General features: G+C 39.6%; 15 protein-coding genes across 49 annotated transcripts; 9 read left to right on the forward strand and 6 right to left on the reverse strand.

The window, feature by feature from the left end:
• Positions 1-218: 218 nt before the first annotated feature.
• LOC119723419 (ras-related protein Rab-6A) lies at positions 219-19,652 on the reverse strand. Of its 2 annotated transcripts, none has more exons than XM_038194039.1 (7): positions 19,426-19,652; positions 12,279-12,337; positions 10,682-10,841; positions 8,279-8,390; positions 7,498-7,591; positions 6,914-6,980; positions 219-1,257 (listed from the first exon to the last, which is right to left on the reverse strand). In XM_038194039.1, the coding sequence occupies exons 1-7, from the start codon at positions 19,493-19,495 to the stop codon at positions 1,187-1,189; spliced, it is 633 nt and encodes a 210-aa protein (XP_038049967.1). In that variant the 5' UTR covers positions 19,496-19,652; the 3' UTR covers positions 219-1,186. The 2 variants fall into 2 exon arrangements, with proteins under 2 accessions (XP_038049967.1, XP_038049966.1); XM_038194038.1 differs by lacking the exon at positions 219-1,257 and adding an exon at positions 3,926-4,192.
• Positions 19,653-22,910: 3,258 nt separating this feature from the next.
• On the forward strand, positions 22,911-39,037 carry LOC119723420 (interleukin-1 receptor accessory protein-like 1-B). The gene is made up of 8 exons (XM_038194040.1): positions 22,911-23,191; positions 27,498-27,672; positions 32,679-32,951; positions 34,731-34,995; positions 35,627-35,775; positions 36,204-36,368; positions 36,606-36,743; positions 37,622-39,037. Exons 2-8 carry the CDS (start codon positions 27,519-27,521, stop codon positions 38,233-38,235), a joined length of 1,758 nt encoding a protein of 585 aa, XP_038049968.1. The 5' UTR covers positions 22,911-23,191; positions 27,498-27,518; the 3' UTR covers positions 38,236-39,037.
• Positions 39,038-41,997: 2,960 nt separating this feature from the next.
• Positions 41,998-105,981, forward strand: LOC119723421 (glypican-6-like). The gene is made up of 8 exons (XM_038194041.1): positions 41,998-42,606; positions 61,987-62,145; positions 80,225-80,616; positions 87,860-88,025; positions 90,677-90,807; positions 99,792-100,288; positions 100,487-100,659; positions 101,020-105,981. The coding sequence occupies exons 1-8, from the start codon at positions 42,444-42,446 to the stop codon at positions 101,271-101,273; spliced, it is 1,935 nt and encodes a 644-aa protein (XP_038049969.1). The 5' UTR covers positions 41,998-42,443; the 3' UTR covers positions 101,274-105,981.
• A 3,007-nt stretch (positions 105,982-108,988) lies between these two features.
• LOC119723422 (ras-related GTP-binding protein A) lies at positions 108,989-121,168 on the reverse strand. 2 transcript variants are annotated; one of them, XM_038194043.1, is made up of 8 exons: positions 121,012-121,168; positions 116,114-116,213; positions 115,306-115,372; positions 114,310-114,532; positions 113,653-113,871; positions 111,688-111,779; positions 111,290-111,405; positions 108,989-110,409 (listed from the first exon to the last, which is right to left on the reverse strand). In XM_038194043.1, the coding sequence occupies exons 1-8, from the start codon at positions 121,021-121,023 to the stop codon at positions 110,321-110,323; spliced, it is 918 nt and encodes a 305-aa protein (XP_038049971.1). In that variant the 5' UTR covers positions 121,024-121,168; the 3' UTR covers positions 108,989-110,320. The 2 variants fall into 2 exon arrangements, with proteins under 2 accessions (XP_038049971.1, XP_038049970.1); XM_038194042.1 differs by lacking the exon at positions 121,012-121,168 and adding an exon at positions 117,991-118,126.
• A 790-nt stretch (positions 121,169-121,958) lies between these two features.
• On the forward strand, positions 121,959-200,533 carry LOC119723424 (dedicator of cytokinesis protein 9-like). Of its 20 annotated transcripts, none has more exons than XM_038194063.1 (54): positions 121,959-122,211; positions 145,388-145,504; positions 147,318-147,407; positions 148,351-148,433; positions 149,369-149,531; positions 151,583-151,714; positions 152,130-152,319; positions 152,713-152,882; positions 154,697-154,855; positions 155,003-155,233; positions 155,661-155,783; positions 156,498-156,580; positions 158,308-158,510; positions 158,692-158,879; positions 159,455-159,613; positions 160,263-160,383; positions 163,191-163,227; positions 163,860-163,938; positions 164,399-164,476; positions 164,988-165,068; positions 165,788-165,903; positions 166,519-166,588; positions 167,058-167,180; positions 167,559-167,780; positions 168,121-168,204; positions 169,064-169,178; positions 170,306-170,332; positions 171,106-171,132; positions 172,117-172,149; positions 173,125-173,303; positions 173,477-173,741; positions 175,164-175,211; positions 176,856-176,921; positions 178,679-178,828; positions 180,622-180,792; positions 186,052-186,393; positions 186,585-186,651; positions 186,866-186,919; positions 189,593-189,699; positions 189,843-189,958; positions 190,728-190,865; positions 190,994-191,050; positions 191,298-191,423; positions 191,820-191,924; positions 192,075-192,290; positions 192,750-192,917; positions 193,347-193,469; positions 193,729-193,842; positions 194,265-194,408; positions 195,027-195,237; positions 195,364-195,554; positions 196,104-196,204; positions 196,587-196,725; positions 197,412-200,533. In XM_038194063.1, the coding sequence occupies exons 1-54, from the start codon at positions 122,101-122,103 to the stop codon at positions 197,478-197,480; spliced, it is 6,882 nt and encodes a 2,293-aa protein (XP_038049991.1). In that variant the 5' UTR covers positions 121,959-122,100; the 3' UTR covers positions 197,481-200,533. The 20 variants fall into 20 exon arrangements, with proteins under 20 accessions (XP_038049991.1, XP_038049972.1, XP_038049980.1 ...); XM_038194044.1 differs by lacking the exon at positions 121,959-122,211 and adding an exon at positions 137,110-139,288; XM_038194052.1 differs by lacking the exon at positions 121,959-122,211 and adding an exon at positions 137,110-139,288 and having other exon boundaries at positions 186,214-186,393.
• Positions 200,534-205,900: 5,367 nt separating this feature from the next.
• Positions 205,901-211,011, reverse strand: LOC119723428 (divergent protein kinase domain 2A-like). The gene is made up of 6 exons (XM_038194068.1): positions 210,860-211,011; positions 209,475-210,131; positions 208,594-208,734; positions 207,823-207,982; positions 207,281-207,427; positions 205,901-206,412 (listed from the first exon to the last, which is right to left on the reverse strand). Exons 2-6 carry the CDS (start codon positions 210,111-210,113, stop codon positions 206,228-206,230), a joined length of 1,272 nt encoding a protein of 423 aa, XP_038049996.1. The 5' UTR covers positions 210,114-210,131; positions 210,860-211,011; the 3' UTR covers positions 205,901-206,227.
• A 209-nt stretch (positions 211,012-211,220) lies between these two features.
• Positions 211,221-227,204, forward strand: LOC119723426. The gene is made up of 11 exons (XM_038194066.1): positions 211,221-211,782; positions 215,108-215,229; positions 216,509-216,622; positions 218,902-218,991; positions 219,541-219,609; positions 220,252-220,396; positions 220,545-220,763; positions 221,041-221,151; positions 221,854-222,001; positions 222,458-222,741; positions 223,076-227,204. The coding sequence occupies exons 1-11, from the start codon at positions 211,635-211,637 to the stop codon at positions 223,510-223,512; spliced, it is 1,887 nt and encodes a 628-aa protein (XP_038049994.1). The 5' UTR covers positions 211,221-211,634; the 3' UTR covers positions 223,513-227,204.
• A 1,365-nt stretch (positions 227,205-228,569) lies between these two features.
• On the forward strand, positions 228,570-232,146 carry LOC119723429 (ankyrin repeat domain-containing protein 39-like). Of its 7 annotated transcripts, none has more exons than XM_038194069.1 (4): positions 228,570-228,649; positions 229,168-229,388; positions 229,778-229,984; positions 231,374-232,146. In XM_038194069.1, exons 1-4 carry the CDS (start codon positions 228,589-228,591, stop codon positions 231,521-231,523), a joined length of 639 nt encoding a protein of 212 aa, XP_038049997.1. In that variant the 5' UTR covers positions 228,570-228,588; the 3' UTR covers positions 231,524-232,146. The 7 variants fall into 7 exon arrangements, with proteins under 7 accessions (XP_038049997.1, XP_038049999.1, XP_038050001.1 ...); XM_038194071.1 differs by lacking the exon at positions 228,570-228,649 and adding an exon at positions 228,682-228,914; XM_038194073.1 differs by lacking the exon at positions 228,570-228,649 and adding an exon at positions 228,682-228,914 and having other exon boundaries at positions 229,182-229,388.
• LOC119723427 (ankyrin repeat and SOCS box protein 8-like) lies at positions 231,551-235,064 on the reverse strand. Its single transcript, XM_038194067.1, has 4 exons — positions 234,657-235,064; positions 234,101-234,225; positions 233,772-233,924; positions 231,551-233,073 (listed from the first exon to the last, which is right to left on the reverse strand). Exons 1-4 carry the CDS (start codon positions 234,801-234,803, stop codon positions 232,182-232,184), a joined length of 1,317 nt encoding a protein of 438 aa, XP_038049995.1. The 5' UTR covers positions 234,804-235,064; the 3' UTR covers positions 231,551-232,181.
• A 4,058-nt stretch (positions 235,065-239,122) lies between these two features.
• Positions 239,123-240,145, forward strand: LOC119723970 (galanin receptor 2b-like). Its single transcript, XM_038194893.1, has one exon. It carries the CDS (start codon positions 239,123-239,125, stop codon positions 240,143-240,145), a length of 1,023 nt encoding a protein of 340 aa, XP_038050821.1.
• Positions 240,146-241,402: 1,257 nt separating this feature from the next.
• Positions 241,403-244,299, forward strand: LOC119723431 (acid-sensing ion channel 1A-like). The gene has a single exon (XM_038194076.1). The coding sequence runs from the start codon at positions 242,491-242,493 to the stop codon at positions 243,913-243,915; it is 1,425 nt and encodes a 474-aa protein (XP_038050004.1). The 5' UTR covers positions 241,403-242,490; the 3' UTR covers positions 243,916-244,299.
• A 244-nt stretch (positions 244,300-244,543) lies between these two features.
• Positions 244,544-247,449, forward strand: LOC119723432 (acid-sensing ion channel 4-A-like). The gene has a single exon (XM_038194077.1). The coding sequence runs from the start codon at positions 245,221-245,223 to the stop codon at positions 246,667-246,669; it is 1,449 nt and encodes a 482-aa protein (XP_038050005.1). The 5' UTR covers positions 244,544-245,220; the 3' UTR covers positions 246,670-247,449.
• An 866-nt stretch (positions 247,450-248,315) lies between these two features.
• Positions 248,316-256,836, reverse strand: LOC119723434 (lys-63-specific deubiquitinase BRCC36-like). The gene is made up of 6 exons (XM_038194087.1): positions 256,540-256,836; positions 254,451-254,570; positions 253,440-253,527; positions 252,044-252,197; positions 250,933-251,117; positions 248,316-250,074 (listed from the first exon to the last, which is right to left on the reverse strand). Exons 1-6 carry the CDS (start codon positions 256,642-256,644, stop codon positions 249,929-249,931), a joined length of 798 nt encoding a protein of 265 aa, XP_038050015.1. The 5' UTR covers positions 256,645-256,836; the 3' UTR covers positions 248,316-249,928.
• Positions 256,837-257,190: 354 nt separating this feature from the next.
• LOC119723435 (COMM domain-containing protein 2-like) lies at positions 257,191-259,813 on the forward strand. Its single transcript, XM_038194089.1, has 5 exons — positions 257,191-257,380; positions 257,829-257,906; positions 258,056-258,138; positions 258,592-258,765; positions 258,893-259,813. Exons 1-5 carry the CDS (start codon positions 257,314-257,316, stop codon positions 259,091-259,093), a joined length of 603 nt encoding a protein of 200 aa, XP_038050017.1. The 5' UTR covers positions 257,191-257,313; the 3' UTR covers positions 259,094-259,813.
• On the reverse strand, positions 259,257-272,793 carry LOC119723433 (vacuolar segregation protein PEP7-like). Of its 8 annotated transcripts, XM_038194086.1 has the most exons (14): positions 272,645-272,793; positions 271,723-271,939; positions 271,347-271,452; positions 270,656-270,746; positions 270,241-270,380; positions 269,792-270,011; positions 269,320-269,505; positions 268,605-268,805; positions 267,008-267,103; positions 266,761-266,868; positions 266,131-266,247; positions 262,029-262,142; positions 261,401-261,499; positions 259,257-261,032 (listed from the first exon to the last, which is right to left on the reverse strand). In XM_038194086.1, exons 2-14 carry the CDS (start codon positions 271,907-271,909, stop codon positions 260,775-260,777), a joined length of 1,923 nt encoding a protein of 640 aa, XP_038050014.1. In that variant the 5' UTR covers positions 271,910-271,939; positions 272,645-272,793; the 3' UTR covers positions 259,257-260,774. The 8 variants fall into 8 exon arrangements, with proteins under 8 accessions (XP_038050014.1, XP_038050012.1, XP_038050013.1 ...); XM_038194084.1 differs by lacking the exons at positions 259,257-261,032; positions 261,401-261,499; positions 262,029-262,142 and adding an exon at positions 264,024-265,369 and having other exon boundaries at positions 265,991-266,247; XM_038194085.1 differs by lacking the exons at positions 259,257-261,032; positions 261,401-261,499; positions 262,029-262,142 and adding an exon at positions 264,024-265,347 and having other exon boundaries at positions 265,969-266,247.
• Between the last annotated feature and the right edge of the window lie 15,565 nt (positions 272,794-288,358).

The raw sequence follows: 288,358 nt of genomic DNA on the forward strand, positions 1-288,358 counted from the left end.
GTTTACCTAAAATCTGCCATCTCTCTTTTGGCCAGCCAGCCAACACTTTTGAGTGATTTCCGGAACGTTTTGTTGATTCAACATGAATTTGGTTGAGTTAAAACAAAAAATACAAGTCAACTTGGCACACATGTGTGTGATATTGTACACATGCCCTCTCGGGTTTAATGAACATTTCTGAACTACCCAAAAGTGGGGAAACAAAAGAGCATTCGCCCCCCAAAAAATTGGCTATTTGAAAATACAATAGGATACATACCCAAATAGAAGCTACATGTAGCTCCTGGTTATGCCCAATTGCTGATTTACAGCCCATATAAGAATCAGTTATACTGTATAACTGCCTCACGATGGTTTGCAACGCAAGAAATTTGATGCAGTTCTCTCCCATTTTTTTCCCATTTTCTTTTCTTGCTTTACTAACAAAATCAATAAATTGCGATACTTCACTAGTAATCTTTAAAATACTACACATTTATGCTATTTTCCACTCCTGTCCCACACTCAATCTTTGGCATAGCGTAAATGAGGGAACCGACTGCTCCTCCAATGAAATACCAGCAAAAAGATAACAATGGCATGGAGACTAGCCAATCAAAGCCAAGAAACTTAGGAGTACTCTACAGCTATACAAGCTAACTGCTGATTGGGTGAAAGTTTTGAGGCACTAGCCAATGATAATACTGGTTAATTCACAAAAGCACTGAGATGTCACTATTGCAATCTATTTGGCCCAGCAACCAGTAAGACAGACTGTTGTTTTGTTTTTTGTTTTGGTTGTTTGGTCCAAGAGTTTCCTCAATTTCATTCCATTTATGCCGTAATTCAAAATGCTGCCTATATATGCTGAATTATTACCATAAACCACCACAGCAGAATAGTACAGCAGACATTACAATACTGCAATTTGTATCATGTCCCAAAATATTAACAATGCACCTTAAGTGCACTTGAAATATGGACCACATTTGAATTTTACTGTTTTTTTTCTTCACAAGAATGTAATAAAGGAACACATACCACTTTTCGAACGTACCAGATAATTATTTTTTTGCATACATACTCGAGTGAAATGGAACATCGTTACCCAGTACTTGACACAGAAACAAGCTGATTGGTTGAACATTGCGGCACCAGCCAATGAGAGACATCAACACTAGCACGCTGACCAATAGGAAGAGGCGGTCTAGCAGTAGCAGCCTCCTTCCTCCTGTTGCATATCATTGTCAGGCTCTCTGGCTGTTAGTGTGACGGGAACTTTGAAAGGCAAAAAGGCGGTCAAGGAAAGCAAATTGTACAGATCTTCACAAAATAAACTCAATGTCTTCCAAGTGTACGGAGTATTTGATTGGTCAATTCAAGATGCTACAAACTTCCAAAATTCAAAACAAACAAAAATGAACTAAAAATGAAAAGAACTAGGAATACATGTAGTACATTTCCAAAGCTTTATTTCACTAATTTGTTGCTTGAAACCTCATTCATTTATCACATACAGTGTACATTATTTCCTACAATCGATTATCATTCTTAAAGATTTTGGATAGTTTATGAATTCCTGCCCAGAAAACCAACAACATTGTGTACCTTACAATGCCTTGTGCAGCCTCAAAACCAAACTTTGGAAAACTTGAGGACTTGTAATACTTTTCACAACATTTTTTCACAATCTTTTCTCAGATTTAATTTTTTTTCTGCAGAAAGGTCTGAAGTTACTGACAAATATCTAAAATAAATCTCAAGAAAATAATTTAATACATGGAAATTGGACACGGTTAAGAACTTTTGTTCAGACAAATTTGGATTTTTTTTTTCTTTATTTTTTTTTTAGAATTTAACCCAAATTTGCAATGTTGTGAAACCGACCCTTGTTTAAGCACTGCTTCTGAAGAAAAAAAATGAAAACAGGTTTGAATGGAATTAAAAACTCAGTATTTGTAACAAAAATAAAACATAACCTTACAATTTAACATTTAATGAAATTTGTTGCAACTGCTGTAACAAATTCCTTAAAGATGTTTAACCTTAAATTCCATCATCTTTACTTGGCATGGATGGGACTTTATGTAAATGACACTGAACTGTACAAAAAATTCAGTGTAATTTGTACAAGTCATGAGAAACATCGTCAGCCAGCATATACCGGTAGCAAGACATCACAAACTGTTGTTAGAAAAAAAATCTCTTATTTAAACTAAATTTCAACTGACCCCTCCCCCCAACAAATATTTCAAAAGGACAAAAACATGTTTAGCAGTACCTAACTGTAGAATCGTTGTTGAAATTTAGTTTAGCTTACTCTTAATAATTATGGACAGTTTTCTATACTCTGTACATTTTGTGCTTTTTACAGTGCTAAGTTTGCAGTGACAAAAAGTGGGACAATCAGATGGAATTATGAAGTTAAAATGAAGTATGAAATACTGGTATTTTGTGGTTTAATTTCTTCATTTAGAGAACGCTAACACAAAAGTAGTTCCAAGATTCTTGTTTTGTTGTGATTTTTATTTTAGACCATTCTGGTATGAAATTTTGTTCAAGAGAAAATTCACATGTCATGGAACGTGTCACGGCGCCATCTTTGCGGTCATGCGGTTATCTCAGGGAAATGCATCCCATCATGCCTTAGTATTCTAAGCATGATGGGATATATTCTAAGCATGATGGGATATGTACCCCCTAAGATTACCACATGACCACAAAGATGGCGATTTCCATGAAACTGTCTATGACACTACACATTTAGAACAAAACTATTTTACTGTACAATAAAGAAAACATTTACTTTTGAATTTTTCAAAATATCACAAATGGGTGAATTTGTTTTTCTTCTCTAAAGAATTTTCAAATACAAACTTGGAATGCACCATCATACATTTAAATTAAGCCCATAGTAGGGTCAGTACCACTGCATTAGTACTGCTATACAATCAGTATTTACTGAAATATAGTCTTGCTTTTAAGTTAACTTTACCCAAAGTTGACACAAAAACAAAGACTGTTTTATCCCGCTAACCACTTTTGCTAGACACCCAATTGCCTGCTTAGCACACTTTATAAATGCATCTTACAAATTCTGCAAGCAAACAATTTTGACTTCAATTTATGCTCTGCGAAATAAAAAACTAACAATTTTTTCAGACACCATTTGCATATATGCAAATATGAAAACCTACAAGGCCCCACCCCTTCCATTCCACAAGCTCCTCCCACACCAAGCAAGAGCTACATGTACACCACTAAAGACGTCAAACCACCAAGATGTTTGCCTTGTAAGAAAGTATGCAACGAATCAAGGCATTCTTGCATGCTTAGCACACGCAAGAAGCGTCCAAATCTACAAATAAAGTACACAGAAAACTTGATCGTTTGACAAGTTTTCCATCACAGGTTTATGTACACTTTACATACAAATTATAAGCTAGAGATCAGCACAACAAAAACAGATGTCACAGACAAATCATTAACACTTAGAAACACTCATACGCACAGCTAATAGCCAAAGAAATTAAGAAAAAGAAATATGTGGGATTGACCATTATAGCAATGCCAAAAATAGCTCCACAGAGAATTTTCCTTGCAAGAAAACATTTGCTAGAGAATTTTCCTTGCAAGAAAACATTTGCTACGACGCCTGCTGCTTATCAAAATAAATGACTAAAAATAAATGTTTCTTTTTGTTTCATGAGAACCTACATTACATTTACACTGAACAACAAAAGATTGATGTTGGCAAAGTTTGATTAAAGACATGCATGAAAATTAGGAAATCCCAAGCAACAATACCCAACAGTCCATGAAACTTTTGCAGTTTATTTGAGATTAAAATTTAAAAAAGTCCTCTGTGTACATGTATTTGCTCACGAATAAATTATTACTAATGAAACACTTTTTTGGTTATCACCATGGTGCTGTTTTATAGCTGTTTTTTTCTGATGAATTATTCATGCTTATTCTTATCTACACTTAATCAGATCCAGTGTTACAAAACAGGGTGGCCTGGTGGTAGTTGTTTAACAACCAATCAGAGAATCTGTTACAAGTTGCCAAAAAGTGTTTAGCCAATGGGAGATGAGCTTTGTCACAAGGTGGCCAATGGGAATAGTTGTTAGATGGATACATCAGCATGCACATCCACCTTCTTGCTGTTGGGGGTCCTGTGGTGTGTTCTTTTCTAGTTTGACTTCAATCACTGGAGAAAAGAAAACACAGTCAAGGAAAAAAATACATGCTCCATGGCAACGCAAATAACATAAAAGAGCAAAAAAAAAAAAAAATGAAAATTACACTCACGATCAACGACAAAATGAAGGTTTACAGGTCTTTATGAAGTTGTAATTGTTAAATGATAGAAAGTAAGTAAAATGAGTCGGCAAGAATGAGTTAAGTTGAAATGATTGAAAATCAAGGCCTTTTTAAGAGAGGGAGAAAAAAATTAGAAATTACCTATATTAGATCTGCAAATATATGTTTGTTTTAGTCATGCAGAAAAGATGTCTGACAATTCATTAAATGTAAAAAAAACCTGTTAGACAAAAAGTAAAAGCATGCAAGATTTTAAGATGAGAGATCAACTTAAGCTCAGCAATCACATGTACAACAATCAACATTTATATATTTCCTCAAACATGCATTTCACTGCGCACGACATATATATTTTATTTTTTGATAATTACGACTAATTATCTGTACTACGCCAGGCACAAAGTAGGCCCTTTCTGTGAAAAGTCTGTAGAGGGATGCATGTAGTCTACTTATGAGAACAAACTGAGGTAACTTGAAAATGCACATTCGATGGAGCAAGTGCATCAAACGTCACTCTCAATCAGAACAGTGCAACGTTTACAATAGACCTTATCCACGAGGAAGCTATTTTTGATTGTGCGGGGCGGGGCGGGGCGGGGCGGGGCGGGGCAGGGCGGGGGAGGGGGGGTGGGGGTGGGGGTGAGGGGAGGCTGGGGGGGGGGGAGGCTGGAGGGTCCCCCCCCCCCAGGAGGGTCTGGGTAACAATTGCCCCTCCCCACCTCAGTAAAAACCATCAGCATCAAAATCATATGTATTTGCAATTTTGCGTTTTTTTTTCTTGCAGTGTACCCCCTTAATGCCTAGAGATGGTGCGTACTTCGCACCATATGCGCATGAAGTAATGCGTGTCACAATGTGTCCATCACACTGAGCACTGGCACCAAGCGCCCTCTACTGGCCATGCATGGGGTCTTAAAGAAAACGGCACCTACATGTATTAAAGCTGTGAAATTGACTTTCTTGCCACTAGAGGGCCTGTACATGCACACAGCCGATAACAACAGATACATACTTTTGGGAATATTAAATTAAAGGGCATGCGGGTTTGAAAAAAAATCATGCAAAGCGCACAACACTTCAAGCATCCACATCAGACACATTGATAATTATCACTCATATAAAACAATTATGTACTTACCCCACACTGCAAGGGATCCCTACACATACGTAGTGACACAATGCAATAAAATCTGAATACAAAATATGTCTACAAACTATGATTCTGGTATCTACAGTGCTATTAATTATTATGTAACACTCCTATTGTTTGATCAATCACAGATGATCAAAAAGTTCTTCCACTTCCCAATGCATTTGTATAGAGACTAGTAAATAAAACAGTCAGATCACATTCATGTAAACACTGCAACTAGTCAAATTCCATCAACAGACAAAAGAGGTAACTGGTAGGTACAGCTGGCATGTCAATCACCTCCAGTCAAAGCATGGTTTTGTTACCGTAAAACGGGAAACACTGGATTTTCAAGCTCTAAGCAGTTACAACTTGTGCCCCCTAGCAAATAAGAAATTATCTAAGCCCACTTAACCTCCTGCTTTTTAGTACAGATGCATACACCATGCAGTCAGCAGGGTACACACGTTAGGTATTGTTCCTTAATTAATGTACACCAAATATAGACCTTGTGCTTAGCAGCCATCTTAGAGGGCACTGCCTTTGTTTTGTTGGGATAAACATGCCATGAGTGAGCCTTTTGCGCATTCATTGTTACTGAATTTAAATAACAAAAGACGTCCTCCAAGATGGTCACTAAGCATAAGGTCTATAGCACAGCACTCTAAAACTCTTGACAATGGGAAATTTATGTGAACTTCAATGTACAGCTTACTAATTCTAGTCACATCTTCTAAGCTGGAAACTACACAGCAACTTAGCAGGGAAGTGTACTTAGTGAAATGTTAAGATGCTAAGCATGTTCTTGTTGCCTTGTAAACATGCTTTGGATAATATGCCGCCAAACTCACTGGATGCAATAAACAATTTGTAAACTTGAAAATGTCCTTTTATGTAAAATGTGTATTTGGAAATAGCATATTATCAGTGATACCATTTAAAAAACGAATACATTCTAAATTTCTTGTTTGATTCTTTTCCCGTTAATCAGCTATTTACTTAAACTTTCATAATAACAGACTTTTGAGTTCATCTACTGAAAATCTCACCTTTTTTGGAATTATCAATCAGAACTGAAAGAAAATACTAAATACTACTCATTTCTGACTTTTTTTTCTCAAAAACAGCCAATAGACTGATTTTTCAAACAAAATTATAATGTACAACTTGGGGGTGGACAGTCAGTTAAATTTCATTTCCTTCCAAAGTTTTTCAAAACAAGGTTAAAACATATTATGAGTCGATACCTATTGTTCATTGTTTTCGATTCACACTAAAAAGAAAAGTAGGGCAAAATTCATGAGTATCAAGAAATGATAAAAAGAGAATGAATTTAGTATGGCTAAGACAATGGGTAGCCAGAAGCTGAGTTGACAGTGTTAATAGAAACCCAAAACGAAACCAAAATGACAACCCTGAAAATGTGGAGAAAATAAAGAAGATGGAAATCAGATTTGTTGAGAATTGAAAGGATACTGTCGCCGGTATTTTTGGGTTCCGTGGTCTCCATTCCGGGTAGAGCCGCTGCTACTCGACGGAAAAGCTGGAAAAAAAATTAAAAAAAATAAACAATAAATATCAACAATAAATAAATAATCCCAGTGTGCACTGAACTTTATTTAAATTTTTTCAAGGCATCAGCCAAACGTACAAAAAAAAAAGACACTTTTTTTAAAATTAATTTGTGATCAGATGACGTCTGTAAACAAAGTCATGAAGCAGCTATACATGTAAGTAGGATATATTGTAAATCAAATTCACCTGCTGAGCCTTTTAAAATAATGTTCTTCATTCTTATCAAGGGAAGGTCCCGTCCCCAATTTTCGTTTTAAATAAAACCTGCTCCCACAGAAAACCCAAGGCCAATTTCATGCTCAGCTTAGCACACAAATTTGCTTAGCACCAACATCATTCGCTTAGCAAAAACAGCTTACCAGCCAAAATGCACACGGTGTTTATCTAGAGTGACTGGTATTCGGCCGATTTATGCTTAGCCCACAAATGTGCTTAGTGAAAAATGTTTCTGCTTAACAGTTCTATGTAAGTGGGCCCTGTCTTACCTGTTTGACGTTGTATCCTGCCTTGGCGCTGGTTTCAATAAACAATACGTTCAGCTCATTGGCTTTCCTTTCCCCTTCATCTCTTGACACTTGCCTGCAAAAAAAGAAAAAACCTTGCACAATCAATGAATCAAATAAGAAAGAATTAACACAGGTTATAGGGGGAATTGGGGCATTCTGAGTGGCAGATAACAAATTTGAGTAATTGTTACAATTAACCAAAACATTCTTACTTTTTAAATTGACCAACTTCCATTTTTTTCAAGCCCCCTCAATTTTTTTTCTTAATGTGGTTTAGAATTGAACCTTCAACTCAAATAAAGGATGTAAAAAACAGGGATGCAGTCAAGTCCATTACAAGTCCAGTCACAAGTAATTCACGAGTACACAAGTAATAAAGTAATACATTCACAAGTCCAGTCACAAGAGAGAATGGTGGAACAAAAGCGAAGGAATGCCTTTGTCAAAGCTAATTTGAACAGCTCGTGATTTGACTTGGACCATGAACCAAAAAGACCAGGTTGTGTGGTTGCAATCAGAGACCAGGGAGCAAACAGGGATGTTCCAGACATCTTCTTTAGCTGGCGCCACATATCTTTTTTATGATTAGTTTGGAATATCCGGTTTCCAAAATCCAAACCGAACAGTGGAATGTAAACAGATTTCAATCCCACCACTCAAATTATTTGATTTAGCAGTAAGCGACAAACTACTTTAGTTGTGTGATGCAATTTTAGAGGAACCTCCCCCCTCCCTCTCTGAAACTGAAATAGACGCTCACCTCTTGTCTCCCAGATCTGTTTTGTTTCCGACCAGCATGATAATGACATCGCTCCCTCTTTCCGTCCGCACATCGTCGATCCACTTTGACGTCTGGTGAAATGAATTAGCGTCTACGAGTCGCAAGAAACGAGAAAAGGTAGGGAGAGTCAGAGGAAGTTCAGACGATTAAAGTTGGATCAATCAACACCAGTGTAGTGTGAAACTCGGACTCCCTGATGTACAGTCTCATTGTGAATGCCTTAGTAGACACAATTAGGACAGTGAAAGGTCATGTGTGAAGCCGAGAGTCCATGTACAGTTTAAAAAAAAAAAAAGACCAGATTTATACCAAAACAAACACGCACACACAAAAACTACTCAGATAACGGCCATTTTTTTCATGGGCTAAACTTGAAGCAGCATTTCTCATTTCTAAACAATCACTTTAAATTTGTAAAAATAGGTCAAATTTAGTTTATTCAGTTCAAATGAGCAACTAAGAATTTGAAATTTCCCATCCAATAAACAGATTTTTTGAGAAAATAGACTTAAAAAAAAAGACCAGAAAAAATTGAAACAAAGAAACCAACAGGACAAACAAAGTTATTCAGACTCAGTGTTTGGCAAAAAAATCATCATTTTCTTTGGAAATGGACAAATTCAGGTTTGATATAATATCTTGATACTAAAGCATCACTCATGTAAATGTTACTGTTCAAGAGCCACGTATGCACACACCATTTCATTTTATGCAGTGAGGACGAATAATTTCTCTCCTGTGACAATGCGGGTACATACAAATGCAAAGCAACAGGGCAAGGACTTGAATACATCAGACTCAATTTGCTAGCCATAGCTATCAAATTCCGCATTGTAAAAAAACTGACGGCAATATTGGCACAAAAAAACCCAGGACCGATAGGCCTACAATATGCAGCGAAAATAAAGTGGACAGGGATTTGCAGAATAGGCCAATAAATTTCAAATCTTTGGCTATGGCAATTTGTTATGAATAGTATGCATGTACCTGTTGCACACAAATGAGTATGAAATACAGTTGCTATTATTGCTATTTTTTTTCAAGCTGCTCCGCATTTGTTCCGGACGTGTTCCAGGGAAATTTTCATTAGCAGCTGCTTGACTCTTCGATACTGATAACTTCATTGCCAGGAGGAGATTGCGGGCAAGTTGTTCAGAACCCTGCCACTTTAACCCTAACCGCCCTGAATCCTTCAAAATCCTCTTTGCCAAAGTGGAGGAATTTGGAGGATTGAGGTTACATGGCAAAAGTGCGTTACTGATTTTGTAGAATGCACTTTGTCAAGGTCTTAGGCCGGACCTTGTGTTGTTTTTGCTCAGCCATGCATAAATATATGACTGGATTATGCTTGAGTCCTCCGTACTGCTCCAGGATGTCACTGGCCAAGCCTCAACAAATTGACAGTCACTGCCGCAGGATTTTGCAGGATTCAGGCAGTGGTCACCCCTCCATGGACCATATCCAAGAAATAATGGAGGAATTTGCAGGATTGAGGCTATATGCTATTTTTCCATGAGGCCAATTGGAGGATTTTGCAGGATTTTCACTCTTAGCAATCCCAGTTTCATCTGTTTCCTATAATATGTTCAAGCCTTTTAGAGATTCCAAATGACATTCAGTGCACATCCATTTTATGCAGCACGCAGTGATGTACTGAATTTTATGGGGAAATTATTCATACTTACGTCTGTGCTACATGTATACCGGTACTAGTGGACAAAACTATGCAGATGTGCAACATGTACATACAAAGTAGGTTTGGATTTGAATATATTTCACATTGGATGAGGATATATTTTCCCACACCAGGATTTTCCTCGAAAAAAAATGTAGGACACACAGAAAGACAGGCAGACAAATAAACAGTTTTCAAGCTTTCCCGGAAATGAGGTATGCGTACAACGAACATGTTGGTTGCACAAGTGTCGACAGCAAACGGCTGCCCTTTTTCAGCTTACTGGAAATGTCACAGGTTAATGTCAGTTGACGGCAATTTCTCAAATCCAAGAAAGGCATTACAAATGTACTTGACATGGGGTACGCAAGCAGGTATTTCTTCGTTTCTATTGATCGGCGGAGATTTCCTTGCCGAAGGAGGCTTCTTTGAAAGCATTTATTTATACAGCTGGCATTTCAGTCAAACAAATCACAAACTGCAGATTTGTTTGTTTTATGTTGCATTTGAAATTTGAACTTAAACTAAAGGTGAAATAATGGGAAAAAATGAAAAAAATCCACAGAATATTTGGCAGAGCGTCTGGGGGCCAATGTGGGCCCCACAGCTGTAGGGTCAATTTGTATCAGCACCCCGAAAAATACCCATTCCTTTTGTTTTACATAATCTTTTACATGTAAAGAAACCATGACAGGTGATAGGCTTACTTGTTATATCATAGACTACCACTGCTACTGTTGAGTCTCTTATATAGCTGGGTATGAGACTACGGAACCGCTCCTGGCCCGCCGTGTCCCACAGCTGCAGTCGCACTGTCCTGTCCTCTAGATACATGGTCTTGGACAAGAAGTCTATGCCGATTGTGGCCTAAAATACAACAAAAGACCAAAAAAAAAATTTAAAAAATATGCCTTCTGTACAGTGCACACCTGTGTCCCATTTCAACTTATTATTTCAATCATTTTATTGGCCGTTTTTAAGGGTTTTCATGACTGTTTTGCTAATGCAGCAAATTTCCATATTCTTGAGCACATCTGTGTTGTCATCTTAGGCAGAGAAGCTTCAGTGTTACAGCTACTTTATAAGCATCATAAGTTGCTTGAATGTTTTTATTTGGGGGGGGGGGAGCGATTTACCTCGGCCAACTTTCTGTTTTTGTCTGCCGTGTTGTTTAATTAATGTATTGATAGTCAGTCAATGAGTAAATAATAAGTGCAAATCTTTTCAGTGAGCTACACTTTATATGTTGGTGCATAACTTGTACAGAAACTTTTCATCAGACTGTGAGCCCAGCAACAGCGCCCTCAGTTGTCAGGAACAGCATGGGTCAGTTTTCAAAGTTCTGAAAAGTGCACTTAACTTTTTTAAAACCTAAATCAGGGCCTTATTTTCGTACAGTTCACAGAAATAGAAACGTGACTTAATATTCTTCAGTGTAAAAATGTATGTTCCAGATGCTTATCCTGGATGTGCTATTACTGGTGTATTGTGTCCCTTAGGTCATTTCCATTGAGAGGGGAATTACAACGAAAAATTTCAGATTATGAAACGGGAGGGGAAATTTATTTATGCTGCAATACTCAAGGGGTAAATTTCTTATTCCATCTGAGACATCCGGCTCCCTAAGAAACTAGTTGTTTGACCTTGAATAAAATATAGCTGGACAGAGAATTTCGCAAATGTTTCACAATCGGTGACCCAGGAAAACTCAAGTTACGAAACAAACTGGGACCAAAAAATAAATAAAAACAAATTTTAACAGTGGCCCCGGCAGGAATCACATCAGGGGTCAACAGATGTGTAAGGCAGGGGAAGAACCACTACGTAATCTACCAATTTAGCTGGTATGATTTCACTTGTACACTACGGTATCTTTCAAAATGTGTGATCCAAAATTGATGAAAAGATGAAATTTGTGAGCAGAGGATCAGTGGCTCATGTACATTTTATATCCTCGGTAAAAGGCGACCAAAAAAAGTACTGCTAAGCAGTGTCATTAAGTCACATGACAGTCACATGACAGTCACATGACTGTCCATTGAGAATCTGGGTCACATGATCATTTCCCTGAGCATTGATGTGCTCATCTGTCATTCTGTCACACTACAGGATTTCAAATGATCCTTCATCATGTAAGAGAAACTTTCCTCTAATGGAATTTGTCCCAGGTCATAAAAGTAAAGAATGGCTTTTTTATACCAGTTCTGCCTACTAATGTATTCTACTTACAAATAAATCTTTTAGGAGGCAGGTTGAGGAATGTCAAGTTTCAGGAAAGGCCATTAGGGAGATAAAAAAACCCACCTGGTATGTGTTATCGAAACTGTCATACATAAATCTTGTGATCAGCGATGTCTTGCCCACTGAAAGAAAAACAGATGAGATTGCATGAGGGGCTTCAAATGTCAAAGGAATAATTTGCGCCACAAGATAGAACTCTTTGCATGTAGTGCCATACCTAAACAAAAAGCAATTGAAGAAAGTAAGAGTTGAAATTATAAAAAACCTTCTTTTGCATATTTACAATGAGGTTTAAATATTAGCACCTGTACTACATTGTATTGCATTGTATTATATTGTATTACATTGTATCACATTGTATTACATTGTATTACATTGTATTACATTGTATTACATTGTATTCATTCACTGAAAAATCAATAAAACCATAGAGGGCTTGGGTGGTTTCGGGCGCTACAGTGAGTAATAGGCAGGGAGTTTCAGGCGCTACAGTGAATAAGAGGCAGGGCGGATTCGGGCGCTACAGTGACTTCAGGGTTAAGAAACATTTAAGAATCCGTTTATGTAAAAAAGTAGTCCGAGTATTATTCATCATTTAACAGAGCCGGCAAGCTTCGCAACAACGTTTGATATGTGAGCGTGCGAATTCTATGCGACCCCGCACGCCAGCCAATCGGAGTCGACTTTAGAAACTGTGATGCCATTTTGAGCAGAAATTTGGCCTAAGATGTTGATTGGTCAGTTGGCTGCCATGTTTTTGTAATACAACAACCGGTTACCGAAGACCCGATAGAAGGCGCCTGCTGAGTGGTCAGAATCTGAAGGTCAAGACACAGTCTTGTTAAATTGCATAAGTAATCGTCAAATCATAGACACTTGAAGCAGCAATTCCACAAACTATGAAAACAGAGCCAATACAATCAATTTTTAGGTACAGAGGCAAATTTCTTTTTTCAGGGTACACATGTAAAAATGTACATATTAGTCAAATCTTATTAGTTAAATTGCATAAGTCAAAGCTACATAAATGTACAGTGAACCTTCAAGTACATGTACACATACACGTACTACACATACATGTACATGTACTTTGTACATACCGGTACATACATGGTACATGTACATGTATACATGGTACATGTACATGCTTGGACTGAAAATGTATCTCAGGATAGTTCAGGGTAAAATTAAAATGATGACGTCATTTATTAAATTTCTCCACTTTTGACACATGACACCTTCAGAAACCTCCACTTAATGTATGAGTAATGTCAGAGCATGACATCTTTAGCGCAAGGTGTTTACCCCATCCTGCCATGCAAAGTGGCTATTTCAAAATGTCCCAGTGACTTATAGGTTAGTCATTCTAATTTGAATATTGCCGGCTGGCTAGGAGGACGGCTCGGTTAAGTTCAAGCCCTGCCAGACATAACTGTCTACCTGTCGGGAGAAATCAATAAAGACAACAACACTAGGCCACACTAAAGAATGTGTGTCTGTCGTCATGTGTATTGCGTACATGTACAAGAATATACTGCTTCTTCAGTTTTTGTTGGTTTCTATACCAAGGGCTACCCCACACAGTAATGATACATTTATGTGTAATTGATTAATAACTATTAAGTTTGTTTACATGTACCATTGCCACACAAACTAGCAATGCCAAACATGTGTTCTTGTACATGATGCACATTGTAAATGTGTACCTGTCAGATGTACATGTACATCCCTTTAGAAGATCAGCTTAGAATTTTGAAAGCAAATTCTCAGCTGACAAAAAAAGATAAATAAATGAATTAAGAAAATGAAATTATAAAGTACCGTAGCAGGCTACTCTGTGCTCCTAACTTGGCACACAGACGCCAAGAAATGTGGATACATGGGTCATTCTATCAATTTAGGGTCCAAAGTGGGACATATTTCCTGCTCCTGTAACATCTCTTAACTTTGTAATTTGCCATTCAAGTCTTATTAAGAATGACTTCAAATGATGTTTTGTTTGTTAGGTAAGTAGTTTGTTATTCATCATCACTCTTCAAGGATGACTGCATCATGAAGTGCATCATGAATCACAAAATTATAGTTGTCAGAGGAAACAGGGACAGGAAAAAAGTTGACCCCAAATTTATAGAATGACCCATTTATGTAACGGGACACCTGTCGCTTACACCTGACCTCACTATCTCATATCTTCAAAACGGGACTAAACTGCCCCTCTTGGACATGTATTTAACCCCCCTTCACTTCAACTTAAACAATTCCAATTACTGTGACTGTGTATCTGATTCATCCGGACATTGAATGTCAAGTGCGTACGGATGTGACAAAGGAAATAACATCATGTGCAGCTATCCACGTTTGCGTGATATAAATGAAGCCAGACAGCGATTGGTCGTGCATACATGTACACACTCCTCCTCACTGCGGTTTTCTAAGCAGACACTGACCGATGGATTGCAGACACTGACCCCATAAAGCACGTCAGCGAAGATCTCAGAAAGAAAGACCCCCCCCCCCCAAAAAAGAAACGCTCTCAAAAATATCATTAGTCATGTACATGTATGTAGCATAAATGTAGCTTGCTGTTAAGTATGCTGTGGTCACTGTATGCTGTGTTTGATTCTACATTTGCTTGAAGTGTAATGATTTTGAAAGTGTACAAACGCACTGCAAATTGAGAATGAAAACAAAAGTGTCCAGACTTTTACAAATATTTTCACGTGCGTCAACAACAAATAATAAACTTTTTTAATTAACTGCTGATGCCTAAAAGAATCTTACCAATGTATGCAGTGTAATTTCAATAGAATCATCACATGTACGCGTACATTCATGCACATACCATTAATTTGTTTTTAAAATTAATTTAACTGGGAAAAAAAATGGCCTAACCCTGAAAAGATTTCAACGTAATTATCGCAAATTCAACAAGTGTGAATTGTTAGCACTGTGCATACGAATATGGTGAAAAATTATTGCCTAGATATATATGGATGTGCAGCAAGTAGTCATTTCACACTGAACTGAATTACGATGAAAAAATAATTTACAGGAATTAATTCCCTACTTGTGAGAAAATATGAAGTGCCCCAAAACACTTCAATATATCATTGTCCAATTTCCTTGATGAAAATGATATGATCCTTTTTGTTTGTGAAGTGTGCAGCAAAATCACGATCATGAAATGGATTTGTCATTGACGGACTACCGCATAACCGCAAGTAAACTTGACTTACAGTCAACCCCCCCAACCAGTCCGGTTCCCTTTCTCGGTCTAAAAGAAGCTCATGACTATGAATGAGAATGTCTCTACTAGCCGGGACCCGATAACGCTGCACTTGCACAACTGTCCCCCCCCCCCCAACCTCCGATGTCTGAGGCTTGTCTGAAGAGCACGCATAATTGGGCATGCTGATGTACATACATGGACGGTGCAGTAGGAAGTGTATTCATGTAACGGCTACAAAACTGGCAATGCGGTGCATTAGTTTGTGCGTATTTCTGGGCCTCTGAGGATAACATTTGCATGTTTCCTACATTTTATTGTTCCAGACATTCACCGACGCCTGGGAAATTGGAGGTGACATCTTGGCTTTGTTGTGCAAAAGTAAAAATAACAATCCAAAGCTAATTTGAAAAAAAAGAGGTTGATTTGAACAAAATGAATATGCATTACACGTACATGTGTTTGTATCATTTGCTTGGAAAAACGTGTACGTTGGCCAACAAAAAAAATAATACTTCTGCCTCCGATTACATGGCATTTGAAAATAGGGTAGGTAGATAGGGAAATTTTTTGGGGTGGTGATTTTTTTGTGTATGATCATATGGAGGTGTCTGCGTGTAGTCAAGTGTAAAAGATAGCAATTGATGATTTTCAGGGTTTCCCTCGTTTCTCCCCATAAAAACTAGAATAGGGGCTGTCAAAATAGGGTAGGTATGGTAAAAGGAAGCAGAACTATTAATTTTTTTTGGCCCTATCTATATATCTATGTGGTTTCATTTTTTTTTAACCGAACGCTGAGATTTTCTGATACCATCAGAAGCTACGCAAGTGTAAAAGATAGTAATTGATGATTTTCAGGGTTTTCCCTCATTTCTCCCCATAAAAACTAGAATAGGGGCTGTCAAAATAGGGAAAGTATGGTAAAAGGAAGCAGAACTATTAATTTTTTTGGCCCTATGTATATATCTTTGTGGTTTAATATTTATTTTTTTTAACCGAACGCTGAGATTTTCTGATACCATCAGAAGCTAAGACCCAATTAGACTTGGCCTCAGGTCGGTACACGCGCGTTTTCTTTGGAGCTTAGGCAAAAACACGACTACTAACATGGCATGCACAGCAAAGCATTATTACCCAACTGGCACAAGGCAGGATAAATGAATTTAACACATCTTTGTACAGTGCCGGTATTAGGCAACAGGTTCACGCTCTGACAGGTTTAATCACAGTCATATCTGAATGAATGGGAGCCAATTAAGTATTCAATGCAGGAGTACAGGTAAATGCATACATACCAACGTGACTGAATAAATATGATTTAGCATCAAATGAACAGAACCGATAGTAGTGTGTGACACTGCGGAGTATATGAGACTGTTGCATGTACTTGCTCCATGTATAAATTCAATTCTGGTTCTCAAATCTTATTTAATCTCTGAGCTCTACTTTACATGTCAGTGGTATACTTGCTGGCTGTCACTTGTGAATAAGACTTGCTTAAGCCTGACCATGGCCCTAAATTTGACTCGGATAACCACCTACATGTAGACCTGCAAGATCAAATTGGTCTGCGTCCAGCTTTTAAAACTAAGGTTGCCTAGTATTGTTTTAGGCCCCCCCAAAAATAGTCCTGCTTCCGGCTTCCCTTCCTATCCTATTCTGACAGCCCCTTCCCCTATTTTTTTTTATGGGAAAAATGAGGGCAAAACACCCAAAACCATCAATTTCTAAGTTTTACCCTTGACTACACACAGACGCCTCCGTATACACATAAAAAAAATTGGCCAAAAAATATCCCTACCTACATGTACCTACCTACATGTACCTACCCTATTTTAGAATGCCATGTTATCGGAAGTAGAACTAATTTTTTTTGGCCTTATGAAGATGCATGGATTTCTGCCATAGAAATTTACATCATTATTATTATTATTTTATTAATAGTATCTCATTGAGATCTTCAAAAAATTAATTTATAGAAAATAAACAAGCACCACACAACAACAAAAATAAGGATATAACAGGATGTTAGCTACCACACAACACCTCCTCAATTGATTTCTATTCATTTAATTTCTTTTCAGATTCGAAATACAAAACTGTTTCCATTATTCAAGCCATATAAATGTGCAGCACAGTAAATATAGCAAATTCATAATTTGGCCTCCCTCTTTGGTAAAAAAAAAAAGGTGTTTAAAATTTCAACTAAATGCTCTCACTTACTAAGATGTTCACATTCTCATGAAGAAATTTGGAAGAATTTTGTTGACCAAAGAATGAGTGTACTTGGTCTGATGTTGTTTTGCATGTTTTTTTTTTTTCCCTTCTGCACTCACAGTCCAAGTTTGGATGATCTGTATTCAAGTCACCGATGATGTTTTTAGCCCGATGGCATCGGACTACGAGTGTGAAAGTGTTCAGCATGCACTGATGAGGGTACAATCCTGATAACAACAATTCTTTCCTCAATATGTGTTTGCATCCTATGTAGTCCGAGAATTTGGGACTCTCAATACTGTGTATGAAACAGGGGTGTGAGTGACCACTGTTAAAATAGCTGAAAACAGCTGAAACAGGTGTAAAAAACTGAACTTTGGAAATCTCCTATACTTTTGTACACATCAAGTGAGGGAAAATAGCTGAAATCCAAAACAATAAAAAGCTGAAATCAGTTTAAAAGCCGAGATTTCACACCCCTGATGAAAGTCCCAAAACATAAGGTATTGAAAACATGCAACACACGAAATAGACTGGCACCTGAAACAAGCAGTCCAACAACCCTTCAGTACTGCAGCAAGCAACTGTGTCAAAACTTCAAAAGAAGCATCTGGCATGACTGATGATGATGATTATTTTTTTTTTTTATTATTCTGGTTTTTTTTCTGATGCTGGTCTCTATTTCTACACATTTCTCCACTGTCAGCCACCAGACCAACGAAGAGGTCAGTTTTTAGGTCTTTTCAACAGTTGGACCATGGTAGGACATGCACTGGTCAGTCTAGTCTTTGGCCTCAATTTGATATCACTTGACTTCCCTCTCAGTTGCAAAATATTGAAGAAAAGTCTGCTTTAAAAATTGAATTGAGGCGTCGTGATTGGCTCGTCTGACGCCGCCCGCAATACTATAAAGATGGTGTCTGTAGTCGGTTCCCAGACCAAAAGACTCTGACGTCACGCCAACAACGCTTTGCGTGCACGTTAAAACGTTAAAACTCAAACTGTAGCTTCGGTACGGAAATGGTACTGTTTTCATCATTTTTATCGCACCATCGGGATCGATTCTACCTTTATATTCTAAGCGAACAGAACGTGAGTATGTCAAGAAGTACTGGGCATAGTCTTGGTGTAGGCCTACAAATATACAGCGGTCGCTCCAACATGTCCAAAACTCATTTCCAAGTTGATTGTATTATTTGTAGAGTATACAGCATGTTCGCATTGATATGCCTACCTATGGGTATAGTTCTAGGGTATACAAAATGTGGCGATCGTGTAGTGTAGGGCCTCTGTTTTGATTGGATGAAATTAGAGTCAAAAATGTTTTTTATTGCTCAAAAATCACCTTTACTTTAGTAATCAAAAGACTTTTTTTTCTTATGACACCCGTTTTGCAATTTTTAACAGTTTCTTGGGGTAGAAATCACGGTTTTCCTACGCGGTTTGTGCCTTGCGATTCAGCACGCCGTATATCGCGCAGTATTTTTTTGCCATCTTTATTTTCGGGGTGCGTTTGACTTTGTCGCCGCGCTGTCAATACCCCAAAATTTCCCTCAAAAAATCAAAACCCTGCCCTTTATCTATGACATACCTGTTTATTGAGAATGTCACCAACTAGTTTGGTCGGTCTAATAATTCTATAGTGGATTTTGTTCCCTTATAGGAACCGGGCCTAGTACTTTAGTAGGGGTATACAAAATGTACACGTTGGCGGCTATGGCATACGATTAGCTACGATACGAAGGACAAATAATTTTCACAACTCACCACTCTGTTCTCCGAGAAAAACTAGCTTGAATTTCCTCAAAGGGTTTCCAAAGTCTCCCGAAGAAGACATGATGTGTTTTAATCACGACCTCAAACGTCGAACCGCTCGAAAAATATAATTTTTAGATGAAGTATTTCTTTCGAAAATCGTAATTTTCACTGTAGAGATTTTGGCCCAGCCCTCCGCCACGTTAAAACGTCTATATGCCGACTGCGCATGCGCTGTATATATTCATGTCATGGAACGGTTCGATTGGTGGTGTTTTCTTACCTCCAGTGGGGATGACTCACGAACTTCACAGGTGATTCATTGATCAAAGGGACAAGAGAAACTAAATCTTGTTACCAATGAAAAGTAATCAATTATTTAGAAACTTTTAGACGAAAAAGATTGGTTGAGAAATAAACGTGAAATGGTCAACCTTTATTTATTGTATTTCAAACTCTATCACATGCATTTGCTTTCACCCTCATTTGACGATCTTGATCTTTTGTGTACACTTTAGAGTAATAAATGAGTAACCGATATTTAATTCCGAGTGGCCACAAAAACTTTTTTTTAGCGTGGCACTGAATATGTGGAACTTCTTTTTGAGTCATACCGGTTTGATTGTATCATAGAGCAAGGACCCATGATTGTATTACATCAGCAGATAAAATGTAAAAATAATTGTTAAAGATTCTTTTCATCAGAAGAGAGATAATCAGTGACAAAATTAAGAAAACAGATTTCAATTCAACAGACTAATTTTGATTTTTCAATGCTTATGTTTTTGCATTCCTTGCGGAGCAAGTAAAAATAAATGTTTTTGAGAAACACTTATGTTCTCATTTCCATGGCAACCATTTGAGTGCCAAGATTTACATTCAAGTAATAACGTTTTTAGATTGAGCCCCAAAACTTTACTGCATGACATTAGCAAAACAAACACAGTGAAAAGGCAAAAATTGTTTAGTACTTTTATAAAAATATAATTACAATATCTTCATAATACGAGCAATTATCAACCATCCAATTAAACAAAAATGTATTCCATGCTATCATCAACTAGACTGTCTTCTTTGGTCTGAGAATTTTAAATTTTCCTTTCTTGCTATAAAATATCCATTTGCCCCCATATTTAAGGTAGTTTAAAGTATCATTAAAATTAATTAGTGTAAGCCATAATTTCCTGATCTCAAGAGGTAAAACAAAGGCATCCCTCACACTGACATAAAGTGAATTGAATTTTTAAATAGTACTTAACACAAATGAAGAAAACACTTATATACAAAAAAGTTATATACAGGGTCCCCCCCCCAAAAAAAAAAAACACCCCCCGAATTGCATACTTCACTTGAGACTCAAACCACCTGTACCAATCGATACAGAATCTGTTTAAAAAGAAATGTGACTCTGATCCGGTGTTAAGCTTTCTTTTTTTAAAGTTCTGTTGTACAGGTACCATGTGCAATAATGACGAACTACTGGTTTCGTGTCTACTGTCAAAAGTCATGTAGTATCTCACACAAAAAAAACCTGTTTGCATTTTAAATGGGGAAATTTGTACTTGGTACTTGGTACTTGGTGGTTATCCTCTTCAGAACTCCTCGAGGAAGTATAACTAAGAGGCTTGGAGAGTGGCATAATTAACTAAATCAATGATTTGAATTGATTGTGGTTTGGGGCATTGATGACATCTTGGGGTAATTTGTTCCATTTTCTGACAGTTCTTGGTGGGAACGATTGCATGTATAGACATTGGTTCTTGCGGTGATTTCATTAAATTGGCAGTTGTTCCCCCTCCTTTGTCTGTTACTTTTCGGTTGCAGTGCATCTGGTTGAATGTTTACTATGTTGTTGTACAAAAATACTAGTTGGTTTAATTCCCTCCTCTCTTCAAGTGATGTCCAGCCCAAGGTAGCCAACATCTGAGTTACGCTGCTTCTTCTTGAAAAATCCTTGCAGACGAAACGTGCAGCTCGCCTCTGGACTCTTTCAAGTGAAGAGATGTTTTTGGTGGCATATGGGTTCCAAGCAGTACTCCCATATTCAAGGAGGGGCCTAACCAGGGTGAAATATAGTTTCTCTTTGACGGACTTTGAGGCTGGGTAGAAGTTTCTCATGATGAAGTTGTGCATGACAAATCATCATATTTCATTTGCAGCACCGGACCACCCTGGGTTGCATTTCATATTCCTCCATGGCTCATTCAAGTCCAGATATCTGTCCACCGGATTGTATCTGGGATCGGTCTCGCTCTAGGCTCCGTAGTTCGACGTACCATGGAACTCTGAAACGTTTTATGACGAACGTACCAACTACCAAGGTGTGGTTTCGCTCGTACCCCCGCCCTTTGCAGGGCGGGGGGTACGAGCGAACAAAATATCTACCATAAAAATGAAATAGCGCCCTCTAACGAAATACTGAATGATATTCTGCAGAAAAGTGTGTTTTTATTCTTGAAAGGAAAAGATAACAAATTGTCATTGTAGGGACTTATCGATCATAGATCAAACCTGAATCCAATCTTTAAGGATGTGCTCCCCGTGTTATTTTCGAGTTTCATCCAGAAAACTATAATCCTTTTCTAATGATTGCTATTCTTAAAGGAATACAAAATTGACATAGTTTTGAATGAGACATTGACCGAAAAAAATAGGTCCATGTTTAGTTCTTAATTTAATACTTTACCATTTCGAATTATTGGCTGCCAGACAATAACTCCCGTTTTCGTGGGGAAGGCAGGTTCCCGCCCCACAATCAGTATCGATAATGTTCCCAAGGCAAAAACAACTTCTTTTTATATTATTTCGGAGGTTTGCAGACTTCCGAATGTCTCAGCGTTCCAAACTTTTCGGCTGCTGTGGGGCTTGACTCTGAGCCGCACGAAGACGGAGCCTCCAAAATTGAAGGGTTGGTAAAAGCTTTAACATACATCAGAAATTGTCAGAATATTTTGGTCTGGGGAAAAAAACGGACTAAAATCAATTTGCACCGTCCTTTTGCCGTACGAGGGCCGCCAAAAAAAGAAGTGTACTCGAAGACAAAGAAAGCTCAGGTATGATCAGCCGTAGCATTAGTCAACATTTTCAAAACACAATGTCGGTGGTTCAAAGAATCATTCCAATTAATTAACCATTATTATTTCTGGATGCCACACATTGACCAGAGGAAATAAAAATAATTGCTTTCTTGATCTGTTGAGGGCGCTGTTGAAAAGGACCATTAAAAGTTCAGTCTGCCTTTTTTGGCAACTTGTTGGTCTTAAACATTTATTTGACAGCGGTGTTTTCTAACTCGAAAGAAGTACTTCTTGCTCTATAATAAGAGCTGTTAGAGGTTGGAGAATACAAACGTTTGTGAATGATTAATAAAATCAATCAAAATGAAATAAACTGTAATACTTACATTCTGTTTCTTATTTCGCCCAAGATTTAAAAAGTGTGGCAATTCGGATTTACCTTATGAAGAAATGGAGTGTTCCACCCGGAACCTCGTAGTCGTACCATGGCCCAATTTTGTTCATTTCATTCACACAATGAAGATTTCAATGAAATAGAAATTCTTCATAACTTTGTGTTGTTCCTTGTTCTATGATTTAACCTAGTTCTTCATATTTCTTGGGAAGGATCGGCGGACCACCGTGCTAAAAGTTGTTCTCCTACATGATTTTATGGGCCAGACATTTGTGAAAACGACCCTTAAAGTTGGTCGTCAAAATATTATCACATCATGATCATCAGAAGTGACAGTCGATTTCTATGGATCTGAACGATATGAACGGTAAGTATTTCATTTCGTACTCTGAGTCGTAGTCGTAGTGTGTTGCAATTTGTGTTGCGTCCGTAGAGTCTGTGGTTAGTGTGGTTTTTGTTCTGTGACGTACATGTATTGATGCCGACTATATAGATTGTTGTGTTCACATCCGTCAGTTTACTGTTATTGGTATAAAATTGGGGGGAAACGGGGAAATCTACATTATTTTCATGATTTTTTGGTTGTGCACAAAAAAGTCAATGATTAAGAGTCGAGTGCATTTTCAAAGTATTTTTTTCTGACAAATTTGGAAATATTTCTCAGTCCCAGATTAATGTCTTTTTCAACATTTTACAGTGAATGACCTTCATTGAGGTAATTGATGTCCCCTAACGGCCCCGGCCTTACGACATGGCGCACTTCGAATACTCACCTCTGGCGCCTTCCCAGAGAAGAAGTTTTACCTGAAATTTCACAGTGACTGAAATTTAATCAAGCTCTAAACATTTCCATTCATAAATATTGAGTTTGCATGTATCTACCCGTTACAAAGTTAGCAGAGAAATGTTTTGGGGGTAATTAACTAGTTTAAAAATACGCCCAAAAATAAAAAAAAACTGATTTTCTGACAAGCCTCTAGTTGGTTATGTGAGTAGAGACATGTGTTTTTATTCCTCCATGGTAGAGATATATAATGGTTTATCAGAATTTTTCAACTTTAATTAAAGAAATTCTTAAAATTTTAACTTGTGATTTTCCCAGATTTGTTCAGGTAAGGGAACATTTGCCACATTAGGGAACACTCAGCTGAATTTGTGTCCAATTTCGGGACGCTACCGGTTCTTAATTTCAGACTAAATTTCATGACACTAAAATTGTTCACAAATGTTCAACAGCATGTATTATTAAGGTAAAAGTACTGGCATTTAACTGAATGAATTTGAAATTTGCCAACAAAAAACTTTGGTAACACTGCATGAGAAAAGTTGGGGGTACCGTCGAAGTGCGCCACGTTAGGCCTGGCGTATCTCCCCTGTCTGGGGAATCTCCCAGACCTGGGCATTCTAAGCCACACCTCCCCCAGCCATACACAAACAATTTGAAAGTATTTGCCACCCACAAAAAAAAAAAGTAAAAGAAAAAGTACAATAGAAATCAAAACTATTTGCATTCCACCCTGAGAAACTTTTTCCTGATGTAAATTTGTCAGGTGTTTTTAGGCACTGGGGGTAGTAATGTGTGTGTTTCAGTGATTTGTTTGAAACTTTAATTAATAGGCATGGTCCCAAACCCAAAAGTTGGACATGTGCTAAAAAAAGAGAGATTAATTCATGCTTTTCATCTTTGTTTTATTTATTTATTATTTTTGGGATGAATTATAAAGTGTTACCAAAGTTTTGTTTCATTTCATTTCATTTATTATTTCTCAGGTAAGAACACATATATACAGACACAAAATACAACACAACATTTTGAGTAACAAGCCAGGGTTACAAAGACTAAATAAAAACAAAAACAATATTGATAACAGCCCTGAAGGATTACCAAAAGTGAACTAAATCACTATCTGTTGGCTCTCCTAAAATGTTTTCAGGTACAAAGAGAAACAATTAATATGCATAATACTCAGTCCCATCGAATCTGTTTTCAAGACTGGGATATCAAATCTACGATACAAACACTTGGCAACAGATAAGACGATTAACATTGTTACAAGTAGAACAACAAAAAACTTAACTTTAAACATTAAAAACTTAAAAAAAAAACTGATTACATTTTTACCACTAGTCCTCAACCACAAGAGTAAAAGTAGAGTAAAGTGTAGAAAATTAGGCAATAAGGAGAACAGTCACTAATTGTAAAAAAGACTCGAAGAGATCCTTGTCTGTAACAAAACAAACATCCTTCATTTTACATACATCCTGGAAATAATACTAATAGAATTAATTTTTTTTTAAAATAACCTTATATAGACACACAGTCTGACCATAGAGCTAGGCTGACATTGCAGTAATAAAGTGTCTCATTTTCCTTGTTTGTAATTGATGCCCATTGAACATTTTCCTTGTGTGTAATTGATTGCCCATTGAAACTCCAGGTTTAGTGGTTGCAACTTACTATCACTTAGCGGCCACATGCAATTCAACTTTCAAATGCAGCCTTGATAACTGGCTATTAAAAGCACATTTATTTATAGAACTCAGGGAAAAATTACACTTGTGTTGAGGAGGAAATAATTTTTCTTTTTTCGCTTCCTGGAGTGTTGCTATAAAAACCCACCTCTCCTTCTAAATAAATATTCATTCACAGAGAAAAACAGGAAAGGGGTATGCACATTGTGAAACAGCAACATCAATGATATTATTCATGGTACTTGTAAGTTGTACAGGGTGAGTAAAAAAAAACGAAACCCAAATGTCGGGACCATTGTTTTAGTGAAGTTCTGCATGTAGCACTTTCAAAATCTAGGACTTGAAAGCCCAATTTAAAGCTTTCTTTTAGTTTTAGTACAAGAATCATTCAAATCACTCATGTACTTTTCAAGTAACGGAATTTTAAACACAACCATCGTTTGAAAGTTCTGTCCACGGATCACATGAAGGTTAGTGTTCTTTCAACAAAACGAAAACAAATCACATAGGGATGTGTGTGAATTGTTTTCGTTTTGCTGAAAGAACGCACACCTTTTTTTGTGATCCGTGGACAGAACTTTAAAACGGTGTTTGTGTTTAAAATTCTGTAACTTGAAAAGTGTGTGAGTGGTTTGAATGATTCTTGTACTAAAAGAAAGCTTATGAATTGGGCTTTCATATCCTAGATTTTGAATGTGCTACATGTAGAACTTCACTAAAACAATAGTCCCGACATTTGGGTTTTGCTTTTTTTGACTCACCCGGTAGTGTAAGCTTAGATGCTATGGGCTGTACACATGTTTTTTCCATAATGGGACATTTTCAAACGGCGGCCGTGCATGGCCTCACCACATGGCTATATTGCATGTGGTGATTGACTTGTAATGCGGCTGAACATTTTAATCATATTCCAAGTTGTGTATTTCACAGACTTAAAGGTAACATTTGCTTTTGATGTAAATTTCAGAAATGGATGGATTTGGGGGTTAGTATTTTATAGCAAATATTGGGACACTGTCCTGTTTAAAGTTTTGTGTTCATAGATGCTGGAAAAAACCAAGAGAACAAATGCTGTTCTTGTAAACTGGTTCCCTGACCCTACTTCAGACGAAACAGGACAATTTATAGACATTGGGACTTGTCAGGTCAGGGAACCAGACTAGCTGGCTTGCACCCGTTCACGGATGTGCAGCCGATTGCAAACAATATGTGGACTTGCTAAATATGGTAAATTGGGGGCAGTATTTGAAAAAAGTCAGTTTTTTTCCAATGATGGTCGGTTGACCATCGTTGGAAATTGATAAAAAAAATGCTGCTTTTCTTGAAAATGACAGCACACAAGGTGCCATGATTTCAGAGGATACTTAATAAGACTATTATTCACTTAATAGTCAAGTGAGGTATTTCATAATAATTTGGTAGATTTGTTTTTTGGTGTTTACAAATGTTGTGTATTACCTTTAATTTTTTTAAATTTTTTGTATTTCAGACGAACTTAAAAAATATTTCGGTAATTAAACTTAATCCCCTAGGCCCTTGTGGCTAGGAACCATCCTTATGCCTCAATCCTCCAAAATTATTCGTTATTTCTTGAATTTGTTCAAAGTAGGGATGACCATTGCTTCAATCCTTCCAAATCCTCCAACAATCACTGTTAATGGGTTGAGACAGTGCATATGACATTCAGAAGCAGTGCGGATGATATCAAGCATAATTGCAGGGCTCAGTTATGCATTGCTGAACATCAACAACGCAGAGTATAGCCTACAAACTCAACGCAAAGCGTTCACCAAAATCAACCGACACTTTTTTTGGCCATTCAGCCTCATGAGTCCTCCAAAATCCTCCAAAAATTGCCTGGCGGATTTAAGAGGATTGAGGAGGGCTTTAAGCGTTAAATTGAGCCTTTTCAGAAGCAAATAAAAAAAGTGAAATTTCAATCATTTTGAATTTAGGAAAACAACTCGACAGTATGTTCAGTGTTGGCAAGTTGGTGTACTGGTACTGTGTTGCTGTAATCTGTTATTCGCTTGTATCTGTAAGGTTTTTGAGAGCAACTTCAGATTTATACAAGAGATGCTCATTTATGTTGACTACAATCCAAGCATAATTCTTAACTTTTTTGTTTTGCATTTTCCAACTGTTTCTTTCTCCATTACAGTAGTAGGAATGATTAAAAATGTATGTGATCTTTATTTCAGGGACCAGTTCGTTATTATTTCATGATTGATAATGCTCATCTAGATCCTCACACCATGGCCGCTTCAAAGATTAGACATCTACTCAGCCTCACTGCACTCGTCACTGCGTTCGTGACGGTGTTTGTCACATCTCCCGTGAGGGGCTCTGCCGTGTGCCAGCTACACAACCAAAGAGGTACTTCACTAACTGTGTGAACTGATTTTAACATTATGCAATTTTCTTTGCTAGACCATTTGTGTGTGTGTGCATATTTATGTAACTTCTCAAGTGTCTCATACATCTATTTATTTGTTTGTTTGTTTGTTTGTTTGTTTGTTTGTTTTTGTGGTTAATTGGGGTGTTTGTGTATTCTTATGCTGAAGTAGTAAATTGATTGAGTACAGTAGGCCTACATGGCAGTCAGCAAATTGAGCAGATTGTTATATACTGTATCTTTCACATTTACATACTTTCGAACCAAATAAGGCCAAAAAAAAAAAGTCTCCGGTTTCTGGTATGGAGCTTGCCCAAAATGTGGTGCGGCGACGCGGCTTTTTTTTTTTTTTTTACCTGATTTTTTGCTTCAAATGTCGGCTGATGACTGCAAATGGTGCCCGACTAAACTTAGTGCAAATGTATGGGAGTCCAGAGAGGCCACATAAAGCTTATTCTCGACCATAACCCAATCTAAAAACATGTTAAAATTGTGCAGCAGCAGGATTCCAGTCAAACCAGTGAGTTTGGCGGTTTTGAGACATCATCTTTCATTGAAAAAAAACCTTTTTCATTTTGCCGACGCGCATGGCTACGGCGACGCGCGCGCATACCAGAAACCGGAGACTTTTTTTTTTTGGCCTAAGGACACAAAATTGAAAATGTAAAAGTGAACCAGTTCTTTTCCCGACCATACAAGACTCACTACAGAGACACATACATTTATGCAAAATCCTTTAACTACTCATTGATACATGTATATATATGCCACTCCCATAGATTTTCAAGTTTTCTTAGGATGTTCAACCAAAGCTGTATTGTGTTTAAACGAGCGCAAGTGCACAGTAAGCTCTGGCCCAGTTCTGGAATATCTCACTTCATATGCAAAATAGACGCGCATTTGCATCAATCAAGACAAAGAAGCATGTTCTGAGTACTTTCGCCAAGAGTGCATTTATTGACGACGGCATTGCATTTGGTCAATTTGTGGTCAATTGGTAGTTATATTTTATGGGAAACTTAGGGGGCCCGTTTTTTGGTCAATTTTCCGGGAACAGACCTACCGACCGACGACTTACCGACCGACCAACCACGAAGTGACAAAACTCCTGCCAGAGCTTAAAAACCATTCCACAAATTCCCACTCTGTTTCCTGTTTTAGCAGGACAAAAAATGGTTCTTGTTGACTGGGCTCACATACAGATACTCAAGGCCAATTCTGCTTTTTGTGAAGAGACTTACAGTGTATTCACCAGGGAAATCAAAGCTTTGTGCTCTTTTAAGGAGACCCAAGGCTACATCTCGCTTTCGATGTCTGTCTTCTGGATATGGTCATGATGACGTAGTTTCTCAACAAAAGTTCCTCGTGCAGTACGTCAGTTCTGTACAAAACATGACCTGATGTGTTCAGTGGTGCGAGAAAAAGTACACATGTACGTGTCGTATAAATATTAAGCTTTGCAGGTAAATTTGATGTCCATAAATAAGTCTTTAGTGTTATGCATCATGTGTTTACATTTAAAAAAAAAAACCACTAAATTGATTTTGTCTTACATTCGTCGTCTTACAATGTACATGTACATGCATTTAGCCAATACTACGGAAGCGTTAATGGGACATAATACCAAAAAAGTCATAATTATGACTTACATCTCATAATTATGTTTCACAATTTGTTTTAGTTTGTATTATGTCCCATTTATAACGCTTCCGTACAATACACATTTACTTGCAAACTAAAATTTGATATGTTGTTATTCATTTAAAAAAAAATAGGGGAAAAATAGGGGAAAAATATTGTCCGAGTAATTATGAGTCACCCACTGTCATTAAGGAAATTCATTTTGGATAATCAGAGATTTTGAAAGGGGGAAAAGTTTTGAAAAGAGATTGCACATTGTGTGTACAACCATGACAACCAAAGCTGTATTGTGTTTCAAAACAACAATTCTATGTATATCTCCTTTTTCCTGTTTAGGCAGGAAAATGAACAGTACTTTTAACAGGGTTCTCACACAGAGATACAAGGCCACTCTGCTTTTGTGAAGGGACTTTTAATACTAAAGTTCCTGTATGGGTTCCTGCTTATTGTACCAAGAAGTTTTTGAAGCGTAATCCTGTTTTAGACAGTCCTGCAATGTCAGATGATTTCCAAATAACGTCCAAGAATCGTGTGAACGCATGTCCTGTTTAAAAAAATTCTGCAGTGTCAGATTTCCAATGTGTCCAAGAACCACTGGAAATGGTAACATTATCCAAAACTAAAACCAATACCAGTAAAAGCAGACCATGAAATAAAAACCAATTAAATATAGTGTGTACTTTCACAAGTGTTACACACGTGAAATGCACTTGTAATGTAGTTTATGGCACAATACAAGTACAAGTAGACAAGTTGACTTGTTGGACCAATGGACTTGCAATTATGCCAACCGAAAGCTAATAGAAACCTTTGATAACACGAAAGCTAATAGAAACTTTTGTTAACACGAAAGCTAATAGAAACTGTTGTTAAATAAAACCATCTGCTCTGTCACCCAAACATGTGTTATAAGACCCCAAATATACACCAATACAAATATAAAACTGCAATACAAAGATTGAAAATGAAGATAACTAAGACACAGAAATGTATTTCAATGAGTCCCTTTCAAAAACCTCCCATCACATGGGCTATACACTTCCAACACCTGTTTGTAGCATGAATAGTACAAAGAACCATTTTTACCCTGTCGATTCCGGCACGTGTGATACGTGAAGTCAGGAAGGAACTTTGTCACGCCAACCTTCTGTCCTAGAAGAAAGGTTGCATTAAGCAGAAAAAGAAATACAGGGTCATTCAACTATAAAAACAAAATCCAGTTATATTCAGCTGAAGTGAACTTGCTGCCCCAAAATGTACATGTATAAATGTAGTTTGTCATTTCACAAAAAGAAATTAGATACGTGTTGACTGAGGATTTGTATATATGGAAAAACCATTAGTTGGTTGGCATTTTTTTGATGTATGGACTATGGAATGAATTTTATTAGCAGTCCCCTGTGGTGTCCATATCTGGTTGCTGTCTGGTAATCCATCAAAAGTCAAATCTTGGTATGGCATATGCTCACTGTGGTACATATCAATCAACAGAGATAACATTAAGGGTCCAAGTTCAGGGAGTTGCTAAGCACAGAAATTTGCTAAGCGTCAAAAATATTTTCTTAGCAGAAACAGGTTACCAGCCAAAATGACATGCAGTGCATATTGCTTATAATCACTGGTACTCAGCCGAATTATGCTTAGCGCATAAACGTTGCTAAGCAGCATATTCTGCCTTACCTGCTTTACAAAATGGAGCCCATAGCCAGCTGTGTCTGTATTCAAGATTACCACAGCGGCAGGAGGCATAGCAGTTTATTAATAACCACTTCGCGCCAGGATTATTTTTGTCAAACATTTCGATTTTCGCAAAGGGCAAACTTCTCCAAAGATTGAACAAAGAAATTGACTGGAGTGGCCGGGGTTTGAACCTGTGACCCCTGGATTTGAACCTGTGACCCCCCTGTATACCAACTGAGCTATCCTGTCATGTCAAGTGACCATACTTTTTTGGACACATCAGTGGGTGACTCATCATTTACCAGGAAGTACACCGTTCCGTCAGTGGTGTATTTCTGGTGTTCTAAATGACTGTCCTGCTGTTGTACAGGTGTAATAATATTAGTGGTTTTAACCCCTTCATGTGGTACATGCAAGTCAAGGATATTGACTTAGTGAATTTTGTTGTTTTGACATTGAAATACTATCAGATACGCGAAGCTGACACAGCCCTAACAATCCTTTGCAACATTTACCTTGGGGTGAGGTCTTTCTTTGAGTTTTGAACTGTCTTTTGGAGTTTTGGAGTTGATTTTTTAGAGTTTTTATGTTGACTTTTCAAGCGTCAAATTTGATGGTCAAGTTTCTAGTGGACTTTTTGCATCAGCCCACCTTTTGATTTTATCTGAAATTAAAAAAACACACTTTTGGGTTTTTTTTAAGGTTTTTTTTTTTATCAGACAACCATTAATATAATTCCCAGGCACAGGAAAGCTGTCTCAATGATTTGCTGAAATGAACCATCAAATGAAGCATGACATGTCCAAGGCATGAATTATGCGCTTGTAGCCAGAATCTGTCAAGATAATTGAAAAATGAAACTAATACATTGTATGTCTCCCCTGGCACATAAACTGTACTCTGACTGCATGCAACAGTGAACAACTGTATATCATTGTCTTTCCATTATACTAATCAGGCTTGTACGCTGGGGGGGGGGGGGGGGGGGGGGGGGGGGGGGTCGTTGAACGAAACACCCCCCCCCCCCCATTATACTAATCAGCATGGATTCTTACCAGTCGAGGTTTTTTGAGACACACGTACAAATGTAATCCTTTATTTCATGTTTTTGAATGATGTTTGTCTTTGTTTGCCCCTTGCCTTAACTGTTTCACTGAAACCCAAATGGACATTTTAAAAGTCTGGGCCCTTTTTATTAATTTCATAAATTTTCCCATGTTAGAGAAAGAAAATTACTCTGAAATAAAGGAAACATGAATATCCGTCTTTTGCGGATGTTAATTTTGCACAAAACCACAAGTATGTGACCACATTGCAAAAAAAATGAGTATTAAGGATATTTTTGACATTTCTTAGTTTCATTTATATATCTGAAAGAGCATTTTCTACTCTACATTTTAATAAATACCGGTAGATCACTGACATGTTAATATGCAGGTGTGAAAATGTTGACTTTTTGTTGGCTATATATTGATTGAAATTGCGCAAGATTTGTGAAAATCAGCTCTCTGACGACTTGCGACAAAAATTAGGCAGTTTGATCAAATATGTTGCGCTTTCCTAGACGGTGGTGGACAACTCAAGTCTGATGCAGAATTCGTTGATACATACTGCTGCATGATGAATGTCCTTTTTTACAGGCAATTTTTTTATTCTTAACCTATAGATAACGGAAACTTGGGTTTCGAAGAAAGTGACCTGAAGCAACTAGGGTACAGGCACAAGTACACCGAACTTCTCTGTGGAGCTCGCAACTTCTGCAACATCCAGTGGACGAAGGGCGGCCAGTCACTCAACCTGTCCAAGAATGTGGAGCTGAGAGACCGAAACCAGACACTGGTATTTAAGAGTCTGGATGAGGCAGACCGAGGGGTCTATACTTGCATGGCATCAGATGGCAAGACGACTATCACGCGGAGGGTGACTTTAATCGTCATAGGTGTGTGTGCCTTTTGCCTTTGCCTTTTGAGACAGGTCTTGCTTAAGACCAAAACGTCAAGTGCAGTAATTTTGTTGATTTGTATATTTCAGGTCATTCTAGTACAGTTTGCAGCAGTTTAATTCATTATCTTCTGAAGTGTGTGCATAAAGTGATAACGAAGCTTGAACATTTCAGTGATTTTAGGGGTTTGGTACTTTCTGTGACCCAACTAGCCCGGTAGTTTTGTGGTTGGTTCGGCTACTGATTATCAAATTACCAACATCAAATTGGAAGTCCCATGTTTGGCCAGTTCAAACAATCATCTCTACCGACTAAAAATAAAAATAAAGGTAGAATAACAAGCAATGGCAGCCATTTTGAACATATTGAAATTTGCTTGTTATTCTATACAAAGGACAAATCTGCGATGGCCCTATAGCCAAATATCTTTCTCACGTCATACTCTGACAGTGTGCCAAATGCCATGCTTGTATCATCAAAGGCACAATTCCCCCAAATATTTCCCCTATCTGCCCCACTAAAATGTTTGCATAATTTGACAAGTTGAGTGTATTTATACAAACTTGTCATTTTAAGCCCTTGATATGACCCATGCAAACGACCCTTGCCCGGTGCAAATAATCTCAACCGCATTCGTGGATCTTCTGTGAGATACATGTACTATGTGACTTTTGACACAACTTATAATTTTTGTTATTGCACATGGTACAGAACTTAAAAAAAAAAAAAGCTTATCGTTGGCAGACAGCGACTTTGGTCTTCCATTGTAAAAATTGTTCAGTCTTTTGTGTTGAGACCATTGTGCACCTTTATCTTTGATTTTTATGCCAGAATAATCGGCCGACTTGGGTGGTTTGCTTGGGCCGGGGCAGGTGTGGGATTTTCCCCCATTTGTTAAACCTGTCTGTCACACGCACACATAATCACGCCAGAAATTGTGCACGATTCTTTTGTTCACACGCACATAGCCACATCAGAAATTGTGTAGATTTTTTTTCTAAAATGTGGTCTATTTTCATGTGTTGCTGATGTGGTTAAACTTGTTGTTCGTGAGCCACGTCCAAAAATTTCCTGTTGCCTATTTGAAGTGCATCCTGCTCATACAAGAGGGGTTTCATTTTGGGGGGGGGTATAAACAGATATGTACCTAAGGTTATTGGAGTAAGTTCACTTGTTGCAGCAATTCAAAACTTCATATTTTGATTGAATTGAAGCTGTGAAATTGCTTGATATTTCTACTTTGTTACTGTTGGTATCCGGAAGATGGTATCGCCTATTGGTAAAGGGGTAAATTTCCCGACCAACCACCACTCTACAAATGTCATGAGTTTTCAGTCCCAGCCTGTGGCAGTGGCATAGCCAGGGTTGGGGGGGGGGGGGGTTATTTACCCCCAAAGATTTGGTAAAGAGTACCTTTTTTCACAAGTGACCTTTTTTTTCATGAGCGCCGTTATTTAAGGAGTGGCCTTTTATTATTTTTTTAAGTTTGCACTTAATGTTGGCAATTTTACCGCCAGGAAAAGCTCCCCCTATTGTCTGATAGTGCCCATAAAAACAGTAAGAATACTAAAATTGCTGTTGGCTGATTTCAGCTTTATGTCCTGGTTACTTGTTTTGGCCTGAGGGACTTCCCAGTTTTCCTCATATCAGCGCAGCTAAATTTCTTGGTTTGTAACTTCAAAAACTCTGTAGAAAGTCTCATTCACCTCTGAAGTGCTCTTTTTTCCCCAGATTTTTTCAACTGAAGTGGAGTTTTCTTGAATGTTTCTTTTCCAGAGAGCTCAACGTCGCAAAAACCCGTCGACCTTCAGCATCAGAGCTGCAGCAACGCAACAGCCAACATCGGAGGCAGCGTCACCTTCTACTGTGAGTTCTTGGTGCCCAAGCAGGATTGCGGAAACAGCCACGGCAGTTGGACAATGGTGAACAAGTCCGCCCCCATTGATGATCTGAGGTACGGATATGTGGACTTGTATAAGATGACTGGGGGCACAACCTTCAATGAGACCGAGTATCCACTGGAAAAAATGGCTGAAAATGGGTAAGCTACAGACACCCACGGTTCCATGATTATCACGGACAGGCCAACTGAAATGACTGTCCACGATTGGATATCACAGAAAGAATTTCCGAGACATAATTTCATGCAAAGCCATCTTTACACAATGATGTTTAATCTGGGAATCAACGGATGTAGTATTCCGTCGGTAATTCATCACGTAAACGCATATGGTCCCTCTAATAAACATCCGTATTAAGCAGTATTAATAATTATAAAACAATATAATCAACTCAAACGGGAGTACAAAAGATTGTACAGTATGATGGTGGTTGAAAGTGATTGTCAGCTTCCGATTGTAATGGTATTCATATATGGGTTATTTTTGTAAATTAAGGGTCCAAAGTGTGACATTTCTCCTTACCCCGTTACCTCTAAAATCTTGTTAATTTGCTGCTCAACTATCATTAAAAATGAGTTCAAATTATTATTATCTGATGGTTAGGTACCAGTAGTTTGCATTACATCATCACTCTTAGGGGAAACGGGTATTTAGGAGTACACGCAGAATTTTCAAAACTATAAAGAGACAGGAAAGAAACTTCCATATCCGTATTTTGTTCTCTCGAAAATAGAACCGGTTGTCAACTCATAACTTTATCGAAACTTTCAGGGCAAAGTGTCAGTACACCGACTGCGACTCTCTGTTTGGTTTCATGCTTGAGACCAACAATATCAGCCAGGACGCCTTTGGCACGTACCGGTTGACTGTCTACAGTAGTTGCACTGATAAAACTGAGAAATTTCTGGAGTTAAGCTATGGTGAGTTGGGCTACTAGACCCAAGGGGTCACTGGTAATGGGCCAAAAGGAGCCTCAAAATATGGAAAGATGCGGTTTTGGTTGGAACCTGCCTTTTGAGAAGTAGATATTGTTTCACTTTGAAATCAGAATGCGCTGTTATTCACATCTGATTGGATTGAATAAAATTTTGTGTACTCTTGGACCAAGCTTACTAGGCTGGTCTTGTCTCGTTTGGAGTTTGTGTGGTCCTGAAAAGAACCGGTGTCGAAAACTCAATTTTCGGACAGTAATGCCCTGCCCGTACATGTCTCCTTACGACAGGCAGAGCATATACTGTCCAAAACATTGAGTTTCATACAGTTCTTTGAACTTCTTTTCAGTTTAAAGACGAAACACACTTGCAAGAAGAAATAACTTGATTTTTCTTGAATGCCTTCCTGTCTTCAGAGCCCCCAACTCTCCTACCGCGAGTGCAACCGAAAGACTGGCACGAGCACCTGACCATCCCATTGGCCTGTGTTGTGGGGGTCGCTATCATTGTCTTGGTGACCAGCTATCGCTTCCGGACTGACTTCAAGTTGAGATGGAAAGACTTTGCCGGCAAAAGAGATGGTAAGTGAAATCAAAGGTTTTTGCTGGTCTCAAAGAAGGCTGGCATCCGTGTACCTCACTGAGACTGACTAACTGACTGACTGACTGTCACTTTATCATTGGCCTGGTTGTTGGTTGGTGAAGCGAGCCGGGCAGTGCTATCATATAGGAATACCCCGTAAGGCTAAATCAGGCCATGAAACCCATGTAATCTTTTGTTATTCAAACTGTACCATGACATGTTTTTTTTTTTTTCAGAGTCGAAGGACTATGACGTGTATCTGTCTTATGACTGGAACAGCGAAACAGACCGAAGCTTTGCTATCAGCTTAGTCAAACGCTTGGAAGAACGTGGCTACAAAGTCTCATGGGAAATGGACTGTTTACCTGGTGGAGGTAATTTTAAGCAAATTATTTTCTTATTTTTAAGAGAAAATAATGCACATTTACTTCCCAATTTTGTTTTGGAGACCTAAAGTTGTTTGAAGTGTAGGCTTTGAATAATGAGCAGTTTTGAAGTCAAGATCACCTCATTTGAAATTCTAGTCTGAGTTGAAGTCTTTTAGTCTGGGTCTGTCTAGTCTGATTCTAATTCAGAGTCCAAGTCTGTCTAAGTCCTCTACATTTGTGTCCGAGTCATAATAAGTGGACTCGAGTTTGGACTTGAGTTTGAGCAAATTCATATAAATATGAGTCATACAGCACTGACGGTGAGTATGCCATTAAGCCACATTTAGCACTATCTTTCAGTATTAGGTTAAGCCCTCAGCAATGTATTTTATGAAAACTGTGTACACTGCATCCTTTTTTGTTTACTCGCAAGCACTCGGGACAACTCTAAGTATTTGGTGTTTATAACATACGTCGGTGAGGGACAAACCCAATATTGAGCTTGCATCACCCCGACGCAAATTCCATCTTATGGAAAAACAAAGCACTATCATATTTCCTCCAATCACCCTCAGTTTTATTCATCATACTAAAAAGAAAAAGGTTAAAGTTTCCTGTAATATTAGATTTAGCTCTGATGAAAGTAAGTACTGATAAATACTGTATCGTGTGCAGCAAAATGGTTCAGCAAAACAGCACTTTCTGAAACCGAGATCAATATTTTAAAATTCAAATTTCCTGCCTATTCAAGTCTTGAGTCAAGAGAGATGTGAACAAAATTTGCACTTCTGATTAGATAAGCGTGATTTCGCAGGTCATGGGCTAAGTTGTAGGTATGGTCTGAGGACTTTGTAACTACAAATAGTGTTTGTTTTGACACTCAGATACTGATGAGGACATTCTGGAAATCCTAAAAACCAGCAGCCGTTGCGTCATCATCTTCAGCCCAGACTATCTCGCCTCCCATCGCAACCTCGACGTCGTTTACACCATGGACAATGTCCGCAACTACAAGCGTGAAATCATCCCCATCATCTACCGCGACATCTCGTCGGCGATGGCTGGCGAGGACCAGGGTGCACTCGTGAAGCAGATCCTGTCCATGCCGTGTCTGCACTACGACCGTCTGCAGCAGTCGCAGCCGCTGAGCAAGGCGCAGAAGATCATCAAGAGCGTGATCGGGTCTCCGTATTCGGAAAAGTCGCTCAACAAGGAAATGTTGTTGAGACTGCCCCCTCCAGCTAGAACCCCGCCCCCAAGCAGCGCGGCATCCGACTTAAACCTCGTCTCATCTGAAGTCCCGCAGCACATTTCGTCCAGAGAAAGCGTCAGCCAATACCAACCATCTTCGGAACTGCCCGCAAGCAATGGCCTTACAACTGGACTCCTCTCTTTCCCGGAATCGCCCAGGAATGCAGATTTACCCACAATCCTGGCTAGCTCAAACATCTACCCTGATATAAGCAGGTTGTCGAGTGTAGAGCTGAGTGTTTTCTGAAGCTCCGTTCTCCAATTCTTTGAAGTCTGAAGAATTGTTTTGTTCGTCCAACAACCCTCCCTGATGAAAACTCCACCAGGATTATTTTTGTGAGGATTTTGCAGGATTAAGGAAGGCATGGCCCAGCAACTATTACATGAGCCTTGAATGTCTAAGTTCAAACAATGTGCCATTGGACGTCTGCAACAGTGTTGGTCTTTGAAGGATTGAGAAAGGTATAGCACAGCCACTATTACTTTGCATGGGGCTTGAGACCACTTGAAACTTGGTAGGTACAAAGAGTGTGCTATTGGATGCCTGCACAGTGTTTGATTTTGAAGGTTGCAGGAAGGCTCCTAGGAAAACTCCTCATGGATTGAGGGTTCATTTTTCAAAACTGAGAATGACTTTATAGCCTGTTAAAAATCTTTATTTTTTTTCTGCAAAACTCTGTTTATTTTGCCTTGCTTTTTTACCTTTAAAAACTTCCAAAGATGTTTTTAAAGAAATTATCTGTTCCTAAAAAATAAGAGTACGGTCGCAATAGCTTCACTATATTTATTTGCTGGGATGACAGGGCATTAGGGGTGTCTTCTTCTATAGGGGTCGTTATTGGGTTTGGTCACAGTTTGACCCATTAGCACTTGAAATGCATTGTAATACATTGTATTACATTGTATTACATTGTACTTATTCCTTGATGAATCAGTAAAACCATAGAGTTGTGAGGTGGATTGGGGCAGTCTAAGGAGTACCAGGCGGGATGGTTTTGGGCAGTATAAAGACTATTGGTAAAAATACCGAGGTTTTTTTTTCTTCTCCAAATTTAGAGTGGAGAAACGGGAGGGAGGGGGGGGGGGGGCGCGCCCCATGCCTTCCCGGTATTTATGCCATTGTTGTGTGATCTTTTGCTGTATTCTTTTGAGAATGGGCATATGATTTAACTTAAAAACTCTAAACTAAACTGGCAAATATTTTTTTCAAATGGTTGCACTGATTTCAAATCACAATCATGTCTGAATGGCCAAGTATAAAATTAAGTCTTTTCTTTTGTAAACAACATTTTGCTTGATAGAAACATTTTTAATTTGTGCAAGTGGTTTAAGTTTTCATCACAAACTGCTGCAATGTAACAGACTGTTGAGGTAGGAAGTTAAAACTCACTAAAGATTTAATATTCTTTTTAGAAAATCTAAGCTGGAGTTTTTATAATGTACTATAGCAAAAAAGAACAAAGTGTAAAAGACAAAAGTAGTACTTTGTGTGTTTACCAAATACTTTTCCTGCATGCTACCATGATGCTACTAAGAAAAGTCTCAAAGTACATTTTCTGTGTTTTTTTAATTTGTATCAGATTGTACTGATTGTACTGAAAACTATGTTTTCCTGTGAGTTTTAGTGGAAACTCAGTTTTGTTTGTTTTAAGTTGTCAAGTCAAGAATTTCTTTTGGTTTTGTGTTTTGTTTTGTGATTGCTAAAGCTACAAAAGGAGTGCACTAATTAAATGGATATTTTTTGACTGAAATATTATACAGGGTATTGCAAAAAGAAGGAAACCCACTTTTGACAGGAATTTTAACCTATTTGCTTATCTTATTTGAACTGTTTTTTTTTATAATGTAGTGAAGTAGGCCCTATAGCTCTTCCACCATACGTGGTGAAAATGCCTTGAAATTTTTTTTGCAAGAATAGTGTTATGATGCTAAGTTGAATGCAAGTCACCAAAATCACTGTTTGTGTGAGTCTAGTGTAATGTTTTTTTGGTCTTCAAATCAAACTCAGGACAAATAGGTTTGGCACATGAAAATTTTAAACTACCATATCTCAGAGACAAAAGATGCATTGTCATCACTTTTGTGACAGTTATGTTTAAAGATCAATATTTAAATACCATTAAATTGACTTTTTGAAATATACTCAACAAGCAGGTCAAAATTGCTGTCAAACGTGGGTTCCCTTCTTTTTGCACTACCCTGCAGTTTTATTTCATTTTTGGGGGAGGGTATTTCTAATTTGTTTGGTAATATATTTTATCCACATTAGAAAACTATGTGTAATATAATTTTGTATGCAAGGAAATGAAATTTCTGCACATGATTTGCCTGTTTATGTTTTAACAAGTCAGAAATCAGATTTAATATGTATATAATGCTTTGAATGGGCAGCAAGTTTATAAAATAACTTTTGTATATATATGTGTATAACTTTTTGGTATACAAGTCTGTTCTTCAATCGCTAAGTACTTTTCAAAAATTAAATTCAGTGATGCCAGTGTGAAGGATACCTTCGTCTTACCGCTTGAGATCAGGACAATTATAGCTTACTCTAATTTATTTCGGGGATACTTTTAAAAATATTTAAACTGCCCGAATTGCCACATTTTATGTAAAAATAAATTCTCCCTGAAATATGGGGACGAATATTATAGCCAAAACGGAGCATGAAATTTTAAGATCAAAGAAGACAATTCGGCTAGTGATGCATGGAATATATTTTTTAAATTGGATGGTTGATGATTTATCGTATTCATTTATGAAGATTTGAAATTATCTATTTCCTAAAGGTACTTAACAAGTTTGTAAGTTTTGCAAAGGTAATGCTACATATAAAGTTTTGGGATATGGACAATGAAAGTTGATATTGTCAAATCTAAAATTGTTACTGCTTGAATGTAAATCTTGGAAACCAATGGTTGCCAACTTGCCATAGAAATGAGAACATTTTTTTTTTATTTGCTCAGCTTGGAAGTAGAGTGGAGGAACAAAAACACTGGAAAATAAAATAATTCTGTTGAAATGAAATCAGTTTTCTGAATTGTCTCCCTCATTATCTATCGTTTGATGAAAAGAATCTGTAACAATTATTTTTACATTTTATCTGCTGATGTAACCCCGCCCCCCCCCCCGGAATTAAGTCGCAATGGTGTTTGTGTTTGTTTTTGTGTGTGTTGTGGGAGTCGTTTTTAGTTTGTTGTGTTGTTTGTTTGGGGTTGTTTTTGGCACCCTAACTTTGCAAAATGCATCCCCAGTCCCCACACCCTCGGTTCATTCCGCCCTCAGCGGTACGCAACCATCTTTCTTGACTGGCCGTTTTATCAGTCTGTCGCCCTCTAGCGGTGCGGTCTGTGCGTGAAGTGCCGACTCGGAGTTTTCATTTGCCTACAAATTTATTGAACGGTTTCTGTCACAGTTTTTTTTAAACAGGGAATGAACTCCAGACATTCCATAAGTCAGAATATTATCGAAACTAATCAAAAAAATTCAATAATTGTGTTTTTTCTCTTTTTATCAAACATAACAAAGGAATGCAAGATCCAAACTATGTTATGTCATGGAGGGTTATGTTAAGAGAGTAAAATATTTAAGACAAGTGTTAAAATGTGTTGACAAGGTTTCTCATTGTCAGAGCACTATCTAGTTTCTTATAAAAAAAATTACACCATACAAAATTGGAAGAAAATGAATGTGTTCTTTTGTCAAATTGCTCTGGAAGGGAGTTGATCCCCTACTAACAGCGGCACAGCATGTGTTGACCGCATCATTTGTAAAGGGGTGTTTTTAGAAAATATTTTTAGTACGCCTTTTAGAATTATTATTTGAATTACAAAATATTGTTTTAATATTTTTAAATTGGTACAAACAAAATGTAGTATTCATAAATGTATCACACATTTCAATTGTGTTTATTCGTGTAATGATGGTATATAAATGCCTTCGCGATATTTCCGTATCACCCCGCTTGAAAAATGGCTTAGCCCAACTTAATCAACCTGTACATTTTCAATCGATGCATGTGTGAATGCGCTATGCGCAGCTAGCTAGCTAGCGCCACATAGAAATTTTGTACACAGAAGAAAATAACCTACTCTAGCTCTGGATCTTGAGTAAAAAAAAAATCAGACTTTTTTACTCCGGAATTCAGCGGTCATTTCCCACCATTCCAATGCCTTGAAGTCAGGAAGACTACCCCACACGCTTTTCCAGTTATCTACCGGATTGTTCTGGGCGTATGTGACCACATCTTCTGGCGGAATTAAGTCTGAAATTCTGAGGAAAATTCTCGTCAGTTTTGTTGTTTGTTCCCCACGTCGTACGGAGCGGCAGTGTGATCGTCTGCCGCTCGCACCGGTACGGGTACCGTGGTTCGTGACGTGCTTTCGGCCTGATTCAATCACCATTGGACAATACACACAAAACTCGCTGGGGAATTCGTACGACTCGCTTCGCATCATGGCGCTTTCCCTGGATTTTATCCTCTCGGTGGGGACGATTTTGACTGTGTTTTCGGGATTTTCGACTGCCCTTTCTGGACAAAATGGATGTGCCGATGTCAGAGACGCTTATCAGAATAAGGGATTTAGTACAAATGAAGTCCCGGATTTTGCAGTTTCGGGTAAGAATGCTTGGATTTGGATAGGAAATACATGTACAAACATATTTTTTTCATTTTTGGGGAATGTTTTGATGAATGGAATAGCGTCCTCGAAGTGCACTGCTTAGCAACACACGGGTAGACAGTAGAATTAAAACCCCACAATTTTGAACGTGAAGAAATGTTATATTTTATTTTAATGTGAAATTACATGTTTTCCATGTAATTTTGAGAGGGTCACTTAATTCAAAATATTTTAAGTTAAATAAAAAAAGGGGACAGAGTCTAAAATCCAGCATGTGTCCAACAGACGCCGCATATCTGTGGTTGTGCACAAAGTCTATGTATGGAGAGTGAACCTGGAGAGTCAAGTGCATTTTCAAAGTACGCCTTCATTCTAATAAAATCGGAAATGCTTGTCAGTCCGAGATTCATGTCTCTTCAACATTTTTGCAATGACTTTAATACCTTCATTGAGATACCTTCCATTGAGATAATATATAATGAAAAAAGTGGCATCTGAATGCAACATTCTTAAAAAAGAAGAAGTAACCATGGTAACTTGTGTACTAAGTACATGTACTATAACTAAACTAACTACAATAGAACACAAAAAGTAAATTTGTTAGGTTATACCATGGGTTATACTGTAGTGTTACTAAGTGTTAGGGCCTTCCCTGCTTAAACTTCCTACAATGATCAAGTTTTGATAATTGTATGAATTTTACCCAATAATTCAATATTCAGAGCATTGTTTCAAAAATTAACTGCATACCAAGTTGAAATATAAAACAAAATTTGGCAGTAAAATCTGGTTCAACATTGCAAAAGTTGCAGTGACGGAATGTTATTCATGTGGTTGAATTCTTTAATTTTTGTAACCAAAAAAAAAATAGCTTCAACTTTTATCAGACTATTTTATTATTAATTTGATCATGAACTAACAATTTATATTTGTCGACGTAGAACAGCATTGGGTATTTATATTGATAAAGATGTAGTTTGAGTGTCTACATGTGTGTACACATAGAGAAAGACTTTTTAGTGAGAGTTTAGCCCATCATCTAGCCCTGATATTATAGGGTGGTTTGAGTTGCAGAGCATGTGCACGAGTGTAATTTCATGTTTCTGCAATGTTTCCACGGATCCACCGCAGCATTCCATGTCCATAACGTGTGTGATGTCACCTCTCAGGCATGCAACTTTTCCTCGGATCAGCTGATTTCCTCTTTTTTTACTTCCCATGTGTGCCATTGACAATAGACAAATACTGTACAAAGTCTGGGAAAAATTTGAATTTCCTCTTTTTTTTGTGATTTCCCAGTTGCATGCCTGACCTCTGCATTGGAATGCCTACCAGGAATAAAAACCACATGGGAGACAATTGCTTTTAATTGACATGTCTCAGATAAGGAAACCATGTGGGCTTTCGTCTGTTCTTTGCGACATACTAACAGGAAAAGGCATGGCAATGGCATAACAATCACAGTTGCACTCTTCATCAACAACTGGTAAAGTCTTAAATCTGTAGCGATGCTATTTTGAGTAATCTAACCCCCTAAAAGTTCATTTGGAGTACAGTACCACATACTACAAAGTACTACAAAAATTATGTGCGCAGGTACCCAAATACTAGAAAATACTATGTGCTGTGCTCACTTATGCTAAAGTACTGCATACTACAGTTTACTACTAGTAGTATTTTGTAGCGTCAGGTGCGGTTAGGGTTAAAGAACAGCAAATAGGTGATGGGATCGTGCCTTTGATGGTACAAGCATGGCATTTGGCACACAGTCAAAGTATGTCCTAAGACAGACATTTGGCTATATCAGTATATGGCCATCACACAAATTGTGTCCGTTGAAAAAATATAGGTAGAATGACAAGCAATGGCAGCCATCTTGATCTGAAAATTGCTTGTTATTCTATTTTTTGAAAGGACAAATCTGCGATAGCCCTGTAGCCAAATATCTTTCTTAAGACATTCTCTGACTGTGTGCCAAATGCCACGCTTCTATCATCAAAGGCACAATTTCCCTAAATATTTCCCCTATCTGCCCCACTATCACTATTATTAGTTTTGTTTTCCCTTTCATTTGTGCCCTTCCTGTTTTGTTTGTGTATATTTGTAGCCTTATTCAAGTTGGGCTACTTTCTCATGCAGCCTAAACCAATATTGACTTTGTTGTGGAATGCAGTTAACGCACTGATTAGATGACATCAAAATATGCCTAATGACCGCCGTCTTCTTGATGGAATTAACAAATTCTTCAAACCATTAAACCAGATGTAATGTCTTCATCTGGTGAATAAGATTACAACGTTTTGTATTGAAAGACAATTTTTTTTCGTCATTCATACCATGGAGGAAGGAATTAACCTTCCTCCATGTTCATACCTTCCGGTAGGTGTAGTTTCTGTATTTATTATTCACTCTGGCATTGCGGTCATGCTTATTCGGTTGCATGATGAGCGATGAATAATTCCCATCCATTGACCAATTTCCCAATATTTATGGAAGATGAGTACATTACATGAAGCCCGCCTAGCTCTCAAATGATGATTCTAAGAATGGTACTTTGATGAAGTCATGGTAATCCTCCGAGCAGATTTATTTTCCTGTGGGATGAAGGGCACACGACGACCTTTGAACTTTGACCTGTAGGTGATTGACTCGCTGTGCACACAAACAGAATGTCAGCTTGGGCATTGTTCAAACATGACCCATAGGACATGAGGTGTTTGTTTAATCTGCTAATCTACAGAACGCAAATATGACTTGGAATGCCAGCATTTCAGGCTTTACTATTAATGGTCAACTTGAGCCTGAGGCTTTGTCCATATTTGAACTCTTTGGGTAAACAATATTTTCCAGTAAAAGATGATTAGAATTATATACTGACAACTGTATGCATCTTCTGCCTTGTAAGTTGTATGCGTAACAAATCTCAAGTCCCATCCAAAGCAGTTGCATTTTTTAAGAAGTAAATATAGGAAGAGCTAACATTATTTATCCAGAACTTAGGAATTTAGTCATCATGTGCACACTGCACCTTTATGCTACACCACACTTCATAATAATTTTGCCTATGGGAGCGTTTTAGTGACAGCATACTGCATTATGATGGGTTGAAGGAAGCTCAGCTCAAATTAAATTCCAGGCTTTCCAGCCACAGTCGGCCAGCCAACAGCGCCGTAGTCATGCACACGATATTGCCCAGGTTTTACCATCTTATAAGACACTCTCTGGCTCTGCCTGATTCGTGCCCAGGAGAATAGGAGGCGCTATTGTGAGTCAGGTTTGCAACAGTTTTTAAAAGCCCAAATGTTCATGTTTTTGTGTTGATTACTCTTTTACTCAAGCGTCAATAATGCTTATGGATGGGTGCCACATTTGTGGAATTGGCGTACAAAGAATTTGAGATCAATAGACTGTTACCTTCACATTGTTATTGCTCAAAACTGGGTCCTAAAAAAAAATCTATATTACTGCTTCCAACAAATAATTGCTTGCAATTTAACATGTGACAAAGCTTGAAACAAGGGATGTTAGTTGTAAAATAATACTCATTACAATTGTATACATTCTGCAGAAAATCTTACATGTAGGCCTACAATTTCAGATGTATCAAATTATTTGCTAGAGCATTTAGTCAGAAAAGCTAAGCTAAAGGTACAAGAAGGATCACTCGGTGAATTTGACCTATATAAGAAATTTTGAAGAGTTGTGAGATGTTATTTCTGTTCAAGACTGTCAACAAAAACTTGTTTTTGCTCAATTTTTGTTTCCATCAAGCCCAAGAAATTCAAGGAAGCTGCTTTCAACTTGATGATTCAGGCATGTTAGACAGCTGAATTATAAGCGGACACACAAAAATGTTCCTGCGAGATTAGATAAACACACTAAGTATTTACATTGAGTATACCCCTTCCTAGTACTCCACAAAAGGAGTGCTAACCGCAGATAATGGGCCCCAGTGATGACAAACAAGTCAAGAATTAACACCTCATAATTGCACACAGCTCATAGGCTGAAGAGCAAGCTAATGAAGCATTGATTAACATGACATTGCATAACAGGAAGAGCGCTGCTATCTGGTTGAAGCATACTTGTGATCATAGCGAAAACAAAGTTGGCCCTGTCACCTATATTTCTGTGCAGGCTTACCACAGACTGTGCATCTGATAAAGAGACAAATCACTCAGTAGGAGGTATTATTGGGACTACGTCTTTCACCAAAAAGTTTGATTATTCGAGAAACTTGAGAGTAGAAAGTCACATAGGTATCGCTAGCAAGGCATACTTCAGGAGTCAAAAATGTGTAAGATGGTTTCAAACTTTCACCATCTCTCATCATTTTTTACACAAAACTATGGATACAAGAGCCTCATCTTTATATGGACATGTACAGTTTACATGTACCGGTATTTACTCTGGCATTTAATCTGATGAGCCAGCTTCTTCTTTTTTTCTTCACATTTTATTTGGAATTTCAGTTGCACAAAATGTTGAGTCAGTCTTCTCATAGTGTTCCTTGCTCTATGGTCTTCTGTAAGGATGTATAACGTGCATTTGTCAAGAAGTGTTCCCCCATCCTTCACATTCTCTGTTGAAAAAAGTGAGATTAAACAGGGAGGCTGTCCAGAGACTAACTAGCTTGCTAACAATTTTCCCAGTGAGTGACACATTCATTATTCATCCTCCTGCAGTTCACCCTAACCAAAAGAGAAACAGTTTAATTACTTCCCAAACACTAATCCCTTGCCTAATCCCCTCAGCCCCCTGTTGGCCACCCATGGCAACCCCCTTTCGCCCCATGTTGTGCACCCTCTTGCAAAAAAAGATGCTTATTAGGATCTGAATACTGTTGTAACTGCCCTAAGGGCAGATGCACAATGCCCCTGCTAAGTAGTTTAGGAATTCCAATCCTCTTTTCCTTTGATCCCTCCCCTCTAAAAAAAAAGGGGGGGGGGGTGGTTGTTACAAAGAAGATCCTGTGAATCACCAAAGCCTAGTCTGCACCTGTATTCATGTTGTAAGCGGAAACGCTTTTATAGCATTTTTCAGCTATTGCATTTGGCCAAGGTGAGAATGTTTTCTGGAAAGTAGTTAGGAGATGGAGTAATCAATTAAAGGATTTTTTTTCTAAAGGGAAGGGAGGATGTGGTTTCTTAATACAGGGTTTGTTTTGTACTTGTTGTATGCTTTTGTTTTCCTGTGATTTTGTGGAGGTCGATCACCTAATAACACCATGAACTCGTCATGTGAAGGGGAGGGGGTTGGTCAGGGTCAAAGTGGGGTGGAGGGACATGATAGTGTGGCGTGATGGGGTGGGCCGACACCAGTCTAATTCCCCTTATTTGGTAGTGTTTACTTGTAATTTCTTGGCAAGGAAGTCAGGTCGTGTCAGCGGACAATGTCTCGTGGTTTTGGCGGGAGTGGCCGCCAATCGGAGCGCGCTCGCTGTTGCTGGGCGGGGCGAGGCAGGCCGTGACCGCAGTTGCGATCTGTGTTTCCCGTACCCGCGTATGCGTGATTGGTGTTACCGGGCAGAGGTGAAGGGTTGGCGGCCAATCACGGCGTGATTGGGCGTGGCCCCGCTACCCTTGCCGTGGTACTTGAGCGCATGGTCGGCCGGGCGTGAATCAGTTCAGTTAGTTCAGTTGCGTGGTTCAGTTGGTTCAGTTGCGTAGTTCAGTTGCGTGAGTTGCGTAAGTTGTTCCTCAGTTCTGTGTATGGAGCGGGTTCAGTAGTAGTGTACGAGTGAAATTGCCATTGTCCGTGACGAAGCTAGCGTTTGCTTTGGCGAGGCCGTGTGTGGTGCAGTGTACCGGTGTTGACGCTGTTTCGGCCTGACTTCTCGTACCGTGGTTGAGCGATTGTACGGAGCGCAGAGCCCCGTGGTGTGACCCAGTTAGCCTGGTAGGACCGAATTGCTTTATCGTGTAATTCAGTGCATTTTTGTACCATTGTTGCAGTTGAGTGTTTGACTTACAGAGTAGGGTGACTAAGTACAGGCATAAGGATTGTTGTCGTGGGTTCACAGAGACGTGCGATAACATAGAGGGTCGACCCAGAGGTTGACATAGAGGCCTGGGAGGAATAGTCACAGGTAGTCAATAACTGTACTCGGTCAAGTTTATTGTCACACGGGTTTTGTCGTGTACTGATCAGCTCAGGCGCTCAAACTTATACAATCATAACAATCCAACGATAATAACCTTATAAATCAAGAGTTCCCAATCAAGTCAGAATTGTCCGTGATTAAATAAACCAATCATTTCCTTTCCACAAAGAGAATTGTGTATCCCAGTGTCCAATATTTCTGCAGTTTCTTCGTCTGTTTGTTCTGTTCTGTACTAGAGTAACAGGGCCTGGTAATCAGTATCCAACTGGGCGGTATATTTCCACCAAAACGAGCTTGCATCCCTGGGCCTAGAGGCTGCTCGAAAACTTCCCTAGGTTCGAGGCAGAAAACATAGTTTGGGGTTAGGGGAACTTCCACCTCAGTCGGTGATTGCCTTCCCTGACCTCTGGTTTCAATTGACCTCGGGAGATTCCGCCACAAATGGTGTCAGAAGTGGGATAGTTGGTGCTGATTAAAGAGTTGGCCAGTAGAAACAAATTGCGTCTTGTTCTAGAAATCAAGCAGGATTTTGAGTACAGTGATTTCTGTGGTTGAAGAGTAATCATAGAAAGAGACAAACATGAGTCAAGAGAATACTTCGAGTATTGAGAGTGAACTGCAGAAGCTGAGATTAGATGCTCAATTTTTGCAATGGGAGAAAGAGTTGATGGCTAAGAAATTAGAAGCCATGAGAGCCAATTATGAGGAACCTTCCCCGGTGGGAAGTATAGACAAAAAGAGCCAAGAACAGGGGCCAGTGCGGATCGATTCGGAAATCGAGTTCCAGATGCCAAGAGAGAGTTCTGGTTATTTTTCCCAGGGAGGGGCGAGTCCCTCGGTGACCGCACGGTCGCCTGAAGTTGAACTTGGACCGAGGATGGGAAAAAGAGTGAAGTTTGGGGAAAGTACACCCCTTAGGAGTAGTGGTGTAGGAAGTACCCGACCAGAGATTTTAACGGGGAGCAGTGCAATAGAGGAGCTCCAGTCCTTTCTGTTGAGCACGGATAGCACTGTAGAGAACCCGAGTAGGGGAGAAACAGTTTCTCCTGAGAAAGTAAATAGAGATTTGCTGAGTTTCGCCCCGAGTTCAGTGGGCACAGGTGCCAACAGTTTGGCAGGTAGTTTAAAGACCTCAGCAGGGCCCTTAACGCCGACAAGTGAGCCCAAAGTAGTGGCAGAGAAAGAGAGGAGTGTCGAGCGGCCAATTAGTAGACGGCCAAATATCACTCCTGATAGATACAATGGCAAGGTGCTATGGAAAGAGTATTTCAGGCACTTCGAGTCTTGCCGGTTGGTGAATCAGTGGAGCGAAGAGCAAGCGGCTAAATATTTGGTGGCTAGTTTGCAAGGCAATGCCCTAAGATTGTTGGGTGATGTTCCCACTGAAAAGACACAGTCCTACAGTGGGCTGTTGAAGTTGTTAGAACAGAGATTTGGCTCAGGCCGCCAGAGTGAAAATTACCTTGTCGAGTTGCGGCATCGCCGACAAGGCCCAAAAGAGTCATTGCAAGAGTTAGGCCAAGCCATACAAGAGTTGACGGTTAAAGCGTACCCTGACATACAGGAAGAGTCACGTGACCGGTTGGCTAAGAACCATTTTCTAGATGCGGTCGAAAGTAGGTCAACTCGGGAGGGCATAAACAGGGCTCGTCCTGAAAATTTAGATGAGGCCATTCGAGCTGCAATAGAAACAGAGAATTTCGAAAAAGTCGAGCAACAGAGAATGCTCGATGGAAAGCCTCCGAGGTTGGCTAGAGTGTTAGATACCGGGGTGGAACAGAGGATCCACGAATTGGAGAATGGAATGAAAAGTTTGGCTGGACTGTTAACAGAGTTAACGAAACAAATCCAGGAAAAGAGTGACCTAGTGGGGAAACCTGCTGACCAGAAGTCACAAAAGAGTGAGCAAAGTGTTAGGAAATGCTTCAATTGTGGGGAGCGAGGTCACTTTGCGCGAGAGTGCAAGAAACCAAAGAAGAGTAGTCCAAAGCGTGATGGCTGGAAGTGTTTCAATTGCGGAGAGCACGGCCACATTGCCAGAGACTGTAACAGACCCTCAGGGGGAGAGCCTGGGGCAGGAAAAGTCGAGCCAGCTGCTCGAGGGGCCCGTAGGCACCTCGGAAGTGCTAGAGGGGCAAAGAGACGATGGAGAGATTGCAAGGGGGCCATAGGAGAGAAGCGGCGAAAGTATGAGGAGGGAAAGGTAATTACGTTACCGAACCCAAAGAGTGATGCCCGCTTTGGTTTGTTTGTAGAGGGTGTAGTGAGAAAAACAAAGTGCCAATTTTTGGTTGACACTGGTGCCACAGATACATTAATTAGTAGTACAGTGTATTATGAGATACCCAAGGAACAGAGACCAGTCTTAGAGTCAGAAAATGTGAAAGTGAGACAGGTGGATGGAAGTTCCCTGTCGGTGTTAGGAGTCGCCTGGGTCGAAGTTCAAGTTGGACGAACAACGCACCCAGTCAGGGCGATTTTTACAGAGATGAAGTATCCCGGAATTCTGGGGATGGATTTCTTGTTGCCCACAGGGGGTAACTTGGATTTCCACACCAAAGAGTGGAGAATAAATGGCGAGAGAATTAAATGCACTAGTAGTGCTGGAGAGCCATTTGTTGGGAGAGTGGTAATTGCTGAAGCAACCGTGATTCCATCTGGTTCTGAGGCAGTAGTGCCTGGCACTATTGCTCACAGAGGAAAAGAGTGGGCTGGCCCAGCCATAGTGGAACCGCTAGAGGGGGGCGGAGATTTAGCCCAGAAAGGCTTGGTGTTAGCCAGGTCACTAGTGGAGTCAGGGAACCAAATTGTTCCGTTGCGGCTGTTCAACCCAGGAAAAGAGAAAAGAGTGGCGCGAAAAGGGACCACTGTGGGATTAATTTCCACCGTGGACCCTGAGACAATAAGAGGTGAGGCACATGAGTCTGAAGAAGCAAAGGAGGGCTTGCCCCCATATTTGCAAGACTTGTATGCAAGGAGTAGAAACCATGTAGAGACCAACTATCATGGTCAAGTTAAGGAGTGCTTGATAGAGTTTCAGGATGTTTTCTCCAGCAGTGAGCAGGATATTGGTGCAACTGATGCCGTGAGGCATCACATTGATACTGGAGAAGCGAGACCAATAAAAGAGAGACCGAGACGACACCCCGACTGTGTCCAGAGAGAGATACAGAGACAGGTCATTGACCTGGAGAAAAGAGGTGTGATAGAACCCTCGGATAGTCCGTGGGCAGCAAATGTAGTGTTGGTAAACAAGAAAGATGGTACCAAGCGTTTCTGTATCGACTACAGAAAGTTAAACGCGGTAACCATCAAAGACGCGTATCCGGTACCTCGCATTGACGAGACTCTCGATGCGTTAGGAGGTGCCAAGTGGTTTTCAACACTTGATTTGGCCTCTGGATATTGGCAGGTCGCCTTGGATGACGACGCCAGCCAGAAGTCATCATTTGTTGTTAGAAATGGTTTGTACAGATGGAAATGTATGCCATTTGGGCTCTGTAATGCCCCGGCTACATTTGAAAGACTAATGGAGAAGGTGATGGCAGGACTCCAATGGGAAATCCTGTTGATCTACCTGGATGACATTATTGTCTATGGTAGAACAGTCACAGAGATGATAGATAGGCTCAGGCTTGTGTTCAATAGATTGAGGAATGCAGGACTGAAGTTAAAGCCAAGCAAATGCCATTTGTTTGAAGAGTCAGTGGCCTATTTAGGGCACATAGTGTCATCCGAAGGCGTGGCCACGGATCCAAAGAAAGTTGAGGCGGTAGCCAAGTGGCCTGTTCCCAAGAGCGTGAAGGATGTAAGGAGCTTTCTTGGCCTTGCATCCTATTACAGAAAGTTCATTCAAGGTTTTGCAGAGATAGCCAGTCCTTTGCATGCCTTGACAGAGAAGTCAAGGGAGTTTGAGTGGAGCGAATCATGCCAAAGTGCGTTTGATGACCTCAAGAGTAGACTTCAAAGAGCCCCCATTTTGTCCTACCCCATTCCAGAGGGAGACTTCATCCTCGATACTGACGCAAGTGGCGACGGTATCGGAGCGGTGTTGTCCCAAATACAAGAGGGAGAAGAGAAAGTGTTGGCGTATGCCAGCCGTAAGTTAACCAGACCAGAGCGAAACTACTGCGTCACACGCAGGGAGTTATTGGCAGTAGTAGTGTACTTAAAGAACTTCAAACAGTTCTTGTACGGTAGGAAAGTCACTGTCAGAACCGACCATAGTGCGTTGAGATGGATCCTTAATTTTAAGAATCCGGAAGGACAGATGGCGAGATGGCTTGAGGTGATTTCAGAGTATGACATAGAAGTACAGCATAGAGCTGGAAAGAAGCACGGCAACGCGGACGGGTTGTCTAGGCAACCCTGTAGACAATGTGGTCGAGAGGAAGTGACGTCACAAGAGGACAAGACATTGGTTAGAGGCATAGAGGCCAAACCAAGTGTCCCACTAGAGGCTGTAAGGAAAGCCCAGTTAGAAGATGAGACGATACGTTGGGCCTTAGAGGCCAAGGAAGAGAGCAAAGATCGTCCGGAGTGGGTAGAGATTTCCCACTTGACGGCGGCCCATAAGACGTATTGGTCCTACTGGGACCAGTTGAGTGTGAGAGAGAAGGTGTTGCATAAAAGGTGGGAGTCTGATGACGGTAGAGTCGTGATATGGTTACTAGTGTTGCCACAGAGTTTGAGGAAAGAAACCCTGAGGGAGGTGCACGGTGGACTGCTTAGTGGTCATTTGGGCATAAAGAAAACCCTTGCCAAAGTAAAGAGAAGATATTTTTGGCCAGGTATGTCCGCAGATGTTCGCTCCTTCATAAGGGGTTGTGACCTCTGTGCAAGAAGAAAGTCCCCTGCGAAGAAAGGGATTGCACCCTTGCAACAATATAGAGTGGGAGTGCCTGTAGAGAGAGTGGCCATAGATTTGCTCGGGCCACTACCCAAAACGGAGAGTGGGAACCAGTGGATTCTCGTAGTGGGTGATTACTGTACAAAATGGATGGAGGCCTATCCATTGCCTGACGCAACGGCGGGCACAGTAGCACTCAAACTGGTGCAAGAGTTCGTGTGTAGATTTGGAGTACCACAAGAACTCCATTCTGATCAGGGCACCAATTTTGAGTCAGAAGTCTTCACAGAAATGTGCAAGGTCTTAGGAATCACAAAGACAAGAACGACAGCATACAATCCTAAATCGGATGGTATGGTCGAACGGTTTAATAAGACACTAGTAAACATGGTGGCTGTGCTGATTGACCCACAGAAGAGGCATAGAGACTGGGATAGATTCCTCCCTTATGCAACCTTTGCGTATAGATGCACCCCACAAGACTCCACAGGGGAGTCCCCCAATATAATGATGTTGGGGCGAGAAGTCAGTATACCAGTTGACCTGGTCACCGGTAGTCCAGAGACAGGGTTTGACACTCGGACAGACTTTGCAGAAGAGTTGCGAAGAAATTTGCAGAGTGCACATCAGAGGGCTAGAGACTGTCTAGGGAAAAACTCCCAAAGACAGAAGAGAAACTATGACAGAAGAGCCACCCATAAAGGGTTGAAAGAAGGAGAGTTTGCCTGGCTACACAACCCGGCTAAGAAGAAACAGTTGTCCCCTAAATTGCAGTTGAGATGGGAGGGACCGTGGCTGATAGTTAGGAGATTGTCAGATGTGACCTTCCGAATACAGATACGGAAAGGGGGAAAAATGAAAGTGGTGCATTCTGACAGACTGAAGCCATACCAGGGTGAGAAACTGGTACCCTGGAGTCACTCTCCAAAAGCATGTGAAGAAGCTCCTCAGATTGATAAAGCAGGAGAAAACCCTCGAGTCGAAGTGACAGAAGAGACTCCTCATGTTGAGGAAACAGAGAAAACAGAGCAAATAGAGCAAAAAGAACCGGAAATAGAAGCTCCGGTAGAAAATGGGGATGTTCAGATAGAGGTTGACCCCATCAGAGTGCCAGAGAGGACCAGTATGTCTCGGAGGAACCCGAGGAGAGAGCACCGCCTGCCTGTAAGATACCGATAGAGTGGCAGACTTTGATCTATGCCATCCCTAGAAGAGATGACCACCTCCCCCTCCCGAAGTGGTCGTGACTCACCTCCGTTGAAGATGAGGAGACTCGTCACAATCCGAGTAAGGACGACCACCGAAGTGATCTACCGCAACAGGGTCGTTAAGAGAAACGACGAGGTCATCGAGCATCTGCGAGAGACAGAGCTGGACGCTGCACTGGATGATCCTCAGGAAGACGGGACCCAACTAGCAAGTCCTTAGGGCCAGTTAAAGTTTATCTAGTGTTAGTAGTTGTTTTTAGTTTTAACAGTTAAAAGAAGTTTTGTCGGTGCTATTTAGTGTGTAAAAGAGAAGTTATTTTATCTTTAAAGTTTTAAAATCGGTGATTATTGCCTTCATCTTGTTTGAAAAGAAATCCGTCCATTTGTTAAAATGATTCCCAGTTAATTTTGGATACTATTCGAGTTTAAGTGTGATTTTCCATCTGTCTTATCCCTAAAATTATCTGCATAAATTGTAATCTGTTGATACAAAACATTTCCTTGTATAAAAAGAAAAACAATCAGGAAAAGTGCTTTCATCTTTGCCGAGGATTCATGATTTCTAAATAAATTGTAAGGTTCAAATTCATTGTAAGGAAAACTTTACCATGTATAAGCTAAGTTTTGTATAAAGAAAAACAAAGACTTAGTTTTGTGTAAAGAAAAACATAACATTAGTTTTGTGTAAAGGAAAACATAAGTTTAGTTTTGTATAAAGAGAAATCATAAGTTTAGTTTTCTATAACGAAAACATAAGAGTGAATTTTACGTGAAGTTTAAAAAGCTTGTGCATATTTAATTAGCTAGACTGGTGCCGGTCACCCATCTCGTGACTGGGTTCGAGCTGGTTTGGACTGGGACAGTCCAAGCTCTGCTCGGGCCTGTGTGGCGTGATGGGGTGGGCCGACACCAGTCTAATTCCCCTTATTTGGTAGTGTTTACTTGTAATTTCTTGGCAAGGAAGTCAGGTCGTGTCAGCGGACAATGTCTCGTGGTTTTGGCGGGAGTGGCCGCCAATCGGAGCGCGCTCGCTGTTGCTGGGCGGGGCGAGGCAGGCCGTGACCGCAGTTGCGATCTGTGTTTCCCGTACCCGCGTATGCGTGATTGGTGTTACCGGGCAGAGGTGAAGGGTTGGCGGCCAATCACGGCGTGATTGGGCGTGGCCCCGCTACCCTTGCCGTGGTACTTGAGCGCATGGTCGGCCGGGCGTGAATCAGTTCAGTTAGTTCAGTTGCGTGGTTCAGTTGGTTCAGTTGCGTAGTTCAGTTGCGTGAGTTGCGTAAGTTGTTCCTCAGTTCTGTGTATGGAGCGGGTTCAGTAGTAGTGTACGAGTGAAATTGCCATTGTCCGTGACGAAGCTAGCGTTTGCTTTGGCGAGGCCGTGTGTGGTGCAGTGTACCGGTGTTGACGCTGTTTCGGCCTGACTTCTCGTACCGTGGTTGAGCGATTGTACGGAGCGCAGAGCCCCGTGGTGTGACCCAGTTAGCCTGGTAGGACCGAATTGCTTTATCGTGTAATTCAGTGCATTTTTGTACCATTGTTGCAGTTGAGTGTTTGACTTACAGAGTAGGGTGACTAAGTACAGGCATAAGGATTGTTGTCGTGGGTTCACAGAGACGTGCGATAACATAGAGGGTCGACCCAGAGGTTGACATAGAGGCCTGGGAGGAATAGTCACAGGTAGTCAATAACTGTACTCGGTCAAGTTTATTGTCACACGGGTTTTGTCGTGTACTGATCAGCTCAGGCGCTCAAACTTATACAATCATAACAATCCAACGATAATAACCTTATAAATCAAGAGTTCCCAATCAAGTCAGAATTGTCCGTGATTAAATAAACCAATCATTTCCTTTCCACAAAGAGAATTGTGTATCCCAGTGTCCAATATTTCTGCAGTTTCTTCGTCTGTTTGTTCTGTTCTGTACTAGAGTAACAGGGCCTGGTAATCAGTATCCAACTGGGCGGTATATTTCCACCAAAACGAGCTTGCATCCCTGGGCCTAGAGGCTGCTCGAAAACTTCCCTAGGTTCGAGGCAGAAAACATAGTTTGGGGTTAGGGGAACTTCCACCTCAGTCGGTGATTGCCTTCCCTGACCTCTGGTTTCAATTGACCTCGGGAGATTCCGCCACAATAGGAAACATGTAACCATCCTCTTTGCTTGTGGATCAAGTTAGGCCATCAGCCTGGGGGTTTGGTCAGTATCAAATCAGGGCATCAATGATTATAGTGCGCATGCGCAAGGTATACCGCCCCTAGAGTGGTAACAAGCATTTTGATGGCCATTTTGAAAAAAAGGGTGATAACACTCAAAAAGCTGCCACCGCTGCAATGCTATCACATATTTTCTAATTCTGGAGGTGTATACCTTGCCAAAAATCGCTGTGACGATTATTCTCCTCATTTGATACCGGCGGCCAAAATTTTGGACCGAGGCTGATGGCCCAAGTCAAACAGTAACACACAACAATTTACAAGCAGTGGCATACTGTGTGCTTATAAAAAAAAACTCCTCCTATTTGGGTTCAGTAAAACTAGTCGGTAAAACATATGACATACAGCAAATAACTGGTTTGGATTTAGGAATAAATATTCAGTGGGATGTAATTGATATTTGTTTGATGGACATGAAAGATGCTTTTTTGTTTTCATTCATAATTCGCTACAGTATTCAAGCATAGTGTCAATGACCACAATATGAAAATTGAAGCTATACACACATACCGTACTTCATGTACATGTACAGCAGCATTGCCATCAGTATTTGTTCAAGTGTATACACACAATGACGGCATGATATTATGCTAATTTATAATTTTGCCCCATCCTCCACAGATGCCGGTTTTAGATGGCATTCCATTTACAACTGCCCATTCCTTCCCTTTGCAACCCCGGGGCAATATATATGCCACAAATACGCTTCGCTGTTCGGGCCTAAGCGGACACGCACTGTGTGATTAATACGAGTAAACACGCTGCACTCACAACACGTCCCCTACTGTCAAAATGGAATCTCCTAAACCTCTTAAAATTGACTAGACTGTCCCTTGCTCTGCATTTTTTTGAATTGAATAACAACATTTACCCCTGTACCAATCTGTCTCAAAGCCTACTTGACAAGAAATAGCATAAATTTACCGAATTTGTGGGAAAGGTTGTACCAGAGTTTTTGAGACAGGGTTGCAGTTCTTGTTAGAAATGCAATGAATCCGCCTGGTTGGCCAGTGCCGCGGACAACGGATAAGCTTGCATCATGGACCCAAAGGCATTCAGTGGTAATTTTAGCAGCGTTGACCGAGAAAGGACCGGTTTTTTAATTAGCAATCTTCTCTAATGCACCCATGTAGGTGTGAGTGGAATTGTAGACGGGATATAACACACGGGTACGTCGCCGTATAAATTTTTTTTTGTTTTTAAATTGATGACGATTTTATCAATTTCCAGGGTTGTTTTCTTAATTTAGTTTTTACTCACATGCAAGTGAGAAGCATTTGCAGGCATCTGTAATTGATTTCATTTTTTTTTTAGTGAATTTTTACTTTAGCAGATGTTTTAGTTGATTTCAGTTAATACATTGTGCCATGTCTGCATAAAAATATCGATCTTGCGACTAGGATTTATACAAGTCAATCGTCATGTCATGCAAACTAAAAAAAAATATCAACAATCGTGTTAGTAAACCACACAAGCTGATGATAATTATTTATTCAATTGTTATTTAAATTTCAGTGAAACTTTTTTTTTTAAATGCCCAGGAAAAACATGTAAAGTGAAACACACAAATAATTCATTATATTATAATCATTTTCAGAATATTGCCCCGAAATCACAGTAACTTACGATGAATCACCAAAATCCTTCGTTTCTTTCCCTCTCATGATCCACTTGACCAAGCTCAATCTCCCCCTCCATTCCTACCCTTTCATCAATTTTGCACAGGTCCCCAGCCTCCCCTGTTCTCAGGTTTTGTCGCCCCGAGGGACACTTGTCCCTTTACTCTGGTGCATGCAAGACTTGTCCACACTCTGTATTTATATGACTCATTAACCATGCAGGTCACACGTTTTTGCCTGACCGACGACTTGTGCCTAATGTGTGAGGTTAAAACAATGAAATTTTAAAGGGCATGTGTTCCATACAGTTCCCAAAAAAGTCAAAACAGCAGCACAAACAATAGAATTAGAAACGGAAACAAATGACCGAACAGACAAACATAACCCTTAAAAAACCCAAACGATCAAAACAGCAAGAGCTGAGATTATATTTGGCAGATGGCATCACCAAGCTAGAATATTTTCTCAAATTTCACATCCAGTAGTCACTAGTATTGTCCAAGACAGTGGGAGAAAGGAATTAATGGGATTGCTGTTTGTTTGACATTTACAACCTGTTTTTGGTCTAGACTCTCTCCAAAAGGCCAACTGCATTTACAACAAATTCTCTGATTGAACTCCTGTGCATCCGTACAAACATGTGATAACCTATCAGCTGTTAATCTAGTGGAATCACTTCCGTAATTGCTTCTAACAGGAAGTTGTGGCTGTTGTGTTTTTCCCCCCCCACACACACTCAGACAAAATATTTATCTTCATGTGATGTTCACAGCCTGCTCTGCTGATGTCAAACAAGTTTCTTGTCTCTGGATTCGGGAAAGCCATGGAGAACATTGTGACTAGCCTTGGCTATAATAATATTTGTAATTTGTGTATTTATAACGGCTGAGCTATTTGCTGTGGCTTGTCAGTTATGGGTGAATCGGCCATGAGAAGCTTTTAAATACAATCGCAGCAGTCTGAAGATGTTGATCGATCGCATACTTATTCCATATGCTGCTTGGTTTTTTTTACCAACATTCGCATAAGCTTGACATAATCAAGAAGGTTTTCCAGTGGTGCAAATTGGAGTAACCCTGATGCAATATTTTCTCGAATCTGCTGATTTTCTCATTTTTTACTTTTCATGAATGCCATTACAAATTGAACAACACTGTACAAAGTCTGGTGTGGTTTGGAGTTTCCTCAGCTTTTGTTTTGAAATTCCCTTTTGCATGCCTGATTTTAAGATCACTCGGTTGTACAGGAAAATATTTTTAAACTTCTGATATTTTATTTTGATTATCAGGCATGCAAATTTTCTTAGATCAGTTGATGTCCTTGTGTTTTGCTCCTGCACGCAGTGCACGGCAGCTTCATTTGCATGCGAAATCAAAGCCCTTTTTCAGATGTTTGCAGGTACATTGTTAAAACAAAACATACAAATTGAAAGTTCATAATTAAACAAATCAGTTTTGGAAGAGCATTGGATATGCATCTACTGGTTGTCTGCCTAGCGCCTGTTTACATTTGTACACGCACTGTTACAAAATGCTGTATTTTATGGAATTGAACTACCAACTGTCTGAAACTAGGTCCCCACTTGAAGTAAGAAAATGTACAGTTAGCAATTTCAGCTGTTTTTTAGGGCAGAGAAACAATAAATCAAGCTTTTGGAATTTTGTCTTCAGTGCACTGACACTGGTTTATATTATTCCCCACAAAGTTGGCATCTGCAGATTGAAATTAGCCTGGCGCCAGTCCTGTTGGGTCCCACCTACAGTCTGGCATGGCATCCCACTGAGTCTGGGCTCGGCCTCTCCCAATTGGGTAAATAAATGTTTGCAGGAGAACAGGTGAAGCGGGTGAGGTCAGGGGTCAGAGGTCCTGGGAGGTTTGGGAGTCGGGACGTGGAAGAATTTTAGTTCAAAAGGATTTGAGCTCAGTAGGAAAATCATGCTGTGCTTTTCTGTGCTTTGTATTTTTCTTTATTTTAAGGTGTAGGAGTTTCGGGCTTGAATGCTGTTGGTAATATTACGTTCACTAACTTGAACTTAAAAATTGTTTAATTGCCAGCCAAGCTGTTGTAAATGCTTGCATGGGATGAACACGTCTCCATTCTCCACAACAATCCACAACAATCCACAACAATCCAAAACAATCCACAACAATCATCCATCTCTTCAGCAGCCCATTTTCATCCATCCACACGTGTACATGTCAGCTTTTTATCAGTACCAGTATTTGAAAATAGTGTGTGTCATACCCGTACATATGTCATTGCTTTGAAAAAAACAAGAAGCCAGGTTATTGCTTTTGGATCGATTTGCGTATTAAAGGGGTTGTCTGCTTCTTGATCATTTGTGGGGTACCTACCGATGCTCAGACACAACTCTGGCTATAACCTTGCATCTATCCCTTTAATATGATTACATCATGGCGTATTTAAGGGGTGTTGATACAAATTGACCCTATATGCAGGGTTTCACTTTGTACACCTACCGGTATGAACATGTACGCTTGCATGCTTTACATGGTTGCATCATATGTACTTCCCCTATGCTTGCACAAATGAAGATTTCCCCCCTCTAATCCTTCAAGGCTCTATATATTTTATCTTATCACTTTACAGTGTTGAGTGGATTTCCCCTTGACATTCCTGGACTCCATTTTTGTCTTTTAAGAGATTACTTTTCCTCGGAAAGACCGCAGAAGCGGAAGCTATGTAGAGAGCTTTATTAGATTACTGAATCTTTATCATTTGAAGTATAGAACGTCTGTATTATATGTTGTGTGGATTTTTACATTCTGTAGGCTTTAGCCACGATGTTGACAGGGTCCTGATTTGTAGTGAAAATTTGACCGATTAACTGTTCACTCACAATTCTTTTGCAAAATGCATGTAAAGTATAAATCGAAGATGTCAAATTTAACATTGGTGAAAAGAGCACATTAACACACACCACAGAACTAGTCATCATTGTGATCATACCTTAAAAAGGTTGTTATTACAATTTTTAAGTAATCATTGTAATAGTAATAATAATAATAACTGGATTTATAGAGCGCCAAATTGCCAAAGGATACAAGGCGCTGAAACAAAGAAAGAAGAACCACAGAAAGAACAACAGAAAAACAACAAGGGCGTACGACCAGCTATGGTGTGGGGAAAAAATGGGTTTTGAGAGCCTTCTTGAAGATTGGCACAGTATCGGAGTTTCTGATAGGGATGGGTAAACTATTCCACAATCGGGGAGCAGCAATAGAGAAGGCCCGATCACCTGCGAGTTTATATTAAAAACCCAATTTTTGTTTTAAAACAATAGGGAAAAGACGCACTTTTTGTCCATTACTAGTATAATTAAGTTTTGTTTTCCTTCTATTTTTTTTCAAATATTGCAGGGGATCATCTCAGAATATGTCAGAAAAGTTTCACCTGTTGCACAGCGGACATGGAGGAGAAACTCAGCCAGACCAGCAGCACAGATTTTAGAGATATAGTTTACCAAAAGAGCAGCACGAGTAGAGATTACTTTGTCCGAAGGGCGGAGCGATTCGATAGTAAGTAACCCATCATTTCAGATTGTTGCTAAATTTCTCGTAGCAGAGATATAAGAAATGCCAAGAAATGCCCAGAGAAATGCCCAGCAAAGCTTTGAAGTAAGTTCCACAGTTGGACAATTAGGAGTGATAATATGCAAAAGATTGCATGTTGTAGTTGTTTGAAATTGCTCTAGAGTTCGGTCAATGGAAAATTCAAACATTAAATAGCGGTGTGCATTTACGGGTAGTACTGGACTCAGGTACCCTATTGAAGTAAAACACAGGTACCCGGGTACGGTAAAAGAAACCCAGCCCCAAAATTAACATCTCGTAAGTTGTCTGAAGGGCTGTATATGGCAATACGGCGTAAACTGCAACTTTGGCGAACGTCATCTGTTGAGCGTTGAAATGCACATAAACTTGAAATCTGTTTAGGATTTCTAGATGTAGCCTGGTTTTGATATTGAAAGTGCCCCACAAATGGCATTCAAAACCTTTCTTTTGCATTGTCTGAGAAGTTACTAAGTAGTTTGTAAAGAAGCTTTACAGGTACCTCATCCCATGATTTGGAACCGGTTTCTGACATCTGCGGTTGGGTACTCGGGTACCCAGTTCCGATGCACGGGAAACCACTGGTCAATCTGAGTCGTTCTTACTATTTGGTTCTTCGCAACTCTGGAACGCTAGTCAGAAGGGTTATAAGAACAGTGTCGCTCTTCTTGGAAAGGAGGATTTGGGTAGGAAATTGGACATAATTTTTGCAAGATGCTTGAATCGTGTCTCAGAGAAACTATAGATGATTAACATGGGATGTTAAGGTTGTTACCCCAGGCACAAAGTGTGGTCTGCATTTCCTTGGCTTTGCCTGGGCACCTACAACTTGGGTCTTCCTGCTAGAGCAACTGTAAGATGTTTAACCCTTTGTAAGCAGACAGCATTGGATTATTTTTTTCCCCAAGAAAATTCTACTCCTGGAAAAATAAATGCAACGAATTCAGTTTTGCACACAATATTATCAGTACTCCGCCATGACGCATAATGCACAGTGCAGTGAACGGTAGGACGCCCTTAAATAATGCAATTTTTGGGGTGTCGCACTCAGCGCGCCGATTTGAAGATTCAGGGCACGTTCATGCTGCAATTACTCCTTGCAAATTAGTCGCCGTGGTTGTCCCAAGAGGTGCAGAATTCTGAGACTGGCAATGAATAATTGCGCACAACATAGAAAAGCAATTTTCTTTAAGTACAGTACAACAATAGGCTGATTGGAATATGATTTCTCTGCTTTGTTTTGTGTTCGTATCACTCTGTTGTGTTTCTTCATGTACTTCTAAATTTTTGTTATTTTCAGCAGTCTGATCAATTTTGTTAATTCTTAGTATCATTTCCGTTTTTAAACTTAATATTGTTATTGACAAAGGTCAGCCAAGAGAGTCTAGGCAAAAAAGAAAATGTACAACTTTTAGGAAAACAACTCTTTGTGAGGTTTTTGTAAGGTATCGGTTGCTGGTATTGTGAAAAATAATCACAGCTTTAGCCCAATGGGGTCACAAGGTCGATCAATACATTCCTTCCCCTAGCTCGCTGTCTGCACCTCCGGTTAAAACTGGCTGAGAGAAGCATGTCTGGTTTCGGGCAATTGGAAATGACAGGAACCAGCCTGATCTTGACAAGACCTTCCACCACACAGTGGAAGGGCATTATAATGCAGTGATATTATGGGAATTCTTTTATTTTTAGATCAATGTTTTGTCCACTGCTGTTGCATGTCAAAATGTGTTTGTTTTTTGGAGTCAGGATTTTTTTTTTTAAATATAAGAGGATGTCTGCAAACGTTTTGCAATCGTCAAAATTATACTCAATGTTAAGTGAACCTTAATGTTAAACAGTACAGTACATGTACATGTTCCAACGTAAAAATAATGTCTGTAAGGTAATTTTGTTTGTGATTTCAGTAATTTGGATAAAATTTAAAAAAGCGTTTCATCAATAAGTGATAAAAAACAGCATCAACTCAAACCAAGCATAAATTATTAATGATCCCGCATTGGTGCAGTGCCCTCTTTATGTTTTGACACATGAAACGGTTGTTGGCAAAGGTCTTGTCCGAGAAGCAGTCTGCATTTTGTCAAATTCTCACCGTCATGGTAGGTCTTAGGTCCATGACCTGAAAATATTTACACGTTAAAGGACAAGTTTGGTGACAGTGCTGGTCGTCGGTCATAATGTACCGATCAGTTTGGATGGGTCATTTTAAATGAACCATTTTAAATGGGCCATTTTCATTTGATCCCTTTTTTCACATTTATGGCTTTTATTCTCAGTCAAGCTTGCCATACACGGATACTGTATTAATTCCCAAATTCCATACCAGGCAGTTTCGGACTTGGAATGAGCAGTTCCAAATAGGCCTTATGGGCCTTTTGGCTGTGGCTATGTATCACGACAGCCCAACATTGATGGAAATAATGGCCATAGCCTCAAACATAGCCTCATCTTGCTTTTTATTTGAACTTATTTGACCTAGAAACAACCATTCAATTACGCTCAAAGGGCAGTCCTTCAAAGGGCAGTAAAAGGACTTGGACAAGTTTAGCACCGGTCTCCGTTCCCCTTCTGGCTGAAGCAATCATATTGCATGTCCCACCTGTTACCTGCAGACTTTATGGATGCCTGTACCCTAGGGGTGGACATTCCACAATGAAATAGTGCAGGGGGCTTGGTGGTTTTTGTGACCAGCTTTTGTACCCTCCAGAGGTTGATTAAATTTTTACTGGAAGAAAAAATGGATGGGAATAAAATGGATTGAGATACAATGCAATTCTCCTTGCCCAAACCTTAGGGCAAGCATCACGTGTTGCAACTTGTGCTGTGTGGAATATCTGTGGAGTTCAATTTCATAATTTATCCAAGGACATGAATTCATATTTACTGGTACATGTAGTGTACATTCAGATTTGTGTTGTTTTTGAACTAGGGCTGTCCAATAATTTAGTATTTGATTATTCAAATATTTTGAAACTCGTCGATCAAGTTTTACACGCGCCAACTGCAACTGTGCGTTGCGCCGATCAAACGTTACACGCAAAGCGCGCCTCTTAAATTTGCGTGCGGCGATCGATATTATGGACCGTTCGACATAAAGTTGCGTGCGCCTGTTGAAGTATCAAGATTATCATGTGTATATCCACATATCTTGAAAGTAAAAATGTATGTATTCAGTTAAAATAATGGCGTCTGACAATACAGCGCCGCTACATTATGATTAAATTAATATCACAGTCGTACGTGTTTGTTGCCTAGTGTTTGTTCCTATAATATTCGAACTGGCAAAAAGCTATTCGAATATTTAGTTGATGATCAAATATTTGAATATTCGATATATTCAGGACTGCCTATTTTGAACTTGATACTTGTATACTTGTAGTGCAATACAGCAAAGATTCCATTTGTACATATCCGAGTATTCAGGACAAATTTGAATAAACCATCGCCCTGACATGTCAGGGTGTCCCTGCCTGAAGACACAGTGCACTTATCCAGCATCCTGACGGTTTCCTAAGAAGTTGCTAATGGGTTATGGAAGTACTGCCCCGGTTTGCAGTCCGCCTAGGCTTGAGCTCCACACCTCGCGTTATCAGTTTTCCCCTTTCGCTGGGGCAGTCGGGTGACAAGTCGTCGCGCAGGGGGCGTTGTCTTTCGCTATCGTGTATCAGATTGTGATCGTCTAGAAACGAGGGAATCAATACATACGGATCGGCACTTGGGTAACCCATGCAGGTGCTTTCAGAAGAAATGTGAGATGTTCTCAATGCTTCTAGCTGTAAGCTTTTATGAGTTGCATGCTGGAAAAAAAAACCCCAAAACCATGAATTTATTCCTCCACCCGGAAACCATGGCAGCTGAACAAATTAGCTTGTAAATGCGTGTGAGCATTTTTTGCAACAGATCACATTTGCAGCAGAAATTGTTGTGTACATATAGATAATTGCTCGTTAAAACTGTCTGGCTTCGTGTCAATGATGCATCTACACGCACATTGGAAACAGACACCGTTGTCAGTTGTACATGTAGCAGGTGCATGGGTACCAGCCGTGCAATTCATCATCATGTCACTTTTTTGTCACTTAATAAATTCCCATGTCCGGTAAAACTCTAGCTACATGAGTGTCATGAGCTACACTAGGGTCTAGGGATACCTGTTCTCCTTGTGTATCAGTCAGTTTTGCTGGAGACATGCCCATGATGTTTGAATATTAATCTTCCGTTTATGGATTGGCAACATGTTGATTTTTCTCAGTGAAATTTCCGACAGAGTAAATCCTCAGGTGTCTCTTAATTCTCACTTCCCAGATGATATTAATGTTCCACTCACTCTATTAGATCGCTTTCTAGCGTCAGTTTCCCCCCCCCCCTTAATATACATCTTGTTCGCAGCTATTCATTTTGACACTGAGCAGCACAAGATTGTCCCAGCTGAGGCCGAGTACCTCCTTTGTAATTTAATGAAACGTCACACCTCGCTACAGCTGTGAAAAAAATTGTCGCGAAGAATATAAATCCCTTCTGATTTCCGCGTCAGTGTTGTACCGTAGTGCTCCCCGTTCGTTCAAAGTTGAGGTTCATAAAACGAAGTCGGCAGGGACCGACCCTTCAAATCCTGTCCGTATTATTAACCTCAACCCCGTGATTTGCCAGTGCTGGACTGTCGCGGTTAAATTGTTGACGAAAAGGGCTTGAGAGATGTGGGGAGATGTGGCGATACAGAGCCCTGTCGCCTCGGAAATGTGCCAGTAAGTACGGTGGAAGGATGAAGATAGCTAAAATATTTATATTTAGCACGTCTGGATCAGATATGTTTTCTCAATTCTTGTCCATCTCATTCAAGACCTCTTGATTGCAATTTCCCCGTAACAACATTTAGGAAATAACGGAGAATTCCTGATTAAATTATTGGACAAATTGTTTGCTGTTATTCTAAATTTAGAACATGGCCAAGTCCCTGATTTTTTTTATTAAGATAGTGGCCCACTGAATTTTGTTTCTCCAGAAAATGGAACAGGACTTCCAAAACTCATATAAAAATGCCAAGTGAATTTTTTTCTACAAGTACAAACTATACTCTTCAAAATTTTTCAATTTTTGTTAACTGTAAAGAGAGCATTGATCTGTACACACATGTTCCATAAGTTTCATCTCATCCTGAAATTCCAATCAGTGTACATGATGTGTTCATCTCATCCTGAAATTCCAATCAGTGTACATGATCACAATTCCACAAGAAAATCGGAATTACTTTGAAAATGCTAAAATACTCTCCATACACATCGGTACTAGCTGCTTGCAAGTTGACAGTCAACCTTCTCAGCGCTACAACTGTCTCTTCGCTTTGGCCTTCTTAATTTACCCGGAGCATTCAGGAACGAGTCATTAAATCATAATGACACGCAATCAATTACATGCTCAGCCATGCATACAATGATCCTCATCTAGGAAAATCAATGGGTTGTAATGTGTACAGTTAAAATCCAGGGCCTCGTGAACATTAACTAATAGCATTTTGAAGACGCACGGCCTTCTGTTCTTGCAACGCTATGAAAGGAATGGTCAGTGGATTATTGTGCTTAACATTCAGGCAATATTACAGGCAAGATATGCTAAGAAGAATTAAATGTATTTGTTTACCGGATTCTGAGGTTGCATTCTAAAATTGAAAATTGAATTCAACTTCAGTGAGGCAAAAGACGTATACATCACTGGACTATATTTTCCTCTTTCAAATTCATTTGAATTTCCCATGCGTTTCCCCCCTCGCTTGTTCCAAATAGGCCACGCTGATTTCACAGCAAATTTGCTCGCTCGTCGATCTGGATAGAATGTCATTATTTGAACTGTTCCTTTGATTGGTCGTATTTGATAAAATGCCAAAGCACTATGAATCGTGCCCCAAGATGCCAGACAATACTGAATAAATACTCTGATTTGACCTTATTTTGGGGATAAGCTGTCTTCAAATGGAAGTTTTGAAAGGGTAATAGGACTTGGTAACCAAAGCACGGTGTAGAATAATTTAGAATTTGGAAATTGATAAAGAAATTGACTAAAGGTACATGTCCTTTTCTGAAAGGTTGAGAACCCCTCCTCCCCCCCCCCCAAAAGAGGAAGAAACAAACATATGTTTGAGCCAAACATTTCCTCTTTAAGTTAAATTGGTTTGGAATTGGTGTTTTAAGTGAGGAAATAGTCTAGAACCCACAAGGACACCGGTAAGTCATAGCGCAGGTATTTGGACAACAAAGGAATTTGGCACGCTATTGTGCACCTCTATACAAGCACTTGTTTTTGTAACAAATTCTTTCGGAGTTTAGAATGCTAAAAAAAAAACCCTGCTGGTTGCCACTGAGTGATTCAGGTTTCATGGGCCTTACACAAGCACAAAATAGCTCCCTACCTCTTAGGTTTTTTCTTTCAAAGTTGTTTTATTATGCTGTCAAATTGAATTGCTTCAAGCAAGGTCATGGGCTTTTATTTTATCGCCTTCCGTAATCTAGTCAAAAATGTTGCCCAGTTGAATTTGGGCTTGTCCCTCCTCTGGAGGGAAATAGTATAGAAATTGGTTGGGTTATAGCCTCATTGTACTACTGGCCCAGGGGCACTAGCTGGATACACTGCGTCTGGGGAATTGTCTGGTTGGGAAAACTTGTTTTGAAATTTTTTTGATGGAGCACATGAACTCGACCGGCTGTAGGAAATTGCTGATAGATCTCGCCTCATGAAATGTCAGTTGTGGTTGTGGACCCTGATTTCAATTGTAACGCTTTAAATAAAAAAGAAACTTCAAGTATCGATTAAAATAGATACTGACATAACCGATAAGGAACTGAGGGGATACTCAGGCAGCACGCGGCTACTGTTTCGTGCGCAGTTCAAACCGATCGTTGTTGATTCAAATGTTGAAAGGGATTTGTGTAAGTATAACTGACAGTCGGCCGAGTGGCTTGAAAAGGAAGCATCTGATGAAAGAAACATTTGGGCAAAATCCCTTGGGAAGTCCATTTCTGGTTTTTCAAAGGATCCTATCAGGGTCTTTGGATCGGGGAAACTTGTCAGTATCAATGTTTGTTTACCTTCAAAAGCAGTCCAACCTTTTCTCTTGTTCCTGTCTGGAGGGAATAATTCATGCTTCTCCTGTTTTTTTTATTTGGCAAAAGTTTGGGATTTGAAAAGAACAATTGAGAAGGTTTAGATTGAAGTGGACTGCCCTAGGACGTTGAAATTCAAAGAAACACTTATTGCAAAACACCTATTGCTTTAGGACGAATGGTCAGTGAAAGACCTTAGAAACATTCCGCTAACCTTTCCATTAAACTTAAACATGACTCAGGCAAATGGATACATTTCTGCTTTTACATGTAAGTTTCACTGCTGCTACTGACATTTGGCTCAGTTCAATTTTTAAGTTACCATTTAAAATATACACTCGTTCAAGAATTGACGCCACCTTTCTTTGTCTAAATTTACTGTTTTGACACAAAAATGTTGAGACACTCGTAAATGACACCATCTTGAATGGTATTTTGAGACTTTTCAAAGTAAGAATATGGTTTACTGTGCTTTGCATAACAATTTTACAAAATTGTGTTCAACGTCCTAGCTATTCTAGCAAACTTGACTTAGTTTTACCACTTAAAAAAAGTAAGAAAACTAGACCATGTCTTTCTCCAATGATGCAACTTCAAGAGCTGACAAAAAAAGTAAATAAGTGCCCAGATGAGAAAAAGCATACTTAAATTTGAATTCTTCCATACGTGTTTGAGTTAGTGGCCATACTTAGTGCAGCAAGGAGGTCATAGTCGGAAACATCCGTTCCACTCAATTTCTTTGTTCAAAAAAGAGATAGACTTCAACCCTGCTCATAATGCTACAAGTAACAAGTTGGCAAAACAGCAGTGAATACGGGCCGCAAACACGCATGAGCATACAGTCTTTCCTTTGTGTACACATGATCTCAGGGACTAACGAGAAGTCTGTGACGTAGCCTGTTTGAAATTCAGCATGATCGTCATCCCCCCTCACCCCCACCCTCCTTTGTATTGCCACATGAATGCAGCAAAACTCCTACAGATTGTTTTCTCAGTAAACACGGCCGCCCATTCACAGACCGGCTCTGACGCTGTAGGTGTTAGGCCTCCCATACTTCTGATTATGCAGGCATCTCCACACTGGGTACACTCACTGTGGAAAATCAATAAACACCAACAAAATAAAGTGGAGATTGTGAAGTTTGGGGGTTGCAGGCCGAGCCATGAGCTCTATGAAACTGAAAGCGGTCAGCGTCTTTTGAAGCTGTCCAGGTGGCCATTCCTCACAGAATAAGAAGTATATGTAAATAATGCACTTGCGGGGGACCATGGGTTCTAACTGTGGTTTTTCATATCCAGTGGGCTATCGGACACCAGTGCCGGTGGCCATCTTGTTTCAACAAGGTCAACTACATGTACATGGAATCCACATGTAAATGTACAGTGTAGACTGCAAATTGCAATGAACTTTCATGTATGATGAACATCTACCGGTAGCTTCTGTTCTTGTACATGCCTCTATTTGTAAAAGTTCTACAATAAAAAGTATTTCAGGTTTCATTTTTTTTAATGACCTTTTATAAGTTTATATGAAATAAATGATTTGTGTAAAAAAATATGTGAAATACTCTACATAAAAAAGAAGGGGAAACCATTTCAGTATTTTTTTGTTAGTGCATGGAATATTAAGATTGTGTTAATATTTTCAATTTGAGAACTTTCCGGAAACCGAAGCCTTAATAAGTATCTTTTTACTGTCGATAAAATTGACTCTCCGATGGGACAATCCATACGACTCCTCATGTCCCAATCCCTTTCTCAAAGTTCACTATCCAAATTATCAGGCAATGGAAGACCTACATGCTGGCATTTTGTGTCATTCCAAGAAGACAGTGTTGAGCAAGAAACTCGCGCAGCCCTTTTTGTGATCGATAGTCCAGACCTGAAATTGCACTTTCCAAGGGTTGAAAATTTTCTCCTGTTAAACTTGAAATCCGACACTGCATCATATTAGAGTTACATATTGCATTACTTAACTCGATCGAGTTGTTACTGTAACCATTGTGCATCACCATGTACTGGTACTTGTATCCAGTTTCTGAATTTCTACTCTTTTTTTAAAATTGACGTGACATGCACCAGTGCGGTCAAATTCATGTACATGTAAGGTAGATTCTATGCATTCACTCATGCACATTTGGGACATGACAATTGATGCATTTGCCTGCTAGGTAATGCTTCAAATCATTTTCTGCATTGCTGCTTTTAAATTGTGTCTAAGTCAAAAATAAACTAGTTTCTCATCCCCGCTCGCTTCCTTTTTTCCCTGCCCGTCTCTTTTGCAAATATATTGTCTATTTGTTTGTTTCCAACAAAATTGTAGCTATCCGGTATCTAAGGGTTACGGCTCTTTTGGACACAATTTTGTATCAGCAAAATAGTCAAGAAAATGGAAGAATGGAAGAACCCATCCGCCATCTTGGAAAATATGTAATCTTGGGGGGAAAAAGGGCCCGCCGCATTTTTTTCCCCAAATAGCCTGCCTGGAACTGGATCTATTTTTGTTCTGTCACTTAGCCTTGTCACGTTGCCATATTTTTTAGTACATGAGGGGCTGTAATGTTCCCATTTTCTGGTTTACAACAGTAAAAAAAAATCACGTTTATTGAAGCGATGTAGCAACTTTACTTCAGTCTGAAAATTTAAAGATCGTAAACATTTCAGTTTTTGGAACTTATAAAATTATGTCAATGACTAGAAATTCACTTTTGTCTGTATTCCCAAATCCCAATATGGCTTTGTTAATGAATAGCGACCTCTTTTCCCCAGAAATTCAAATTTATATTAAAATCCTCAATAGGCAATTCAAAGCAAGTCATTGCTGCACAAAAGAGTGTGCCTGCACTCCTTGCGTCAAAACTTGTGTGTGGTCATAAAAAAAAAAAAAAAAAAAAAAAAAAAAATCATGTTGATTCCTGTACATACATCCCATTGTTTCGTGCACCTACCATGTAACCTGAACATACTGTGCGATCACCGTGAGCCAATCTAATCCCACCCAATGCTCGACGACTCTACGTTCTAGGCCCTGCCGGCCAACCCGCTGCGGTAATTTATAATAATATTTCACCGGGCAAATTGCATCAGATATTCACCTGGGCTCCTCAAATCAAATTTAGGGGAGCTTGTAAGTTTAGCTTCCTGGGATGCGCCTGGGATTGACCCTGAGACGTTTTAGATATCCAGACAACGTGACGGGGTCTTATAGTGTATGCACGATGGGATGGGACAAGTTGGTCAAAAGGCGGCAAGAGATGTTAATCTTGTGATTTGATCAGTTGTATTTTTAAAAAAATTCTGTGACCATGTCGATTATCTTGTTCAAGTCGTTTAAAATATTTTGCTCTCTGTTATATTTTTATGACTTCACAAATAGGTCATTTTATACATTTAAAGTCCAAAGTGTGACATTTTCTCCTGTCCCTGTTACCTTCGTACTCTGAAACTTGCCATTCAAAGTATCATTAAAAATGACTTCAAACATTTTTTTTATTTGTTGGGTAGTTACTGTAGTTTGCAATTCGTAATCACTCTTGGAGGGCAACTGAATTAAAGGAGTGCATCAGAATTATACAATTATGGATGTCAGATGTAACAGGGACAGGAAAAAAGTGGACATCAAAATTTATAGAAAGACTCAACTGTATACGTTTTCCAGCAAATTTTGACATTCAAAAGCAATTTGCTAAAGTTCAAATCTTTGTTGTCGCGTGTGTAATGAAATTGGTATTTTGTCAAAAATATGATAAATTTGCATGTATACATCATTTAATTTGATTTCTGTTGTTGGTAAAAGAATTTACCTCTGAGCTAGTCTTGGTCACCAGCCGTTCGTTCACTTAACCAGTCTGCTGTTAATTTTATGATGAGGAAAAGCAAATTGGGTTACCAGGTTAATTGGTATTCATATTTCCCCAGGCTGGGGGGAGGTAAACCCCACCGTGTTTGTGTCTCCTTCTTTGTCAAGTGTGTAATATAATCCTGGGTTTCATGCATATAATGAGATTTGCATTTCCGTTGCTGGCCCAGATATGCAAATCAACTTCGTTCTGATTAATCCTGATTTCACGCACATGTATGTGCTTGATTGCAAAGACGACATAACGAGGCAGGAAATAATCTGGGTTAGACTGACTGTTATTTTTGTCTGAGAAAGTGAAGCGTTGGATGAAAAAGAATGTGTTCAAAATTTGCGAAACCATTTGGAAAAGTAATAAAAACATGTATGATGAAAAGATTTTATGTTGTGATGCACATTACATGTTTATACCCTTCACTGCCGGAATATTGGTGAAAATGAAAAACAAATATAAAGGTAATATTTACCAGTGCAACATTTGCAAATTACCGTACATTATGAAATACCTTACGTGACTTGACATGTAAGTGAATAATAGTCTCAAGCATCTTGTGAAATCATGGCCCCTGCTGTGCTGTCATTTTCAAGAAAAGTGAAATTTTTGTTTAAATTTCAGCGAAATGATATTGCATGTCACATGTATGTAGGGATATTGGATTTGGTTGTTCCTTATTGCTCAATCATTGATGAAACAACTTAAAAAAGAAAGCATCCGTGAAGGGTTTCGGTTTTTAATTTCACAACTTCCCCTTTCTTTTTATTTAATTTGTTGTTTTTAAACCAAATTTCCCCATGTCAATCAGACAAAGTGATTGTGCAACTGCCAAAAGTCCCTTTACTGGGAGAAAAAAAAACACAACGCTGCTCTTGCAAGAATTGTGCAACTGTCAAAAAGTCCCTTCGCTGGGAAAAACACACCAAAAAAAACACAACGCCGCTCATGCGAGAAATTGACGACACTTAATATCTTCCAAAGCACCCAGAACAATGGAATCCTCTTGTTTGGCGGTTGATAAAGTCTTTTTGTTCGATTTATCCCTCCCACAGCCCTGAAAAGAAGCTCATTGTAGATCCTGGGGTATTAGAGCAGAGAAGGGTGTTTTTTTTGTGGTTGAAAAGCAAGTCTTGAGTAAGGTCTGTTTTGTAGGGCAACTGGGCAAATGTACTCATGAACATGTACGTACACATGTAAAATTTGACATACTTACACACACGCTGAACATCTGTAAATTTACAAGTTCAGATACGTAACCTGTGGTGTGTGATCACCTATGAAATGTCAAATCTTCATGTGTACGTACAGCGGTGCAGTACATGTATGCATAAGCATATTTAGCAATTGTGCATTTGGCAGACAAGCAGCAGTGCTGTAGCTTGAATATATATGGCCTTCTGGGTGGATCAGCGAAAGATTTTTTTCTTTCTTTGACAAGTAGGCTGTTCGCTGCCGACACAGAAATAGCCTTATCCTTTTCATCGCGGAATCCTATTGGTTTTTCGAGGAGCGAATAGGGAGTAACTTTAACTAAGCTGTTGGATTAGGGGCCAAGCGATAAGCAAGCTGAAATTTGGGAAAACAAAATCAGGATTCTCCTTGTGACATGGCGCGGCTGTCGAAAATTTAGAAACACTGTTTCACCTCCTGAAACCTGAGTGATGTATAGTCTGATGCCTTGAAAATGGGTTTGAATATTCCCTATGCTAGAATACTGGAGGAAGTGGAACCCATACATGCAAATGAATACATGGATCTTAAACCCCCGTCTTTAATTAATACTATTAGCACAGGATTTTACGCCCCGTGTGTGGGCCGACCTTCGGAGATTGAGACAGGATTTAAAAATTTGGTGGAACAGTTTGCTCGAAAGTAACAATAGAGTGAGGCAAGTTGTTCACCTCTGATGAAAAACACGGTAGCCAGTGACAATTTATTCAAAATATGTCTTTTCCCAAAGGCACCATACCTTGTTAAGGTTGATAAGCCATGCCAATACATCATACAGCAGCCGTTTTCACCCAAAAATAACAGTGTGTTACAATGTAACTTACGCCATGCGTAGGACTTGCGCAACAAATTTGTTGCGCAGCTGCACTACAGACCTACGGTACTATGACAATTCATTTACCTCAAAGCAACACACAGTGTCTTGTAACAACCTCAGTTATTCAATGACAGGCTCCACGACGATTGCCACCAAAATCCATGAATAACCCGGAGTTTATGGTTTGCTAAAATCAAAGCCAAAACTGTTGTTTGAGTGCTTTACCTTTAAACATCGCCCACCCCCACAGTACACTACCCGAGCAACAACCGACACAAGTCCATCGCCCACTTGATCTTTGCACTCCTACTGTTACGCACACCGGTACCAGGATGACAAATAAATTGAGGACGATCTTATTCAAATCAATCTCGGTCACGCCGACACCTTTCTAATATCGCCCGACATTAATCACAGCTTTGGAGAAAAAAAAATCAATTGAGTTTAATCTGGATGATCCTGGGGTTGTTCGGTCTAACGTGTCACTACTTTTTTTCTTTTTAATTATAAAGTGGATGTGATAGAGTGGTCGCATTATACGGGCCTTTTAATAAAAGGAGTGTCTATCACTCATGCTTACAAATGTTTAGATTACTCGGCGAGATATTTAGGTATCAGATTCTAAGCGGCGATTTGTGAAGTCCTGCCGAGTGGTTAGGTTGTCCTGGAGTTGGCATTATGTTGCAGGGCATATTTCTTAAACTAAATAATAATGTTGCTACGTATTTTTAATTTTTAAACTGAGGTGCAGTTTCGTTCTTTGTTGCTATTTGTTAACACTTCTTATAATAATGTAAACATTGTGGATACATGCACGGTAGGCTTGAAGAAAAGGCAGTTATTCTTTTCACTTTTGTCCTCATCATGTCTGAAATCTGCTTCTAAAATTTGCAGAACAATACCCATCCATCTAAAGATCTGACATTTCTACAGACCAATTTGGGAATCTGCTGACATTTTTTATCCTGAACAAAGATTCCTATCATTATAATTCACTGTGCCTGCCAGTAGAACATAATGTCCCATATTCGAACCTGGTAATTTCTACTCAATATCACAATATATAAAAGGTACTCATTTTTTTTAAGAATAAAAAGCCAGCAAGACTGAATTTGAAACACTTGTATTAAAAATGTATAAAAATGTCTATGTAACCAACACAGTCCTGCATCCTCATAGGCTGCATATGAACAGAGTGTGAATAAAGTGTTGCCTGGATTGATTTGCACACCAAGACTAGCCCAAGTAGCACCAGCAGAGTGAACAGCGCAAGCTTCTCAAGGCCTGAGATCTTAGCATGAGTCAAGCATTGTCCAACAAGCCTTATCATAACAATAGATGCATTACAGATGTAACAGTCATGGCTAGACTGGCGCTAGTCTTCCACTCTCTGCAAACTTGCTGCTCGAAGCACAAAGCAACAATAATCACAATTGTACAAAACGACCCGTCAGAACAATTTAAAGTTTAAACTGAAATTGTGTTATTTGGCCTGGAGCGTCAAGGGTTTCTTTCTTCGTCCTACTGAAGAAGTTTTAGTTTGTGTAATACCTGTTAATGATACCCTTGCGAGACATTTTATCGTCGTTAATTATACCTTAAAGAGACATCGGACATCAGGGAGACACTTCAATGTCTGCCTAATGTAACAGAGCTTTTTAGAGGCAAATTTTTGTTGTCGCAAATAGGCTAGATCAATTGCTCGTGGTCCAACACATAAATGTAGAAATTTGTGGGGGTGGGATCAGGTAAAATTGGAGTTAGGTGACATTAAAGATGGACAAATTGTGTGCACAAGTCTATGGGATAGTCTCCCAAATGACCCATTTCCCGTAACATGTATCTTTGAAGAAAAGAAATTCACAAAGAGCTCTTTTTTTGTGGCTCGGTGTTCTACTTACATTAAAAATTTACTTCCATGCCCAGCTAAGGCTTTGAAAGGATTTTAAATGAATGTTCATGATTTAAGTGTAGGCTGCATTGTTACTTCATGTCTTCTGTGCCTTCCAAAGTCTTGAAAATGAGATGAACCGAGGGAGGGCTGTCGCAAGTCTAGTGTGACTCATCATGCAGTATTTTCTCCCTGATATTCTTGGTAACAGCAGGGGGCAGTTGACGTTGCCTTCGCAATATGCATAATGTATGCTAATGAGGCAATCATTTGAGATTGGGGGCCGCTGCATCAATGTTTGTCATCGGTCATTTATCCTTAATCAATCATTTAAAAGATGAAATGGTTACGGTTGTGGAGATCAAGGTCGTTTTACTTATTATTAAAACATTTCTCCTTTATTTTCCACATTTTATTAGACGGATATCTCTGGAAACCAGAAACGTTAATATACCAGTACTGGTTCCCTAACTACATTGCATTGTGATATTGGGGAAAAAATAAACTGAAGTAATTTACTTCAAACATTTGTACAATAAGGATGGTTGTGCAACTATAATTTTGAATTTTTGTCTAATGTAAATTTGGCCCTCATGGCCAACATGTTATTGATGGGTCTACATGAATATTCATAAAATAATTTAAAAAAAAAGTAATGGGAAGATTTAAATTTTCTCCAGAAGAAGACAAAATGAACATCCTTGAGTCATCTTATCAACTGAGACGCACAAATATTCCAATTCAAAATATATTTGGTTCTTGGTAAAAAATAATTATACTACACATGTATTTCATGATATGCGTGCAGTCATTTGAAATTTATTCCTTGGAGATACCAGTAGCATAGAATCAGAAATGCTCGTGCCACGCGGATGGATTCTTGAATAAATGCATCTGGTGAATTAGAAAGGACTTAAGGGCAATGGGAGCAAGTCTTCAAGTTATCGGCCCCATTAATTGACCTCTCCTGAATGATTCATGATTGGTTGGAGTCTTTGAGATCAAGCTCGTTGAATACCTTGCTTTCCTATTCAGAGCATTTATTGTGCGTGGGTACGACTCCGGCTTCGTTTTGGATTTAAATGACAAGTCGTTGCATTGATCGTCGATGTCATTAAGTGACTCAGTGGAATCATTAGCGCAGATGAAGGGTTTTATTGGCATCGGGATCTTATTGTCTTGGGAAAATCTCATTGATTTTTTTAAATGTCTATAATTGTTATTCTTGAAGGAAAGTGTTTCTTATTCCTTTGAAGTTTAGATTCTTTTGTAGAAATTTGTCATTATTTAATTACAATGTAAATGTACTAGTTAGTGAATATTTTTTAAAATCAATTTTGAGATCTATGCACCAATGGCCTGTGGAGGCTGGTTTGTACATGTACTTCATGCTCATGCAAATGGAGCGATTTTGTGACGTCTTATTAATTAACCCTAATTCAATAGGCATTTTTGCTAGTTTTGTAACCTCAATCCCGCAAAATCCTCCAACTGCCTTCATGTAAAAGTAGCATACAGCCTCAATCCAGCAAAATCCTCCGTTAGGATTTCAAGTATAATCTAGGGCTTAATTTTTGCATTGCTGACCAAACAACACAAGGTCCGGCCCAAGACCTTGACACAGTGCATCCTCCAAAACCGGCAATCATGTAGCCTCAATCCAGCAAAAATCCTCCATTTTGTAAAGAGGATTTGGGAGGATTTGGGAAGGGTAGGGTTAGACTATGCCAAATATTGGCATTGCAAGTAATCTGCTGAAACTTGAACACATTTCAACTCATGAAGTTTGTTGCAATTTTTTTTTATGAATGTCAACTTCACTGCAAATTCGCATCAACCTGTCTTTACCTAGTAGCAACTTTTGAAATAATTTTGAAAGTGACACATGGTTATAATTTCTAAAAGAAACATATAATTTTGTCATCAATCAAAAATTCTAATCCTTCAATGCTGAATGTCAACGAGAAAAATGATATGAATTTATGATGACCGGTCGCAAATTGAAATTGACAAATTGTTCTTGCGGAGTTTGACGTCAGAAAAGTGTCGCTTGGGAAATGCAAAGACTCGTATCGCATGGAAACTGCTCCCCTCCGTGCACGCCAAGACATTTTTACGTTTAACCATTTCTGCGTAAGATGCACTATAAAGGTCACAGACAAGGTCAGAGTCTGTGTCAAGAAAAACATGGACGCGCAAAAGATTTTTTTTCTCATCTTTCTGGCTGAGTAATTGGCTTTAAGTAAATGTCAGAGGAATTAGCAGGCCCCTGTTTCCCATTATTCCGGCTAATAAAACAGATGCAATGTGTTTACGAATTCAAAAGCACAGCGGTGATGGATCATTTTGTGTGTGATGGAATCGCAGCGATGTGCGTTACCGGCTTCAGTTTGACATGAATGTGCACTCTCTCCGCACAAAATTTTAAAAAAAGTTTTAAAAACCGAAAATCTAAATGTTTTAGATTTCTCGTCATGAACTCTTCAACTTCAAAAACGAATTGGTAGCGGGAAATCTAAAGTCTGCAAATTTATGACTTTTGACAGTAATATATCCCTCCATCAACAGAGAAAATCACCCATTGGAGGGTCCTGGTCTACCCTCACCGTCCTGAATCCCCTCGGTATATGCCGGACATTCCCAGCATTCCATTTGAGTGATTTCTTGCCCAGATAAGAATACAGAATTATGGCAGAGCAACTGAGGTGGCTGAATTTAGATGGATATTGGATTTTCATGGTCTTAAGTTACACTCATTTTGGTATCCATCGCTGTGGATTTACCCGGCTAGCAAGGCAGCCACAGTTTTCTTAGCTCCCAATGGGCATTTTGTATAAATACAGACATCTGTCCTGAAACCACCCCAAAAAAATCTCAAGTGGTGAAGGGGTGGGCGTACAGTAGGTTTTCTCTTTGATGGCAGATCTAAAAGTGTGGGCAAAGTAATAATTTTCACAAAAAATTGGCAAGGGGTAGGCCCCCCTTCATCGCCTGTGCATTAGTAATGAAGCAAACTGGGCTTAAAATGTTGGCAGAAAGATGTAATATATTTCAGTTTATCAAGATGAAGTGTTTGAAAAAAATCACCTTTGGTTTTGGTTCTGTCTTTTAATTATTCTTTGCGATGATAACCTAATGTTCTTTTTTTTTTTCTTCGTTGCAGATTTTTTCAAAGAGTTGATAGACAGGGGTCAAGCCGACCTACGGCGCATGTTTACAGAAACCTATGGGTCGCTATACCAACAGAACTCTGAGTTCTTTGACGAGCTCTTTGAGAACTTTCGGCGCTACTACCACGGCAGCGACTTGGACCTCGCGGACACCATGCAGGACTTCTTCACGGAGCTGCTCCAGCGCATGTTTGTCCTGCTCAACTCCAATTATGAGTACAGCGAGGACTTTTGGGAATGCGTGGCCGAGCACACGGACGACCTGGAGCCGTTTGGCGACGTTCCCAACAAGCTGACCTCACACATCAAGCGGGCGTTCATCGTGGCGCGGACGTTCGTCCAGGGCCTGGTGGTCGGCCGGGAAGTTCTTTCTCAAGTCTCGGAGGTTTGTAAAGCTCAATTTTGTTAGAAGACATGCATGCCTAGCTCGCACCGCTTATCTGTAACGCTTCATCGCTTATCTGTAACCTTCAAAGTGTCCTCACTGAACCATTGGCTCAGGAAAATTGACGTTTTCAGTTTTCGGGGGCAGAGTTTGGCCAATAAGGGTATCACCTGACTTTGGTAATAGTAACTGAGAGGAAACATTCTCAGGCTGTTTGCACTGGATTAAAATGGGAAAAGTATCCATCATCAAAAACGGTCAAATGCAAACAGTGGCCCGTTTTTTTTTTAGGGTTAAAGGGGAAGAATACCATAACAGTTTAGGCATTTCATGAAAAAAAAAATAAAGTAGCAATTTTTTTTTTTCAAATCGAAATTTCTGATGTATTCCCACCTGTTAAAAATGTTATTCCCAAAAATTGGGTCAAAGGCTGTCCGGCTTTGATGTTCTGCACGCACTCATGCTGTATCGACTCCACCGGTATGCCTCTAGGGGTGGAAGGAATTCCTCTGAGGTAACAATACGCAACTCCCTTGACAACCACCTTCGACCAATCAGAGAGCTCAAGTCACAGACACAGGATTTCAGTCCCGGTCTGTGATTGGTTGTTGAGCTACTTGCATCATCACAGACAGTACAGTTTGTTTCCAACGGTTACCGAACTCAGCCAGAAGCATTAGTTTCATTTTTGTGACATTTTCTTGCACAACACAACAGATTTTCTTGCCACATGCCGCCGCCTGGCACAAGAGTGCACAAGGTTGCCAACGGCAAACTAAGATAAATAAATTTCCACAGGTTTGCCGGGTTTGCGTGTGGTCGCCAAATTTCATGTTGGCAAAGGTCACCGAAAAAAATAATCTAAATAAAATTCAAGTGGTAGAGAGTGATGAAATGTTACAGAACTGCAGGAGATTCTTCGCCGAAATTACAGGTGTTAAAAATCCAAAACATTTAATTGTCAAGTAGCTGAAATAATATCGAAACCTGTAGTAATTCTCAGGAAAGTCAATAGCTTTTCACAAGGAAAGGTGATGGAACTGTGTAAAAATCAACAAAAAATAGAGAAATCTGAAACAAATGATGGGGATAGTTCTGAAGCATTGACCCTCCAGGCTGTTAATCTTGAGGACCTGTGTATTTGAACGATTGCGCCGGACACTTCAACCCAAATGGATCGGACTCGTCTCAGAGTCACGTACCACCGTTGGCTTGCAACGCTGAGTGATTTAGAACGGAGGGAGACAACCCTTAAATCACCTCTTTTTCCCACTGCCCCGCCGATTGATTCCGTCGCCAACAAAAAAAGTGGGCATCTGACACGCCCTGTCAAGAATTGTTTCTTGACTTGAAGGGGGGGGGGGGGTGGAGGGGAGACGGGAGAGGGGAGTCCGTGGAGGAATGCCCGGGCCGACCTCATCGATGATTGCTTGATTGAGATGTGGTGGGAGTGATGTGTACTCCTGAGCTGATTGGAAGGAAAGGTCACAGTCATTTGACTCTCCATCTACGGTACATTTGTTCACTGTTTCAGCAGCAGCCAGTGGCTTGAAACTCAGTATGTAGGTTTCTTTGCTTCACATCATCAATGTTTATCTGAAGTTTAATTTTCTTTTTTTAAACGGGCATCCGTATGTATTCTTGAAGAGTTTGGTGATAATACAGTGGCTACCGTATGTCTAACTCTCACTGGCAGCAAAGTATAAGTACCGGTACATGTACATTGCACAAGATTGCTACAAGTACATATATACCGATAGTTCTACATACATGTACATGTGTACATGTATGGGGATATATTAGGCAATCAGAACATATTGAGAGAATTTAAAGAAGAATCTTGTAAAATATTGAGATTTCCATGTTACATGTAACGGTATGTCTTCATTTCATTTATAAAATTTGGCATTTTTTTATTTCCTTGCAAAAATCCCTTCAAAAAACACCTTGTTGAATATTCTCACCCCATTCCAAAATTTCTGGATAAAAAAATCTTGAGTCTTCCAAAATCAAAATATCATTGCACTGATTTCATTTCCACATGTAATATACCGACAAAAAATGAAACTGTCATGTCACAGAGGAAACTCCGGGCTTTGAGAGTCCAGCTGTTGTTTATTAGTGTCTCAGGCTAGTGATGCATTACTGGAGACAGCGGTTCCTCCCTCTTCCTTAAACTGCTCCCCAACCAACTTGGAGGAAAAAAAAAATCCGAAAGATCGACACGTTCCTTGCCTGGGAATATCACGATACTTGTAAAGGCAATGCAACACTTGTGCGTATTGATCAGGCTCTTTGTAGCGTCTAGCTTTACACACACGCGCACACGCACGTCGGCAGGCCAGCCCGCCCAGGGGATCAATAGACGTGACCTGCCCCGCGTAAAACCCCCGTCGGTGGGTGCGAACAGATGCATGATGGGATAGTGAATAATGACAGCGAGGTTTATAAATGAGTAATTGTGTACAATATCAATAGTTTTTAATTACTTGTACCACTCCCACATAGACACCTACAGTATTATGTGTACTTTGGGGCACATGCATTTAAGCTTTCTGTTCATTGGACCTTTTTGAGGTAATATTACATGTACATACAGTACTATGTATGTTGGTGCAAATAACACGAACATTTTTGTTTGGTTATTTGGACGAGTTGACTTTGATTTCAGAAATATTTTTAAATGGCAGTACCGGTAAATTCTGACGAATACCTTCTTTTAAATCTTAATAACTGTGCATCAATTGCATATTGTGTTAAGAGTAAAATTTAACATGGATTCAGGACACCTTAAAAAAAACCAAGGTATTCAACAGACATTGCGGAAAATTTGCATAATATTCAGATGTACATGTACTAGGTACATGTAGTCGCTGTGTTTCAAAAATTTCTTTTAAAATCCATTCATTTCACTTAGTGGAATTGTTTGCAAAGTGTTATGAGTTGGTTTTATGCAAACTTACATCTTTTCGCTGACACACCATAACACCACCCTCACTATTTTCCGTTCTGCACTGATAATATTTGCAAAAATGAAACATTAAAAAAATATTAAACACAATTTTTTTTTGTAACTGTGTATGTGAGAAAGCAATTTATTAGCCTGCGGTTAATGTCAGGGGAACATTTATCTATCACGCACCGTGTAATCACCAAGGCTGAATGTTTACACTGCCAGGGTTCAAGATTGCGGCAATATTTGAGTAACGTAAACATAATGGAAGTTTTCCCACATTTCTGAATGTGTTATTACAACTGCCGGCGTGACTCCCTATAACCTGCCCCTGCCAAGACCTTGAGGGGAGATATTTTCAGGGAGTGCGAGAATTCTGTGCGCATGAAATCTGTAAATGAAATCAATGCATGCTCGTGTACTGTAGGTGTACACAAAAAGGTACATGTTTAATGGTACATCAGCAGAACGTACAGATACCGTACATTGACACAGTACATTAAAACAGTAATGACCAATAAACATAATCTATTTTTCCTTCAGTAACATTTATTAAAGCCTGAATGTTACTGGTCAAACGTCAGTGCTCCAAAATATTGAAGACATTTCTGAAAATAACTGAAGTATTTTCATTGACTCACTCCAGGCTGGAAACCATCCCTTATTGAAATTCTCAACAACGTCATTTATCATTTTTGCTACACCATGACATTCAAAGTCCAATGTTCAAATTGCCTTGCATTCACGACCACAGCCCTAGATACCCTCACTTCATCTAGTGTCTGAGTCTTCAGCATGTTCTGTCCAGAGTCTTGGAGTGATCTTACATTATAATGTTAAGACGTGCCCGGCCTAGACTTGCTGGCACTCAGAGATGCTTTTCGGACCAAACCTAAACAGATGCTAGACATCAAACGCAGTGATGCCGCCAGGGAAAGATGCCGAAAGAGCCGGTCGCCATGGCAATGACCCCTTGTTGACCTCTTCGGCTGCCAGTAGCCTATTCTTGTCCGCCCGGTGGAGGAATATTTTACTCAGGAAGGTGGATGCGACTTGAAGGGAATGAGGCCCCACACAGGAATTTAATCTCAATCTCGGGCTGATTTTTGTGGGCTTTGCCGCGTAAACAGACAAATCATTTGCTAGATTGGTAATTTTACCTGTCCAATTGGATACTGCATGTAACTATTCAGAGTGAAATTACATGTACGTACACGTACATGAGCAAACACGCAAGCTTCTTGACATGTACATCCATAGTACAGTCACATAAGAGCTGTAGCAAGACGTCTAATTCCTTCACAAATTTACAGTGCACCTACAATCTGTCCAGGCGCATCAATTTTTGTTTTGAAAGATGCCTGATGGTACATGTAATTTCACCATCTTTTATACGAATTACGTGCACACTAAATCAGTTGCCAAGCATAGTTACATTTCTTTATTTATACGGTCTCACTGTATGCATAATTTTGAGTTCAGCTGTATCCCAACGCAGAACAGAACCCCGACTTTAACGTCTCTTGCCCCGTCTATTTTATTCAACCTGAAGAAGTTGAAGTGTTTGTGTGGACATCGGGCACAGCATGGTGCATTACTATGGTGTGGCCCCATTACTCCTGCTCCTGTGCTGTGTTTGAACCACATTTTTTTTGGGGGGGGGGGGGGCTGGCTAACGTTAATTATGAAAGCCTTATGACCAGAAATCCACCGGTCACTGCACTGTGCACTTGCATCAAAATCCTTTTCAAAAAGAGTTGAAGTGTTTGTGTTGGCTTTTCACTGTGTTATATCCATTGGGTGTTGTGTTCAGCACGAGTTGGAAGGTTATGCGACTTATACTTGAGGCACTTGGGCCAGCGGTCAGTTGGTCAGTGGTCAGGACAATTGGCCATTCCTCACCGGATCGTGTGCTGAGACTGAAAGCCAACAATGTGGAGTGTCCAGCAGTACATTCCTTAAGGCTTTCCCTTGCACTGTTTGTTGAGAAAAGCCCTTTGAATTGTGGGTGTAATAATCCTAAAGAGTTTCAAAATATATGTGCAACCTACTGAGGAGCAAGGTTGACGTAGACGAATACTGTGGGAGAAATACATGTCCAATTAAGAAGCAAAAGAAGAATGTACCATGAATAAAATTTCACGGTCTGCAAAATAAAATGCAACCGAAAGTTGGCAATTAAACCAGCGTACCGGTACATTATTAGGGGGTTTCCAATTTAGATCAACAATTTGAAGAGAAAAAAAATTAAATGATCAAATGGGTTTTCTGTGCTGAAGAAAAAAAAGTACAACCAAAAATAGCTTGTATTCTTCAGCTGCATTGAACACGAATGAAACTTTTCCTTGCATCAATTGATTTTCTGGTTTTGTTTTCTTGCCCTGTACCGGTAGGTCATTTAAAAAAGAAAAAGAAACTTGTTGAAAGTCTTGTGTGGCCTTTCTTAGCAAGTAAAGAACTATTGATTGGGAAAACCTCTAGTTTCACGCTCATAAATTTTGAATATTATCCTTTGGACATTGGAGACCACAAGAATTCCTTGGAGAAGTCACCCATGAATATTCCATCTCCCGTCTCTCAGCATAATTTGCCCCAGTATTTCTCTGCCTCACACCCGAGAAAAAAAAACCTTTGATGTTATCATAACCAACATGCACAGTAAAACACCAGGCCCGGCTACCTCCCCCTGGGGGATGGGAACTAACTAATGAGGAATCAACAACAACCGCACAGGCTTCCCCTGGAGGATGTGATCTAGGAGGCGGAGAAGCCAGTAGACGGCACAGAGAGGATGTGCAGTGAGGCGGGAATGGGCTAATTGTTTTGATAACAGCTCATCCATTAGCAGGTGATGAGGACTCTGGGAGCTTGTGAGGAAGATGCAGAGGCGATGACGGTGATGTCTGTTTTAAGGAAGGGATCGTCTGCGATTACCCAAGACTCGGGCTGGAATTTCAGAAGATGCCAATCACCTGTCTGATTTTTACATTGTACAGTACGTGTAAACGATGGGATCTACTTGAATGAGATCCCACACTTGTTTGTGAATGCCAAATAGCGCCCTCAGCATTGCTTGCGCAGAGCCAATAAATTATCATCATCTGTCATTAGTACATGATGACGTCTGTGATACAGCACTGTGTGCTCGTGCTTAAAAGTTTCACAGAAATTGACTGCCCTACATTCAGATGTTATTTTAGAAAACTGCTCCGGAAAAGAAATTCTCATGCTGTTATTGTAGACATTACTCCCTCTGGAGAAGCTTATTGGTAATGTTCTTAATGTGTTGTGCGTATGGTATGTGACTGGCAGCAGTCTTTAAGCTTTTCTCAAGACAGTCGTCTTGCACGGGTGTCTTCATCCCCTAACTCATGCAGAAAAGTGTGAAGGCGTTGAGACATTATTGCCTAATGGTGGGGAAGGAGGAGTTTTTGCTCGTCTGTTTGGGGAGACGGGATGAAGAAGGGGATGGGGAAAGGTCTTGTCATCAAGCCTAGCTGATGGGGTAAAGAGGGATGGTTGATTCTAATGTGTTTAGGGCTGAGATAAACTGACAGGCAGGCAAACAGACAGACACACACTGAGATCTGTAAACCCTATCAGTTCCATACCCACAACATCCCTGGTAAATGTCAGGCCTTCAGATCATGCGGGTGTGTATTGAAAGATGTTAAATCGTCACCGTCTGGGATCTTTTAAGCCCAAATCTGTATTACTTGGCTACAGCCGGCAGTAAGACAGCCGGCAGTAAGTGGCTGTGGCTGCTTCCATAGGTGCATGTGTTTATGCAAGCCATAGCCCAAGTAATTTGTTATATATGCATATAATTCACTGATTCGTAAATTTAAGTCACTTGCGCATTTTTGCAACCCTGTTGGTTGAACTTGAAGAAGCATTGAGATATGACCGATGCTCAAGCCTGATACCATAATAGTGATACACGTAAGTTCTTGTGGGAACCAAAGTACATGTACATGTAACTGTGCAAGATTTCAGTGTGTTTTATAGCTCCATGATTGAATCAAGACCTATTTCCCTTTCCCCTCAAATTACCTTCTCTTGTCTTTACAACCCGTTTTGAGCTTTTTCAAACTTTTAAAATGATCTCAAAACAAACTTCAAAATAGCAAAATTTGAAAACGGTTTACTGTAGCGCCATGTGACAAATCTCTCTTGTGAGTTTGTGAGTTTCTGAAACAGTTCCAAGATGTTATAAATTGTTCTGGAGCAATAACAAGATGGCGCACGCACAAGTATTTAATTCTATATTCAATTTCTTCTGTTTCTTAGGTAACACCGACGGAAGAGTGCCAGAAGTCGTTGATGCGCATGTCCTACTGCCCCCACTGTCGAGGCCTACCCAGCACCAAGCCATGCTACAACCTGTGCCTGAATACGCTCAAGGGGTGCCTGGCCGAACAGGCCGAGCTAGACGCTGCCTGGAACAATTACATAGGTGAGTCGCTAGGAAGTTCGGAGAAGTGACTGACGTTATATCATATTTTTGGTCAATTTTCTCCGATTGTCATTTATAGAATGTATCAGGCAAACTGACTGAAGCTTTGAGTTATAAATACGTCAGGTACTTCTCTTTTTAGGGCGACACCCCTTCATAGAGGCGTTATCAGACAAAGATACAACACCTGTATTGGTCGGGCATTTGCGTGAGTGTTTTGCCACCTGTGTGACGCTCTCTCGGGTGGGCCATTGTGTAACATGATCCCCCCAGCACAACCAAAGCAGCCCCGTTCCCTGACACGTTCGGAATTTCCCCAAATCCGCCAACTTTGCCAAAACATTATTGGAAGAAATGCGACCCCCTGACCCCGGCCGCCTTCCCCAATATTAATCCTCCAATTGGTCGTTTTTATTGGCCATAATTCAATATTGTGCACGGCAGCTTATGATCCGTGACCTGTGACCTAATACCCAAGCTGGCAAGTTGTGCCCCAAAGTTTTCTCTAATACGCAGCCAGTTTCAAAATCTGCTGTACTTTCACTTTCAGGCGAATCTCTTTGTTTATCACAGTGACACTTTGTGTATACTGAATTTGTTGCTGTTTTTCACGGAGAGGCTGATTCAGTTTGGTGTAGGTTATGAAAACTGTGACAATTTGTCGAAAAGAACCTGCTGGTGTTTTTTTTCACAAAAAAATCTCAGGGGCTTCTCATTAACAAAAATTTGTCTCATAAAGGTACATATTATCGTTGAGCCTACAGATTTATCAAAGCAGATAAACGTTTTATGAGGGAAATTAAGTTTATGTATCTAGTGACAGATAAATTCTAGACACTTCCAGTGACAATCCTGAAACATTTTACAGAAGCTTTGTTGACTACTTTTTGGCCAGAGCTTTTTAGAGGTTTTACGAACCATTTGGGGTTGACATGAACTGTGAAAAAGGGAGCTTATAAATCACTCTCATTGTAGAACAGAGGGAAAAACAGAAGGAATTCCTGAGAGAGTTGAAGGGGGGGGGGGGGGAGATGGAAGGTTAGAGACCGGAAACAGCCATTCCTGCTTGACAGACAGGATTTCCAGTCCACAAAAGACCGGTGTTAAATCATTTCTCAAGTAGCCCCGAAAATCAGGACTGAATGGTTGGGCCATGCACAGATGGGTCATGGTATGGCATGGGCAGTGTGATGGGCTAACCTGATGCTGGGTGTAAATAATCGATACTTTATCAATAAAGCAGCAGGAACATTCACAGTAGAGTAGTCCTAGCTGTGCTGAATTGGAGGGTTTTTTGGGGGGGGGGGGGCTGCGGGCAAGGGGTAGGGGTTTGGTTTTATGGATGCTGTGCTGTTAGCTTATACTCCAGCAGAAAGTAAGTCGGCCAATTAAGGGCTTACATTTCATAGGATGGTTAACAATTTTGTTACAGAATCAGTACCACTACAATATGCAGAATGGTTCACATTCTGTTCCAACTTTATACACAGGCAATGTGTGATGTGGTGGCTTAGTATTCAGGCTGTAATTTTGAACTTAACGTATTTCAACTTGGGCAAATGCCAGTGTGAAAGTTTCTCGTCATCAAATGTGCCTCACATTCCCGTGAAGTACCGTACATGGTGGAACTGGCCCTAGCTAAGCATAGCACCACAACAAACATGAGATCAACATGTTTGGGATATTAGTCATGTGGTCTTCTGGTTAGTGGAATGTTCAGCCCATGGAAAATTCAGATCTAAGTCTGGAGAATGTTTGTCATAATCAAATGTTTGATTTAATTTTAATGCTCTTTTTTATAACAGCATTTTAATATTTAAAACTTGGTGAAGCGCAGGAGTTAGACTTGAACAGTAGTGTGAATTGAACATTTCCAGACCAATTTTTTAGAACTGGCGTATAATTGATATCCATATCTGAGCACTCAGCACTGTGTGGTCTACAGGCATAGTTCTACCAGTACCAGTGCCAAACTTGGCCCCATTGCCTTGGACGCATTGTACTCGGCCCAATCTAATTACCATTTGACAGGGAACAATTTACTTTGGATCCAAGACGCCCCCAAGCAGTTACCTTGACAATTTATTGATACGACCTTTCACCCCAGTCTTATATTTCTCAATCTGTGTACTTGTGTGTAGGGTCAAGTGAGGTTTGGAAGAAGAAAAAAAAAAAGAGGTCGGAGCTAGACTTGCCGCCAGTCAATGTTTTGATTTGTCATTTGTAGTTAATTTGACATTGAGCGGTGGGTTATTAATTTGAAGGTCTATAAACTATAACTAGCCTTGTCAGGAATAATTTGCTGTTGTTGTAATGTATGGAATTAAAATTGGAAAAGAGAAAGCAAGGAGAATGTACTTAAAACTGAAAAATGTAGATAATGCAGTTTATTTACAAAATGAGCCATGGATCTTTCAATGCAAATTGTTTCAGTTTCAAGTTTGTTTGGTGTCAGATTCAGGTTTGTTTGAAAACATTTCATCACTGTAATATTTTTTTTGGCACTTTGATTTTTTTCTTTTGCAGATACCAAATTGCAGTTTCAAGTTTATATTGTGTCTGTTTCAGGTTTATTTGCCCTGTTACAATACAAAAACATTTGATCACTTTTAAAGATTTTCGGGTCTTTTAATTTTTTTCCCTATTTGCAGATGCCATGTTGTCACTGGTAGACCGTCTAGAGGGACCGGTGAACATTGAGGTTGTCATGGAACCCATTGACATTCGGATCTCGGAGGCCATCATGAACATGCAGGAAAACGCTATTACAGTCACAAACAAGGTTTGTCAAAAAATGTATATTTAACACTATTCCTCATGTGTTCCACTCAAAATTTTAAACTCAAATCGTCATCAACGTCACCAAAGCATACCTCTATTTCGTGGAACCTTCATCCTGCAGCAGAATCCCCCCCCCCAAAAAAATCACTCATGAAGAAACCCAGGCTTGCAACTTTTCCTCGGATCAGCTGATTTCCCTGTTTTTCGCTTCACATGTACGCCATCAAAAATTGTAAAACTCAGAAAGTCTCGTAAAGCGTGGAATTTCCTCTTTAATTGTTACTTCCAAATCCTGTATTACCTCTTGATCCCCACATTCTAAATTTTCTCCTAAGCCATTCACAAGAAATTAACTTTAAAGTTAATTTACATCATATACTGAATACCCCTTTAATTCATATTTTCGATACAGTATCATATGTATCAGTCAAAAGTATGATATATGATGACATCCCAACTTCCATCCCGTCCCATCCATTAGCCCACAAACCTCCCCCTTCGCTAACCTGACCCCAAAATTCTCCAAAAACCCATCCATTGTTGTGATAGTCTCCCAAACTAATCCCTCCCGAACCTTCCTGCTCCATGCCCCGGTTTTGCCCTTCCAAAGCTCCTCGCAAGCATCCAGACATGTCCTCCAAATTCCTGTGAAATGGAACCCTCACCTCTGACCCCAAGGCAGAGACATGAGTTCCTTGTTGCTCAAGCTCTTGTCCCCCCCCCCCCCCTTTCAGAGCCTCACACCAGCCAGCATCTCGGGCTGGATTCTCTCAGCCCTTTTCAGTGTTTTGTCTGGCAGTCCTTGGTGTACCCTAAGCCCAGGCCCAACTGGCCCCGGGTTATTTTGAGTACAAGCAAAGGCAACATTGGCCCACAAGCCCCCCATATACCGGGGAGATTTGAACAGCTGGGAGCGCGATAAGAGTTGAGGGGGGTGAGAAAATAAGTGATTGTTAAAAGCTGTTGCCGAAACAGGACAAAAAAGGGAAACGTGTCATGAAAAATTGCTACAGACAGATACAGAGGAGGCGTTTGCTAAAATAGCCGGGCTTAAGTTGGGGTTAGATATTTAAGTAGAAATTGTTGGAAACACTTGCCACTGACAATTTGTGTGTTCCACATCGTTTTTAACAATACCCTTTCCTCTTGTACACAACAAAGAGGAAAATTGGGATGAACATGAAGAGTTGTACATTGTAATCATATTTTTATTACATGTGTTTGAAGTTTTTTTTTTGTAAAGGCCTTATATTGTACTATTTTCTTGTTGAAAACATAAGCTGAAATTCAAGTGCAATACAACGGCAACTTATATTTCATGTTCATGTAAATCAGCAAACGTCTGTTCATGAAGGCCAACAAGGCTTGTTATATTGTGGATCTTCCCGAGTCCCAAATTGTAATTATCCGGTAACTGTGTCCATGCGTACCACTGTTTGTCACACCGTTTGTGACACTTTACAATAGCGTGTCAGTCTTGAGTGGGCCCAATTTATTAGGAGATTTGACGGCTATTAAAAACGATGATTCATCCAGTTCTGGTTTCATTGGGTTCCCGCATGGTGAGGCGTATCTGGTGTTCTGTTTCAAGATCTGGTGCCTGGTTACAATAGGCTAGGACTCCACTGAAGGAATGTCCAGAGTGCTGAATTCGTGCCGTGAATTTTTGAGGAGCACTTTGAATGGCGAACCCTTTCAGGGAGGTTTAATTTTTCGAGATTAGTAAGGGTGCTGCAGGGAACATGACTGAACATGTACGTTTATGCTGGAAATTGGGCCTGATGAAGAAATCTTTAAAGTGTGATTTCTTGTGGAATGGCCGTTCTCAGTTTGTAAGATTTTGCCATTAAAATGGTTTGGTGACTATCAAAAATTCAAAAGAAAATCTGTTCTCAATAAAAAAAGATATATCAGTTGATGCATATGCACATGTGCAAATGTCCAACTGTTTGGCAAGAACTTTCTTTGCCCATCACAATCCCCTAAGTAAATGATGACTTTTGAGGAGAATTATTATCAAAGAAAATATCTCATAAGTACAAGGACAAAGGAGACTCTATCTCAGCAGAATTACACAACTTGCACGCTCGTCTGAAAGTGAAACACATATAAAAAGCTGTCAACCTTTTTCCCTTCTCCTTTTCTCCAATACCCACTGCACCAGTCATACTCATACTGCATGTATAATTACACAGCGGGCACATGATCCAGCTCTTTAATAAATGGCCGGCTTGCGTGTTGATTTTGACACATTCGGGGTATAGGCAGGGTAGGCTAGGGCTCTCTTTTGGTGTGTATTTTACCTGCCAGGAATGTGCGGAATGCTCGCTAGGTGTGAGAAAAACTGGCCAGCGCTGCATACTTCACTTGAGTAATTGTTGGCAAGGGCACAAGGCGAAATCCATGTAACCCACAGAAAAGAGAGAGTAGACGAAAAAAGAGGGGGGGGGGAATCACAACAAAACAAAGGCTTTTCTACCAAATTAAGAAAAAGAAAATTGTGGGTTTTTCTTTTGAAATCAGAAAAAGAAAAAGGAAAAAAAAATCACAAAGGCTTTTCCAACAAAAAAAAGAGAAAGAAAATTGGTAATTTTTTTTTTTTTGGACATCAGTCTCATGTGCCCCAGGATGTGTAGCTAACAAACATTGTTTTCCCGTCTTTTCCCCCTTTTTTCTGCCATTTGATATTTTTTCATTGGCCGAGCTACAGAAGGCAGAAAATATTTTTCATTTCGGTACAGGATTTTTTGAGAAATTGGGGATGAAGAAACCGTAACTTGAGCACTACTGATAATAGAACGTCGACGTTTGGAGCACTCAATATCTGTTTGTTCCAATTTAGCCTCGTTCTGCATGTCCCCGGCGTTTCATATCAGCAGGAACAACAACGCAATCATGGATGAAACAAATACGAAATTAAATTTCTTGTATTTCAATTCAGCATGTTTCACTTTGATTGTACCAAAAAAACAGATCTGTTTCAGAAAAGCCATTATTACATTATCTGACTGGGTGAATCTCATATTTGAATCTCAATGCTCTTGTTGGCAACTTTCTTTTGGCTCAATGTTTTCCTTCCTTGTCCAACCAATTTTTTAAAATTCTAAATTACATGTAAAGTAAATCACATTTACATGAAACTTGATGTGAACATCGAATTTACAATATTCCCTTTCACCAAATTTTCGTTATTCCCTTTCTTCAAGACGTCGGCCTTAATGCATACAGCTTTGGGAAGCATTACAACAATTATGGATCAAACCGATAAGGTTTAGAAAATAGAAAACTGGAGCAAGAGGTGGGCAATTAAACAATATCCAGTCACATTAGTTATCCAAATTGGCCTTTCCTTCCCAAAAAAGTCAACTTCTATGAATTTGAAGGACATGGAGGTAGAATATCGGTGGAGCCTAGTCACCACAGGGCACACACAAATAAGCCCACCTAATTTGACAAATTAACATTGGACCGCAAGAAGAATGACCTCAGGTCACCGCCCCGGCGACGACCCAGTTAGGTCACTTGTAGGTCAAGAATGTGCTGTTGAATCCCCAGAGGGGATGGACAAACCACACTGGCAGACATGATGAGATTTTTCACTGCGTCATGTGTCTGTTGTCTGTGTACTTGCAAAGCAGGGGGCGTTGGTGTAGAAATTGGAATGTCTGTTCTGTAAACATTTTGGGGGTTTTCGGAGGTGCTGATTATTTGGTGGATTGGGGAAAGGGGGGGGGGTGGGGGTGGGGGGGGGGTTGTTGGACATTGTTTGGGCTGACCACTTGAGGATGGAATTAGGTTAGAATTTCCTCCAACTGGGTTAGGGACAATTAATCAATTGAATTTAGAGTCTGACCAGTTGATGGTGTTGGTGTGCAGCCTTATCTTGGTTGTAAGCTGAAAGATTTATTCCAGACGCTAAGTATCAGTTTCCTTCTCTCTAGCCTCACCAAAATGTTTAGATATGGCTTGTTACCTCTTGATGGTAATTTTTTTGGCTTGACTTTAGGGAAAGGCCAAAATATGCAGACCGTGGCAATAATAAAAGATTTACGACAACCTTAACAGTGTAAGTGATAAAGTATTTGAAACCCCCACCCCCCCCCCCCCCCCCCCCCGAAAAAAAATGAGCCATGGTTGGGCATTCCTTTATTTTTTTCACCGTGGGATTTACATCTGAGTTCAGGTTAGAAGTTTAAGTTAAGGGAAAGTGGCTGGAGACCTCAGCTATTCTGTCAGATTAAGATATTACAAATCTTATACTGTGCAGATCTTTAAGACGGTTTTCTCTGCTCTTTTAATTTAGTAACAACGAATGTTTACTCACCCCTAGCCGACTGACTTAAATCCAAAACCATTTCCCTATGACTCTCAAAAATGACATTGAAATCTTTCTCGTTATTCTTTGATTGGGATGTTACATTAGATAAACAAAACATTTATGCAAACTGCAAGCAATTACACAGGCTCATATTGTAAGCCGATTGACAGCAGCAAATGAAAGCGTGACTGTGCTCCCAAATTCTCAATCATTCACAGAAAAGCCAACCAAATCATCCACACTCCACTGAGAAATTATAAATTCAACGGTTACCCCCTGGCCCGCACCCTTGGGTGTTAATTCGTACCCGGGCCGCTCGCCCCATCAATGAAGCAGATGAGTCATAAAACTATGCCCATCTCCCCCCCCCCCCTCTCAAAGATGCGTTACCATGGTCGTGACACTCCTGGTCTCTCTTCTCTCTTTGCAATCTGCCCAAATCTCCACAGATGTTTTTACGATCTCTTCTCTTGCTGGGCAGGTGTACAAGTGCTGATGTAGGCACGAGGTGAATTCTTAACATGGACTGTGCAGGTTTTTGTTTCTGGATGTAGAAGAGGTCACGTATTGGACGTGATGGTCTTGAGATAGACCACAGGCGTTGACATCTAGACCCTGATTTGTTGGAGGGGGGGGGGGAGCTTTTGATATCATTCTCGTTGTCTTGGAGATGCATGTTTCATCGGTTGTCTGCCTGCAACATTGGCAGACTGTTGTTGTTTTAACTCCTCTGGAGTGGCTTCTATAATTGAAGTTGATACCACCGACGTAATGTGGTCTTAAAAAAAAGTACACTACATGAGCGTGTGTGTAGGATGAAGGGATTTGCTCGCCAGAAATGAGTTTGGGCAGGATTTATGTACCCAGAGATGAGATGGCGGGATTGGGATTGGAAGAATCGGAAATTGGATAGGTCATGTTAAATGATGCCGAAAGATGGACACGATAGAGCTAATGATGAGCTTAATGACTTCGTTAAAGATGCGGTTTACACTGAGATGATCATGGTGTGATGATTACTGTTGGAGTTCAAGAATGACTAATGACTCACAACTCTTCTCATCCTTTGATGAGAAAAAAAAGTAGAAAAAAAGGAAGGGAAAAACTAAACATTTGACAACTTGACAACATTAAACTCACTGTGTGTTCTCACCTAAATTTCTTGCAAAAACACTTCTTACAATAAAAATGAAAGCTCAGCCAGTTTTGGTGTTTTTTTTTTTAAACAGAATGTTGATTTTGGCTTATTTAGGAAAATTAACACACCTTGTGAAAGACTGCTTGTGGTCAGTACAGTACATTTGTGAAGATCGACCCAACTTTATGTTTCGTTTTTTTTGGGTTTTTTTGTGAACATGCGTGGGAGCTCAGTGTTTATTATTTCGCCCACTTGCACGTCACCACAAGAAAGCTGTATTAACACACAGTCATCACGCAGATATGACATGCGAAGACAAGCATTTCACAGGTATGGTGTCCCACGGTGGTCGGGTGCCGGCCTATGACTGGTACCCACTCGAGCGCAATTAACGTCCCCCATTGAGTCACGCTGTTAATGCGCGGTGATTTTTTCTTTCTCTCTGGCGTCGCTGCACCGTTGTGACAAAGAGTGGTAACTCCGGCATAAAGGAATTTATCTGCTCTGCGATAGCCGCAGTCACAACACAGCGGGCAGTCGCTGCCTTGCATGTTGCTGTTATATCGCATGTAGCCATTTCCCAATAGATGCAGTGTGATTGTACTCTCTGGGGCATCTTAAAGCAACGAGTCAAATTTGGTGGCTGTTACATTGTTGGATACGGCTGATATGGAGTTTCAGTTAAGCTACATGTACAAGGCCATTTTGATTTTTGTCCACATTGTCCTTTTTCATATAGTCATGTATATTTATTCCATGGCTTACATGTCATTGTTCAAACTGTTAGATGTGAAGTCTTCATTAAGAAGCAAAGCTATGTAATAAACAGTCTGTTGGTGTTGCCAGCATGTTGTCTGAACATGTACCCTATTCCTCTGCTATCAATAGGCTATAGGATGAAATCACCCGCTATCAATGTATCAGTTTTATTTTTCTGGCTTAGTTATAGTCGATGGTGTCAATGGTTATCAATGCCGGCGATACTTTGTCTGATTTTGACATCCGATATTCCTTGGGTTTTAATCAGCTCATGGATGTTTCAACAGGTTATTAATATATTGGTGGTATTTCCCTGGTTTGGCTAACAGTAGGGTATCGGATGGTAAGTGTTGTCAATATCAGTGATATGTTTCCTAAACCTGCCATATGGTTTGATCAAAGCTTTCAGATGCTTTCAACGGCTTATCAATATTTGTGATATTTTGTCCGAAAATTCCCTTGCATATATCAGAAGACTGTCAAATAGTATCAACGGGTTATCAATATCGGTGATATTTTATCTGAATATTCCCTTGCATATCACTAGACTGTCAAATGGTATCAACGGGTTATCGAAATCGGTGATATTGCAAACTGCCAAAGCATGTCTAGCTTCGGCGACGCAGCTGGATGCCCCAGACCTCCCAGTGACCCATACCACCCAACTCCTGCTCTCACTCGTGTCTTGTTTATCTTTGGCATTAAAGATCAGGGCCGTGCGCAGATTAACGTTTGCAAAGAAATTTCTTCTTCTTTTTTCTTTCTTCCTGACCGGAGTTATTGAAAATGATTTCGGGAGTTTGGGTTTCCTGAAAGGTTTGGGAGAAGAATCTGTGCGGACCGATCAGCAGAGCTTATAGAAGAAAGTGTTACATTGCTGCTAAAACGTCCTTGGATAAAAACTTTGTTTAAAGAGTGGCAGCCATCTTGGTTTTTGGTTTTTTTACAGAATTTTTTTTTAATATGGTCTCTTAAAGTTGCAAGTACCCAGTAGGCAGATGGATGTTCAATGAACCATTCTGGACTTGCTTTGTGCAAATTTCTCGCTGTGCTTGTGACCGAGTTTGAACTACTGTGGTCACCTGACCAGGTCACCTGACCAGAACTCATGATCTTATTGGTCAGTGCACACTGTTTCATGGGCAAGCAGGACGGGTCCATTTATTAACCCTAACTCCCTAAGCCTTGTCCATAAGCAGCCTGAATCCTCAAAAAACCCAAAATCATCCACTTTTTGTTGCTGTAGGACCTCTGCCTGGATCCTTTGAAATCCTCCACTGGTTTGCTGGCACCTTATCCCATAAACGATTTTCAATGCTCTCGTGAGTTTGTTAGAAGGTGTAACTTATTTGAAATATTGTTATCCTGTATTGTGGATTGGCAATGCCAAGGCGCTAACTAGTTGAAGTAAAGAGGCTGTACATTAATTAAACAGTGTTAATTTACATTCTGGATGCTTGCCCAAGTATACATGCATAGAGCAAGTAAAAGCCTGAATCCTCTGTACATGTACATGTACATATACCGGTACATACATGTACATGTACATGTACATGTACAACCATTGGGACAATGATGGCTATGATGTTTAAGATCTCATTCGTCTTGGAATGACTGGAGGCATTTCCGGTAAAACCACATTTTGAATGCACCAGAGAAGTGAGGACAGACATGTGCAAACATGCCCTCAACTGGGTTGGTCGGTGAAACTGTTCCCTGCGGCGTTCCGGCATTGTCTGTTTGTCAACATCTGTTCAGTTTTATCAACATTTGAAGCATTTTTGTGTGAGTTTTATGAATTTGTATTTCGGCTCTGCACACAAAGACTCGAGGCAATCAGTTGGAAAAAAAAAATAACGGCACTACCCTCGAATACAATACTCCTCCTTCACGTATCCTGAAGTTTTTCTTCCCTCGTTGCTTAATTGAAGTCAGCTGACCTTTCTCAAAACACCTTGAGCGCATTGTAAGGCGTCGCCAGTGACAGTAATATCTCAAAAACCTCTCGTCCCTTCCATCAGTATGATTAATCCTTAATAAGAATCCTCTCTCGCGCCGCGGTAGCGATGCTCTCTCGAAAATATTTACATACAGAAAAAGGAATTCTGCTTCTTCACCCAGCTCTTGATAAATAATGCATCTCTCTGATTCACTAGTGATTCTATTAAAGGGAAACGCTGTGTGGGTGTGTTTTTACAAAGATGTTGTGCATGGTTGGTCATGGTTGACGAGTATCATTCGTGACCTCTAGCATTGATACATAAATGACCCCAACTGATTGAGGTCGTTAGTGGGCAGCGACCTTTGCTCTCTGCCATTGTGGCCGGGGTTCACATCTCACTCACGCCTGTCAAGGTGTTATTTTGAATCACCATATGTCTGTGTTGTTTTCTGTCATTCTCTTTGAGATCCTTTGCCACTTCGGTCAGAGTTTTCTCTGGCTTTAGGCATGTCACTTTTCTGCTCCATTTAACCTTTGAGATTAATTCGGTCAGAAACGACACATTCAAGCCTTTGGAAAATTTGAATCTCTACTCTGTTATTATTTTTTTTCATTTTCACACAAGGACCTTTTGAGGGTGTGGTGCTGAAACCCTGGTTAGAAAATATTCATATGTATGACAAAATGTGTGCGAGAAATCTCAAAAGACATTTGGTGTTTCATATTTGAGATTGAGATCTTGCATAAAAGCAAACTACGTCAAGTACGTGAATGATACCGAAGTATGAGCATTACTTACATGTACTACTCCTGTTATTATGTTTGCAGGTTTTCACTGGCTGTGGTAAGCCCCGCCTCAAACCGCGCCTCACAAAGCGAGAAGCAGACACCGATGAGGCTGCAGCTCCTGTGGCAGATATCGCCGTACCGGTAGGTGCTGTTGATGATGATATTCAAATCGACGAAGCCGCTGCAGGCGAACAAGAGCCCGAGGAGGAACGTGAAGCCGCTGGTGAACGTCCTGCCGACGATGAACGCGAGGCCGCGGAGCAGGAACGCACAGCTGCTGGCCAGCGTGGCAGCAGCCAACGCGCCCCCAGCAACCGGAGGCAAAGACAGCGAGGCAGGGGCCAAGACAGGGGCAGTCCCAGCCGCACCACGGCGACAGACACCACCCCGACCATGGAGAAACTGGTCAGGGACGTCCGCAGCAATATCCGGGACACCAAGGGGTTCTGGACGCTGCTGCCCTACATGTTCTGTGATGATGTGGCGGCTGACGTGACCGTCAACGATTTGTGTTGGAATGGGCACTCTAAGGGCAGGTGAGAAGAGGCAACCTACGTTATGTTTGACTTTCAATGCATGAATGATGATTATATCCAACATGAGTATCCAGAATAGCAATGTAATACAATGTAAGTGGTACAGGTGTTACATAATTTTAAAAGATTATTGAGCCCTGCTGTTAATTTTTAAAAGGGAAATTTAATTATTTTCTGTCTTTTTTTCCCTTTTCTTAGTTACATACACCCTCCGGTTGGTAACGGCATAGCCAATCAGGTGGATAACCCAGAGGTTCCCATGGAGACGTCTCCGCCCAACTTCCTCATCAACAAACACATCACTGCCCTGCGGACCATCACCAGTCGGCTGAACGGAGCGTTTAATGGCGAAGACGTAGAATGGGTCGACAGTAAGTGTCTCAATACATATGTAGCACATTGTATCGATGGTCTCAAAGCGCTTCGCAGTTATTTCCCCTAGTTCATTGGGGAACTGGGTCGAGTTTTCTGCAGCAGCTCAAAATCTTCGCCCCCCTGTTTCTCTCCTCATATACACCCATTGCAATCCTGGGTGGCAAGAGGCAATTGTTGTAAAGTGTCTTGCCCAAGAACACAAACAAGCCCACTTGCTCATGATTTGGACTTCTTAACCATAGGACCACTGTACACCTTTACCGTTCCTTCCCTAATTTCACTGTGCACTCTAAAAGATTGTTACTTTATTTTTCTAACCTTTTTTTTGTCTTCTTTCTTTTTCCCCATGACAACAGCTGGCACCGGCAGTGGCTCGGGGAGTGGGAGTGGTTCTGGCGACACGGAGGAGGGCGGGAACGGAGGAGGCAACGGGAATATCGGAGGCAACGGGAATAACGAGGTGGGCTTCACGGAGGTGGAAGATCCAAAATATCGACCGACCCGGAAACCCCAAGGCGACGGTGCCACGTCGTTACACGTCAGTTATGCAAGTCGATGGCTACTCTGTGTGTGTGCAACCACCATTTTTACCTTGCGTTTGTTGTGGTAGTAACAGGGTACATATCTGTCGATTGCTTGTTGTTGTTTTTTTTTAGTTTTTTTTTTTTGGGGGGGGGGGAATTTCAAAATGCAGTCAAACTTGGGCAGGGTTCAGCTGATACCATGATGTTTTGTACGATAGGATTCACAGACCAATTTTGAGCAACTCCGTCGGCTTGGAAAAAAGTTACCAAAAAAAAACTAAAAAAAAAGTGTAGCATCAAACAGTATCAGAAGTAATGTTTATTTCCGAAGTTGTCTCGTTGTTGTCATGATGTCATGTTTTATGATGATGTCAGTTAATGCATAACGCCCATTTCATGTTTCAATATGTGCCAATACAAAAGGATATGCGTCTGAGAATTTGAATACTTTTTGTATCCGGTTGTCTTAAGGTTTAAACTCAATTTGAGTGATAATTTACTCCAAATAGTTTCAAACGTAAGATATTTGCTGCTTAACCTACATTAGTACTTACCTTCACAGACTGAGTGCATGTGAAATAGATGTTTTAACCTGGAGGAAATATCTAGTTAAAAGTACAAAACAAATAATTTCATACTCTTAAAAAGGGTCCCTTTTGTAAAGAAACAAAAATGCTTTTTATAAGAAGTAAAATGCTGCATTTATAATGTGTATGCATTTTAAGTAATACTTTTCGGCATTTTTAAGACATGTTGACCAATTTAAATCATTATGAATAGATCTAAAAGAATTTTTTTTGGGGGAGGGGGGTTTCTTGGACAAATTATGAGATGTGATTTTTTTGTTTGTATTTTTTTTTTGGGGGGGGGAGTATTATTTAATTCTCCCTAATTCTCCCTCTTCATCGTAACATGTTTGATTAAGGAGAATTTAAAATCAGTCAAGCCATAGTTATCAGTCCAACTGTTTTTTTTATTTTTTTTAATCTCAATTTTTTTTTTTTTTTTTAATCTCAATCAAAGTTATGTACATGTAATTGTTTTTACACGATCATTTTTATAATGTGTGTTTGTTCCTATTATGTATTAATTACAGCGATTGTTTTTTTAAAAATATGTAACATTAAACAACATAAGCAGTGTAAGCGTGTTGTACATGAATGCTTTTAATCTTAAGGCAAAATGGAACAAAGTTGCCAAACTATTTTTTGTGTCGGAAACGAAAAACTCATCGCATATCTACAATTGAAAGCTGGAGATACTTGAGTATTAAATATTAATGAGTGCGAGCGCTTATTTAACATTCTAGTCATAGAAAAACAATTCCGAGAAGGACTAATTTTAGGAATCATTAGATATTGTGTACATTTCAAGTTAAAAATCATTTTTGATGTATATTATTGTATGATGTACATTAGTTTGAATGAAGATTGTTTTACCAGAATTGTCGAAACTCCATAAAATTAAACGGGGAAAACATTCTTAGAGGGATACAGATTATACAGATTATTCCGATTTCTTTTGGGAATTCGTCGATTTTTTTTTTGAGAAAGTGGTTGTTTACAACAGTTCCAAATATTCAAATGATACTTGTTTCACTTTTAGTACAAAGAAATGTTTTGTTTGTTTGTTTGTTTTTTGTTGTTTTTTTGCGTAAAGGCAGTCGAGAAGCTGGTGATTTTTCTTTTTCAAAGCAGTACACCTTCACTACCAATTTGTCGGAGTTTGCATTCGAAAAAGGAATTTTTTATTTTAATCCACGTTTGTCCAAATGGATTTCTGTAAGAATTCATTATTTACCTCACTTGACCCTTATTTATTGGACAGATTTTTCTTGTTGAAGACAATTCACTTTATTTTATATAGAAATATAAGTAAAAATTGATTTAAAGTGAAAACCACTTACATATGGACTTGTTTGAAACCAAAGCTATGCAAATTATGCATGCCATCATGTCACTGTTTATGGTTTAAATTTTGAGTAGCTGTTTTTGTACTTTTGTATTGTTTTAATTTGTTTTTCCCTCAGTATTGTACATGTAGAATTCTCAAAAGGTGCACGTGTAACATGCTGTGACTTTAGTGATTGTTGTTTTAACCTCCTGTTTATGAACATTTCTTCTGGTCGCAAAACTTTTGGAGAGAGTTGAGGCGATTATCCAAAACAACAACAACAACAAAAACCCCAAAAACACAACCATGCAACTTGTATGGACGAAAACAATATAACCGCAGGTTATAGAAGTCACTTGTTTTTAATAAGCTCTTTCCATGTTTTCAGTTATAAGCTGGCCTCTTGAGCTAGACAGAAACAAGTAGAATGAAATGTGACAGTTCTCGTTTTAAGGCGTTTTTTTTTAACGTACACTACCTGTAGAGTTAGAATACCTCATGTCGACGTTTTATCAAAATGAAGTACTTTTAAGCAGACATGTTTTAGCGGTCGCTGGGTTGTTATGCAGAGTATTTCATCGAGTTGTATTAAACTGATAATAGCTAAAACAAGAAGACGAGAAAAGATGGACCATAAGATGTGGTTTAAAAAAAATGTGAATATGTACAGCGCTAAAGATGTTGAATAATGAGGATAAAAGGAGAGCGATGTGGTGAGACAGCGTGAGTTAGAGTGAGTGTTGCTAATAATGAAGAGATCAATCTCTGTATTTTAAACAAAAAACATGATGACTTGTAACTATTTACTACTTAAAAAACTTTAAACTAAAAAAAAATGTGTAAAAGTAAGATTTTTTTGTATTGAGCTAGCTGCTGTAGAAAGATTAGTTTTGTGTAACTTATTCAAAGTTTGGAAGTATGCGTATCTGATGATGTTTTTTTTGGGGGGGGGGGGGGGTTGTATCAAACAGAAAAAATATAGAGCCTTTACTTTTGTGAATGAGTTAAAAGAGAACAAAAGAAGTGAAACCAAAAAGAATACCTCAAAAATCCCCAGGCAATGGGAAAATTAAAAACCTGCCAGTATATATCATTCACAGGGTAGAAGGGTCTGGAAAAAGTTTGAAGGTTTTGTGTTTTTGTTTATTAGCATGCAGAGTTACTTCGATTCAATATTTTGAGAAGGCATTTGAGGAAATATTTGCCGGAAATTACGCATTTTGTGAAAAGTTGTTTTTTGATATATGTGTGTGAAGAAAACTCTCACAGTCTAAGAAAAAAATGTGATCACTTGTGACTTTTTTTCACAATAGAAAATGATTGCTGTTTCCAATTGTATTTTCAGTGAGTGTCAGGGGTAAAAATGAAAAGTGCATTTGGTTTGGAAAAAAAAATGCTAAAATTATCGTGAAGGAATGTGGTTAAATACTCCGCAGTTGTAAACATTCGTTAAAGTGGAAATCTGCACTGTTAATTTCACGTGATCGGATATTATTTTTTGGATGGTCAAGTTGTATGATCTGAGCTTTGTGATTGTGCATTGGTCGTGGTACATCGGATGTTGTCATTAATTGTGAAATGTACAGATTTTACTGATTGTAATTCAGCTTTTTGTCAAAAAGTGTGGTCACATTTTATCAGGGTGCTGTTACTTGGCAGATGAATGTCGAGCGAGGGCGCTATAGCAAAAAAACAAGGTTGCCTTTTGCACATGCACTTTTAACCTTATTGACAATGCCATTGACATTATATAAACAGTTACTGGTGTTTTTGTAAGGGGCAACACTTGTGAGCTTCTGTATAAAGAGAGTTGCAAATACATAACTAAACCAGTTTGGAAATTACGGTATTATATTTGAATCAATCAGTGCATATGCATAATAATGAGTAACCAAGAATTGTTGATAATTGTATTCTGCTTTGCAAGTGGACCTTCTGATACCTTGGTTCTCAACTTTTGCAATTCTCTGTATGCAGAACATGGTGGTCAAAATGTTGAGCGCCCTCTAGTGACATTTGTTGTACAATTTTTGTGGGAGATGAAGGACAGCCAGTCACAACTTTTTTGCGAAACCATTTAAATGAAAATATTCCCATTGGACTGTTTCCTAAGGATATGATATAGATTATCATTTGTTAGGTTAATTTGAATCGGCTTTTAAATGAAACTTAAATGAACAGTAAAACAAATCTCCAAAAAGTAATTTAATTTCATAATAGCCACAATGCAGCCAAATTACCTTTAGCATTATGTACAATGATTCTAAGTTAATTTCATCTTTAATAATCTGTATCACTATTTTTGTATGAATAATTTGTTGCACTGTCTGCCTAGCTGCCACTAAATAGAAAACAAGCAAAATGAATATAATTTTAATTCAGATAATCCTAGATTGATCTTTGACATTTATGTACCCGATCGCCATAAAGAAGATCGCTAATGAGCAATGGTAGACTAATGCCTTTATGTTTCGAAGATATAACATTTGAGAACACAAGGAACATTGTAGGAAGTGCTTTGTATCAAAGTTTGGTTCTTAAAGTTTAGTTTGATCTGCTGAAGTCTTTAAAAAAAATGAGTGAGATATTCTGTTTCTAAGTCAAATTTAAAAACAAAAAGCAGGCCTCCGAGTCAAGTTACACTTGACAAACATGAAATAGTTAAGTTAGTAAAGTTGGAAAACAATACAGAACCGATATAGGCGAAACAGAATCATTTTACGTAAAGGTTTCACATTTTGTTAGTCCTGAAGAGACCCATTTCAGATCTGAAGACTAAACATCTTTTGTAAATATAACTGCTCCGATGTTATGTTCTGTAAAGTATTTCTATTGTTAAGCCTCCCGCCATCTTGTCTGGCTCCCTGACTCTTGCTGTTAATAAAGGCTATATTTAAAGGATATCTGAATGTTTGTCTTTGATGTGCATCGTGTCAGAATTATGCACTGTTGGTTTAGGGTGGGATTTTGAATATTAGTTTTATATGAGATTTTTGCACGCCGCTAACTCCTTACTGTTTCTGAAGTGCAACATGATAAATAATGCATATTCATCAAAAATTACTCACGTGATCGCTAGGCCACCTTTTCATTGGTCGAATGTTTTTTGTCGGTGCGCGAAGTAGTCGTCTGTTTTTTTTAGAGTTGGCAAACGGTTTCTTATTCTTGTTCCCAACAGCTCATTTATAAATTCGGAGGAATTTCACTTAATTTTCACGTCATTGTTGCATAATTCTTGCACTCCTATCTTCCATAATTGGCACTGTTTGAAAAGTGACTTGTGAATATCGACATATTAGGAATTATAACGTTTTCTACAAAAATGGGGGTACTTGCTTAGAAACCGACTCAAAATATAGTATACGCGATTTTCATTGGCTAATCATAACAAGCGGCAGGTGAGAGAATAACAAGAAACGCGCTCGTATGATACGACTTTACTTTGTACTCGAAAGGTTGTGCAGAAAGTGACAGCCATTAAACTAAAACTGTTTGAGACAACGGGATGCCGAAAGAAAGGCCTTGAACAACTTCTCTGTCGGACTGAGACATTGTCAATGTCTGTTGAAGTTGAGGAGTCGGTACGCTTTTATTTGGAGCGTCAAAGACCATGTGAGTACAGGTATTAAATTTCAGACTATTCACATTTGGAAATTAAGTTTGTCACGTTGCAATTCGCCTCGTAATGGTGGGTGGTTTTAGTACGTTTCAGCACTGGAAGTTGATGAAACCGTTTTATTTTCTCCTTCGTTAGCATGAACAGAAACCGCTGCTAAAACAGAGAACTTGGCTCAAGAACAGCCTATCGGACATTTCCTTCTCTAATAAGTGTTAACTTAAAATAACATATTTTGTAATTTTCATGAAAATGCCGGTTAAGCCTTAAGGCCCAAACTTGTTCGTTTTTGTGACAAGTAATCTTGACAAATAATTTTGACTTGACAGTTGAGTTGAAAGTTCTTAGTTAACATTCATTGCAGCAATGTTTGTCAATATCTTATCCTCGTAGGTTAGCAAGTTTTTTCCTTCATTCTATTATTCTTTTAAATTCTGCTTCATTTTTTCGTTCTTTACTCTCTTCTAATTCTAAATCTCTTCCAAGTAGCGTAAAGAGCATGCAGTCGATACAACTTAAAAGCGAGACCAAAAATCGTATACCCGCGCAGCACGACCGTAATTTGTGCAGTGCGCCCTCATGCAAGTTACAGAACTTCAGCGCGCGCGGAACTGTCTGTTTCAAAATTAGACACCAATAAACATAAATGCGACAATGTGTTTTGTATCTAATGATTGCGCTTGCGAGTTATGCATTATCCCATCTCCGGTCCCAACTCCCCACCTCATTTCCCAAAAGAGAGAAAAAAGTCACCCCAAATTAAAAACAAAATAGCAGGTGGCCAATATTTACTTAATTTGAAGTCCATTCCTCCTAAAGAACATTGTTTGAAACAGTAAACTTTGATTCAGACTTTCCTTGGTTTCATTTAATAATCCAATGTTACACTATTTAAATAATAAAAATGGAACACCTTTTACAGTTGAACCATACACTCAACAAAATGCTGACTAATTATTACATTTTAGCTTACTTACGAAGCTAAAATCTCACAATTCCAGCTATGAAAATAACATTAGCAATATTTTTTTGAAAGAATGCTGCATCCTGACGCCACTTTTTTTCATCATATATCATCTCAAAATTTTTAAAAAGACATGAATCTGGGACTGAGAAACAAATGCAATACTTGGAAAATAATTAGAAAATGTTCTTGACTCTGCATAGACTTTGTACACAACCACTGAAGTGGCGTCTCGATACTACATTCTTTCCATTTTTTAATATCGCATATCAAAGAGACAGATACTGTTCAAGAAAACAAGAAACAAAAACGACATACACTATTGAAGAAAAAAAGTTCATCAGTACCTTTTTCATCCTCTTAACAGAATAGAAGTAAGGTGTTGCAAAAATGCTGTGCCAGACAGCATAAAATGTCATACTCTAATGTGGTCTAAATTTATACTTTTAAAGTAAGACTAAAGTAATTTGGAAACAAAAAAATAAGTTAGCTGCATGCACTAAACCTCTCCATGTACATATTTCTTTGGAATTTTTGAAAACAACTTTTTTTCTTGATGTTCTCAGCAAGAGAACCAAATTTCACCAAAACGTGAACCAAAAGAAGCTTATGTACAAAGGTTTGATTTTTGTTTTACAATTGACAGATTTTTATGATTTGCTACACACAATTTCTCGTGGAGTTAGGGGAAAAAAACTTAACATTAACTGAATTTCAAGTTCAAAATAGCTTTTATATATTTACTTCTCTCTCAATCAGATACATTCATTGCGAGAAATTTTGCAGTTATTTTAAAAGGTTATTGATCAAACCCACTCAAAGCTTGGCTAAATGGACCTCCAGATTTCCCCTAATTTTTTTCATGAGGTTGTAACATACTAGATTCGTTCTAAATTGTGTGGATATTAAAAATGCATTACAGTGACTTTCACTGGTTTCTTGTTTTAATAAATATTCATGCTTAAAGAACTTGGAGTGCACTTTGTCACCTAAAGCAGCAATTGCACAGAAAATATATTCATGTACACTTTGGTGTCCAATAACATCTCCTGTTGTAGACATGTGTGACAATTTGGTCATTTTGTGCCACTTGCTTAAAAACGCAAGTGCTCTGTGATCTTTTTCAGTGTAATATTTTGTGCCCCATTGCCAGCATGCCACAACTTACACATGGCTGCATGCATTGAATTGTTGCCCTTAATGAGATTATGATCCAATACCACGCATGAGAATGAATTTCAATGAAAAAAAAAAGGAAAATTGTTCAAAAACAGGCTCAAAATAAACAAACAAAAAAAACCCCAGGAATTCCTGTTTAAACAGGAAGATTCTCATGTCTGCACTATTGGTTTAATGTTAAAAATGATATCACTGTTTACAATTACAAGGGTGTTCAACTTTGAAACCCCCCCCCATTTGATCAAAAAAGTCACACACAAAATGGTCCATATCTGTAAAGTTGTTACCTCTATGTACAAGCCTGATTGTAAACGAAACTTTCAAAAGTAAATGTCATAGAATGTAGTGTTTATCGCTGTATAGACACTCCTAGTTGTGTAGTATTCCTAAGATGTTTACCAAAACTGACTATTTAATGAGGTAAACGGAGGATCCCAGGTTGCTTTTTGCAAAGAGTGATAACCTACACTGACCATATGACAAGCATGCAACTGGGAATTTAGAAGAAAAAAACAAGGCAACTCCAAAACCACACAAGACTTTGAAAAGTATTTTTACATTTGTAATGGCATTTATGAGAAGTAAGAAAACAAGGAAATCAGCGGATCCGAGGAAAAGTTGCATGCCTGATAGGACTGTAAGGCCGTGTCTGAAACAGGCTTCCAGAGCTACGGCTACGTCTATTGTCAGCGCGTCCCCGCATATTTTCAATGGACGCAGACGTAGACCTAGCTCTAGACAGCTGATTCGGATGGAGCCTAACCCTGAAGAAAATCTGTTATGACAATTGACACATTTCACGGCCCTGCTAAGCAGAAAGCTTAGCAGATTTACATGCTAAGCATAAATAAGCTGAGTACCAGTCACCAGCAATATACATTGCATTACAGTTTGGCTGGTAACCTGGTTTTGCTAAGCATGAAGTATAACTTAGCAGATTTACATGCTAAGCATAAATAAGCTGAGTACCAGTCAATAGCAATAAACATTGCATTATAGTTTGGCTGGTAACCTGGTTTTGCTAAGCAGGAAGTAAAGCTTAGCAGATTTACATGCTAAGCATAAATAAGCTGAGTACCAGCCAATAGCAATAAACATTGCATTATAGTTTGGCTGGTAACCTGGTTTTGCTAAGCAGGAAGTATTGCTTAGCAGATTTACATGCTAAGCATAAATAAGCTGAGGACCAGTCAATAGCAATAAACATTGCATTATATTTTGGCTGGTAACCTGGTTTTGCTAAGCAATTATTTTCCGTGCTAATAAAATTTACGTTCTGAGCAGCTCCATGGCATTTTGGCTGTGTCCTTATTACTTGGCTACGGCTTGAAATTACACACGAGTCTATGAGAAGTGGCTGTAGCCTCTACCATAGACGCGTGTGTAATGTCAAGCCATAGGCAAGTAATTTGGATACGGTCTTACTCCACGTGACAGGTGAACGCTAGGCTAAGATAACATTTTAGTAAGCAAGTTTGTTTTTAAGTGACCATAGGATTGTCTGTTATTTTTTCCAGCTTCTCAAAGTGTTTCCTGGCATTCTTGATGTTGATCAGAGTTGCAGCTGAAGCTGTTGGAAAAACAAAAACCAACATAAATTTGAAACATTCGATGAGAGATTAAGTGTATCATTTACTCAAAATGCACTTGGAGCACTAAATTTCTGATATATCAAGGGACAAGTGGCTAATAACTGAAAGGCTGACAATAACCAATATAAATATTCATTGCCTAGTTGGATTGATAAGTAACAAATTCATGCAAAGTTTGCTACCCTCATTTTATAGTTCTGAAAGTTGCAGGTTCAATTCATGTTAAAAGATATCCACTTGTTCATTTCATAAAAGCAAAACTCGACAATGCTAGAAGTATCAAGAGATCAGATCAAAGCCACTCTTGTTGAATACTGCCCTCTCTTGGCCAATTTATGTCATTCACATAAATATGAAACCCTTCTGAGAATCACTACCTTTAGTCTAGTAAGAGACAACTGGATGTTAGTGTATTTCTATTTGAGTGATTTTTAAGTCGAACAAAGAGATTGACTGGAGCAGGGTTTGAACGAGGGACCTCCAGATTAGTATTCCAATGCTCCACCAACTGAGCTATCTAGCTCTATAGTGGCAGTTCCCCAAAGACATCGACATAATAAGGAACCACCAACAAAGGGCTGGATAGTTCAGTTAGTAGAGCACTGGAACGATAATCCGGAGGTCACAGGTTAGAACCCCGCTCTCTTTAATTTCTTTGTTCAGCTTCAAAGTTATTATAATGCCAGTCAGTCTCCATTTATGGTTAATTTGAGGATTTCTATTTGCTGACATTCTAAGACAAATGTGTACATTTGCTAACAACTACTTACAAATGTCCATCATTTGTGCAAAATGTTCTCACTTTATAGACCTATTCAAATCCTAGGCTCACAAACCTGGACTCCTAGAGATACTTACGTATTGATGGGTCTGACATGATCACCATCACGTATGTATTTGATGTAAACACATCGATGAATGCCGCAAATGCCGAATTCTTCACCTCCATACTCTGAAACGACGCTGCAAGTTTACTGCCGAGAAAACAAACAAAGAGTGCCTATAAAGTTTCTTCTGTTTTTAATCTTTAAATGACCACCCCAAAATGTTTGAAATAATTTTATCCTAGGAGTACTAATGTGTGTGACACTGACCTATTTAATCTTTTTTTAATATATGCTGGAAAAACCTCATTTGTACGCAGACTAAACATTCTTCAAACAGTTGATAAAATTACTCATTTTCAATCATTGCTTCAACCGCTTCATACCTTTCCTTTAGTATTTCCCCAATGCTTTCCAGACTGTCTATCTTACCTGCAGCTAAGTTTGAATTGCTTGATGATATTGCTTATCTTCTCAAATCGGTGAACGTCCCTCTGTGACTTCCTCTGACAGTGTGAGATTACCTAAAAGAGACAGACAAATATAATAAACTTAAAGATGCACAGCTGAATAATTCTTTTGACAGTTAGTACTTCTCATGGCAGTTGTGGATTAGTGGATGTGTGACTCATACTTGGACATTCGTTGCTTTCTTTATTTTTGTGCTGCCTCTTTTGAAGTACACTTTAGCCCAAGGATCTCTCATAAACAACAACAATATCAACATGCATCATCTAGGGCATTTAGTAATGAATATCCTTTGTTATTCCCTTGTACAATGAACATAAATAACACTAAATTTTACAACTTCTTGACAAATCCCATGCTACTCAACTCAGAGTTTAACAAAATTCTGAAATCCGTGCCACAAATACAAACACTGCAACGCCCAGGCTTTCGAGCGAGGCCGAGCACTACTTTCTTGTAGCATACTATTCCTTTAAGGACTTGATTGCATGCAAACCCCCACATATCCCCTTAAGTGGTCGTGAGAACGGAAGATCTACCGGGTTAGGAAGTCTTGAATCTCTGCAAAGGTTAATTCTTTTAGTGAGGCGGTACCGTCACTCTCGCGTCTGGGTGATTGCTTCACATAAGTTGGGGGTGTCTAATGTCATTATCTATGTGCATAATTTTCCAGATAATGAACTTCTGGCCTTTTCAACTCCATACGTGTTCATGTACATTGCTTTTTTTATGCACCATGCATTGAAAAGTGCAGATAGACACATGACCAAACTTAATCAAAATTGTTTCATATAAAATGCTGGGGCTTGAGCTTGATGACCTTTGAAAACTAAGGTACAAGGAATGTGGCACAGTGTAAAATAGTTGCAGGATCATGGAAGTCTCCTGGCTCAAAAATGCTTTGGGAGTCTAACTTAATGGTTTACTGTTTTCAAACAATTCTTCAGTTAAGGCGTTTTGTTTTGTTTTGCTCACTTGAATTTTTTCCAGTTTTTTTTTTTTTTAAAATGAGTCATGAATTAATTAAAAATATGATGTTTACTGGAGTATAATGTGATGTTTAGTGTTAATGCATATCTTTGCCATTCACTGACAGCCAATGCTGTACATTTTCCACATCAAAGGGATATGGATAACTTTTCTATAAATGTATATGTACACATTTTTGGAAGGTAGTTTGTTTTTATATCTTTAGTTTGACCTGGTTTTAGATCCTGGTAAGGTTGACAAAAGGTTTACATTTGCTGCTGTTTTGTGGATATTGCTCTTTCTATGTATACCATTCCCGTTTGTTTTCAGCATTATCTACAACTGACTATTTACATGTATTGCATGTTATATGTTCATGTATTCTATGTCATCCATGTATTCTATGTTCTCCTGATGCTTCTCAGAAGGTTTTCCCCAAAAGCAGCCTTTTAAAAAAAATATATTTCCACCACAAGTACTATTTCTAATAATGAATGGTGTATTAGTTAATCTGCTACGCCAATCAGCCTGGATTAAGTTGCAGTGTCCAGTGACCAAGTATTACTGGATCACATGAACTAACACCTGACATTGCGTAAAAGCCGACAATACATCATTCATTATGTAACACCCAACTGTTATTTTAGGCAGCATGTGTACTTATATTGTCTCACTTGTACTTCACTGTCGAACCATTGTATTCTTTCTTTTTCTCCTTGCTGGTGGATTCTGTCAGATTAGTGCCGCTTTCAAATCTCTTCTTTAAGCTATTGCCTACGTCTTTGTCAATTTCAACTAAGAACATGGTGACTTGGATGTAGCCGTATCTTTGGAAGCCTGTTTCAGATACTTAGTATTGATCACCTCCTTCCTCCATGGCATCACATTTTGTTTTCTGTTGGGTTCTGTAAGGTACTATAGAATATACCCAATTGGTGATAGTGGTTAATTTATTCTTACCAAAAATGTAGCCCTTTCGAATAGTAGGACCTCATCGGCGTCAATGATCTCTGCAAACTGCTGGAGATTGGACTCGAGTTGCTGCACGTTGGGAATGAGGAGATAGACAATGGAGGACCAGGCCTTGTAGAGGGTCTCGTCCCAGATGGAGGTACGGAAACAGGTGCAGGAGAGGGGCTTGGACAGACGCTTCAGGTCCTCCTCTCGCTCATGGAAAATCTGGGCAAGGTGAAAATAACTTAAGTCACTTATTTTTAATCTGTTCACCGCCAGGCCCCTAGTTCCTGTCAACAAAACCTAGTCAAGTTATCAAGACCACTTTGATGTGTGGAATCAACAAGTCACAAAGATATTTTAATTGATTTTGATTCAGAGCAGGGATCAAACTCTGCGGTAGGGAAACAATTTACAGTTATAATAAGCAAGTTTTATGATTATTATCCTTGCCACCTATTTTTCTGCATTGAGGATTTTAAGAGCAATCCCTAGAAAAGGCGCAAATGCATTACGCCAACTGCGGCATCTGTGGATGCTTTTGTAAAACACCTCTGCGACTTCACCTTTCTATAAGTGTGTACCACCTCCAGGCCAGTGCCCCTAGAGAGAGATACAGACACCACAGACAGAACAAACATGTTTTCATTTCGGAATACTCACTAATTCCCTCTCATCCTCTTGAACCAGATCCATCTTGTGGATGAGACAGAAGATCTTAGCCTCGGGAGAGTTCTGCAGGATGGCCTCCAGGCAGGACTGGTAGTAGTGCATGTCCTTGTCCAGCTCCCGGCTCTCCACGTCAAAGACGTAGATCAGGACCTCCACGTTGCGGAAGATGTTGTCCCGCTGGCTGGCAAAGTAGTTCTCCATGAACGCCTCTTGGCTGGAGCGGAATGATTGGGTAGGATGAATTGAAATTAAATTCTGCTTTGGAAATTTATGTGCAAAGTAAAAATCTGCCCTAAAATCTTCATGCATCTAAAGAAATCAGGCACAATGACCAATACTCAAGTCATAACAGCAAAATTGCAGCAACAACTACATGAAAATGTGCTGCTGTTTTTATAAAACCCCTGTTACCCAACTGCTTCTCCAAATAATTAGATCCAATAAGCATTGTAATAAATAAGCTCCCCAAAATTGAAGGATTGCTAACCCTCTATAATTTTCGGTTAGAAATGAAAGATGGATGGTGGTCTGTGTGGTCCACCTTTGATATTTAGACCAAAAGTCCAACAAAAATCACATGACGTTTTTTTTACAAGGACTTTAGTCCGAGTTCAGAGGTTCAACTTCAAACCAGATTTTATTGTTTCACTTTGCATGCAATTTCGTAAAATGGAAACAGCAGAAACAAAATCAAGCACACCAATTTTTTTTTTTTTAAATTTTTCAGGCTAGTGATAATCTAAAAGCACAGCATCGTTTGTAACCCCCACAGCATATCAGCTACCCTTCCAAACAATCATTTGCTTTTCAGAGGGCATCCGTTAAAAATACATCCTCAGTGAGTGGAGGCTTGATTTACAAACAGTCTTGCTTATCGCTGTTGTTTGTAAATGCCACCGCTTTTGATATCCCTAGGCGGGATTGTCTACAAATTGCGACTCTGATGAGATTATTTTTTTGAGTCTGAACGAATCCCGCCACACTTACCCGCCGCAGTCCCAGAGGTTTAAGACGAGGTTGCCTAGAAATCTGACGTGAGAATGCTCAACGTCGACTGCGGGGAAATAAACAAAGGGGAAACGTGTTTATACAAACGGAAAATAGCAGTTGGAGTGTCTCAGTTGAAGAAAAATGCAATAAAATCAAAAATATGATGGGAAAAAGTGGAGAGACATGCTTGGGTACAGGTAGGTTAATACACTTCACAAAAATATTTTTGTCAAAAATATTCAAAAAAGTTTTGACTTGAAACACATGTTCGAATGCAATTGAGAAGAAAGCGATAGCCACATTCACATTAAGACACCAAAAACAAATTAATATTATTAAACACAAATTGTTAAACTCAATGCCAATTTCATTTAAATCTGTCTTAACATAGGCTTGAAGTAATGCATTCCGTGCAGTTAACCCTACCCTCAGGCTTTTTTTTGCTAGAAACTATGCTCAATCCACCAAAATCCTCCAAAATTTTGCTCTTATGTTCAAATGAAGAATACCCACTGCCTCAATCCTTCAAAATCCTCCAAAATCCTCCCTTCATCCTCCAATCCTCTTCTTCAGACACCATTCAGCCTCAATCCTCCAAAAACAACCGATACTGAATGTTCATGTGCCCCCAATCCTCCAAAATTGTATGTTGCATTCAGCCTCAATCCTCCAAAATCCGCCCGGAAGACTTCGGAGGATTGAGGAAGGTAAGACATTCCAACTTGTAGAAAAGTATTCCTAGATTAGAATTTCTATGCAATAAAAAAACAAAAACACAGATTGAAAGAAATAAATGTCAACTTACTTGTAGCCCCTAACCTGCGGGTGTCCCGGGCGATATAGTTGGCAAAGATAATGGACCTCATGCTGGTCTTACCAGACCCACTCTTACCCATCAGTAGTACCTATCAAAAACAAAACAATGAAAAACAATGACCATTTTTGCACCTACCAAAATTAACAGTTTCCAGACTTTTCTGGGTTAACTCAATAATAATACAGAACACTTTATGATGATGCTTTGATTGTGACATTGTAACTTGGGGCCTACATGCACATGCAGATCTTCATTTTCTAGAGGAGAGAATTATATTTTCGTAAAAAAAATTGTGTCACTTCTAATTGAAATAAGCTAGAAATTGTGTTTTGGTTGCAATGATACTCCCAAGTCAGATTGCGAATTTAAAAAAAATGAATGACCTGGAAAATGATGTTAATGCACTGTGTAAACACAGCGCACAAGTAAAATAATAAGTAGCAAACAATTTATATTCCACTCATTCATTTCTTTTTTAAATTACGATACTTTGTGTAATAAACTCACCAGACCCTTGCAATGTGTGTATAACTATGACCAAACAAAAATGATTTATTTCCATTCCAAAAGGTTACGAGGATATAATATTAAACACAGTCTCCAGATTGACTGCAAGGGCGCCGATTTGGCCATTTTAGAAAGGATTTTTGTATCAATAATCTCTCAAGATTGAGTGATGATGCTCAGACGATGATATGACAACGTCAAGTGATTAGTAACTAAGCAACCGGATTCCTTAAATGCCAGCATCCTTCAGTAAACTGTTCTCTGATGGTCAAAGTTGAAATATTGACTCCCTGTGCGAAAAACATGAAGCTTGCCAGAATTCATACGATGAATTAAGTTAGCACAAGCAGGCACAGAAAATGGCCGTAGATATACAGTTTACATTAATGTTTAGTCAGGTAATATTCCAACGTCACGTGCTGGTTGTTATTGAAGTAGGTAACCTTTAAGATTCAGACTTGCCAGACAAAACAAAGCTGGCCCCAAGTCCCACACATGATTACTCCCAACATAATTACTCCAAAGAATGAGGCTGAAGTGTTGGAAGCAGTAAGCTTTACACTGGGGAATTCTTTACTATTAACTTGCCGTTTGGATTTAAGAATAATATTGTGCCATTCAACGTTTAAAAACAGATGCACTGCATTTCTGTATCACTATTAGGCCTGTAAGAATAACACAATTTTTTTTTCTTTACCGTTTCTTCCTGTTTCTCTAAAATGAAAAACTGGTGCAGAAATACCATTGTGCATGCTACAAATGTATTTCTTTTGTCTGCAATTTGAATGAGTTTCTCAACTTTAGGGTCACCGATGTAGTCCGCCTGAAGTGATTTCAATGAAAACAATGCCTCAAGTACCACAGGGAGACAGCTACCTAGCAGTACGCGGAAGGTCAACTTTTCAACAGAATTCTGTGGCTTTAAAAACCAACAGTTTAGCAAGAAAACACCGGTGAGTTGAGTTAATTTTTATGGTTAGAACTCTGTGCGACAGGATTTTCACTGCAATACTGAAGACAGTGTTAGGATTGGAGCGCAACGTTGCCTCATATCTTCAACATGTATGCCAGCCACAGTGGTCACCGGTGTTCGTATGGGCACCAGCCGTCGTGGGTCAAACCCATAAACCCACAAAGGAGGGCAGCACACAAGACAAGGTACTATAGCTATGCCGGTCTGAGCAGCACACGATACGACAGCCACAATCGTCAAGACAAGACGGCCGAGTTTGAAGAATGGCAACGTGCGAGAGAAATGGAAGCAGTGATGCTCAAAGCCAAGGTAAGGATGTACATGAACTTTTCAAAAATTCAAAAAAATACTAAAAGAAACAAGAATAGGTTACTTTTTAACTTACCTTCCTTTTTCTGCGATTTGTAAAAGTTGTTGGCCTCAAGGGTAACCCGTTCATTATGTCTTGCAGGTTTGACATTCACTTCCAGATCGAATTCCAAAGATACAAGTTGCAATCCAAAGATTCCAAATAATTAGACGAACAGTCGAAACAACAGTTCAGGAATTCTCAAAATGTCTTGACCCAAAGAAATACATCCAGGAGAAACCTGCGCAGAGTGTATTTCAGGAACAGAAGTCCTTCACTGAACCAAATGCTTTCCTCATATGAATCAGAAAGTTCACCCTGTACAGGATTCATGTGTGGACTTGCCTTTTAATTATGGAGGTGAAAATGAACCTCAAAAGTGGTACAGAATATGGACAGCTTAGTTACAACGTTTCTAAAAACACCTGTGCTTATTTAGAATGAAATCAGACACTCATTAGGAACAATAAAAAGGAAGTTTATGTACATGTACCATGGAACTTGCTTATCGAAACTGTCATTGCCCAATACATGTACCAAGCACATTGGAATTAGCACAATAAGTGCATGACTGCATACACGTAGACATGCAGGAACTGTACTTTTGTTTTTAAGCCAATAGTGTATTTCCAATCTAAACCAAGTAACCAAACAAAGCACAAGTTCAAAGAACATTCCAGTTTAAAGTCAACACAGAAATTTTGTGAAGGCTATAAAAATACGCATAATCAGACAAAGCACTATTTATCGCTAGTAATTCTCACATGATGTAGATTTACATTGTGTATGCCACAGAAATTTGCAATAGCATTCTGAAAAATTGAAACATTGATCTTCAGTCTACATGTACATGTAGGTGAATGTACCTGCATGGGAACCTGTCGAATATGTGTGTACAAAAATATGGACTCAATGTATTCTTCTCATGAGAGGCAATGAAGGACACTTTGTGTATTCTTGTTTGTATACATACAAATGGTTTGGAGTGTGAAGGGTACTCTTCCATTGAAATTGTAACAATACGCAAGAGAGTAATAAATAGGAGAATCGGCACACCGTGGCAATGGTCCTTCAGCAACACCCCACTCAAGAGTTTACTCAAATACACATGCCTAGTAGGCCCTACACGTTTGCAGGTCAAACGTGTAAAATATTTAATAACTCCAAAAGAAGACGAAAAGTACTGGGATTTATTTTTACCCTTAGAAAAACATGTAAGTCCAGGGAGGCAGGATTCTGGTAAGTCACATCACATGATATATCGACAAACTTTTCTGAAGTTGTACTCTCCACCACGAAAAGCACTAAATGAATCCCAATAAAATGTTGCACTTTTACCATACAGAGCAAGGCAATGCACACTACAGAGTAGACACAGTCATAGATTGCAGCAACAAAAACACACTGTCCATGTAGCATCAGTTGAGAAGCTAAAATCTCAAATCATGAGCATGATGAGTCCTCTAAGCCCACGGCCACCATCTCTGAAGACTACCCACAGCTAATCACAAACACACAATACCTTAACGCTACTCAAGGTTCAAACCAACAGTACTTGCGGGTTACATGTAAGTACTGGTACATTCAGCGCCCGTGAGACAAGATACTGCACTGGCCAACACCAAAGTCACCATCTCTTAAATATTGCATCACCTCCAAAGTTCTCCTCGTTCATGTCCTTACACGTTGTACCTAGCTCATGCCCTTTGCATGCTGACACTGCAAGTACCAATCAAACTGCCAAAAAAATACTCAAAACAATACAAACCACTCGCCAATTTATTAAAAAAACAGTTATTAATCCACAATCACGTGAAGTCAACAAGCTTTTTGTGCAACTCCCACTGTTGATAAATTTATATTACTGCACTTTGCGCAACGTCCAACCAGAGTTGCACTGATAAAGACGACACGTGCTGCACGAGTTACATGAACTTTGGAAGAGTTTCAGATACGGGTCCTTGTACCTACCTGTTAAAGGTCAACTCAAAAGTTTCAAGTTCAGTTCAGAAATAACAAAGTTATAAAAGTTGTGAAATACATGTAAATTCAACAGATTACCCACCCAGTACACACACATGGAGTGTACACGTAGGCCCTAGTAGTAGTAGTAGTGAAAACATTTCTGTAAAAAAACATAGCAGCATAGCCATAGGCCAAAACAAGTAACTAACATTAAATTTATGTAGACTTAATATTGGCAACTTTTTGGATCTTCATCAGTGGTAGTCCGAGTAACTTACGGATTAGCTTGGACCCTACTATCCCCAGACCATGTCCGAATGTTAAAAAGGCGATAAGTTGGGTCCAAGTTACTCGGAGTCGGAGGTAAGTGGGTGCTCGTGAAAATACCGGTTTACAGTTAGTATGATTTGCCGTCGCTGTGGCGCTAAACAACCAACCAAAGACAACATTTAAAAAATGGAGTTCTGGCACCCTAAGTTACTGACTGGGTGTGGGTCTATCCATGCCCATATCCATGCCCATATTAATGACTATACATACATACGGTTAGGACTAGCCCGAGTAACTTTGACACACTTATCGCATTTTTAACATTTGGACATGGTATTGGTATGGCGATAGTAGTTTTCAGTCTTAGTAGGGCCCAAGTTGAATGTCAGACACGGCTTTCCAAATAATTAACGACCCAACCATTTGTGCAGTTGTGTGTGATCCACAATTAATCATACCTTTTGTCATGTTGTTTGTTGTATAAAGTCATGAAAGTGTATGTTCACAAGTTTTTAATCTGGAGCTGCCAATTGCCCTGTATTCAATAGTTGTGCCGGAAATTATACATGTAACAGTAATTTCGATCATCAGTGGTCTTGATCAGTGTTCCTTCCTCTAACCCAGTTACACCTTCCTCCATGGTTACACACGATCACAGCAGTAGACATCATATTCATAACATAACTGGTCAATACCAATTTACAGTGCAAAAGAGATTCGCGCCACACTAAATGAAAAGTAAATGACCGCAACAAAATTGCCACTTGTTAATACATTACTCAATTCAACCCAAATCAAAAGGCAACATTATAAGCATCATACCTTCTTCTTCATTCTGTCAAATTTGCTGTCTTCCTTGCCGCAGAATTTCTTGATTTACCGAGTAATTTATTTGCACTGTTTTATGCGTAGAAAGGGATTCCGTCCGTCGCCATCATTTTGATGTGAGGTAATATGTCGGGTCACATGAGGGCAATGGGAGATACCAAAAACCACTTTAGGGGTGTCGTTCTCGTACGTGCCCGTCTACTGAAGATAGCACATAGCAAATCATCGTGCTTGTTTGGTATAAGCTGATATTGTTTTTTTTTTATCCTCGGCAACGCCTAGGATATTGTATTTCTGTGATCATAGAATGTTTTAATTTAATTCTTAACTTTTTGTTCATTGTTTCTTGTAAGAAATCCCTGGAGATTGTCAAATAAAACTTAAAAGCAACACAAACAAAACGGTACCAATTCTACGAAAACAATAGATGTAAAGAAGACATGCGTTTAGATTAATTTTTATCTTTTCCCCCCTGAATAATGAGACGAATTGATACTATTTTCGGTGGAATTGGCCTCAGCAACATTTGCGGTGGGTTTGGGTCGTGATCAGTGTCTCGACATTTTGTATTAGTAAAGAAATAAAGTTGGTAGTCCTAATATTGTACAATTAAGTTTGGTATAATCTATAAGTTTTGGGTATAATGTAAAAGTTCTTGTCTGAATAAAGTTAATTAATTCCCCCCCCCCCAAAAAAGAAGAAGTAAAATATGCAACCCATCTTATACTTTGCTGCCGTGATAGAAAGATCTTTTTATGAAATATTACCCGAAATCTGACAAAGTTATAGAATTACTATCAATAATTAAACACTCAAAAAAAGTAAACAACTTGACCACATGATTGACATTAAAATGTCAATGTGATTGGCATTATTTTTGTGTGTGTGTGTGGGATACTCTGCAAAGTGCCCCACCTCCTTTTATACAAAGTGGAACTCCCATAATTCCTTGCACACGGCAATTTCAAAATGGCCGACAGATCACGGTGGATTGCGCGAGAGAAATCTCTTTAGTCACAACTTCCCCTCTGAATTAGTGCTATAATTAACAATTTTCCGGTGCTTGAAAAGTGGCCAAGAAAGATGGCTGGGGAGCGGCCTCATGCGAGGATGCTTCGGAAGAGCATGGAGGTGTCTGCCTCCGCTGTTAGAGAAAAAGTTTCTCTTGCGGTGCGGGAGAGTCGTTCCTTCGGGGTAAGTCGATTTTGACGACACTAACTCGCATCAGACTTTCCAGTGTTTACGATTTTAACGCTGAAGTTCCGACATTACACCACCTCGTTTGTCACCTTTTGTTTTGTTTATAATTAACATAATTATCTTTCTAGCTAGGGGTTGTATTTTTGGGTCAATCTGATATTAAAAATGGACGGAATTAAGGCTTTCTTTTGCATAATCGATACCCGGAACTGCGTTAACCTGTGGGATGGTTCGAAGTTGGCGACCGGAACGGCGCCGCAGGCAATGGGGCCATGCGCGTCGATTTGCCCGCGGCCGGCCGACTGGTGGAAAATCGCGGCTGGCCGATACTCCCGGTCCCCAACATGATAAAACATACTCGGGTGCAAGCCATGCCAGCCTACTTTTTTTTAATAGATGCTTTACGAGATGCAAAACAATTTCAGTCACATAATGACTTATTAAAAATTATTAATAGGCTAGGCCTATGTTATTTTTTGTTTACCATGTTTAAACTTTAAATTGATTTCGTCAGGAAACAAATTTCTCATGTGTAGTCAAATCTCAAAATCTGTAGCCCAGTTCAGTTGACTGTTATAAGGTCATTGAATAACTAACTGTCGATAGAGCCTATCAATTTGAATTTGGTCAAAAATTTGCCAAATCTTTAACATTGACATAATTTTTTTTGCAAATAAATTTTTTTTTTTGTAAACCCAACATGTTGGTGTGTGGAATCCAGATGGTTGCCAACAAGATCGTTTTGATTTTCGGACTAGATTTCTCCATAAATTTGTTTTTATTATTTGTGATCACGTGACGATTAAATAATACTGGATAAATTTCATTCTTTCAAAGTAAAATAGTATTTGCCATCTGACATGCAGTAAATTTCTGAAAAATATTCAATCCCCCATTTTACGGCAAATTTGCAATACAAAATGAACTGAACATCCCCTTGTGCTCTAATTATTGTGATTATCTTGAATTTCTCTGAACTGTCACTTTACAATGAAGTTACTTAACTTACAATGTAAATATACTGTTCGCAAATTAGAACGTTCATATAATTGTTGAAAAAGTTGCATCGTTTCGTCAATGATGTGGGGATTGATTTTGAAAAGTGAAGAAAAGACAGCTTACTGGCTAAGAACACAAGTATCGTAAGACCATGCAGCATTATTTTTGGTGATTGTGCTGATACTAGTTCTACAGTCTCCGTCTCCAGGCTACTGAGTCAATTTACAATTATTGAGTTTCAAGAACATAGGTGTAGGAGCTAGATAAGCCAATGTAAAAAAATTCCCTGTAGGCAGTTTGGTGTTAATACAATGTAGCTTATAAACCAAGATAATAAATTCTCTTGAGGGCTGTATTTGAAAAGATTTGCTTGTAACTTTAGTGAATGTTTCTTAAGTAATCTATTATATAAGGACTATCATGAAAGTCCTTTTGTGATTACATGTTCATAAATTTATGTTAATTAGGAGGGATTACAGCCTGTTGGTTCATTCGCAGTTGGTAGCTGTACACAGAATGTGTTAAGTGTTACTTAAATAACCAGCAGCGTAGCCAGGGTTCTCATTACAGGGGCAAGTGGGCGGGGGAAGGGGGCTACAGGTAGATGTTATAGTGGGGGGTGCTCAGTTTCTGTTACAGTTGGGGGGGGGGGGGGGTCGACAACTTTTTTTATGGGGGTGTGTATGCCCCCAATTTGTGCCCCTTCCCTACGCTGTGATTGTGGTAAATCTAATGATTGACAAGAAACCCGTTTTTACGACAGTAACAAACACACTTAAATGTAATTGTATCTGTACACGTATGTGTACCATAAACTTGGTAAGTGCGAACTATTTGTATGGTAGCTTCAAACATGTTACTTTCGTCCGACTGTCATTATGTAATTTTTGTAAAAGAAATTACCACCATCATCTTTGTAAAAGTTGGTGTCCTTATTGTTTCACGACAAACTCTCAAGAAAGGGAGGAGTTCAGTTATTTATGATCATGCAAATGCAATACTGCAGACTGTGCGGTGCAGGTGAATAAGGAAGCAACTAGTACTACTAGTTGTACTAGTAGTAGTACATGTAGTAAGCAGTTGCAGTCATGCATGTGTTTGCATAGTTTTTGTGTACATGTACATGTATGAACACTGCCCCGACAGTGCAGTGGGGATATAACCTATTGACACTGCTGTGCAAAAAGAGGTCATGTACTACCATGGTACCAAAAAACTACAGCAATACCAAAGCACAAACAGCACTTGATATAAATAATACATGCCTTTTCACATTGTAGTGTGTGCAACTGGCTTTTGATATAGATTCAGAGAAGGAATCCGGCTTTGATTGAATCGGCCTACCCCTGAATGCATTTTCTGAAAAGATTATTTTTGGCAATTTAAACCCCTGGTTCCTTGTTGGTACACATACATCTGTACGAGTGTTGTGTACTAATTATATCGCAATAACTTAAGCTTGAAACCATCCTTATTCAATCATAAAATTCAATAGTCCCTCTATTGTGAGGGGAAATTATATTCAAGTAAATGTAATGTGATGCTTCACAGTGTGAACAACCATTTGTACAAATGGTTATGTACATGTAAACTGCTTGTCATAAAAGTTGAAGGGTAGGTGTAGTTGAAAAAATAAAATGGGATTCGACACAGGTCACCTGTATTTTCTTGCTGGTACACAACATGCATATGAACCTTCATCGTAATTTACTAATGTTTATTTGTATGACTGTGGTTCATAGGCATTCAAACGAAATATGTACATTCAGTGTGCATGCATGTGGTTTCCAAAATGGACCTTGACCACTTTGCTGTCAACTCCCCTATGAAATTAATCTAGCTGATAGATTGTATCTTGCGCATTCTATCAGTTGGCCCTGTGCACACACTAACACACTGTACTGATGCATTTGCAATTCATCAATGGGCCTCTTGTTAGTTGCATTGGTTTCACATGCATCTTTGAAAAAACCTTTGATCCACACTGTCAACACTACACTGATTAAACTGTGCACCAGTGGCCACGTGCACATCAGCATGCAGGCCCACATACAGCAGACTGTCCACTTTTTTTCCTAATACCCGGTACATATACCTAGATGAAGTGCATAAGTGATCAGTTCCTTCAAAATGAGTCTTAATGACATTTAGCCCCTTATTTATTTTTCATATGCATTAGGCCTACCGGTACATGTATAACAAGCGTTTTGATCCTCATTTTGATGTACCGTATGTGGTCAGTTTGTCACCTTCATGAAATATCATGGACATATAAATGTGGATAAAAACAAAATCTATAGACAGTTCCTATTGTATTGATTTCCCTGGTGCAAGATTTGTTCAACAGATTTACTCAATAGTAACTGTGGCGACTTAGGACTCATTTTGTTGGATTGGCTCACACATACACTGTACATTGTGCATAGATCTGACTGTACATGTACATACATGTATGGTTTTTAGCTTTGTGCATCTGTACATGTGGTCAGTCAACCATGCACCTGTCAGTTTTACACCTGTCAAGCAACGCAGACCTCATCCATTAACATGAGCAATCATGTGTAAATCTTATACATGACTGACATGAGAGCCTTAAAATTTTATGTCCACCATACTGTACTGCACATGTTTCAAATTTGCTTTCTGTTAATTGATTCATTGGGTTATTAATACACAGATAATAAAGGTTTTCAACCTATAAATGATAATTTTACAGTCCGTATACATCTATATATCTTAAATTAATATTTGAAAATTCTGATTTGTCGGCCATCAATATTGCCATACATGTACTTGTACTAAAAGTAAAATGTTCCTGTATGTGTGGATGTATGTAATTGTGATTTTGAAATTATGATTTCTTTGGTCGCTTCTATAAAAAACAGTACTCTGATTATGCGGGTATGCTGTAACCCCAAAGGCTAAACCCATCATGCATACAACGGAGTATTTTCAAGAAAAACACAAGGCCATCATAACGTCTTCCGAAACTGAAGTGATGCACATACGGTAACTCATCATTATTGGGTTTCATAGACTTTCATTTTTCAAGGAAACAATCCCAGCACATAAAAGTTCCAAGAATTCCTTAATCACCTATTTCAAATACCGGTATCTTCCCAAAGGATGTACTGGTATGTACACATTGTGCCTTTAAATGATACCCATTCCCCAAAGTAATATGCCCCTGTGAAGATGAAGATGACGCCGCCGTTAATAAACATGATGCAAACGCAGACAGTCCTTGCCCCCTCGGCGAGACGGTCAAATCTATGAGCAATTCCTCATAAACAAGCCATTGATGAGAGGGTAGTGTCGTGAAATCAGCCGGCGGAGCCCTTCACGGCACTTGTGTGACTGAGAATATGCGGTACACACTCGGAACCCCACATCCTTCTCATACTGGCATCCTCATGAGCCAATGGATGTGATGTTTATTATAAACTACTGTCTACCCTGGATTTGGTGGATTTTGTTTCATTGTGGACATGAATCCTGCACTGCACAGTGATTGCTTAAGTTAATTGACTTGTGAACGACACCTCATTGATTTGTATGCAAGCGATCGTCTAGACAATGCTGAAGATGATGTTTGTTCTTGTGAGATGCTTCCGGCTGGACACATAATTGGATATCACTTTTGGAAATGGTTGCACTTTCTGGAGATGTTTCATACATTACATGTAGGTCACAAGCCTAAATGAACCCGGATGTGATAACGCATTGCAAACTAGTGCAGAGCAACGTTTCCTAAACTTATCTGACAAGATTAATTTCAAGGATGTGCAGTTGTATAAGACGCGATCTGCAATGATGATTACTGCATAGGAGTCTGCATCAATCCTACTTGCAATGATGGAATGCTTTTTTCCCCTTCATTCCTCCATAAATCACGCAACCTCAAGATATAGAGTGTATTGTAATCAGAAGAACGAAGGCTTTGGTAACCAGATATTGTCAGTGTTATCCTCTATGCATCAGTCAATATTTTTTTCCCAAGAATGTGTTAGGAAATGTATGTACTGTACATCACACCGATACATTGTACCATTGATTTGAGTACATACTATAGTCTCATTGTGCTCTGTACACAGCCACGCTCACGCATGTGCACATGCAAGTGCTTCTAAAATGTCTGGACAGAACAACGCTTCTTTCTATCCGATGTCATCCCAAACCGAAGTAAACACTATGAGGTACATGTACGCGCTGTTCCTCAGATGCTCTGCTGTCATAACATCAAAACTCCTTCTTTTGAGAAGCGGCTGATATAGACAACGTGTCTTCATCATAGCTGAGATTTTTTCCAAGGCTTGTTAGAACACGAGAGTTTCAATCCAGACGGCACGTTGGAGGTTTCGGTTTCAGGTCTCTGGACTCTGTGGATGTGTTCATAATGGAGAATGAGGCGGAAGACACCTTTCAGACGCTGGACTCTGTAAGAAAGAAAGTTGTGTTTTGTTTGTCATTTGTAACGTGTGTGAGGTATATTACACCTGTACCTTAATTAATTATATGAATGAGTTTGTTATTACTATACTGATTTGTATAAAGTATCAACATGTATTTGGTGAGCAGACGCATGGATGTTGACTTCTATGGAAGAGAAAAATGTATGAAGATACTAATCAGTTGTTTTCTACGAAACTTAATTTATACACACAAACACCTCAATTGTATTTTACAAGTTGTCCGAGCTGTCATTAATCATGCCGATTTTAATATCCTTTCACCATTATCCTGGCAGGATTTTAACAATCACCCACGCATTGTGTATTTAGGTATTTTTGAGAGTTGAAGAGCTGTTTTCTGTAAGCATCTGACTGGACTGTCAGACGAGAAAACAATGGCCACGTAAGTAACACTCCCTACTGCCCTTTGCGTCTGTCACCATACATGTATGCGGTACATCACTTACTCAATTGCTCAGGAAATTAGCAGAGTTTGTGAAAAGCACGCTCAAGTTTACAGCTGTCAGTGACAAGTGTTTTCTGCTCCATTTTGCTCTCTGATGAGAAAAGCCCAGACAACCCAAAGTTGTCTATAATTTTAAATGTTCTGATTCATTGCGATACAGGTGCGGGCAATTTACATTAATATTGCTATGGTGTAGAAAAACACTGTAGATCTCCTTAGAGAAGTCAATTATTTTTAATTTCTTTTTTTTTTGGGGAGGGGGGAGGGTCAGCAACAGTGTTTCTTGGAAATTTGTTATCGGGTCTGTGCCAATTTTTTTTCAACCTGCCTCTTATTATTAGGTTAATTTATGAATCAGTTACAATTTTATGTTTCACAACCATGATTAAAATGAAAAATAACGTTTTATTTATTTTTGGCACACTTGTCTCTATATTCAGTAGTCCTTTCAATAATGTTTGCACTGTTTGTAAAAACATGTGCCTCAAAGATAACACTGGGAGAAACAGGGCCAAAGACAACATGGAAAGTGGAAGCTATCAATGCCCAATGAGTTTCGCAAGCACATTGACACGTCAAGTTTCTCATTCGCAGAATCGAATCCCTTTAAATACCTGCAGTTCTTGAATATATAAAAAAGTACAGAGCGAATGCCGACTGACCTTCGTCATAATGAGATTCCAGACGGCTGCACTCTTGATTTAATTTCCACGGTATTATGAGGGAATTATCCATGCACCACTCGCTCTATTCAAGACAAAATATACAAAGTAGGAAATCTATTTCTTCCATTGATGTTTCTCAAGTTCAACATACATACATACGTGTACATGTACATTGATTTGCCCAGCATTTGAATTTCTGCATTCCAGACGCTCACTGGCTAAAGTCTTGCAGCAGAAATGTACTGGATCGAAAAGAATTTTATTAAATTTTACCTTGAAAAAATTATGAAATTCTATAATCCCGTTGTTGAGAAAACAGTTTGTTGTTTGCTCTGTCCCACTGCATTAAAACAGAACAGAACAAAACAAATACAACATGAAACATAAAAAAAATACAAATTGTCTGACAGATGTTGATTTCGAGTTTTCTGTGGACATGTATTTTTCAACCAGCTGATTTGCAAGTAATTTTCACGTGCCTGAGAGTGACATTGAACCGCGCACAGTAAGGTTCTATTCAAAGTCTCGGTTGTGCATTGACGTAAGAACACAAGCTGGCTCCCGAGTACAGCTTAATGAAGCTAACACTCCGGTCTGATGAAAAAAAAACTTGAATAAAAGGGACTAACACCTCATCCATGCATCGGCATGCAAGATTTATGGCCGAGAGGGAAGACTGTGCGAGTGGACATATGGAGGACATATTGTGTCAAACAATTCCAACCATTCTGAATTATAAACACTCCACCGATGTGGTATGTGATGTACCGATTTTTCAGGTCAACTCCAACAAGATTCTTTGACAAATTTTTGTATTTTCCTAAAAATGATTAAAAATATTAAAGCTTATTTTTTTCATATTTTCCATTGGGTCTGTAAGTATTTCTAATATTAAATAATTGATCCATTTACCACTTCTCTCCCTCTGGTTTCCTTCAGAAGAATTTTGTAAAAATAATTAAAAACAATTATATACATGTATCAGAATTAAGGCTGCTTAAATAGAAGTGTGAAGCTGAAAAAGGTAAATATTTTTAATTTAAATACAGGCTGACATTACCCAATACATACATGCACAACGGTGTGAAATTTGAACCCTGATGTATGTATCTGGACCACGCACTCAATATCCACATTGGCAGTCCTGATGTTTTGGAGAGATTGACTGTAATCCTAGCTTCTCCCTCCTGTCATGGTGAGGAATCTCTCACACCTGTGCCTCTCAGCCCTATCAGAATCCTTCGAATGTAATTGGGGGATCATGATCCCCCCCCCCCCCCCCGAAAAAGAAAAAAACCTTATTATGTACCGGATATCTACAATACTTGTGCTCATTGTAGTAGGCTGTCAATTTTCGAGTATATTCGATTATTCAAAACCGTGTTTGACCAAATATTTGAATATTTGAAACACGCCGATCATGTCAACTGTTAGCCGTGCCGATCAAAATTTGCACGCAAAGCCTTCCAGTTCAAGTTTGCGTGCGGCACGGTGATTAATATTACAGGCTGCTTGAGTGTTTAGCAATAATTATTTTATAACTGTCATGAGCCTCAACCTGTAAAAGGATGGGAACAATGAACGACAGTCAACAAAAAAGTTACGGTCGACAAAAAAATGGCATCTGACAATAAAGCGCCGCAATTTTATGATTAAAATAACATCATAGGCAAGTGTGTACATGGGTATTTATTTTTTCTTCGAAAAATCAAACCGGTAAAAAGCTATTGAAGATTTGGTTAATGGTGGAATATTTGAATATTTGTTATTCGGGACATCCCTACATTGTGACCTACATGTACAGTGTAAAATTTATTATTGGATTTGGATAAGATTTTAAGTTTATTGAATTTGCAATATTTGAATTTAGGCAATATACACATGTACATGTAGATGTTTTGGGGGCTAGACACCGATAAAATGTAGGCCTAAAGTGGGTCCTAGCTCTGTACATGTATATGTAATGTCTGATTATATTTTTAATTTCCTTGTAAGGAATTCCCCTCCCCTTTTTCCCCTTCACCGTTGCAAGTTTAAATATTGCTGTCTTGTCGAATTAGGTTAAGGCAACCAGATCGTGTGCAAGCCATTGGCATTTTATCTGGTTTCCTCATATTGTATATTTTGTATGTTGTATTGTAGTATTTATTATGTGAAACAACAGTCCTAAAACATTGCTCCACCCTTTTCATTTCATTGACCATGAGTATTCAATTTATTATCAGTTTCACACACATGTACGATTATAATCCTACACATATCACTTACATGTACGATGTACAATATAAATGTACGTATTTGGCCAATATCCAACATTTAACCCACATGTACATGTACCGTAAGTGAACCGGAAACATGTACACAAGATCAACCGCAACCACTTCCTTGTCTGTCAAACTGGAAATAATTTGCATAAATTGTTTGAAAGTACCGGGAAGGTCTTGATATTGCTTTTCTAGTGATTTATCACCCTCTATATTCAGGCATACATACCGATACTGTACACGTGTTTACCCGAAACTTTCAAGCAAGAAAATTTTTCAAAATATTGCAGTCATATTTCATAGAAAACCCCTTAGGACCCTCTGTCTCATCAATTCTCAAAAATTGACATTGAGATTTCGGCTGTTACTGGAGGGTTTAGGAAGTACTGGTACATTTATCCAAATTGTGGTTGATTTTGGAAGATGTACAAAAGCACATGTTGATTCGATCTAGAAAGAATATTTCATGAGGATGAATATTTTATGATATAGGATTATAAAGCCATAACTTTGTGTCGGATGCAAACCTAGCGGAAAGGTCCCAGGAGTTCAATTAACCATGGGGGTGATTCATGCTTGGAAATTTGAAATGTGAGCATCCCCTTTGCAAGTTTCTCCTCTTAGTCATGCCACATTAATGTGCTGGCTGGATGACTCATGAAAGTGACACTACGATGGCCCAATGATGCTAATCTTACCGTCGCAGACCTGGTGGGAAATGCAGCAAGTCGGTCAGGGCAACATGAAATTCGAACCTGTTTATCAAATTACTCCAAAACTAGGTTAAGCCTAGTCAAATAATGTGGTGCTTATCACAAAGTTTTCAACTGAAACACAACACAGAAATTTTGATCAAAGCACATGTACCGGTACATGTACCGGTGTCGCCAAGATGGGGCATGGGAGGGGGGGTGCACACCCCTATAAAAAATTGGCGGCCCTCCCCCTAGTCACACCCCCACCAGAAATTTGCGAACTCCTTTTCACGAGCGGCCTTTTTGTCATGATTGGCCCTTTTTCAACGCCGCACAGACGTCTTTAATTATTAATCGAAAGATGGTGTCCACTGTTCAGTCCCCCACCCCCAATATTTAATTTTTCGGCGGCCGGGTGACGGATAAAAAAACGCTGTGCCTTTCAGCACGGATGCAACAAAAATTGGGTGTCCCCCTTCCCACTGTAACATCCAACCCCTCCCCTCACTCGCCCCACTATCGCAAGAACGCTGGCTTTGCTGCTTTAAAAGAGTAGGCTCTAGCCATTTGAAAATCTTGGCTCATGTACCGGTAATGTACACATTATGTGTACAAGTTTTTATCTTTGTAGAATTGTAAATGCACATAATGTGTACAGCCACTGTATGGTGTACAATCATGGAGCTGTTTTATACAGGTAGCTCCATGGTACAATACATCAAGTTTTTGTTCAGCAGACTGTATCATACATGCATGTATCTGTTATGAGTTCACCACATGTAATGAACATGTGTACACGGTAGGCATTAAAATTAGTCATGAATTTTTCAATAGAGTGTACTTTTGCCTTTGGAAACTCGATATTCAATGCATATTCCATTGTGAGCTGAATCAATTTACCTTACCCAACGGTAGGTGCACCAGATGTGTTATTTCTAACTATCGCCAGCGGGCATTCAAAACATAAAAACCGGCTCAACAAAAGACTAAGTTTATTCTTTTCAGTCATGGTTCTGTCAATTTCATTGCTACATGCACAAGAAATGTAACCAAAAAAAGGACAAATTTAAAGAAAAGAACTTGGTCTCTCAGGTTTTATGATTTCTTATGATGACCATATTGAAATGTCAGTCATTAAAACTTGTCCTTTTTAGCATTTATAGGCAATTCTGTTAAGTGATTTCAATTATGCCTACATTATCAATGAAACTGGTTGATATTTTTTTTTGTGCTGTCCTCAAAAATCTTTCATTTCATTGTCCCATAAACCTCTTTTTCAGGTTCCTACAATTACACCAAGCATCAATAAATTGCCATTTATTCTGTGCAGTTGAGGACACTGAACCAAATTGGTTTCACAAGTGGCCAATTTGCCACACCATTCTCTCAAGTTCTCCTCTGCCTGAGTGGTTGGATTGCCTTGGTTTTTTTTTTAAGTGGTTCAATTGTAAGCATTTTTTTACCTTGCCTCTTTTCCCCACATATTGAGACCTTGATAACCACTTAACCAGGGACTGGTTTCACTGAACTGTTAAGCACAGAAATTATTTTGCTAAGTACTGACAGGTTACCAGGCAAATGCCATGCAATGCACAATGCTTGTGACTGGTCGCCAGCTGTTTTTTGCATAGCATGTAAATTTGCTAAACGCTATTTTCTGTAAGCAGCTCAGATGGTTTAGATTTGCAAAGTGAAGCCCATGTACCGGTACACGAGGGCTTGCACTGCATTGTTGTAGTTGCCTGATTTCATGCCAACAGAGGGCGCTCTAACCTCAAGCTGTATCTTCAAGCTTTGGCTGTGTATTCTTGGCTCATGAATGATGCTGTGTTTATTTTTATCAGGAACATACATGTAGCTGTGTTCACCGATGAAGAATATGCCATTTGCATGACATGCAGAAAGTTTAGATCTTACTGTGAACTTTTCTGAACAGTTTTGTTCTGCAGGTTCTGATATTTTCAAGACACCATTCATTATGAAAGTCAAGTTACATGCACAAGTTCACAAACACTTTCCCTTCTTTTAATATTATTTAACATGTCATGTACATGACATGATATGACAAACATACATAATCTTTCCAAATCTCGCCTTAATTACATCTACCGGTATGTGCCAGTGTGTGTGTGTATAACCTTGTAATAATTTATTTTTGTATCTAGTCTTCATGTGGGTGGAAAGCCTAATCATCGAAACCGACCGTGCTCCAAATTAAACTCATGACTCATTCCTCTAAGAAAATTTAATAAAGTCTTGCAGTAAGGCCAGATTTATTCACAATATGTCCCCAAATTAATCAGTTAACTTCTGGCCAAACCAAAACATTGTGGCCCCGTGCCATGAATCCGTAGGCCCATCGTAAATTTTCCCACTGCGTTCAACCACCTTTGAACTTCACACTCTAATATGCTGTCATTTCCTCTGCCAAACTTGGACTTCCATGTATTCCTCCTTTTGAAGGAAACAGGAATAGGATCGGTCATACTCAAATCTAGGGTTGCAATGTGTACAACACCAAGTTGGGTCTTACCGTCCTCCCGTACTCTCTCGGAAGTTCAAGACGGCTGTGACTGAGCGGGCGGTAATTCAGCCATGATGTCACCGCTGTAGTGGATTTCCTTCAGATTAAGAGATTTCACTGGTGACAGTGGGAGGGGTCTTAGTAATGTACACAGTATTTGCTGTAAGGCCTACCGGTACATGTACTGTTGGGCCTACATGTACACCATAAAGCTTGTGCAGAGGTTAGTCAAGAGGTTAGAACCGGTACTTTGAGACTGTCGCATGGCACACGCTACTAAGCAACAGCTACACTGTAGCTTGTTACAAACCTACCCTGCACTACCATCTACTCTACTCTAAATGTGGGAAAGAACGTCATCAGCTCTGAAACAAAGTTGGATGCTTACACCAGATTTGCCACCACGTCATCACTGTCTATATTTTGTGTAGGACATTTAGAGTCCAAGTTCATTACATAAATAGTACATTGCAATGTACACTTCAGCTTGTGTCACAAGCGAGTTGGATTTTCTTCAATCTTCATCTCTGCCTTCTCAAAGGACGTCCCTTGCCATCGCGAGGGCAATATTTTCCATTAGCCTGATACCTAATGCAGCTGCATCGTGCTTTTAATGACCTGCATGTTGACCAATCTCAGCCGAACATCATCCAGATAAGTTTCAAGAAGCAGAGACTTGCCTCTCTCATCTTCAGTCAAGACGGGGATTTTTTTCAGCTCGCATCATGCTGTTAGAAGCTTCGTTATCGGCATGCATTACCCCCAGGGCCTGCTGATTCTTTGCAACCAATATCTCTCAAAAGCCAAGCCTGCATTTGCACAGCCTGGCCATACCACAGTTGATTGTAATCTATCTTGGCCTGTGGAGGAATAAAGACGTCTTTCAGTTTCCATCACCGTCCGTTTATAACCGGAAAAACTAAAATTAGGTGCAGCCCCGAAAGAAAGTCCGAGCTGCAAACGTCTCAAAAGATTTCCTGTTCGACAAATAAATGCAGTCTGTGAATTGGGGCATCAGTCTAATGCGAATGCATTAGTTGTGAAGAAAGGATTTTAATGTTTCTGTCAGTGTTGTGCGGAACGGCTGTTTATGTTCACATTATCATAATGACAACTGCACCCCACATCTACGACGACGGAAAATGAACTCGGGGTGCGGCCGGCAACTGTTCTCGTTTCACCATCTGTGCAAGTTGAAGACTCTGTAATGCGGGTTTCTTTTATTTGAAATTAGAAATGAGCTCCGTATGGATTCGAGGGGGGCAAATTTGATTACCACTGAAATTGAACTGCAAGATGTAGAATGATTGATCACCGCTAGCAATTCCGACTCCAAGACTGACTTGGAAAACCAAGATTCTGATCACCGTATTGTGCAAGAATGTTTCAGTCTCTCGGAAGACATTGAAGGACAACCCATCTCAACTCTAACATTTGATTCACCTCCCTGTGAAACTTCAAGGCAGTATCAAGTTCTCAAGATTTTTTCCGTGGCTCTTATTCCTTCCTTCCTTCTTCACCACCCACCTCACACCCTAACTCTATGCTCTTAACTTGCCAGAGGGATCTTTCAGCGGCTTGCTGCGGTGACATGTAGTCCTTGGTTACAGACTAGGGTCTAGGGATCTCCCTGACTGCATTAACTCTAGTCGGTGTCGCATTACAAACACCACTCTCTGGATCCCCTGCACAGTTTTAGGCCAGCACAGTTGTTCCTGTAACTGTTCTTGCACAGGAACCATGAGCATACTGTGTCCATGAACGAAAAGATGGTGACTGATTTGCTGTAAAATATGTCGCAATTTGAACTTCTGCAGTACAAGGACATGCACTGACATTGATGGAAAATGCATGAATTTGATGAATCATTTTCCTGAGCAGCGATTTTTTTTTTACCATGGCCAACTTCTTGGCAAGTACATGTACATGAACAAAATGTGCATACACATGCATATGTCACATGCATAACAAGTTGATGATACAGGTGCAATGATGGTCTGAAGTAGGAAATCGTAACAGTACCAGTGCCAGCCGACAGGAACCTACACACACAACAAGAGGATGTGTAGACAAACATGATTACACTCAGGAAGAGAAGCCAGCTCTAGTTGGATTGTGTGCATTTTGTGTCATTGCAGAACTGGACTGAGTCTGCAATGTATTAAAGGCCAAGTCTGCATGCACACATGTACATTTTAGAGGTCGAATCGGCGCAGTTTTCACATGTAAAGTGCACCAAGGAGCCCCGTGCCATACAAAGTTGTGTTTTTGTCTTTATTTTTATGTACATGTACATAAATGTGTGCTGTTTGGGAATTGTTGAGTGATGTCCCCAGCACCTTCAATCGAGGACAAACAATTTTGATGGCTACCAACAGAGCCTGTTAAACTGCAATTTGACACAGGAAGATCACATGTGTCTGTGCAGCATTGTTGTACATCAAAACAATGCAATCTTTATCGTGTTTTTGATATGTGCTGAATGGAATGTAGTTCATAAACTGCAGTGTCAGAGGTGATGCTCCATGGTGGTGTGCCACTGTATACGTACACGTACAACATGTAAGTTGACATACACATGTGATTACCGGTAGTGTACTTGCATCACAGAGAAAGGACACGTACGTGTACAGTGATTTTGCACATGTTTACATATCCATGTACATGTATGTCTGTATGAACTTAGTGAGAGATCCGATTAAAGTCCTACTGGTTTCTTTTCTTCAATTGCTACCGTGGATGGTGCCCCTGTAGTCTCTTCTCCAGCAGTCTGTGTAACTTCACGTTAAATCATAAATGTCACGACGAGTGTGATTGTCCACGGGAAATTACGTGTGGTTTCTGATTACTAATCCGGCATTCGGATCGCACAGACAAGCGAGCTTACCGACTACAGTACCTCAACACTGCCATCTGGATTGTAATTTGTGCACAAGATTGCTTTGTCTGAAGGTACGTGTACGCATTTGAGGATAATCTTTCAATCTTTTGTACAAGAGAGTACATGTACTGTTGATTAATATTTCGTGCAGATTGGCTCTACAGCTCGCAATGGCGTCAGTGAATTTAACCACCAGACCACCGATTTCTTCAAGGAGTACAACTCCAAAAACCTCTACAACGGGGAAAAATCCTTCCTCGACAGGGAAAAATCCTTCATTGACGGGGAAAAATCCTTCCTCAACTCACGCACATAAGACATCTCATAATGATGTGCATCATCAGAGTTCCAGTTCTGGTGGCACAAAAAGGCCAGCGGCTATACAGAATTCAGGCGACAGTGTACACAACGGCCAACTCTCCAAGAGTACTCCGGCATCGGGAGTGACCATGAAAAAGCCTGTCGCAAGACCACGATCTGGGAGTGGGGTGCAGCATGGTGACACGACAAAACACGGAGCCATTACCCATGCATCCAAGACCACTCTCTCAAAACAAGGGTCAGGAGACAAGACTCCAAATGGCAACCCGCCGAAGCGAGTTCCCATATCTAGTTCATCCAAACCGACCGTTGCAAAGCGGGGATCAGTTGACGGAGCGAAAAGCGCCACTCCCGGCCCAACAAATCGTCTGGGTGTTAAAACGACTGTCTCCAAACAATTATCAGCTGATCAGATACACAATGGCAGATCCTCCAAGCCGCTATCGGCTGCGAGAGTCGCCGTCCCCAGAAAAGCCTCTAGTGATGGCTCGCTCAACAGTGAAAGCTCCAAACGTGGGTCTACCTCTTCCTCACCCAGGAATTCTGTCTCGAGGCAGCGATCGGGTGACATTCCTTCCAGTTCACTGAGGAAACCAATTCCATTGCCACGTTCAGTAGAACAAAAGTCAGGTTTAAAACGTCAGATCGTATCAACCCATCAGACTTCCACAATAAGTGCAAAGAAACCGATTGTTCCCACTCGACAAACTGCTTCAAATGGAGCAAAAGCGAGCATTTCATCACAAGCTGTGAGCAAGAAATCTGATAAACATCCCCACAGCAATGTTTCTGGAAAAGTAACGGCAAAAGAGACTGTTTCATTGCAACCAGCCAGCAGTGAATCTAAAAAGCTAATGACAAATGAAAGTGGAGCTACAACTACCGTTTCATCACAAGCTGCGAGCAAGAAATCTGATAAACATCCCCACAGCAATGTCTCTGGAAAAGTAACAGCAAAAGAGACTGTTTCATTGCAACCAGCCAGCAGTGAATCTAAAGAGCTAATGACAAACGAAAGTGGAGCTACAACTACCGTTTCATCACGAGCTGTGAGCAATAAATCTGATAAACATCCCCACAGCAATGTTTCTGGAAAAGTAACGGCAAAAGAGACTGTTTCATCACAACCAGCCAGCAGTGAATCTAAAAAGCAAATGACAAATGCAAGTGGAGTAACAACTACCGTTTCATCACATGATGCCAGCAATAAATCGGAAAAGGTAATGGCAAAAGAGACAAATTTATCGCAATCTTCAAGCAATCTATCTGAACAGGTGACAACAAAAGAGACCATTTCTACGCAATCAACAAGCAATGAATCTGATAAAAATCCACTCACATCGTCAGCAGAAACTGACGACAATGAGATTCCGAATTTGGACTCGCCACGTGGCATCATGCGGAAGGCCGCCTCGGAGAAGTGGGAACGCGAAGTGGCTGTGAAATTCACCAAGAAATCCAGCTCAGTTAAAACCTCGCCGATCCACAAAGCCGAGGCCACCTTGAGAATCATGCTGGCACAGTCGGCCAGTGCATCGAGCGCGAGGCTAGCATCTCGAACCGGTCTGCACGGCGTTACGAGGACCACTTCAAGAGAGAAGATCGACCCCATTTCTCCTCAGTCCCCGTCACCGAGAACGCCGACGAAGCCTGCATCCCCTGTTTCCATGGCAACCAATGGGAGGAAGATAAGCACCTCATCAACTCCGAGTCAGACCTCGATCAGAGAGGAGGAGGAGGCAAAACCACCTCCCACCCCTACGTCACCAGCGCCGGCTCCATCACCAGTAATCGACCTGTTTGCGGTTAGTATGCTCTGAATTTCTCTCAGTTTCTCAGTTATACATTTGGTTTCTGCCTCTTAAGTGATTGTCTGTAAACCTGCAATGGAAAGTTTGTCGGTCAGAGGTCATACATGTAGTATGTAATCCTGCTTGAGATTTGTTCAACCTAATATTCATTAAATTGTTAAAGAATTGAAAAGTTCTGAAAAAAGTTGGGTTGAAATCCATTACCTTGCCTTTATTTTATTTGTTTCTTTTTTTTTGCAAAAATTATTTTGTAATGTTTCCCTCGAAGTAATTTTTCTTAAATCCTTCGTGAGTTGTGACCTTTCCATAAAATTTATCGCCCAATCAGTCCAAGTCAAATGATTAATTACGCAGAAAATTGCATTTGACATTGGAGAATCCTGAGGCTCATTACATGGGCAAACAAGAGAACATCTTGCATGTAATACTTGTCTTGAGGCTCGCTGTGTGATGAGTGGTGACAGGTGCGTTGCTGATGCGTCATCTTCGGTCTTCTTTGCCCCTCCTGTCCTGGAAAAGTAGCAGGAATAGGAAGTGATATGTGGTCCAGATTGTATCAGTCAGGTATCCCTTCAACTTACTGTATGACATCATCCATCAGCCATGTACCCCACCTGGGGGATTCTGTGTATTTGGTTGGGAAAGGGCTGGGGGAGAGGGGATCTCAGTTACTCAGACCTACCTTAAATGCTGTTATTGTCAGATGAATACCCAATAATTGAAGTGATGTTTGAGTTGCATACCTGTCCTGATACATTCTTGTGATTGTCATTCATCTGTCTGATATAACCCTGCTCATGGGTAGCTGATAATTCGGCTCAGAATGGTGCCGGAAAGATGAGATTCTATTGGCTTCATTTGTAATTAATTAATTATTACTTTGGTCAAAGAGGATTTACATTTGCAAAGACTTAACAAGTACATCTACATGTAAAAGGTACACTCAGGCTGTGCTTTTGGCTACAGGGTTTGATGCAGGGCCTCCGAGAAATAAATTTGCAAATCTTGATGCTCATTCTCCAGCATACACTGTAATACCGGTATATGAGCTTCCAGTATGAGCTTTCCAAATTGAATGAATTAATGGCAAGTAACACATTAATTAAATTAGAATTAACTGAATAGTGTCCTGCTCCTTATTCAAAAAAGTTCGTGTTCAGAATCTTTGTCTATAATGGCATAGTGAAAAATTTGCTTTTTTGAAAACCAAAGAAATTATGGAGTGCAGAGTATAAAAGGTGTGGATTTAGTTCATAAGCAAACATTTATTAAAATTATTTGTCATCGGGGAAAATCCATCACAGTCTTCTGTTTTCCTTCCTCCATATATTAACTAACTCTACTCAAGAGAGCCCTTGGTGATTGTGCGCAATGGTTGTACACGTGAAGTGTGAATTGCTTGGCCTTTGGGGATTTTTAGGTTTGGTGCACAGTGTCACTTGTTTTAGTGGTCCTGCTTCTACTTATTTTTAAGTAGCGCTCGGAGAGTTCAAGAGTTTTAGCACCTCAAGGTCAGCTGTGCGGTCATAGGTCAGGTCAGGTGGGGCAGTGTGGAGTGCCAGCATAAAGATGGCATTGTTTTGAAACTAATTTGGACTTAATACATTTTGTGTATTTTTGTGGGAATCATGTACATGTACATGTAACAATTATTGTACATGTATAATGCACCCACTGTAATGTGAAGTTTTGTCCTACATGTACATGTACATGTACATGGATAATTTACAAAAAATGTACACTGTACAAGTACATGTACATGTATTTTGCAACAGCAACATACAATGTACATGTTGTACATGTATTTCGTACATGTGTTGCTTATTTTCGTGTGAATGTGATGTACTCTTATTAGGTAATTGCCCTAAAGAGTTAAAAAATTCATCCATTTGACATTTCAGCAAAAAAACCTCATTGAACTTGAAATTTCAAAGGGGCAAGATTTATGGCCCAAAACGGAGGAGGATGAAAATTATAATTTTTTCTAGCACAAAATTTATATTCTGGACTGCATGTTACATGTATGTACCGGTGTGGTACATGTACATAGTGCGCTTGGAATCGTACACTACGTATTTGTACCACATGCTGTGCTGACATTCATGTGCAGTGAATGTAAAAAAAACAACCGATGTGCCCCGCAGGTAGAATTGTTAACGCATTTTGGCCACTACATGCAACATTTAATTTGCTCGGAATATTAAAATTGCCTCTGTCTGGGCTTCTGAGGCCTTGTGTGGGAGGAGGGACTGCAGATATCTCTGGGTGATTTTCGCGAAGAGAAACACAATCAGGCTACATTGAAGCATGGAGGTAGATGATTGAAGTAGGCAGCGCATTAGTCATAGATGTTGACAAAAACATGGACTGCAATTTGTATTTAAATTTGTATTTTTTTGGTTAGCTCTCTTGAAGCACTGGGTATCACGCAGTGCTTACATGTAAATGTATGTAAAATTACAGTTGTGTTGCTGAAGGGTAGACCGACACCGCACAAACCAATTTAAGGCCGAATGTTGTTTGGGTTCTTAGAATGAAACTCAATATTGCACCGCTGCTGCATTGTGACCGCCTACGTGACTACATTCTTGTTTTCCGGTGACCATTTTTTAAGTGGGGCAGTTAAGCAGGTCAACGTACCGGTACATGTATGTTTTGTTGGGGTTTCATAAAATTCTTGTAATATTTTTTGTTGAAAAGTTTAAGTTCACTTTTCAAGAAATATCTTGAAATAGGCCTAAGAAAGTGAAATACATCGTTTTGAATTGGCATGGCGATTGACGGATTATTTTGCTTTTAATTGCATCAAATTGATTTATAATTTTGTACATAAATGAATCCTGTTAAATTTTTCCTTGGAGAAAGGAATACTCTCAGTAAATTACCGTATATATATTTTTTTAGCAAAAACAAAGTGAGATGGATTCTGCTCCAGGGTTATTGTGAGTCTTAGAGCAGAACATTATAATGTCTACTCCTTAAAGACTTGTTTTTCACATTGATGGCACATGTGATGCCCATCACCTTGAAAAGTCGCATTTGATGATGGTCTGTTTCTTCGATCAAGTGCTACGGTACACGCCGAAGTTCCGATGGCTAATATTAAAGCTTGCTCTCATCCTTCGCCTCGCATCCATGACTCTCCCTATGGGGATTCGGGGGGGGGGGGGGGGGAGAATGGGATGCTGTTCTCATCTTCCTTGAAGACAGCTGCTGGGGTCTGCATCTAGAGCCTGAAGGTTTTGATTAAGGAGGATTGATCTGATGATGGTTTAACAGACTGGGAGGGGGGGATACAGGGGGTAGTGGAGATGGAAGGGATAGGGATGGGGTGATAGAGGGTGGGTGGGTGGGGTTTATTAGAGATGGATATTGAGAAGATAATGATGATGAAATTGGTGTACATAAATGATAGTTCAACTTCAGTCAATTCACCGTTCACCGCCGTGTTCACCGTCGATCGTGGATGTCCTATTGTCCCTCCTTTGTTTGTACTCTTATAAGAAGACTCCCATAGGTTTTGTACACGACCCCAATCGCGGACGTATGCTGAGAATCGTGAACGATGTTCTCTTTTGTTCTCTGGAATTTTTCGTCCACGGTTTGAATAGGTGAACACGCCCACGTGTACGTATTGTACACAAAACATTCCACATTTCGAAAGGTTTTCATGCTTTGCTAACATGAATTTGTTTTATAGTTTAGGCTTCCTCTTTACTAAATTGCAGGAGTGCATACAATTTTTCCTGCGGGACTCGGGTGAATGACTTTCCTTTTTGTGTATAATAAAGGAGCTCAGGTGGTTTCCATTTATACCTGTCAGTGTCACACCCATTAGTGACACCAATAACATATCTGCTATCATGAAGGGGTTGGTGTTCCATTGAAAGGCACAGGCTTTGCACCACTAGGTGACAAGTCATTTAGTAGGGCCTACTCTCACACATAGTGAACAAGATGTTCATGTACATGAGATGTACATGTACATGTACGTGTTCAGAAAAAGCTAAATGAAACCTTTTTGATAGTGAAGAAAACGTGCTTGTGTACCAAACTGTACCATTGCAGAAACATAGTTTCTGTATCTTGAGTGCTTTCGTTGACACATCATAATTTCTGCACATTCTTGTGTTATTTGATAATGAGGCTTTGATTGGTTGACTTCCATGTAGGATACATGTACGTCATGTGAAGTGGCTATAAGCATGGCTTTGAGAAAACTAAATGTATTAACTTAACATTTCTACAATTTTAGTAGCCCAAATTATGTCATCATCCCCCGATGAAATGTCGAGATACATGTAATAATATCTGGTTCTTTTCAAAATAACAACTAATTCTCTTTTAGAGTTTGTCACTTCACACTAAGTGTATCTGCAAAAATGTTCAGATTTTTTTTTGTTTATTGCTCTTCTTAATTAAATTTAAAGCTCAGAAGACCTCCAGTTTCGGCACTAAAGTGGCTCCACGTCAAATCATATTTGCATTGTCGGAAAAATGTATTTGTGCAGCCTTGCATGTAAATTCCACCGTCAAAAGTGTTTAGAATAGAGAGGATAATTTGCTTGACTTGTGAGTTCTCCTGGCCAAGATTTGCTCCTAAATATAGTGCCTGGAGCAAGGACAGAAGGATGTGACAAGCTAAAATCAACACAGACGATTGGCAAGATGCCACAGGATAAATATAGATTAGATATGACTGTTCATCCATTCCTCTTGTGTTTGCTTGACTCCTTGGTGAACTTCGTCAATTTCTTGGCTAATTTGAGCACAAGTGACAGTGCCTGGAACCAGTTTCTGTAGGGGCAAGGCTAAGTAAGTCTCAGTAAATGAAAAAATTTGAAAGTCAGATTGTCTGCTGGAATAATTTATAAGCCTACATGTAGTTGTGCCAAGGTAGCAACCAAGAAGCAGTCTGTGCAGTTGCATTGGTTACCGTCGCTTTGGTTACCGTCAGGAAGTTGGAAAGCCTGACGTTTTAATCCAAGGCTATTCCTAGTAGGATTTTTCCCAAAGGCAAAATTAACTGATGACATCATTTCCTAACATAATTTGCACTGTGCTGTAATCTCATTCCCGTCTGTACTTTCTACATAATCTGAACGTGATGTTGCCTGAGAAAAAGAAATTGACGTATCAAACATGGAAGTGCAAGGTCAAAAATGACCTACTGTACGTGTAGTACACTACATCGAATCTGCACTTCAAAGAATTTAGAAAACTCAGAATTTAATTTAAGTAAAATAGAGGCTTAACTCTCTAATTGATACGTGCAGTCATAATAAACAGTGTCAGGGATACATTCCACCAGGTTTGTGCAGTCCCATGCCCTGAATGTTAATCATGTTGATTGTCAATAAACAGGCAAGACCATAAAAAAGGTAAATAATGTGTGAAAGCCTCCGCAATTCCACCAGGCATGTGGATGTACTTGACTTAAAAAAGAAAAAAATAATATAACCAAGAAAACCTCATTAAATCAGTGCATCGTTGAAGATGTCAAGGCGCAGGCCAGACGCTCCCGTTATTAATCCCTAATTTCATTTCCGTAAAGCGTTGTCGCCATCAGAAATTCATCGGAGACAAATTGGGTCCATCTGCCGTGGGACGGTGTTATTATTGTTTCTCAAGATGACAGGCTACGAGGGATAAAAACAAGTCCAAGATTAGCGCGTAAAATCCCGAAATCATTCCAAATAAGGGCAAAGAATGCAAGTGCATTGTCATGTATCTGCGTCATACATGTGACCCATTGATGTTTTTCTTTATAAACAGTGAGTGAAAATACTTGATTTATGATCGACTGGAGTGATATTTTTAAAAACATATGGTGGGAACTTGTTGTTTTTTTTTCTCCAAAAAGAGGCAGGACTGCCTGACGATTTTGATTGAGGTGCTGGGTATCCTTCATTTGAACGAAAGTGCAGAGTTTTGGAGAATTTTGCAGGATTGAAGATGGTTCCTAGCAAAAAGGACCTAGGGGGTTGGGGTTACACCTTAAAAACTACAGACTTAACTTTGAACAAAAGGCTTTGTTTGGATCAAATTTTATTTGATAAAATATTTTATTCCCTTTTTCTGTTTTACATCTAGGAGAAGCAGGAGTTGATTGAGCCAGTGCACTATGAGGAACACATTCTGAAGAACAGAAATGTCATCAACAATGACCCGCTTCGATCCCTCATCCAGTTCCCCTATGATGATCTCTCGGTGAGTACAAATGTAATAAAAGGGCTAATGAAAAAGAGAGGAGACATAGAGGGGGGGGGGGGGGTGGGAGGGGCCTATCTAACAATGTTAATTTGGGTTGGCAAAGGGCAAAAAGTAAGTCAGTCATGTTTCAGTAACATTATACACAAAATATTTCTACTTCCCCTGGATGGGATGCTCGCAGGTTACTCCCCAGCTGATGCCGGTACTCATTTGTGCTCCTGGGTGGAGAGAGGCAAGTGGGAGTGAAGTGGCTTGCCCAAGGACACAACTATGGCCAGCAGCTGGATTCGAACCCCTGACCCTCTGATCATGAGTCACAAATCCTAAGCACTAGGCCACACATCCCACCGCAAAAGGCAAAACCCAAAATAAAATATCTCACAATGATTCTAATATGATTCTTAAACTCAGATGGGTGATGAACATGTACCGTATGTATAAATGTTCTGAATTGTAAATGTTAGTTTTGCTCTTGTGTTGTTGGCTCAATTTCTAACCTTTGCTCTAAACTTTTGTTTAACAAGCATCTTAGGAAAGCAATGAGTATACAGTACAAGAATGAAACCTGTAAATACAATTTTGTCTCACAAACTTTCCATTCTTTTGCATGTGACTCGCTTAAATTTGCAATTTCCACTGCTGTGCTCACAGTGTACATGTTCCGTATAATTATAAACGATTATTACAGAAATTGTCAGCGTGTAAACTCTTTCACGTAGACTGTTCCATTGTGTTGTGTACAGTGCAAATGTAAATGTACCCTTGATGCATGTGTGCTTCATAAGGGGATTGTAAAACCAGGAAGTAAATTGTATTTTTTTTTTGAAAAATACTCGCCAAGCTACAAAATTGCATACTTTTCACCATTGTAACCATGGTAGATACTAGATGGATACACAGTACATATAAAGGCAATGGGAAAAGTACCAAAAAATGCAAATAGGTCACATGTACGTGTACGTATGAAAAAAACCCATTGGGGTTTAAAACATTCATTCCGTATATGTTCATTCCTTGATTAAATGATGATGAACTGATCAACGACCTTACTCTAATGTCAAATTGATTTTTTTTTTTTTTGAATTTTCCGTATGCTTTGAATCTATAAAAAGTAAATCTAAAATTAAAATATAATATGTATATTTTCAAGTGGCCTCAACCTATAAAAATAATCGCCATGCTTCATTCCATCTGCAAAAATAACAGTTACAAAAGTGCACACTGCAATGATGTCAACCGAAGGATGGTCCGCCCACAGAAATAGAAATTTGTCTTGTGAATAAACACTGTCATCACTTCTTATTAAAACCCGTTGACAAATCCTTGCATACAGATTTCAGGGTTTGGTGTCCAGAAAGCTGACTAAATAAAGACTAAAAAAAACCAGATGATTTGAAAGTGGGCGTGCTATTTTTGTGATCAGTGGAGGGTGAGGTTTTTTTTGGGAGCAGCTGATTTTTCAGTCACCTTCAGATATATTAAACCTGTGTAATGTGGCCACTCACAATCTGCTTGGGATGAGTGGCCACAATAGACAGGTTTTCAAAACAATTCTCATGGAATGAGACTAATGCTGCTAATATTTGGTGGATAACCTCAATATGATATATGTGTGACACACAGATTGTCTTTCATTTTTGGCTAACAAAGAACAATTTCGATGCTTTGTTAGTTACTGTTGTTTGTGATTATAATGACGCAGATTTATTTCTGTTTCATTTCCAAATGTCCATATTCCAAGAAAAAAATCCACCGTAAAGCATGTTTTTAAAGATAATTAATTGAGTGTTCTTTTTTTAAAATCCTGCAGGCATCAACGTTACCGAGACAATTACGTACCACTAAATCCACAGTACCAGAAAGAGCTTTACAAGAAGCCTCATCGCTGTTTGTTAAAGAGGTACGAAAGGGAAAACATAAATCTGTTGGCTTTTTTGTTTTAAATAAAGAAATGGTCATTAAAGTCCCCTTTCAATAAAAAAAATAGTCATTAAAACTACACCTGTGCATGTCTTTTGCAAAATATTGAACATATTCATAGCATGTTTACCAAAACATCTTTTGAAAATTTTTTTAAAAGGAAGTGTTTTTCAAACTCTTTTGAGACTTTGCTGATGAAGCTGTTTCAATTACGTTTGGTTCATGGCATGCACAGAATTGATTTCCTGCTTCGTGGAAGGATTTCCTGAGATATGCGTACAAGGTCAAAGGTTACATATGAGATAAAAATGTCCCATTGCAGAACCACGGAATAATTGGAAAAATAGTGTGTGTGTAAGTTGTATCAACAGTATTTACACAAACAAGAATGATTGTGTTGAAAATAGAAGAACACAATTTCACTATTTTCTTAGCACAGTGCAGTATGTTTGATTATCCAAACATTTGAGTTAAATTTTGTTCAATTAATTCCTGTGCAAAAGAAGGATTGGGTAAACATCATGCTTTGAAGTACAGTGTGTAATATCCCCTTAGTGGGATTAAATTTTGAAATGCCATATTTCTCCGTTGTGTCTTTCTGTGGATTCACATTCACATAAATTTGAATAAATAATAGTTAAATAAAGCTACAAATAGAGCATCAATAGTGAAATTTGAAAAGTAAGGGCCAACCTAGAAAGGGAAGTTTTCTTTTCAGCAACAAAAATAGGATCTTGCGTTTTTTTTTTAATAAACAGTGCTTTTCACCGGAATAATTTCTGTTTCTCTGTATCTTCCAGACAAACATTAGCCAATGAACGAATGTTACCTACATGTGTACATCAATCCCCCACACTGCACATGTTAAGTTTCTTGTAATCTTTCATCGGTTGCTTTTTTCTCATCCTGTCGTCTTCTCACAGAGCATTAATGGCTACATGACAGAGTGGAAGGTCATTAATAACAAATACAGCAACTATGGCGGACCTTTCCAAGATGTTCCGGGGTGAGTCTCTAGAATCCATCCACTAAAAGATCCCAGCCTGAGGATCAGATTAATTCCATAGACTAATTGACATAATTGTCAATTTTAATACACCATACAGTAATTTCATGTATAGATTATTTGCATTCAACGGCCATTTTTTGAGGGTTTTGGTTCACTTTTAACTCAGCAAAACAAGAGGTCTAACTTGTGTGTTTCAAAGAGTTAAGAGTGTAAAGGATCGATGTATCATCAATTGTATGAGCAAAAAAGGTCGCAAAGGAAAGGCTGAAAAGTAAGTATGACACACTGTTTCCGTACTGAAATGCACTGAGATATTATCATCATCGTGTTAAGAAAAAATGAAAGAGTTCCTACAAGATCAAGATCTACATGTATTTTGATCACGCTTTTTGACACCTTACCAGGTTTTCATCCCTAGAAAAGAAGTACAGTAGTGCAAAATTGATGTTGGCGAACTTTGACATGTGCATGTGCCTCTTTCCAACTTGTGTTGAGAGCTAGTCAAATTTGGCTAAATACCTCAAGATCAGTGATCGTGCACTGCCTTCCCTCACACCATGTGACATTTGTATTATAAATTACATTTATAGCCAGGGATGATTTCTGTTTCTCTGTATCTTCCAGACAAACATTAGCCAATGAACGAATGTTACCTTCGCCAGTCCATCACAAATCCTGTCTTAAATAAATCACAACTCACTTACACGTCCAGTCACAAGAAACAGCTAATGAACAATAACAAAGGAATGCCTTTGTCAAAGCTGATTTAAATAGCTTGTGATTTGAATTGGAACTTGCAGGGACTTGTCATGGAGTCGACTACATCCCTGTTTTATAGCCAGTACAACAGTGAAACCTTGAATTTAAAAATGAAGATACATGTACGTTAGACGAGATTAGAGACATTGATTATCTGTCCTTGTTTTTATCAGCTACCAGAAGGAGTTCCAGCCCCACCAACTACGGGAGCAGGTCTACGAGGTGGACGATGCAGATGAGAACCAGGAGATGACAATGAATTCACCCTCGGGTAATATATTCATGCAAGGATTCCTGTACAAGACACCCTTTGGCCAACAGGCGGGGTTGATTAGGGTAAGAACTCCACCTCTTCATTATTCATATCTCTCCATGCATATTTATGACTTGAGGTCTACATTGTAATTGTAAAAGACTGTTCTGAGGTTTTGCAAAAAACATCCACCCTATAAATAATGAAACAGTAGTTCACAGTTTTTGCTCCGGCATCTTGCATTTTCTTATGTGACTACAAAGTTTATAAATAACCTGTTTGATCTTTAATCTTTTTAAATGATCCTTGAGCTAGAGTTGAGCCCAAGCTTGGAGCCAATGTCACGGATAATTCCCCTAGTAATAAAAAATGTCACTTATACCTGACTCATTACACTTCCAATTTTAGTCGGAAAATACAACTTTGGCCACAGAGAAATATATCTTTGAATGTCTGTATTAAACTGGGTCAAAAAACTAAATGCAAGATTTGTGAATTATTTTGGCCTAATTACTGGTAGATATAAAGGTACAAAAAAATTACTTGAAGAATTGTTTTCAGTGTAAAGAAAATGGAAGTATTTTTGTATTAATGTTAAGATTTTTTTATCTGTAAAATGTCAAGGGTGACTTTCCAGTCATGATGTCAGTCCCTTGACACAACGCAGTTAAGGGAAACGGGCAGGATATCCTAACAGATTAGCCAAATCCGTGGGGTATCATCAGAGTCAGTGATGATGTGTAATATTAAACTTCCTGAACATAACGTAGAACTTGTGAGAAAAGTGACACAAAAATTGTAAAAAGGGCTCAGAAACTTTGAAAAAAGGTGCCAGTGAAAAAGTGGGGTGGGGAGGAAATGTAAGGTTATTTCTTAGCCAAAATAACATGTTTTATGAAAAAATATTCGCAGACACAGTTTTTTAATTTTTTTTCTCTAGATAAATATTCAAACTTTCATGTTAATTTCAATTACTTGTAGTGTATGAGAAAAATCCAAATGCTTTATAATATAAAATTCTACTTATTGTTAAGCACATTTTTTTATGACAAGTGGAACCTATGTTTTATACAAATGTACATGTTGATTATCAAAGGGGAAAGGCATTTAAGAAATCTCCAAACACACTGGGGTTGTGAATTGAATCCAGAGTGACTGCAGTACATTGTTAAGGAAAAAAGGAAGAAAAAAACCAGTTGGGTATTTAAAGCTCTGGCCAGTCAGTAAGTTACATAAAGGGAACACCTGAGACTGTGATACTTCAAATTCCAACCTGATGAGATTCAAACAGGTGCAACTTGCAGCAATTTAGAACAATACCATATGGGCCTGTCTGGCATTTTGACAAGGGGTGTGGCGGTTCCATTCAAACTGGGATTTCATTCTGGCCAGCCCAGTGATGGCTAATCTCTTTGCATGCTTGCCTTTTTGTGACTCAACCAACTGAAGAACTGGATAGGATTAAGCATCTTGTGCAGTGTTAGTGTGGTATACTTGCCTTGATGTCTTGTTATAGAATGGCTGTTTTGTAGTTGATGTACATGTACATTTGTACATGCAGAGTGTGTGGAAGTGGCTGTATACCACACAGTTAAGGGAAATTCTGTGTGCTGCACTTTCAGACTTATTAATTGAAGAATTTTGGAACCACACTATTGAACTCTCAAAAGTCTCAAGCTTATTTCGATTTGGATTATTTGGCCATTTCTGGTGTTGCTCATGTTTGAATATTTCACATTGAACTATGAGTTGAATGTGCTTTATGGCAGTGTGTCTTCGTTCATGTTTTTTTTTTATCACATTGTACACTATACATGAATATTGTTACATAAATGCTTGTCACCTATTTTTAGTGAAGCACTCAAAAGGTGTAATTTATAACTTGAGGCTTGTTTTTTGCCCAATACAAATCATGGTTGTGTGTTTTCAGACAGGAAGTAACAACATACAATTGCCTTGAATGTAAGATGCAACTCCTCAGTGTTGTAGTGGAGAACTGGAAGTCCGAGACCGAGACTTTGAGGTCCAAGCAAGACCTTGTGATCTACTCGAGGCCTCATGTATAGATGAGGTCGTGAGACCTGCAACACTCTGGTGTTTTTAATCTTGAACTGTCTCTACTGTACCTTTGCAGGCCTACAAGAGGAGGTATTTCTATCTGCGTCAGCTCGCCGATAAGTCTTTCCTAATTGAGTATCATAAAGATGAGAAGAGCAACGCGGCTAAGGGGAACTTACCCCTCGACTCTCTGGTGGATGTCGTCAAGGTAGGCAGATAAACTCTGCATAAACTAATTGTTGCATAGGAAAGACTATTGTTACACCTCATACATGTTTATGAGCCAAATGGGCGGCTTTCATTGGTCAACTTGAAATGCGTCAGGGAAGTAATGTAGCTGTTTAGCGTGATCGGTGGATCTGCGTGATAAGTCGATTGCGTTAATTGGTTCTTGAACAAGTTATAGGTGGGCGCGGACATCCAGGAGTTTTTTACATTACCTTGTCTAGTTCCCAGACCTATTTACTTAAAACTCAATGGTTCTTGAGTCCGGAGTGCTGAGTGGTAACTCATCGCTGCCAATGATAATTGGTGTGTGAATGAAAAGATGTTTTCATCGGCTGCTGTAATCCCGCCCACACCTAAAATGATTATTAAATAACTCCTTTTTTTCTTACTTGCAGACGGGTAAGCAGCGCAAGTTTGGCATGGAGCTCCGGATGCAGGACCAATCGGTCCAGAGCATCGCTGCCGAGAACCAGCAACAGATGGACGAGTGGTACAGTGCCCTCAAGAAGGTCATCGAGCAGCAGAAACAAGAAACCATCGCCGACAAGCACAGCATGTCTTCCATGGAGGACTTGTTGGACCAAGGTAAGGTCTTGTAACCTGATTCCTTAGACAATTTGTATTTGCTGAAACTTAAAAATTCCTCCAGCTTTCACAAAATCCATGGCAAATTCTTTGTTCTCTAACTCTTCAATAGGGATGAAACCACCTTCAGAGTAAAGCAAAGCTGGGTCCTACCTTCCTCAATCCTACATATTCTACAGACCTGGTGGAATTTCAAGGGTCTGAGAGTGTGGGGATTACTTGTGTGGTTTTTAATAGATTGAAATCATGTGTTCAGAACAGATGCAATCTTATGACTGATCCCTGAATGAGCAGTGTAGTTTTGTGTACAACATATTTATAAGCTGCCAACTTTCGAAGTTGCATTGCAAAACATCTTACAGTTTCTCAATGCTGCCAATTTGTCTTGATTAGAAGAGTACGCTGATAGTGGGGATTCTTTGCTGGACAAAGCCGGATCCAAGAAACAGGAGAAGAGCAAACACCCGGAGCTGCAGGGATACGGCAAGGAGACGGAGAAGACCAACTCACAGAAACGCAAGGAGAACAGAAACAATGTCTTCTTACTCTACCCTAGGATGCAGGTAGGTACAGACCCTAGTTGCAGTGATGTCCATCACGCACAAGACAATCACAAGTCAGTTACAAGTAAAACCACAAGTAGGCCTGGGCGAGTAGTGGATTTCCTACTCTAGTACTCGTTCAGAAATTACTCGTGAGTAGGCGAGTACTCGCGTATAGTTAACCGAATTCCTATAAAAGGAGAAAAATGACGGGAAGTACCTACAAGCAAATAGCGTGCAAGTCACGCCACATTCTTCAGCACTGAGATATCCCTACTGTGCAATGTTTTGAGTCATTTACTTGTTTTGGGTTTTTTTTGGACGAATGGAATCCTAGGGAGAGAGAGGTAGAGAAAGTGATTCCCCGTTTGCAGGGGACGTATTAAGCTGTGAACCATAAACCCTAAATTGCTTCTCCCGAGTACCTGCTGCTACTCAAGTAAGGACGAGTACTCGAGTAGATGAAAAACCACAAGTAGAACAACGAGTAGAACAACGAGTAGCTCGCGAGTACTCGAGTAGATGAAAAACCACGAGTAGAACAACGAGTAGAACAACAAGTAGCTCACAAGTACTCGAGTAGATGAAAAACCACGAGTAGAACAACGAGTAGAACAACAAGTAGCTCACAAGTACTCGAGTAGATGAAAAACCACGAGTAGAACAACGAGTAGAACAACAAGTAGCTCACAAGTACTCGAGTAGATGAAAAACCACGAGTAGAACAACGAGTAGAACAACGAGTAGCTCGCGAGTACTCGAGTAGATGAAAAACCACAAGTAGAACGAGTAGAACAACGAGTAGCTCGCGAGTACTCGAGTAGATGAAAAACCACAAGTAGAACAACGAGTAGAACAACGAGTAGCTCGCGAGTACTCGAGTAGATGAAAAACCACGAGTAGAACAACGAGTAGAACAACAAGTAGCTCACAAGTACTCGAGTAGATGAAAAACCACGAGTAGAACAACGAGTAGAACAACAAGTAGCTCACAAGTACTCGAGTAGATGAAAAACCACGAGTAGAACAACGAGTAGAACAACAAGTAGCTCACAAGTACTCGAGTAGATGAAAAACCACGAGTAGAACAACGAGTAGAACAACGAGTAGCTCGCGAGTACTCGAGTAGATGAAAAACCACAAGTAGAACGAGTAGAACAACGAGTAGCTCGCGAGTACTCGAGTAGATGAAAAACCACAAGTAGAACAACGAGTAGAACAACGAGTAGCTCGCGAGTACTCGAGTAGATGAAAAACCACGAGTAGAACAACGAGTAGAACAACAAGTAGCTCACAAGTACTCGAGTAGATGAAAAACCACGAGTAGAACAACGAGTAGAACAACGAGTAGCTCACAAGTACTCGAGTAGATGAAAAACCACGAGTAGAACAACGAGTAGAACAACGAGTAGCTCACAAGTACTCGAGTAGATGAAAAACCACGAGTAGAACAACGAGTAGAACAACGAGTAGCTCACAAGTACTCGAGTAGATGAAAAACCACGAGTAGAACAACGAGTAGAACAACGAGTAGAACAACGAGTAGCTCGCGAGTACATGAGTAGATGAAAAACCACGAGTAGAACAACAAGTAGAACAACGAGTAGAACAACGAGTAGCTCGCGAGTACTCGAGTAGTCGAGTTACTTGCCCAGCAGTAATCACAAGTAATGTTTTTGATGAATATGATTTTTGCTGGACCTGTATTGCCATCCCACTGTCCAGTGACTGACTGCATTACTGACTGACTGAGTTACTGACTTTAAATTTTGGTTCAAGCCAATCCTTGTTTTGTAATATTTTCTGTGTCTCTTTTTTTTTCCGGCCCATGGCAGGGTGGAGAGAAAGTCATGACAGAACCAGACTGCAAACCCTACGAGGAGGAATTCGGCAAACGATTTGTCGTGAATTTCCTGCGGCTTAACTTCCGATTGTCTGCCACCCTTGGCAAGGATGGAGAACCCATTGAAGGCGCATCAGACAGAATGGAAAACGTAAGTGCACTCATCTGCTGTGTTCATCTTGAAGACCAAATAAGCAAATCTTGCTCTGAGATGGTGTAGAATACCAAAATTGTGCATTGAATCCCAAGACGTAAGAAGCTTGAATTAAATGACAATTATATTATTGTTCATCCGCAGATTGAGCAATTCTTCACCTCCCTGGCCCTCTTTGACGCCCGCGACAACCGCAAGCTCTCGGAGGACTTCCGCATTGATCTCAACAACCAATTCATCCGCGCCTTCATGGACAAGTGTCGGGATCTGCCCAACGGGGCTACGGCTCCTGGACCTGGCGGTGAACGACGGAGACCCAGCACCTTGCCCAACGTTGATGGGCTGGATGAAAACTGGCTCAAGTACCCACAAAAGGTCAGTTGTTTAACCTGTTAGACCCTGTACCTCCCCAATCCACCCTGGCTGTTACTCCCGGTTCCGTCCCAAACCACCCTGCCTGTTACCATCTGCACCGGGCCAAACTTTGCCAGCACTGTATGGTTTTATGGATACATCAGGGAATGTACAGATACTCATGGTTCAACCCTTGCACTCTCTGTATACTACTTTTTGGCTAGTCAGCAAGGCATGCCGACGCTTTTCTGCATCGTTGCTTTTCAGACCAGGCTGATTCACTGTTTTTCTTGAATTTCAGTGGAGTCGACAAACGTCCATTGTTGACTTTGTGAATTTCACTTTGTGAAGTTCGCTTTGCGTTTGCTTTCGCATGAAAGTATGAATTTGCCTTTATTTTATACATTGTTATAAAGGAATTTGATTTCTCACTTGTCATGTGTCACAGGCCATCTTTTCTGTCAAGAAGCCTCACCCAGAAATCTACCTTGTCATCAGAATAGAGAAGGTATTACAGGGAGGCATTGCGCAGTGTGCCGAGCCTTACATCAAGACCGGCGATGTCTTCAAGGTATGAACAGTCACCATGGTGACTTGGTTACTACGACAACAGCATCTATTGTTTTTCTTGTAAAGTCATGCTGGAAAATATGTTGCAACCTCACGCCACTTCAGTGGCTGTGTACAAAGTCTATGGAGAGTCAAGTATTTCCTAACCAAATTGGAAATGTTTCTCAGTCCCAGATTCATGTCTTATCATCAATTTTGCAATGACTGACCTTCATTGAGATGATATATGACGAAAAAAGTGGTGTCAGGTTGCAACATTTTTTCCGTCATGTTTTTTTTATGCTGCATGGATTTAATTTGTAGTATTTGAACAAGTCTCCAATGCAACATATTTAGTTTAGCATTTTTAAGCCAATTTGTTTAGGTTTGGTTGTGGATCACAGTCAGCATTTGTATTTGAAATATTGCATTGATTAGGCATAATGCAGTATAGATCTTGCCCTTTCCTACGTTGGGAGAATTGTGCCAAAAAAAGGAGTTTGTTTGACTCAAAGCCTGGTAGCCTACATTTTGTTTCTCTCATTTTCTCTCTGAAAGCACAGTTGTCAGTGTCGGACCCATTTTTCCATTTTGAATCGGTAGTGAATTTGTTATTTTTATCGAGGGTTGTGCACGAGTCAACTTTTCTTTAAATTGTAAAAGGTGCAAGAGGAACAATTCTTTTGCAATCATGTTCAGGTTATTAAGTGACAGACACTTTTTTTTATCTCGACAGACTTGCCAGAAAGTGATGAAGCAGGCTAAGATCTTCTGCAGTAGGATGGGGCAGTACAGAATGCCGTTTGCATGGACTGCAAGGTAGGTTTGCACCAATCATTTCCCCACACCCCCCCCCCCAAACGAAAATCCCAATTATTGCCTGATTTTAAAACTTTAGTGAGTGACAATTTAGATTTAATAAGTCACGCTCGAAAGATTCAGGATTGAATTTCATACTCGCATATTTACATATTGAAAATAATAAGACTATCAAGATTAGCCTGTTATTATTTTTGAAGGCCTGATAAATCCTAAGTGCTTAAATCATTTACCTTGACAATTGCTCCCTGATGGAGTGTGAAAAGCTATGTATACTGTGGCCTTGATTGAAAAAGGGGACAGGTGTAATTTCAGGGTTGGGAGTTTCAGTTATGTACCAGAACTGTACCAGGGAGTGGTCATACGTCAGTGAGGCTTAAAGTGATCACAGATTTCCCCTGTCACACACGCCCAAAAGCCACAATCCCAACAAAGAACAACAGGTGCCAACAGTGAAAATACCCCACCAGTCAGGCTGAATCTCTAGCCACTTGATTGAAACCACTTTGCACTTGTTGCGTACCTCGCAAGGCTTTCACTTCTGTTGAATGCACATTTGTATTAATTCTTGGTTCAATCCGGAGGTACTTCCCCCAACTTTACATACCCCTGCCAGTGTCAGCCTTCTCATGACGGATACTTCCTGACTGCTATCTCTCCGATCAAAAAAAAGAGAGTCCCCAAGACTGAATCATCACAAACTGGCACCTGTTCTTTCCAATCAATTATCCGATTGAGTCAGATTTCCACTTTAAAAATGTTGGCCATCTGTACAGCACATTCCCCAAGGTTTAGGTAGCTTCCCCGCTTTCATAATCTGTCATTCATCTGGGGAGCAATGTTGAATGCGTCCACCCCTGGGCTCCTGTGACGTCTAATTAACAATTTCCCCTTGAAGTTCCTTTGCGTGCTGCAATGTTCCGGTTTGCTTGAGTACAGTCAGTGGTGATTGTACACACTGGAAGCTGTACAGTCAGTGCTGGTTGTACGCACTCAAAACTCTACACAGATGCAAAATTCCTTCTGCAAACGTGGCAAGAGCTGTCTATCTTAGATTTGATCTCTGTTGCTTCTCTTCCCAAAATGATTTTGTGCATCCTGTGTGCTTTTTTCCTTTTCTCCCACCTGTTTTATGGGAGGTGGGCTTCATTTTGGCTCTGTCCCTCTCAAATCCTATGAAAAAATCCTCCGTAGTCTCCTTGAGGATCTAGAAGGCTTGGTAGGGGAGGGGAGCAAGAGTCAACGGCCGATAAAATAGAAGTTGTTTTGATTGTGATGGTATACCATTGCAGGCTCTCTTAAACCTCAGTTAAAGTATGAATCCTTAAAAGAAGTGGGAAAAAAATTGCAGCTTTGCAATAAGGTGTTTCACGGTAATATGTGCCATCTTGCCGACTTGGCAATTTTACATGCGTTGCTGTGTACGCATCATCAATGGAAAACTTTGGCGCTTCCAAGTCATCATGCGGTCATTCCAAAATGTGCCCTTCTCTAGCAACGCGTGTTCTTTTTGCCCCTGTGAACAAGATGGCGCACATTACCATGAAACACCGTACTGGGACAGTGAATACACGTTTTACAAGGTACACATTTTTTTGCTTCTTCTGTTATAAATATAAAAGTAACTTTAAAATATGGTTTTGGTTTATGAGACCAGTAGTTGAGTTTCTGTGAAATCCCTCTCATCACTAATATTTTCCTAAACAAATGTTTTCATCTCCCCCCAGGCGCGTCTTCAACGACTACAGCGAGTTGGACTCGACTGGTGACTTCTTCCCTCTCTACCGTCAGGAGAGCAACAAGCTGAGCGACGAGGACCTTCTCAAGCAACTGCAGGACGTCAGGAAGAATCCTGAGAAGCTGTCCAAGCTGACCGAGATCCCAGGGTCCGTCAGAGTGATCCTCGAGCCACTCACGAGAATGCTGTCCAGTGAGTGGGGAAAAAAATCAAAGTGGAATTGGGTTGTGCTTAAATCAAGGCAGTGGCCATACATTTTGAAACCCCCTCCCCCTCCCCTCCAAAAAGAAATGCAGTGATGTAACAATCAATTTGAAATGAACACTGTCACAGATTCACAATTTTTTTCTGTACATTTTAATTTTTTGTGCAGATTGCCTAACATCATCCCTGATACCCACAATGCCCTGGCCCGAGCCGCCCTTGGCTCCGCCCACACTTGAGGTGGAGGAGTTCCTGCCAGAGAAGGGCGACCTCTCTCAGCCCTTCACGACCTACACCAACAACCTCTACGTCTATCCAGTACAACTCAAATACGACAGTCAGAAGACTTTCACTAAGGTGAGAAAGAAATGGAAAAGTTGATGGCCTTGCAAAATTAATGGGTACTTACAGATTGGTATTTCGAAGATAAAACTTTTGTGACTTGAGAGATTTGACTTTTCGCTTCAAGGAGATGGGTCATTTAATAATGTTAGGGTCCAAAGAGTTACATTTTGCTGTCCCTGTTACCTTGGTACTTTGAAATTTGCCAATGACTTCAAACAATGCTTAATTTGTTGGGTAGGTGGTTTGCTATTCATAATCGCTCTTGGAGGACGACTGCATTTTAAGTGCATCAGAAGTAAGATTTGAAGCTTTGCATGGTCGTGGTATGAACTAGTGAAGGTTTAGAAATCTCGTTTGGGATGATGTGTGGTTCTGAAAAGAACTGGTTGGTTGTAAAACTTGACTTTCCAATCAGTATGCTCTGATCGTCTTCAGGAGAACTAAGTGCATCAGAATTATAAAATCATAGATGTCAGATGTGACAGAGACAGGAAAAAAATAAGGATCTCACATTTATAGAATGACCCAGATGCAAACGTAAAATGCTCTTTTGAAGTAGTTCAGTAAATAGTACTTTCTTTCTATAGGCAAGGAATATTGCTCTGTGTGTGGAGTTCCGTGACTCTGATGACGAGGGTGCTCAACCATTGAAAGCCATCTATGGTCATCCTGGAGGTCCCGTCTTCGTCACCTCGGGGAGCGCTGCAGTACTGCATCATCATCAAGTACCTGACTTCTATGAAGAGGTTTGTTCATCGGAAATATCGGAATGGTTGAATTCTTCCACAGAACAGATTGCCTTTGCAACATTGTGGTGTTGTGATCGAGTCTGTCACATGTCCATCACATGTCCATCACGTGTCCATCATGTGTTCATCTCATGCCCATCACATGTCCATCACATGCCCATCACATGGCCATCACATGGCCATCACATGGCCATCCCATCTCCATCTCATCTCCAGTACAAGGTCCATCACATGGCCGTCACATGTCCATCATGATCCATCACATATCCATCACATGTCCCATCACAAGTCCATCACATGTCGTCCAGTCCCAAGTCAAATCACAAGCTATGCCAATGAAATATGACAGAGGCATTTCCTTGTCATTGTTCTTCCCTTGGAACTTGTGACTCGACCCGTGATGGACTTCTGAAAAACTCGACTACAACACGGTAAAATTCTCTGTGATCTGTTTCCTTCAAAGACGTCCCAATTCTTATTGTGATGTCTGTGCAAATAATGGCCTGTATTTCACATAACTGCTGAGAATGAAATATTGGCAAGCAAATTGATGTGCTAAGCCATAACCAGCCAAGAAAAGTCCTAAAAGGATTCCTTTAAACATACAGGGGCAATTTTTAAATTTTTTTTTACCTCCCACTTTCAGATCAAGATAGCCCTTCCCACCCAGTTACACGACAAGCATCATTTGCTGTTCCGGTTCTACCACGTGAGCTGCGAGGTGGGCAAGGGTACCGTCAAGAAGAGGGACACCGTAGATTCATTTGGTAAGTTCAATCAAAACTCCCCGGTTTTTTATAAGGAGTCATCTCATTAAAGATCCAGGATACGTTGGAAGAAAAATTCTTCTGCAAAAGCTCACTGCAACTTCCAAGGAATCTTCTGACAGTGAAGTTGTCAGCATTGTTTATCTACTGATAACTACATCACAAGATGATGCCAGCGAAGTTGAGCAGAATCCTGCCACAAATACCCAATGAATTCACGTATTGCGGATAAACTTGTCCGCAACTTAACCTGGATTTTAATGGGACGACTCCTAAAGCACCTTGTAATTTTTTTCTTCAGTTCAACAGACATTATAGTTAACTTTGACTTTAATCTGAAATCTCCTAGTTTGTAAAAATATTCGGACACTTCAAATTGGTTTTTGTAACAGTTTTAAGATCCACTTTCTGGGCTTGTGAAGTTAAGTTGTAATTTGGATATTAATTTAATGGCACTGACAACATCTTGTGTCTAGCGGTTCTAGGTTTTTAAAACAGCTACTGTTTTGTGTCAGCACGCTGCCACTAAAGCACAAAATGCATGGAATTCCATTCACCAATCAAGCAAAGTAATGAAGTTTAAAAAACTGAAACAACAAGACAAGTCTAGGATATCCATGTAGAGGAATGTAAATCTCTCTAACAGGAAACACTAAACCAACCAGAATATGCAAAATTTATTCATCATTTTCACAGTTGTTTTTGACGTAACAAGCACTATCAGTTGGCCATTTTGCTTGTATCACATTAACCACCCAAATCAAAATATATTTCGTAAAATTTAACAAACCAAAGTCATCTAGACAACCAGAAACTGTAACATATCTGTATGTTTTTAATTCATTTCATTCAGTTTTAACTCTTTAAATTTCCTCTTTCTCTTCACTGTTATATCCTTTTTGTCTTTATGTGTCTTGTCCTTTTTCTTGTCTTCTCAATTTTCCCTCATTTCGTTGCCTCTATTTCTTCTCCCGTCTCTAAATTTTTTCTGCCATCTCACAGCGGACCCATTACAAGGTACATTCACCCATCACCCGTTTTAAACAACTTTTTTGGAGTGGTTTTCATAAAACCATTGCGAATGCTTTAGTATCATTAACTGTGCTCGTGCTTATCCTTAACCAGCATATTAAACCGGCTTGCCTGTTTCATTCTGCCTTTTCACATGTTGATAATTACTCACGAGCTTGATATACCTCTTAAAACAATAATGCATTTGATTTGTGATTCCGGCTATCAAAGTTTTCACTTCTTGCTGTTAGAGGTCTCTCATGTACATCTTGAAAACAAACATTTGGAATCACGACAGCTTTCAATAACAGAATCAGAGATTCTGAAGCACTAATGCTGCGCTTTTGTTTTGCTTTTGTATTTTTTCGTATCGTTGTCTTGATTGCTTTGAATTTCTGTTTCCACCCTTCAAACTGAGTGTTGTGTTTCTTTGAAGGATTGTGCTGACATATTCAAGTGCTGAAATAAATTCATTGAGTTTACCATGACGTGTATTTTGAAGATATAGTTCAAAATCCATATCAACAATATGGTCATTTTCATTTCATTTCATTTCAGAAACATTTATTTCCACATGAATAAGCACTTTAGAAAACAAAACAATTGCTACATGAAAACTACTAAGTGGAGGCATTACACAAGAAGCCGAAGCTTATAAACGGAATGCCTTAAACACAACAACAAAAATATATATATAAACAATACTGAAAAAGGAAGACTAAATTCAAAACACAAAACACAACAAAACAAAACAATGAAACAGAAACAGACAAACAAACGGATTTTTAAGAAAAACATTGAATCTAAAGCCAAATGAAAACAAAACAAAACCAACAAACGAAATTTGCTTGTTTTACAGGGTCATGCTCGTGTCTGTCATGTCTGTACGTGCAAGGCTACATGGACCTGATTATTTTTTCCCACTTCTTTCTGCCTCTTCTCACTTGCAAACTTCAACCATATGGCCTGATATGAGATTCCTATCCCTTATTGTCCCGTGAGAATGCTCTGTTTATAGTGTTTATGTTGTCTTGTCTTTTGTTATTTTCTGTCTTATTTTACAGAAAAAAAAGGATTGTCCATAATGTAGCATTTGGAGTTAAAAGAGCTAGTTTATTTAACACAATGTTAATTTATTAAAACACATGTAGTGTATTTTATTTCCCATCAAAAATCATAACTAACTGCTAGAATAGAGATAATCCATTTGCGTTAGGTTCCTATTTCATGAACTTTACCACAGAATTCCATTTATTTATATAACTTAATAAAGACGGGAATAAATGGGGAAAAAAAAAAGAAAGAGAAAATTCAACCAATTCAATCAATTTTATACACATTGATGATCATGCAATAAAAGTACTTCTTATTCAAAAGTGTTATTATGTTTATTTGTAACATATTTGCCTGAATGATTTTGCCATGAACAGTTGTTTTGAACATTTCATACGGAACGACAAATTGTATTTGCTTTTGTGTAGTAGAATTTCATCATCATTTGATATTGCATATTGACTGTAGCAAGTGGAATATGTCACTCTAATAGACTGCCGTACTTAGAAATCATAACCTTGGAATTTTTGCATCAGAAAAAAACAACACTTTGCACAGATTACATGTAGTGTTAGATTATCATTCATTCTAGTTTGTTTAGCAACCTACATGAATTCGACTAGAGAAAATTTTAAGATGTTTCAGTCGACCGGAAAAAATAAAAACAAATGTATAACTTGCCTGATTTCGCTTCTATAATCTTCAGTATGCATTTTATTTTTTGTCTGATTTTTTGTCTGCAGTTGGTTATGCCTGGATTCCTCTGCTGGATGCTGGAAAGTAAGGCTGATGTTCAATTTTATTTCTTTGATAAAAAAAATTAACTAATGAAAACTGATAAAAAAATTGGAGCAGGTGTTGTGAGAATGTTTAGACATTCTCCAAATTGAAAGAATTAGCTTCTTCATTATTATTAATAATATTTATTGTAATTAATCATTTCTGGCAATGAAACCAAGGATTCCGCAAAGGTGCCCTAGGCAATGTAGCCTACAAACCCGAAGAAATCTGTAGAGAGAAGACAATGAGAAGAAATTACAGTTTAAGAGGTGTGAGGAAAAGCCCAGAATATTCTGGAGAAAACCTACGGAAACAGGCAGGGACTGAAAACCCAATCCACATGTTGGCCCAGGCGGGATTTGAACCCGGGTCACAAAGATGGAAGACGAGGAAGTACCTATTCCCCAACCTGACTCCCCAAGATTGAATGAGTCTGCAGGACTTGCTATTACAAAATGATGTATAAGGTACACTGTATAAAAACAGGCGGATCAAAATAGACTGGTACCTACATGTACAATGTATTGGCTGCCTTCAGTTAACATGTCTTCAGGGAATCTGACAGCAATGTCACCAACCTCCACATTACACATTGTTGCTCAATGTTTTGGTTTGTGTCTTCCACCCAACAGACCCAACTGTGGTGATCTGTCGGTATGCGTGTCCTCCAACCTACCACCAGGCTACCTGGGCAGCAAGGGCATGGGAAAGGTTAGTATCATTTATTCCTACGACCTTATTGCTTGGAATATAAAGTGTTTATTCTTTTGTTTGGGAAAGCAAAACCGTACTCTGTTTATCAAGCTCTGCTTGACCAAGTGTCGGGTGGATTGAGAACAACTACGGCAGGGGATTGGTAGGGCATTGTATAGGTGATCCCTCGAGGTTAAGGAAGATGTTCTCCACAGGAAAAACAAAGTTATCAAGTTTTAGGTAGAAGATGCCTAAGGTGACTCCGCCGATGACTCAAAAGTCCAATCCATGAGCCACACACTCTCAGGTAAATGTCACAAGTTGAGGTCAAAGGGAGGGTTGGACCATGAAGCTGTCTTCTGCCTGAGCTGGACGATTGGTCTCAAAGCTGTCGGTGCCTCTGTGCATTGGGCATTGTAATAGTTCTTTGTTAGTTAAAAAAAGAAAAACTATGGAAATCTAATTTATATTCTTGTAGCTGGATTTGAAACTTGTTGATGGAGGGAAACAGCTGCTGAAAGTCCACATCAGATTGGCATCCACCATCTACACAACGGTATGCATTACTTAGTTATTCAGATCAGGGTTGGCTGATTTATATTGTGATTTAAATCGAATGATTTTAAAAAGAAATCACTGATTTAAATCACTTTTTTTGAAAAAAATCTTATTTTTGGCCAAATAAATTGATTGAGGGTCATTTTAATCATTTAAATCTACTGATTCCACTTAATTACAAAATGTAAGATGTTGTTAACACATTCAAACACTTTACTTCATCAGCATCGACTCAACTAAGTTATTGCATATTTACCCCAAATCATTGGTTTGATTAAAGTCGAGATCCGAGTCGAAATATTTTTCTTTATGAAGTTTGAATTTTAATTTCTTGCAGAATATCAATGAATTGTTCATTCAACACATTCTCTTTTGTTTGAATTATTCTTTGATCTATTTACAGTAATAATGTGAATCAATGTTGATGGTGTGGGCTTACCCTACCTATAAAAATAGCTCGGGATTGAGGGTTAATCATTGGTATTGGTTTTTGTGCTTGTTTCATCCAGGCCCATCATCTTCACAACTTCTTTGCTTCATGTGAGAACTGGGACAGCAAGAACACTGATTCAGTGGTTCAGTACATCAAGGTAAAAAAAATAGATTAGATTAAAAAAAATAAATAGTATTATCTGACTTTGAACTATATACGAGCACAGCATGCATTGATGTATGCAGGGCCGTATTTTCATGGCTGTACTGACATGTAAAGTAAGGCAAAGTCTGTCACAAGCCAATATGGCCCATCGGGCCTGCTAAACAACGGAGAATATTTCTATCCCCCTGGATGGGATAGCCAGTCCATCGCAGGTCACTCCCCAGCTAATGCCGGTACCCATTTATACTCTGGGTGGAGAGCGGCAAGTGGGGGCGAAGTGGCTTGCCCAAGGACACAACACATAGCCAGCAGCTGGATTCGAACCCCTGACCCTCTGATCATGAGTCACAAGCCCCAACAACTAGGCCAGACTCCACCACAGATAGAGATAAAGATCAATGCGCCGTGGTCCAACGGTCACGGTGTTCAACTCATGACCTGAACCCCGATGGGGAACTCGGTGCTTGTGTTCTTGGGCAAGACACTTTACTACAATTGCCTCTCTCCACCCAGGAGTATAAATGGGTACCTGCGTAGGTAGAGACCAGATTGGGCTGATCTCAAGTTGCGGCAGATAAAAAGGCTCATGGCCTGATGAACAGGGGTAATAATTGTGAAGCGCTTTGAGACCTTTGGTATAAAGCTCTATATACGCACCGCATTATTATTATCATTATACATGTATTGATATTTTGAATTGATATATTCTAGGCCATGCATGCAGTGGACACGGACGCCTTGATCAAGTTCCTGCCTGTGATACTGAACCAACTTTTCCGCATTCTGCCAATGGCTATGATGGACGGGGTGCAACTCAACATTGTCAGGTTAGCTTAGTGGATTTCAAGAAAGCCTAGTTCATCCTCGACAAAATGTGCTCAATTTAAGAACAATGTATACAGGATCATTTTGTAAAGAAGACCGGAAAGTGGAATGAATTTGTTGTGATATTAATGGATTGATCAATGGCAGGAGTGAGATTTGTAAGGATTATTTTTGATTTCCGGATTATTTATTAAGGATTTTCCTGATTTTAGGATAAAAAAAACAACCTTTTCTAAACTAGAATTTACTACCGTAAATGTGCTTTTACTTATACCATACTGGTACCAGCATGCGGTTTTCACAGCAGTAATGCTGAGATTGTGCTCTTTTCAAATCTGTAAAAAAAAAAAATTGACCAGGGTCGACAAACGACTCATTTAGCTTGATCGCATCACATATAGAACAAAGAAGTGAGTATTTTTAGGGGTACCTTTAGGCAAATACAAACATATAGCACAGACCCTCGCCGACCCTCAGCCCCTCTGCTGATTATTTGTGTATTTTTCATTTCATTTTCACCCAATCTCATCTCTGCAATTGAACTAGATTGAGTTACTGAAATGCTTGTTATTTTCAAAACCTCATCTTACACATCTAGTGTGTTTCTTTTGCTCTAGGCTGATTGTTTTCATCGTGTCTCAAGTCCATGAAGTTGGGAGGGAGGATGTACTCTACTCATACGTCAAGGCAAGCACCATTGCATTTGCCAAATATTAATCTCTCTTTTTTTCCTGTTGTATTTCGTGTTTATTCATCATAAATGGTACTATAGAGTAACAAAGTTTTCCTGTGTATTCTGGGTCACGCGTATAGCTTAAGTGTGTGTTGACATAAACGCGCTAACCAGCGCATGAACCAGAACAGATGACATCACTCTTTGGTATTCTATTGTAGCTAGCAGAACAACACTTTGTTTAATTTATTATTGTTTGAGTTTAAATGTTTGATTTTATTAAAACAAACAAAAACCAAGTTACAGCAAAGTTCAAAACTTGATTATTCAAGTCAGCTCATTCAATATTGGGTCCTGCCTTTCACTGACGAGGCTTTGTGTACTTAAAGTGATACAGAAAGTAAGCTAGTTAAACCTTTTAATACCGTTTATCCTTTTGATCTTGACTTCAATGTACCTTTGATTAAAAATGTGTTCTTACAGTACGTATTTGAGACAGGGAAGGAAACGGAACTTCAGAAGACCGTTCATGAGGAGCTTGTGAAGAACCTGGCCATGTCATTACGGCCCAGCACGGACCACCAAGTCATCAAGAGTCTTATGAAGGTACATTAAGTAGCATGTAGCCTTCATTGCAGCCCCTTGAGCTTTGATGGGATTTAAATAGGGGTCACCAAGAGTGAGAAGATGCCACAGCTTATGTAATGCTCTTTATAGGCAAGAGATGAAAAAATTAAGTTCTACGTATGGATAGTTTTTTTTTTAACAAACTGACACCGTAAATTTTAATTGTGGGCTTTGCCCTTTACCAAAGTAATGTTTTAGCTTGATATGCTCAGTGCTTTGTTAGAGGTTCGGGCTACAAACTAAAAAAGAAAAGAATAGGAGGTATCTGTTCGTATTTCTTTGGAATTGTGAGTTCTAGAGAGAGGCAGTACCAGTAGGTCTTACGTCAACGGTCATTTCTATCGATTTTTCCTTCAGCACATGTGGTTCTTCTTCAACATCATAATCAAGAGCATGGCCCAGTACCTGATCAAGGGCAGCAGGCTCGATCTCAGCCGCATCAAGCGTTTCTCCACCAACTTTCAGACGGGTCTGCGTAACCTGGTGCAGACCCTAATGCCCCACATCCTGCAGAAGCAGGACGTCAGGCAGCGGCAGGACGCCAAGGACGCCAACTTCCATCTGGCCAACTTCATCAAGGTGAGCCGAGAGGGGTATCTGCCGCGAAAAGGCTCGGAAATGTTCTTGACTCTGCTTCTAAAATGTTCTTGACTCTGCTTCTGAAATGTTCTTGACTCTTCTTGCTGAAATGTTCTTGACTTTTCTTGACATTATGCTTCAGGACCAAATTCGCCGAAATCCTCCACAAATCCACTACTGCTATAGGTGGATTTTGATGGACTTGGTACACATGGCTTATCTGCCAAAATCCCCCCAAAATGGGGAGGAAGGATTTTGATGGAATTGGGAAGGCTAGGGTTAATCTGGAAAAAAACCACCAAATTCATTGACTGTAATTATTTATTGTTTTAATAATTAGCGTTGCTTCACTTACATGGATCGAGGGTTTGTCTTCCGCCTCGTCAATTGCTACATGGGTTTTTTCAGCCCCGATGATCCGAAGGTAAGCATGATCTTGCTCATTGAACAGGCCGACAATTCCAGTGTTGTGAAAGAAAGTGTAAGTCCGTGACTGAGCCAAATTAACCATGATGTCTGATTACTGATTCCCAGAAATGATTCAAAACTCCTGGTCTGTAATCTCCTTGACCATTACTACGGTAGATGATGGATGTATAAGATTTTAAAAAGAAATTTGGGTTTAGTTGCTGAGCTCTTCAAAGCCTTGTCACGGACATTACATAATGTTGGAATTGGATAGGATGAGAGTAATAACCTTATAATAAGACTCGTGACAGTTTGCATCAAGGCCAATGGAACTGTGTGCAAGTACCTCATTGGTGAGAGAAAGACTTGGGCAGAAAATGTCTCATGTGTCCACTTGTGGGCCACCGTAGACCAATCATAGCATGCTACCACTGTGCATTCTTGTAAGCTCCACTCAGTCACAAAAAAAACATTGTGCCATCTGTCGTATGAGGGTATGTCCAAGAAAAGGTCCCATGTGTAACGCCATGTTTTCTGTAATTACATTATCATCGAAAAGCCCAATCACATAAAAAATCTTGTGGGAATTCTCCTTGCAGATGCCCAACAGTAAAATAAAAAACACTGAAATCCATGAATATATTAGGGGGTTAAACTTTAGTTACGTATGGGACATAGCGTGCATGAATTCTTGGACTTGCCCACAAAGCAAATGTCCCAAGACAGATTATCCGAACAATGAGTTTGCCATTGTAAAAAAAAGTGATACAAGGGTGCTCAATTAGTCTTTACACACAGAACTGCTCCGTTAGGATTTGTATGGTGTTTGGCCCTTAATCTTTGACCTTTAACCTTTTGGTGTGACCTTTGACCAGCCGGTGTTTGAGATGAAGTTTGAGATGATCCGGGTTTTGTGCAGCTATGAGCATTACCTTGCGCTGAACCTCCCCTTGCAGAAGAAGGGCCAGCAATCCGGAAAGAACTTCAAGAGTGAGTAGCTTCAGACTAAAAAAACTCTACAGTCCTTCCCAAAGAAAACTTGTTCAATTTATTTTAAAAACATATTTCATGAGATAGCCCATTCGGGAAATGCTTAAATCAGCAAATTTGTCAGGAAATTTTGTTTTGAAAAACTTAGGAGGGCCTCACTTTTCTGTCCTAGAAGAATATTTTTCTCAATTGCAGATTTTAAGTTTGTTTTATTTTGCAAATTGCTTTATGTGTTAGTAAATTTCATGCAAGTATGAAGTATTTGAGTCTTCATTCTGATAAAAAAAATTGAAACTAAAAGACTGTGATGAGTTCCTTAAAAACTGTCTTCACGATGATGCGTAGTTGGTTTCCTTATTCCATATTCCAGTGCCTTTATTTTCAATCCTTCATAAGTTCCTATCCATTTCCTTCACCATACTTCCATCACCATATTTCCTTCACCATATTTCCGTGACCATATTTCCTTCACAATATTTTATTTTCCCATTTTACTAGTTTCCGATCTCTAGTTGCCAGATCACTCTTCCTTATTCATGTATACCTTCCTTATAAGTTTTCCTTATTCCTTTCTGTATTCCCAATTATCTCCATACATTTTTCCTATTCCGTTTGCCAATTCCTGCCCCCATTTCTCATCCCTAGTAATGGAATAAGAAATGAGGAACCAGTTTCAGGAAGAAAACAGTTTATTCATTGTAAATAACGTCCCTAATTTCAAAATGCTAAGAAAAATATTTCCATCCCCTCAATTGGACTAAAATCTCTTTATTTCACATTTATTTAACGATTTTTGAAAGCGAAACTGGTATCAGAAAATCAGTATATGTAAAAAAAAATGGCCATCGTTTGAATTTCCATTTTATCCAGTGGTCATTCTAAACATGAACCACCACAGGCCAGTCAAATTCACATCCAAGTAACATAATCAGCAATCATTCTCAACAATCATAACAGTCCTTATATTCAATCATACATTACATTCAGTTCAAGGGATTTCATTATGTATCTTTAACATATCGTCTTCTAATATTTTTAATTTTTTTCACCTTCTTGCCATTAACTCCACTTGCTTCATGTCTGGTTCTTGATGTTCTCATATCTTGCACTCATTCTGACACTAATAGGCACCAGCGGCTCAGCCGTGGCAAGTGGTATGTACACTCAGTCCCTCAAGCCTTAGCCGTTTGTAGTCCGGCTTTGACTGAATTGACATGGCTATGGCTGTCTGTAACACACGGTCCTATGTGAAGTGGCTTCAGCTGCTTCCATAGGCTTGTGTGTAACTGCCAGCCGTAGCCATTAATTTAGACATAGCCATAGACACTAGTAGTACTCCTGGTAGTGTGACCTTTGACACAATGGTCAGTCTGTAGTCGCTTATACTTCAATATTTCAAAGTGTGATGGTTGGTGTTCAATTGCGTAAAGCTATTCTTTTATTGGTAGCTTCAGAAAATCTCTGAAAAATAGCAAATTTTTGTGTGTGGTAAATTGTTTTTGCTGAATAGTGTAAGAGTAAATAAGTACGCAAGCAGCACATTTGCCCAGAATTTTTCATTTTTCACCTTTCGCTGCTTTAAAGGAATTGCCTTTTATTTCCTCCAAGAAGTGCAGTATGATTGCAAATGTTAGCTGAGAATTGACGTTCCTTAGACAGCAAATTAACAAAATACTTGAGCTTCAAATACTTTACAAAGTGGCTTTCACTGTCAAAATCGGAATCCACGGACCGCAAATCTGAAAGAAATTTTGTTTTATCGGGGTATTATTGACAGTTGTACTTAAATATCTTTAATCTCTATGTCTGACCAGAAGCTTAACAGTGTTTGCAAAATTTGCTGTTGTTGTGATCCCGCTCGCTAACGCTTTCCCCCGTTTTGTTTTTTCCCCCCTCAATCCATACACAACCACGCTTCAAATCACAGCCTACATGGGAAATATGCGGAAATATGGTGAGGATGCAACACACTGGCCTTCAGTAGTCAAGTAGTGGCAGAATAATAAAAAAATAAAATTTGATATTTGTTTTTGGTTTTAGAATTGAGATGTAGCATAGAAGTTGGTAGATCCGATTTTTTAAAATTATTATTTTGGGGAGCAACATCTGTTAAGCTATCTCTTTTGATGCAACTTCTTTTTAAAATTATTATTTTGGGGAGCAACATCTGTTAAGCTATCTCTTTTGATGCATGTTCTTTTTAATAAAACAAAAATTGAAATTTTCCACCATTTTAAGCAGCATTTTTTGGGTCTAGTTTTGTAATGATAGGACTGGATTGATCTGAAGCATGCAATTAAATGCATTATTTTTATGTACAAAATTAGACTCTCATTGTGGAGGTTTTTCAAAAATATTATTGGTATTGTACATAGAGAAACAGGTGCTTTGCAGCTGTGCCCCCTCCCACAAATCCTAAAATGCAACCCTCTGCAACCCCCCCCCCCCCCAAAAAAAAATGTGTGCAAAGAAGGAAGGATTGCAAACTCACAGCAATAAACCACAAAAACCTATACAGAGACATCAGTCTATAATAACCTCAAGCAGGCGGAATGCTGGACGATTCACCCCGTCAAACCTGCAGGGCTCATAAAATACCGCCGTTTCTTCTGTCCGGCATGCTTTTCCTGCCCTAATCACATTGAAGCATTCCGCCAGACTACACAGAAGTGATTTTAACTAAATTTATCCTTTTTAAAATATCAGTTTGCTGGATTCAGTAACCCCTAACTTTCTGGAATGTTCTGAATTTTCTGGAAAAAGTCCACCTTGACTTACACTTCCTGCAAGAAAAAAAATCCTAAAATTGGCTCCTTAAACACAGCATTAATTTTTAATCTTGCATGATGCAGCAACGAAGCACTACCTACCTTCTACTCTTGTATTGTTTCTATTTTTCCCCCCGTTCTCCGATGCATCCCCGTTTCCATGGTTACAGTGCAAATCCGCCCTGCCAAAGAACAGTATAAAGGTTGGTTGTCGCCATGTTATTTTGCACATTGCTGTAAGTTGTGGATGGAGAACATCTTAAAATTAATTTGAAGTTCTTGTGATTTTTTTTATCAGTGGCACCTATTGTTGCAAGAATTTTAAGATGATCTCTGTATTATTTGCACTTAGTAACACGGTGCACCTATAGCACAAGTGCATGATTTTTTTTCACTTCTGTAGCTAAACGAGTCTGCATTGGCTTTAATTGTAAAAGCTAGAGCCACTTAAAGTTGATGGTCAGTTTTGGTAAAGTAAGACAGTCGACATAAACATTCACCCTTCATAATCAATCATAATGTTCAGCAACATAAATCATGAAGGCGTCATCCATTGCAAATCATTCACAATGTCGTGGGTTTTGCAGAAATTATTATTTTTGTTTGTTTTTTTTTGCTCGTGTGTTTCTACAAAGCAGTGGCAGTTGACTGTCCACAGTCACTTTCAAATGTAACGTTTGCGGTGGTGTGGCAACTGTCTTTGTAGTGTGGTCCTGAAAAGTTTTAAAGCTAGTTTGACGATGCAGAAAGAAGGAAAAGGTTTGTGTGGAAAGTGTCTCACGCCTTGAAATTGATGAGAATAAGCGATGTAGTTGTGGTCGTTGTGATGGATCAAAAGTCCATCAATGGTCCGGTCAGAAGTAAATCTCAAGTCAAAATGAAAAGTCCAGTCACAGATAAAAGGGGACAAATAAAAATGGAAGAGTGCCAAATTAAATGGGTGGTAACTCCAGGTTTACCTCAAGGTTTTGCACAGTTATACTTGGCTTTACGGAGTTATCTCGAGTTCAAGGAATGCCTTTGTCATGGTTCATTTGAATAGCTTGTGAGTTTACTTGGGACTGCATGACTTGTGATGGACTTGTGAACCATCACAAGTCCATGTACCTCAACTCCAACATTGACAAACGTACATTTGTTCATACCTAACTCTTTTCTTTTGCCCAATGGTGGTTCAGACCTCCACTACGATTACCAGTTGACAGAGGAGTACTGCCAGAACCATTTCCTGACCGGTCTCCTACTGAGAGAGGTCGGCTCAGGGCTGCACGACGTCACCGAAGTACGGCAGAACGGAATCCGTGTCTTGAGGAACTTGCTAGCCAAACACAGCTTTGATGATCGCTTTCTTTCAAAGGTAAGCGCAAACTGAGATTGATAACAGGTGTCGAGATTGAAAACAGATGTCGAGATTGAAAGCAGATGAAGGTTCTTTGTTTGAGGACAAGTTTACCGATCTTTTTTTTATATTTGATTGTCTCAGCATACAACATCTTATTTTTTTCACAATGTTTGTGGTTGTTATGGCAGCAATACCAGGCCCGTATCGCGGCCCTCTACCTCCCACTAATCGCCATCATCCTGGAGAACGCCCCCCGCCTAACCAGGGAGGCCCCACCCACTCCTGGCTCCGCCTCCATGAACGGCGACTCCATGTTCGACATATCGGCCCTGTCGACCAGTTCTCTCCTCACGGACTCGCCGGGGACTGACAGAAGCAACAGTGTGACGGGTTCATCCAAGACCAAATCACTTCAGAGGGACTCGGCCGTGCTTGATATGATTGCGGGCAGAGGTGAGAAATCTTTTTTTTTATTCACTCAGTTTGTTGGGGTGTAACAGGCCGTGTCTGAATGACTTGGCTGTGGCTAATAATTACACATATTCTATGGAAGCGGCTGCAGCCATGTCCCATAGATGTGTGTGTTCTTGTTAGTCGTAGCCGAGTAATTTAGCCTTGACCACAAACAAAGGTCGTTTTTCATGTATTTTTATGCAAAGCACAAAACAAGCATTTTTGTGGTGCAAGTTATGTGACAAAAATTAAACTGGAAAATTTAAAATAATAATCGTTATTATGAGTGTAATAACCATGACATTAATGAAGTTTTTGCATGGATGCATTTGGAATTTGAGCATTTTCCAAAAATAAAAAGAATCATTTAATAACTGAAAGTTGGTGTTTTTTGGTTGGATTGAGGTTTTGCAACTTAACGAATGATTGAATGGAAAATTTGATTGAAAGGTTTAACCCTTAAGTATTGAAATTTTACTGCATTGAGAAATGTTAACTGATACTGAGTACATGGTGGTTTCATAAACAAATTTATTTAATGTTAATTCAATAATTGTTTTATAGCATTATTGTTCATTATTTTGAAATTTACTAACTTTAAATATCCTGCAAAATGCGTTACCTGCACTAAAATGATTCCTCTCTTAGAAAGCAGGTGAATGAAGCAGCTTAATGGTGTAGCGGCCTTCAGAAATTAGACAAAAAATAACCTAAATAAAGTTCTAAGACAAATATCTGTGACTGAGTATGAAATTCACACATCTGACTTGTAGGGCCTTGCCAGTGTGCAGCTCAGCTAAAACTTGAAAAAAAAGAAGGAAATAACGTTGCATCCTGATGCCACTTTTTTCATCATATCATTTCAAATGAAGGTCAGTTGTTGCAAAAATGTTGAAAAAGTCATGAATCTGGGACTGAGAAACATTTCCAATTTTGTTAAAAAAAGCTTCAAAAGTGCTCTTGACTCTCCATAGACTTTGTACGCAACCAAAGAAGTGGCGTCAGGATACTACTTTCTTTCCAAAAAGAGTTTGCCATCTGAATTTGAAAAGACATTCATCTGGTGATATTGCACAAATTGATACTAATTAGGAGCATGTTATGAGCCCAAATTTAATATGAGGTATATGGCTTATGACCGGTTCTCAATCGATTTACATTTGCTAAGAAATATCTTCAAAATGGCTCTATCAAAATGGCCGCCACTCGACTATTCAAAATAATCACTCAGTCAACAGATATTCGTCTGAAGTAGTATATTAACCATTCTCAAAGGATGCTTTCATTTTTCAGCCAGCAGTCTTCCCAAAGATGCTCTGCATTCCTTTATAATAACATTATCTTCCGACGTTTTCCTCCCTTATTTTTTATGTCTTTCCTTGCTGGGGTTTTTGCGGTTACTGTGGGTATTTTTCTCGCCAGCTCATTCCTTCAGTGTCGGCACCTCCAATGTCAAGACCATTGGACTGGGTATTTTTCTCAACATGTCTGTTGGTTCGCCGAATGGTTGTGTGTATATGCCTTGGTTGCGGGACATTTTTGGTTGTCTTGTTTTCTCTTCTTTCCCATGTGTGTTTTGTGTACCAACTCAATTTTGGGCGACTCGTAACACAACGGAGCACTATTCTCGGGATCATGAAAAATTTGTGAATTTTTTATAAAATAAAAATTCACTTTTTGCATACTAATAGTGTTTTTATTACAAGATGTAGTTTATCGTGTTTATTTGAAACATGAATCGAAACGATCCCTCCAGTGCTCTGTTGTGTTCTGTTATGATCAGTTGCCAGGGAAACGTGTTCAGCATCTTCAAGCATCGTCATCATATTCTCATCTGAGTCATTTTTTCATTTTTTTTATCTTCCATTTTTGGTCCAACGTTTCACATATTTTTTTTATAACAGTTCAGAATCTTCTCTAAATCTGACGAAAGAAATCACTTTAGTGAAAATTACTTTTGGCATATTCTTGCCATGTAAATTTTTTTCTGCATTGTTAAGTAGAAAACAACTTTTTCAAATCAAGTTTCACTATCAGTCATGTCAGTTTACATTCAACAAGAGAAATGACAACATGTGCATGAATCAAGCTGACTTCCGCCATTTTTTGTTGTTTTTTTTTGGCCATTTATTTTCCACTTTTTCTTTGGAAGTTTTCCCTCTCACCCAGATTTTATGTTTCCTTTGCTGGCTTCGCCTTTTGAGTTATGCAATGCATTGTGAATGCTAACATACAGTTTGTAGGTCTGCAAAATTCGCAATTAATTTGCCGCATAACCACACTTGTAAATGTTGCGAAATGTCTCTTTATTTTGATGTCTTGTATGAACATGTATTGTTATCTTTTGTTGCTTCTGTTGATATAGAATTTATTTTGGTGTTCTGTTATTTTACTGTTTGTATGAAAACGATGTTTATCAAAAAGTGTTTCCCATAAATTTTTGCAAAATAATTCTAATATATTGGTCACAATTTGTATTGTTATCAGTGAAACGTGACAAATTCAAACCATATGAAAAAAGGGAAAATTGAAGATTCTTCATTTTTCTGTTTGAAGACTTCAGATGCTTGGTTGCGGATGATTTAGAGCAACTGAAATTATATATAGTTTTGGTCATTGTATTGTTGTTCAAGGCACACTCAAATGTCCGCTTTACCTTTGACAACCTGCCTAAAACTAACTCACTAATCTTGCTCCTTATCCTTAATTGCAAGACGCACTTTCAATTTCCTTCAGCTGCACTTTACTAAAAAAAGAATCTGCTTCCTTGATACCTTGGAATATTCCAAACTCTGAATTTTGTCCATTTGGAAAGTTTGGCTTTCTTTCAAATGTGATACTTTTGAGTAGTTAATTTTTTTTGGAATATTCCATTAATGCAGCAGGGATGGGCTGAAAGGGCTGAGTCAAGCTTTTTTATTTTCTAACTTGCATTTTTGTGCAAAACTCTTAGCTGGCTAACAAGTTCACTATTTCAAGACCAATACAGATACAAAAACAAATATCGTACAAATTCTTTAATGATTATCATTTCTTTGTAAACATTTTTATCGCACTAATATTGTCACCTCACAATCATAAACTTCTGAACCACTATTCCACCCCCTTGAACAGGAGTGCGGCATTCCACGTCGATTCCGGGCTTAACCAATCAGCAAAACCGACGGATGAGCGCGGGAGGTTGGTTAACAATATTTCTCTGTCATTTTTCTTCAGTCGCTCACCATTTTTTGCTCGTTTCAGCTTTTCATTCTTGTAGAGTGCACAATATGTGTGTCGTTGAGCAATCACTTTTTACTTGTGGACATTTGTAGTATATTGTAAAGAGACGTTTTGACGCCAATTGTCACTGTAATGACTTGATTTGCTAAGTGTATGACAAGATTTAAAAAAAACACATTAAATTCTATACAGTGCGAGTCAAAAAGAAAGTAACCGAAATCGAAAAAATGTTGTAAAAAATATATGGCTTGCTCCATTTCATGAACATGACATACTGAGAAAGTACATGTAATTGACTAGTAACTGTGAAAATTGCAGGTAATTTGCATACTGGTACTCTGTTCCCAAGTTATGTCTATTTTAATCAAAAGATCACAAAATTCAGCTGTCCACCACTGTTCAATTACCGTTCTTGTAAATACAATTCTTTTTAAGAAAACAAAAATCATTATTCCAGGTCACCCTGTATAGCATTGGTTTTCCATTGGTCCTTTGCTGTCACATCCCTTTATGGTAGCCAATTTGTCCGGCACCACGTCAGGGATGTTAGAAATGCAAAAAATAGGTCGGAGAATTTCATTACAAATTTTTTTTTGGGGGGGTCACATCAGATAAAGAAATTAATAACAGCAGATAAAGAAATCAGTTACCGGAAGATGGAGAAGCTAATAATTGCTTCAGAATCAAGACTTTTAGCTATTACCTGACGGCTTGAAGTATCGGTCTTGCCTCTTCAGACCATTGTCACTTGCTACCCTTACTAGCACTCCAAAAAATGCACATTTTATCATTGAATGAGAAATTAGATTCACAGACTAGACTTATTCACACAGAGAGAGCCCACTTCTTTTTGCTTATGCACAAAAACATGTACATACATGTATGCTGAATGTCTAGACTATTGTTACTGAATGAATGTTCGTCGAACACAGATAATGCTTAGCTGTTCTCTGCACATCACACATTGCACAGATACAGCTATGTTAGTATACTGAATGGCTCCTGAATGTTCCACAAAGTGGATAAGAGCACACTGTAAATTGTGTCTTTTTTTTTTTTTTCTTTTTTTGCAGAGGCATAGCACTTTCTTCTGTAATTGTAAATGTGATGGTATATTCATGATGGTATAAAGTGGTGTTCGACTTTTCTCTCTTTTTCTATTTCTGTTTTTCCAGCTGTACATTTCTCTCTTTCTGTCATTCTTGCACTCTTGAAGAACATGTATTTCTCAATGTATTGCTTAGTTGTATTTTATTGCTTTGTAAGGTTGTTTGAATGAAAACAAAATGTTGAACCTTTTTTTCAGAATGGGATCTGTAGTGTATAGCAGTTGATTTGCATTTCACGATAACTTGAACTTCAGTTAATTTTTTTGCAGGTGAAGGTACCAATAAGCAAGACTTGTTTAATGTAATCCTTTTCTTAGGCTCTAGGAAGACCATTACTGCACCTCAGCAGGTGCCAACAGGTGCCAACGGATGGACAATTTCAGCAGCGGTTCAGCAGTAATGGACTAGTCATGAATAATGAATTAGTGGTCATGAATATGTATGACAAGGGTGTGTTAATGACATGCATCTCATATTCACAGCTCTGAGTTAATAAGAATTGCTCATAAATTATGTATGAGCAGGTCATGAATATATGACTTAATCGTGAATAATTACACCACAGGTCATGAATAATGTATGACCTGGTCATAAACACACACACAGGTTTGTCCGAGATTTCATCCGCGTCCACAAAGTCCATCAATGAGGTCAGCCGGTCGGATCGGGGCGGGTCCGGCAGATCGGATCGCAGCAGTACACGCTCCGACCGCAGCAGCACGCGAGCCAATCGTCTGTCCTGGATGGGCATGCCAGGTTGGTCGTCATCATTGGAGACATTGACTCACCAACAAACAAGCCCATGCTGCCTAATAAAACAATCTCATTTTGATTTGCATAACAATAGATTCATTTCCTGTAGCTCAAGATTGAAATAATACTGCCGTATTAGTTAGCATTGACTTTAGTGCTATTTCAAATAATGTTGCAATTCGGATTATGTAGGAAGATTGTTGAAGTAGGAAGTATTTTAGATATTCAGAAAACCTTTATTTAGTGATATAAGGGTTTGTACCAGCGTAACAGGACAAATCTGTAATTTGTAAAAATCACAATAGGAGTTTTCTTTGACATGCTATTAATCCTAATAGAAAGCATGTATGATCAAAAACAATTTTTAACCCAAGCTATATAATTGTAACAGTTTTTGTTTTAATCATAAAGGATTTATTTGTGTGATGCGAATGCAGCTAACTCAGTTTACAAAAGAATCAGTAACCCCCATGCATAAATTTAATTCAGTCACAAAGTTGTTTATTTACGTGCCTGAATAAGAAGTAAAAATGTATTTACTTGTGAAGTTAAGGTGGTTAGGGATAGGAAATTTGTCTCTTTGTGAGAAGTGTTTATGTTATTGGACTTTTAGATAGTATTCCTTAGGTTGGTCCTTGCTGTAAGAGTCTCCTGCCCTGGTTTTTCTGTTCCGTAACTATTCCCTTATTTCGACAAACTCTTGGTATTAAACTGAGCTCCGCAGTTTGGTCATCAGGAGTGCCTACATCATTTTAATGCATCAGTTTTTACAGCATTTGTTCAACCATGATTGCTGGACAAAATGCATGTAATTTCACAGTCTTTGTAATTAACAGACAGGGTAGGCACATAGATATTTGATCCCTTCTTGTTTCACCACAGGCTGACTGGGTTATTCAAGTAATGACAAAGTCAGTCGTGAATTATCTCATTGGGCCTACATGGCGTTGGACAGACCCCAAGCTTTACCCTTGCATGCAAAAATACCATCTCCCTTCATGTGTCTCCCTGGCTAGCATGAAACCCAAATTCTAATGACAAATTTTGCCCCTCATTTTTGACTTCATTGATTTGTTTTTATTTCTAGACATCTGAAGCTGCTTGCCTCCAGTGAATGCATGTCTACCCTGCACAGACTCCCCGCATGATTATTAACTAAGATTTGTTTTGACAGGCTGGTAAAGTAATATTAACACATTCGCATTTGCTCTTTTTATTCTGGGGAAAAATAAAGACCGTCAAAAAATCAAACTAGTCTAAATTGAACAATTACGTGGCTGTGTTTTTGTTGTTATGAAAGGATCCTTATTCAGACTGAATTTCAGTGCAGATTGAGTTGTTTCTGATATTTTATTCACCTGTTGAATCTGTATTGTCATTAAAAGGGATGGTCAATATCAGTTGTTGCCAGTTTGGGATATATCATTCGATGAAAATTACAAATTCATTTGAGTAACATGGCTTTGTAGCTGATCTCCATGCATGGCATTGTTCTTTGAATTTTAGGTTGATCATCAGTCCATCCTCAACTGCATGATAACATCCCAGAATGGTCCCAAAATGGTTTTCCTACCACTACCAGTTAACAACATTCTTCTTGTTTTATTCTACAGCATGCTAATTTTTATATGTTTCCCAGTTTTACTAATCTTTTGTTTTATTTGATTAATTGATTTCTCCAAGCATCTTGTCTTTATTATTTTACGTTCTGTTTTTCTTTTTTGTCTTTTACTTTTTTTCTTTTTGTTGTTGACCCCTTGCATGTTTCTCTCACCCCCGTGTTTTCTGTTCTCTAGACACCCTCCGTAGCCTTCATCTTACCTTACCCGGTCTCTCCTCCTCCCAAACCCACCTGACCCCGCCCACCTCCTCACCAGGAGACGCGAGCCCGCGTCGGTTTCGCAAGCAGCACCCCCTTAGCATGGTAGGCAAGGGGGACCACGGCTTGGTCTCTTCAACCCCAGAAGGTTGGTTTCCTGACATTTTTCCTCCGCAGTGGATAAATCCACTCGCACCTGGGAAACAAGGTCATTTTGGAGGCACATATACCTGGCTGTAGTTGCTCACTCTAAAACTCTGTAAGAATTAACAAGGTGTAGAAGGGCTACTGCATACATTTGTCTGAAACTGTCAAATCATGTGTCACTAGAAGAAAAAAATAGTCAATCATAATGTGTGGCTGTATTAACTGCAAAAACTCTTTGTGATGTACTAACTTTGTTGACTGGAGAGTGTATCATGCAGATCTCGCACATTGTCCATCAAGGTGTGGAAACTTGCGCCCAAGTTCATCTGGTTTTCTTTCTTCTTGAATCAGGTCACGAGATAATCGTGTTGGTCAGATGGTGTTTAACATCTTTTGAATATTGGACACGGAGATGTTAGTTTGGAAAGCTCACTCTGGTGTTTTGACTTGTGGATCTTGTACTAACCATGCTTCAGGTTGAAGGAAATAAAACCCAAATCTTAAATTCACTTGTGGAGGTCTCTAACAACAGAAAGGGCTCAGTCATACTTAACCCATGTGGAATCTCATGTGCACTGCTATACAAATTCTTCTAGGCCTAGTTTGTTACTCAATTAGATCCGCGAGTATCACTTTTATTTGGAAATTGTGGAGGTGGCACACTTTTTGATCCTTTCTTTGGATATATTTTTCTGTGTCACCATATTTTTAAAACCAATTCTGTTCATTTCAAACCATTTCTCGGTGGATTATTGTCTTCAAAAACAGGTCAAACCGATGATAAAGCTGATCAATTCATTAAACGACGGTATTTTTCACGAATATCTCAAAGTAAGGTCACGGGTAGGTTAAAGTGATTACATATACTGCTGACAAGATTCAAGCGTAAGCAGCAATCCTAATTTGGCATTTCAAATCATATAATTAAAAAACCAAATAGGACAAGAAATAAAAGAGCAAATTTTCCCGCCAATTCAGCATTAATTTGCATATTGCAAACCACTTAGCGATTGCCATTTTCCGTTTTCCTAAGTTGTTAATCATCAGATCCTCAATGGGACTTCAATTTTCATTTGCATTGCCATGAAAGACACAAGTCATGAACTGCCCTTGTTTTTTGGAATATCAAATGAGCGCAAAAGGCTTGGTCACCTGGTCGGTCATGCTTAATTATTTGGAAATGGCTTGATCTTTCCTTTTTGTAGGACCCACATTAGGAAAGAATACCTTAAGTAAATTGCTGTTGGGTTCATAGTTTTGCTATTGATAAACTGAAGGCTGCTGTAACAGTTGTAGGGGTCCCCTCCGTTGTAGTGATTTCATGTCTTAAAGTCTTCTCAAGGAGTAAACTTCAAAAATGTTCTTACGCAGGAAAACGGAAGAGGGACTACGAGTCGCAAGTGATGGCTTTTAATCGTCTGCTTTCAAAACTGACAGGTTTGCTTCCAATTTGAGCTGATTTCATGTCAAACTGAAGTCCACACCAATGTCATTCGGACACTCCATGCTTTGTCTGAAGCCTGTTGGATTGTTCGCCAAACACGCATTCCTGCTTTGGTTGATGTCTTGTCACAGTGGTCGTGGTTCGTTTCCCTACTTTGCCACGCATTCTTGTCACCGGCAGTCATGACAACATGCCAGCCAGAGCGTTCATGAATTTCAGATTCCTGGTTCGAATGCTACTCGTGTTGTTCCATTCACCATGTTCGTGTTTAATGGTTCTACCTCCGACATGCTGGAGAGAGTTTTCACGACATGCCACAGGGGCTGTGGTTCGACACTTGCTTTTGTCATTTCAGGCAACCTCCAACTTCTCTTGTTCATGCATGTTGTCTTGTTACCATTCTGATTTGATTCATGCCCATTGATGTCCATTGGAGATTTGTCTGTTAAAACGTGTGCGGCAGGAGTCTTCTGATGTGTGAGTTTACTCGGAAGTTTGGTGGCGGTGGCCTTTCATTGAACAGAATATGACATTTGTACCATGCTTCTCAGGGAAGTTTCGGGCTGTATTTCCACTGCTAGTCACCAGCAAGGCATTTTGTGAAGTCAAGTGCTTCGGATCCAATGTCCAAGTTTGCATAATCCTCTTAAATTTTGACGAGTTGTCAGTCACGAGAGTTCCCAGTTCCATATCATGACACAACTCATGACTCATTTATAACCTACGTTTCAATCTCATTGTTCGCAGGTTGTTACCCTTTGTTTTATTTTTCATTTGTAATCAATTTTTGTGTTAATTTTGTTCAACTCTCCATGAATTGTTTCTGTCTATATTGGTTTCTCATTATATTTACTATTAACCAACTCTTCATTCATATTATGTCAAGTTAGCTTCACGAAATAAGCTTTTAACATCTTTCTTACAGCTCTCTTTCCTTCCATTCTGTAACCATGGTAATCTATCATTAAATTCACCATTCTATAACGCTTTTCATGAAACCATCGCAGGCACGTGCAGACGATACCAGCCATCATGGATTGCTTTACATCATTTAGTCTACGCAGCAAAATCTTACGCTCATCTCTCTTTCTCCATTTTCATGCTGCTCTGCCCACTGGATTCCTCATCTTGCCTCTCCCCTGCCCGTCCGATCACCACCCCTTTAAAAACTAAAACACATCCCCCCCCCACAAAGAAAAACCAGAAAATCTTGATCGTAGTTCCTCCCCACCCATCTCGTGTGTCTCCCAACCTCCCACCCCGACCAGTTCCGGCCGCGACTCACCTATCCTAGACGCGCTCAAAGCGCCCTCAACCCAACGATTCCGCAAGATCTCCCTGTCCAAGCCGCCCCCGTCCCCAACCATATCCGCGGGGAGGGTGACTTTTACCACCACCATGTCGTCACCGACTCTCATGGTCACGCCCAGTAGAGGTTTGTTTGTGTTGGGATTGTTTCCTCCAGTGATTTAGTCTGGCAACCTTGTGCTTCCTTATGTGTATTTGTGCTGTCCGACTTTGGAAACCACTCTTTTTATAGGAGTGTAGCCAATAAAAGGTGTGAAAATGAGGAATAAGCCATTACAGTTACTGGAAACTGTGTTGGGTAATTTTAGAAATTAGAAGAAAGATTTAAGAAATTATGAAGAAAAATTTGCAGAAGTATGAATTTGTTTGATGTCTTTGCCTTTGCTTGCCAAAGACAGCAAACTCCAAAATGTTCTTAAGGGAGTCAGGAAATTGACAAGAAAAATAGGAAAATGCTGAAAATCTTCTGGCTTCACTCCTCGGTTATATTAACTTTTGGTGTAAAATATTGCCCTCTGTTGTTGTGAACTTGTGGAAGTGTCTTGATAGATTACTGTTCTCAAGAAAAATATTCTGAGCTCTTCTGTACATTTTATCATGCTTTCCCTCTTTCCATGTTCTCCTTGTCCACCGACAAGCCCTCCATTGGAATCAAAGCTTTACGAGTGTAGAAAATCTGGTGCTGTTCTACTCTCTGCTACCCCTCCCTCTGCAAATAGTCATTGCATTGTTTCCATCTGTCACTAAGCAATTCATACAATCATTTGTCATTTTGTTTTAAAGAAAACCTGTTCCCTCTTTTCTTCTCATCTTAATATTTGTTGACTTTCTCAAAGCTGACAAACGGCCTATTCCAAACCTGTCATTTATAGTCCCGTTCGCTCCTCTTTTATAAACTTTGGTTATGTAACACTGACATCTGAACTGTACCTATTGTGTTTAAGCATGCGATATCCGGACAACCAAATCCTCTGAAATTAGTAATGTATTTCTGACGTTATGCATTGATTTTCAGTGTCATCTGTGTCTGATACAAATCAAGAAAACAATTCTGTTAACAAGGGCAAACAGATAGATTTTTAGATAGAGGCAAAATATTAAAGCAGATTTTTGTTTATGTCTAATTGCATTGTTGTAAGTTTGTTTTAATGTCTGCTAACTGTTGTTACTAGTGAGAATCTGTAGTAGTATGTTTACTGTTGATATTGTATCTAACACAAAGCTTCATAGTGTAGCCAAAAAGCAAAAAGACCAAATCTGCTTATTATGTTTTCCTTGTGACACAATTGTGTTGTATATTCATAGATTCATGTATGCATCAGTACAGGTAGTTACCAATGTTCTAAGTGTTACGGGATGTACATTACTCTTGTCTGGTTCTCAACTAGTTCTGCTTTGCATGTTAATTTCGTAAGCATTTTGTCTGCTTTGTAGCCTAACGAAATAGGGTCCAGTCCAAAATGGATGTCCCCCTTTGACACCCCTTGACCCCCCTCACCACCCCCCCCCCCAGTTCATCCACATTGTGTGTGGAACATGTACATACTTAGCAGTTACCTAAACTTGTTAAAGAGTGATAGTATGTATGTTGACCAGAAGCATGAAATGTGCATCAAGAGTTTCAACTTTTGAATTAATTTGAAATAATTTGAGTGCCTTTTGTTTGCGTGGACAGAATGCCGAATGCTTCTGGACGTGTTATTGTTTTTCTTTTTGTTTCAGCTTTCTGTTTGCATTGGCATCCTGACATGTATTGCTTTGATTTTTTGTTGTTTTGGTTTTATGGTTGACATGAAATGATGCATTTTTAAATTTTAACCCAGCTAATGACGATCAGCTAAATCTATTTATGTTAAAATCATTTACATGTATTTACTAAAACAGGATTTTCTTGTGGTGTTGTATGTAATAAATTTTATCATTTAGATTTCACAAAATGCATGTAAATATTGATCTATACTTCAAACATGGAAGGAAAGTCAGAAATTATACTCAACAATTGACATCCAAAAAAATAAAATAAACATGAGAAATGTTGACATAGCCTGGCAACTTTTGGCACATTCTCTTTCCAAATAGATGCGAAAGACACAAGTGCGTGTCTGTGTGGTCTTAATCAGGCAATTGTTTTTATTTATGGCTATGGATAGTCACAGCATCAAATCCATTGCACAAAGCCTTAGCCTTAGCCAAAATGCCTGAATTAGATCAGTCATGGCCTGTTGTCTCAATAAGCCAAGATGGCTGCTTCATGATACGAAAAGATGAACGTTTTTTTAACAAGTGTATTAATTTGAAGTCTTTCTCATCAACATTCCATTGTGGTTTTACTCATCAGCCATAAATGTTACTCCAAATTGTTATCCATGTACATCATTGTAAGCATTGTTTAATTGTCGCATGTATGTTTATCAACCATTGCATCATTGTTATGTGACCATTGCACCTGCTTTTTTCTCATCTTCACTTCCATTCCCTCCCCTCCTCCCTACCCCATCCAAAAACTAGGTACACCCATTATATCCGACCCTCGCCCACTGGAGCATTTAGACCGGACTGGCTCTAGTGGCTCGCTTAGCAGTAGTGGTAGTGGCGTTCCGTTTGTGTCTGTGGTCAATGGCGGTTCGTCGGGAATTGCGCCCTCATCCACACACACCTCTCTGCTTTCAGACTCGTCGGAGAAGAGCGATTCCCAGTCTACGATTACGGGGAGTACCGCCACCGCGGCGTCGGCTTCCGTGAAGGGCCACCAACGGAGCAAGTCGACCATCATGTACGACAAGCTGTTGGACCATGAGATTAAGGATCTGCTGATATGCCTGCTGTACATTGTCAAGAATGTCAATGAAGGTAGGAACTACAGCACTGGTTACTGTGTTGTTATTGCTGATTTTTTGGGTTTATGAGTAAACCCCCCATTTTGCATGAGTGCAACCCCCTCAGCTGCAGTTGGTATGGGTGTAAAAACGTCATTCACTTTTTATTGAATGCTCTACGGGTTGAGTTTTATAATTTTGGTTGCTTTATGATTTTTCTTGCAGAGGTGCTGCTGGGCTGGTGGAGTAAATCTGGTGAGGACGACCAGATCAAGCTCTTTGATGTCTTAGAGTAAGTCTCAAAAGACCTGTCAAAAATAATAACTAAAATGATAATTGAAAACTAAATTTGTCTGAATGATAAATACTTCAATATCGGTACATCTTGATTACTGTAAGTGCATTTTATTGACAAAGCTGAAGGGATTGTACATAGTTCTCAATGTAAATTTTGCATTGTTACAAGAGATGATGAAACTGTAATTGTTATTTTTTTTCCCCTGTAGAATGTGCCTGTTTCATTTCCAGTACAAGGGCAAGAAGCACATTATAGCTTCCAGGTATGTGTTTTATGTCCATGTCTCCCCCGTCCCCCATTATTCTGAGGTTTTCAAACCTCGGTTTTGTCCCTGCTTTGGCCGCAGTCCTCAACTTCGTGATTTGACTCTCTTGACTTTGAGTGACTTGGGGAACCCTGGTTTAATATGCAATGCAAGGCGATTTTTACTTCAGCATCATCTGACCCTATGTTCACAGTATCGACATAGTATTTGAGTAGCGAAGGCTTCTACATGATTCTCAATCCAGAGATGGTGTCAGAGCCAGAGATAAAACCAAGGTTTCAAAAATGGCCTCGGATTCCATTTTCCTGCAAAAGTATTCTTAGATCATGTGGGGAAAGTAAGGATAGAGAGCCTGATATAAATTTACACAGATTGTTATAATTTTTAAATTTTTAAATTTTTTTGCAATTTTTGAATGCAAAATTGCACCCTGATCGAAGCGTGAACTTGGGTTTGTCCGAACTTTCATCTTCAAAACTGGGCCCCAGTGCACGTTAACGCCATCGAATTGCATGAAGCAAGCAAAAATTGTCTTCAAACCTTCAGAAGGCCCAAAAGCATGTTCCTCTTTAGTAGCTGCGTATCTATTCCCCAATGCATCTCTGGACCCCTAAGCTAAGTAGCTGTGTCTCACAATGAAGGAAACATGTTCAGTGGTTTCTCAGAGATGTTATGTGTGATTTTCAAGAATAAATGGAGGTTTGTCTAGTGTTTTTGTTACTTCTGAGGTGCTGTTTGGAACCAGTTTGCTTTAAAATTTGTTTTTTTTTGTTATGTTAGTAAAGCTATTTGAGTTTTGCCTCAAGTGCGTTACTGTTTAATTATGTGCCTCGGATGAGTGTATTATGTTTGTTTGTTTGTTTGTTTGTTTGTTTTGACTGTTGTGTTGCTGCATCGCGTCTTTTCTTGTTTATCTGTCAAACTGTTTCCCTGTTTCTTTCTTTTCTATATTTTTTGTTTCCCTTGTTTTGTAGCCTTGCCTGGTTTTGTGTTTGTAACAAGTTGAAGCTCTATTCTAATCGTTTCACTTTTTTATGAATTTTGTTTCTCTATGTCCTATCAATGACCAATCCTATGACTCCATGGTAAGCGAACGATTCTGATCTGAGCTTGAATTGTGTGTCTGGCCTGCGTTAATGTGTGTATATGTGCGGTACTAATGAAACATGCATGGCTTGCATCCATAGACAACCTTTTGAAAGCTAACAAACTGGGGGAAAATTGTATGTGCCTATCGGGAGGTAGTTAGGCCAACAACGAATGTAGTGCTTGAAGTTTCTTGGTTAACTTGCGTGGGGTGGGTAATGCATGACGTTGGTAGCAATTTTAAAACTGAAAATCACTGGCGTCAATGAATATAGACTGGGATAGGAGGAACTGAGTTCTGTTATATCTCTTCATTATATATCTCTTCATCTTTTCACTGATTTACGTATATTATAAAGGAGGTTTAAGGCATCTCCTTTGCCCACAGAGAAAGGAGCAACGTCCTATTTGTAAAAATACTTATTGAAACAAACGCAGTGGACAGTATAAACTGAGATTGAAAGGATAGTACCTGTTGGCTGGTTAAATTGCTTACTTGTATGTACATGTATGTGAAGATGTTTGTATGCCTTGTGTAAATGTTCAGCAGAACCTGCATGTTTGAATGTGATCCTGTACTTGCCTAGAAATAACTCTTGTGTTCTTTTATGAGGTGGAGTTTGGCAGTGTGCTGTTCTTTATGTCTGTGCATTTCTGTAAAGATTTCCTGATTGTTTGTGTAGTTTCCTGCAAGAATGTCTTTTCAACAAAATACCTGTGAAAATTCTTCAGAGATTTTGTATTTAAGTCAAGTATCTTTCTGTTGCTGTCTTTCAAAAAACATAAAAGAAAAGTGTAGTTGATGCGTAGAGCAAGTTGAAGCACCTTTCAAGTCGGGACTTTTACTCTTAGAAGCAAAGGTCTGCTGCAGAAATTGCTTGCAAAATAAGCCCTGTGCAGCATATTGATCTTCTGTTTGAAATTTCGAAGTGCATTTTATCAAAATTATGATTCAACAGAATGTACCTGAGAGGAAAATGGACATGAAAATTATTGAACAAATATTTGACTGAGCACAGTGGCGTAGCCAGGGGGGGGGGGGGGGGGAGGGGAGAGGGGGTGCAGAGTAGCAAATAGCAACGGAATGGAGATTTTAAAAGTAAAATCGGGACGCTGATAGAAGCAAAATCGGAACAGTGAAAATGGGTTTAATTCTATTTTGCAACGGGCAAACAAAACCGTGGCTAGGCGCCTGAATGAGCATGTTTGATATTAACTACATGTATGTCCTGCAATATGACCTGTGACATTCGATTGTTTCCTGGTGGTTTTCCCCATCTTAAGGCTTTGAATCCCACTATTTTTGAAGTGATTCATGGGCATGCTATTTAGGGTGCATGTAGTGTGAATGAGAAACGGATATCTCCGGCCAACTTTGTAATGCTGCTTTTCAGTATGTGCTGCCCCAAAAAAGAGCTAAGCTCACCGCGTATGCTAAGAACTGTTAGCACAGTGGGATTTGGGAATTAAGCTAAGCTGCTCAGCGCGTTATCAGAGTAGAGCAAACCTCCCACCCCCTGAAAGAAATAAAGAGAAACGTCTGCACATGAATTTCTGACACACTTTGTCCACTGTTTCATTAAGATTGCGTGAAAAACCGACCAGTCACATAGAAGAAAAGAGCAAGACGCTTCCAGCTGCGAAAGCCAGAGCAATGCAGACAAGATCTCTGCATGGAGAACTACCAGTCCGTGAGTAGAGCTATGGAAACATGTACCGTAGACTTTAAGCTTAGGGACTTTTTGTTACATTCAAAGAAGTTTCTACTTCTGGACTGTTTGTGTAATTGGGGAACTTTGAGGTCATTTTAAATGTTGTATTATTTTTACTTTAGTTACCGCTATGGCAGAGGCTGAAAGTGCACCACGGGTGCTCCAAGAATCCAACCTGTCTGCCGAGGTGAGCTTGATCGTCTTGGATGTCCTGGGCACCTACTGCACACACTTCAAGGTGAGAGCAGCTCTGGAAAGTCAAGAAGTCAAGGCTTAAATTGGTTGCAGAAGCGGGATTGGGTGTCCCGGATATCTTATGGACCCGTGACAAACCCAGCTTTCATAGTACAGTATTTGTGGAAATGATTTTATATCAAGGAGTTTTCATCAGAAACTGTTGTTATTGCTTAAATAGTATTGAACACCTTCAAGGTGAGAGCAGTTCTGGAAAGTCAAGAAGTCAAGGCTGAAATCGGTTGCAGAAGTGGGATTGGGTGTCCTGAATATCTTATGGACCCATGACAAACCCAGCTTTCATAGTACAGCATTTGTGGAAAAGATTTTATATCATGGAGTTTTCATCAGAAACTGTTGTTATTACTTAAATAGTATTTAACACCTTCAAGGTGAGAGCAGCTCTGGAAAGTCAAGAAGTCAAGGCTGAAATCGGTTGCAGAAGTGGGATTGGGTGTCGCGGATATCTTATGGACCCATGACAAACCCAGCTTTCATAATACAGCATTTGTAGAAAAGATTTTATATCGTGGAGTTTTCATCAGAAACTTTTGTTATTGCTTAAGTAGTATTTAACACCTTCAAGGTGAGAGCAGCTCTGGAAAGTCAAGGCTTATATCGGTTGCAGAAGTGGGATTGGGTGTCCCGGATATCTTATGGACCAATGACAAACCCAGTTTCATAGTACAGCGTCTGAAATTATTGCATCTTCATGCAAGACAGCTCTTGTAAATTCCTGAAACTGAACTGTGACTTGTTTGTTTTTGTGCCAGCCCAACCTGGACATGGACGATGGTGATAATCCCCTCATGCGTAAGGTCATGGACATCTTCCTGTCCTTCATCAAGATTGGTCAGTCAGAATCCCTGTCCAAACACGTCTTTGCTTCGCTGCGATCCTTTGTCCACAAGGTAAGACCTGAAAGCCATTTTTTTTAGGCTATGTCTTTTAATTATTAAGAGGATGGAAGAGTGATGAAACGTTTTGCCGCTCCACCTTTTAAAAATTGTGACTGATAATTTGGTTGATTTTCTTTCAGTTCCCGGTGGCCCTCTTCAAGGGAAGTGCACAGCTCTGCGGTGATCTCTGTCTTTCAGTGAGTATTTCAATGAAATTGCATTCCTTATTGTCAATGTTCATCTCTGCTTCTTGTAAATGAACTTGTCACCAGACATGTGACCAGACGTGTGACCAGACGTGTGACCAGACGTGTGACCTGACTCGTGATGTGCTTTTGATCCTTCTAAAGTGCCTGAATTACAAAACCATTGAGAATCGTTTTATTTTTTCCTTTTTTTGTCATCTATATTTTGTTTTCATCTTTTGCGATGTTTCCTTGACAGACTCTCAAGTGTCTGAACTCCAAGCTTCCATCACTACGGAGCGAGGCCTGCGCCCTGCTGTACCTGATCATGAAGGAGAACTATGAATTCACAAGCAGGAAGGACTTTGTCAGGGTGCATCTGCAGGTGGGTATAGGTTAAAGATCAGGGGTCACTATGGGTCAAATGTTGAGGTCAATAGGTCAATGTATCTCTCTGCCTCGTGAGATGTCAATGTTGTTCCCAGGCTTAAGTTTTGCTTTGTTGTATAAACATTCAAAAAATGAAAAAAAAAATATGTTATAAATTTTGTTTAAGAAATTTTAAAATATCTTATTGACTTTAAATTTGATCAAGCATGTGTTTCCTTCCAAAGTTGCATTGGGTTCCTGCATAGAGGTGGATTTTTGAGGATTCAGAAAAATCTACAGCCCCCTCCAAAAATTTTTTTTAAAACTTAAAAGAAAAAAACTTAGGATATATGAGATAATAGTTTTGTATGGAATGTAAAACCTGGTTTACCTTTGACCTTTGAACTCACAGGTTGTGATCTCGGTCTCCAAGCTGATCGGTGATGCCAACAGTGTACGGTTCCAGGAATCCCTGGCGATGATCAACAACTATGCAGTCAGTGACAAGAACATGTCTGTAAGTCAACAAACTTGTCTTCCTACGTCAAAGATACTTGGGACCTTGGGCAAATTTACACTGATTACTTTGGTATATGAAGAAAACAAATTAAAAATTTGAGGATTCAGGACTGTCCACGAGTTCTCTCAATTTTTCTCTCCAAACCAGCAAACCCAGTTTCCGTCCCACGTCAAAGACCTGACCAAGAAGATCCGCACCGTCCTGATGGCCACGGCGCAGATGAAGGAGCACGAGAAGGATCCGGAGATGCTGGTGGACCTGCAGGATAGCTTGGCTAAGAGCTACGCCAGCACGCCGGAGCTGCGACGGACCTGGCTGGAAAGCATGGCCGTCATTCACATCAATCACAGTAACTACTCCGAGGTAAAGAGGCAATGTTGACTTCGGTCAACACTCACTACTGCCACTGACATCCTACATTGATTGCTGATCTGATACCATAACACTTTCACATCATTTAGGAGGATTCGCAAATGTATTTTGCACATGCGAGCCTGCAGAAGCATGATCTGGTACACGGTACCCTGTGGAGACATGTGCATAATAGGGAACAAAAGATTGTATACGTCTCCACAGGGCAATTTCTATAGATGAATACATCTCCACAAGGTTATCACGAAATATATGTATATGGATTTTACTAAAAAACTAGGAATTTCCAAGGTGTGTTGATCCGTCGCAAATTGAAGTATCTTGTTGAACCAGTGACCCACAATTCACGCTTTCTTTGTTCTAAGAACAAAAAAAGTCTTGGATTCCCCAGGCCTACCTGATTGCACTGCATGCAGTTGATAACGCCTCAGTTTTGTTATTCCAACCCAGGCTGCTCACTGTAACATCCACATAGCGGCGCTGATTGCTGAATACCTGAAGAGGAAAGGGATCTACCCAGCTGGCTGCCAAGCATTCAAGGACGTCTCCCCCAACATTGAGAGTGAAGAGAGAGGCATGAAGGACGATACGGGACTAGAAGACGTACAGTACTCAGAGGTAAGACAAGACATCTGAATAATCCTCAGATGGACCTCTTTCTCAACCCTTACTTTCTAATCTCTTAATCTTAATCCCATTCCACAGTTATCCACTTACAAAGTTGCAAACAGCAGCAAGATTAATTGCAACAGAGGAATTGAATATGTGACAAAATGTGATCTCTATCTTATAATGTGAGGCCCCAATACGTCAGCTGAGTTGATAATTCAGCTTAATTTCCAGCATAGTTTTAGTCCATGCTATTAAGATATTCAAGCTATTAATTTTGTACTCGAAGGAATTAAGTGGATTAGGAGTATTGTCAAGAAACATATGTAAACCCTTTCCCACATCACCAGAATCTGAACAGATTAATTCCCCATTTCTGATCATTCTAATCCTTATTTGACCACTTATACTGTTGTTTGGATTATTTGCCTCATCCAGCAAACACTACTTCATCAGCTGGAGAGATGCGCGGAGGCGCTGCAGAAAGCTGAGCGCTACGAGTCAATGGGGGCGCTCTACAAACTCATCATTCCATTCTACGAGAAACAGAGGGATTATCATGTAAGTCTCGTCGGATAAACTTGGCATAGCCCCCCCCCCCTCCTTTAAAACACTTTCCTCGCATGCCTAATTTTGTGGTAAATATTTACAAGTTCTATTTCTTTGGAGAAAGATTCTGGTAGGATAGAAACGTTCGGCTTTCTGAATTTTGTGAATTTGAATATTATCTGCTTAGTGGCTCCACGAAATTTGCCAGCTGTGTCATGAATGACAACAACGGCTCGCCTGATTCTATTTTCTTGTGTCTGGTTCCCTGTAGCGTCTTGCCATGGCGTATGGTAAGCTCTGTGAAGCCTACAAGTCCGTCATGAAAGTCACCAGCTCGGGCCGGAGACTGCTGGGCCAGTACTTCCGAGTGGCTTTCTTTGGACAGGTAGGAAAGGAACAGTTGCAGAGTCTCAATCACTAATTATATTACCTACATGTATGTAATGTCTGACTCGGACCAGCCAGCTGACCTGATTAGTCAAGTGGTAATTTATCTGCATGTGGGTCATTCTGTGAATTTAGGGTCCACATATTGTCCAGTCCCTGTTACATCCGACATCCACGGTTTTATAATTCTGATGCACTCCTTAATGCAGTCGTCCTCCAAGAGTGATGATGACTAGCAGACTACCTACCCAACAAATAAACAACATTGTTTGAAGTCATTCTTACTGATTTTTTGGATGGTAAATTGCAAAGTACCAAGGAAACAGGGACAGGAAAAATGTGGCACTAAATTTAAAAGAATGAGCCATTTGTCAAATTTAGTTCAAATATTTGTTTCTCTTTGTCTCCCTGTGATGTTAGCATTTTGAGGAGGATGACGGCAAGGAGTTCATCTACAAGGAGCCCAAGATCACCACGCTGGCCTCCATCTGTGAGAGACTCATAGGCCTGTACACTGAGAAGTTTGGCAAGGGGAACGTCAAACTCATCAGGGATTCCTCCAAGGTTGGTTGGTCATTACTTGTGATGGGTGCATGTTAACCAGTCTTCCAGCGGTACAAAATAAAAATGAGTTTGGGGAATGCAAGCCCCGTTACTCATAATGTATATTTGTGAAGCACACGTATCCATCATGTAGTGGTGCTCAAGGCGCTACATCATTAGTACCCTGCTTGTTCGGCCATTGAAACATTCAACATACCGTCTCAGCTCCCTGGGGAATATACAGCTCATTGCTGCCATTTCGGCGCAAAGCAGCTAAAATCAATCACAAGAACCATCTCTGCCCTCACAGGTTCCCATTTACTCCTGGGTGGAGAGAAGCAATGAGTGACAAACCGCCTTGCCCAAGGGCACATGCACCATAACCCCAGGCTGGACTCGAACCCACAACCTGCAGAATTACCCACAGACCACGAATTCAATGCTCCAGATCACGAGGCCATGGCACTGCACACTTGTTTGCGTCCGTTAACTATAAAAGGGTACATAGATGAGTGGTCTACAGTGCATGCCAGGTTTCCTGGATTTTTCAGTTGGCAATCACGAGCTATTCCCAGTTCTAATTGCTTCAGAGATTGTTTCAGAGCCCTTGTCATCAATGATGCATTTTTTTCATCATAGGTGAATCCAGACGACCTAGATCAAAAGATTGCCTACATCCAGCTGACGTTCGTCAAGCCGTACTTTGACGATCACGAGCTGCAGGACAGACAGACTAGCTATGAACGCAACAACAACATCCGACGCTTCCTCTATGAGACGCCATTCACGGAAGGAGGGAAGGCGCGGGGCACGGTGGAGGAACAATGCAAACTGAAGACGATGCTGACAAGTAATATAAACTCGCATTCAAGAGTTATGTTGAACTAGATTATGCGGAATATTAAAAATAATTAGAGAGAATAAGTTTTGGCGGTCTTGTTTAACGTCTTTCCTTTCTCTTCCCTTCTTTTCTCAGCATCTCACGCATTCCCTTACGTCAAGAAGCGAATCCAAGTGGTCTACCAGTTCCACAAGAAGCTGAATCCCATCCAGGTGGCCATCGATGAGGTCAAGGCCAAGGTACAAGAACTCAACGACGTCATCGAAACAGAACAGATAGACATGAAACGGTTGCAGCTTCTGCTACAGGGATGCGTCAGCACACAGGTTGGTATTCATCAGCGTCTGTTTCATGTCTGCTTTAAAAAAAAAGTGGTCAGCACGAACAAAAATGTAATATTCGAACCAGCCAACCGATCCCGTTAGCTCGGTGGTCGAGTGGTAAGACACTGCACTAGAAAGCAGGAGGTCGTGGGTTCGAGTCCCACCCGAGTGATTTTTTTCCATCTTTCACTCGGGAGGTAACACACTGAGTATACAGTGTTTAAACGTCGGTGAAGGGCAAGACCTAATTTGATTTATATCACCCGATGCAAAATCCCATTTTATGATAAAAATGTAATAAAAAAAATACATTTTAGACCTGAAAATTCCTTGGTTTTTCTGCCACGCCATCTGACTCGTACCCTAAATGACATTTTGTAAAGGACATGTCCGAAATACTTGGCCATGGCTGGCAGTAAAACAGTTGTCTGTTGGAAGTTGATTCAGGCACTTGTAGAGGAAACTTGCCAGCTGTACCAAAGCTATTTGGACACGGCAAAAGGCTGAGTACAATATTACGACGAAGCCTCTCTCTTTTTTTTGGTTCCTCAGGTGAATGCTGGACCGCAAGCCTATGCCTTGGCATTTCTTGGCAAGGGCAAGGAGGAGAAATGGGACCCCCAAGATGTCTGGGAGCTCAAGAAACTTTTCAGGTCAGTAAAAAAAAAATTGCTTGAAAATGTGTGATGATTCCTTTCAATTTTGGTCAATATATCCACAGTGCTCAACTAAAAGAAAATTCAACTAAATTATGCATTATCAAAGTGATTCAGAAAGGTGAAGGAATCAATATTGGCTTTTAATCAGAGGTATTAACCCTGAGTTGTTTTTCGTGAAAACTTTTCCCTGGTCCTCCAAATCCTTCACTGTTCAAGAACCCAATGGCACACTTCAAGAACTTAGGACTATAAGTTTCAAGATACACCAAGCCCGTGCGGAGTAATAGCGGTTGGGCTCTACCATACTCAATCCTGTAGGCCCTCCAAAAAATCTCAATCAATGAACTAAGGGAGATCTTCCTTGCTTTCATAACAGGGAATTTGTGGAAGTGTGTGGCAAAGCGTTGAGCATCAACGCTCGCTTGATCAAAGAGGACCAGCATGAGTACCACGATGACATGGTGCAGAAGTACAGAGCAATGGCCGCCATGCTGGCAGAGTTACTACAAGATCAGGTAACAGTAACATTTACCAAACCCGGCTCTGTCTCAAGCTTCGTCTCTAGGCTGCAGCTGAGAGGCCTCTGACTTAGGGATTCTGTCTCAGTGTAGTCCGTTATCTATAATTGGCATAAACATTAAAGGAGTCTGGTGCCAGAGATGAAGCCGGAGCTGAAGATGAGGTCGTGGTTTGGGAAACGGTGACTTCCTTTGAAGCATTCGTTCATTTCCCATGATGCACAGTTTGTCTTTGAACTAGACTGGTTAGCCAACTTACAGCTATGAGTGAATGTTAAACCTCCCTGCTACTTAAATTTCATTGGTTGCTATACCTTCTTTTGTCTCTTAAATCTGCTTGGCCGAACACTCAAGTGCACGTATAGGTCTCTCTCAAATAAGTCACTTCGTACAGATTACCAAGTGCATCGGTATCGTGCGCGTAAAATTCTTGTGACACGCATCACCTCCGCCGTATTTCGAAGAAACTTTGAGCAACACGTGCGCGTGTTTAGAACATTTTTCACACTGCGCGCACACGCACCTGAGGCGTTGAATACGCAGCTGTAGTTTTCCTACGGAGATGGCGTCCTTTGAGAGGGGTCTATTATAGCATTCTCGCTCTTTATAGCATTCTCACCCTGTGTCTCTTTTACCTTGCCATTCTAGATGTTTTCTTGACGTTATTTTTCATTTGCTCACAGATGAAGGAGCAGGAAGCTCCAGGCAGGAGGGTGTCGGGTCATTTCTTCAACGCCATCAGCGGGATGTGAGCCCGGGACCACTCATTCACTATGCACAGTGCTCAACCAATAGCTCCTAGATTCTCTACGCAAACTACTAGTGCCAGTGACCTCAGTTGACCTTTGACCTTGATTTGCAAGCTGGTAATCCGCTATGCGAATCGTGTGGGATCATCTAACGGGAACCAGTGATTATTTATATTTGTGTGATAAGTTAACTGGTAATATTTTCTAAAGATGGTGAAGATCGCTTATTCTTTGTAGTAAAGTGTAAGTGGTAAGTTTATGATCAAATTGTTACAAAGTTAGCATAAATTTCCATTTTTATTTTTCATACCGTGAAATATTTAAAAATGACAACCTTGCCTAATTTAAGAAAAATGATGTATGTTTGCAGTGGCTTCCTTGGTTTTTATCATAAAAATATGCATAAATAATTAAATTAGTTAACGTTTTGTACATGAGAATAGTCATATATAATATTTTAAGTGCAGATTTGTGTATGCCCAGTACAAAATAGTAGTTTATTTGTAATCTAGACTCTATCTGATAACCCTTGCTTTAAAGATTCATAAACAAGATGTCCTTTGCTGATGCCAGTTTCCATGGAAATAATTTGTGTGGCTTTGGGGATTATGCTGTTACAAACAAAAAAGTTGGTGTCCACAAAATTAACTCAAAATGTTTGGTTTGATCTCATGCGAATCCTCTTTGACCAAGAAGTTAAAATTTCATGCAAAAATTATCCTCTGCGTTGTAGAAAATAAAATAAAAACTAACAACTAAATGGAATACATGTTAGAATACTTAGGTTTCATGTTAGAATACTTAGGTTTTCATGTACTATCGAGTATCTGGGGCAATTGTAATGTAAAATAAACTGTGAAAATAAATGAGATTTTAAGATCTAGAGATAACATTGAAAGTATTTTTTAAGATGCAACCCACCGCTATAAATGGCCCCATTGCATCCAATTCACATCCGACTTTGAAATATTTCTGATTTGTAGTCCTGTTCTATGCTCAACGTGCCAAATTGTGTGATCATCTCAGTGTAGCGTTTCATGTTAGTACGTCCCATTTACTCCTAAAGTTTAGCTGGATTGAAGACTGGACAAAATATATTGTCAACATTTTATAATTATATCGGTTATCACCTTTGTTCAAAGCACAGTGTGCAAATTTTAAGTCATTCTCGACAAATATACCAAGATCTTTTAAAATCTAAACAAAAGCTTTTCAAGAAAGGCTTACCTACCATATTGGTAAAGTGGTAGAACGTTACTAATTTACTGTAAATATTTTTTTTATGATGTGTAACATTTTAAGCTGAATGATATTTTGTAATATTGGAGTTTAATGATGCAAGTAGATAATAGATGTCTTAAAATGGAGCAAAGCTAGTACAGTAGAAAAATGCAAACAATTAGAAAAGGCTTTGAATCTGTGAAGCCTTAGATGACAGATTTTAAATTTAAAATATCTGAACGGAAATCCAGTACTTAATATTGCCGATAAGTTATCTCTTTGAACTTAATGATCAAAAACAACCTGCACACTGTTTTAATTTTCTTTATATGCAAGGCAGAAAAAGTGCACGAGACTAAAATGCAAAAGTAATCCTTATAAAATCTTCATGATGATGATGCAAGTTTCAGAAATCCACCAACGATGCACCTTAAAATGTATACTTCAAGCAGCCGCATGTCAATAAGCAACTGATCTCTTTTGTTAAACTTGGTTTAACATTTAACCTTGTATGGCAATGGATAATGCAAAAATGCAAAAGACATCAAAAATTGAATTTAAAATTTACTCCTGGCTGTCTCTGTGTGTACCAATGCATATCTCTGCCAAAAAATATCTTGATGAAAATGTCTTTCCTAGTCAAAAAAAAAAGAAGAAAGAAAGTTGTAATATGATTACCATAACCAATGCATATACTTTTACGCAACCTTGTGTTTTATATTTCCTTTGTTTTAAGATTGTTTATATATTTTGAGTTTCCTGTTGAGTGATTACTTTGCTAATTTTAAATTTATGATTTGGTCTTATATCCTTCCTTTTGGGTGATTTGGTATATTTTTCATATGTGTTAATTTTTTGGCGAGGTTTCTAAGATTGTTATGCTTTTTGGTTTAAAATATGGTAAGGTATGATGAGGGTTCAGTATAGGTCTCTCTCAAGTGATGTCACTTCCTGCATTTTGGGCATTAAATTTTTGTGACACACACATCAGCTGCGCCGTACTTCAAAGAAATTTTGAGCAACACGCGGGTGTGTTAAGAACATTTTGCACGCTGCGCACACGCGCACACCTGATGGCGTTGAACATGCAGTTATAATTTTCCTACAAAGATGGCGTCCTATTAGAGAGATCTATTTTGTTTTCCCCAGGGTAGGGGTTGAGGTTTCTGCATAGATGGAATGTACATTTTATGGTTGTGTATGCAAACAGTTTGGCAATTGGTGCTTTAGAGTTACCTAGATGAAGAGTGGGCTGAATTCTTGAACTTCAGGTACGTGATTTTTCCACACCCCAAAAAAATTCAAGTAACAGCTATTTACAGCTTTCACACAGAATGGTTTATTGTCTGTAGAAATGTAATATAGCTCATTATTATTCATTTTTGACTTTAAAACTTGACATTTGAACTTAGGCTTGTCCTGGAGTATTGGGTGAAAGAGAAGGGAACAAATGCGTACAGAAGTCAATTTATTTTCCCTAGGAGGTAAAAAAGGTGATATCAAGATATTTGCAAACCATATGTTAGAACAGTGTTTGTAATTGACCGTATCAATTTAGTAGTGCCAAAATGTATAATTCTGGGTTTTCCACACATTTTTAAAGCTGATTTTAAGGTCGAAGCTTTTCTAAAAAAACTGCAAATTTGTAATTTTCCAATTTGACCGTAGAGGAAGGTATTTTATTATTTTGTAAATTTATTTTGTGTGTAAACTTGCGCTATAATAAACCTTGTATTTTTATCCAGCCTTGATTTGAAATGTCATCTTAATGAATATTCATTTATTCAAATTAATGTTATAGAGGTGAAGGGTTGCCCTGGTTTTTTTTTTATTGCGCAATATCAATCTAAGGTTTAAATATAACGTCCGAGTTTATTTTTTCAACGAGAACCGGTGGCCTAGCGGTCTAGGGCTGGGATCTGGGACCGCCGGGTCCTGGGTTCCAGCCCCGGCGGGGCCCAGGAAATTTTTTACCTCCAGTCGGTTAAAATTTATAAAAATTTTAAAAAATAGTAGCCCAGGGTAGGGGTTGAACCAGGGACCTCCAGGTTGGGAATCCTACACCCATCCCTCTGAGCCGTGGCTCTTTCTTGAAAAAATGTTCTCGGACGTTATATTTAAACCTTAGTATTGCGCAATTCTGAGTTGAAACAGACTTTGAGAAATCCAAGGCTTGGAGGGTAGATATCTTGGAGGATTGAGCTACCCCCTTGAGGGAATTTTCTCTCCTCTGAAGATTTTCAGAGTTGACTGGGGGACCCTTTGGTTCAGGCTAGGCCAGGCAAAGCCACTGCCCAATTTACTGGAGGTGGAAAGGATGGAATATTTTTAAGTTGGTGGTTTCAGTATCTCATTTATTGGTGGGTTTTAAGTTATGTACTTTTTTTTTGGAACTAGATAAAATTGTGTCTTTCTTTGCAAGCAATATATTTGATTGGCTTTCAAAACTAAAAAGGTTTTTTTTTTAAAGCTGTAAAGTTGTAAACTATGAGGTAAATGACATTTTTGAGTGTTTTTTTTCCAGGGCTAGTTTACATTTCTAATAATTATGTGTATCTGACAAAAGACAAAAATTGCAAAAACAGAAGTACTGGAATTTGCTGCGTAGAAATAAATATGTTTATTTGGATCAAAATCGTAGAACATCTGTGGCTTAATAGATAGTACAATGTAATTATTCCTCACACTTTTCATTATCAAAAGCCAATACAGTTTGCTTTATAAAATGTAGATTTTTTTTCAGTTCAAGTTTTTATACACAATCATAATTTTAAGTTGATGTACAGAAACACTGTTTGAGCAGCCAGTAATGCTTGATCACAACGAAATGTAAATTAGTGAATTGTACAAATTATGACTTGAGTATTTATATTAAAACAGGTTTACGCAGGTGTACATTGATAATTTCACGGAGGGATTTTCTGTGGAAAGGAAATGTATTCCCTGTGAGTCCAGGTGCCAGACGGATGATATGTAACACTATTAAATCCACAGCAATGTTGGTTTTACAAAGTTTCAAAATTCTTACTCGAAATAGTCTGGTACCTATAATGTCATGAATAAATTCCCAAACATCTTTTTTTCTTGTATTTATGGTACATGACAAAGATGGCTGCCAAGTTTAACAATAATACATCAAGGGGCTATATTTTGGGCCCATAAAAAAATACTGTTTCTTTGAAATGCCCTCGTTAAGTCATACACGACATTGTTTCAGCAAATAATAAACAGAAACTACAGCTTTTCATAAGGCCAAAAAAAAAAAGTCTCCGGTTTCTGGTATGCGCGCGCGTCGCCGTAGCCATGCGCGTCGGCAAAATGAAAACATTTTTTTTTTTCAATGAAAGATGATGTCTCAAAACCGCCAAACTCACTGGTTTGACTGGAATCCTGCTGCTGCACAATTTTAACGTGTTTTTAGATTGGGTTATGGTTGAGAATAAGCTTTATGTGGCCTCTCTGGACTCCCATATATTTGCACTAAGTTTAGTCGGGCACCATTTGCAATAAAAAAAATCAGGGAGAAAAAAAAAAAAAAAAAAAGCCGCGTCGCCGCACCACTTTTTGGGCAAGCTCCATACCAGAAACCGGAGACTTTTTTTTTTTGGCCTAAACAAATGCTTTTTTTGGGTGATGGACAATGCGTCTGTGACATGGTAGTTGCATTTACAGGTCAATTCCCCTTCAAAAACAAACTTTTCAGTTGTTTGTAGGCAATCCTAGCCAAATTCAGGCTGTTTACATGTAGTCTATCAACAGGAAGTTGGTTTAGGTTTTTTCCCTGAAATGCAGCCATTCATTTGTATTGTGTGTGTGTGTGTTAAACAAAAGCCTACAAATGAGTGTTTTAAAAATTGCACATTTTGCCAAAAGTAGTCCTCTTAGACCAAAAAGTAACACGTGTACACACCTGGGCCCAATTTCATAGCGCTGCTAAGCACACAATTTTCTGCTAACCGTCTATTTCATTGAGACTGTAAGCAGCAGTTAGCACAGCAAAAACACACTTAATCCTGGAGGAAAAAGTTTCTTAAATTAGTGACGTATGTAACAATAGAAATCTCCATGCGCGTGCAACCGTTAGCAGATCCACGCCATGATTTTAAGGTTAGCGCAATTATCTGCTGCAGTAAGCACAATTTTCTGTTAACTGTTAAAGCAGTGCCATGAAATTGGGCCCTGTAGTAACACAACTAAAAAAGTTTTACGCAACGTTTAGGCCAAAAAAAAAAATAAGTCGGTCTCTGGTCAGCGCGCGCGTCGATTTTAATCATGCGCGTCGATCTTCCGCGGTAGCTCCAACAGCGCCCTCTATTTCCACACCTCAATTTTTTTTTTACCAAAGAGCACCAAGGAATGGGAAATTGCACCAAGGCAAATGATCGAAAGCACCAAGGCAAATTATGGAGGACACCAATGTACATGAGGACACCAAAAAAGCAAAATAGTACCCCACCTTGTCTGTACAATCCAAGCTAGAAAAAAAAAAAAAAACAGCCGCGTGGCCGCGTCAATTCCGCAACTTTGGTCTGACCAGAGACCGAATATTTTTTTTTTGGCCTTATATCAACTGATGTGCTTTGAGAATTATGAAAATGGTACTATGGATTTCAACGATAAATATGTCAGTCAACCAGAGAAAAAACAAAAGTTTAGAGGAATCTTACTCTCAAAGTGAATTCAAGCATCCACAAAATAGAAAATTGTTAGATATTTTTAAACTCTCATTGAGGCCTATATTTACCATACTTTATACCTGTACAGTAAAATTTAACAAAACCTTTTAGAATAAAAATATATACTAGGTTGTGTAATGTACACAATGATTACTTTGTATTTTTTTGAAGTTAAATATAAAAGACAACATTTAAGATGTCCGGGTCATTACAAAACTGTGAAATCAAATGAAGGTGAATTGTACATGTATCTATAAAAATTGATTATTGATTATTGATCATGTAACCTGTTAATAAATGCTACTAATAAGCAATACTTTGAATGTAATACTATGACTGTGCGTGTATGTTCTTCCGGTGTTTGCATTTTTCAATAGCTTAGTCTCTCCCCTCATCTACAATCATCATGATCATGACAAAACTATGGTTCTCTGACTGCAACAGACTAGGACAAGTCTACTGTTATTAGACTATGCTCGTTTTCTCCATATGATTTTGTTTCCTTTAGGAACCTGGGCCCAAGCTCATTGAGCTCCTAAACAGACAATTTTGCTAAGCATGAATCAGCGGAGAACCAGTGACAAGATATGTGCCTTGCATGACTGTCTGGCCGGTAACCTATTCTAAAAAATTGTCTGTGCTAATAGCCAAGTTCCATGCTTAGAAGCTCAATGAGAGAAGCACATAGACCCAATTTAATAGCGCTGCTTAACGGCCGATTTTGTGCTTAATGAGTCTCCATCTATTTCATAGAGGGCGTAAGCAATAAGCACAGCGAAAGCATGCTTAACCCCGGTTAAAACAGTTGCTTAAATCAGTAATGTTATATAGCAATCTCCATGCGCGCGCAGCCGTTAGCCCATCCACACCATGAAATAGTGCTTAAGCAGCAGCATGAGTTTCTGGTATAGTAAGCACAACTTTTCTGCTAACTGTTAAACAATGCTACAAAACTGGGTCCTGATTAATTGTTGCATACATACTGCACAGTAAGTATGTAAAAAATTGTCACTTAATAATAGGACACTTTTTGACATCTCTGTCACATAGGAAAATAACATTATTGGCACTGTATTATTTGATAGAAAATTTATAATCATTTTTTTGTCTTCTCTAAAATGTACATACATATTTCAACCACATAATATCAGGTCATTTTATCCATAGAGTCTATCGAGGTCATAAATATTCATAAATTACAAATTCTTACACATGTACAACATCGCACTTTGCATTATAGTACCCACTGAAGGTCTACTGAATTATGCGGGGAAAAAATCCATTCTTAAAATTTTTAAAAATCATTTGAAAAATACAACACAAAATTTGAAAAATTAAAATTCTATAACACAATAAAAAAAACTGTGCAATAGAAATTCGAAATGAATTCGGGCGATTCACAATGCAGTGCGCCTCCAAGAGTTTGCCACGGAGAGTTCGTTTTTCAAGGTCACGGTCGACAAAACATGGTCCATTCGAACGAATGTCAGTAGAAAACTTGAGCTAATTTGTTATAGATTGGGGCAAAGCGTTCTGCCGCCTTCCAAAAAAAACACTCCATATTGATAAAACGAAAAGAAAAGGGCAAACAGATACTCGAATCATACGCTTACGAACTATCTGGCCGGAAAAACAAACAATTTCAAATGTCCTGCGCTGCAAATTTGTCGACCATCTCCCATAATGCACTGGGAAAAATGAACTCTCCGCGGCAAACTCTTGGTGGCGCACTGCATTGTGAATCGCCCGAATTGCATTTGTGTGCAATACAGAAAGACTAATATAAATTGTCCACAGAAGCAAATCGAGCATGCAAACTAACATCAAAGGCCTACATGTACATTGTACTTCTGGACATGCAAAAAACTATAGAAAACAAAACCCACCTACTCTCAAGTTTAATCAAGCGAGTATTGCTTTTGTCTTGTTATTACATTGTCTTGCAATTGTGGTTCTGACGCATGTGTCAGGCAAAAAAGAGTTGATATGAAAAAAAAAGCATTGATGAATGAGATTTTGATTATTTCGCCTGAGTTATTCAGAGGGAAACGGAGTTGCAATTTGTGTCTTCATTAATTTGATATGAGTAGCGTGGGATATAAAACTAAATTTCATGCATGCAATATTAGTGCAACACAACATTCAAAATGTGTGTGGGAAAATAAATAAAGCATATTTAGTTGTCCATTTTTGGAAGCTAATTGCACTCACATAAAAATTGGGAATGTTTACTTATAAGGAGATCTAAAATGATGATTGCTGACGATGAAATGAAAGTGAGAATAATGGATGGCGAGGACGATGATCATAATGAAAAAAAAACCCAATGGTTTGGATAAAGATGACAATTACAAACATGAAAAAATGACAAAAAATGAAAATGATAGTGCTTATGACTAAGACGGAGGTGACAATGTAAATAAATGTGATGACGACTTTTGAAAGAAATAGTGATTGCAATGACAGTGAAAGACAGTAACGATGACATCACAATGAAAATAATGAAAGCGACAATTGAAATGAAAGTAATGGCGACATAGAACAGGTTTAATGATGCTTATTACAATAAAGAGAATCCTGGAGGCCAAATACAAATAGGAAAAAAAACACATGCACAATATACACAGCAAGTGCCCAACAAAAATGTCCAATAAGCAATAATGATAGAAATGAATTTAACTTATATGATTGCACTTGATTTCATAACAATTTTCATATAGCATTAATTTTGCGCTAATTAAAATTTGAAAATATTTCTCGAAAAAATTAAAACACAACCTAAGGCAAAAAAAAAGAACAATTGAGGAGATATGGACCTGAAGATGATCTTGTCCCTGCTGTTTATTCCAAGGACTAGCTCCCGTCTGTTAGCTCAGACAGAAGTTGTAAGAGTTGCTGCATGGCATCGTAACGGCCGTTTCGCTGGCTGGGTTTCTCACACTCAGCTATGAGGGTGTTTAGCTGTTCCCGTTCCGGCAGGTCGGCGGGCGGGTCGTGAAGAAGGCCTCCTTTGGTGCCGGCCCACTCAGAATTTTTGGCTGAAAACGAGAAAAAGGGGAAAAAGTAAATATCATGTAAATATTAACAGCAAAGGGAATAAAATTGTGTGTCCCAAAGTCAGAGTGCCGAAAACGTGACATTAGGACAAATGTTTAAATTGAGAATAGGTCAGAAGCTAGCCTTCCTTAGGAAAGGGTGTGACAATCTGCTTAGGCCTGCAAGTACATGTACAGTCGAGTCTCGTTAATACAAACTCGTTCGGACCTAGCCAAATTGTTTGTTATATCAGAATTTTGTATTAAGAGGAACATCAGTCCCATTCATTGTGCACATAAATGTACAGTCGGGACTAAGGCTTTATGTTTGTTATAACCAGAAGTTTGTATTAACAGAGTTTGTACTAACGAGATTTGACTGTACATGAGTATAAGTATCTTTTCGGTTCTTTAATTTTGTTATAATGTAAAGGCCGATTAATTTGTTTGCATCATAATGGTGACAATGAAAGTTTCAGCAACAAACATCCGTTGAATCAATTTGTCAGAACATTGGTCTTGACATTTGTATTTTTGTCTTTGCGTTTGTCCCCTTTATTTTAAAAAGAAATTTGTACATGTCATTTTTTTTTGGGGGGGTGCATTCGAAAATGAAACCATCTTTTTTATACGAGTGTTTTTCAATCATTGAATTGAACAATGTAACCAAACGAACGACCGACCAATTCAATCCATAATTGATTAAATTCATTGATGATATTCCCCAGAGTTATTTTACCCAGAAAATTTTGGGTCAACTCAAAATGACTCTTGGATGGAAATTGAATCAGTTCCCAAACTGTTTAGATACACCCAGACCTATTTCAGTTCCTGAGTAATATGCATGACCGTGGTGAGATATTTTACTTACCAAGCAGTCCATGGCATGTGGCGTAGTAGTTATGGTCACTGCTGTGACGTTTACAGAGAAGCTCGGAGGAGAAGGATAGGCAGCCTGGATGGCTCTTGCATTCATCGTGGAAGGACTGGTGGCGTTCATTCCATGACGGCTTCGCATCTGGACAAACAAAAATCACAATTTGTTAATCAATGGTTTGCACAGAAACACTGGCGTAGAACGCTTTGGTGACATGGATGTGCCCATACAACAGTCATTTGTGTAAAGGTAGCAGAGATAGACTTTTACACTCAAAGAAAGTTTCTTAATTCAAGAAATCACTCTGAAGGGCAATTAAACAAAACCTAGACCCTTCTACTGTTAGATGCCGAAGGTTTAGGAGATGGCCTACATTTATGGCATCATATATTCAAATCGTCTTCTGATGTATGACTAATTTTGATGTTTGAGTGGAATAAACCAACTTGAAATCTGTAAACAATCCAAATTGCTCATTATCCTCACTTCACAACCCCAATACAAACCCTACTTTTTAAACACACCAACTTTCTCACCTGTTTTTATTTTACGCTTGTCGACGACAATAATATTTTCGGCATCAATGACAAGAACTCTTCCGTCTTTGTTGACTGCAAAGTTATCAAAGGAGACATCCGTCATGTACAGAGCATACTCAAGATCGTTGTTGGTCAGCTGCTCTGCTATTTTCATTACCTGAAAGAAAATAGATTAAAGATAATGTTACAAATCTAACACTAAAAAGTAATAAATACATGTATATTTGGTTTTACTAAAGACCAGGCAATTTATTTCTACAATATTCAAGGGGGGGGGGGGGAGGTGGGATTCGTTTAAGAGGAAGTGCAATTTGTACAGAGCAACACATGTCAAGATGAGATATTTGCATACATGTATTAACCCTAACCTCCCTAACTCCATCAAAATCCATCCCCCCATTTTGGTGGATTTTGGGGACTAAGTCCTGCAGGCCTGATGTGACTAAATATTGATGGAGTATGATGGATTTGGGCCTGGAGGCCTAAAGCAAAGCATGCATTTGGAAGCAGTGTGATTGATGGATTTTGGTGAACTTTGGTCCAGTACTTAGCAAAAGACAGTAGGGAGTTAGGGTTAATTTTATTCTAGTCATGAAAACGTTTTAACAAATTAAAGAGATGACGGTATGACCAGTGCCCTATAAATACAAACAGTTTCTACTTTCATTTTTCCACTAAACATAATTTCCTAATGACTTTCTTTGATCACTACAATGTAGACACTACTAAACACATTGAAAAGCTTTTCATTATAAATATTGTACTCACTTGATAGGCAAGATCCAGTCGTGTCGACCAGTCCGAGTGAAAATAACTTCCTAAAGTTTTTCCTACATATTCCTCTACGATGAGCCGACCACAAGCGCCGTAGTACTGTGGGAATGGCCAACCCTCGGAATGGGGGAATATCTGACGGGAAAAACATTGACATCAAGTAATAAGTATAAACAAATCTAACATCTTGAACAAAACAACAGCAGAAGTCAAAGCCACTTTTGTATTTTTATAAATCAAGCAGAGTATCCATTTTGAAAATATCTCATTACCAATCGTAAATAATAAAAACCTGAATACAGACACTGGGTGCGTGCAAAGGTTTTAAAATTAAAAAAAGAAGTATAAAAATGAAAGTGATACTGCAATTTAACAAGCATTTGATATATATACACATTTACAGCTTGGATTTGGTTTCTATTTCCATTTAATAAATGTACCGATATTTGGCAGCCTATGATTGTCACAGAGCAGGGGCGGCTCTAGCTTTCAGTAAACAGTGTTGCAACCCCCAAACCACCCTCTAGATCTGCTTCTGCAGGGCTGTCAGCCAGTTTCCATTACATGTACATAGTGCTTGACGTTCCAGTTTTCCATGTATGTGCGAAGAATGTGCAATTGGGGAGTAGGGTTTGTTTGTGGCTTTATTAGGAAAGTTCCAATTGTTCGCAAAACAAAGGCACATACAGTCAAATGATTACAAGACCAACTCAAATTCAGCCCAAATCCAATACAGCCTGCTTTTGTACAATTTTGATGATTTTTTTTGTGCTTTGGGGTCAATGGGCTTGAAGTTAATACCCATCTAAAACCAAGGATAATGACATGAAGACAACAATACCATTTCATGAAACTGAGTTGTAAAACTGTCTTACCGTGTATATAATGGGTTCTGGATTGACAGACAGCATAGTCATAAGCATCAGTTTATGGTCTTTGGATAAACTCTGCCCAGGAACGTGATCTCTGTACATCATCAAAATCCTCTCCAAAAGACGTTCTGAGGGACAACGGACCACATCAGATAACCCTTCCACGTGCGCCACCTCTAACGATGTAGTCTCTAAAACCCGCGAAAATTTGGTCTGAAAAATACTCTTGGCGACGTCACAGTCTTGACCGGCACCGGCGTTTTTGCACAAGTTGGCGTCGAAGCTTGCGAGTTCAGTGTCGTGGCCTAGACGCTTTAAGATGACGTCAATGTTCTTCTCATTGTGCCAGCCAAAATAGACATTCTTGACGTTGACGATGTCTAAGAAACGCATGCGGGAGTAGGAGGACAAACTGAGATGCCCATGGTTGAATTCATGACACATACTTGTACCGTAGCAGGCGGGGCACTTGTCCACACCTACGAAGTCTCTGTCTTCCAAGTAATTGGTAGTCAAGAAAAAGAAGAGGTTGTAGTAGATGGAAGCTCCGATCACTACGAGGAGGATGAGCAGAAACCGGAGGCATTTTTGGGAGGAGCACGCCAGACACAGACGGGTGCAGAGACGTCTGCAATATGCCATTGCTCAGGCCAGAAGGACCTACAAATAAAAGAAAAAGGTGAAGGATGTAATTACATGATGTTATGCTGCAAATTTAAATACTGGCTTAAATGTCAATAAAACAGATTAAAATCTTGAAAATTGTTCAACAAGTCTGACGAAAATGTGCAAAATTTGGTTGCATATGCAGGAAAATTAAAGGCAGTGTGTATTTAGCCGGCGCCGCCTAAATTTAAGTAAACAATAGATATTTTAAATAAATAAGATAAATTTAAGTAACAATTGATAGGCGCATAAGCCTAAATGTGAAAATCAAAATTTGACAAAGTTCGACATGTTTTTGTACATGGTGGAAGTGTGGCCTTTATTTACTCCTAGAAATCATAGGCTCCGTGTGAGCAGAGCATCATACTAGTTCTAGGACTAGGAGTAGCCTTTATTTACGGAGGTAGTCGATCCAGTAAATTGGCCACATTTATTTATGGGGCTATTATTTACTATGACTTTAAAACTTGGTATCATCAGTGCAGTGTAAGTGCACAACTGCCTTCTTTAACAATGTTTAAAAAACAAAACAAAATAATCTGCTGGAGACGAGTGCTGCTGTGCATTGGGGCAGCCGGGCACGGCGGGGGCGACTTTTGCAACCGAAACGTGTTTACCGTGTGGGGCGACGTGGTTCACGGGTCGGGGGAATAAGGAAACCTCGCCTGCAAAAGTAGAAATTCAATTCAATTCAATTCAATAATACAATGACAACCGTTTACCTCCACAGCTTTGTTGTTTAGTACTTCATTCCACGTTTTTATCACAAGTTTTCCTCCAATGCACAAAATACACTCGCTAGTCGCACATTCGGATTTTCTTCATTTCGACCCTCACGCGCGCGTGAACGTACCTGGTACCATTCCTAACTCAAACCGAAACAACGTGCCCCTAAATGGGTTACTAGATTTTCGTCTTGCTCGACTGGTAACCGAACGCTTATACCATTTCGACAACACTGATATTGCTGTGAAGTAGTACCAGTGACGAAAACAATAAAGAGTTCCGCTTGACTGAATGTTATGCGGAAGTCAGTTCTTATCGGCAGGTTTGAGATCAGTGAACCATGACGACCCGCCAGCTACAATGTATGTTGTTTGTGCTTTGTACTGTGCCATCGATGTTTGGCATTCAGTAAATTGTCATCGTTCCTGTTAACAGTGGATTTACCTTTTTTTACAAAGCAAATTCAACAACATTTTGAAACCTAGGAAAACTTTGCTGCCTGTGTGTGTGAAAGTTGTGACCCAAACCGTCATGTGATGTTAAGATGCCAGGCATATCCCTGAGCACACTGCATACTGATGATTGATGATGAGGACTCCCATGAATTTGGTTTGTTACTTCATCCATCGATTTTGTCTCAGCACGTCATGCACAAAAGTCACCCAGGCGAATAATAAGGAACTAGATTTGACGAAGAAAGGATTTTAATAGCAAGTATATCTCATCACCATCAGAAGTTTTGAATTTAGTTGGTAATTAAATTGAGGAAAAATGAATAAGAATTTGATGAACATGGATGGGATGAAGCGAGCTGCTAAGAAAATGCTGCGGGGAGGCGGTGATCTGGGCTCAGTCGTCATGGACGAGAAAACACTGCAAGGCGATGTCAGTGGAAAGTTGATACCATCTATCAATAATGGTAAGGTGTACAATTAATTATTAAATAATCGGCATTGATGATTGAAGTACTATTACTTCACCATACAACCTCAAGGATGGATTGTCTTAAATGTCTTTTGAAATTTGTTGACGAATGAACACAGAAATTCAAAGTGAAAAACAACTATCGGAAAGAATGTAGTATCCAGACGCCACTGCATTAGTTGTTTACAAAATCTATGGAGTCAAAGACATTTTCAAAGTGTCTCCTAACAAAATTGGAAATGTTTCTCAGTTCCAGTATGCTCAAATTTCCTATTTGACAAAAGAAAACATCAAGCTTTTAAGGCCTTTTTATGTTAACACATTTATATAATATGGAGGAATAGAAAAATTGTTACATAATGGATATTTTGAGTGTATTATTTTTATTAACAATAATTATGGTCTGCCATTGTAACAATTTAACCAGTTCGCGTCGGAGGATGTGATAACTCGCACTTGCTGTTTTAATAAAAAGGCACGGCTGATGGGTTAAAATATTAAGATTGCCTTGCCTCGCCTCCGGGTGGCGTCTAAGCATGCTAATCCCTCGTACCTCGACTCGCACAAAAGCCGTGAAGTCTGTGGAGACAGACCATGTGTTGATCTTATATTTGGCTGTTGTTCACATCCTATTGTTCTTTAATTTACACTCCAGTGTGCACACCGCAGTATTTAAACATAGGTATCGGCAAGAAATAGTGTTGATATTACTCTTGCCAATCAGTATTTGTTTGGTTCGACTGTATAAGTTGGCTTGAAAATTGTATTTTGCGAAAATCTGAATTTTCGGCAAAAATAATCCCGGTGCAAAGTGGTTATTTAGCAAACTTTTTTTTTTTTTAGAAAGGAAAACCATTGCAAGTATTGGAATGCGATGTACATAAAGCAGCGTTTCAGTATTGTACGATGTTTAAATGAGCATTCAAACATTAATTAACAACTGTCGCTGATTGTTTGTTTAATTTAAGAAACTTTGTTTGAATGTTTGTTAGAAAGTGATTCAAAAAAGAAAGTAATCCACAGTTTTCACCATGAAGAGGATATGACTGGAGGCTGTGGGTCATGTTGACTTTAGTTCATTCCAATATATTTCTGACTAATTCTAAAGGGGAAATCCCTTAAAAGTATACGATCTGTGGTGTCTTCCTTTAATGCTATATATGTAGCATAGTTGCCATGACAACAGAAATACATGTACTAATCATATGGTGTGTGGTTGGGGTGAGGTGACTGACTGGGTTTCAGAGAATTAAAGCGATGTTCCGTTTGAAAAAAAGAATCAAACTTGCTAAAACATTCTTGTAAAATGTAACAAGATTCCTGCTGAAACCAGAGATAACATTGAGCATTGAGTGAAAAAATTGCCCTGGATGAATAATTTCAGGATATTAATTGAAAGCATTTTCACTAGTGTTTACTGAAATGATGTTTTAAAACAGTAATTATGAAATGTATTCTTTTCAAAAATTAAGGGGCCCATGCAATTTATTATTTTTTTAATGCAGTCATTGAAAATGCGTCTTTGGGTCCCATTTAACCTTCAGTATTTTTAATTTTCGTTTTGCCATTTTCAAGGGTATTTTGGTGTCTTTTTAGTTTTAATGCTACTAAGTTTCCATATTCATGAGTAAAAGTGTGATGTCATTTCAGGCAGAAACCTCAATGTTCAGATGTGACAGCTATTTCAGCACCAAAGTTGCCAGAATTTTGTATATATTTTGCTGTTGTAACTTTTCTTTTCTTTGGTGTTTCATAGTTGTGTCAGTACATGGCAGTAAGCCAATGAGCAAATGTTTTCAATTTTAGCAAATGTTTGGGTTCACAATTTGAACAGAAAACCCCTAAATGAACAGTGTCTTCCTGAAATGACATCACAGCAAGAGCGCCCTCAATTGTCCAGAAAAGCATGGACAACTTTTAATGATTTAAGAAGTGCACTTTTCAATAAAATTAACCAAAAAACGGATGTCAAATAGTTTTCAAACATTTAAGAGGAGTAGAAAGTTGCACAAAATGTGTTCCTAAAAAAATTCCTCCCATTGACCCCTTAACACTTCCAAGCACATTTTATCCAAGTTTGTCGACATTGCAAAAGCATCTGCCAAAAAGACCGGGCAGTTGATGGCCTTGAGTTGATAAATCAAGGTGAACCGAATTCTAATTACCATTTTTCATAGTTGCAATCAAGTTTGCATGATTACAAAGAATAATGGCAAGTTAAGGAATAAGGATGATCATTGGTAATGAAGAGTGATCATATTATTTGAAACTATTGGATAATATAAAATTATTGGATCTAAATCACACAAATTTCCCTTAAAAGTGACTGACAGAACGACATCAAATCTGCTCTGTAAATAAAAAGATAATTTATGACACAATACATGTACATGTACATCCTCCTACCAACACAGATATTGATAAAGGAAATATATATTTCCTAGGAAAAGGGAAGTTACTTCCATTTATGGTATTTAGCAAGCTACTGAATTTCTCTGTACATCATGGTTTTACTTCGTTGTTAATGTTAAACTGCATATTCTGTTCTGAATTTTTTATCTGGCAATTCAATTTCAGGTCATTTGAGTGAAATTCCACTCAAGACTTTACCGCTGTCTTGGTCACAACATTGTGTAGGTGCAATGTACATGTAATGTACATGTACATGTATGAGTCAACCTTTGGCATAACATTCTTCATCACAATGGATCTACTTCTCCAGGAAATCTGTTCACACATTGCCCATTCTTGACAGGTCTTTTGAATGCTTTGTGGGAGTTACAATACATCAAAGACTCTAAAAGAGTGAACAAATACACTGGACAGCACACTCTGAAGGACACTGCAATTGCTACATGTACATGGTTCACCATTACATAAATAGGAATGAAAAATTTGCATGATGTCCATGCCAATGTATTACATAATTGCATTAGTAATTTTTCCGCATTATTCTTTTTCAATCCAGTAATTCTGCTCAAAATTAAGGCAGCATTTAGACGGTTATAATGTACATTTTTTTTTGAAAAATACTTAAAATTTTGTCCACTGTAACAAAATTCTTAAGGTGGCATTCAGACTTTGACATAGTCTCTTTCAAGTTTCAAGTTTCCAAATATTGTCTTTCAATGGGAATGATGTCATTATTTTTGGATGAAATACATCATGTAGGAGTACATACTCAAGCAAGCTTGTGAAAGTTTTCTCGCAAGCTTTAAGTAAGCACTTTATGTTTATCTTTGAAGGGAAAAACCCAACTTCAGAGTGGTCGACTCAACATGAAATGACTCAAAATATTAAATACTGTTTGTTTTTGACAGTGGCCATGGGCCTTCTGAAGTGGTCTTACGCTGAATCCAACTACACATTCCCAGACGTCTTCTCAGCTTGGGCTGACCTGGATGTCGGCTTCACGCAACTATTACAAGAATATCTTGAAGAGGTGAGGTAAACCCCCCCCCCCCAAAAAAAAGTGTGCGTTCTTTCAGCAGAATAAAAACAATTCACACACATCCCTATGTGATTTGTTTGTGTTGTGCTGAAAGAACACTGAACTTTTTGTGATCCGTGGACAGAACTTTAAAACAGTGGTTGTGTTTAAAATTCCGTAATTTGAAAAGTACATGAATGATTCTTGTACTAAAAGAAAGCTTATGAATTGGGCTTTCATATCCTAGATTTTGAAAGTGCTACATGCAGAACTTCACTAAAACAATAGTCCCGACATTTGGGTTTCATTTTTTTTACTCACCCTGTTTGTATATACTTACCGTACTAACAAGGTATACGGGTACACCATAGGCTTGCTTCTATAATAGCTGTCAAACAGGCTTCACTGTGGCTTAATGCAGTTCAGAAAACCACAATTGATTAGGTGTCCAAACAAGGAAGTGGTACATGTACATGTACAGATACTCCTATACAAGCACACAATTGTACGTACGATTGCCAGGTCTGTTCGTGGTGTCGAAACTGAAATGTCATGGCTGAGAAAAAAAAATGAGCACAGACAGAATTTGTAATCAATTGTAGTTTTTCCATACATGTGCGTCTCGCCCTTACTGTCTGCAAAGATCAAGTGGATGAAATATTTACAATACATTACTTACATGTTTGATTAATTCATTCAGATATTCACTGCTTGGTGGCACACCAGCAGCAGATCAAGTTTATTACCTGGGGGTGGTGGACTGACATTAATGAGGTTATTATTCAGGACAGGATGGGAGTAATTTTGTTTTTGGACAATTTTACAATTTATGGTTTATTCCTGCTGACAATAATATTGTGTGTACACAGTATAAGACTATAAGTCGTAAAATTAATGTGCAAAGGAGAACAAGTCATACCTTAAAGTTGGAAGAACATATTTTAAAATAAGGACTGTTTATCGGTCCACTGAACTAATCCCCCTGTTTCTGAATCCAAGCACCAACTACTTACACAGCTACACCAGCAAGAGTCCGGCAGTCTCCTGATGACGAGCAGAGCACACTGTTTGAAACGGCGAGTTACAACAACTGGTTCTTCTCAGAACCACACAACTCAAAAGAGACATCCACATGGTGTTTCTGCAAACCCTCCATTCTTTGTTCATGTCCACCATGTAAACATTTAAGTCTCACTTCTGAGCTGAAAAGAAAATTGATGAAAAATGACAGTCAGTTTGATTATTTCAGGAAATTTTCAATTTGTCGTTTTTCCTGTTATGTTTTGAACAGTGCACCAGGTACAGAAAATCTTTTAAAGCCATTATCACTGAAGCCAAGAAAGTCAGTGACCTCCAGAAGGAGAAGGAGAGGACAGCTAGCAAGGTGTCAACAACTTCTAGTAAGGTGAGGGAAAAAATCATCAATTTTAATGATCAATCTAAAAATTGATAAGGTTATATTTTATGTGAAGCGCTGTGGTCCAATGGTGACAGTGTTCGACTCACGTGCCATGGTACGTGGGTTCAAACCCTGGCGGGGAACATGGCGCTTGTGTTCTTGGGCAGGACACTTTACTACAATTACCTCTCTCCACCCAGGAGTATAAATGGGTACCTGTGATGGTAGAGACCATAATTGCACTGATCTCAAGTTCTTCAAATAATTCCCCCAATTTGCCAAGTTTAGCTAGTCCACATTTTTGTTTGCAATCGGTTACACATCAATGAACGGGCGCAAGCCAGCTAGTCTGGTTCCCTAATCTGACAATTCCCTGACGTCTATAAATTGCTCCATTTTGTCTGAAGTAGGGTCAGGGAACCAGACTATAAGAACAGCATTTTTTGTCTTGGTTTTTCCACAAACAAAAATTTAAACCGGTCAGTGTAACAATATTGCTATAAAATACTTACCCCCCAAATCCATCTATATTCTGAAATTACATCAAAAGCAAAATGTTGTACATGTATATTACCTGCAACACAACTTTTCTGTGAACTGATAACCGGCCTTGGATCAGAAGAGCATCTATACAATGTACAATGTACTTGCATTTCAATAGACTGCCAGTGATCAATAAATAATGGAGTCTTCATGTTGACTGTACTCCAGCTTTAGGGCATAGACATGGCTTTTCAAGCGTACCCATTTCCAATACCATTCAGTTTCAACATTCAGTGAATACTGATGAATATCATGAGTGTATATTCATTGCTTCATCGCCTGTCGTTACTTACTCATGTACATGTCCTTCAATTTAGCTTCGGACTACAAGAATTAAATGGATACATATACACATAATTTGTCACGCACCCCTGTACACTTAAAGGTAGTGGACCATTTGCATACTTCCAAACAGTAACCGACCAAATTATTGTTGATCAAATTAGGTTTTTGCCCTTCACCGACGTATAAACACAACTTTTAACACAACTTTTCTGTGAACTGATAACGGGCCTCGGATCAGAAGAGCATTTTCACAATGTACTTGCATTCCAATAGACTGCCAGTGATCAATAAATAATTGAGTCTTCATGTTGACAGTACTCCAGCAAATTATTGTTAAAAACATTTTTGGTTTCAGGATAGTAATGACATGAACGCCCTGTGAAATTATTCCTTCTGGAATGCTGTCATTTTGAAGAAAACAAAATAAAAGAAGGTTATTTCAAAAGATGCGTCAAGTGGCATATCTTTGGAAATTTCTGTTGGCGTTTGATTTGTAATTGGGTGAATCCATGAATGGGTGCAAGCGGGTTGACACGACACACACGCGCAGTTGCTATTATTAGTGAGAATCATCGGTTCAGTGTGAGACATCACGTACCAGCAATCAGCTCAATGAGAATCATGTCCCGAATGCTGATGTTGGGATTGTGTTATGACTCAGCAGCCTTTGAATTGGAATCGAGCTCCAGAATATTGTGTTTTCTCAAAATGTACAGCATTCACAGAGCTTACGCTTCATTAGGTTAGTTGTTACACAATTCCTTAGATTTTGAATGCATTTGTCGCTTCAAAAAAAAAAAAAAAGAGCACCAAAAAAAAAAAAAAGTACCTGTAACAGGAAACTCACCTGGCCTTGGAGGGAAGCATTAATGTTAACCCCTGACTGTGTACATCCACTCAAACTGCTTCCTTGTAACTTAATCTCAAAGGGTTATTTTTAGACAACACTTTGGGCAATACTCCAAATGCTGTCTGGGCTATTCAAGCATAAAAGTACAAATATGCAACTTTCAATTTAAGGCCCAAAAAAAAAGTCTCCGGTTTCTGGTATGGAGCTTGCCCCAAAAGTGGTGCGGCGACGCGGCTTTTTTTTTTTTTTTTTGGCTTCAAATGTCGGCTGATGACTGCAAATGGTGCCCGACTAAACTTAGTGCAAATATATGGGAGTCCAGAGAGGCCACATAAAGCTTATTCTCGATCATAACCCCATCTAAAAACACGTTAAAATTGTGCAGCAGCAGGATTCCAGTCAAACCAGTGAGTTTGGCGGTTTTGAAACATCATCTTGTATTGAAAAAATAAAACTTTTTCATTTTGCCGACGCGCATGGCTGCGGCGACGCGCGCGCATACCAGAAACCGGAGACTTTTTTTTTTGGCCTAAGAGATATTATGTCATTATGAATTAAATTTAAGAAAGTGTGTAAACGATTGGCTTTTGTTTTACTGGCCTTGCAGTTAGAAGCTGCCAAAAAGACGGCAAAGAAAAATGAAAACAACGAGAAAGCCAAAGTGCATGTCAGCAGTGCGGAAGCTGAACTATACCAGGTAAGCTGCCTACAAACTGATGTGTCTATTTTATCCTGGAATCTTTGAATTTCCCTTTGAATATATCCAATGAGCTCTTCAAGTGAAAGACTTTTTACGCTGTACATACAAAAGGTCAAAACAAAATGCGGTGGGGCTTAAAAAAATGTGTACAATTGAGAAATGATGAATATTTTGAAAAACAATACCAGATTATTCAGTCCCAGCTTGGACCACAGAATCACACACCTAGAAAATTCACACGCCTAGAAAAATCCAGGTGTGTGTTTTTCCACACACCTGCGATTTTCAAATCAGAAGGACTGCAATGAGCTCTTTAAGTGAAATGGCTTTTTACGCTGTACATACAAAAGGTCAAAATAAAACTAAGCATATTTTAGTGCGGTGGGGCTAAAAAACAATGTGTATAATTGAGAATTAATTCCCTTATATAAAGTAAACAAACAACCAGATGCAAAAATTCTCAGTCTTTGCTGTTAGCAATTTAAAAATGCCTCCTCATTTTTTTTCTGATGTTGTTCTGAAATGTGATTTTTTTTTTTTCAACAGGCAAGAGCAAAAGATGAGGAAACGGAGGAATTGCTCAGGAACACAACAGCCGACTTTGAATGCTATAAGGTATAAAGGAAGGGAGGTCAAGGGTCAGAAAGAATATGCTAATTAATTTTTTATCCCTGAACACATCAGCTCTACCATTGGTACCCACCTTTAGAGTCATCACTACTGTCACCACTAACTATAAAACTCAAATTTAAAGTGATGACCCCGGTCAAAAAGAAACTGAAGTACAAAGATAGAAAGAACTGATGAAGGGAAACAAGGAAATTATTCACCAATTAATTATATTCACAAAATCAAACTACTGGTATACACAATATTTACAAAGATAAACCTAGACACGACACTTAAATGCGTTTAAGTTGTGAAAATTGTTAGCAAAAATGTAGGCTGTGTCACGCAGCCTGTTTATGTGTTGTGCGAATGTTCTATGGCTTTGAATCGCATGCATAGAAGGAGCGTTCAATACGCCCAGCATTTTGCTAAAGTTTTGAGAGGAAATATCGAGTCTAGGTTTTATTAGATGTCTAGGGGTATAATTTATGGAAAGAAAACAGCATTTTTACGGTTGATTTAACATGTGTTAACACTCTGACTCTACGAACATGTACATATTTTGTTTTTGCTCTACATTTTTGTGTACCTTTACTCTGTTGTTGTACCAATGAAGCCTTGTTGTTTATTTGTCCTGACCTCATGCAGGCAACAATGTTGAAGGACTCCCTTATAACGCACTGCCAGAGCTTACAAGCTTTACTCCAAAAGGGAACCGCCCTGTGCCAGGTGAAGATGGAGATTGCCGAGTCTATGCCTGATGAGCCAGCCATGACACCAGATGCTGGAAATAGTAAGGAGTCTTTGAGTTAATTAATTAATTAATTACTCACTCTGAATTATTATTCATTCCTGTTGAATTAAAAATATGCTGACTCTAACTCCCTCTCTGCCTCGTTTAATTCTCCCCCACCCCCTGCCCCTACCCCCTCTATTTACAGACAACAACAGGAAGGTAGAAGCCATCTTCAACAAGTACCACCTCCAGCTTCCACAGAGGGATCCCACCGTGGAGCGCAACCTCCCAGCTCAGCGATTCAAGACGTTACCGCCTCCCTTAAGTTCCTATCCTCCCACATCCCCCAGGATCACCAAGCAGACCTCATTGCCTGTGAAAACACCGCCTGCAAGATACCCCAGGCCATTAGGAGATATACTTGGTAAAAATATAAATAAGTTTACTTGAATTTTCTTTTTTGGAAAAGGGGTGTATGGCAGGTGCCGCCCCAAGAATCTGATGGAAATTAGTTTTTAAAAATGCTTACACTTTTATCACTTTTTTCCCCTTAAATTTTTGTTTTTCTCTCAAAATTCTCTCAAAATGAAACCATTAGAAAACAGCAGCTTGTTTTGTTCAGCTTTGCCATTTTGCATTTATTCTTTGTTTTTAATTCTTTGTTTATATTGTTTTTTCTTTACCTTTTGATCGTTCCTCAGATGTTGAGAGTGAGGAAGGGGAGGATGATGATGACTACATGGTACCAAGCGAGGACATCACATCAAGGCCGACAGTGAAAACCACACCGCCAGAACTACCACCCAGAAATGGTCTCTGGCACCCACAATTTGTGCAAAACAAAATCATTTGCTGCTCGCCGTATTTTATCTCCTTTATATTTAGGCAAAACAAAAAAAATACCTCTGCTTCCGGTTTCCCTACCTTCCCTATTCTGACAGCCCCTACCCTAATTGTTTTTCATGAGAAAAATGAGAGGAAAAAACACCCAAAACCATCACTTTCTTCCTTTTAGCCTTGACTACACGCAGACGCCTCCATATGATCGTACACAAAAAAGGGGCCAAAAAAATTTAAAAATTCCCTACTTACCTACCCTATTTTGGAATGCCATGTAATCAGAAGCATTTTTTGGCCTTCACACCATGTGAGCTACTTCTATTTCTTTTTCGCTGTGAATAATTTAAGAATATTTCAAAGTTCAACTGGCTTGACTTTTTGAAATTAAAATAGAAAGCAGTGAGATACACATGGGGTATTTAAAAAAGATCAGTTCCGCGTCTCAGTTCTTAAAGGTCCTTATTGGAAAATTTGGGTAAACTAAGCAATTTGTAAAGGGTTAACCGATCCATTAATCTGGAACCAGTTCCTGACATCAGCGGTCCGGCATTCAGGTACCCGGTTCTGATGCATGCCCCTATTTGTACTGACCAGGAAAATGAAAGTTTGAACCTCATATCATCATGTAGTTAATATTGCTTCATGCTTATTTTAAATATAATCTGTCGTTACAGTTGCAGAAGAGGAAGATTACGTCGTTCCAACCTTGAGCCCAAAATCCCCAATGGGAAACAAAGTACAGCCTCCTTCTTCCCCTGGGGACATGGAGGCAGACTACTTCCAAGTCATCTCAGATGATGAAAAGGATGGGAATTTTTCAAGGTATTGAATTATTTCTGTGCAGTTGATTTAATCAGTAAAAGGAAAAAAAACAATGAGGAGGATGTTCCATATGACCTTATAACTAAAAAAAAGTGTATGGCTGATTGCTATTTCCATTTGGGGTATGAAATAATTCAATGTTGTTTAATGAAATTAATGAAGTAGAGCTGTACATGTTCAATTAGCACATAGTCTTTGAAGCTCCTTGTTTAGAACTTTCTCCACATGTTAAATATTACCAATGTTGGCAAAACCAGATGTTCTATTTAACTTAGGGAGGACTGTAAGCTCTTCTGTTTTCTCACCTGACAGTGCAGACTTCATTTTAAATAGAATGAAAACCACCAGACAAGAAGTGGACCGAAAAATCACAGGATTAGTGATCTGAAGTGAACTCAGCTAACAAGTTGATTCAAACTCAGCCGTCTCAACTACAATTTTATTTTTTCATTGAAGCACACCCCGAAAGCCTTCCAATCCCAGGCGGCGTCAAGATGACAGGAACGCCCCAGAACCAGTCAGTGAACCGGTGTACACCGTCCCTCCAGACGAGAACGAAGACAACACGGACTCCGGCCAGCTCTATGGCAACATGTCCAACGAGGAGCTCGAAGAACATAACAGAACATCGGTCTGTATTCCTGTGAAACCTACCCCATATGGGAAGCCGAAGAAGCCAGCCGTCTACCCAAAACCTGCCCTGAAACCAACTAAAGAGGCACCCTCTCGGCGTAGACAAGGTAAGGCTTTGGATATTCATAGCAGAACTTTAGGAAAATTCCAAGATCAGCTATGGTTGATTTTAGTCCTGATGTCTTTAAAAGGTAGAGTAGATCATTTGCAGCTGTCCAAAAAGTAATTGACAAAATTATTGTTGTAAAGCCTTGTTAGTTTAAAGATGAAGATGGCATAAACTCCCTGTGAAAGTATTCTTTCTGGCATGCTGTCATTTTAAAGAAAACAAAGAAAGAAGGTGATTTCCAAAGATGCGTCAAGTGACACATTTTTGGAAATTAAGCCCAAGCTGAACTCCATCTCCACGTGACTGTTCGTTTTAATGACTTCTCCCGACAGATTCAGCCAGCAAGGATGAGGAATGTGCTGCTGAAGACGACGACATTTACTCCATGGTCTGCGAAGAGGAAAATGCCCCCAATAAGACAGGTGTGTCCCCTCGTACTCCCTCACAGCGCCACGTGTTCTTGGATTCAGATCAACCTGGCCACGACAGACAAACCAGACACACTTACTTTAACGCCGAGCTGTCACATCAAGACAGCTTTGACTCGGCCGGTGAATCAGACAATACCGACGTATCGCATACATACTTCAATGTTCGTATAGGCGATAAAGAAATGAATGGTAGCGATCCAACTCTGTATGGTAATGTGCCGCCTGTACCAGACCAAACTGCGCCAACATCGAACAGTAAACCCACTCCACCCGTTGCCAAAAAGCCAGCAGTACTACCTCGCAAGACGTTGCATCCAGTACAAGGGGGAGTCAAATGACGTGGCTAAATACTTAGCAGAATCTAATTTTTCTCCAGGGCATTGTACAGGCAAAAAACAAAAAACTAAGGGCAATTTGTTGATATTGCAAGATTTGCTCCCTTTTTAAATCTTATTAATATAATATTTTTTAATATAGTTGGAGCTACACAATTGTTCCAGGATATTTCATTCTACTGGAAAGGTTTTCTTTTTTCCAAATTGTAACATTACACAGTTTATGTCTTACAGTGTAGTGTACAACAGAAAATACAAGTAATAAGCTAACGTGCACATTCAGAACGACGCAAACAACACAAACTGGACCGGTGTGTTTGCTGCCACCAAACAGCTCAAAAGTCTCCCATTGATCTAACTTTTTTTGAAGAGTGTGTACATGCACTGTCAGGGTTGGCTGATGTATATCACGTTGATTTAAATCACTAATTTAAATCACGATTTAAATCAATTGATTTAAATCAATTAACCAGTACTATTGATTTCTTGAAGTGTACATAGTTTAATGCGTATTTGTATTTCTGTACCTATTGACTATCTATCTGTAAAAGTAAGTGACAGTTGTACTAACTTTTGCTGGCAGAGAATAAAAGACTCTGTCAACTGTTCAATTTATTTCGTAAAATTTTCCAAAAGGTTCAGGTTTTGGTCGCAGTGGTGCACATCTGTCATCTCATCATCACTTTCCTAATTATTATAATTTCATCATGAAATTTTGAAGAGAAACCGAAATTTCTTGGATGATAATTTTCTTTCTTCATTTTCCTAATCGTCATTTTACAATTGTTCCATTTCTATCCATACAGCCTGACCTGTCTCATATTGTGGGGTGATAAATCAATCAACAACTTGAAACTATTGGCTGAGTATATAAATTTGGCACTCGTGATATTCGGTATTTTGGTGCACTGTAGCTCATAGCTTTCGGGTCTTTAGTGGAAAATAATGGTGAATTGAGGGTGTCTATTTGTATATTAACAGCATTATGAAATACTTCAGCTGAAAAAATGCAGCTGCGTACTTTCATACTGATCAGATGTCTGAACGTTAACAGATCCAAAAAGTTTGATGCGTGTCAGCTTAAAATACAGAAATTATTAAAAATTGATCCAAAACTTGCAAAAAAATATCTTATTGATTGTTTTGTCTTGTTTTGCAAAATTAATCGCCAGATCTGCTCGTATATCATAGACCATTGCTGTGCAAGGGGATTTTCCATAGACTAGTAGTGGACAGGAATTGGGATGAATGCATCTTGCTGCACTGTAGATAGTACTCTCTCACTTTGCATGCATGCACATGTTTATGTACAATACATGTGCATTGAAACATGTAACTTCACTATTTAGAATTTAGATTCTGTTGACTCCTTACACACTCAAGAGTCATTGCAAACACAAAGGGACCAAATAGAAATCTAGAGATGTGATCAAGTCAACTGCAAGTTAACTTACAAGTCAGGTCACAAACAACGGAATAAAAAAGCAACAAGAAAACGCCATTGTTTCTCTTCAAGCTTGCCGCTTGACTTGGGACTGGATGACATGTGACTGATATGTGATTGACATGTAATTGACATGTGATTGACATGTGATTGATGTATGTGACTGACATGTGATTGACATGTGATTGACATGTGATTGACATGTGATTGACATGTGATTGACATGTGATTGACATGTGATTGACATGTGATTGACATGTGATTGACATGTGATTGACTCGTGATTGACTTGATCACATCTATGGCGGCTCCATGTGCAAACTTAAGGCAGAAAGGTTAAAATATGAGCAAAAAGAATTAAGGCAAGTGAAGGGCCGGCCATTGACTTTATGTTTCACATTTTTCACGGGTATCTAAATCCAGTGCAGAGACCCCATTATGTTTAAAAGCATAACTTCTCACCAAGATGGGAAAAATGGCTAGATATTTCACCATTTGCTTGTTTAATGTTGTTTTCTGTTGCAACAGTACTTCTATCCCAACCAGGTCTTTTACTTACAAGAACAAATACATGAGGCCTTACAAATCAAATTTACTTACAATTTAAAATTTACCATTATGTCTCGGTATGCTGTTAATAATGTTTGTTTCTTTCAATTCTGCTGTGCCTTGCAGTTTGAATTCCACGTTTTTTGTTTTTTTTATGGAAGCAATATGTTTAATGTATGATACTTTGAATTTAAATTTTAATGTTATTAGAATATAACTTTCACTGTTGTTCTTGCAATGAGCTCTGAGATGTAAATGATGCCACGCTTTGTTTACATGTGCACTTTTGTTTGGGAACCAGGTTAGGATGAGAGCAACGTAGCTCTCATAAGAAATGGCACATAATGCAAACAAAGTGTGACATCATTATGTCTCAGTTCTGTTGAAGTTGTGGTATCTAGCATTTTAATTTGGAGCAGAGAAGTTATTGATGGGTGAATCTATGCAACTGCCTAGGACTATTTGGAAAAATGAAAATATGTTACTCAAGATATTGTTGTCGCCATCATGATAAAGGTGTGTGAAATTGTTAATTCATATCTGATGTCTAAATCAGCTGGAAAAATAAGAAAGCAGATATATTTTTATATTACAATTTTGAGAAAATTTTGAATCTTGATAAGTATAAGACAGTTGTGATTTTATAGAGTTGTATTTGTAATGTCTTTCAATGAAGATACGATTTTAGTCCAGTCAATACCTATTTATAGTTCATTTTAACTCACACTCTAAAACAAACACCTAGCACTGAAATTTTTTTGTAATCCAAAATAGATCACAAAATTCAACATTATTTTTACTGCGTGAAAGAAATGTTTAATGAGTTTTTATTTCAATGGATTTTAATTTTTTTTTTAAATTCATGAGCTGGAAACATAGATAAGGAAATGTAGACATGAAGAAAGACTGCAAAACAGTAATTGCAATTTAGTTTATTACGCCCACTGTTTTTAAAGATGCAAATTTTAAGAAGACAGGGAACGCATCTTTCAAGTTTCCCTGGAAATAATTGAACGTCCAGTCTTACGTCCATGAGTACTATTTGGAAAGTTGATTTATTATTTTTTTGCAGCATATGTTATGTTGTCCTTCCCTTTAGTCTTTGCCACAAAGAACGTAAGCACTGAACAAGTATTAAAACTAATTTGATTTCGTTAAAATATAGGTTTGATAAGCAGTACTGTCTGTAAATTTGCACTGTTAAAATGACAATTTTAATGAAGTTTTGTAGCTACAGTACTTAAATTTTATATGTCAACTTTTTTGTTCACCGTGTCGTTTCTTTACACTGACTACCCTGAATTTTCCAACATGTGGGGCATCCATTTGCAAAAACGATGCAAAAATTAGGATGAATGAGATTTTACAATTTAATGATTTTATGTAGGTCGCAGTTGGCTTGAAACATTTGCAGAGAGTCCTGTTCCTTTTTTAAAGTCAGTGTTGGTGAAGTAAAACCATATATACCAGAATTGTGATTTTAAAATGGCAATTTCCTTTTGATACGTTAATTTACATGTATTTATGGCAAACAAAGAGTGGCCTCTATGATTACTGAGAAATCTTTTTGGATTTTTTTTTTCTTTTTTTCTGATACAAATAAGTTTGATTCCACATATCAGTTAGTAGTACTTTTTGTAAATTTTGCACTCTCTGAAAATGTGATAGTTTAATGAAATATATTTTGTGAGAAATAACTTCAGTTTTGGAGTCTCATGCATCACTGTATTTTTTTTCTTTAAGTGTTTGTGTAATTGCTCTTAAATTTACCCAAATCCATCAAGGTTTTTCGGTATTTTGGGGGAATTCATGACTGCACAGCAATCCCCCTTATTTTCTTAATTTTTTTTCTAAATATTCTTCATTCAAAGTATTGTTCCCTCCACTGTGGGTTTTGGCAGAATTGGGATAGGCCTACTTTGTAAAAAAATTATCCAGGGGAAAAATAATCAAGGAATTTTTTTTGTATTACATTGTGTAGGCCTACCAGGTATAATCTACTCCAGAGATATATCAGTAAAAGTAGAACACCCAGGTGTGTGGGTTTTTTTTTTTTTTGGGGGGGGGGGGGGGGGGACTGTTCACATCCCCCATCCAGCAACCCCCAACTAACACTACATACCCCTACCCATATCCTTTTGGGGATAATTCAATTGCGTTGTGCCTTCTTGTTCTACGATACGTCTTTAGATTTTCCCTTGCCGGATACAGTCAATCTCTTTGTTGTAGGCACAGGGATAGTCTTTACATTAAAAGCGGGAGTTAGGGTCAATTGGTAAAAAGGAAGAAAAGGAATTAAATTCTGAGCACTCTAATAAGGAAACGTACAGCATGTACAGGGGCGGATTATCCATTGCAGTGGGCACAATAGGCACTTTGCGTATTACGTCGAGAGTTTTTTATCCCTTGCTCTTGAGGATTACTATCAGCAACAATGAAAGGTCCCAGCCTTGACCCAGTCTATGAGCTTGTATTTCTGGTAAATTCCGTTGGAATTGAAAAGATTCTTGAAATGGAGTGGAGGAAGTAGTCTCCAAAATTGCGAGAGGCTTCAGCAGCTGCGCTTAGTATTAAGGCGAGCATGCATCTTTAGGAGAAAATCGCCCAAAAGGTCGTTTGTTAACAACAGAAAAAGAGATCAATTCAGCTTTAATTTCCAGGTGAACACCTTAGTTGGAGAATTGTCAGTTCCCAAAGTCGGTGAAACGAAGCTTTTTTAAAAACCTTATTTTTTACCTAAAAATTTCCAGAGTTTAGTTAGCACACATACATTATTAATTTAAAGCAATAGTTCGAAGTAAGGACGTTAAAAAGCATAAAACTTAGCAAGGAGGACGCAAGTCATTGCCGCGAGGATAGAACGCATTTTTTGAACAATGAGAAAACGTTGCCCTCCCTGTAAAAGGAAAAAGAAATTCTGGAAGAAAGCTTTTACCACACCATGTAATTAAATTGAAAGGTTGCACTCACCGGAATTAATAGCACTTTGTCTGCAATGTTCCAGAGAAACGATAAGGCCTATGACTGATTCTTAATTTTTAAAGTCGGCAGCAGATTTTTCCCGCGTGTTTTGCAGGAGGTGGCGCATGGCCGGCAGCGCAGCAGACGTAGACGTGGAAACATCAAAACTTTCTCAACATTTCATTGGTACTCAATTTTGTACCTTATGCATATTCATTACAAAGATGGCGGCGCCCATGTGAAAACACAGCAGTGAAGTCACGAGTGTACTTTGCCGAATCTTAAAATATTCGGATGAAGTGGTCGCTAAAATAAACTAAGGATATTCGCTTGGATGTGTGCGTGGACGTTTTTATTGATTTCGCTTTGTCGTTAAACTGTCAGCTAACCGAGATTGGGCAGTGGTGCGCGCGTAGTGGTTGGTGTTCGCTGCACTCATTTCGTGAAAAATGTACATTGAGCCTTTTCATCATGTTCATTCTCCATGTTCGCCCAATATTTCCTTTGAATCAATGTGTCCATGTGTAGTGCGTATCACGAATCAAATTCAGTGTTACTAAAGTTGAAGTCCTCTTTTTTTTGCATAATTAAAGTAGCCTAATTTGAATGTTTGAATGCAGTAATCCGGTAATGCACTTTAAACATGTTAAAGTTCGACATTGCTTAAATTCTGATTAAAGTGCAACGATTGATTCTAAACCCAGTATGTCCATATAAGAACATTCTTGCAATGGCCACGCACAGAGATGATCATCAATGTTGTAACCACACTCACCAATCTCCGGCAACACAGACACTTGATGAACTGGACTTTGAGCGCGGTGTGTGGTCGGCAGCTTTGAATGGAGAGACCCAGAAAGTCAGAAAGTTTTTGGATAACGGAGGGGATCCAAACGCCACAGACAGTTCAGGCTACACTGCTTTGGTGTGTGTGATTTCCAGATAATTTATGCTGAGCAGTTTCAATGCATAAATTTTTTGACCAAAAGGATATTTTATCAGGCCGAGTTAACAATAAAATAATAGTTTTGCATCCACGCTTTTTGAGAAAAAAATGAAGGATGCGGGCGCTTTTCATTTTTTTAAAACAAAATTCAATTCTTCAAGATTCGATTTCTGAACAGGATATTCCTAAATCATATTTTTTTGTTCCAATTCATTAATGATTTCATTGTTTTAGCAGCATTAATTCTTAAACAGCATTAATGATATTAAAACTGTAAAGCAACATGCTATACTTTTCTATAATTTTATTTTCACATTTGATTTTGATTACTTTCTTTTTTATGTTTGTTTTTGTGTGTGTGTGAGTAGCACTATGCAAGTAGAAATGGACAGCTGGAAATAGTCCGCATTCTACTCCAGCACCGAGCTAATCCAAATTGTGCAACGCGATCAGGGGGTGTGACGCCACTTCATAGAGCAGCCTACAGCGGCCACTTGGACGTTGTTAAATTACTTCTCGACAGGAAGGCATCGCCCTCATTGCGTGATCAGGACGGCAAATGCTCACTCCACAAGGTGCAGAAGCTGAACTTTGTCCCCAATAAAATTCACATGTATACGGCCAAGTAAAAAAATAAACCAGTTCTCTTCCTTTCTCTGGCCAACCAATTTATTTTTAATTATACATTTGCAATATATCTTGTCTTTTCCAGCAAATCATTATCTGTGTATGCAAGTTCAAAATCTGGTACAAAGGGTGATGGCTGCTTTGGACACAAAAGGATTGGCAAAACAGTCAACAAAATGGAAGAATCCACCCGCCATATTGGAAAATTCACCATCTTGGGGGAAACAAAGGGCTACCTTCTTCCTACTTTATAACAGCTCAGACAAGAAACTATTTTTTTTCCTTTTTACTTGGCCCAACTTACGTCCCAGTTTCTGTTTATATGTAACTCAGGACCGTGACAATCTTGAAGAGGTTTGCTTTAGCCTAGAAATTAAGGAGACTGATTTTGTTAGACACTGTACTTGTGTCTCTATGCACCATGGAATGTGACTTGCAGGGTAGTATAATTGATTGGATGTACATGTACAGTATTGACGGGTGCAGGATGTACCTTGGTGTATGATTCTTTTCAACAATCCAGGGAAGTAGTTTGCGACCATATCATGGCGCCATCATTTCATTTGAACTCCTTACGCTTAATGCACTTCAATAAATAAGCGTAATTAACGTCAGTACTGACGTAACAATACAAATTCTGGGCTTACATCAACTTGTCTAGAGTCTGAGCTTTGAGGCTTTGCATAAACTCTGGCAGGTGAATATGCAGGTGTGATTGAGGTCATTGAGTGCTTTCATAAGAAACGCAGACATGGTTAGATTTATGACGCACGTTATAACTGTTATTAATGAGTAACTTGGAATTGATCGTGTAATAGAACTGTGCAGGTGTTTTTGTCAGCTCATTTCCTTCCTCAATGACAAACTCCAGATATTGTGTTTGAAGTTTAACTTGCTACATGATCAGATATTAAGGTAAAACTTGCTGCAAATTAACAGCATCCATAATTGTCAACTTGAAGAAAACTTTAGGATTATGCAGTTGATTGCAATGCTAGAGTGAGTGCTTTGAAATTTAAGCAAATGTTCTTAAGCAAGACAGAAAGATTGGCTTCTGAGAAACTTCATCGAATGTAATTTTTGCATAATCCAAACCAAGAACCTTGCATTTTGTACTGAATGTATTTGCTAGCATTCTAAATCCTCCCAGCTGCCGCTGTAAGATGTCACACAACATTACTTTTTTTTTTAGAGTTAAGACGGGCATTGCTCAAGACCGATCACTTTAATGGGCTAAAGAAATTAATTAATTTTGGAGTCTCTGATTTTCAGACACTTGGCCTCCATGGAATTACTTTTGTAATGAAGTGGATTTGAAATTCATTTAATTCTTCCAGGGAGCCGAGAGGGGACACCTGGACATATGTAAACTATTAGTGGCAGCAGATAGCTCGTTAGTCTCACTACAAGACAACAGAGGTCGACGCCCTGTGGACTATGTCCCGGAGTCTAATGTTCCTCTTCGAGAACTGCTGAAAGACAGGTGAACCGTGGAGGAAACAGATGGACGTAACTCGATTAAAACTATTTTTTATTTTGCCCTGGCATAAAATAGGTTAACCTGGCACACTTCATTTATACTATACTGCAATATCACAATGGATGTTGTGGGAATTGGGGCTTTATTAAAAGCGTCTTGTAAAGCAGTGTATTCGTTAAATGAGAAATGTTTCATTGTTAGGTCATGATTCTTGATTACATTGTAATATTAGTAGGTACAAACTTTGTACCTTAAATGAATGCTCATCGCCTCTGCTGCTTTCCAAAAAGGCCTTGGTTAACATATCATGACCAAGAAATGTATTCAACCGACAGTAGAACTTTAGAATTAAAATTGTCGCTGTAAAAATACCCTGGAAAATACAGGTTCTGATTTTACACTTGATCTGGAAATTTACATTGGTCACGAATTTCTGGTTCGAATTTTTGCTAGACTTTTTATTTTGATAGATTTCTTATGATTTTGCATCTTTTAAATTTTATTATTGCTTACATTATTTACGATGTCTAAGTATATCCTTATTTCATTAAAATACATGTGTATGCATACAAACATCAAAATCCCTCATCTCATTTGGAAATTACATGTTGTACTTGCATAACACTTGCATAATTTGTATCATCTTGGGGTATCTCAATATTGATCTAGGTTATAACTTTGACCCGTAACACTAATCCCGGAGCCTTCATGTTCTGGCGGTACCTCTCACTAATCACAAACTCCTCCAGACGTTTGGGAAGCCAGAGATACTTGGCCATGTCCTTAAAGTACACCAGCGGGGCGACACCCACTGCTTGTCTGATGGTCCAACAGCAAAGATTCTGGAGTGATTGAGGTTCGTCAGGGACGTCAAACTGCTCCAAGAGGGGTTTCAGGCGGGCCTCGGTGAGCATGGGTAGGATTCTGCCTTCCTTGTTGCGGATCATCCGTGGGGATCTTGGAGTGCACTCGAGTAGGGCAAGGAAGCCGGGGTAGGTCCCCAGATGCTCAAGGGTTAGTTGGGAGGCCAGCTCGTGTGGCTCCGGCAAACTGTAAGCAATCAGGTACTCGTAGAGTGCGGAGTGGTGAAGAACATTGAGGATGGAGGCATCGGCTTCAAACAGGAGGAGCTGGTGTATGATGGAGCCTTCTGCTCGGCTGCGGGCAGCTAGATGCAAGGGTGTGTTCCCGTTGATGTCTTGGGAATCTGGATCGGCCCCCTCAGCAAGAAGCATCTGGACACACCTCTCCGCATTGGCAGTCGGCAGGGCATCCACGGCACGATGTAAAGGCGTTTGCCCGCGGAGGCTGCGCACGATCACACAAGCTCCCTTGTCCAACAAGCATCTAACAGACTCCAGAGCGGCAGATTCTGCTGCTAGACACAGTGCTGTCTTACCCTCAGCGTCCCGTGCCTCAATCAGAGCACCAAAGTCAAGCAGAATCTCCACACAGTGGGCTAGGTTGCACTTGGCTGCAAGGTGAAGGGGGGTCCTATCAGCTCGGTCCTCGTGGACGTTCACATTGGCACCAGCTTGGCACAGCGCTAACACAAATCTGAAGCAGGGCATTATGCAAAAAATGGACGTTATCCAGAGAAAATACATGATTCTCTCTTGAAATATGGGTGGGTTCTCAAATTACAATTTACGTTGTCACGGGTAACGTTCCCTTGACTTCGTATCGAACCAGCATGTTATTATGTTTGGCGTTCCAAGAACAAAGTTTGGCTGAAAAAAAACCTTCTAAAGTTTTCTAACTGCTACAACACTACATTACTTCCACTACTATATGTTGGACTTGGGAACTGTCATTGCTGGGATGCTAATAAAGAACTCGGCTGTGGCATCCAACTGACCCTTCCTGCATGTCAATCAAACAAGGTGCATTGGCCAATCAGATCATAGCTTTTGGTCAGCAGGGCTGGATTAAGTGTTCCGTAGGCCCTAGGCATCAGTGTTTCATAGGCCCTACTGCGCCCTAGGCATCAGCACCAATTTCATGTTGATGCAATAGCTGTACTAAGCATGCATGCCAGGCAACACTGTAGTATTTTCGTAGGCCTCAAATTGTTCAAAAGACCCTGAATTTTTTGTCGGCCCCAGGCACAATGCCTACTGTGCCTATTGGATAATCCGGGCCTGTTGGTCACGTCAGGTGACCACAGAAGCTCAGTCACAAGCACTTTGAGACATGCACACACAAACCAAAGGCGACTGTAGCTAAAAATGGCCAAATCCAGAAAGATCCATTACTTTGTTGTGTACACCTCCCTCCTTCTGAGCAGTCGCACCGAGGCCAGCGCACTGAAGAAGTTGACCCTCATGAGGGCAGTGTGCAGTGCAACCACGCCCTTCTCGTCTGCGATATCAGGGTCGTAGCCATAATCAAGCAGGAGCCGCAGAAATCTTCAATGGGATCAAGAAAAGCAGTTCTCTAAAAATTTTCAACTCAATTTGAGATCAAACATATTCTGTTCAATTTGAAATTCTGAATGAAGCGCATTGAAAACGGATTGTTGCACCTGAAGCACAAATGTGCGCTAGCATCTCTCTTGGGCCAAGGTTCTAGAAATGTTTCCTACCTGAGGAAGGTGCGATCATACAAGCCATTCTGGCTGACGGCGAACATGAGGTGCAAAGGGAGGTCCATGATCCGAAGATCTGTCGACTCGCCGCTGCGGGCACGCTCTACTTGCTGCTGTAGCACCTTGAAAGACAGACCATTTCAATTGAAATGTGGTCGAGAAAGAGAAGGGCTCGGCTTGGGACAAGAGAGCTAGGCCTTCACCAATCAGAACATTTCTGAGCACAGATATTATTTGCACGGCAGAAACAGGTCCGACCGGCCTGCCAAACTGCCAACACATTCATTTGCTGAGAGCCATTTCTGCTCGGCAGCTGTAAACTCGGGCCTAGATATGAAATCTCAGACAGGCAAGGTTAGAAGGCTGGAGGGAAGAAAAAGAAGAAAATGGCAAGGAAAGAATGGGCTGTAGGCTTTGATTTTGAAGATGCAGAGACAATCGGGACGAAACAAAGTAGATTTTGTAGGCCTGTGTTTCGGGAAAATATATTTTAGGCCTAGTTCTCTGAGCAGAGGACGGATTAACGTTATAGAGAATAAGAATCACAGAGTACCTTCATCCAAGTGCCTTTCTTGAGAAACCTCTTACACCGTCTATAATCCCGTTTGAGGATACAGGAGCAGATGTAGCCGATCGGGTCCGTGATGGGGCTAACGGCGGTGGGGACAGGCCGACGAATCCGCGTGGGAAAACCGCCCATTCCCGCCAAACGGGAGCCGAGCTGGCGTTGGGTCGGACACTTTTGGTTTACGATATTTCTAGGTTATGTTTGGAGACGAATGCTTCTTGCTTTGTACAGCCATCGTTCCGAAGGCATACACCTTGCTCCCAACAGTGCGCTGAGATTGATTTGGTCGTTATTTTAAGAAATTTAGCAAAAAAGAAACGGACTCGAGTGTTCCTAATGATGAAGGACGAATGTATTTCATCTTCGTGATGAGATTCTATGCGCGCGCGTGCAGAATCTCCATAGATTACGCGCGCGTCAACATTACTCATTAGGGACGGGACATTTAGGGAGACGTGTGCGGCTCGGGAAGAAAAGTTGCTGGTTTCTAAAACACCATTTTGCATGCCTATTTCATCTGGCACACCATGGGCAATGTGCATTTTACATCAAAAGGTTATATAAGATGTAATTTACTTTTTTTTTCACGCTTGCACGGCACCGGCATGAAGTCAAACTGGATGATGATGCCTAGCGGCAATATCCAGTCAACTTTCTGAGATTCTGAGATTCTGAGGCCTATGTATTTACATGTATGTGGGTTTAGTGAAATATCCAAGCAACTATTTTTTTCGAGCCCGCACGCGAACCATTTTCTAATAATCCTATACTTAATTAGAGGTCTAATATTGCGAGTACAGGAGACGTACATAATGCCGTTCAGGAAAAAAAGTAAATTACCGTTCAATGCGTGGTTAATTCATCGGGCATGGCTGGCACGCTATTTGGCAATTTGCATCTCACGCATTAAAATATTGAAAGTATGAATTACTTAGTGAAATAATCGAACACAATGAGACACTATCAGCAAGTGTTTTCCAGAGCGGACATACGTATCCAATACGCACATCATTATATTCGTCCCTGATGATTGCGTCGTACCAAAGATGGATATTTGCCTCACCAAAAATGCAGTTCTCTGCTCAAATCGTTAAAAACTGGCGTGTAATTTTTGATACCCATTTTCATCCATATTACAACCTTTTATTAAAAGCTCACAAAACGTAAGGCAATATTTGAATAACTAAAATATAATGTCAAAGTTTAATGGAAACAAAAAATCCATTTGTGGTGCGCTCTAATGCCTGAAAAGCGCCATTAAAATATACGGGTAGTTGTATTCTGTCATGTTCAGTTAACACAATGATGCCTTTACTTATGGAATTACCGGCGATAGTTTAGTCGATTCTCAGTGCTATATCATTATTGATTGATATTAAGCCTATGTGGTGCCATCTCGAGACATGCCGGCGACACAGTCACGCCTCAGGAATAAATATTTGATGAAAATAAATGTAGTTTTCTTGAACGTCACGATGTATTTTATTTTTATTTTTTGGACAGGAAGGAGGGGGGTAGTTCTCGTTCAATCAAAACGCACACACGATTTATTATTGTGGCCCAGCGGTAACACACGCGAATCAATAGTATTATGTGACTCAAGTTCAACTGCTATCACACAAAATTGCCATGCACAGGAAACACTATACATGTAGATAGTTGGAGTGTTTTTGTTTTGTAAATTATTTATTAACAATAATGCACAAGAGGACAAAAAGCACACACCCGCAAGATGGCAGCAGACTCTACCCCCTTCACACACACCCATTCCAAAATGTGTATCCTTGTGGAGACATTTCTTTGTTCCCGTGTAGTAAAGTGTTCAATTTTGAAAGTGAATTTTCAAAATGCTCTTATTTTAACCAGAATCTTTCCTTGGCTGAAATTTGGAATTAATATCCCTTTTCTAAAACTCTTCCATTTGCGACGGATCAACCCACCTTGGAAATTCCTAGTTTTTGAGTAAAACCCATATATCTATTTCGTGAAAACCTTGTGGAGACCTATTCATCTATAGAAATTGCCCTGTGGAGACCTTTACAATGTTTTGTTCCCTATTGTGTGTGAGTCTCCACAAGGATACGAATTTGTGGTCACAGGTTTACGTTACATACGTAGTGTGGACATTCCTTTGTTTTCGTGAAGAAAAAAAAAATCACTCACTGATCACTCCCACTGTGAACACTCTTTCAACCCATTTTTTTTATCGTGATTTCCTTGAGTGTTCCTCTTCATTTTGAGACGGATAAACCTAACCTAATATTTCTCTAAACCTGTTATCCCGCTGGGAAAACATAGTGTGGACGTGTGCAAGTCCACAAAGCATTCACGCTTCCTGCATCCTAAAACCGGAGAAAAAAATATTTAATTTGCACCATGAACACTCTTTCAAGTTGACCCATTTTTCTTTATCATGATTTCCTTTAGTGTTTCTCTTCATTTTGCAACGGATAAACCTAACCCAAAATGTCTCTAAACCTGTTTTTCAGAGGGGGGGGGGGACCTAGTGTGGACGTGTGCAAGTCCACAAAACGTTCAAACTTCCTGCACCTATGTGGATCTCTTTTGTTCACAGGTCCACAAAGTGTATATATGCAAGGTTAGAGCAAAACGTTGCTTGTGTGACTGTTGTTGTTGTTGATGTGGTGTAATGGCGCGTTCGGCAAACTAGTGCCCTTTGTGCCATAAGCAATACTTCTGCGTTACAGAACAGTAGGCTAATCAGCAAAAAAAGACGTACGACATGAAAAACAAAGACACTTCGTGAGAGCTGCGAGAGATAAAAGGAAAGAAATGCCAAAAAAAACCAACCAAGCAGTGACAGTTCGGTAAAGCATGGAGGCAGGAGTGGGGTTGGAGCGCCAATGATCCGCCGAACATGCAGTGTCGCTGGCGCCCTTGTGTGACTGGCCAGTCCTACAGGCTTTTTCTATGCGAAATGCCGAAGCACTTGTCTTGATTGGTACCGTTGTCATAGGCACTTCCGTGTCCAATACAATTCATTTCGATGCGGCAAAAGCGAGCCATGCAGGAAATGGAATGATGCATTTAAAAAGTCCAATTTGATAAATCAAAGAGCAGTAGCATCGAAACAAAAACACGGCGGAGAGAGAGAAGGAGATGTAATTTCATCCAATTAATTCGTCGTTCGTCATAATGGTACAATTGAGGAGCAGATTGGTCGCGTTTTGTGTTTGCTTTGGGTCATGTATCAAAAGCAACCGTAAATACATGGTCCCCGATCTTGCAGGATGATCAGAAATGATGGATTGTTCCAAACAGTTCTTGACGCATACCCAGGAGTGTCAGGCCACTTTCAATTTCATTCTTAAGAACAGAGAAAAAACACGAGTTACAACCAGTCCAGACGGTATATTCTAAGATGTTTACAACTCGCAAATGCATGCTCGCTGCATTTCCCTGTTTCAAACATGTAATTATGTCACTTTTGTTACTTATCACGAATGATAAAGATGCCTGTGTGTTATTGTGCTCACAAATGCTCTGACCCATCGTTATTGCTCAATGATCGCGAGAATATTCAACAACATATTCACGTGATATTTTTTTACGCATGCGTACTAGAATGTTGAGTGACTGCTTGCAACAAAATAAAATCGAGTTGCATATGCATCGCTCCCCAATCACTACGTCATGCGGTACACAAGATTGAGCGAAGAGTGAGGAACATTGCACTGAGGGGCGATACCATCTCGATAACCATCGTCACTCTTTCCCTCTCTCCACTGTCGCTATGAAGGAGAAATACTTCTCTTTCCAAGGCACAACCTTTGCGTTTTGACTTCACAACAGATGAATATCAGTTTACTTCGGGTAATCGCCACGGACATCTCAGTTGGAAGGATATCTGTGCAGGCGGCCCATGTACGAGGGTTTTTCGCTTGCTTGGACACTGAAAGGATTTCCAATCATCCCATCATCAGCCCTCGCTCATTGTTTAACACCTGCAGGCCTAAGGCACCATAAAGACACCCCAGCGTAAGACATCAGACGACGAGTTCGGCTGCCTTTTATGGGATCTTTATCGTCCTCACTTTGTTCGCACTGTGCGTGCGGTGAAATCACAAAAATCCGATTGGTTTGTTTTACGAACGTTCGAGATGATTGATGATCATCGATCTTCAGAGTCGAAGAGTAAGCTGTGATCCGTCTTATTCTTTCAGACCTCTACAAAAACTCGCACACGAGATGATACACGACTTGGGTAAAAGTCAACAGTAGACTTGATAGCCGTAGGTATAGTAACTGTATAACGACTGCTCCAATTTGCAATGTAAAACTAATAGCCCTACTGAAGCACAAAGTAAACTCGAGAGCAGGACTTCAAGTTCTGTAAGCCGTAAAAGAATCACGTAAGCTATACGGTTTCCTGCCGACAGAGCAATGCCAAACGTGTTTCTCAGACGGAGTTTGGAGGTACCATCGGGATAATGGCTGAGGCGTTGGTATCTCTACGAGTCGTCAAGACCATAGTGGGTCTCCTAGGCATCATTGGTAACTGGTTGGTGTGTGTTGTCATCTATCGTGTCCGCTCCATGCACACCCTGACCAATGCCTTCATCGCCAACCAGGCTGTGGTTGATTTCCTGGGCTCCTTGATGCTTCTGTTAAGCAGTAACGTCCCCACCCCGTACCCCTTGGACCAAGATCTTGCCAGTTGGCTGCTGTGTCGCCTCTGGGTCTCCGACATCCTCGTCTGGGCTTTCTTCACCGCCTCCACGTTCAACCTGGTGGCGCTGACCCTCGAGCGCTATTACGCCATCGTGTTCCCGTTCCGCTACCAAAGGAACTTTCAATCCTGCAAAGCCACAGTGGTGATAGCCTGCGTGTGGGTCTTTGGTATGGCTACCTGCGCGTACGGCATTGTGATTCACGTCATTAACGAAGGCGGGCGATGTGTGCAGATCGCGGTGCCAGGGGCTCACGCCATTGGTGTACTCTACCTCTGCATGCAATACTTCCTACCGGCTTCGGTTATGTTCTTTGCCTACTCGCATATTGCCATTGTTCTGAAGCGTAACGCGACCCGTGTGGGCCCTATGCAGGCGCGTCGCCAGGACAGGGCTGGTGGGTCCGTCAGCGGCCAGCCAGCGGGGGAGGGAGCGGGCGACGCGATGCTTCGCGCCCGTCGGAACACCATCAAAACCCTGGTGCTCGTTTTCGCCGTCTACGTCGTGTGCTGGACCCCAAGCAGCGTCATCTTCTTCATGTACAACTTCGGCTGGCCCCTTGATTTCAGAGGCGCCCTGTACATCATCAGTACATCGATGGTAGCCATCAACTCGTGCGCTAATCCGTTCATCTATGCCCTCAAGTACCAGCAGTTCAGGCGTGGCGTCAGGAGCATGTTGGGCCTCACCCAAGACGCTGGACAGGAGACTACCGCCCACGAGATGCATTCGTACTCTACTGGTTCCACTGCCGCTGGAACCGTCTCAGCGCAATGCCCTTAGCCTTAAACTGAGGGCCGGGTGGGGGGGGGGGGGGGGGAAACCACCATCTCACAGCTGTGAAGGGAGGGGTGGATCCGCCCACCTCCCCAAACTCGGTCGCGGAGTGACGAAACGGAATGACATGTGGTACACATGCAGAATAGTAATTTAATCTGAACACAGTATTTGATTGCATGTTTAAATTAGTTATTGAATTTGCAAGTTAGAGCACTGTTACCACAGCGAGCTGTACTTCCCATGTCTTGTTTATGATGAAATGCGATTTCTATGGTGTGCAACGCCTCAAACAATGGCTCACTAGCACTGTACTGTGCGGTGCGGTGACCCTAAGGTCAATTTTCACAAATTTGGTATCAAAACGTGCGCCAGACCTTAAAGGGAAAATACAACATTTGCAAACTTCAAAAAATAAAACTACCAAATCATTTTGAAATACCTTGCTGGACTGTTAGTGAATGACAGTGTAAAGCATCCTGTAAAATCATGGCACCTGGTATACTGTCATTTTCAAGAAAAGTGGTATTTTTGTATCAATTTCCAACGCTGGTCGGCCGACCAGCGTTGGAAAAAACTGGCTTTTTTTCCAAATACTGGCCCCAATTGACCATCGCACTTGTTGCAATCGATTACACACCTATGAACGGGTACAAGCCAGCTAGACTGGTTCCCTGACCTTACAATTCCCCAATGTATGTAAACTGCTCTGTTTCTTCTTATATGGAGTCAGGGAACCAGACTACAGGAAAATGATTGTTTTTCTTGGTGTTTATAGCATTTTCGAACCCAAAACCTCAAAAAAGTCAGTGTAACTATATTTGCTATATATTTCCAACCCCCCAATTCCATCCATTTCTGAAAATTACAGCAAAAGCAAATGATGTATATTCCCCTTAAGCTAGAAAGTCATGAATGCGTACGGCGATTGCCGATAATATTGCTCAAAAACTGCAGGGATTATCTCCCCAATGGTATATTTTCAGTTATATTACTAGCAGTAATAATTTGACTTCGGTGTACACGCATCGTTATAACTGTGCCGACTATTTTGTGGTACTTATGACGTCCATCCCGTATTGTAATGCCTCATTATAGAAAGTCATATAATGCCATAAGATATGGTTACAGAGTGTACAACGACTGCAAATCGCTCTCTTTATGTCCTGAAATTATTTTTTTTGCGGCGCCGTCACGAAATGACGAGTTTCGTTAAGCGTGGTGTCTGCAGTTGCTTGGTAACTTTCGTATTGACGTGCAATTAGTAACGAGACAATATAACAATGCCGTGCCCTATTGTTTACTGTCATGCACACCCGAACCAGTAACTTATACTGTTCCTGTTATAGTTAGCGATGGCTTAAGGTGGGTTCCACAACGGGAATTCTCAGATAACATCTCAGAACGTATAGACGGCGAAAATACAAGCGCCGTTCAATTTTTGAAGGCTGTTCATGTTTTTGTGGCTAAATTGTTTAGTCCGAAAGGTACACTTTGTTTTCAGGCCTTACATGTCTTGTTTAACATTACATCACATTCGTTTTACTCGACACTCACGGTGTATCACAATGCTATACCACATAACTCCACACATTACCTAACGGCAAGAAACGTAATGCATACCATACCCTATGCTGTAACAAGGTATTTTTATGGTAAATTGTGACGTGATATATTGGGACGTGACAGCAAATACAGGCAACAGTGAGTTAAATGCCGGCAATTTAATATCACACAGTGGTTTATTTCAGAGTATTGACAAAACCTGTCACGGGTTACAGTACGAATAGGTGAAGGGCACAGGCCAATATTCCATCTCAATATACGTACAAGGTCTGTAATGATCGTAAGTGCTTCTCGATATCGTAAATGCAAAAAACAAAATGGCATAGGCCTAAGCCAGCCTAAGTAATTATTGTTCCACGCTTCAGTTGTCAGGAAATGTGGCTTATACCAAGTTTTGTACTGAAGAGTGCCTCATTTGGGGATGGAAATTGAGTAATTAACTGAGGAGCGTAATGTAATTGATGAAGGAACAATACAAAGACAAGCCATACCGACTGTAACTGGAGTCTTGGTTCGTTGACGATGATGCCATTAACATGCACTTTTGACAATTTCATCAGCATCGCTTAAAGACAGGCTAGTATAGATCCATCCTCAAGTTGGTATAAAAGTGACGGAAAATTTGCTGGACATTTCAGTTCCATGCAGTCCGGCTGTTAGATAGGAACGAGACCCGCAGTAAGTAAATAGCCTACTCTTGGTATTTGCTAGTACAAGTACCACCTATATCGTGCCGTGTGCAGGTGCTATAATAGGATTGAAAACATCTTGCACTATACACTAGCATGGCAGACGATCCATCGCACAAGACTGGTAGCGTTGGGGAGGAACCGAGTTTGGAGTACCAATTCGCAACTACTACAACCCTCCACGGTATCGGACGGGTGGCAGACAGCAGCGGGGCTCGAGCCAAGATACCATGGGTCCTCGCGCTGCTGATAGCCGGCGGCTTCTGCGCGTTCGTCACGATCGATCGTACCCAGGCGTACCTCAAATTCGAAGCCAACACCAATGTCATCGTCGAATTCCACAAGACCCTCGAGTTTCCGGCCGTGACGATCTGCAACTACAACCGCTTCATGAACTCCAAGATCTCCGAAGACGAAAAGAAATACGTCAGTCATCTCCTGGAGCTGAACGAAGACCTTTACGGCGAAGACGACGATTTCAATGCCACGGCGTACGATATATTGTTCGACGACGAATTCAACTACACGCACTTCGCTCTTGCGACTGGATTCGCATTGGATGATTCTTTGATTCAGTGTGACTGGAAGGGAGTTCCATACAGTTGCAAAGTAGGCAATTTCTCATCTTTCTACTCTCCATCTCATGGACAATGCTACACATTCACCACCCACAGTACACACCAGAAACTTGCACAAAGCCAGCAAGGTACTGGCAACGGTCTCCAGTTGATCGTCAACATCCAACAGAATGAGTACACAGAGACCGTAAGCAGTGGACACGTGGAAGCGGGACTAAGATTCGCCATCCATCCGCCGGACGAGTTGCCCCTCATTGATACAATGGGTTTATCGGCATCCCCTGGTTTCCACACCTATGCGTCGATGCGTCTGGTTCGCCACATAAATCTGCCCAAACCATGGGGTGTCTGCGGCACGGAGGCGACAGAGGAGTCTAGAAAATACAGTCGTAACACTTGTCTGAGAAACTGCCGACGTGATGCCATCATTAAACGGTGTAGCTGTCAGCCTCTCGGGTATGAAAGAGCAGTCAAATCGGACTCCAGTCTGGTACCGCTGTGTGACATCGAACAGTTCAACTGCGTGATGAAAGCTCTTGAGGTCCACCGTTCCTTAGTGTCCCTGTCCGAATGCACGTGCCCGATTGCCTGCGATTACGTGACCTACGAAACCACTCTATCCACGGCCAAATATCCTAGCCAAAGTGTCTCCACTGAGATTGATCGCGCTTTTCAAGGCGATGCAGATATCAGCGACGGATACGTGAAGGAGAATTTTGTGTACTTGGATGTGTACTACAGCGAGCTCAGCACCATTACGTACGAGCAAGTACAGGCTATGCCGTTCACGGCCCTACTGGGAGATCTTGGCGGTCAACTTGGACTGTTTCTTGGGGCCAGTGTTATCACCGGAGTGGAGCTACTGGACTACATCTTGAGACGCCTGAACTTACTGATCCTGAGGGTCAAGACAAAGAAAAAGGTACAGTCGGGCAACTCCTGAACAACCACATTTCGTATAAGTAGGGACATGGAGATAGCATCGATGTCGTTTGGTGGAAAATCAAGAAATTTTGATAGTTTAGTTTAGAAGGAAACAAAGATTAAGTTGAAATGATCGATCAACAAAAGTATAATCATGAGCACTGAATGGTTCTATGCATTTTGGGTGACTACGGAATTCTTTATCAAAGTTATAGCCACGTTTCTCGCTATCTTTCAATTGCCCCGAATATTTGCATTATTGGCGTGACGTTACTTTGTCATGACATTCAGCTGAAGGGCGGTGTCAGGCAGGTTAAACAAAGCTAACGAATCAAACAAACGATAAGAGTTTCTGGAAAAAAAACACGGCCTTCACGACACAATAGAACTACTGATTGAGGAATATTAATAATATATAAAATTAATTAATTATAATGTGGTGCTTATATTGCACTTTATGTCAAAGGCCTCAAATCGCTTCACAATTATTATCCCTGTTCATCAGGCCATGAGACCAGTTTTTGCAGGAGCTCGAGATCAGCGCATTCTGATCTCTAAAGGTACCCATTTATACTCCCATGTGGGCAGAGGCAATTGTAGACAAGTGTCTTGCCCAAGAACACAGGCACTAGTGCACGTTCCCCGTCAGGGCTTGAACACACCACGGCGCGGCACGCGAGTCGAACATCCTAACCATTGGACCAAAGCGCTCCGCTCTAAAATATCGCTTAAAACCTGCGCTCATGAAATATTCATATCGTAATGGGCGGTGTTCGGTTCATCGATCATTGGTAATCAGTCCAATGCATTTTGGTCCCATCTGGCTGAATTCTTAAAACTAATACATTTCATTGAAACGGCTCACAATACCGCATCATAGTCAGAAATTATCAAGGTCGCTAATAAACGACCAGCAAAAAAAAAACCACTCAAGGAGAAAATGAACACGCCAAAGATAAAAAATAATGTAACGGCTGTGCTTAACTCCTAATGGATTATGGCATACATTAGCAATATTCCGGGAGTATATACATTAAAAAATTAAGTATTAAGAGGCGAGGCAGGCTAAAAGCATTGCCAAATTATTGAGTAGGTTACTGTTTTAGGGAAGCTCTAACAATATTACCGCAGCGACTCAATAAAATGGATGATACTGCCGCGACGATCGTTTACTTTGCGTCGTCAGAGTTCGAGACAGTCTTGTGCCGTTAATGTTTCTTATATCACCCGCGCGTGATATACGGTAAACTGGTTGAGTTCTGTGGTTTAATTTCACTGCTTGAGCTTGAAGAAAACAGAGCAAGTTTTTCCGAGACCTATAACGATGGCATGTGATGAAGCTTGCAAGAAGCCTGAACATACCTCCAACGGTGCTGAAAATGAGAAACCGAGTTTGGAGTACCAATTCGCAACGACTACGACTCTGCACGGCATCGGACGGGTGGCAGAGAGCAGCGGGGCTCGAGCCAAGATACCGTGGATCCTCGCGCTGCTGGTCGCCAGCGGTGTCTACGTGTATGTCACGGCCGATCGTATTCAGGCGTACCTGAAGTACGAAGCCAACACCAACGTCATCATTGAGTTCAACAAAACGCTGGCATTTCCGGCCGTGACTATCTGCAACTACAATCGCTTCATGAAATACAGAATAGATGACGACGACAAGAAATACGTGAGCCGTCTCCTGCGGGTAGAGGAATACCTCTCCGACTACGACTACCAGGATTTCAATTTCAGTCAGATCGACGACGATTTCAACTATACCAACTTCGCTCTGTCCTCTGGGTTCTTGCTGGAAGATTCTCTGCACGAGTGCAGTTGGAAAGGTGGAGACAAAAGCTGCGACGCATCCAATTTCTCGTCGTACTATTCCCCAACTTTCGGTCAATGCTACACGTTCAATGGTCCCGGCGAGAATCGCAAAATATACGCGCAAAGTCGACAAGGTATCGGCAATGGCCTTCGACTGATCATCGACATAAGACAGCCGGATTATACGGAAACTTACGAAAGTGGTCATGTGGAAGCAGGACTGAAATTCGCCATCCACCCACCTGACGAGTTGCCCCTCATCGACACAATGGGTTTATCAGCAGCCCCTGGTCTTCATACCTACGCATCGATGCGTTTGGTTCGCCACATAAATCTGCCCAAACCATGGGGTGTTTGCGGTACGGAGGAGGCAGAGGAAGAGCCCATGAAATACAGTCGTAACACTTGTCTCAGGAACTGCCGACGTGATGCCATCATTTTAAAGTGCAGCTGTCAGCCTCTCGGGCACGAGAAAGCGTATCGTCCGGATTCGGATCGCCCTAGCCCTGTACGACATTGTGACATCGACGACTTTCGCTGCGTAAGAGATGCTCTTCGAATCCACCGAGCTTCATCCTTGGGGCCCGACTGCGTTTGCCCCGTGGCCTGCGACTACGTGACTTACGAGACCACCTTATCCTCGGCGATATATCCAAGCCAAAGTGTGATCAAGGCAGCTATAAGCGATATCGGGGATGTGTCATCAAACGATGACATCGAGTACGTGAAGGCGAATATGGTATACTTGGATGTGTACTACACGGATCTCAGCACCATTACGTACGAGCAAGTACAGGCCCTGCCGTTCACGGCCCTGCTGGGAGATCTTGGCGGTCAACTTGGACTGTTTCTTGGGGCCAGTGTTCTCACCGCTATGGAGATAATGGACTACATCACGAGACGACTTCAGCTGCTGATCAAGAGGGTGAAATCGCGGAAAAAGGTACAAAATGGGACTTGAATTGTGATGCCTGTCGTATCGTTTGTCCCTTGGTTGCAAGACTTCGTGCGTAGAGCTTTAAAGGTCCCGACCAGTAAATAAACTGCCAACGACAATTCCCCCACTTCAGGAATTTAGGAAAAATACTCACAGCTGACAGTTGTCGAGACACTTAAAATTAAAGCTTATTTCTTCATCTTCATTTTCTTTTCAATTTTTCTGTGGGTAATCCGATGACTTTTGGGAGACATTTCCATCCGAAGATGATCACCCGTTACAATACTCCTGAAGATGCATCGCCAGTTGCAAAATAGAGTAATCTTTCCAGTTCACGGCCCAAAATATGCGAGCATGCAAATAGTGATTTGGCCGGCGAAGGTAATTTCGGACCGATTTACTGGCCTGCATGCACCCATATATTTTGTTTGCGTCATCGCAAGAACTTCCGACAGTCATTTAGGCCTACCTGTATGTTGCTTTTATTGCGTCAGGGAGATGTACAAAAAAACTCACAAGCTGAAGTCTGCACTATTAAGCGGGAGGTTGTTGGTTTGAGTCCCTCCCGAGTAAGCCTGTGTTTTTCCTTCGTAAGGCCTTGGACAAGGAATAAACATTACGAATTACATCGGTGGGAGCCAAAACCGAAATACTTCGAGCAAAATTGCCATTACGGACCATTATCAATCTGTTTTACTAAGTCGCCGGGGAAAGACTAGCCGCACATTGGCGCAACCATTAGTCGAAGATGAAAAAAACCAAGGGGTCGCGTCTACGAATTGTGGTCCTTCTTGAGCGAACTATCACAAGGTTCACTATTATAAGTTGGAAAATGCCGGTTGGCTTTTATCAGTTTTATCTGTTTAAACCTTTTGGTTTTTATTTGTGCAGTAATATACCGAATATTAGTCTTTAGAAAGTGTATCAGTATGTCAATATTTTTTTGGTAGTCTTACAGGGTGGTGCAAAAAGAAGGAAACCCACTTTCGACGGGCGTTTTTACCTACTTAACTTATTTGAACTGTTTTGTTTTCTTATAATGTAGTGAAGTATAGCTCTTCAAACATACGTGGTGAAAAGAAATCTTTAAAAAAAAATCGCAAGAATATATTATGCTAATTTGAATACAAGTCACCAAACGTCATCAAGTCCACGTGTAAGCCTGGTGTTTTTTTTGTCTTCAAATCAAGCGGATAAAATGAAGCTGTCCGTGGACAAACAGGACAAACAAACAGGACAAACATGAAATGTTTAAACTACCATATCTCAGAAACAAAATATGCATTTGCAATCATTTTTTCGTCACTTATGTTTATAGATCAATATTTTAATACCATTAAATTGAATTTTTGAAATATGCTTAACAAGTAGGCGGAAATTGCTGTCAAAAGTGGTTCTCCTTCTTTTTGCACCACTCTGTAGTACGTACAAAATACTTAAGTACATGTATATAATTCCACCTTATTGTGAGTAACTGTTCAATAATAACTAAATTGTATGTAAGATTTTGCTTTCACTTATGCACATAGATTCAAAAGACAATTGTCATTGAATGATTGAAATAATTAGTGGACAAAACTGCAAATAGCAACTATTAGAAAGTCTGGGCATCTATTTCAAACATTTCTGAGTAAGTATCATTTTCAATCAACAGATACAGTTCCAATCTGGCTTATGTCGTTTGATTACTTTATTGTCACATATTCAATATTTCTGACGTTGAAATTACATGAATATATCAAACTTCTCTTTATTAGCTAACTACCGACATTAATATATATTTGTTGCAATTATACATGTTTTGGGGCTTGGATCTAATCTATGTCTCTGCATTTGATGTTTAGCTATTTCACAACGGTCGATGCCTGCACATTATGTCTGCAGATGTGGACCTTTCATGATTGAAACGAGAAATCAAAAATCATTGATATAATAAATAGCGGGCAGTCACTGAAAATGATAAAACTTCAAACTTATACCCAGAATGTAATCTAGTACTGCAGTGCTTTTTAGGTTTTGTAAATTAAATTGTGTAAATAATTTCATTTAAACGTTTTGGAAAATTTGGACATAGAATGTTTAAACGTTTAAACGTAACATCCTTACTCTAAACCTCCTAATTTGTACGCCGATGTTATGGGGAATGAGAAATGTTTTAAGGGATTCTTCCACAGAAATGTTCAGATAGGGTGGACATATTTCAAGGGACTCATAATCCCCTAATCCCCTCAGTATATAAACTGTGACTGAATTACGAACTTCAGGAGAAACAACATTTCTGGACAACGGGGTTGGCAACTTAAACAATAATCTAGAGTGGAAAGCTGTATCGATATAAAATAATACAAACTAAAAATAACCGAAAGATACCAGAATTGCTTGTACATGTAGACGACTCATATATCCTCAAATGTTAATATGATTTTTCACACACCTTGGGTAGTTAAGGTTTACAGGGGTGTGAGTGACTGCTAATAAAAACAGCTGAAAACAGCTGAAAAAGGTAAAAAAAAAGGCTGAACTTTGGAAATCTCCTATACTTTTGTACATAGCAAGTGAGGGAAAAAGCTGAAATCCAAAACAAAAAAAGCTGAAATCAGCTTTAAAGCTGAGATTTCACACCCCTGGGTTCATAAGCAAGCCAAACTAGGAGTTTTTCATCGCGGGAATGTTTGATAAATGATGCAAAACGAAGAAGCTGTAAATGTTGGTACCAAAATCTATATTAATGTTAGTGAGGATGATCTTTACGTAGGTGGTGCATTCTCTGCTTGATTGATGCGAGGTGTTCATGAAAATCACAAGAAAAGTCAATAGACTAGCGTACCAATCATTGGACACGGTTCGGTGAATTTTTGAGGCATTGATGGTCCGTAGAAAGAGTCAATGTTTCACGTTTGGACAGATCCCGCTGTCCAAATCAAGCGACCTAATCTGCATTCTAGTTACAATCTATTATTCCATTCCACCACAGGTTTGGAATTATTAATAAGTTGGAATTATTGATAAGCCAAAAAAAAAAATGCAGGCTATATCCCATGCGTCCAGGCATTGCCTTTGCATGTTTTACCAGAGGTATAATGTACATGCATCACTTCTACCACAGAGGCCCCCTATCATGGCAGAACATTGTACTAGTTATTATTAAGATAATCTGTCACGTAGCAGTTGCTTTGTACAATGGCATGCACAATGGTTTTTCCATTGAAGGGGGCCTCGTGAGTGAACGGTGATCCTGCGCCCGGATTCGTTGATATACATGAGATTGAGACACGTACGAGCATCACTGCTGAAGCTGCGTTTGTAGGCTGCGTTTCAGTTGCCGTAACGATTCCAACTTGTGTTGGTTCCTTTCTAATCGATTTTCCAAACACTGCATGAGCGGGCCACTGAGCACGTCCATGAGGTGGCAAAGCGATTTGGTGTAAACTGCAAAATCACCGGAAAAAAGGGACAAACTTTTGCTTATTCAAGTTTCAAAAATGCGGGTGGAGGAAATACATGACTACGATGAGAAACATAAGAGTGATTAAACAGTAAGAAGCACCATATTTATCAATAGTCTAGAAAAACTAAATTTTGTGCACATCTATATTATCCGCTGTGATTTGTAATTCGAGTTATTAAAAATAATTGTATTATCGTAGTGATTTTATTGTTCAACGTTGGAGGAAATTCAAGCAGTGTTAAAAAATTAATTGGACATTTATTTTCTCATGTACATAGCAAATGAAGCTGCCTTTCCAAAGGCACATTTTTGAGTTGATTTTGTTTTTCTTATGGCCCACTTACTGCCTATCCGGTTCGTAATGACTGCGTCATACACGCACATGTACCACTGATAACTAGCGCCCATTGGCTCAACATGCCACTTTGTACAACTACGTACTACTACTTCTGGTTCCGATGGTTCCAAAGCTACTACTACCTGGAAGCTAGTTCCAAAGGTATGTGTGCAGAGGGCGTGCTTTAAGTTGAAATGACGTCACACTTGCGAACCGGATAGTTTATATATGAGGCTCAACCCATTAGTACTTGTTTCACGATGTATTACACAATGTATTCTGGATGAATCATTAAAAAAATTCTGTTCTGGGGCGCTTTCGGGCGGTACAGGGTGTACCAGGCAGGGCACTTTGGGGGGGGGGGGGTGTACAGGAATTTATGAGTTAAATAAGCAAAATGTTGACTTAACTTTGCTTTTAAAGAGGTGGCTTCAAGTAATCATGTCTCGAGTAAAAAAAAATCACGTTGATGTAAATATAAAGAGAAATCAATGGTACTTACCAGCTCCATTGTGAATTGTCGTCAAGAAATCTGTCGTTGACCCCTGTGTGTTGTGAGCGGCGTGGTTGTAGGCTTCGAGCTCCTCCTGCGATAGGATCTTAGGGAGTTCAGTCAGTGCGTCCAAGCAGGATGAGCTAATGGTGTCTTTAGGGAGGATGAACAGAGGGATCTCCAGCCTATCATAACTGTTGGGGAAAAAATCGATTTAGTTTGGTTTAACTATATAGGCCATCAACCTGGGGGTTTGGTCAGTATCAAATCAGGGCATAAATGATTATAGTGCGCATGCGCAAGGTATACCGCCCCTAGAATGGTAACAAGCATTTTGATGGACATTTTGAAAAAAGGGTGATAACACCCAAAAAGCTGCCACAGCTGCAATGCTATCACATATTTTCCAACTCTGGAGGTGTATACCTTGCCAAAAATCGCTATGACGATTATTCCCCTCCTTTGATACCAGTGGCCAAAATTTTGGACTGAGGCTGATGGCCTAATTGGCCATTTCACACTAGATAAATCTCGGGGTTGACATCGGGTTGAAAACATGCCGCGTTTCACACATGAAAAAGTCAACCCTGTGTCAACCCTGAGATTGATTTCACCTCGGGTTGAACTCAACCCTGCTCCAGACCAGGGTTGAGATTTTCAACCCAGGTTGAAAATCTTGCCAGGATTCAAAACAGTAGTAAACAAGCAAAATAAGCTCGGTTTGCAAGAATTAAGTGTGAAACGATGCAGAGTTTAATGCGGATTTGAAAAATAAAAAATCTCAACCCAGGGCGGCACTGGGTTCACCCAGGGTTAAGTTCAACCCGGGTTGAGAGGCTCTTGTGAGAAAAGGGCTCAAGACCCTAATAATAGAGGTTATGGACACAATCAGAAATTCAGAAGCTGGATTTTTTTTGTACATTTTGTACCGAGCTTGCACACAGGACTGGGGGGGGGGGGGGGGGGGGAATATAACCAACTTGTTCAAAATGGGGGGGGGGGGGAGGCACTTGATGTCTCTTTGATGTATCTGACACAAGAGGGCGCTGTTCAAAAATGATTGTGTGCATCACATTTTATCTTGTCAAACAAGACCTTTTGGGTCACAGGCAAAACTCACTTTGGAGGCTCTCCTTCTGGACTCTGATTGGTCGATTGGAAGCATGTGACCTGAATCTGCCCCGCCCGGGTCTCTTTCTCTTCGTTGAAGCAGGAGAAGATGAGGCCGATGAAACCGTCATCTAGGAACTGATAGGATGCCTGAGTTCTGACATCTGGCAGAAGGAAAAATTGGCCAAAAAAAATCAGACCATCATTCATCCTACAAAAAAATGGAAGGCACTTTTCGAGAACTATCTGTGCAACAATGTCTTGCATCATGAATATTCACTTGCTTACCTTTGTTGAGAAAGGCACTCTTTGAGAAATATTATCATTAGTAATAATTGCATTTGAATATGCATGAGCTGTGACAGTGTCCTTTCAAGGGCAGATCCAGGGGGGCCAACGGGGCCATGCCCCCTCCCCCAAACAAAAACCCAAACCCAATTCTTTGTAAGTGACGTCGCAATAAAGGCAGGCACTGAGTACACCACCATCTTTTCCTGAACAATTTTTTTTTTTTTTACAGTGGTCAGAAATTGCCTCAGATCGCACCACAGAGCATCTAGAATAAAAAAAAAGGGGCCCTTAAGCGGGCCCCAAACCCCACGACGTAATTTTTTGAACCACTTTTTGGGGGACCAACATTTTTTTTGGCCCCCCAAAATTGTGTTCTGGATCCACCCTTGTGTCCTTTAGTATTTGACGGTATTGAGGCAGGAGGATATTTGGCAATATCCTCCTGCCTCAATACTGTCAAATATACGGGTCATTCTATACATTTAGTGTCCACTTTTTCCTGTCCCTGTTACATTCGACATCTTTAATTTCATAATTCTGGATGTACTGCAGACGTCCTCCAAACATTATGAATAGCAAATTACCTACCCAACAACTACAAAAATCATTTGAATTCATTCTCAATGATACTTGAATGGCAAATTACAAATTTTGAGGTAAGGCCAAAAAAAAAAATATTCGGTCTCTGGTCAGACCAAATTTCCGGAATTTTTTTTTTTTCCTTTTTTTTCCCCTTTTTTTCTTCAAGCTTGGATTGTACAGACAAGGTGGGGTACTATTTTGCTTTTTTGGTGTCCTCATGTACATTGGTGTCCTCCATAATTTGCCTTGGTGCTCTCGATCATTTGCCTTGGTGCAATTTCCGATTCCGTGGTGCTCTTTGGTAAAAAAAAATTGAGGAGGTGCGGCAATAGAGGGCGCTGTTGGAGCTACTGCTGAACATTTTGGGAAAAAAAAAAGATTGACGCGCATGATTAAAATCGACGTGCGCGCTGACCAGAGACCGACTTATTATTTTTTTTGGCCTAACAGGGACCAACAAAAAAATGTCACATTGTGTACCCTAAATTTACAGAATGACCACTTGTATAAGCTCAGTCTACAGTAATGCTTACCAACGTGGGACGGCCAGACTGTGATGTGTGGATGGGAGTGGTACCAGCCTATAACTCTCAAGGGACGACCCATCAGTGTGGCTAAACTGTATCCATGCATCGTTAAGGAAAGCTACAAATACGCCAACTTTAAACATGAGAGATTTTCCCCAACTTTTCACTCGGGAGGTAACAAACTGAGTATACAGTGTTTATACGTCTGTGAAGGGCAAAACCTAATTTGAACTTTAAACATAGCAATTGGGAAAATTAACATTAAAGGTATTAACATTTTCAACATAAACAAAAAATTAACAAATTATTAAGGCAAACCTTACTAGATGGTAACATCATACTAGTCTCAAGCATCCTGTTAAATCATGGCACCTGGTGTGCTGTCATTTCCAAGAAAAGTGGATTTTTTCCCTTCAAATTCCAATGATGGTCGGCCAACCATCATTGGAAAAAGAGACTTTTCTCAAATACTGCCCCCAAATTTAGTTACATCCACACTTTGTTTGCAATTGGTTAGTTACATATCCATGAACGGATGCAAGCTAGCTAGTCTGGTTTCCTGACCTTATAATTCTCTGCATTCTATAAATTGCTCCGTTTCGAAGTAGGCTACGAAAAAGAATTAAAATCTTGGTTTTTCCAGCATCTATGAACACAAAATTTTAGGCAGGTCAGGCTGACTCTTTCAAATCTTGTCTCAAAACTTACCTCTCCATTCATAAATTGTCTCAGACCCCAGCGTAGTGACTAAGCGTTTGATAAGTTTTTATTATTATTATTAACAAATAACAATAAACCTGGGTCGAACATCATAAAGCTGATTAGCAGAAAATGGTGCTTACCAAATTGATGCGCTTAGCAAAAATCAGCCGAGTACCAGTCACAGGCAATATACCTTGCATGACATTTTGGTTGGTAACCTGTTTTTGCTAAGCGAATATTTTCCGTGCTTAGCAGAATTTCTGAGCTTTGCAGCCCCATGTGTTAGAATTTGTGGAAAACAGTGACAAAGGATATTTCAGCTTCGGATGCTGCCATCGAGAGCTGTTCCGGTGATATCTCGACGCGATCCTTTCTCTTGTCGGACCTCTGAAGCATGATGACTGACACGATGTGTACCGCTCGGTTGGTGTCAATCTGAAAGGTATAAACAAATAGAGGTGGGGGGAGGGAATTAACATTCTTTATTTTTAAAAACTGGGGGGGGGGGGGTTTACATATTATGGGTCTTTCTGTAAATTTGGGGTCCACTTTTTCGCTGTCTCTATTACATCTGATATGTACAATTTTGTAAATTCTGGATGAATTCCTTAATGCCTTTTTGTCCCCTAAGACTAGTAATTACCTACCCAACAAAGGAGATTAGTTTGAACTCATTTTTATTTGGGACTCTCAACACTGTGTATGAGATTCAGTATTGAGAGTCCCAAAACTTCAGATAGTAAAAACATGCAATACAAGAAAATAGACTGGCACATGAAACAACCAGTCCAACACCTATCAATCAACTGTGTCAAAAGAAAAACATCTGGTACCTAGTCTATTTCTACATATTCTCTATGGTCATGCCACCAGACTACTGAAGGTCAATCTTTTCAAAAAGTTGGACATGTACCAGTCTAGTCTTAGGCTTCAAATTGAAATCACTTGGCTTCACTCTCAGGTGCAAAATGTTGAAGAAAAGTCTCCTTTAAAATTGAATTGAGACCTCAAACCTGGCTGGTGAAATACTGCTCAAGGACCTTGCCTTTGCCTCATAAAAATTTTGGAGAACTTTGTCAGCTTAAAAGATTGAGTAAAGTTAGCCTGATTTTTTTTTGCATGTTTTTCTGCACTCAAGGTCTCAGTCTGTGTTGTCTCCTGCTTTGTAAATTATCCGATGAAACTTTAAAGCCCCTGCTCCCAACATGCATACGGCATTAAGTTAAATGTAGTATATGGCAAGTGACCTTGTTGTTGGGCACTAGTCAATTAACCTTAATTTCAGAACAAGAAAACATAAGAGCTAATACTTCAATTTTCCTGCACTGTTTTGAGTTGCGTATTTATGTAAATACTGAAACGGGACATTTAATTCAGTTTCCTATTAAAGGATTACTCCCCCCCCCCCCCCAGTTCATCTCACACGAATGTGGAACATGTTTTCACAGAAAACAGTCCTGGAGGTTTGAGCATTGAATTTGAGAGAGTTCTTAATACCGTATCAGATTTTTTTGCTGGACATCTCAAATCCAACCATCGTGATTATATTATTGGAACCACCTACAGTAAATAAAATATAATCCATTTTGTAGCCCTAATTGGGCGTCTGGTTATTTTCAAAAGCAATAAGTTCCGGAAAGATCAGAGGGAAGGATTTCGATATTTGAGGGAAAATGTGTGATTAATAGATGCAATGGTGCAGGGGGAGGCCTGGGGAGGGGACCTGGGGAGGGGGTGCAAGGGGGGATAAACACATTTCAGATACGCACATGGTTTTGAACTTTTTCCCGCAAATGTTCAAAACCCTGCCCTCTATCTAGGACATACCTGTTGGTTTTTAATGTGGTTAACATGGTTAACTAGTTTGTTAAGTCCAATAACTGGATTTTTGTTTTTCTAATTCTCTAATTATTATCTACTTAGCCTTAGGCTGGCTATAGAAACGAGAACTAAGGCGAAGTAAAAAAAAAAACAGGTTTCTCGTCCCCGCCCGCTTCCTTTTTGGAGGCCACCTGGATTTTTTTATTATTTTTTATTTTTGAAAAATGCAGTAAAAAAACACTGAAAAAGTCCACAAATTCATCGGAAAATAAATTGTAGACCAATACAAGTCTAGATGATACTGTAAATATGTTCAGTTTTCTTGTCCAATTTATCTTTTATTTTAAAAGTGTCTTTGAACAGTGCAGGTGAAACACCAACGGTTGCAGGAGATTTTTAAATAACGGCCATCTTGAAACAAATAAAAAATAAAAAACAAAAAACCCCGCTTCCTCCTTTTTTTCAAACCTTTTTTTTTTTTACTTGGCCTTACACAAGATGTCCTCAAAGATGGCCGCTACGCATAAGGTCTATTTTGCAAATATTCAATTGCAAATAAACAAGTGCATATAGCCACGCAAACCTCTCCAATGCAGAGTCCCATGACTTCTTCTCTTTCTGTGGACAGTGCATGCGTCAGGCACACCATGTAAGCATCAGCCGCTAAATAAACACACGACGCTGTCATCTTTGCTTGCTCACTGTCTTTCAATGTCAGTTCATAAGTTCACTTTTCTCTGTTGTTCAGTCGCTACTCGATCGGCCGGCCTACTGTTTTGATGATTAATACTTCGTTTGTGAATTCAATACATAGCCTATAATTTTCATGACTTGATTAGGCAAAAAAAGGGCAAGAAAATGGCCACGAACGGTGGTTATAATATTAGGCTACCAATGAGCTGATGAGGAAGGAATAGGCCTACTTGAAGTTTTGATACATTTCGAATGGACTGTCTGACCGCCTAGCCTGAAGTTATCCCCAGCTCATCTGCATCAGGCCTATTCCGTTAATTCAGCTTGCAATTCAGCCCGTTAAGCTGCATATTGTTCAGACTCCATGGAATGAAGGGTGACACTCACTAAAAATTTATGTAGTTCCGGATCTCCCTCTCCTGCATGGATTATCAATTTTAATGTATAGCTTAACCGGGGCTAGAATCACGGGCCAAGTTTGGAGCTACCGAAATTATGCCATTTCGTTAGACATCCAGACTCTGCTAGTGTAAAGTGAACACCGAAGAGGCGTGAATGTTTTGCTAACAGACTATCGCTATGCTTTGTGCACAATCAAATCGTCGTTTCGCGAGCTTTTGATTTCTCTGTTATTTTACGGATTTTAGGCTGCCAATCATTAAAGATGTTGCTCGTACTTGAAGATGAGCATAAGGAGCACCTTAATTTTCTGGTGTCGGTGAATGTAGAAGGTAGGTCAAGTGCTGGTAGCTGCCTTTGTCTGAGATTGGATGTCCATTTTGCTAAAGTAACGGAGGCAAGTCAAGCCCGTCATTGAGGGCGCTATTTAATAACAAGGTGAACGAAATCCTGGTTGCATCGCTGGTTACCAATTTTATAATTTTAGTAATTTTTAATTTTTTTATATATCATCACTAAATAATCAGACCCCCTAAAACGACGTGGTCATATTTCAACGCACTCGCATTCAATTTGCGTTGGACAACGCGCGCACGTTGCAAGCGTTACCTGCGGCTGCGCCGATTTAATATGGTGACTCGAGGATATAACAAATTAATAGCAAATAGGCCTATGTGATCAAACATGTACACTGTAGCATAAAAAGTGCCTGGCATTGCAATGGAACCTCAATATCACTCCGATTAATTTGGGAATTTGTATTTTCTAACCCTTCATCAGTTGTTCAGGAGTTTTGTCGGATTGCCATGGAGTTCATCCGGAAAGGCATCAACCACAAAATGTACCTGATTGCTGCACGTAAGTATCATACTTCATAGGCACTCCACATTGATTTTCCTAAAAAAAAAATATATTAAAAAGTGGGAATTTTGCCCCTTCACCTCAATGAATTTGTCAAATATTAATAAACAGAACAAAATTTTGTTGTTGTTTTTTCTCTCTGACAGAGAAGCTCAAAGTTGATGCAGAAACAGTCCAGCATGGTGTTGAGGGACTGATGTATCTGATGTCTGAAAGTGCCAAGTTAATGGTAAGCATGAGATGAAATTTTTTTAGGAACACATTTTGTGCAACTTTCTACTCCTCTTAAAAGTATGAAACTATTTGGCATCCATTTTTGGTGAATTTGATTGAAAAGTGCTCTTCTTTTCAACATTACAAATTGTCCATGCTGCATTAAATAAATGACATTGCATGGGCTTTTTAACCCATTACTACCTGTAGTACGATGTATTACATTATATTGCTCATAAATCCAACACACTGTACACTGCTGGCGTGGTACAGGGAGAAACAGGTAGGGCTATTTGGGGCACTACAGGAATTAATAGGATGGGTTTTATGTTTCTTCTCCGTTTTCAAGCTGACTTTACACTTTTTTTCAAGTTGCGAGTATACAGAGCTTTGAAAATTTTAATGTTATCAAATCGGTTAGAGCAGTGAAAAGCAAATCATGATTTTGGAATTTTTTTTGGTTTCCAAGGTTACAGAGATCGACTTTCAAGACTCCATCTTGACCTTGGGTTTCTCCGAAGAGCTGAAGCAGGAACTGCTGAGATTGTACCTTGACAACCGCAAGGAGATTCGAACCATCCAATCAGAGATGGCCATGGACCTACCTCATTACCATAATCTTGAATGGCGTCTGGATGTTGAGGTTAGCTCAACGATTTTTATATTTGCATATTCATGTTTGTATTAAACAATGCGTAAATGAAGCAGTGCACACCGTCACACAGTTTCAGCTAATGCAGAATTTGAACTTTTTAAATGTCCCAATCTAGCTTGCCAGTCGCTCACTCCACCACCAGACTTCTCCCTCCATCCTCCTCAAGCTACACACGGAGGAGTCGGGGAGCAAGACCACACAACTCCTGGAGACAGATCCATCCAACCTGCTGCACATGACGCAGTGTCTAGAGAGCGCCCTCGCTGAAGTCAAAAGCCAACATTGCCGGAGAATAATGAGGAATATTAATAAATGAAACAACCATGAACGACGGAAATAACCTTGAAAGAATTCCATGACAGTATAATAGATTTTTATATGAATTTTTGGTTTTATTTTTTTGTAATGGCAGTGCTGTATGATTGTCCCTGCTCACTGCAAATTTACAGTGCTATAAAAAAATACATAAAAACTTCCAATTTTCTCCCACATTAGGTAAACACAGGATTCAAAATATTACTGTTTTCACGAAACCTGAAAAAGAAAGTTCTTAAGACACGAGTGTATTTTATTCTTGATTTTTAACCCATATTTGCATACCAGATAACGGCGTGTGTTGTCTGTAATCTTCTTTTAAGTGATTCCACTAAACACAACTTCATTATTCATCTAAAATATTCTAATTGCCAACTTTAACTAAGGCAAGGCTAACTTGCCATTATGCCATTTTTGTATACAGAATTTTGAGCTGTAATGCACAAATACTTGCTTTCTATCACGCACATATACCACAATGCTAAGTGTCATACAACTGACACTTAATGGTCTTGCACATTAAACTGTCTACTGCGTTGACATGTTTAACACAAGCACTAATCCTAAACCGTCTAACATCAACTCGTTATCTAACCCCCGATAAATGGTCATCGAATTCATTGTTGAATATTGATGTATATTTGCAAAAATAAATTTCATAAGCAAAACTCTTTTTTTGTGTTTTATATTATGTCATTAAATGACTGAATTTCTATGAACATTAAATGCATGAATCAAATTCTTTGCAATTACAGTATATACAAAAATTGTAAAAAAAAAAATTCAATTATTTCACAACTGAAAGTTTTTCGTTGCCATTAAAATTTCAGTTCTGGTCCCGACAAATTTCCTAAATAAATATTTAATCAATATCATCTTTGACACGAACAAACCAGAAAATAGTACTATGAAAGTTTTAAAGGAAATCCAAGTTAATGTGAAAGTGGCTAAAAAAATCTCCCTGCAGGCCTATGCTAGTATCTTTTCCTAAAGTACAGTCAACATTTAACGATACCGGCCACACATTGGTCTTGGCTCAAGTCTGTTTGTTTTTTGTTCCCTTATGCAGTTGGCTACTAATAAGCGTGGTCAAGCCTCTGTGACAGTAGCGGTCACAATCAACCAGATGAATCATATGTGGTCTTGAGAACTTTGGCAATGGGATCCAAGAACTTCAGGGCATTCCTCATGCATGCTATATTCAAGCTAGTGCAAGCATGTGAAGTTTGCTCAGAATTTCATCTGCCGCCAGGACTTGACCACACTTGCTAAGGACTGGCCGAGGGAACAAAAATCTTAATCCAGATTAAGATTTTGCGGAAAGACTCATGATTTGCTTGTGACGGGACTTGTGATGGGCGTGTACTTATAAATATTCCTTGTTTTGTGGTGAACCAGGTGGAGCCACAGCTCATTAATATTCCTTGAATTGTGATAAAGAGCTGGGTGGAGCAATGGACCTTTTGACTAATTTTAGTGGCTTTTCTAAAGAAAAAAGCGGCACACCCTGGAGAAATTGAGAGAAAATTACCCCAATATTTGGAGCTCTGTACATTTGTAACTGACCGCTTTCAGTTCTTGCTGCCAGGCCCATTTATGCGCACGCATGCATAATTATGAATTTATTGGTAAAAAGGTCCATAGCTCATGTATAAATGGGTGGAGCAACAGCTCATGAATATTCATCTGTCCACCTCCAAGTTCTTTCTCGTCACGGCCTGCAGATCCTTGATACTCTGCTTGAGCCAGGCCAGGCTATCCTTAGTCTTCTGGAACTTCCTGTAAGCGCATCGGCTCTGAAGCTGAAGAAGAATTTGCCCCGTTATCTCCTCACAGCGGGTGAAGAGGTAGTTATCCACATAGGTGGTGCCGTAGCGTTGGACGTAGCGCTGGGAGGGTTGGAGGTACAGGCAGGGGGCCATGTCAACCCCTTCCCCTCCCTAAACAGGAGAGAAAAACACTGCCTTTTATTGATTAAAATTGATTGATTTTGATGTAAATCACATTCAAATCTGACATCTTTTATTAGTTATGACGTAATTTCTATTGGATTTTTTTTCTGCAGAACTAGGGCCTTACGGAAATGAATGTTCATATTGTATTGAATTGAAAAGAAAAGAGTACAGACGGAGTGCAGCCATAACTCATGTGTAACAGGGCAGAGCCACAGCTCATTAATATTCCTCATGACTGGGTGGAGTCATATTAAACCCTTGTATTAATGGGTGGAGCCAAAGCTCATTAATATTCCTCATGCTGTCGCCCCTTGTATAAATGGGTGGAGCCACAGCTCATGAATATTCCTTACCGTGAGTTGCACCTTAATGAAGTTGGTAATCTCTTTCTTCCGCTGCTCCCAGTCCTTTTTTTGCTCCTCGATTATCTTTTGCAAATCAGACAGGCAAACCTGCAGAAACGATGACAAATTGTCTTCCAAAATATGCTAAATTTCACGGCTCTGGTAACTACAGAATTCTGCATTAAGATAACCATGCAACTGCCTACTGTAAAAAAGTGATGAGTCTTCACAAACTACATTTGAAACTTCCCACTAACAGTTGAGTTAGCAAAGAATTGTGGCCTCGAGCAATTCCATACATTCTGTCACTAAAGACTCTGGTTTGCTGCAGAACAATGTTGTAATTAATCAATCACAAGTCAATCACAAATCAAATCACAGACAGTCGATTCACAAGTCTAATCACAAAGCAACGGGGAATGAACAAGAAAGGACTGCTGTTGTCCCATTCAGTTGAATAGCTTCATGAGTTGATGTGGGACTGCGTGACTTGTGACTGACTTGTTCTGGACTTGCGATGACTTTTGGCGATCCATCACATGTTTGCTACAACACACTGTCTAAAGTACAATATCTGCCCTGGCTGTTTTGAGATATCCTTTCTTCGAAACCTGACAACAGAGTGGCAAAGCCTTACCTCGTAAGCATCTTTGAAGATGGTCGGCAGTTCTTCGCTAAGCTCATACTTGAGGCAAATGTGCAGAGACTCGTAGCTCAACTGACCAATGAACAGACACGTTGAGTTGATCGCCTGTGTTCATAATGCCAACCCGTCACCAAGGCAACCGTGCAGTGTAATACCCCATGCGATGTAATTGGTCAAAGGAAGGTGGCCACCAGACGAAGTGCGAAGCATGCAAGTAAAAGAGATCACATACGGTATTAAGCAAAAATCAAGAAATATCAGTTCTACTTGTTTAACACCACCTAGTGACAATTTGATAAAGCATGCTTATTAAGCACCCAAAGTTGATGAAAAACAGAAGAGTTAAGCAAGAACATGTCTCACTGTTAATTCTCTGTTCTTTGCTATAGCATGGGAAATTTGCTGAACATATTTTTTATTTGGCCAAGCAGCCCTTAAGACATTTGACAGAAAAAAATGAATCATTCCTTTTCAGAGCAGTAATGTATCAAAAGAATTCACCAAAATGGTATCATATTAGTAAATCAAAAACATAAAATAATAATAAAAGTCAGTTGTTCCCAAGTGCAACTGTCAGAGTCAAAAGTGAAATCAAAATGTCAATTAAAGCAACAATAATTTTATTGCCCACAGCATACGTCTTGAAATTGCTTTGCAATAAAAAAAACATGGATAGGATGTAAGCCAACTTGTTTAATAAACCAAAAAAAATGAAACAAAAATTATTTGAGAGTGTGCATGCATATTGTTAGTGTGACGTCATCTCAATTCAACCATGCGTACTTCACACGATGTAGCATAGCGTGAATGGAACCGGAAGCGAACGCAACTCGAGTGTATCCAATGGGCGCTAGTTATCAGTATTGCGAGTGTGTGTACGATGTAACGAACTGGATTAACCGAAATGAGTCTATGTCTCGTTGTTATTTTAAGTCCAAAACAGATCTACAGATGGTTGCTGTTGTATTTTAAAACAGATATACAAAAAAATGTCCCGATTAGGAATTTCACTGTATTTATTATCTTTTCTTTAAACGATACCTTAAACTCTTTATGCAGGCTTACAATTATTTATAACCAGGAGTAATTCCCACATAATCCCACAAGTTAATTAATTATCTGAAAATCATTCTCAACAAAAAGTTCAAAGCAAATTAAATTTTCATACAAAATTAGAAAAGGAAATTACTAAATGCAGAAATCATATGAATCGCACAAGTACATGCACTTACTACAAATTGCAATTAAGCTTTTTTTTACGGTAGAGTAGACCACTTGCAGCTATCCAAACATAACTTATCAAATTAGTGTTGAAAAGCTTACTTGATTTAAAGATAGTAATGGCAATATATAAACTCCCTGTGAAATTATTCTTTCTGGCATGCAGTCATCTTAAAGAAAACAATGAAAGAAGGTCATTTCCAACGATGTGCCATTTTTGAAATTTCCTTTACTAGTTGGCTAAGTAGGTGAATCAAGAAATGGGTGGGTGAAAGCGATGACATGACACATACGCACACGTGGTTGCTATTATTTGTCGGTTCATGTGCGTGACGTCGCATATATTAGCTGCAATTGTCTGAATAAGAACGTGTCCCGGATGCTGATTTCAAATATGGTTCAGCAACTTTTGAATTTCAATTGAGATTCTAGAATATCGTGTTTCTCGGAATATACAGCCTTCACATATCTAAAACTTCTGCTGCTTCAAATGAGAAAAAAAAGGCACAAATGGCCAACTCTACCTTCAAATCAGTAAAATAATGCTCACACTAAAAAGGGAAAGAAAATGGCCTCCCGTAGAATTCTGTATGTAAAACTTGATTTTATATTCCCACCTAAATGAAAAACCAATGACAAATGTAACAATTTTTTTAATGAATATATCATTTTATATGAATACTTTAGAATTTCAATATAAACAGTCTCACAATTTCAATAATAGTGAAATATATGTATCACTGGTAATAGATGACAGCAAGATGACTAAAGCAAGATGACTAAATAGAAATCAATCCCCAATTTTCAATATATCATTTCCACCGTTATCACTAATCTGTACTGGGTTCTGTCTGTCCGTCCATCTGCTCAACATTTTCCCCTTCACTGTCACTAACATCGTCCAGTACCCTATTCTATTCCTGGGAGTATGTGGATGTTTGTCTTAACCAACCCCCTAGGTTTTACTGTCTTCCAACATGTTTGTACCCATCTCCTGGGTTCCACTAACTTCCCCTGCCCCCTTCTGATCTGGGTTGTATGTGGGAGTTGATCCAACATTTTTTGCCCCAACCGGTTGGGGCCAAAAACGGAGAGACTCCCACATACGTGCCCCCTTCGTACCCCCTTCTGTTCTGGGTTGTTCTGGGTGTCTGTCTGTGGGCGTCTGTCCAACATTTTTGTCATCAACGCCCTGGGTTTCACCAGATTCCCCTGCCTCTTTCTGTTTTTGCTTGTACGTGGGTGTTTGTCCAACATTTTTGTACTTACCCCCCTTGGTTTTACCGGCTTCCCCTACCCCTTTCTGTTCTGGGTATGTGGATGTATGTTCAATATGGTTATCCCCACCCCTCTTGGTTTCACCAGCTTCCCCTACCCCCTTCTGCTCTGGGGTGAATGTGGGTGTCTGTCCAACATCTTTGTTCCCACTCCCCTCGGTTCCACTGGCTTCTCCTGCCCCCTTCTGTTCTGGGTTGTATGTGGGAGTCGGTCCAACACTTTTTGCCCCAACCGGTTGGGGCCAAAAATAGCGAGACTCCCACATTCGTGCCCCCTTTGCTGGACCCCCTTCTGTTTTGGGTTGTTCTTTGTTGTTTCTGGGTGTCTTTCTGACATTATTGTCCCCAACCTCCATGGTTTCACCAGCTTTCCCTTCTCCGTTCTTTTCTGGGTTGCATGTGGGTGTCTGTTCAACATTTTTGTCCCCATCCCCCTGGGATTCACAAGCTTCACCTGCCATCTTCTGTTCCGGGTAGAATGTGGGTGTCTGTCCAACATTTCTGTCCCCAACCCCCTGGGTTTCACCAGCTTCCACTGACGCCTTTTGTTCTGGGTTGCACGTGGAAGGAGTCTGTCCAACATTTTTGGCCCCAACCGCTTGGGGCCAAAAATACTCCCACATTCGTGCCCCCTTCGGACCCACTTCTGTTTTGGGTTGTTCTGGGTTGTATGCGGGTGTCTTTCCAACATTTTTGTCCCCAACCTCCTGGGTTTCACCGGCTTGCCCTTTCCCTTTCTGTTCTGGGTTGCATGTGGGCGTCTGTCCAATATTTCCGTCCCCAATCCCCTGGGTTTCACCAGCTTCCACTACCTCCTTCTGTTCTGGGTTGTATGTGGGAGGAGCCTGTCCAACATTTCTGGCCCCAACTGCTTGGGGCCAAATATATTCCCACATTCTTGCCCCCTTCGGACCCCCTTCTGTTTTGGGTTTTTCCGAGTTATATGTGGGCGTCTGTCCAACATTTTTGTCCCCAACCCCCTGAATTTCACCAGCTTTCCCTTTCTCCTTTTGTTCTTGGTAGTATGTGGGTGTCTGTTCAACATTTTTATCCCCATCCCCCTGGGATTCATAAGCTTCCCCTGCCATCTTCTGTTCTGGGTAGAATGTGGGCGTTTGTCCAACATTTTTGTCCCCGACCCCCTGGGTTTCACTAGCTTCCACTAACCCCTTCTGTTCTGGGTTGTATGTGGAAGGAGTCTGTCCAAGTTTTTTGGCCCCAACCGATTGGGGCCAAAAATAGCACCGTGCCCCCTTTGGACCCACTTCTGTTTTGGGTTGTTCTGGGTTGTATGCGGGTGTCTTTCCAACATTTTTGTCCCCAACCTCCTGGGTTTCACCGGCTTGCCCTTTCCCTTTCTGTTCTGGGTTGCATGTGGGTGTCTGTCCAATATTTCTGTCCCCAATCCCCTGGGTTTCACCAGCTTCCACTACCTCCTTCTGTTCTGGGTTGTATGTGGGTGTCTGACCAACATCTTCATACCCCTCGTCCTCAGGTTCACTGTCCAGTTGGTCGTAGTCTATATAGTCATACCCCTGCTGGGGTCGGTGTGCCCTAATTTTTGTCAGTGTCTGTGTGGGGTTGTGTCTAATCACCTGGGAGTCGACGATGGACTGTATAGCCTGCAGGACTTCAGGGGGCGAAATCTGCTCCAGACGTTTCTTCAGCTGCCGGAAGGTGTACATGCTGTCGCTGTAGTAGGAAAACTTAGACTGCAAGGAAGATAAGATGTTAAAAAGTTTCTTAAAATGAACAAGTGTAGGATGAGACAGTCTTGTAGTGAGAGAGATCACTTGTACATCACAAGTCTGGTACAAGTAAATTATCAGCCCAGTAACAAGTAACAGCTGATGAACAATAATTTATTTGAATAGCTTTTGAGGTGACTTGGGACTGGATGGCTGTTGAGATTGACTTGATAATTTGTGATCCCTCACAAGTTCTTTGATTACAACACTAGTAATATGACTCACAGAGCTGCAAACATACTTAGTCCTAACTTTAATTGGAGATTTTTCAAAGAAGCCTACCTAAATTCTCCAAAATGCACATTACTAAGCCCATGGCACTTTCTTATCAATCCCAATGTAAAGTTATAACTTGACACTTTCTTTCTTAATCCTCCCGAAAAAAGAAAGGATCAGTGAAGGTTATACAGAGTTAATGCACATCACATTAATTGACTTTTGACAGAAAAAAATACGGGAAGCGCTGGTCTGACTTACCCTCATGAGCAACTTGACAAGTTTGAGCTGAGTCTGTGTTCTTGGCTTCAGCTGCTTGAGCCGACTGACGGCTACGACGAAGGACGTGAAGTGATCCGCTAGATCACCCTACATGAGGAAGAGAGAAAAAACCACTGATGTATCGCAAGCATCTAAGATGCTGTTTTGAAAGTTGTGTTGTAGAGTCCATCGTAAGTTCAGTCGTATGTAAGTCGCTAAGTCCGGTCAGAGAGATGGGGACTCTTACCTGGTGTTTGGCCAAGACCTGCATGTTGTTCCTGGTCGGTGGCAGTGACTTAGGACTATCAGCTGCTATCTCTAAGGAATCTATTAACTGCTTGTACTGTATAGGGAATAACAAATATGGAATACTTCATGTAATACTTAACAATTGTTGACTGCTGTGATGTGGGATATGACGTTTTTAACACCCGAGGGGTACATAGCATTATCGTGCCAATAACTCAAACATTTGTAACTTCCTGTGTCAGAAATAAATTAAATCACTGCGATGTAACCTTTGATAACTGAAGGTTTTGATGTCCTGCCGGACATGAGGCTCAGCGTTTGACGCTGCAGTTCTCATTGCGCAAAGCTATAGCACCCTGGCAATGAACGGAGTGCAATATCAACCTCAGTGTGTGATATGCATTTTTATTGTCCAGACACGTGGCCGTCCTAGACCAATGAAATAACAGTATCCAAGCGCACGATATAAAAATAAACTAAATATGGAAGGTTGGGTTTCTAGAAATTGGGTGCAACAATTAAATAAAAATTGTTCCAGTTCCACTTGACTAGATCCATTTTTTTGGTGTCTGTTATTTCATTCCTGGATGACTCAAAATCTATGAAAAACTTGAATTTGTTAATTCATTCATCAATGAATCTACAAGAGGAGTAGGAAATACCATTTGTTAAAATACAGCTTTTTTTCCCTAAACGGAACACTTCAAAATGAAAGCTGTTATGACTACATATTTTAATTTTACTTTGGATCACCAAGATCCAGGCGCTACATCTTTTGAACATTATAAGAAAAGGGATAAGCTGCGTCGGCTCACGACAAAAAAAACCCAAAGAACAGAAAAACATTTATTTTGCAATGTACAGGTGAATAAATAAACACATTCCTAGGTTGCTATAATCTAGCATTGGAACATCCTGCAATCCTCCCCAAAATGGTACATTAAAACACCATCACCAAAACATCAATCAATTCTAAATCAACAGAGACCAAAGGTTATTGCTAATATGACAAACCCTTTGCGAGGTTGCCAAGGGACTGCAGAAAATGCATTTTGAATACAGCTCATGTGAGCACCTTGTTGACTTTGTAAACACCATTATTGGGATATAAATTGTTACGACAAATATTTTTGTTATAGTATCACTGCCACTGCTTCCTGATTCAGTCCAAAGTTGGGAAAACCATATCTGAATTGAATTCTTTAACTCATAATTGCAAAATTTACCAAAAGTAATTTCCCCCCTATATTATCAACATCACAATGTTTATTTGTAAAGTTCAATAGATTCAACACAATTTTTAATTCCCCCCAAAAATTGATAAAGTTAACAGTTTCTTTAAATACAAATTTCATTTCACTGTTGAAATCTTATTTTTTTTGCAAGTCGAAACAATGTGCCAAAATTAACACTTAAAAAGTTTGCCTCGTCGTTGGCCAGGCTCTGAGAATTTCTGACACTTGTTTCAAACTTCTCCTGAATTTCTGAAAACACAACAGGAACTAAACCAGCAAATCATGCAAGTTACCAATGCCAAGTGAACCAGTGAAAATAAAATGAAATAAAAAAAAAGATCAAGATTTTCTTTTTAGTACCTTTGGAAGCATCTCATCAATCTTATCCTGAAACTTGGTGATGTTGCCGTGAATCTCCATCATCTTGCTCATGCAATCCTGATCCTTGTCTTCTCCGTTCATGGAGGCTTTGTAGTTATCCACCTGCAGCGCCGTCAGTTCCTCTAAGCACACCTTGCAGGTGCGGACGTACAGCCGCTTGTCGGGCTCAATCTCTGGGCTCTGACACATGGCAAATCAAAAATGCAGTCAGGTCACAAGACTTGTGATTAGCGCGGCCACTCCTTGGGATATTTCCCAAGATCTTGGGAATTTAGGCCAGGGCTTGGGAACATTTCGCCGAGCCTTGGGATTTTTTGCGTATTGAGAACACACAAAAGTATGGATTGCGCATGCGCAAAATCTTAATTGAAGCACTTTGTCAGCCCCATTCACATAAAACTAGGGTCTGTGCTTCTATGTTGATACGTAGTGCTTATTCCTTGGGAAATCTTGAGAATTTTTCTGTGGTCATCTTGGGATTTTCAAATTTGATGAATGGCCACACTGCATGTGATTGACTATTTGAGTTACTTTTATAATTTGGCATACAGCTACAGCCAGGATAGCCTATGAAACTTGTTCGACTGATTCCCTGGCAGACGACCACGGAGAACGCATCTTTAATCAACTGGGGAGGCACAAAATGTTCAGGATTTTAAGAAAAATGTGCACGGATGACACCCCTGAAACTGACCCCTATGATCTTGATGACCGCCCATCGTGCATGCTTTCCCTCATGCTCATGGTTGCATTTATCCGGTACGTAGATGAGCAGATCCTTGCAGGAGCACGTCAGGCAGACCAGACGGCCACAGATGTAGCAGTTGTGCTTCTTGTAGGTGAAGGCCGTGCCGCAGAACTGGCAGTTAGGACCATTAGGCTAAAAAAAAAGAAGAAAGTTTAACTCCTAATGTTATCGGAGAATCTTAGGATTACAATGAATATGGTTTTTCTATTCTTCCAACCCTCAACATCATCCTTACATTGTCCACTGGACCCCGTTCCTAATTTAAGATCTCAGATGTGAGAAAGACCTACTGAGAAATATTTTCTGCTGGTCAACATCATGAAATTGGGCTCAGGTGCTAAATTGGGCTCAGGTGCTAAATTGGGCTCAGGTGCTAAATTGGGCTCAGGTGCTAAATGGGTAAGAAGTGCTAACTTACCACCCAGGTATCTGGTTTTTGCCACTCGGGGGGACCGGTCTTCACCAGACTGGGCACCTTGCTGACTTTGGTTGTGAGGGAGCCCAGTCTCTTGAAGAACTTGCTGGCTTTCGTCACGTCCTCATTCTCTGCTTCCTTACCGGTCTGAGTCGGGTTGATGCTTGTCTGGTTCTTGCTAAAACCATCCACCAAGCGCTGGCATTCCTTTAGGAGATATGGCCTAAATAATTTTTTAAAACAAATAATACAGCTAGAATGGTTAATCCATTTATATCAATGTAAGAAAAATTGACAAAACAATCATGCGACAATTAACTACAACAAAATTAAACAAAATTCTAAATAAAATTCCTCTGCTAAAATTCTTAATTTTATCAAAAATATAATCCTAAGCTGAATACAATTTGCCTTTTCGGACATGAAGTACTATTGGGGAGAAAAATATGTACCTTGTGGGTTTAGTGTTGGTGCTGTCGATGAATCTGGCCCGCTCGGCCAGATAATCTCTGCGCATCTCGGCAAACGTCTGAGTCCAGAAACGAGCCTGACCCCGCCCCTGCGTCTCCGAATTGAAACAGACTGCGCAAACCTGGAGGGTAATTTTTAAAAACAAATCACACAGATCATTTTTTTGGGTGTTTAAGCTGTTTCTTGGTCCTACAACTACAGATATTCCATAACACTCTTTGAAACTGCATGAGACATCCCTTATAAGATCAAGTACAAATTTAAAGCATTTGTGCAAAAGTACCAAAGTACAAATATATCTCTTACGGGCAATTTGCATACCTCTTTGGAGATAGGAAATTTCATGATGTCGACAAGTAAAATAGTAAAAGTATACAACTGCATACTGTAGCTCACCATGTACAGCTTGCCGTTTGGATCGTACTCCGCGGTTGGAGACAATTTCCTCTGGTACTGCAAACATTTGGCACAGAACACCTCACCACATCTGAAAATTTGGATCAACAATGAAAGTCTATAAACTTCAAAACAAATTAATTAAGAAGGGAGCAAGACACGTGTTTCTGTGATACAATGTATGAGAGTGACATCTAGACCGTGTTTCTTGTTATCAAATATAGGTCTCGTTCAAATAACATCATTTCCTACTGACTATCCATGTGCATCAGCTTTTTGAGCGTCAACTTGCATAACGCGCATCAGCTGCGTCGTATTTCAAACACATTTCGAGCAACAAGCGCACGTGTTTGGAACATTTTCAACACTGCGCAATACGTGCTTGATTGCGTAAAATATGCAGTTGCAGTTCTCCTACAGAGATGGCTGTCAATGTGCAAGCCCTATAGGCGGGTGCGGACATCCATAATTTTTTTACACTGGATTATCTAGCTCCCAGACCTATGTTCTTAAAAGTCAATGGTTCTTGATCCTGCAGGGCTGAATGGTAACACAAAGCAACCGATGAAAACCGGTGGGCAAATGAATAGATGTTTTTGTCAGATGACGTCACTCTGCCCCGGAAGGCAGGGTTATTTACAAATCATCTAAGGTCTTTCTCGTTAATTAAAAACATCACTCTAAATCTTACTTGCGGCAGTGGTGTTTCCTCTGTGTCAGGGTGAACTTCAATTTGCAGCTGGAGTTGTGGCATTTTGACCTTTGACTTGAATTGATCCAGTGTAATTTTGTGATGGCTAAACCGTAAAAAAGAACAGAAAAAAAAAAGAAATCATGCCCCAAACATTTGTTTGCAAAATTTACAGTACTGTAAATAACACATCACAAGATCCACATAAATTGTAAAGTGAATAATAATTCTACAGTAAAACATTAGGTTAGTTTCCTTTCAACCAGTCCTTAGAAATAGGACAAGTATAAACAATCCAAAACATGAACTTTTTGGGGATTTCAGGCTGACAATCCACCCCTTTCCAAAGCCTTTTCAAATGTATCGTAGAACTCACTTATGGCTCCCTCTGTGTAATCAGTGTTGGAGTCCTGGTGCTGGCTGACAAAGGTCTGGAGTTGGCTTCGAACCTGGGCCAGTTCCTGATCGTCAACATTGACGAACGACTCACTGCGGTAGGCTGACCTCCAGGCGCTGCGGTCAATGGGCGAGGTGGGTGTGGTCGGTGGAAAGGCAGACGCCATGATGATTGGACGACTTGAGTTTAATCTGTACTGTAGTGATGTAAATAAAAAAGCAAAAGAAAAGGAATTGAAATTCAACTCACATGATATTCTGATATTGCATGCACATACACGGTTACTATACAAATCTAGTTTCCTGATTTTACTAGCTTGGAATACCCAGCTTCTGAATTCGTAAAAGTTGAACATCGCGAATTCGTAAAAGTTGAACATATTTCAACTCGAGCGAAATTTCCCAGCAAACGTTTCATGACGTCAAATTCGCTTTGCATGAATCAGGCTTACGGCTCATTACATATGAGATTCGCCACTGTTCGCCATTTATCATGTTTATCCAACATTAACAATGGCAAATCTCTCATGTAGGATGTCATGTGCCTTAGTTTTACTTTTAAGTTTTAGTGTTTTATCTAACATGTCCAACTCCAAGCTAGATTTTTACAACGGTTCCCATTACTGACAGTATGAAGTGAATACCGTACATCTACACGGTGATATTTTATTGCATTATTAACCTTATTTATGAGTAGGACATAAACAAAATCAATTGAAATGGCTCACTTGAAACTGAAACTAGAAAAGAAATGAGAAGCATGACTGCATGTAATGTAATAACTAATGTATTAAAACTATTTTTTTCAGTTACTTGAGTTAGTGGTGAACATGGTGAAATACTCAAACATTTCATTGAACCCTCCCTACAAAAATGAAAACAACTTAATAAAAGGATCCTACCAGCACAGCAAACTGAGCAACAGACGAAGCTAGCTTTCTTGAAAATGTGTGTGACTCCTGGGGAATTCCCCAACGAAAGTGAAACACATCTTCGCAATCATTTCATTATCATATCTCATGTCTCTCCAGCTAGCTCCCGTGACTTTGCGTCGTTTGTATCGCTGCTGTTTTGATAAACAGCGCCACCTTGTGGCAACTTTAAGCCAGTGCGAATCATTTATGATCGATCGTCTGTGGTCATATGCACAGTTAAAAACGTTTTGTCGGCCCCAAATTAACCATTAAAAAGCAGCTCAATAATTATTTATATACATTAAAAAATATCATCAAATATGAAATAAACTAGGCCTAATCAGATATGTTTTCGATATCGCACTTTTTTTTCTTTTTCTTTTTTAAATAGATTTGCAGTTATAACTAAGGAAAGGACAATTAAAATTAACACTTACGTTAAAGTATCGGTGACTTTACTTAATTTTTTTCTGGGTAGCAAGTAGAGTTTATCTGTCTTTCCTCCGTCTGCTAATTTAAATCACATTTGTTTTATAGTATTGCGTTTCAGCCTATTTAATTTGAGCAATGCGATGATGATGCATCGATGGCAACGCAAGCAGCGGAAAAGAAATCAGGCAGCAAACCATACTGGTAAAATTCAGCCACCGAGACAAATACTTCCGCCATGTAGCAGACGATTGAAGAATTCCTTATCCTGCCAAAAATTATGCGCTATCTGCGAACTCCTGGGAAACGATTGGTTGGAAGTTTCTTACGTCACGCGCAGTGATGGTGATGAATAATTCACGAGGGGCCAGAGGCTTCTTTGATTGGCTGGATACCCAACACCTCGTCTCAGAAAAACAGATGGTGTTGACATTTGCATAACAAAAGCGGCATGGCTGAAACTTTTAACGCAGTCTCCGTGTACAAAAGCATATGAAAGTGTGCACTGTCTTTGGAAATTGACCGAAGTGCAACTAGAACACGCGTGGGAGCCTGCAGTACATCAGAATGTAGTCATGTACGGTCTAGCTTATTGAAGCAAAATGTGACAAATTCATGTACGTGAAAACAACCATTGAAACACTTCTCAAGATGTCTTGCCTTTTAATTTTTGCCGATAACATTCTCTTTGACGTACGCACGGAACTGGACTAATAATGACAATGCCATGTCATAAACGTCGTGAAGATTGAATGTTACAGTGGACACTCTCACTGCATTTGAGATTTGTGGCTTGTCGAGGGAAAGCTGTTTGACTGAAGGTGAGTTTCCATCTGACATGTCTGATTTGATTCCATAGCTTCATTTGTCGTACGTTATTTGAAACGTTGTTCTGACATAGTATAACCAAGCACTTTATTATGACTGTCAATATCGTAAGAGAACAGGCCTGTCAACATGACAGCATTCTCAGCTTGTTTTTTATTCGGTCAATGCCCCTAATACTAGGATGCTCCAAAGTTGGTTTTCTGTGTGTGCTAAAACGCTCGGGGCAAAAACAAAACAGAGATTGATGCGAATGCTGTGCGATAAAGCCCAAAGCACAACTTTTTAGACAATTTTAATTGTTGACACAGCTTAGGCCCTACATGTTGGAAATTCTCCCGAGTGGCGTAGGCGTTCCAGGCGCGTACCTCTTTCATTCTAGAGCACTTAATTCTTTGAAATGTATGTGATTTGTTTTTATTGTGTGGTTGTTATATATATCGGTAGTGACGTAATAGGCCCCCCCCCAAAAAAAGCGGGAAGGCTGGGGTGTAAGGAATGACTTCATCAAACACGAGGTGGCGCTGTTGATGGCTGCCTCTTTTCTTTTGACTTGAGGGTGTACAGCGGCGTATCTAGCTGTTGATGTCGGGGGGGGGGGGGGTGCAAAATTAAGAGTCTTATTGTCCCAACATCCTGAGGGTTTTGCTTTTATTTCGTTCATGTCAGACCTCTCTATACCATAGTTACTAAATATATATATATATAATCTCTCTTTTCTTCTTCTTCTAAATCCACCAGAGCGGGGGGGGGGGGGGGGGGGGGGATAGTACCGCCATTGCCTGTGGCCACCACATACGTGTCTGTGGCAGAGTAACACCCCATCTCATCCGTACTCTCCTCTGATCCCTCTAAAATGATACTTTTATATACTGAGGCTATAAACAAACTATAATAAAAATTGAAATTGGACTTGTACTTTTTTAATAGTGGAGCGACATAATATGCTGGCCCTGACAAGCATAATATTGGTGTAACGGTAAACGTGACCTCCATGGTTTATGGGCTACTTTCAATTTAGGATCTATTTTCGTTGAAAATGTGATAATCAAATTAATCATGAAATCGTCTCCCTTAAAGCAGTTGCCCGTGACAGAAATCAAATCAAACACGTACGACCGATTCTTATATTCATATAAAAGACACTGGTTGTTGTCACGTATAGGGCTACTTAAATTGGAACTGAGTTGCTCCTGCTGTAAGTTTTTTTCTTTCGAACCTATAACTTCCAGAATTTTTTTTATCAAAAGTAGCGTTTATACCTAGAAAACGATCCCAATGTGAAATCATCATGCTGAAACACCGAATCTAGATTTTGGAGAAATAATAATGATAACATCCCGAATTCGTGCACATTCGTAAGGCGTTCAGTACATATTTGTTGGAATGGAAGACGCGCTTGCGCAGTTTGCATAGAGGAAATCTGGTCACAGGGGTAATTTGAGAGGTTGTCAAGACCTCATGATTGTCCATAAATCTCCATTCTTGATGGGAGCCGGTCGGCCTATTTGACAGTTGATACCCTGTCCTCGGGACTGAGTGAATTTGACGACCGTCTTCAAAATGAAAACCGCCTTCTTAATCAATATTGTCAGTGCTGATGGAGATCGAATAACACTTCATTAGTCAATGCGAAAAAAAAGCAAAGTCGCTAAGTCTCGTAGATTGAAAGTAAAACCTTTGCAGTTTATCGACCGAGTGCATGGGTTTATTTCAGGGTATGCCTACTATTTGGTTTGAATGGGTAAAATTTCTTTAAAATTTCTTGTTAGAATAAAACTAAACTCATTAACCTGTGACAAACTCGCACTCTGATGATACATGGCAGAATGCAGGAGTTTTCCAATGTTCTGTTCTGTTGATTTAGTTAGATTTGACAACTAATTTAATTAGCCAGCCTTGCACCGAGCCGACTGTGTCCCTGCCGCACTTACGCCATTGCGGTGCGCATTGCTCAGATGATGTTCTGTTCTTCTGTATCTAGTTTCTACGCTTTAGGTTTTTTTTTTAAAACACGATTAGGCCTAATTAATGAAAAACGCACAAAAATGCATGATTGTTATAAGACACGTTCATTATAGTTGCCTCTCATTGAGTCTTACTGTTGACTTTTTACTTATTAAGTTTCAGAAAACGTACATACGGTTGGAATTACACATTTTAGCCGGAAAACAAGTTATTATCGACTGTCAATATGCACACGTAGAATATTCGCACCTTATGATGTCATGAAATCAAGAGATTGATGAAATCCAGCTCAACGGCTAAAACCGGACGTTGCCTTAAGATCTGTTCATGACAGCTACTAGATTTCTAGTGACTTTGTTATTCCCCTGGAGTTTCTGACTACGTGATGCTCCACTCGTCCGCGTAAATGAAGGGGGTTATGATCAAACCGGCCGTGATGATGAAAGCAGCATGTTGATAACTTGATACCAGTTGCCATTATTTTTGAGACGAAAGGTGAGAATTAACTGGCTTGAGCTAAGCTTCGTAGAGATGAACGCGGCGCAAGATGCACTTTATACGGAAATCCCCTTTTTCCAGAAAGCATGAATATCATTTAATGATACCATTAAATCGGGTCAGCCTGTTTCGTAACAGACTGAAGATTTTGTTGTTGTCGGGGAGGGTTCAGCAATGCAGTTAGGCCCTACTTGGCATTAAAGAGAGTAACTTAAAGATGTGTCCACTGTCTTGAGGGATGCACAGGAGTTCACTGCATTTCCTTGGGGAAAATATAGGCCTCTGGAAATGTCAATGCATTGTCCTATAAAACTTGCCAAAATGACTGCGATAATTCACCGAAAACAAAAACTTGTCCTGCTGACGCCAAACACGCTCTCTGAAATGAAAGCCCTGAAACAACGCGCAACCCCGACGAGATGTGTCGTCATGATAAGATACTGCAGCATATTGTCTAATGTCACTCTTACATACGATCGTGTTATGATAAAGTAGAATCTTGCTACGAAGTGTTTGGATTTCAATGTTGAGTCCTATTTAAAATATAGCTAGAGGTTAAAGTGTTTCTTTAACTATTTAAACGATTGTCTTAGCAGCCGTTTCGTGTGCATGATGCCTACGCACAGAGAGTTTTTTTTTTTTTTTTTTTTAAATAAAAACGGAGGTCACTGACGTGTTTATTAGAGCGTGGAAAGTTTATTAACGATTAAAATCACACAATGCAGAAAAAACAAAGTCCTTTTAACGCATTGATTTTTTTAGGTTGGATCGGCAAAAGCCCGACCTCCTTATCTCGCAGTTTTGAAGCAGGTTGTTTTTCTCTTTCTCTATCTCGAACCATCAAGACGACCAAAAAAAACCCCAAAGCTTTCATTGCCAACAAGCTATAAAATAGCCCGAGGCTTTGTCCAGCCTTCATGGAAAAACTCGCTCTGGGAAAATCGATTTGGAATTTAAGGTATAACTCCAGGGAACTATTCTGTATCCATGTATTTGCTTCTGTGCAAGGAATATATGTTTTCCACGAGTAACAACAAGCCATTTTCAATATGGTGCATTTGTTCATCCATACGAATGTTTGTGAGTACAATGGTAAGAATAATTTCACGAGGTGACAGATGGAATGTTCAATTCCACGAAGCGAAGCCGAGTGGAATGGAACATTCCATATCTGTCACCGAATGAAATTACTCTTTACATTGCACGAATGTGAAACATTCATTATTTTGTTTTATACAACACCTGAATAAATCCTCGTCATCTGATTGGTCAGAGCCGTGGAAAAGAACTTCTATTTTTGCGGTGCGGCCGCACCGTGCGTTCGGACGAATAATTCAATGACACGTGATCAACAACCGACCAATCAGCTGACGGGGATTTATTCAGGCGTTGTATAATAAACGCACGGTCCAGTATAAGTAACCAATGTGATGCACTGGATGATAAATACAAGAAACCAATTTATCATCTCGTCTATTTGTTACAAACTTTTTTTCTGAAATAAAAGCCGATTTTGTTGGGGTGATAATTGGCACTTCACGCCAAACACTCAACGATATGTGTTCAACAACCGTTTCAGAAGCAAACAGTGCGCGCAACGGCTTCCTGTAACTCGCCATTAACCTTCAGCACAGTCCCTTGTCTGTCAAGTTAACCGCCATGTTTCCCTGCCACGAGCGGGAAGCCTTTCGTCAACACGAAACAAAATACGCCGACTTCTCTCTGTAACGGTCATTTTTGGAGCGAGACTGCGGTTAATTCAAACGCCTATTTCTTGATTACAGAGCGCACTGTCGCTTGGCAGGGACACGAACCGTAGTTAATTACGCTCTTTTTTGGCGGCACAATTTTGGGTTGCTAGGAGCTGGCGACCTGGCAACCAAGTTGTTCATCAACTTCACTTCCTCCTCTTTGGATACCTCCTTCGTGATAAGACAAGCTTCTGAATCATTATTTTGGAGTCATGGGCTTTTAAACATGCATTCATTGCTGTCTAGAGGTTATTGTATTGACTACTGAGCTATCAATGAAATAAAGTTAAAGTTGCGTTCCCGTGCTATTCAACAAATTCGATTTTGTTGGGTAACTCAATAAAATTTAACATGATTGTTTTAATCCAACCCTCAAAACTCTATTTTGCTTTGTAGGAGTCTGAAAAAATAAATATTCTGAACAGAAACAGACCAGTGTATAATACGAGCAGACGGGTTCCCAGTCCGCACATTATCGATACTGATTGTGGGGCGGGATATCCCGGGAAAACGGAATTATTGTCGGGCAGCAAGTAATGTGAATTTTGTCAAGTCACAATTCAATAACAAAACGGGGGCCGATTTTGTTAAAATGGCAATTTTGGAAAAAGATATCTATTAACTTTTCGGTGTTCAACTCGAAAATAGCACGAGGAGGGCAATATTAAAGCGGCCACGTGTATTGACCGTTCCAGCTACCTGGACGTTCTTCGGGTTTATCTTCCTGAAAAAAAACCCCAGTACGATGACCAATTTGAAAATGGGGCCGCTACCCTACAATACCCTTTTTTAAGCTGATAAGAAACAACCTGAGGGAAAAAAAGGATGTATAAACCTATAAGGAAATATTTACACTGAGCATTTTGTCAAGGAAATAGACTGTTTTTAGGTATCAGTCACGGCTTGGCGATGTGTTGTTTTCTGTTCCATTCGTTAAAGTGCAAAATAGTCTTCTAATTATATATGCTCACGGCATTTCGTTGAACCCCTCTGTATTTCCGTAATTTAATTGTTATTTCTAGGGCACTAATTAAGAGAGTGAGTCCAAGTCTGATAATTGAATTATTTTGTTTTGCACTTAAAAGCCAGTCTTAAACATATTACCGTTCAGTTTCACCTGCCCGTAGACCCGGCTCTGATCATGAACGACCCAGTAATGACCATTGACCAATTAAGACTTATAGAACGAACTGAAATAGTCATGGACAAACAATTGAGACATCAGGTCATGAAGTATCTGGTCAAATTACAAAATAGACGCCACCAACTGAAGATCACGTATAATTTTACTCACTGGACAAAAAAAACCCCAAAGATCCAAACTTTGAAACAGTTCAAGTTCTCTCCCTTTTTGTGGTGGAGGGGCGCAATTTGTGGGAAAAAATTCACACATTATTATGACGGTTTATTTTATAAATGTTTATTGTAAAAAACAATGAGCCATGGGACAAGTGTAATAGTGTAGGCCAAACATCGTTCAGTAGCAAGTTTTTGTAATCTTTTAAACACCTTATGATGCACACAATAATTGTCTAAATTACCCATGAAAGTGTTATTAATTTAAACAAATGTTCCTGTGATATACATGCAGAATTAACGAACGATTTCTCGGAGTTTTAATAAGTGGATTTTAGGGTTTTTTCACATGGGTTATGACAATTTGTATCCACTTTGAACAGTTTTAATTCCTTTACTTTGTTTAAGATGGATGGACACTGAATGAGGTAGTTGGAGAGCACGCGTGCACACAATCAATCAAAAACATTAACGCCAAATGAAAACGCTCGTCGATATTTCAACCTCCTTTATGCTCCAAAATCAATTAGTTTACCTAACTGCTCGTGTCTATAGTTCGAAAAAATAGCGTGAGTAGTCTAGAATCATACACTGAACATCATTTCACCACTGTGAATCAATTATGAAACAAAGTCAAAAGATGAAGAACAATGTTCATCTTCGGAGAAATTGTGACCACCTTCCGCGCCGGGCGTAAGCACTGATATCTATATAAAGACTGGATAGCTAATAAAGAGCCGCACAATGTACGAATTTGACGCCATATTGGTGAGACCGGCTGGTGATCTACAAAGGACAAGTTGCCGTCTTTATAGACAGCATGATTTCTTTTGTAACGTCGCGGTTCACTTGACTTATAATTTGGCCACCACCACTGACCAACTGACCAAGGTTTACTACAATTTTTCTAACGTCGTGGTTACTTTTATAATGCCGCAAATAACTTTTTCGGCGTTTTTGAAATAATAATCACTACGGAAATGTGTCCTTTTTAGAACATCATAATATGTGTACGTGACCAAAATGCGCGTCAACTGTTGATACAACGCGCGCGTATTTACGCGTAGAACGTTCGTATATACGCGGCCATCTTCGTGAGACCGGGGGCGAATTGGTCAATATGCAAAGTCTACTGTGTGAATGTTGTATGCATATCCGCTATCCAGTCCTTTATATAGAGATCAGTGGGCGTAAGGCACATTCACTGCAAAAATGTAATCAGACTGATTTGGCTATAAATAAACACCAATCGACAGCTTAAGTGTGCTGCTCCTTTATGCCAGGCACGTATTGCTGCGGTGAATTACATTGTAGGAGAAACAAACAAAAACAGAAAATGGAGCTTTTTTTTGCCCGCCAAAATGTCACACGTGTCTGGGAGGATGGTGAGAGCAACTAACTCTTCTCCATGATTAATGAGGTTTGTGTCTGGAGACTTCATTCGGAGCTTCACTGTTTTATTTGTCCGGCAACATTGCAACATTCCGTTGGCAACGGCACCTCAATTCGTGCTGATGTTCTGTTCCCCATATTGTAGTTGTTGAATGTCCCCGCCTTGTCACATTGGTGATCATGCATTGCTTCTAGGCATGCCACGTTTACAGAGAAGACAGCAGGTCTTAAAATCCATACACACGGGGCATATACATGTCGGTGCATAAAGAAGGTAACTCATTTTTGACAGCAATTATCACCTATATACTTGTTAATTTTGAGCATATTTTAAAAATTCAATTTAATGGTATTAAAATATTAATCATTAAACATAAGTGACGTAAATATGATTGCAAATGCATACTTTGTCTCTGAAATAGGCCCCTAGTTAAAAAATTTCAAGTGATTTGATTTGAAGACAAAATCACTACATTAGACTTAACATTTGGCGACCTGAACTCAAATTAGCATAATAATGTATTCTTGCTGTTTTTCAAAGATTTTTTTCACCACGTATGGTTGAAGAGCTATAATTTACTACATTATCAAAACAGTTCAAATATGTAAGTAAGTAGGTTAAAATTCCTGTCGAAAGTGGTTTTCCTTCTTTTTGCACCACCCTGTATATACACGGTATCTCGTTCAATGAAATACCGTAAATTTTATTTACCTTTTTTTTCAAAGTGAACATTTTACGTGGTCAACAAATGTGTGCTATTTTTCACGAAACATTTGCCCTAATTTTCAGGGTCATTTCAAAGCGCTCTCTATAAAGTTTGCGTTGTGTACCGAATACAACAAATCGATGACCTTAAAAAACCTTCAAGTTCATCAGTGTAACATCAATTAACTACTCTGTGGTGAGGTTGAGTCTTCGGTACCCTTGGAGTTGAAAAGAGAAGACGCAACATTATCGAATTAGCCGAGAAACATAACAGTAATTCCGGATCAGACTTCATTAACTGCGGCGATCTAGTTTAACTAAGGACAAACAAGCCCATAGTGATTACAGATATCGTCTGGGACGTACGGTATTTCGCCAGAATTAAGTTACGATTTATGAGTGGGTGTCGTAACTCATTCTGGCCTTGGTAATTAGTTATCTATTAGATTATATTCGTGAATGGAGGGAACACCAACAAATAATCCAGAGTGTATTTCCTCATAAGAGTAACTTTTTTTTAACCACGACTGTGCAGTCTTATGTGTACTCGTCGATATGCCTCTCTGTGTGAATCAATCAAAGTAATTGATATACCCTGAGCTGTTCTGCTGGCATACATTTTTGTAATACCTCAAAATTCGTGTCATTCTTTCAGTGTTATGTCAAATTGTAACAATGGAAATACCTTCCTTATACGTCTAACATAATGCTTCAATCCGAAATCCTTTATTATTCCCTTCATTTGACATAAAGGTCACAATACCATTTGATATTCCTTGATGTTGGGAACTCCATTTTTAACTGGACTTGTGTGTCCAATAGTAATCATTTTCATGGTCGTGGCAACGAAGACCGTACACTGAAAAAGAATGGAATAGAGAAATTGGACGAATGTTTGGGAAATACCCCTTAAAGTACTTTTTAAAGACCAATTTTGCCATGGGCCATTTTGATCTTGGTTCAACCGTAAGACGATGAACCCAAACATCTCAAGGAGCTCGCAATCGAGCTCGATGTTGCTGACGCGACAGTGTCGTATGCGCTCCCAGAAAACATTAATGTCAAGTACCGCAGGGACAAAACAAGACACTCAAAAGTCAAAGCATCACGAAATTGCGAAACCTCGGCACTCATGTAATGAGATCATGCATGTTAAGGGATAAAGTCTCCATTGTCGGGATATTTAATTACGAATGTGAAGCTTGAGGCTATAACCCCCGGCCCACCATCATACCTAAAAAGGTTTCCCTCTCTTTTTTCATCTTCGTTGTTATTGTCCCCAGAGATGGTCCTGCTCCCGATCTCTCATAATATCCAATATTGATGTTCTATTTACCCGTATGAAGTCACTTCTGACGTATAAACATGCATATAAAATCGTCTCCAGACTCCTGGTTCTGTTGTGCATATATCTGGAAACACACGACATGTCTTCATTCAACTCATCACTCTGAAATTGCGTCTAACTTATTGCAATTATATGTTAGTTGTACAGTCATGTACTTCATAATTATTGTCTGTTCAAGTTTGGTGTTTTTCTCCTCACAGATCCACCGTTTGTTTTTTTTATCTGCCTGAAGAAATGAGTTTGTGTGCATGTAAATATTATGATGCGTGTATACGTATTTCATTTGTGGTTATTGATATACTAAATTACTGGCATGGGTGAAAAGGAAGTTGTTGCTTGATCGAAGTCGTTTGACAGCAGCGGAAGGGCGCACATTTACCGCTCTATTTAAGTTGATATATAGGGAAGCCTCGCGCCACCTAGTTTCCCAAAACGTGGACCTTTATCGTGTAGGCCATTAAATGTTGCACGGCAGGTAATGGATGTGCTGGTGGGCGAGACATATTATTGGCATGAAAGCACATAACAAGGTATAGTTTATAAAATAGAAGGGAAGTTGTTATGCCGTTTTATCGATATATTTCAGGCTTGGCATCATTTTTTTTTTTACAAAAAAAACCCAATAACTGACATTGCCTATAAATGTCTTCATTTGTGTTTCTGTGATTTCATCTACTTTAGAGGATGTTTGCTTAATTGTCGCTCACGTACCGCCAAAGCGTCTTTTCCTGTCATTTAGAAATCTTATATAGTCGCGAGAAACACGACTTGTCACGATTCGGAGGAAGGATATTGTGTCCCGATGCGTGTACCTCTAAAAGTCTCAAGTTATTGTTGACCGACGTGAATATGTAATAGAGTAAAGCATAATGGTGCAGGGTTACTTGGCAAACGTAGGGTGCAGTGGATATCATTTCATGTAAGACAAATTTGCTTTCCAGACATTAGATGCGCTATGAATGACCGTCCGGATGCCATTCAATAGGGCAGTGTGACTTTCAATTCGCAGACATTTCAAGATGAAACGGCTTGGCACGTGATCACGCGCTCACAAACCTGAGAGAACCGACTACATACAAAGAATCTAGGTCGTGTTCAATGCATTTTCAACTTATATAGATAAAAACTGGAATTCTTTTGTGTCATATTGTATATGGATCGCGATTTGGTGTTTCTGTCGATTGGGGACGCTGTTATGCCCCAAATTTGGGGGCCAAGCGAATTATCATTATGCTAAAGTTCTGTTATGATAAACAAATTATGTAATTTTGAAGTAAATTCATAAGAAAAAGTTTTACACACTATTTTGAATGAAAAAAAATAAGCAAACATACTGATTTTTAAATATTCTGATTTTTGGAGGTATGATCAGTTTTGCTGGAAATTGTTTAAGTACATTTCAGAGATTTTAATTATTTATCCTGTTTGTACTAGTCTGAAGATTCCTGTTCTAGAATTCATGGATTAAACATTAAACAATGTCCCGGTTATCAAAACACTCATTCTCACACTGTGTATATACTTCGGTTATTTTCAGCATAACATAATTTATTCTTTGTTCAAATACTTTCAATTAGGTTTACAACTCGGTCTACCACCCTCGCAGGAGTGAAGAAAAACACAAGGCTTCAAGACGGTGAGTTAACATTTTGAAGCCATCTTGAGATTGTAAGGGATATTTACCACCCGTGCTTTACCCTCCTCATTCCGTCTTGGTATTTATTTAGCATTCTCGGTCCGGCGTCTTGTAGGGATACTCACTCCCTCGGCATCTGAAGTGCCTGGCTGATGCGCCTAAGGCGTAGATATTGAGATGGAGCAATCACGGTTATTATCTTAGTAAACTGGCTACAACGCCGGATTCTTTTGCCCGTCGAAGCAAATCTTTCTGAGAAGAATTTACTCAATTGAAAGAGAGACAGAAGTCCATTTGGGAATCTAGGTCGTGTCCAATGCATTTGCAACTTATTTATAAATAATCGAATGTTGTTATAAAATACAATTTTGGCTAAAAAGCTGGAATGGGATTGCTTTGCTTCTTTGTGAAATCGTGGAAATGTGCTTTTAACCCGAATTACGATCATCGTTGACCCTTTTTTCTATACGTGGATAACACTTGAATGCATGTCACTGGAAATAAACTTGCCTTTTGAAGGTAGTCTTTCAAGCCATTTGCGATAAATGCATTGCCGCACTGCTGAACGCTGGAGCCTGAGCCCTATTAAAGAGAATGTGCTTAAAAAAATAATGAAAGTATAATTTTTGATTCACGAGAATTGTACGAAAATTAGTTTGACTTTCCTGCAATTCATTTCCACGCCATTTGAAGAAAGACGTCTCTATTTCAACATCCTCGTCCGAGTGTTATTTTAACCCAAGAAACTCGCACCTATACAAGGTACTCCACTTTCCCTTGCGGGCCTTGATAACCGAACCGGCGCTGATGACCATTATTGTCATGGAGAGTGAAGCACTACTCATGACAAACCCACCAGCCGACGTTAAATCCCAAAGTGTCTTTTTTTCAGTCATAAATGGTGTTGACGTGAATTCTAATTGCGCAGGCCGGAGGATGGGATCGTGTGTCACTCAATAACATCCCATTAGATACGGCCGAGAAAGGATCGAGGTTGACACAGCATGTATTAACTGCACCGGGGCAGAGGGAGATCAGTCAACATGGCTTCCGGTTTCAACCCTCCAAGACAAATGGCATCTTTGATTCCACCGGAAGGGAGGCAAATGGCTCCAGAAATGAGCTCTTGCAAATGTCTGACTTTGATTTGCAAAGTAAGAAAGAAAACAAGTCGTTCGTGTGTCTCTGCCAATCACTGGAAAATTGGGAAATGGTTTATCGTCTTTCTGAAACTGCAAAGAGGGTTAGTCAGGCTGGGAATCTCCTCTTTGCACATTGCAGAAGTAAGATGAGCAGATGTAAAAAGTGGATTGCATAGTCATTGTCTTTGTGAGAGTTCTCATGTGTTCCTCCGGTAACCCTTTGTCGTCATCTAGTTCAACCTTTTTCGCTTTAACCGCGGGCCGAGTTTGCTATGATAAAACTAAAATGAGGCAGCACTAACGTGCAAACACAAAAACAATCTCTAGGTGCGCGCCCTTACAAAAAAATATTCCACAGTGCATGTGCTTTGCGGCCACACTCACATTGCTGATTCCATGTGCATTGCTCTTTCACGCGCAGTGATTAATTAATCCGCGACCGGTGTGTTTCAATATCAAGGTGGTGGTTACTATGGTTTCTCAATGCATGGGAATTTCAATCCATGCTGATGAGAGACGACGATATCCTTTCGCATCACGCATGATCCAACACCCGCTAAACCCGTATGAAGAGAAATTTAACATGCTGCAGGTTGGATGCATTTCCCTCGCCAGAGGGCCGCTTCGTAGTAATGACCGGAAATTATATATTTCATTGGCTCTTGGGAAATATAAAGCCTCTGTATAAGTTGTAATGATGCTGACACGTTCAGGATGTCTTGAAACGAGACAAATCGGCTAGAAGTCTCCATATGAGTCTTGCTCTAGCCCTATTTAAATATCGATTAAAACCCACACATGACAATATTCATGAAAATCATTTCGTGCACAAGCATTTACTCTGTTTTTAAAGAGATCTTTTGTTTCTTCTACAATTATAAAAACGAACCAAGCACCTCGAATCAGTTATGGACACTCACACATTAGCGTCCCAGTCATGTTCTACAAATAAAGTGCATTTGCTTCGTGTCACGGCTAATCGATAAAATGTTTGGTTAATGTTTTTTCTCGATTCAAGCGATCGTGCGAGCAAACTAAAAAGATCGTTTTGCGCGCTCGTGTCAGCAGATTCACCGATGCAGCATCTTTGATATTTCCGTTATGCGTGTTTAACCCATATTGATCGAACAACTCCGCGCCTCCAAGACCCCGGGCGAGAATAAATGAATTTCCGGACCGTGCTCCACCAATATTGGAAGGGAGAAAGTTACGGTCGGCCTTTTAATCATTGTATAAGCCAGACAAACACTTGCTAGTTGACTAGTAATATTCGGCCGTTATGATCTGATGCCTCGGGGCGGGATGAAGCAGCCACGGCCAACAGGAACTGTGTACAACTCTCCCTAGATTCATTACAAGTCCGTTTTCGTAATGAGAACGAACAAGGCCAGGACGATTTCAAACTATCACAAAAAGTTGTGTTTCCGACAAATACTGTCAATCAACTCTGCGGAACCAGATTTACTGGAGCTGCATGGAAACACAGGTTAGCCAATTATTATCATCAAACTTCGAATGAGAATCATGTCAGACGAGCTAAAGAAACATCCCATGAAATTTTAGCTAGTTTATAACCGTTGTTGCGAAGTTTAACTTTTCTTGTGCGATGAGAAAAATATTGTATCTTTTCTACGACGACATAGCCGCCTCGATGAAATGAAGTGAAACTTGCAAAGTGGGCACGTTTTTTTCACCAACCAGATACAGCTATAAAGACTGGGTCAAGTCCAACAATCGTGACGCACGTCAAACCTCATGAATTTTTCCCGCCCGAAGAGCCAATCAATTCAACATGATCCTCGGAATGCCGCCGGCAAGTCAAGAAACAAACCTCGCTGTGTCGCATCTTCTGTCGTCTGTGTTGCTCTTTGCAGCAGGTGGCAGTAGACAACTTGCCAGAAATTCCTTGGAAATTCCTGGAGGTTGTGATTTTACCACATCAAACTTTCCACAGTTGCTTGTGAAGGATACCGTGCCCGCTATCTTTTTTTTATTAACACATAACTCAATCAGGACCATGACTGAGATGGAAAGAGTGTACTTTGGGGTTATGGTGTTCATTCGTCAGCTGTGAGCCTTAAATCACAAGGATGTTGTTGCACTTCGGGCGTTTTGTGCCTGTCTTCAATAGTCCGTGACTTCTTCCTCTCCGTCGGTTTCTCTTTATAGAGAGCCAAACCAAATCTTCATAAAATACATGGTGCCGGTCAATATGTGACCGATTTTTCCTCTTTGGCTATAAATTGAGGAGCTGTCCTATTTTCCCGTACATAGTCGCTATGCAGAGAGCTGGGCAAGATGGAAGATTATAAATGTTCCTTTTGATTTAGAAGCTCGATATGTCTTGCTGACAAAACGTCTAATCCCATTATTCCATTAAGCCCATATTCTTTTCTATAATTTGCTTCGTTCTGATTTCTCTGTCACATTTGTGCACAAGCAGAAGCTGATTTCCCATGAGGTTACCTTTTTATGAGAAAATGTGGAACTCGGGTAATGAACATAATCACAATGTTTTTGCACAGTACTTTCTTTTTTTATAAATAAAACTACTTGAAAATATAAAACTTGTAATAATCGTCTCCGAAATGTTAATGTTTTATCTTTTTATGTGATATTTTGATGCAAAACGAGGAACCGAGTTTCATGTTTAACATGGTGAGAATAAATAAATAAATCAAATTGAACTGAATTGAATACATAAAAAGAAA

The sequence above is a fragment of the Patiria miniata genome, unplaced genomic scaffold, assembly GCF_015706575.1.
Source record: "Patiria miniata isolate m_02_andy unplaced genomic scaffold, ASM1570657v1 HiC_scaffold_17, whole genome shotgun sequence".
NCBI lineage: Eukaryota > Metazoa > Echinodermata > Asteroidea > Valvatida > Asterinidae > Patiria > Patiria miniata.

Coding starts and splice junctions, on each gene's coding strand:
- LOC119723419 (XM_038194039.1), bottom strand. CDS start 19,495: ATGTCTTCTTCGGGAGACTTTGGAAACCCTTTGAGGAAATTCAAGCTA. Junction 12,338..19,425: donor TTTTCTCGGAGAACAGAGTG/GTGAGTTGTGAA, acceptor TTTTTCTTTCAG/TGGGCAAGACATCGCTGATC. Junction 8,391..10,681: donor GGTAGTCTATGATATAACAA/GTAAGCCTATCA, acceptor TGCGACTCGTAG/ACGCTAATTCATTTCACCAG.
- LOC119723420 (XM_038194040.1), top strand. CDS start 27,519: ATGATTGATAATGCTCATCTAGATCCTCACACCATGGCCGCTTCAAAG. Junction 32,952..34,730: donor GGTGACTTTAATCGTCATAG/GTGTGTGTGCCT, acceptor TTTCTTTTCCAG/AGAGCTCAACGTCGCAAAAA. Junction 36,744..37,621: donor GGACTGTTTACCTGGTGGAG/GTAATTTTAAGC, acceptor TTTGACACTCAG/ATACTGATGAGGACATTCTG.
- LOC119723421 (XM_038194041.1), top strand. CDS start 42,444: ATGGCGCTTTCCCTGGATTTTATCCTCTCGGTGGGGACGATTTTGACT. Junction 100,289..100,486: donor AATGGGCACTCTAAGGGCAG/GTGAGAAGAGGC, acceptor CCCTTTTCTTAG/TTACATACACCCTCCGGTTG. Junction 100,660..101,019: donor AGACGTAGAATGGGTCGACA/GTAAGTGTCTCA, acceptor CCATGACAACAG/CTGGCACCGGCAGTGGCTCG.
- LOC119723422 (XM_038194042.1), bottom strand. CDS start 118,065: ATGTCAAACCTGCAAGACATAATGAACGGGTTACCCTTGAGGCCAACA. Junction 115,373..116,113: donor CCGCAGGTTAGGGGCTACAA/GTAAGTTGACAT, acceptor ATTTCCCCGCAG/TCGACGTTGAGCATTCTCAC. Junction 111,406..111,687: donor CAATTCAAACTTAGCTGCAG/GTAAGATAGACA, acceptor TTTTCTCGGCAG/TAAACTTGCAGCGTCGTTTC.
- LOC119723424 (XM_038194044.1), top strand. CDS start 137,333: ATGGCGTCAGTGAATTTAACCACCAGACCACCGATTTCTTCAAGGAGT. Junction 158,511..158,691: donor ACTCACGAGAATGCTGTCCA/GTGAGTGGGGAA, acceptor TTTTTTGTGCAG/ATTGCCTAACATCATCCCTG. Junction 195,555..196,103: donor AGGGATGCGTCAGCACACAG/GTTGGTATTCAT, acceptor TTGGTTCCTCAG/GTGAATGCTGGACCGCAAGC.
- LOC119723428 (XM_038194068.1), bottom strand. CDS start 210,113: ATGGCATATTGCAGACGTCTCTGCACCCGTCTGTGTCTGGCGTGCTCC. Junction 208,735..209,474: donor CAGAACCCATTATATACACG/GTAAGACAGTTT, acceptor TTTTCCCGTCAG/ATATTCCCCCATTCCGAGGG. Junction 207,983..208,593: donor GACTGGATCTTGCCTATCAA/GTGAGTACAATA, acceptor ATTTTCTTTCAG/GTAATGAAAATAGCAGAGCA.
- LOC119723426 (XM_038194066.1), top strand. CDS start 211,635: ATGAATAAGAATTTGATGAACATGGATGGGATGAAGCGAGCTGCTAAG. Junction 218,992..219,540: donor CGGAAGCTGAACTATACCAG/GTAAGCTGCCTA, acceptor TTTTTTCAACAG/GCAAGAGCAAAAGATGAGGA. Junction 221,152..221,853: donor AGAACTACCACCCAGAAATG/GTCTCTGGCACC, acceptor CTGTCGTTACAG/TTGCAGAAGAGGAAGATTAC.
- LOC119723429 (XM_038194069.1), top strand. CDS start 228,589: ATGGCCGGCAGCGCAGCAGACGTAGACGTGGAAACATCAAAACTTTCT. Junction 228,650..229,167: donor ACTTTCTCAACATTTCATTG/GTACTCAATTTT, acceptor TTCTAAACCCAG/TATGTCCATATAAGAACATT. Junction 229,985..231,373: donor GCAAATGCTCACTCCACAAG/GTGCAGAAGCTG, acceptor TAATTCTTCCAG/GGAGCCGAGAGGGGACACCT.
- LOC119723427 (XM_038194067.1), bottom strand. CDS start 234,803: ATGGGCGGTTTTCCCACGCGGATTCGTCGGCCTGTCCCCACCGCCGTT. Junction 234,226..234,656: donor AGAAAGGCACTTGGATGAAG/GTACTCTGTGAT, acceptor CTGTCTTTCAAG/GTGCTACAGCAGCAAGTAGA. Junction 233,074..233,771: donor AGGGAGGTGTACACAACAAA/GTAATGGATCTT, acceptor GCCCTGCTTCAG/ATTTGTGTTAGCGCTGTGCC.
- LOC119723970 (XM_038194893.1), top strand. CDS start 239,123: ATGGCTGAGGCGTTGGTATCTCTACGAGTCGTCAAGACCATAGTGGGT.
- LOC119723431 (XM_038194076.1), top strand. CDS start 242,491: ATGGCAGACGATCCATCGCACAAGACTGGTAGCGTTGGGGAGGAACCG.
- LOC119723432 (XM_038194077.1), top strand. CDS start 245,221: ATGGCATGTGATGAAGCTTGCAAGAAGCCTGAACATACCTCCAACGGT.
- LOC119723434 (XM_038194087.1), bottom strand. CDS start 256,644: ATGACAGCGTCGTGTGTTTATTTAGCGGCTGATGCTTACATGGTGTGC. Junction 254,571..256,539: donor TGGGACTCTGCATTGGAGAG/GTTTGCGTGGCT, acceptor TATACCTTTCAG/ATTGACACCAACCGAGCGGT. Junction 250,075..250,932: donor GACAATTCACAATGGAGCTG/GTAAGTACCATT, acceptor GTGATTTTGCAG/TTTACACCAAATCGCTTTGC.
- LOC119723435 (XM_038194089.1), top strand. CDS start 257,314: ATGTTGCTCGTACTTGAAGATGAGCATAAGGAGCACCTTAATTTTCTG. Junction 258,139..258,591: donor CTGAAAGTGCCAAGTTAATG/GTAAGCATGAGA, acceptor TTGGTTTCCAAG/GTTACAGAGATCGACTTTCA. Junction 258,766..258,892: donor AATGGCGTCTGGATGTTGAG/GTTAGCTCAACG, acceptor GTCCCAATCTAG/CTTGCCAGTCGCTCACTCCA.
- LOC119723433 (XM_038194080.1), bottom strand. CDS start 271,909: ATGGCGTCTGCCTTTCCACCGACCACACCCACCTCGCCCATTGACCGC. Junction 269,506..269,791: donor AAAAACCAGATACCTGGGTG/GTAAGTTAGCAC, acceptor CTTTTTTTTTAG/CCTAATGGTCCTAACTGCCA. Junction 268,806..269,319: donor CGGTCATCAAGATCATAGGG/GTCAGTTTCAGG, acceptor GCCATGTGTCAG/AGCCCAGAGATTGAGCCCGA.